Below are 243,793 nucleotides of genomic sequence, written 5' to 3' on the forward strand. Positions count from 1 at the left end.
CACATACACACATGTGCACTCGAGTAAAGCATATTGCTACGGTATGTACACGTATGATATAAATTCACCAACGGAACACATACACACATGTACACTCTAGTAAAACATATTGCGACGGAATGTACACAAATGATATAAATTCACCCACGAAACACATACACACATGTACACTCTAGTAAAACATATTGCTACGGTATGTACACATATGATATAAATTCACCAACAGAACACATACACATATGTACACTCTAGTAAAACATATTGCTACGGTATGTACACATATGATATAAATTCACCAACAGAACACATACACACATGTACACTCTAGTAAAACATATTGCTACGGAATGTACACATATGATATAAATTCACCAACGGAACACATACACACATGTACACACTAGTAAAACATATTGCTACTTTATGTACACGGATGATATAAATTCACCAACGGAACACATACACACATGTGCATTCCAGAAAAACATATTGCTACGGAATGTACACATATGATATAAATTCACCAACGGAACACATACACACATGTACACTCGAGTAAAACATTTTGCTACGGTATGTACACGTATGATATAAATTCACCAACGGAACACATACACACATGTACACTCTAGTAAAACATATTGCTACGGAATGTACGCATATGATATAAATTCACCAACGGAACACATACACACATGTACACACTGGTAAAACATATTGCTACTTTATGTACACGGATGATATAAATTCACCAACGGAACACATACACACATGTGCATTCCAGAAAAACATATTGCTACGGAATGTACACATATGATATAAATTCACCAACGGAACACATACACACATGTACACTCGAGTAAAACATATTGCTACGGTATGTACACGTATGATATAAATTCACCAACGGAACACATACACACATGTACACTCTAGTAAAACATATTGCTACGGAATGTACACATATGATATAAATACACCCACGGAACACATACACACATGTACACTCTAGTAAAACATATTGCTACGGAATGTACACATATGATATAAATTCACCCACGGAACACATACACACATGTACACTCTAGTAAAACATATTGCTATGGTATGTACACATATGATATAAATTCACCAACAGAACACATACACACATGTACACTCTAGTAAAACATATTGCTACGGAATGTACTCGTATGATGTAAATTCACCCACGTAACACATACACACATGTACACTCTAGTAAAATATATTGCTACGGTATGTACACATATGATATAAATTCACCAACAGAACACATACACACATGTACACTCTAGTAAAACATATTGCTACGGAATGTACACATATGATATAAATTCACCCACGGAACACATACACACATGTACACTCTAGTAAAACATATTGCTACGGTATGTACACATATTATATAACTTCACCAACAGAACACATACACACATGTACACTCTAGTAAAACATATTGCAACGGTATGTACACATATGATATAAATTCACCAACAGAACACATACACACATGTACACTCTAGTAAAACATATTGCTACGGAATGTACACATATGATATAAATTCACCCACAGAACACATACACACATGTACACTGTAGAAAACATATTGCTACGGAATGTACACGTATGTTATAAATTCACCCACAGAACACATACACACAGGTACACTCTAGTAAAACATATTGCTACGGTATGTTCACATATGATATAAATTCACCTACGGAACGCATACACACATATAAATTCACCCACGAAACACATGCACACATATGCACTCCAGAAAAACATATTGCAACGGAATGTACACATATGTTATAAATTCACCCAAGGAACACAAACGAAACATATACACACATGTACACTCTAGTAAAACATATTGCTACGGAATGTACACATATGTTATAAATTCACCCACAGAACACATACACACATGTACACTCTATAAAAACATATTGCTATGGAATGTACACCTACGATATAAATTCACCCACGGAACCCACACACATATAAATTCACCAACGGAACACATACACACATGTACATTCTAGAAAAAACATATTGCTACGGAATGTACCCATATGTTATAAATTCACCCACGGAACACATGCACGCATGTGCACTCTACTAAAACATATTGCTACGGAATGTACACATATGATATAAATTCACCCACGGAACACATACACACATGTGCATTCCAGAAAAATATATTGCAACGGAATGCACACATATGTTTTAAATTCACCCAAGGAACACATGCACACATGTGCACTCTAGTAAAATATATTGCTACGGGATGTATACATATGATATAAATTCACCCACGGAACACAAACACACATGTGCACCCCAGAAAAAACATATTGCTACGGAATGTACACAAATGATATAAATTCACCAACGGAACACATACACACATGTACACTCTAGTAAAACATATTGTTACGGAATGTACACATATGATATAAATTCACCAACAGAACACATACACACATGTACACTCTAGTAAAACATATTGCTACGTTATGTACTAATATGATATAAATTCACCAACAGAACACATACACACATGTACACTCGAGTAAAACATATTGCTACGCTATGTACACATATGATATAAATTCACCAACAGAACACATATACACATGTACACTCTAGTAAAACATATTGCTACGGAATATACACATATGATATAAATTCACCAACGGAACACATTCACACATGTACACTCTAGTAAATATATTGCTACGGTATGTACACATATGATATAAATTCACCCACGGAACACATACACACATGTGCACTCCAGAAATCATATTGTTACGGAATGTACACGTATGATGTAAAATAACCCACGGAACACATATACACACATACACTCTAGAAAAAAATTGCTACGGTATGTACATATATGATATAAATTCACCCACGGAACACATACACACGTATACACTAGAAAACATATTGCTACGAAATGTACACGTATGATATAAATTCACCCACAGAACACATACACTCAGGTACACTCTAGAAAACATATTGCTACAGTATGTACACATATGATATAAATTCACCCAAGGAACACATACACACAGGTACACTCTAGAAAACATATTGTTACGGAATGTACACGTATGGTATAAATTCACCCACGGAACGCATACACACATATAAATTCACCCACGGAACACATACACACATGTACACTCAAGAAAAATATTGCTACGGAATTTACACATATGATATAATTTCACCCACAGAACACACACACACACAGGTACACTCTAGTAAAACATATTGCTACGGAATGTACACATATGATATAAATTCACCAACGGAACACATACACACATGTACACTCTAGTAAAACATATTGCTACGGAATGTACACATATGATATAAATTCACCAACGGAACACATACACACATGTGCATTCCAGAAAAACATATTGCTACGGAATGTACACGTATGTTATAAATTCACCCACAGAACACATACACACAGGTACACTCTAGTAAAACATATTGCTACGGAATGTACACGTATGATATAAATTCACCAACGGAACCCACACACGTATAAATTCACCCACAGAACACATACACACATGTACATTCTAGAAAAACATATTGCTACGGAATGTACACGTATGATATAAATTCATCCACAGAATACATACACACAGGTACACTCTAGTAAAACATATTGCTACGGAATGTACACATATGATATAAATTCACCAACGGAACACATACACACATGTACACTCTAGTAAAACATATTGCTACGAAATGTACACATATGATATAAATTCACCCACGGAACACATACACACATGTACACTGTAGAAAACATATTGCTACGGAATGTACACATATGATATAAATTCACCCACAGAACACATACACACAGGTACACTCTAGTAAAACACATTGCTACGGAATGTACACATATGATATAAATTCACCAACGGAACACATACACACATGTACACTCTAGTAAAACATATTGCTACGGAATGTACACATATTATATAAATTCACCAACGGAACACATACACACATGTGCATTCCAGAAAAACATATTGCTACGGAATGTACACGTATGTTATAAATTCACCCACAGAACACATACACACAGGTACACTCTAATAAAACATATTGCTACGGAATGTACACATATGATATAAATTCACCAACGGAACACATACACACATGTACACTCTAGTAAAACATATTGCTACGGAATGTACACGTATGATATAAATTCACCAACGGAACCCACACACATATAAATTCACCAACGGAACACATACACACATGTACATTCTAGAAAAAACATATTGCTACGGAATGAACCCATATGTTATAAATTCACCCACGGAACACATGCACGCATGTGCACTCTACTAAAACCTATTGCTACGGAATGTACACATATGATATAAATTCACCCACGGAACACATACACACATGTGCATTCCAGAAAAAAATATTGCTACGGAATTTACACATATGATATAAATTCACCAACATAACACATACACACATGTACACTCTAGTAAAACATATTGCTACGGAATGTACACGTATGATATAAATTCACCAACGGAACCCACACACATATAAATTCACCCACAGAACACAGACACACATGTACATTCTAGGAAACATAGTGTTACGGAATGTACACGTATGGTATAAATTCACCCACGGAACGCATACACACATATAAATTCACCCACGGAACGCATGCACACATATGCACTCCAGAAAAACATATTGAAACGGAATGTACACATATGTTATAAATTCACCCAAGGAACACAAACGAAACACATACACACATGTACACTCTAGTAAAACATATTGCTACGGAATGTACACATATGATATAAATTCACCCACGGAACACATACACACATGTACACTCTAGTAAAACATATTGCTATGGTATGTACACATATGATATAAATTCACCAACAGAACACATACACACATGTACACTCTAGTAAAACATATTGCTACGGAATGTACACATATGATATAAATTCACCAACGGAACACATACACACATGTACACTCTAGTAAAACATATTGCTACGGAATGTACACGTATGATATAAATTCACCAACGTAACCCACACACATATAAATTCACCCACAGAACACATACACACATGTACATTCTAGGAAACATAGTGTTACGGAATGTACACGTATGGTATAAATTCACCCACGGAACGCATACACACATATAAATTCACCCACGGAACACATGCACACATATGCACTCCAGAAAAACATATTGAAACGGAATGTACACATATGTTATAAATTCACCCAAGGAACACAAACGAATCACATACACACATGTACACTCTAGTAAAACATATTGCTACGGAATGTACACATATGATATAAATTCACCCACGGAACACATACACACATGTACACTCTAGTAAAACATATTGCTATGGTATGTACACATATGATATAAATTCACCAACAGAACACATACACACATGTACACTCTAGTAAAACATATTGCTACGGAATGTACACATATGATATAAATTCACCAACAGAACACATACACACATGTACACTCTAATAAAACATATTGCTACGGAATGTACACATATGATATAAATTCACCAACGGAACACATACACACATGTACACTCTAGTAAAACATATTGCTATGGTATGTACACATATGATATAAATTCACCCACAGAACACATACACACATGTACACTCTAGTAAAACATATTGCTATGGTATGTACACTTATGATATAAATTCACCAACAGAACACATACACACATGTACACTCTAGTATAACATATTGCTACGGAATGTATACATATGATATAAATTTACCCACGGAACACATACACACATGTACACTCTAGTAAAACATATTGCTACGGTATGTACACATATTATATAAATTCACCTACGGAACACATACACACACTTACACTCTAGAAAACATATTGCTACGGTATGTACACATATGATATAATTTAACCCACGGAACACATACACACATGTACACTATAGTAAAACATATTGCTAAGGAATGCACACGTATGATATAAATTCACCCACAGAACATATACACACACATACACTCTAGAAAACATATTGCTACGGAATGTACACGTATGATATAAATTCACCCACAGAACACATACACACAGGTACACTCTAGAAAACATATTGCTACGGAATGTTTACGTATGATATAAATTCACCCACAGAACACAAACACACAGGTACACTCTAGAAAACATATTGCTACGGTATGTACGCATACGATATAAATTCACCCACGGAACCCACACACATATAAATTCACCCACAGAACACATACACACATGTACACTGTAGAAAACATATTGCTACGGAATGTACACGTATGATATAAATTCAGCCAAAGAACACATACACACAGGTACACTCTAGAAAACATATTGCTACGGAATGTACACGTATGATACAAATTCAGCAACAGAACAAATACACACAGGTACACTCTAGAAAACATATTGCTACGGAATGTACACATATGTTATAAATTCACCCACAGAACACATACACACATGTACACTCTACTAAAACATATTGCTACGGAGTGTACACATATGATATAAATTCACCCACGGAACACATACACACATGTGCATTCCAGAAAAACATATTGCAACGGAATGCACACATATGTTTTAAATTCACCCAAGGAACACACGCACACATGTGCACTCTAGTAAAACATATTGCTACGGGATGTATACATATGATATAAATTCACCCACGGAACACAAACACACATGTGCACCCCAGAAAAAACATATTGCTGCGGAATGTACACAAATGATATAAATTCACCAACGGAACACATACACACATGTACACTCTAGTAAAACATATTGTTACGGAATGTACACATATGATATAAATTCACCAACAGAACACATACACACATGTACACTCTAGTAAAACATATTGCTACGTTATGTACTAATATGATATAAATTCACCAACAGAACACATACACACATGTACACTCGAGTAAAACATATTGCTACGCTATGTACACATATGATATAAATTCACCAACAGAACACATATACACATGTACACTCTAGTAAAACATATTGCTACGGAATATACACATATGATATAAATTCACCAACGGATAACATACGCACATGTACACTCGAGTAAAGCATATTGCTACGGAATGTACACATATGATATAAATTCACCAACGGAACACATACACACATGTACACTCGAGTAAAACATATTGCTACGGTATGTACACGTATGATATAAATTCACCAACGGAACACATACACACATGTGCATTCCCGAAAAACATATTGCTACGGAATGTACGCATATGATATAAATTCACCAACGGAACACATACACACATGTACACTCGAGTAAAACATATTGCTACGGTATGTACACTTATGATATAAATTCACCAACAGAACACATACACACATGTACACTCTAGTATAACATATTGCTACGGAATGTATACATATGATATAAATTCACCCACGGAACACATACACACATGTACACTCTAGTAAAACATATTGCTACGGTATGTACACATATTATATAAATTCACCTACGGAACACATACACACACTTACACTCTAGAAAACATATTGCTACGGTATGTACACATATGATATAATTTAACCCACGGAACACATACACACATGTACACTCTAGTAAAACATATTGCTAAGGAATGCACACGTATGATATAAATTCACCCACAGAACATATACACACACACATACACTCTAGAAAACATATTGCTACGGAATGTACACGTATGATATAAATTCACCCACAGAACACATACACACAGGTACACTCTAGAAAACATATTGCTACGGAATGTTTACGTATGATATAAATTCACCCACAGAACACAAACACACAGGTACACTCTAGAAAACATATTGCTACGGTATGTACGCATACGATATAAATTCACCCACGGAACCCACACACATATAAATTCACCAACGGAACACATACACACATGTACACTGTAGAAAACATATTGCTACGGAATGTACACGTATGATATAAATTCACCTAAAGAACACATACACACAGGTACACTCTAGAAAACATATTGCTACGGAATGTACACGTATGATACAAATTCAGCAACAGAACAAATACACACAGGTACACTCTAGAAAACATATTGCTAGGGAATGTACACATATGTTATAAATTCACCCACAGAACACATACACACATGTACACTCTATAAAAACATATTGCTATGGAATGTACACATACGATATGAATTCACCCACGGAACCCACACACATATAAATTCACCAACGGAACACATGCACGCATGTGCACTCTACTAAAACATATTGCTACGGAATGTACACATATGATATAAATTCACCCACGGAACACATACACACATGTGCATTCCAGAAAAACATATTGCAACGGAATGTACACATATGTTTTAAATTCACCCAAGGAACACATGCACACACGTGCACTCTAGTAAAACATATTGCTACGGGATGTATACATATGATATAAATTCACCCACGGAACACAAACACACATGTGCATCCCAGAAAAAACATATTGCTACGGAATGTACACAAATGATATAAATTCACCAACGGAACACATACACACATGTACACTCTAGTAAAACATATTGTTACGGAATGTACACATATGATATAAATTCACCAACAGAACACATACACACATGTACACTCTAGTAAAACATATTGCTACGTTATGTACTAATATGATATTAATTCACCAACAGAACACATACACACATGTACACTCGAGTAAAACATATTGCTACGGTATGTACACATGTGATATAAATTCACCAACAGAACACATATACACATGTACACTCTAGTAAAACATATTGCTACGGAATATACACATATGATATAAATTCACCAACGAATAACATACGCACATGTACACTCGAGTAAAGCATATTGCTACGGAATGTACACATATGATATAAATTCGCCAACGGAACACATACACACATGTACACTCGAGTAAAACATGTTGCTACGGTATGTACACGTATGATATAAATTCACCAACGGAACACATACACACATGTGCATTCCCGAAAAACATATTGCTACGGAATGTACGCATATGATATAAATTCACCAACGGAACACATACACACATGTACACTCGAGTAAAACATATTGCTACGGTATGTACACGCATGATATAAATTCACCAACGGAACACATACACACATGTACACTCTAGTAAAACATATTGCTACGGAATGTACACGTATGATATAAATTCACCAACGGAACACATACACACATGTACACTCTATTAAAACATATTGCTACGGAATGTACACGTATGATATACATTCACCCACGGAACACATACACACATGTGCATTCCAGAAAAAAACATATTGCTGCGGTATGTACACATATGTTATAAATTCACCCACAGAACACATACACACAGGTACACTCTAGTAAAACATATTGCTACGGAATGTACACGTATGATATAAATTCACCAACGGAACCCACACACATATAAATTCACCCACAGAACACATACACACATGTACATTCTAGAAAAACATATTGCTACGGAATGTACACGTATGATATAAATTCATCCACAGAACACATACACACAGGTACACTCTAGTAAAACATATTGCTACGGAATGTACACATATGATATAAATTCACCAACGGAACACATACACACATGTACACTCTAGTAAAACATATTGCTACGAAATGTACACATATGTTATAAATTCACCCACGGAACACATACACACATGTACACTGTAGAAAACATATTGCTACGGAATGTACACATATGATATAAATTCACCCACAGAACACATACACACAGGTACACTCTAGTAAAACACATTGCTACGGAATGTACACATATGATATAAATTCACCAACGGAACACATACACACATGTACACTCTAGTAAAACATATTGCTACGGAATGTACACATATTATATAAATTCACCAACGGAACACATACACACATGTGCATTCCAGAAAAACATATTGCTACGGAATGTACACGTATGTTATAAATTCACCCACAGAACACATACACACAGGTACACTCTAATAAAACATATTGCTACGGAATGTACACATATGATATAAATTCACCAACGGAACACATACACACATGTACACTCTAGTAAAACATATTGCTACGGAATGTACACGTATGATATAAATTCACCAACGGAACCCACACACATATAAATTCACCAACGGAACACATACACACATGTACAATCTAGAAAAAACATATTGCTACGGAATGTACCCATATGTTATAAATTCACTCACGGAACACATGCACGCATGTGCACTCTACTAAAACCTATTGCTACGGAATGTACAAATGTGATATAAATTCACCCACGGAACACATACACACATGTGCATTCCAGAAAAAAATATTGCTACGGAATGTACACATATGATATAAATTCACCAACATAACACATACACACATGTACACTCTAGTAAAACATATTGCTACGGAATGTACACGTATGATATAAATTCACCAACGGAACCCACACATATAAATTCACCCACAAAACACAGACACACATGTACATTCTAGGAAACATAGTGTTACGGAATGTACACGTATGGTATAAATTCACCCACGGAACGCATACACACATAAAAATTCACCCACGGAACACATGCACACATATGCACTCCAGAAAAACATATTGAAACGGAATGTACACATATGTTATAAATTCACCCAAGGAACACAAACGAAACACATACACACATGTACACTCTAGTAAAACATATTGCTACGGAATGTACACATATGATATAAATTCACCCACGGAACACATACACACATGTACACTCTAGTAAAACATATTGCTATGGTATGTACACATATGATATAAATTCACCAACAGAACACATACACACATGTACACTCTAGTAAAACATATTGCTACGGAATGTACACATATGATATAAATTCACCAACAGAACACATACACACATGTACACTCTAATAAAACATATTGCTACGGAATGTACACATATGATATAAATTCACCAACGGAACACATACACACATGTACACTCAAATAAAACATATTGCTAAGGAATGTACACGTATGATATAAATTCACCAACGTAACCCACACACATATAAATTCACCCACAGAACACATACACACATGTACATTCTAGGAAACATAGTGTTACGGAATGTACACGTATGGTATAAATTCACCCACGGAACGCATACACACATATAAATTCACCCACGGAACACATGCACACATATGCACTCCAGAAAAACATATTGAAACGGAATGTACACATATGTTATAAATTCACCCAAGGAACACAAACGAATCACATACACACATGTACACTCTAGTAAAACATATTGCTACGGAATGTACACATATGATATAAATTCACCCACAGAACACATACACACATGTACACTCTAGTAAAACATATTGCTATGGTATGTACACATATGATATAAATTCACCAACAGAACACATACACACATGTACACTCTAGTAAAACATATTGCTACGGAATGTACACATATGATATAAATTCACCAACAGAACACATACACACATGTACACTCTAATAAAACATATTGCTACGGAATGTACACATATGATATAAATTCACCAACGGAACACATACACACATGTACACTCTAGTAAAACATATTGCTATGGTATGTACACTTATGATATAAATTCACCAACAGAACACATACACACATGTACACTCTAGTAAAACATATTGCTACGTTATGTACTAATATGATATTAATTCACCAACAGAACACATACACACATGTACACTCGAGTAAAACATATTGCTACGGTATGTACACATATGATATAAATTCACCAACAGAACACATATACACATGTACACTCTAGTAAAACATATTGCTACGGAATATACACATATGATATAAATTCACCAACGGATAACATACGCACATGTACACTCGAGTAAAGCATATTGCTACGGAATGTACACATATGATATAAATTCACCAACGGAACACATACACACATGTACACTCGAGTAAAACATATTGCTACGGTATGTACACGTATGATATAAATTCACCAACGGAACACATACACACATGTGCATTCCCGAAAAACATATTGCTACGGAATGTACGCATATGATATAAATTCACCAACGGAACACATACACACATGTACACTCGAGTAAAACATATTGCTACGGTATGTACACGCATGATATAAATTCACCAACGGAACACATACACACATGTACACTCTAGTAAAACATATTGCTACGGAATGTACACGTATGATATAAATTCACCAACGGAACACATACACACATTTACACTCTATTAAAACAAATTGCTACGGAATGTACACGTATGATATACATTCACCCACGGAACACATACACACATGTGCATTCCAGAAAAAAACATATTGCTGCGGTATGTACACATATGTTATAAATTCACCCACAGAACACATACACACAGGTACACTCTAGTAAAACATATTGCTACGGAATGTACACGTATGATATAAATTCACCAACGGAACCCACACACATATAAATTCACCCACAGAACACATACACACATGTACATTCTAGAAAAACATATTGCTACGGAATGTACACGTATGATATAAATCATCAACAGAACACATACACACAGGTACACTCTAGTAAAACATATTGCTACGGAATGTACACATATGATATAAATTCACCAACGGAACACATACACACATGTACACTCTAGTAAAACATATTGCTACGAAATGTACACATATGTTATAAATTCACCCACGGAACACATACACACATGTACACTGTAGAAAACATATTGCTACGGAATGTACACATATGATATAAATTCACCCACAGAACACATACACACAGGTACACTCTAGTAAAACACATTGCTACGGAATGTACACATATGATATAAATTCACCAACGGAACACATACACACATGTACACTCTAGTAAAACATATTGCTACGGAATGTACACATATTATATAAATTCACCAACGGAACACATACACACATGTGCATTCCAGAAAAACATATTGCTACGGAATGTACACGTATGTTATAAATTCACCCACAGAACACATACACACAGGTACACTCTAATAAAACATATTGCTACGGAATGTACACATATGATATGAATTCACCAACGGAACACATACACACATGTACACTCTAGTAAAACATATTGCTACGGAATGTACACGTATGATATAAATTCACCAACGGAACCCACACACATATAAATTCACCAACGGAACACATACACACATGTACATTCTAGAAAAAACATATTGCTACGGAATGTACCCATATGTTATAAATTCACCCACGGAACACATGCACGCATGTGCACTCTACTAAAACCTATTGCTACGGAATGTACACATATGATATAAATTCACCCACGGAACACATACACACATGTGCATTCCAGAAAAAAATATTGCTACGGAATGTACACATATGATATAAATTCACCAACATAACACATACACACATGTACACTCTAGTAAAACATATTGCTACGTTATGTACTAATATGATATAAATTCACCAACAGAACACATACACACATGTACACTCTAGTAAAACATATTGCTACGGTATGTACACTTATGATATAAATTCACCAACAGAACACATACACACATGTACACTCTAGTAAAACATATTGCTACGTTATGTACTAATATGATATAAATTCACCAACAGAACACATACACACATGTACACTCTAGTAAAACATATTGCTACGGTATGTACACGTATGATATAAATTCACCAACGGAACCCACACACATATGCACTCCAGAAAAACATATTGAAACGGAATGTACACATATGTTATAAATTCACCCAAGGAACACAAACGAAACACATACACACATGTACACTCTAGTAAAACATATTGCTACGGAATGTACACATATGATATAAATTCACCCACGGAACACATACACACATGTACACTCTAGTAAAACATATTGCTATGGTATGTACACATATGATATAAATTCACCAACAGAACACATACACACATGTACACTCTAGTAAAACATATTGCTACGGAATGTACACATATGATATAAATTCACCAACAGAACACATACACACATGTACACTCTAATAAAACATATTGCTACGGAATGTACACATATGATATAAATTCACCAACGGAACACATACACACATGTACACTCTAGTAAAACATATTGCTACGGAATGTACACGTATGATATAAATTCACCAACGTAACCCACACACATATAAATTCACCCACAGAACACATACACACATGTACATTCTAGGAAACATAGTGTTACGGAATGTACACGTATGGTATAAATTCACCCACGGAACGCATACACACATATAAATTCACCCACGGAACACATGCACACATATGCACTCCAGAAAAACATATTGAAACGGAATGTACACATATGTTATAAATTCACCCAAGGAACACAAACGAATCACATACACACATGTACACTCTAGTAAAACATATTGCTACGGAATGTACACATATGATATAAATTCACCCACGGAACACATACACACATGTACACTCTAGTAAAACATATTGCTATGGTATATACACATATGATATAAATTCACCAACAGAACACATACACACATGTACACTCTAGTAAAACATATTGCTACGGAATGTACACATATGATATAAATTCACCAACAGAACACATACACACATGTACACTCTAATAAAACATATTGCTACGGAATGTACACATATGATATAAATTCACCAACGGAACACATACACACATGTACACTCTAGTAAAACATATTGCTATGGTATGTACACATATGATATAAATTCACCCACAGAACACATACACACATGTACACTCTAGTAAAACATATTGCTATGGTATGTACACTTATGATATAAATTCACCAACAGACCACATACACACATGTACACTCTAGTATAACATATTGCTACGGAATGTATACATATGATACAAATTCACCCACGGAACACATACACACATGTACACTCTAGTAAAACATATTGCTACGGTATGTACACATATTATATGAATTCACCTACGGAACACATACACACACTTACACTCTAGAAAACATATTGCTACGGTATGTACACATATGATATAATTTAACCCACGGAACACATACACACATGTACACTCTAGTAAAACATATTGCTAAGGAATGTATACATATGATACAAATTCACCCACGGAACACATACACACATGTACACTCTAGTAAAACATATTGCTACGGTATGTACACATATTATATGAATTCACCTACGGAACACATACACACACTTACACTCTAGAAAACATATTGCTACGGTATGTACACATATGATATAATTTAACCCACGGAACACATACACACATGTACACTCTAGTAAAACATATTGCTAAGGAATGCACACGTATGATATAAATTCACCCACAGAACATATACACACACATACACTCTAGAAAACATATTGCTACGGAATGTACACGTATGATATAAATTCACCCACAGAACACATACACACAGGTACACTCTAGAAAACATATTGCTACGGAATGTACACGTATGATACAAATTCAGCAACAGAACAAATACACACAGGTACACTCTAGAAAACGTATTGCTACGGAATGTATACATATGTTATAAATTCACCCACAGAACACATACACACATGTACACTCTATAAAATCATATTGCTATGGAATGTACACATACGATATAAATTCACGCACGGAACCCACACACATATAAATTCACCAACGGAACACATACACACATGTAAATTCTAGAAAAAACATATTGCTACGGAATGTACCCATACGTTATAAATTCACCCACGGAACACATGCACGCATGTGCACTCTACTAAAACATATTGCTACGGAATGTACACATATGATATAAATTCACCCACGGAACACATACACACATGTGCATTCCAGAAAAACATATTGCAACGGAATGTACACATATGTTTTAAATTCACCCAAGGAACACATGCACACATGTGCACTCTAGTAAAACATATTGCTACGGGATGTATACATATGATATAAATTCACCCACGGAACACAAACACACATGTGCACCCCAGAAAAAAACATATTGCTACGGAATGTACACAAATGATATAAATTCACCAACGGAACACATACACACATGTACACTCTAGTAAAACATATTGTTACGGAATGTACACATATGATATAAATTCACCAACAGAACACATACACACATGTACACTCTAGTAAAACATATTGCTACGTTATGTACTAATATGATATAAATTCACCAACGGAACACATACACACATGTACACTCGAGTAAAACATATTGCTACGGTATGCACACATATGATATAATTTAACCCACGGAACACATACACACATGTACACTCTAGTAAAACATATTGCTAAGGAATGCACACGTATGATATAAATTCACCCACAGAACATATACACACACATACACTCTAGAAAACATATTGCTACCGAATGTACACGTATGATATAAATTCACCCACAGAACACATACACACAGGTACACTCTAGAAAACATATTGCTACGGAATGTTTACGTATGATATAAATTCACCCACAGAACACAAACACACAGGTACACTCTAGAAAACATATTGCTACGGTATGTACGCATACGATATAAATTCACCCACGGAACCCACACACATATAAATTCACCTACGGAACACATACACACACATACACTCTAGAAAACATATTGCTACGGTATGTACACATATGATATAAATTCACATACGCAACACATACACACAGGTACACTCTAGAAAACATATTGCTACGGAATGTACACGTATGATACAAATTCAGCAACAGAACAAATACACACAGGTACACTCTAGAAAACGTATTGCTACGGAATGTACACATATGTTATAAATTCACCCACAGAACACATACACACATGTACACTCTATAAAAACATATTGCTATGGAATGTACACATACGAAATAAATTCACCCACGGAACCCACACACATATAAATTCACCAACGGAACACATACACACATGTACATTCTAGAAAAAACATATTGCTACGGAATGTACCCATATGTTATAAATTCACCGACGGAACACATGCACGCATGTGCACTCTACTAAAACATATTGCTACGGAATGTACACATATGATCTAAATTCACCCACGGAACACATACACACATGTGCATTCCAGAAAAACATATTGCAACGGAATGTACACATATGTTTTAAATTCACCCAAGGAACACATGCACACATGTGCACTCTAGTAAAACATATTGCTACGGGATGTATACATATGATATAAATTCACCCACGGAACACAAACACACATGTGCACCCCAGAAAAAACATATTGCTACGGAATGTACACAAATGATATAAATTCACCAACGGAACACATACACACATGTACACTCTAGTAAAACATATTGTTACGGAATGTACACATATGATATAAATTCACCAACAGAACACATACACACATGTACACTCTAGTAAAACATATTGCTACGTTATGTACTAATATGATATAAATTCACCAACGGAACACATACACACATGTACACTCGAGTAAAACATATTGCTACGGTATGTACACATATGATATAAATTCACCAACAGAACACATATACACATGTACACTCTAGTAAAACATATTGCTACGGAATATACACATATGATATAAATTCACCAACGGATAACATACGCACATGTACACTCGAGTAAAGCATATTGCTACGGAATGTACACATATGATATAAATTCACCAACGGAACACATACACACATGTACACTCGAGTAAAACATATTGCTACGGTATGTACACGTATGATATAAATTCACCAACGGAACACATACACACATGTGCATTCCCGAAAAACATATTGCTACGGAATGTACGCATATGATATAAATTCACCAACGGAACACATACACACATGTACACTCGAGTAAAACATATTGCTACGGTATGTACACTTATGATATAAATTCACCAACAGAACACATACACACATGTACACTCTAGTATAACATATTGCTACGGAATGTATACATATGATATAAATTCACCCACGGAACACATACACACATGTACACTCTAGTAAAACATATTGCTACGGTATGTACACATATTATATAAATTCACCTACGGAACACATACACACACTTACACTCTAGAAAACATATTGCTACGGTATGTACACATATGATATAATTTAACCCACGGAACACATACACACATGTACACTCTAGTAAAACATATTGCTAAGGAATGCACACGTATGATATAAATTCACCCACAGAACATATACACACACATACACTCTAGAAAACATATTGCTACGGAATGTACACGTATGATATAAATTCACCCACAGAACACATACACACAGGTACACTCTAGAAAACATATTGCTACGGAATGTTTACGTATGATATAAATTCACCCACAGAACACAAACAAACAGGTACACTCTAGAAAACATATTGCTACGGTATGTACGCATACGATATAAATTCACCCACGGAACCCACACACATATAAATTCACCAACGGAACACATACACACATGTACACTGTAGAAAACATATTGCTATGGAATGTACACGTATGATATAAATTCACCTAAAGAACACATACACACAGGTACACTCTAGAAAACATATTGCTACGGAATGTACACGTATGATACAAATTCAGCAACAGAACAAATACACACAGGTACACTCTAGAAAACATATTGCTACGGAATGTACACATATGTTATAAATTCACCCACAGAACACATACACACATGTACACTCTATAAAAACATATTGCTATGGAATGTACACATACGATATAAATTCACCCACGGAACCCACACACATATAAATTCACCAACGGAACACATACACACATGTACATTCTAGAAAAAACATATTGCTACGGAATGTACCCATATGTTATAAATTCACCCACGGAACACATGCACGCATGTGCACTCTACTAAAACATATTGCTACGGAATGTACACATATGATATAAATTCACCCACGGAACACATACACACATGTGCATTCCAGAAAAACATATTGCTACGGAATGTACACATATGTTTTAAATTCACCCAAGGAACACATGCACACATGTGCACTCTAGTAAAACATATTGCTACGGGATGTATACATATGATATAAATTCACCCACGGAACACAAACACACATGTGCACCCCAGAAAAAACATATTGCTACGGAATGTACACAAATGATATAAATTCACCAACGGAACACATACACACATGTACACTCTAGTAAAACATATTGTTACGGAATGTACACATATGATATAAATTCACCAACAGAACACATACACACATGTACACTCTAGTAAAACATATTGCTACGTTATGTACTAATATGATATTAATTCACCAACAGAACACATACACACATGTACACTCGAGTAAAACATATTGCTACGGTATGTACACATATGATATAAATTCACCAACAGAACACATATACACATGTACACTCTAGTAAAACATATTGCTACGGAATATACACATATGATATAAATTCACCAACGGATAACATACGCACATGTACACTCGAGTAAAGCATATTGCTACGGAATGTACACATATGATATAAATTCACCAACGGAACTCATACACACATGTACACTCGAGTAAAACATATTGCTACGGTATGTACACGTATGATATAAATTCACCAACGGAACACATACACACATGTGCATTCCCGAAAAACATATTGCTACGGAATGTACGCATATGATATAAATTCACCAACGGAACACATACACACATGTACACTCGAGTAAAACATATTGCTACGGTATGTACACGCATGATATAAATTCACCAACGGAACACATACACACATGTAAACTCTAGTAAAACATATTGCTACGGAATGTACACGTATGATATAAATTCACCAACGGAACACATACACACATGTACACTCTATTAAAACATATTGCTACGGAATGTACACGTATGATATACATTCACCCACGGAACACATACACACATGTGCATTCCAGAAAAAAACATATTGCTGCGGTATGTACACATATGATAAAAATTCACCAAGGAACACATACACACATGTACACTCTAGTAAAACATATTGCTACGGAATGTACCCATATGTTATAAATTCACCCACGGAACACATGCACGCATGTGCACTCTACTAAAACATATTGCTACGGAATGTACACATATGATCTAAATTCACCCACGGAACACATACACACATGTGCATTCCAGAAAAACATATTGCAACGGAATGTACACATATGTTTTAAATTCACCCAAGGAACACATGCACACATGTGCACTCTAGTAAAACATATTGCTACGGGATGTATACATATGATATAAATTCACCCACGGAACACAAACACACATGTGCACCCCAGAAAAAACATATTGCTACGGAATGTACACAAATGATATAAATTCACCAACGGAACACATACACACATGTGCACTCCAGAAATCATATTGTTACGGAATGTACACGTATGATGTAAAATAACCCACGGAACACATATACACACATACACTCTAGAAAACATATTGCTACGGTATGTACACATATGATATAAATTCACCTACGAAACACATACACACGTACACTCTAGAAAACATATTGCTACGAAATGTACACGTATGATATAAATTCACGCACAGAACACATACTCAAGTTCACTCTAGAAAACATATTGCTACGGAATGTACACGTATGATATAAATTCACCCACGGAACGCATACACACATATAAATTCACCCACGGAACACATACACACATGTACACTCTAGTAAAACATATTGCTACGGTATGTACACATAGGATATAAATTCACCCACGGAACACATACACACAGGTACACTCTAGAAAACATATTGCTACGTAATGTACACGTATGATATAAATTCACCAACAGAACACAAACACACACATACACTCTAGAAAACATATTGCTACGGAATGTACACGGATGATATAAATTCACCCACAGAACACATACACACAGGTACACTCTAGAAAACATATTGCTACGGAATGTACACGTAGGATATAAATTCACCAACAGAACACAAACACACAGGTACACTCTAGAAAACATATTGCTACGGTATGTACACATACGATATAAATTCACCCACGGAACCCACACACATATAAATTCACCCACGGAACACATACACACATGTGCACTGTAGAAAACATATTGCTATGGAATGTACACGTATGATATAAATTCACCCACAGAACACATACACACAGGTACACTCTAGAAAACATATTCCTACGGTATGTACACATATGATATAAATTCACCCACGGAACACATACACACACATACACTCTAGAAAACATATTGCTACGGTATGTACACACATGATATAAATTCACCTACGGAACACATACACACACATACACTCTAGAAAACATATTGCTACGGTATGTACACATATGATATAAATTCACATACGCAACACATACACACACATACACTCTAGAAAACATATTGCTACGGTATGTACACATATGATATAAATTCACCAAGGAACACACACATGTACACTCTAGAAAACATATTGCTACGGAATGTACACGTATGATATAAATTCACCCACAGAACACATACACACACATACACTCTAGAAAACATATTGCTAAGGAATGTACACGTATGATATAAATTCACCCACAGAACACATACACACACATACACTCTACAAAACATATTGCTACGGAATATACCCATATGTTATAAATTCACCCACGGAACACATGCACGCATGTGCACTCTACTAAAACCTATTGCTACGGAATGTACACATATGATATAAATTCACCCACGGAACACATACACACATGTGCATTCCAGAAAAAAATATTGCTACGGAATGTACACATATGATATAAATTCACCAACATAACACATACACACATGTACACTCTAGTAAAACATATTGCTACGGAATGTACACGTATGATATAAATTCACCAACGGAACCCACACACATATAAATTCACCCACAGAACACATACACACATGTACATTCTAGGAAACATAGTGTTACGGAATGTACACGTATGGTATAAATTCACCCACGGAACGCATACACACATATAAATTCACCCACGGAACACATGCACACATATGCACTCCAGAAAAACATATTGAAACGGAATGTACACATATGTTATAAATTCACCCAAGGAACACAAACGAAACACGTACACACATGTACACTCTAGTAAAACATATTGCTACGGAATGTACACATATGATATAAATTCACCCACGGAACACATACACACATGTACACTCTAGTAAAACATATTGCTATGGTATGTACACATATGATATAAATTCACCAACAGAACACATACACACATGTACACTCTAGTAAAACATATTGCTACGGAATGTACACATATGATATAAATTCACCAACAGAACACATACACACATGTACACTCTAATAAAACATATTGCTACGGAATGCACACATATGATATAAATTCACCAACGGAACACATACACACATGTACACTCTAGTAAAACATATTGCTACGGAATGTACACGTATGATATAAATTCACCAACGGAACCCACACACATATAAATTCACCCACAGAACACATACACACATGTACATTCTAGGAAACATAGTGTTACGGAATGTACACGTATGGTATAAATTCACCCACGGAACGCATACACACATATAAATTCACCCACGGAACACATGCACACATATGCACTCCAGAAAAACATATTGAAACGGAATGTACACATATGTTATAAATTCACCCAAGGAACACAAACGAAACACATACACACATGTACACTCTAGTAAAACATATTGCTACGGAATGTACACATATGATATAAATTCACCCACGGAACACATACACACATGTACACTCTAGTAAAACATATTACTATGGTATGTACACATATGATATAAATTCACCAACAGAACACATACAAACATGTACACTCTAGTAAAACATATTGCTACGGAATGTACACATATGATATAAATTCACCAACAGAACACATACACACATGTACACTCTAATAAAACATATTGCTACGGAATGTACATATATGATATAAATTCACCAACGGAACACATACACACATGTACACTCTAGTAAAACATATTGCTATGGTATGTACACATATGATATAAATTCACCCACAGAACACATACACACATGTACACTCTAGTAAAACATATTGCTACGGTATGTACACTTATGATATAAATTCATCAACAGAACACATACACACATGTACACTCTAGTATAACATATTGCTACGGAATGTACACATATGATATAAATTCACCCACGGAACACATACACACATGTACACTCTAGTAAAACATATTGCTACGGTATGTACACATATTATATAAATTCACCTACGGAACACATACACACACATACACTCTAGAAAACATATTGCTACGGTATGTACACATATGATATAATTTAACCCACGGAACACATACACACATGTACACTCTAGTAAAACATATTGCTAAGGAATGCACACGTATGATATAAATTCACCCACAGAACATATACACACACATACACTCTAGAAAACATATTGCTACGGAATGTACACGTATGACATAAATTCACCCACAGAACACATACACACAGGTACACTCTAGAAAACATATTGCTACGGAATGTTTACGTATGATATAAATTCACCCACAGAACACAAACACACAGGTACACTCTAGAAAACATATTGCTACGGTATGTACGTATACGATATAAATTCATCCACGGAACCCACACACATATAAATTCACCCACGGAACACATACACACATGTACACTGTAGAAAACATATTGCTACGGAATGTACACGTATGATATAAATTCACCCAAAGAACACATACACACAGGTACACTCTAGAAAACATATTGCTACGGAATGTACACATATGTTATAAATTCACCCACGGAACACATGCACGCATGTGCACTCTACTAAAACATATTGCTACGGAATGTACACATATGATATAAATTCACCCACGGAACACATACACACATGTGCATTCCAGAAAAACATATTGCAACGGAATGTACACATATGTTTTAAATTCACCCAAGGAACACATGCACACATGTGCACTCTAGTAAAACATATTGCTACGGGATGTATACATATGATATAAATTCACCCACGGAACACAAACACACATGTGCACCCCAGAAAAAACATATTGCTACGGAATGTACACAAATGATATAAATTCACCAACGGAACACATACACACATGTACACTCTAGTAAAACATATTGTTACGGAATGTACACATATGATATAAATTCACCAACAGAACACATACACACATGTACACTCTAGTAAAACATATTGCTACGTTATGTACTAATATGATATAAATTCACCAACAGAACACATACACACATGTACACTCGAGTAAAACATATTGCTACGGTATGTACACATATGATATAAATTCACCAACAGAACACATATACACATGTACACTCTAGTAAAACATATTGCTACGGAATATACACATATGATATAAATTCACCAACGGATAACATACGCACATGTACACTCGAGTAAAGCATATTGCTACGGAATGTACACATATGATATAAATTCACCAACGGAACACATACACACATGTACACTCGAGTAAAACATATTGCTACGGTATGTACACGTATGATATAAATTCACCAACGGAACACATACACACATGTGCATTCCCGAAAAACATATTGCTACGGAATGTACGCATATGATATAAATTCACCAACGGAACACATACACACATGTACACTCGAGTAAAACATATTGCTACGGTATGTACACGCATGATATAAATTCACCAACGGAACACATACACACATGTACACTCTAGTAAAACATATTGCTACGGAATGTACACGTATGATATAAATTCACCAACGGAACACATACACACATGTACACTCTAGTAAAACATATTGCTACGGAATGTACACGTATGATATACATTCACCCACGGAACACATACACACATGAGCATTCCAGAAAAAAACATATTGCTGCGGTATGTACACATATGATAAAAATTCACCAAGGAACACATACACACATGTACACTCCAGTAAAACATATTGCTACGGTATGTACACATGATATAAATTCACCAACGGAACCCCGGCACACACATATAAATTCACCCACGGAACACTTACTCACATGTACACTGTAGAAAACATATTGCTACGGAATGTACACGGATGACATAAATTCTCCCACGGAACACATACACACAGGTACACTCTAGTAAAACATATTGCTACGGAATGTACACGTATGATATAAATTCACCCACGGAACACATACACACATGTACACTGTAGAAAACATATTGCTACGGAATGTACACGTATGATATGAATTCACCCACAGAACACATACACACATGTACACTGTAGAAAACATATTGCTACGGAATGTACACATATGATATAAATTCACCCACAGAACACATACACACAGGTACACTCTAGTAAAACATATTGCTACGGAATGTACCCGTATGTTATAAATTCACCAACAGAACACATACACACATGTACACTCTAGTAAAACGTATTGCTACGGAATGTACACATATGATATAAATTCACCAACGGAACACATACACACATGTGCATTCCAGAAAAACATATTGCTACGGAATGTGCACGTATGTTATAAATTCTCCCACAGAACACATACACACAGGTACACTCTAGTAAAACATATTGCTACGGAATGTACATATATGATATAAATTCACCAACGGAACACATACACACATGTGCACTCCAGAAATCATATTGTTACGGAATGTACACGTATGATGTAAAATAACCCACGGAACACATATACACACATACACTCTAGAAAACATATTGCTACGGTATGTACACATATGATATAAATTCACCTACGAAACACATACACACGTACACTCTAGAAAACATATTGCTACGAAATGTACACGTATGATATAAATTCACGCACAGAACACATACTCAAGTTCACTCTAGAAAACATATTGCTACGGTATGTACACATATGATATAAATTCACCCACAGAACACATACACACAGATACACTCTAGAAAACATATTGCTACGGTATGTACACATAGGATATAAATTCACCCACGGAACGCATACACACATATAAATTCACCCACGGAACACATACACACATGTACACTCTAGTAAAACATATTGCTACGGAATGTACACATATGATATAAATTCACCCACGGAACACATACACACACATACGCTCTAGAAAACATATTGCTACGGTATGTACACAAGGATATAAATTCACCCACGGAACACATACACACAGGTACACTCTAGAAAACATATTGCTACGGAATGTACACGTACGATATAAATTCACCAACAGAACACAAACACACACATACACTCTAGAAAACATATTGCTACAGAATGTACACGTATGATATAAATTCACCCACAGAACACATACACACAGGTACACTCTAGAAAACATATTGCTACGAAATGTACACGTATGATATAAATTCACCCACAGAACACAAACACACAGGTACACTCTAGAAAACATATTGCTACGGAATGTACACGTATGATATCAATTCACCCACAGAACACATACACACAGGTACACTCTAGAAAACATATTGCTACGGAATGTACACGTATGATATAAATTCACCAACAGAACACAAACACACAGGTATACTCTAGAAAACATATTGCTACGGTATGTACACATACGATATAAATTTACCCACGGAACCCACACACATATAAATTCACCCACGGAACACATACACACATGTGCACTGTAGAAAACATATTGCTAAGGAATGTACACGTATGATATAAATTCACCCACAGAACACATACACACAGGTACACTCTAGAAAACATATTCCTACGGTATGTACACACATGATATAAATTCACCTACGGAACACATACACACACATACACTCTAGAAAACATATTGCTACGGTATGTACACACATGATATAAATTCACCTACGGAACACATACACACACATACACTCTAGAAAACATATTGCTACGGTATGTACACATATGATATAAATTCACATACGCAACACATACACACACATACACTCTAGAAAACATATTGCTACGGTATGTACACACATGATATAAATTCACCTACGGAACACATACACACACATACACTCTAGAAAACATATTGCTACGGTATGTACACACATGATATAAATTCACCTACGGAACACATACACACACATACACTCTAGAAAACATATTGCTACGGAATGTACACATATGATATAAATTCACCCATAGAACACATACACACACATACACTCTAGAAAACATATTGCTACGGTATGTACACATATGATATAAATTCACCAAGGAACACACACATGTACACTCTAGAAAACATATTGCTACGGAATGTACACGTATGATATAAATTCACCCACAGAACACATACACACACATACACTCTAGAAAACATATTGCTAAGGAATGTACACGTATGATATAAATTCACCCACAGAACACATACACACACATACACTCTTCAAAACATATTGCTACGGAATGTACACGTATGATATAAATTCACCCACAGAACACATACACACAGGTACACTCTAGAAAACATATTGCTACGGAATGTACACGTGTGATATAAATTCACCCACAGAACACAAACACACAGGTACACTGTAGAAAATATATTGCTACGGTATGTACACATACGATATAAATTCACCCACGGAACACATACACACATGTACACTCAAGAAAACATATTGCTACGGTATGTACACATATGTTATAAATTCACCAACAGAACACATACACACAGGTACACTCTAGAAAACATATTGCTACGGTATGTACACATATGATATAAATTCACCAACGGAACACATACACACACGTACACTTTAGAAAACATATTGCTACGGAATGTAAACGTATGATATAAATTCTCCAACAGAACACATACACACAGGTACACTCTAGAAAACATATTGCTACGGTATGTACACATATGATATAAATTCACCCACGGAACACATACACACATGTACACTCTAGTAAAACATATTGCTACGGTATGTACACATATTATATAAATTTACCTACGGAACACACACACACACATACACTCTAGAACACATATTGCTACGGTATGTACACATATGATATAAATTCACCAAGGAACACACACATGTACACTCTAGAAAACATATTGCAACGGAATGTACACGTATGGTATAAATTCACCCACAGAACACATACACACACATACACTCTAGAAAACATACTGCTACGGAATGTACACGTATGATATAAATTCACCCACAGAACACATACACACAGGTACACTCTAGAAAACATATTGCTACGGAATGTACACGTATGATATAAATTCACCCACAGTACACAAACACACAGGTACACTCTAGAAAACATATTGCTACGGTATGTACACATATGATACAAATTCACCCACGGAACCCACACATATATAAATTCACCCACGGAACACATACACACATGTGCACTGTAGAAAACATATTGCTACGGAATGTACACGTATGATATAAATTCACCCACAGAACACAAACACACAGGTATACTCTAGAAAACATATTGCTACGGAATGTACACGTATGATATAAATTCACCCACAGAACACATACACACAGGTACACTCTAGAAAACATATTGCTGCGGAATGTACGCGTATGATATAAATTCACCCACAGAACACATACACACAGGTACACTCCAGAAAACATATTGCTACGGAATGTACACGTATGATATAAATTCACCAACAGAACACAAACACACAGGTACACTCTAGAAAACATATTGCTACGTTATGTACACATACGATATAAATTCACCCACGGAACCCACACACATATAAATTCACCCACGGAACACCTACACACATGTGCACTTTAGAAAACATATTGCAACGGAATGTACACGTATGATATAAATTCACCCACAGAACACATACACACAGGTACACTCTAGAAAACATATTCCTACGGAATGTACACATATGATATAAATTCACCCACGGAACACATACACACATATACACTCTAGAAAACATATTTCTACGGTATGTACACATATGATATAGATTCACCAACGGAACACATACACACACATACACTCAAGAAAACATATTGCTATGGTATGTACACATATGATATAAATTCACATACGCAACACATACACACACATTCACTCTAGAAAACATATTGCTACGGTATGTACACATATGATATAAATTCACCAAGAAACACACACATGTACACTCTAGAAAACATATTGCTAAGGAATGTACACGTATGATATAAATTCACCCACAGAACACATACACACACATACACTCTAGAAAACATATTGCTACGGAATGTACACGTATGATATAAATTCACCCACAGAACACATACACACACATACACTCTAGAAAACATATTGCTAAGGTATGTACACATATGATATAAATTCACCAAGGAACACACACATGTACACTCTAGAAAACATATTGCTAAGGAATGTACACATATGATATAAATTCACCTACGAAACACATACACACGTACACTCTAGAAAACATATTGCTACGAAATGTACACGTATGATATAAATTCACGCACAGAACACATACTCAAGTTCACTCTAGAAAACATATTGCTACGGTATGTACACATATGATATAAATTCACCCACAGAACACATACACACAGATACACTCTAGAAAACATATTGCTACGGTATGTACACATAGGATATAAATTCACCCACGGAACGCATACACACATATAAATTCACCCACGGAACACATACACACATGTACACTCTAGTAAAACATATTGCTACGGAATGTACACATATGATATAAATTCACCCACGGAACACATACACACACATACGCTCTAGAAAACATATTGCTACGGTATGTACACAAGGATATAAATTCACCCACGGAACACATACATACAGGTACACTCTAGAAAACATATTGCTACGGAATGTACACGTACGATATAAATTCACCAACAGAACACATACACACATGTGCACTCTAGAAAACATATTGCTACAGAATGTACACGTATGATATAAATTCACCCACAGAACACATACACACAGGTACACTCTAGAAAACATATTGCTACGAAATGTACACGTATGATATAAATTCACCCACAGAACACAAACACACAGGTACACTCTAGAAAACATATTGCTACGGAATGTACACGTATGATATAAATTCACCCACAGAACACATACACACAGGTACACTCTAGAAAACATATTGCTACGGAATGTACACGTATGATATAAATTCACCAACAGAACACAAACACACAGGTATACTCTAGAAAACATATTGCTACGGTATGTACACATACGATATAAATTTACCCACGGAACCCACACACATATAAATTCACCCACGGAACACATACACACATGTGCACTGTAGAAAACATATTGCTATGGAATGTACACGTATGATATAAATTCACCCACAGAACACATACACACAGGTACACTCTAGAAAACATATTCCTACGGTATGTACACACATGATATAAATTCACCTACGGAACACATACACACACATACACTCTAGAAAACATATTGCTACGGTATGTACACACATGATATAAATTCACCTACGGAACACATACACACACATACACTCTAGAAAACATATTGCTACGGTATGTACACATATGATATAAATTCACATACGCAACACATACACACACATACACTCTAGAAAACATATTGCTACGGTATGTACACACATGATATAAATTCACCTACGGAACACATACACACACATACACTCTAGAAAACATATTGCTACGGTATGTACACACATGATATAAATTCACCTACGGAACACATACACACACATACACTCTAGAAAACATATTGCTACGGAATGTACACATATGATATAAATTCACCCATAGAACACATACACACACATACACTCTAGAAAACATATTGCTACGGTATGTACACATATGATATAAATTCACCAAGGAACACACACATGTACACTCTAGAAAACATATTGCTACGGAATGTACACGTATGATATAAATTCACCCACAGAACACATACACACACATACACTCTAGAAAACATATTGCTAAGGAATGTACACGTATGATATAAATTCACCCACAGAACACATACACACACATACACTCTTCAAAACATATTGCTACGGAATGTACACGTATGATATAAATTCACCCACAGAACACATACACACAGGTACACTCTAGAAAACATATTGCTACGGAATGTACACGTGTGATATAAATTCACCCACAGAACACAAACACACAGGTACACTGTAGAAAATATATTGCTACGGTATGTACACATACGATATAAATTCACCCACGGAACACATACACACATGTACACTCAAGAAAACATATTGCTACGGTATGTACACATATGTTATAAATTCACCAACAGAACACATACACACAGGTACACTCTAGAAAACATATTGCTACGGTATGTACACATATGATATAAATTCACCAACGGAACACATACACACACGTACACTTTAGAAAACATATTGCTACGGAATGTAAACGTATGATATAAATTCTCCAACAGAACACATACACACAGGTACACTCTAGAAAACATATTGCTACGGTATGTACACATATGATATAAATTCACCCACGGAACACATACACACATGTACACTCTAGTAAAACATATTGCTACGGTATGTACACATATTATATAAATTTACCTACGGAACACACACACACACATACACTCTAGAACACATATTGCTACGGTATGTACACATATGATATAAATTCACCAAGGAACACACACATGTACACTCTAGAAAACATATTGCAACGGAATGTACACGTATGGTATAAATTCACCCACAGAACACATACACACACATACACTCTAGAAAACATACTGCTACGGAATGTACACGTATGATATAAATTCACCCACAGAACACATACACACAGGTACACTCTAGAAAACATATTGCTACGGAATGTACACGTATGATATAAATTCACCCACAGTACACAAACACACAGGTACACTCTAGAAAACATATTGCTACGGTATGTACACATATGATACAAATTCACCCACGGAACCCACACATATATAAATTCACCCACGGAACACATACACACATGTGCACTGTAGAAAACATATTGCTACGGAATGTACACGTATGATATAAATTCACCCACAGAACACAAACACACAGGTATACTCTAGAAAACATATTGCTACGGAATGTACACGTATGATATAAATTCACCCACAGAACACATACACACAGGTACACTCTAGAAAACATATTGCTGCGGAATGTACACGTATGATATAAATTCACCCACAGAACACATACACACAGGTACACTCTAGAAAACATATTGCTACGGAATGTACACGTATGATATAAATTCACCAACAGAACACAAACACACAGGTACACTCTAGAAAACATATTGCTACGATATGTACACATACGATATAAATTCACCCACGGAACCCACACACATATAAATTCACCCACGGAACACCTACACACATGTGCACTTTAGAAAACATATTGCAACGGAATGTACACGTATGATATAAATTCACCCACAGAACACATACACACAGGTACACTCTAGAAAACATATTCCTACGGAATGTACACATATGATATAAATTCACCCACGGAACACATACACACATATACACTCTAGAAAACATATTTCTACGGTATGTACACATATGATATAGATTCACCAACGGAACACATACACACACATACACTCAAGAATACATATTGCTATGGTATGTACACATATGATAGAAATTCACATACGCAACACATACACACACATTCACTCTAGAAAACATATTGCTACGGTATGTACACATATGATATAAATTCACCAAGAAACACACACATGTACACTCTAGAAAACATATTGCTAAGGAATGTACACGTATGATATAAATTCACCCACAGAACACATACACACACATACACTCTAGAAAACATATTGCTACGGAATGTACACGTATGATATAAATTCACCCACAGAACACATACACACACATACACTCTAGAAAACATATTGCTACGGTATGTACACATATGATATAAATTCACCAAGGAACACACACATGTACACTCTAGAAAACATATTGCTAAGGAATGTACACATATGATATAAATTCACCCACAGAACACATACACACACATGCACTCTAGAAAACATATTGCTGCGGAATGTACACGTATGATATAAATTCACCCACAGAACACATACACACAGGTACACTCTAGAAAACATATTGCTACAGAATGTACACGTGTGATATAAATTCACCCACAGAACACAAACACACAGGTCCACTCTAGAAAACATATTGCTACGGTATGTACACATACGATATAAATTCACCCACGGAACCCACACACATAAAAATTCACCCACGGAACACATACACATATAAATTCACCCACAGAACACAAACACACAGGTACACTCTAGAAAACATATTGCTACGGAATGTACACGTATGATATAAATTCACCCACAGAACACATACACACATGTACACTGTAGAAAACATATTGCTACGGAATGTACACATATGATATAAATTCACCCACGGAACACATACACACAGGTACACTCTAGAAAACATATTGCTACGGAATGTACACGTATGTTATAAATTCACCCACAGAACACATACACACAGGTACACTCTAGAAAACATATTGCTACGGAATGTACACGTGTGATATAAATTCACCCACAGAACACAAACACACAGGTACACTCTAGAAAACATATTGCTACGGTATGTACACATATGTTATAAATTCACCAACAGAACACATACACACAGGTACACTCTAGAAAACATATTGCTACGGTATGTACACATATGATATAAATTCACCAACGGAACACATACACACACGTACACTCTAGAAAACATATTGCTACGGAATGTACACGTATGATATAAATTCTCCAACAGAACACATACACACAGGTACACTCTAGAAAACATATTGCTACGGAATGTACACATATGATATAAATTCACCCACAGAACACATACACACATGTACACTCTAGAAAATCATATTGCTATGGAATGTACACATACGATATAAATTCACCCACGGAACCCACACACATATAAATTAACCCACAGAACACATACACACATGTACATTCTAGAAAAAACATATTGCTACGGAATCTACCCATATGTTATAAATTCACCCACGGAACACATGCACGCATGTGCACTCTTGTAAAACACATTGCTACGGAATGTACACATATGATATAAATTCACCAACAGGACACATACACACATGTACACTCTAGTAAAACATATTGCTACGGGATGTACACATATGATATAAATTCACCCACGGAACACATACACACTTGTGCACTCCAGAATAACATATTGCTACGGAATGTACACAAATGATATAAATTCACTAACGGAACACATACACAAATGTACACTCTAGTAAAACATATTGCTGCGGTATGTACACATATGTTATGAATTCACCAACAGAAAACATACACAAATGTACACTCTAGTAAAACATATTGCTGCGGTATGTACACATATGTTATAAATTCACCCACAGAACACATACACACAGGTACACTCGAGTAAAACATATTGCTACGGTATGTACACATATGATATAAATTCACCAACAGAACACATACACACATGTACACTCTAGTAAAACATATTGCTACGGAATGTACACATATGATATAAAGTCACCAACGGAACACATACACACGTGTACACTCGAGTAAAACATATTGCTACGGTATGTACACATATGATATAAATTCACCAACAGAACACATACACACATGTACACTCTAGTAAAACAAATTGCTACGGTATGTACACATATGATATAAATTCACCAACAGAACACATACACACATGTACACTCTAGTAAAACATATTGCTACGGAATGTACACATATGATATAAATTCACCAACGGAACACATACACACATGTACACTCGAGTAAAGCATATTGCTACGGTATGTACACGTATGATATAAATTCACTGTAAGTTGTGCAAACCTCCCCTCTGATTGGTTATTGATTACATAGATTCCTTTGTTTCACCTGTTTGACCTGTGGTGAACTCTGGGCTAGGCAGGCTATTGTCTTCAGTTCAGCATGTGCTTCTGAAGAGTGAAGACGTCTCTGTGTCTGCTCTGAATTGCCCTGCCGCATTGGGTTTTCTGAAACTTGCTAGGTTTGCTAACATTTGTACACCGGTCCGGGAAGGTGCCACTAAACGAGGTAAGGAAGGTTTTCTTTTCATTGTTGGCTTCATCAGCATGAAATTATTGGCAGTGATTTGTTACAAGTTTGAGTACTCGTATGAACTCGATCTTATCACTCTTACTTTGGGTTATTATTGCAAGTCTGTAAATGTTAGTATTCGTTAGTATTCGTTAAGACTTATTTCTTGAAAATTGTTTTGTTATTTATACTATTTGCCACCCATTTTTTGTGCCCAAACACATTGCGTACATTTGGTCAGCTGCACGTTTAATAGAGCACATGGTATGCAATGTGTGCTTTGGCTCGTCAAATTGGTTGACAAATATTTCAGTTAGCATTGTTATTTATTGTTACATATTTTATTTGCCGTATATTTATTGGTTGTATCGCTCGACTTTCTGCACATTTTAAGAGAAATGTATAGTAAATTAAACATGGATTTCCCTTGGAAAGGAAAGTCCACATGCCAACTCTAACCACAGAGCCAAATGCCTCGGTAGATTCTCACACTTCATCTTGGCCTCAACTCCCACAAAAAAACAAGACAAATCCATGGGATACTCTCAAGAAAGAATTCTTGGATGTGGATACTGAGGATGGTAGAATAGGTTCTAACTCCAATACAAAGACAAGTCGTGTGTCTAGGGAAGCAAGGAGGAAACTCGCTTTAGCCCGTTGTGAGTTGGACCAACTCAAAGTTGAAAAACAGATAAAGCAACGCATAACAGATTTGCAGCTTCGAGAAGAAACAGAAAAACGGTGGCTTCAGATGCGTCAAGAGAGGGAGCAGCAGGAAGCAGAAATGGAAATTATGCAAGCTCAAAATCGGGTAAGGTAAGCTAAGGTGGAAGTAGACTTTATAGATGAAGAAATTGAATCTGACCAGAAGTCTGATATACTCACTGGTTTGCAGAGGCAAACCCAACAAGAAATGATAAGCAATTATTTCCATTCGTATATACCGTCGTCTAGTCCAGCCAATAGTCAATTCAGGACTACAGGGGAGTCAAGTCCACAACATACAAACTTCGATGATAATGCACATGGTACCAACGAACAATATCGTGATGATAGAGGAGGGCCTAAAGGGAAGCAGATGACCACGAAAAAGCCAAGTGATGGTGCTGTTCTCTCTGAAACGTTCCAATTACAGAAACTGTTAGAAAGTCAACATAAGACAATGGAATGCATTGTGCAGAATCAGCTGGAGACTACCAAAGCATTAGCCATTAACTTGAGTCTACCAAAACACGAGTTTCATACCTTCGATGGTGACCCGGTCGCATATCCAACCTTTATCAAAAACTATGAGGTGAACATAGAACAATTAGTCAAGGATGATAATGTCAAACTATCATATCTTATCCAACACTGCACTGGTGCAGCTAAGGAAGCAATCAGAAGCTGTGTAATTCTCCCTCCAGAGCGAGGATATACAGAAGCCCGGAAGATCCTTTCTACAAGCTTTGGTCAGAAACACGTCATAGTGCATGCTACAATTGACAAAGTGGTGAAAGGACCTCAGATAAAGGCATATGAAATAGATAAGCTGCAGAAATTAGCTCGTGATATGAAGAATTGCCACCTCAGTTCTGAGCAAATGAATTTCCATGCTAACATCAATTCAATAGATACCCTGTAAAAGGTGGTTAGGCGGTTACCATCATACTTGCAATCAGATTGGGCCAAGCAAGCTGGCAAGTTGATCAGTGTGGGCACTGAACCTGTATTCCTGCACCTTACCCACTTTCTGGAGAACAGATCAGCAATTGCAAATACAAGATTTGGTAAATTGGTAGGATCTAAGCCTGATGGAGAAAAAGATTCAAATGCCAGATCAAGACAAAAGCGAAGTAAAGCTACTACATTGGCTACACATGTAGCTGACACGCCTCCCATAAATCTTCCTTCCAAGTTTGCCTCCAATAATGTTGGTGCTGATGATACTTCCATGATCGAAGCTAATGGCAGGAGAGGTTGTCTGTTTTGCAGTGGTAGCCATGCATTTGAACATTGTCGAAAATTTACGTTCAAACCGTTCCAAGAGAGAAAAGACTTCATCAGGGAACACAGGCTCTGTGACTGTTGCCTGGAAGCAAGACCTCCTCACTTGGCTAGGAATTGTAGAAGTGGCCGTATTTGCCCTATCGTAGGCTGTGGTAAAAGACATCATCCTTTGCTTCATCTTGCAACATCAAACTCAGCATATCAAACATCTGCAGCTCCCAAGACATTCAGCAATAGTAATCTGAAAACTCCCACCACAGCTCAAAATGAGAGACATAGTAATGTCATTGGAAGCAAGGCGCAATGTAGTGCTACACAAACCAATCAACCACGCGTGAGTTTGCAGGTGATTCCTGTTCGTGTCAGTGGGGTAGATGGAGGCCAAGAGATTGAAACCTATGCATTTCTCGACAGTGGTTCTGATTCGTCTATCTGCCTTTACAGCCTTGCTGATAAATTAGGCATTACAGGTAAACCTGTCAATTATACATTGTCCACACTGAATGCAGAGGCAGATTAATGGTCATGAATTACAGATGGATGTAAGAGGTCTAAATTTGGTCAATGGTGTGCGACTGGATAAAGTTTGGACAACGGATAGATTACCGATAGCAGCTGACAGTATTCCGACCAAGTTGGATATAAAAGGATGGTCTCACCTGAATGATATAGAATTGCCAGAGATAGAAGTTAAAGACGTTACTCTCCTCATTGGGAACGATGTCCCCGAGGCACATTGGGTTCTTGAGGAGCGTCGTGGTGAAAAGAAGCAACCATATGGTATTTGAACACTACTTGGTTGGACATTTATTGGACCAATGGGCAGAAAGAAGCGTGGAGGTAACAGCATCAATTTTATTAATGTTGACCAAGTCTTGGACTCTGATTCCCCAATTCAGTGTCTCGAACCTATAACTTCTCAGCTTCATCGCATGTACAATGCAGATTTCACAGAGTCCTTGTTTGATACCAAGGCATGTATGTCACTGGAAGATAGAAGAGCAAAGGCGATCATGGACAGTTCAGTTTGTCTGATTGAAGGTCACTACCAGCTGGCTCTTCCTTGGCGATATGATGATCCCTGCTTACCCAACAACAAATGGTCTGCTCTAAAGAGGTTGAAGCTACTGAAGAGGCGTCTATTGAAAGATCCTGCTCTTATGAAGAAATATAAAGACACATTGGATGGTTACATCTCCCAGGGTCATGCAAAAAGAATGCCCAATGTGGATTCATCAGCAAAGAAGTCTGGCTCTACTTGGTATTTACCTCATCATCCAGTAATCCACTCGAATAAACCAGAGAAGGTGAGAGTTGTTTTTGACTGTGCTGCCAAATACCAAGGCACATCTCTTAATGATCAGCTTCTGCAAGGTCCTGATCTAAATAATACCCTTGTGGGAGTACTTCTTCAATTTCGAAAAGAGCCAGTTGCCATTGTCGCTGACATCAAGCAAATGTTCCATCAAGTTAAGGTGAAGAAGGCGGACTGCGATGCACTAAGATTCTTATGGTGGCCGGAAGGAGATTTATCTAAAGATCCAGCCGATCATCAAATGTTGGTGCATCCATTTGGTGCCACATCTTCACCAAGCTGTGCAGCATATGCTCTGAAGAGAACTGCAGATGACAACAGAAGTAATTATGACACTCATATTGTGGATACTGTTTATAGAAACTTCTATGTCGATGATTGTTTGAAGTCTGTTGCTAGTGTTGAAGAAGCCAAGGAACTGGTGAAACTGTTGCCTGAAATGTTAGCTAAAGGAGGTTTTCATCTAACAAAATGGATATCCAACTGTCGGGAAATCCTAGCACTGATCCCAGAAGCTGAGCGTGCTTCCTCAGTGATGAATCTAGATATGGAGAACTTGCCGATTGACAGAGCTCTTGGCATTCAATGGGATGTTGAAAAGGATGCCTTTAACTTCAGAATTGGCGACAGACTGAAAGAAGAGACACGCAGGGAGATGTTATCATTCGTGGCTTCAGTCTACGACCCACTTGGATTCGCTGCCCCCTTTGTTTTACCGGCAAAACGAATCTTACAAGAATTATGTCGTGTTGGATATGGATGGGATGAAAAGGTACCAGAAGATCAACTGTCGAATTGGAGAGAATGGAGGAAAAAACTACCTACTTTGATGACACTAGCTATACCTAGATGCTACAAACCAACTGGTTTCAGTCAAATACAAACAGTGGAACTCCATAATTACTCTGATGCCTCCTTAGGAGGTTATGGGGTTGCATCTTACCGGCGGCTGATAGATACAAATGGTAGAATTCATTACAGTTTGCTGATGGTAAAGTCCAGGGTCGCTCCGCTCAAAGCCATGACAGTACCGAGGCTTGAACTAACAGCAGCTACAGTTGCAGTTAAGGTCAGCAGACAAATTCAAGATGAAATTCAACTCCCAATCCAGAGAACCCTATTTTGGACAGATTCAACAATAGTCATCCAATATATTCGCAACATGGGAACACGATTCCAAACCTTTGTCTCTAACCGCCTCCAGATTAATCACGATGCTTCATCTCCATCACAATGGTACCACGTCAGTTCAGAGTTCAATCCAGCAGACCATGCATCACGAGGAATAAAATTGGATGGTTCTAATGAGGCAGCAATAACCACATGGTTCCATGGTGCAGCATTTCTATGGCAACCTGAATCAGAATGGCCAGGCCAACCTACTGACCTACCAGAAATTGATCGTGACGACAAAGAGCTGAGAAGGAAGGTCCAAGCAACAACCATTACCCAGTGCAATACAAGGGGTACAGATGTTTGGAGTCGTTTGCTCCATCAATACTCCTCTTGGTATAAAATACAAGTGAGTGTTGCATGGCTCATCCGGTTTAAGATGTACTTGAGAAGATCTGCCTTATTGAAAATAGGCCCGTTAACAGTTCATGAACTTTCCATTGCTACCACTGACATTTGCAGAATTGTCCAACGAAGTTCATTTCCAAGAGAGTTTGCTTCACCGCAAAAGATTCTGAGTGAGAAACCCGATGCTGAAGGTTATGTCAGTCCACTGCGAAAGTTGAACCCTAAATTAGAAAATGGAGTCCTACACGTCGGAGGACGACTAGTGAACGCACCCATTAGTCAGCAAGCTAGACATCCAATTATATTACCTCGCAATCATCATGTGACTGAGTTGATCGTTCAACATTACCATGAACAACAAGGACATGTTGGCCCAAACCAAGTGTTGTCAGAGATACGACAGAAGTTCTGGATTGTTCATGGACTAGCTACTGTAAAGCGTGTAATTGGTAGGTGTATTAAGTGTCATCGATGGAATGCACAACCCGGGAATCAAAAAATGGCTCCACTTCCTGCAGCTAGAGTGACACCAGGTGGGCCACCATTCTCCCATGTCGGGATAGATTATTTTGGACCACTGTATGTTAAGTACAGAAGAGGTACCATTAAACGATATGGATGCGTGTTCACCTGCCTGGTCATTCGGGCTGTTCATATCGAAGTGGCCCATGATTTATCCACATATTCCTTTATACAATCTGTGTGGAGATTTATTAGTCGGCGTGAACCATTTACACATCTCTACAGTGATAATGGTACCAATTTCCGGGGAGCCGAGACTGAGCTGAAACAGATGCTTGCTAAATGGAACCAGAAGTGGAGAAGATTCTTAATAATCGACCACTAACACATTTATCTGATGATCCAGATGACCTTGAACCACTCACACCAAACCATTTACTTTTGCTACGTCCAAATCCTTGTACGTCGGTGAGTGAAATCATAGAAGAAAATGGTCATCACAGAAGAAGAACCGAAACTCAACATATTGCAACTGAGTTTTGGAAACGGTGGGTACGTGAGTACTTGCCAACTCTACAAGAAAGGCAGAAATGGTGCAGGCCGAAAAGGAACCTATCCATTGGTGATTTGGTACTTGTTGTCAATGAAAATATTTCTCGAGGTGAATGGCCTTTGGGGAAAGTCGAACAGACCTTTGCTGATCGATTTAGTACAACTCGTCACGTTCTTGTGAAGACTTCCACTGGATGTTTACGGAGAGATGTGCGCAAGCTCTGTTTATTGGAAGGCAACATGGATCACAAGACTGTGATGGAAAGACAAGATGGAGTAACTAGAGCAGCAGAGATCGGTGCAGAAGACACCAAGGAAATACATGAACAAGTAGATGGATGTGATCATTCGATGCCACGTCGTTGTAAAAGACTACATCACAAGAAGAAAATAGAACAATGAACCTTTGTTGAACAGAACAATGATTTTTTTTCCATATACATGATTCATTTAGTTGTCGGTTCTGCAACTTTAAATATAGAAAGGCTCCTCGTGACGTGCGCCTTTCGGGGGCGGTGTGTAAGTTGTGCAAACCTCCCCTCTGATTGGTTATTGATTACATAGATTCCTTTGTTTCACCTGTTTGACCTGTGGTGAACTCTGGGCGAGGCAGGCTATTGTCTTCAGTTCAGCATGTGCTTCTGAAGAGTGAAGACGTCTCTGTGTCTGCTCTGAATTGCCCTGTCGCATTGGGTTTTCTGAAACTTGCTAGGTTTGCTAACATTTGTACACCGGTCCGGGAAGGTGCCACTAAACGAGGTAAGGAAGGTTTTCTTTTCATTGTTGGCTTCATCAGCATGAAATTATTGGCAGTGATTTGTTACAAGTTTGAGTACTCGTATGAACTCGATCTTATCACTCTTACTTTGGGTTATTATTGCAAGTCTGTAAATGTTAGTATTCGTTAGTATTCGTTAAGACTTATTTCTTGAAAATTGTTTAGTTATTTATACTATTTGCCACCCATTTTTTGTGCCCAAACACATTGCGTACATGTGGTCAGCTGCACGTTTAATAGAGCACATGGTATGCAATGTGTGCTTTGGCTCGTCAAAATGGTTGACAAATATTTCAGTTAGCATTGTTATTTATTGTTACATATTTTATTTGCCGTATATTTATTGGTTGTATCGCTCGACTTTCTGCACATTTTAAGAGAAATGTATATTTAATTTACTGTACATTTTATGATAAGAATTGTTTGATTTACTTCGAATATTAGTTTCCCTATTTTGTTTTGTATATTTTAGAACCATATTCTGGAGATGTACTAACTTGTTTTGATTCCGTAACGATTGACCATATGGAATAAATATACGATATAACCAGAGTACGCGTTTCTAGTTGGTGGCGTAAGAGACTGTAATACCTGTGGGAGCTTGTGATGCCTACATTCACCAACGGAACACATACACACATGTACACTCTAGTAAATCATATTGCTACGGTATGAACACGTATGATATAAATTCACTAACGGAACACATACACACATGTACACTCTAGTAAAACATATTGCTACGGAATGTACACATATGATATAAATTCACCAACGGAACACATACACACATGTACACTCGAGTAAATCATATTGCTACGGTATGAACACGTATGATATAAATTCACTAACGGAACACATACACACATGTACACTCTAGTAAAACATATTGCTACGGTATGTACACATATGATATAAATTAGCCAACAGAACACATGCACACATGTACACTCTATTAAAACATATTGCTACGGAATGTACACATATGATATAAATTCACCCACGGAACACATACACACATGTACACTCTAGTAAAACATATTGCTACGGAATGTACACATATGATATAAATTCACCCACGGAACACATACACACATGTACACTCTAGTAAAACATATTGCTATGGTATGTACACATATGATATAAATTCACCAAGTAAAGACATATATACATGTACACTCTAGTAAAACATATTGCTACGGAATGTACACATATGATATAAATTCACCCACGGAACACATACATACATGTACACTCTAGTAAAACATATTGCTAAGGAATGTACACGTATGATGTAAATTCACCCACGGAAGACATACACACATGTACACTCTAGTAAAACATATTGCTACGGGATGTGCACATATGATATAAATTCACTAACAGAACACATACACACATGTACACTCTAGTAAAACATATTGCTACGGAATGTACACATATGATATAAATTCACCCACGGAACACATACACAAATGTACACTCTAGTAAAACATATTGCTACGGTATGTACATATATGATATAAATTCACCAACAGAACACATACACACATGTACACTCTAGTAAAACATATTGCTAAGGAATGTACACATATGATATAAATTCACCAATGGAACACATACACACATGTACACTCTAGTAAAACATATTGCTACGGAATATACACATATGATATACATTCACCCACGGAACACATACACACATGTACACTCTAGTAAAACATATTGCTACGGTATGTACACATATGATATAAATTCACCAACAGAACACATACACACATGTACACTCGAGTAAAACATATTGCTACGGCATGTACACGTATGATATAAATTCACCAATGGAACACATACACACATGTGCATTTCAGAAAAACATATTGCTACGGAATGTACACATATGATATAAGTTCACCAACGGAATACATACACACATGTACACTCGAGTAAAACATATTGCTACGGTATGAACACGTATGATATAAATTCACTAACGGAACACATACACACATGTACACCTTAGTAAAACATATTGCTACGGAATGTACACATATGATATAAATTCACCAACAGAACACATGCACACATGTACACTCTAGTAAAACATATTGCTACGGAATGTACACATATGATATAAATTCACCCACGGAACACATACACACATGTACACTCTAGTAAAACATATTGCTCCGGAATGTACATATATGATATAAATTCACCAAGAGAACACATACACACATGTACACTCTAGTAAAACATATTGCTACGGAATGTACACATATGATATAAATTCACCCACGGAACACATGCACACATGTACACTCTAGTAAAACATATTGCAACAGAATGTACACATATGATATAAATTCACCCACGGAACACATACACACATGTACACTCTAGTAAAAATATTGCTATGGTATGTACACATATGATATAAATTCACCAAGAGAAGACATACACACATGTACACTCTAGTAAAACATATTGCTACGGAATGTACACATATGATATAAATTCACCCACGGAACACATACACACATGTACACTCTAGTAAAACATATTGCTAAGGAATGTACACGTATGTTGTAAATTCACCCACGGAACACATACACACATGTACACTCTAGTAAATCATATTGCTACGGTATGTACACAAATGATATAAATTCACTAACAGAACACATACACACATGTACACTCTAGTAAAACATATTGCTACGGAATGTACACATATGATATAAATTCACCCACAGAACACATACACACATGTACACTCTAGTAAAACATATTGCTACGGTATGTACACATATGATATAAATTCACCAACAGAACACATACACACATGTACACTCTAGTAAAACATATTGCTACGGTATGTACACATATGATATAAATTCACTAACAGAACACATACACACATGTACACTCTAGTAAAACATATTGCTACGGAATGTACACATATGATATAAATTCACCCACAGAACACATACACACATGTACACTCTAGTAAAACATATTGCTACGGTATGTACACATATGATATAAATTCACCAACAGAACACATACACACATGTACACTCTAGTAAAACATATTGCTAAGGAATGTACACATATGATATAAATTCACCAACGGAACACATACACACATGTACACTCGAGTAAAACATATTGCTACGGTATGAACACGTATGATATAAATTCACCAACAGAACACATACACACATGTACACTCTAGTAAAACATATTGCTACGGAATGTACACATATGATATAAATTCACCAACGGAATACATACACACATGTACACTCGAGTAAAACATATTACTACGGTATGAACACGTATGATATAAATTCACTAACGGAACACATACACACATGTACACTCTAGTAAAACATATTGCTACGGTATGAACACGTATGATATAAATTCACCCACGGAACACATACACACATGTGTATTCCAGAAAAACATATTGCTAAGGAATGTACACATATGATATAAATTCACCAAGAGAACACATACACACATGCACACTCTAGTAAAACATATTGCTACGGAATGTACACATATGATATAAATTCACCCACGGAACACATACACACATGTACACTCTAGTAAAACATATTGCTACGGAATGTACACATATGATATAAATTCACCCACGGAACTCATACACACATGTACACTCTAGTAAAACATATTGCTATGGTATGTACACATATGATATAAATTCACCAAGAGAAGACATACACACATGTACACTCTAGTAAAACATATTGCTACGGAATGTACACATATGATATAAATTCACCCACGGAACACATACACACATGTACACTCTAGTAAAACATATTGCTACGGTATGTACACATATGATATAAATTCACTAACAGAACACATACACACATGTACACTCTAGTAAAACATATTGCTACGGAATGAACACATATGATATAAATTCACCCACGGAACACATACACACATGTACACTCTAGTAAAACATATTGCTACGGTATGTACACATATGATATAAATTCACTAACAGAACACATACACACATGTACACTCTAGTAAAACATATTGCTACGGAATGTACACATATGATATAAATTCACCCACAGAACACATACACACATGTACACTCTAGTAAAACATATTGCTACGGTATGTACACATATGATATAAATTCACCAACAGAACACATACACACATGTACACTCTAGTAAAACATATTGCTAAGGAATGTACACATATGATATAATTTCACCAATGGAACACATACACACATGTACACCCGAGTAAAACATATTGCTACGGTATGTACACGTATGATATAAATTCGCCAACGGAACACATACACACATGTGCATTCCAGAAAAACATATTGCTACGGAATGTACACATATGATATAAATTCACCAACGGAATACATACACACATGTACACTCGAGTAAAACATATTGCTACGGTATGAACACGTATGATATAAATTCACTAACGGAACACATACACACATGTACACTCTAGTAAATCATATTGCTACGGTATGAACACGTATGATATAAATTCACCCACGGAACACATACACACATGTGCATTCCAGAAAAACATATTGCTAAGGAATGTACACATATGATATAAATTCACCAAGAGAACACATACACACATGTGCATTCCAGAAAAACATATTGCTAAGGAATGTACACATATGATATAAATTCACCAAGAGAACACATACACACATGTACACTCTAGTAAAACATATTGCTACGGAATGTACACATATGATATGAATTCACCCACGGAACACATACACACATGTACACTCTAGTAAAACATATTGCTACGGAATGTACACATATGATCTAAATTCACCCACGGAACTCATACACACATGTACACTCTAGTAAAACATATTGCTATGGTATGTACACATATGATATAAATTCACCAAGAGAAGACATACACACATGTACACTCTAGTAAAACATATTGCTACGGAATGTACACATATGATATAAATTCACCCACGGAACACATACACACATGTACACTCTAGTAAAACATATTGCTACGGTATGTACACATATGATATAAATTCACTAACAGAACACATACACACATGTACATTCTAGTAAAACATATTGCTACGGAATGTACACATATGATATAAATTCACCCACGGAACACATACACACATGTACACTCTAGTAAAACATATTGCTACGGAATGTACACATATGATATAAATTCACCCACGGAACACATACACACATGTACACTCTAGTAAAACATACTGCTACGGTATGTACACATATGATATAAATTCACTAACAGAACACATACACACATGTACACTCTAGTAAAACATATTGCTACGGAATGTACACATATGATATAAATTCACCCACGGAACACATACACACATGTACACTCTAGTAAAACATATTGCTACGGTATGTACACATATGATATAAATTCACCAACAGAACATATACACACATGTACACTCTTGTAAAACATATTGCTAAGGAATGTACACATATGATATAAATTCACCAATGGAACACATACACACATGTACACTCGAGTAAAACATATTGCTACGGTATGTACACGTATGATATAAATTCGCCAACGGAACACATACACACATGTGCATTCCAGAAAAACATATTGCTACGGAATGTACACATATGTATAAATTCACCAACGGAATACATACACACATGTACACTCGAGTAAAACATATTGCTACGGTATGAACACGTATGATATAAATTCACTAGCGGAACACATACACACATGTACACTCTAGTAAAACATATTGCTACGGTATGTACACATATGATATAAATTCACCAACAGAACACATGCACACATGTACACTCTAGTAAAACATATTGCTACGGAATGTACACATATGACATAAATTCACCCACGGAACACATACACACATGTACACTCTAGTAAAACATATTGCTACGGAATGTACACATATGATATGAATTCACCAAGAGAACACATACACACATGTACACTCTAGTAAAACATATTGCTACGGAATGTACACATATGATATAATTTCACCCACGGAACACATACACACATGTACACTCTAGTAAAACATATTGCTACGGAATGTACACGTATGATGTAAATTTACCCACGGAACACATACACACATGTACACTCTAGTAAAACATATTGCTACGGTATGTACACATATGATATTAATTCACCAACAGAACACATACACACATGTACACTCTAGTGAAACATATTGCTATGGTATGTACACATATGATATAAATTCACCAACAGAACACATGCACACATGTACACTCTAGTAAAACATATTGCTACGGAATGTACACATAATGATATAAATTCACCCACGGAACACATACACACATGTACACTCTAGTAAAACTTATTGCTACGGAATGAACACATATGATATAAATTCACCCACGGAACACATACACACATGTGCATTCCAGAAAAACATATTGCTATGGAATGTACACATATGATATAAATTCACCAACGGAACACGTACACACATGTACACTCGAGTAAAACATATTGCTACGGTATGTACACGTATGATATAAATTCACCAACGGAACACATACACACATGTACACTCTAGTAAAACATATTGCTACGGTATGTACACATATGATATAAATTCACCAACAAAACACATACACACATGTACACTCTAGTAAAACATATTGCTACGGAATGTACACATATGATATAAATTCACCCACGGAACACATACACACATGTACACTTTAGAAAACATATTGCTACGGTATGTACACATATGATATAAATTCACCAACAGAACACATACACACATGTACACTCTAGTAAAACATATTGCTACGGAATGTACACATATGATATAAATTCACCCACGGAACACATACACACATGTACACTCGAGTAAAACATATTGCTACGGTATGTACACGTATGATATAAATTCACCAACGGAACACATACACACATGTACACTCGAGTAAAAATATTGCTACGGTATGTACACGTATGATATAAATTCACCAACGGAACACATACACACATGTGCACTCTAGAAAACATATTGCTACGGTATGTACACGTATGATATAAATTCACCCACGGAACACATACACACACATACACTCTAGAAATCATATTGTTACGGAATATACACATATGATATAAATTCACCAACGGAACACATACACACATGTACACTCTAGTAAAACATATTGCTACGGAATGTACACGTATGATATAAATTCACCAACGGAACACATACACACATGTACACTCTAGTAAAACATATTGCTACGGAATGTACACGTATGATATAAATTCTCCCACGGAACACATACACACATGTGCATTCCAGAAAAACATATTGCTGCGGTATGTACACATATGATATAAATTCACCAAGGAACACATACACCCATGTACACTCTAGTAAAACGTATTGCTACGGTATGTACACATGATATAAATTCACCAACGGAACCCACACACATATAAATTCACCCACGGAACACATACACACATGTACACTGTAGAAAACATATTGCTACGGAATGTACACATATGATATAAATTCACCAACAGAACACATACACACAGGTACACTCTAGTAAAACATATTGCCACGGAATGTACACGTATGTTATAAATTCACCCACAGAACACATACACACAGGTGCACTCTAGCAAAACATATTGCTGCGGTATGTACACATATGATATAAATTCACCCACGGAACACATACACACATGTACACTCTAGTAAAACATATTGCTACGGAATGTACACGTATGTTATGAATTCACCCACAGAACACATACACACAGGTACATTTTAGTAAAACATATTGCTACGGAATGTACACGTATGATATAAATTCACCCACAGAATACTTACACACATGTACACTGTAGAAAACATATTGCTACGGAATGTACACGTATGATATAAATTCACCAACGGAACGCATACACACATATAAATTCACCCACGGAACACATGTACACATATGCACTCCAGAAAAACATATTGCAACGGAATGTACACATATGTTATAAATTCACCCAAGGAACACAAACGAAACACATACACACATGTACACTCTAGTAAAACAAATTGCTACGGAATGTACATGTATGATATAAATTCACCACGGAACACATACACACATGTGCATACCAGAAAAACATATTGCTACGGAATGTACACATATGATATAAATTCACCAGCGGAACACATACACACATGTACACTCGAGTAAAACATATTGCTACGGTATGTACACGTATGATATAAATTCACCAACGGAACACATACACACATGTGCACTCTAGAAAACATATTGCTACGGTATGTACACGTATGATATAAATTCACCCACGGAACACATACACACACATACACTCTAGAAATCATATTGTTACGGAATATACACATATGATATAAATTCACGAACGGAACACATAAACACATGTACACTCTAGTAAAACATATTGCTACGGAATGTACACGTATGATATAAATTCACCAACGGAACACATACACACATGTGCACTCTAGTAAAACATATTGCTACGGAATGTACACATATGATATAAATTCACCCACGGAACACATACACACATGTGCACTCTAGTAAAACATATTGCTACGGTATGTACACGTATGATATAAATTCACCCACGGAACACATACACACACATACACTCTAGAAATCATATTGTTACGGAATATACACATATGATATAAATTCACCAACGGAACACATACACACATGTACACTCTAGTAAAACATATTGCTACGGAATGTACACGTATGATATAAATTCACCAACGGAACACATACACACATGTACACTCTAGTAAAACATATTGCTACGGAATGTACACGTACGATATAAATTCTCCCACGGAACACATACACACATGTGCATTCCAGAAAAACATATTGCTGCGGTATGTACACATATGATATAAATTCACCAAGGAACACATACACACATGTACACTCTAGTAAAACATATTGCTACGGTATGTACACATGATATAAATTCACGAGCGGAACCCACACACATATAAATTCACCCACGGAACACATACACACATGTACACTGTAGAAAACATATTGCTACGGAATGTACACGTATGATATAAATTCACCCACAGAACACATACACACAGGTACACTCTAGCAAAACATATTGCTGCGGCATGTACACATATGATATAAATTCACCCACGGAACACATACACACATGTGCACTCTAGAAAACATATTGCTACGGTATGTACACGTATGATATTAATTCACCCACGGAACACATACACACACATACACTCTAGAAATCATATTGTTACGGAATATACATATATGATATAAATTCACGAACGGAACACATAAACACATGTACACTCTAGTAAAACATATTGCTACGGAATGTACACGTATGATATAAATTCACCAACGGAACACATACACACATGTGCACTCTAGTAAAACATATTGCTACGGAATGTACACATATGATATAAATTCACCCACGGAACACATACACACATGTGCACTCTAGTAAAACATATTGCTACGGTATGTACACGTATGATATAAATTCACCCACGGAACACATACACACACATACACTCTAGAAATCATATTGTTACGGAATATACACATATGATATAAATTCACCAACGGAACACATACACACATGTACACTCTAGTAAAACATATTGCTACGGAATGTACACGTATGATATAAATTCACCAACGGAACACATACACACATGTACACTCTAGTAAAACATATTGCTACGGAATGTACACGTACGATATAAATTCTCCCACTGAACACATACACACATGTGCATTCCAGAAAAACATATTGCTGCGGTATGTACACATATGATATAAATTCACCAAGGAACACATACACACATGTACACTCTAGTAAAACATATTGCTACGGTATGTACACATGATATAAATTCACGAGCGGAACCCACACACATATAAATTCACCCACGGAACACATACACACATGTACACTGTAGAAAACATATTGCTACGGAATGTACACGTATGATATAAATTCACCCACAGAACACATACACACAGGTACACTCTAGCAAAACATATTGCTGCGGTATGTACACATATGATATAAATTCACCCACGGAACACATACACAAAGGTACACTCTAGTAAAACATATTGCTACGGAATGTACACGTATGATATAAATTCACCCACAGAACACATACACACATGTACACTGTAGAAAACATATTGCTACGGAATGTACACGTATGATATAAATTCACCAACGGAACCCACACACATATAAATTTACCCACAGAACACATACACACATGTAATTTCTAGGAAACATATTGTTACGGAATGTACACGTATGGTATAAATTCACCCACGGAACGCATACACACATATAAATTCACGCACGGAACACATGTACACATATGCACTCCAGAAAAACATATTGCAACGGAATGTACACATATGTTATAAATTCACCCAAGGAACACAAACGAAACACATACACACATGTACACTCTAGTAAAACATATTGCTACGGAATGTACACGTATGATATAAATTCACCACGGAACACATACACACATGTGCATACCAGAAAAACATATTGCTACGGAATGTACACGTATGATATAAATTCACCAACGGAACACATACACACATGTACACTCGAGTAAAACATATTGCTACGGTATGTACACGTATGATATCAATTCACCAACGGAACACATACACACATGTGCACTCTAGAAAACATATTGCTACGGTATGTACACGTATGATATAAATTCACCCACGGAACACATACACACACATACACTCTAGAAATCATATTGTTACGGAATATACACATATGATATGAATTCACGAACGGAACACATACACACATGTACACTCTAGTAAAACATATTGCTACGGAATGTACACGTATGATATAAATTCACCAACAGAACACATACACACATGTACACTCTAGTAAAACATATTGCTACGGAATGTACACATATGATATAAATTCACCCACGGAACACATACACACATGTACACTCTAGTAAAACATATTGCTACGGTATGTACACATATGATATAAATTCACCAACAGAACATATACACACATGTACACTCTTGTAAAACATATTGCTAAGGAATGTACACATATGATATAAATTCACCAATGGAACACATACACACACATACACTCTAGAAATCATATTGTTACGGAATATACACATATGATATACATTCACGAACGGAACACATACACACATGTACACTCTAGTATAACATACTGCTACGGTATGTACACATATGATATAAATTCACCAACAGAACACATACACACATGTACACTCTAGAAAAACATATTGCTACGGTATGTACACATATGATATAAATTCACCAACAGAACATATACACACATGTACACTCTTGTAAAACATATTGCTAAGGAATGTACACATATGATATAAATTCACCAATGGAACACATACACACATGTACACTCGAGTAAAACATATTGCTACGGTATGTACACGTATGATATAAATTCGCCAACGGAACACATACGCACATGTGCATTCCAGAAAAACATATTGCTACGGAATGTACACATATGTATAAATTCACCAACGGAATACATACACACATGTACACTCGAGTAAAACATATTGCTACGGTATGAACACGTATGATATAAATTCACTAGCGGAACACATACACACATGTACACTCTAGTAAATCATATTGCTACGGTATTTACACATATGATATAAATTCACCAACAGAACACATGCACACATGTACACTCTAGTAAAACATATTGCTACGGAATGTACACATATGACATAAATTCACCCACGGAACACATACACACATGTACACTCTAGTAAAACATATTGCTACGGAATGTACACATATGATATAAATTCACCAAGAGAACACATACACACATGTACACTCTAGTAAAACATATTGCTACGGAATGTATACATATGATATAATTTCACCCACGGAACACATACACACATGTACACTCTAGTAAAACATATTGCTACGGAATGTACACGTATGATGTAAATTTACCCACGGAACACATACACACATGTACACTCTAGTAAAACATATTGCTACGGTATGTACACATATGATATTAATTCACCAACAGAACACATACACACATGTACACTCTAGTGAAACATATTGCTATGGTATGTACACATATGATATAAATTCACCAACAGAACACATGCACACATGTACACTCTAGTAAAACATATTGCTACGGAATGTACACATATGATATAAATTCACCCACGGAACACATACACACATGTACACTCTAGTAAAACATATTGCTACGGAATGAACACATATGATATAAATTCACCCACGGAACACATACACACATGTGCATTCCAGAAAAACATATTGCTATGGAATGTACACATATGATATAAATTCACCAACGGAACACGTACACACATGTACACTCGAGTAAAACATATTGCTACGGTATGTACACGTATGATATAAATTCACCAACGGAACACATACACACATGTACACTCTAGTAAAACATATTGCTACGGTATGTACACGTATGATGTAAATTTACCCACGGAACACATACACACATGTACACTCTAGTAAAACATATTGCTATGGAATGTACACATATGATATAAATTCACCAACGGAACACGTACACACATGTACACTCGAGTAAAACATATTGCTACGGTATGTACACATATGATATAAATTCACCAACAGAACACATACACACATGTACACTCTAGTAAAACATATTGCTACGGAATGTACACATATGATATAAATTCACCCACGGAACACATACGCACATGTACACTCGAGTAAAACATATTGCTACGGTATGTACACGTATGATATAAATTCACCAACGGAACACATACACACATGTACACTCGAGTAAAAATATTACTACGGTATGTTCACGTATGATATAAATTCACCAACGGAACACATACACACATGTGCACTCTAGAAAACATATTGCTACGGTATGTACACGTATGATATAAATTCACCCACGGAACACATACACACACATACACTCTAGAAATCATATTGTTACGGAATATACACATATGATATAAATTCACCAACGGAACACATACACACATGTACACTCTAGTAAAACATATTGCTACGGAATGTACACGTATGATATAAATTCACCAACGGAACACATACACACATGTACACTCTAGTAAAACATATTGCTACGGAATGTACACGTATGATATAAATTATCCCACGGAACACATACACACATGTGCATTCCAGAAAAACATATTGCTGCGGTATGTACACATATGATATAAATTCACCAAGGAACACATACACCCATGTACACTCTAGTAAAACGTATTGCTACGGTATGTACACATGATATAAATTCACCAACGGAACCCACACACATATAAATTCACCCACGGAACACATACACACATGTACACTGTAGAAAACATATTGCTACGGAATGTACACATATGATATAAATTCACCAACAGAACACATACACACAGGTACACTCTAGTAAAACATATTGCCACGGAATGTACACGTATGTTATAAATTCACCCACAGAACACATACACACAGGTGCACTCTAGCAAAACATATTGCTGCGGTATGTACACATATGATATAAATTCACCCACGGAACACATACACACATGTACACTCTAGTAAAACATATTGCTACGGAATGTACACGTATGTTATAAATTCACCCACAGAACACATACACACAGGTACATTTTAGTAAAACATATTGCTACGGAATGTACACGTATGATATAAATTCACCCACAGAATACATACACACATGTACACTGTAGAAAACATATTGCTACGGAATGTACACATATGATATAAATTCACCCACAGAACACATACACACAGGTACACTCTAGTAAAACATATTGCTACGGAATGTACACGTATGATATAAATTCACCAACGGAACCCACACACATATAAATTTACCCACAGAACACATACAAACATGTAATTTCAAGGAAACATATTGTTACGGAATGTACACGTATGGTATAAATTCACCCACGGAACGCATACACACATATAAATTCACCCACGGAAAACATGTACACATATGCACTCCAGAAAAACATATTGCAACGGAATGTACACATATGTTATAAATTCACCCAAGGAACACAAACGAAACACATACACACATGTACACTCTAGTAAAACAAATTGCTACGGAATGTACATGTATGATATAAATTCACCACGGAACACATACACACATGTGCATACCAGAAAAACATATTGCTACGGAATGTACACATATGATATAAATTCACCAACGGAACACATACACACATGTACACTCGAGTAAAACATATTGCTACGGTATGTACACGTATGATATAAATTCACCAACGGAACACATACACACATGTGCACTCTAGAAAACATATTGCTACGGTATGTACACGTATGATATAAATTCACCCACGGAACACATACACACACATACACTCTAGAAATCATATTGTTACGGAATATACACATATGATATAAATTCACGAACGGAACACATAAACACATGTACACTCTAGTAAAACATATTGCTACGGAATGTACACGTATGATATAAATTCACCAACGGAACACATACACACACATACACTCTAGAAATCATATTGTTACGGAATATACACATATGATATAAATTCACCAACGGAACACATACACACATGTACACTCTAGTAAAACATATTGCTACGGAATGTACACGTATGATATAAATTCACCAACGGAACACATACACACATGTACACTCTAGTAAAACATATTGCTACGGAATGTACACGTACGATATAAATTCTCCCACGGAACACATACACACATGTGCATTTCAGAAAAACATATTGCTGCGGTATGTACACATATGATATAAATTCACCAAGGAACACATACACACATGTACACTCTAGTAAAACATATTGCTACGGTATGTACACATGATATAAATTCACGAGCGGAACCCACACACATATAAATTCACCCACGGAACACATACACACATGTACACTGTAGAAAACATATTGCTACGGAATGTACACGTATGATATAAATTCACCCACAGAACACATACACACAGGTACACTCTAGCAAAACATATTGCTGCGGTATGTACACATATGATATAAATTCACCCACGGAACACATACACAAAGGTACACTCTAGTAAAACATATTGCTACGGAATGTACACGTATGATATAAATTCACCCACAGAACACATACACACATGTACACTGTAGAAAACATATTGCTACGGAATGTACACGTATGATATAAATTCACCAACGGAACCCACACACATATAAATTTACCCACAGAACACATACACACATGTAGATTCTAGGAAACATATTGTTACGGAATGTACACGTATGGTATAAATTCACCCACGGAACGCATACACACATATAAATTCACCCACGGAACACATGTACACATATGCACTCCAGAAAAACATATTGCAACGGAATGTACACATATGTTATAAATTCACCCAAGGAACACAAACGAAACACATACACACATGTACACTCTAGTAAAACATATTGCTACGGAATGTACACGTATGATATAAATTCACCACGGAACACATACACACATGTGCATACCAGAAAAACATATTGCTACGGAATGTACACGTATGATATAAATTCACCAACGGAACACATACACACATGTGCACTCTAGAAAACATATTGCTACGGTATGTACACGTATGATATAAATTCACCCACGGAACACATACACACACATACACTCTAGAAATCATATTGTTACGGAATATACACATATGATATAAATTCACGAACGGAACACATACACACATGTACACTCTAGTAAAACATATTGCTACGGAATGTACACGTATGATATAAATTCACCAACGGAACACATACACACATGTGCACTCTAGTAAAACATATTGCTACGGAATGTACACGTATGATATAAATTCTCCCACGGAACACATACACACATGTGCATTCCAGAAAAACATATTGCTGCGGTATGTACACATATGATATAAATTCACCAAGGAACACATACACACATGTACACTCTAGTAAAACATATTGCTACGGTATGTACACATATGATATAAATTCACCAACAGAACCCACACACATATAAATTCACCCACGGAACACATACACACATGTACACTGTAGAAAAAATATTGCTACGGAATGTACACGGATGATATAAATTCACTCACAGACCACATACACACAGGTACACTCTAGTAAAACATATTGCTACGGAATGTACACGTATGATATAAATTCACCCACGGAACACATACACACATGTACACTGTAGAAAACATATTGCTACGGAATGTACACGGATGATATAAATTCACCCACAGAACACATACACACAGGTACACTCTAGTAAAACATATTGCTACGGAATGTACACGTATGATATAAATTCACCCACGGAACAAATACACACATGTACACTGTAGAAAACATATTGCTACGGTATGTACACATATGATATAAATTCACCCACGGAACACATACACACATGTACACTCTAGTAAAACATATTGCTACGGTATGTACACATATGATATAAATTCACCAACAGAACACATACACACATGTACACTCTAGTAAAACATATTGCTGCGGAATGTACACGTATGTTATAAATTCACCCACAGAACACATACACACAGGTACTCTCTAGTAAAACATATTGCTACGGAATGTACACGTATGATATAAATTCACCCACGGAACACATGTACACATATGCACTCCAGAAAAACATATTGCAACGGAATGTACACATATGTTATAAATTCACCCAAGGAACACAAACGAAACACATACACACATGTACACTCTAGTAAAACATATTGCTACGGAATGTACATGTATGATATAAATTCACCACGGAACACATACACACATGTGCATACCAGAAAAACATATTGCTACGGAATGTACACATATGATATAAATTCACCAACGGAACACATACACACATGTACACTCGAGTAAAACATATTGCTACGGTATGTACACGTATGATATAAATTCACCAACGGAACACATACACACATGTGCACTCTAGAAAACATATTGCTACGGTATGTACACGTATGATATAAATTCACCCACGGAACACATACACACACATACACTCTAGAAATCATATTGTTACGGAATATACACATATGATATAAATTCACGAACGGAACACATAAACACATGTACACTCTAGTAAAACATATTGCTACGGAATGTACACGTATGATATAAATTCACCAACGGAACACATACACACATGTGCACTCTAGTAAAACATATTGCTACGGAATGTAAACATATGATATAAATTCACCCACGGAACACATACACACATGTGCACTCTAGTAAAACATATTGCTACGGTATGTACACATATGATATAAATTCACCAACAGAACACATACACACATGTACACTCTAGTAAAACATATTGCTGCGGAATGTACACGTATGTTATAAATTCACCCACAGAACACATACACACAGGTACTCTCTAGTAAAACATATTGCTACGGAATGTACACGTATGATATAAATTCACCCACGGAACACATGTACACATATGCACTCCAGAAAAACATATTGCAACGGAATGTACACATATGTTATAAATTCACCCAAGGAACACAAACGAAACACATACACACATGTACACTCTAGTAAAACATATTGCTACGGAATGTACATGTATGATATAAATTCACCACGGAACACATACACACATGTGCATACCAGAAAAACATATTGCTACGGAATGTACACATATGATATAAATTCACCAACGGAACACATACACACATGTACACTCGAGTAAAACATATTGCTACGGTATGTACACATATGATATAAATTCACCAACAGAACACATACACACATGTACACTCTAGTAAAACATATTGCTGCGGAATGTACACGTATGTTATAAATTCACCCACAGAACACATACACACAGGTACTCTCTAGTAAAACATATTGCTACGGAATGTACACGTATGATATAAATTCACCCACGGAACACATGTACACATATGCACTCCAGAAAAACATATTGCAACGGAATGTACACATATGTTATAAATTCACCCAAGGAACACAAACGAAACACATACACACATGTACACTCTAGTAAAACATATTGCTACGGAATGTACATGTATGATATAAATTCACCACGGAACACATACACACATGTGCATACCAGAAAAACATATTGCTACGGAATGTACACATATGATATAAATTCACCAACGGAACACATACACACATGTACACTCGAGTAAAACATATTGCTACGGTATGTACACGTATGATATAAATTCACCAACGGAACACATACACACATGTGCACTCTAGAAAACATATTGCTACGGTATGTACACGTATGATATAAATTCACCCACGGAACACATACACACACATACACTCTAGAAATCATATTGTTACGGAATATACACATATGATATAAATTCACGAACGGAACACATAAACACATGTACACTCTAGTAAAACATATTGCTACGGAATGTACACGTATGATATAAATTCACCAACGGAACACATACACACATGTGCACTCTAGTAAAACATATTGCTACGGAATGTAAACATATGATATAAATTCACCCACGGAACACATACACACATGTGCACTCTAGTAAAACATATTGCTACGGTATGTACACGTATGATATAAATTCACCCACGGAACACATACACACACATACACTCTAGAAATCATATTGTTACGGAATATACACATATGATATAAATTCACCAACGGAACACATACACACATGTACACTCTAGTAAAACATATTGCTACGGAATGTACACGTATGATATAAATTCACCAACGGAACACATACACACATGTACACTCTAGTAAAACATATTGCTACGGAATGTACACGTACGATATAAATTCTCCCACGGAACACATACGCACATGTGCATTCCAGAAAGACATATTGCTGCGGTATGTACACATATGATATAAATTCACCAAGAAACACATACACACATGTACACTCTAGTAAAATATATTGCTACGGAATGTACACGTATGATATAAATTCACTACGGAACACATACACACATGTGCATACCAGAAAAACATATTGCTACGGAATGTACACGTATGATATAAATTCACCAACGGAACACATACACACATGTACACTCGAGTAAAACATATTGCTACAGTATGTACACGTATGATATAAATTCACCAACGGAACACATACACACATGTGCACTCTAGAAAACATATTGCTACGGTATGTACACGTATGATATAAATTCACCCACGGAACACATACACACACATACACTCTAGAAATCATATTGTTACGGAATATACACATATGATATAAATTCTCCCACGGAACACATACACACATGTGCATTCCAGAAAAACATATTGCTGCGGTATGTACACATATGATATAAATTCACCAAGGAACACATACACACATGTACACTCTAGTAAAACATATTGCTACGGTATGTACACATATGATATAAATTCACCAACAGAACCCACACACATATAAATTCACCCACGGAACACATACACACATGTACACTCTAGTAAAACATATTGCTACGGAATGTACACGTATGATATAAATTCACCAACGGAACACATACACACATGTGCACTCTAGTAAAACATATTGCTACGGAATGTACACGTATGATATAAATTCACCCACGGAACACATACACACATGTACACTGTAGAAAACATATTGCTACGGAATGTACACGGATGATATAAATTCACCCACAGAACACATACACACAGGTACACTCTAGTAAAACATATTGCTACGGAATGTACACGTATGATATAAATTCACCCACGGAACACATACACACATGTACACTGTAGAAAACATATTGCTACGGTATGTACACATATGATATAAATTCACCCACGGAACACATACACACATGTACACTCTAGTAAAACATATTGCTACGGTATGTACACATATGATATAAATTCACCAACAGAACACATACACACATGTACACTCTAGTAAAACATATTGCTGCGGAATGTACACGTATGTTATAAATTCACCCACAGAACACATACACACAGGTACTCTCTAGTAAAACATATTGCTACGGAATGTACACGTATGATATAAATTCACCCACAGAACACATACACACATGTACAATGTAGAAAACATATTGCTACGGAATGTACACATATGATATAAATTCACCCACAGAACACATACACACAGGTACACTCTAGTAAAACATATTGCTACGGAATGCACACGTATGATATAAATTCTCCCACGGAACACATACACACATGTACACTCTATTAAAACATATTGCTACGGTATGTACACGTATGATATAAATTCACCAACGGAACCCACACACATATAAATTTTCCCACAGAACACATACACACATGTACACTCTAGTAAAACATATTGCTACGGTATGTACACATGATATAAATTCACCAACGGAACCCACACACATATAAATTCACCCACGGAACACATACACACATGTACACTGTAGAAAACATATTGCTACGGAATGTACACGGATGATATAAATTCACCAACAGAACACATACACACAGGTACACTCTAGTAAAACATATTGCTACGGTATGTACACATATGATATAAATTCACCCACGGAACACATACACACATGTACACTCTAGTAAAACATATTGCTACGGAATGTACACGTATGTTATAAATTCACCCACAGCACACATACACACAGGTACACTCTAGTAAAACATATTGCTACGGAATGTACACGTATGATATAAATTCACTCACAGAACACATACACACATGTACACTGTAGAAAACATATTGCTACGGAATGTACACATATGATATAAATTCACCCACAGAACACATACACACAGGTACACTCTAGTAAAACATATTGCTACGGAATGTACACGTATGATATAAATTCACCAACGGAACACATACAAACATGTACAGTCTAGTAAAACATATTGCTACGGAATGTACACGTATGATATAAATTCTCCCACGGAACACATACACACATGTGCATTCCAGAAAAACATATTGCTGCGGTATGTACACATATGATATAAATTCTCCAAGGAACACATACACACATGTACACTCTAGTAAAACATATTGCTAAGGTAAGTACACGTATGATATAAATTCACCAACGGAACCCACACACATATAAATTTACCCACAGAACACATACACACAGGTACACTCTAGTAAAACATATTGCTACGGTATTTACACATATGATATAAATTCACCAAGGGAACACATACACACATGTACACTCTAGTAAAACATATTGCTACGGAATGTACACGTATGTTATAAATTCACCCACAGAACACATATACACATGTACACTCTAGTAAAACATATTGCTACGGAATGTACACGTATGATATAAATTCACCCACAGAACACATACACACATGTACACTGTAGAAAACATATTGCTACGGAATGTACACATATGATATAAATTCACCCCAGAACACATACACACAGGTACACTCTAGTAAAACATATTGCTACGGAATGTACACGTATGATATAAATTCACCAACGGAACCCACACACATATAAATTCACCCACAGAACACATACACACAGGTACACTCTAGTAAAACATATTGCTACGGAATGCACACGTATGATATAAATTCTCCCACGGAACACATACACACATGTACACTCTATTAAAACATATTGCTACGGTATGTACACGTATGATATAAATTCACCAACGGAACCCACACACATATAAATTTACCCACAGAACACATACACACATGTACACTCTAGTAAAACATATTGCTACGGTATGTACACATGATATAAATTCACCAACGGAACCCACACACATATAAATTCACCCACAGAACACATACACACATGTACACTGTAGAAAACATATTGCTACGGAATGTACACATATGATATAAATTCACCCCAGAACACATACACACAGGTACACTCTAGTAAAACATATTGCTACGGAATGTACACGTATGATATAAATTCACCAACGGAACCCACACACATATAAATTCACCCACAGAACACATACACACAGGTACACTCTAGTAAAACATATTGCTACGGAATGCACACGTATGATATAAATTCTCCCACGGAACACATACACACATGTACACTCTATTAAAACATATTGCTACGGTATGTACACGTATGATATAAATTCACCAACGGAACCCACACACATATAAATTTACCCACAGAACACATACACACATGTACACTCTAGTAAAACATATTGCTACGGTATGTACACATGATATAAATTCACCAACGGAACCCACACACATATAAATTCACCCACGGAACACATACACACATGTACACTGTAGAAAACATATTGCTACGGAATGTACACGGATGATATAAATTCACCAACAGAACACATACACACAGGTACACTCTAGTAAAACATATTGCTACGGTATGTACACATATGATATTAATTCACCCACGGAACACATACACACATGTACACTCTAGTAAAACATATTGCTACGGAATGTACACGTATGTTATAAATTCACCCACAGAACACATACACACAGGTACACTCTAGTAAAACATATTGCTACGGAATGTACACGTATGATATAAATTCACTCACAGAACACATACACACATGTACACTGTAGAAAACATATTGCTACGGAATGTACACATATGATATAAATTCACCCACAGAACACATACACACAGGTACACTCTAGTAAAACATATTGCTACGGAATGTACACGTATGATATAAATTCACCAACGGAATACATACACACATGTACAGTCTAGTAAAACATATTGCTACGGAATGTACACGTATGATATAAATTCTCCCACGGAACACATACACACATGTGCATTCCAGAAAAACATATTGCTGCGGTATGTACACATATGATATAAATTCTCCAAGGAACACATACACACATGTACACTCTAGTAAAACATATTGCTAAGGTAAGTACACGTATGATATAAATTCACCAACGGAACCCACACACATATAAATTTACCCACAGAACACATACACACAGGTACACTCTAGTAAAACATATTGCTACGGTATTTACACATATGATATAAATTCACCAAGGGAACACATACACACATGTACACTCTAGCAAAACATATTGCTGCGGAATGTACACGTATGTTATAAATTCACCCACAGAACACATACACACAGGTACACTCTAGTAAAACATATTGCTACGGTATTTACACATATGATATAAATTCACCCAGGGAACACATACACACATGTACACTCTAGTAAAACATATTGCTACGGAATGTACACGTATGTTATAAATTCACCCACAGAACACATACACACAGGTACACTCTAGTAAAACATATTGCTACGGAATGTACACGTATGATATAAATTCTCCCACGGAACACATACACACATGTGCATTCCAGAAAAACATATTGTTGCGGTATGTACACATATGATATAAATTCACCAAGGAACACATACACACATGTACACTCTAGTAAAACATATTGCTACGGAATGTACACGTATGTTATAAATTCACCCACAGAACACATACACACAGGTACACTCTAGTAAAACATATTGCTACGGTATTTACACATATGATATCAATTCACCCAGGGAACACATACACACATGTACACTCTAGTAAAACATATTGCTACGGAATGTACACGTATGATATAAATTCACCAACGGAACACATACACACATGTACAATGTAGAAAACATATTGCTACGGAACCCACACACATATAAATTCACCCACAGAACACATACACACAGGTACACTCTAGTAAAACATATTGCTACGGAATGCACACGTATGATATAAATTCTCCCACGGAACACATACACACATGTACACTCTATTAAAACATATTGCTACGGTATGTACACGTATGATATAAATTCACCAACGGAACCCACACACATATAAATTTACCCACAGAACACATACACACATGTACACTCTAGTAAAACATATTGCTACGGTATGTACACATGATATAAATTCACCAACGGAACCCACACACATATAAATTCACCCACGGAACACATACACACATGTACACTGTAGAAAACATATTGCTACGGAATGTACACGGATGATATAAATTCACCAACAGAACACATACACACAGGTACACTCTAGTAAAACATATTGCTACGGTATGTACACATATGATATTAATTCACCCACGGAACACATACACACATGTACACTCTAGTAAAACATATTGCTACGGAATGTACACGTATGTTATAAATTCACCCACAGAACACATACACACAGGTACACTCTAGTAAAACATATTGCTACGGAATGTACACGTATGATATAAATTCACTCACAGAACACATACACACATGTACACTGTAGAAAACATATTGCTACGGAATGTACACATATGATATAAATTCACCCACAGAACACATACACACAGGTACACTCTAGTAAAACATATTGCTACGGAATGTACACGTATGATATAAATTCACCAACGGAATACATACACACATGTACAGTCTAGTAAAACATATTGCTACGGAATGTACACGTATGATATAAATTCTCCCACGGAACACATACACACATGTGCATTCCAGAAAAACATATTGCTGCGGTATGTACACATATGATATAAATTCTCCAAGGAACACATACACACATGTACACTCTAGTAAAACATATTGCTAAGGTAAGTACACGTATGATATAAATTCACCAACGGAACCCACACACATATAAATTTACCCACAGAACACATACACACAGGTACACTCTAGTAAAACATATTGCTACGGTATTTACACATATGATATAAATTCACCAAGGGAACACATACACACATGTACACTCTAGCAAAACATATTGCTGCGGAATGTACACGTATGTTATAAATTCACCCACAGAACACATACACACAGGTACACTCTAGTAAAACATATTGCTACGGTATTTACACATATGATATAAATTCACCCAGGGAACACATACACACATGTACACTCTAGTAAAACATATTGCTACGGAATGTACACGTATGTTATAAATTCACCCACAGAACACATACACACAGGTACACTCTAGTAAAACATATTGCTACGGAATGTACACGTATGATATAAATTCTCCCACGGAACACATACACACATGTGCATTCCAGAAAAACATATTGTTGCGGTATGTACACATATGATATAAATTCACCAAGGAACACATACACACATGTACACTCTAGTAAAACATATTGCTACGGAATGTACACGTATGTTATAAATTCACCCACAGAACACATACACACAGGTACACTCTAGTAAAACATATTGCTACGGTATTTACACATATGATATCAATTCACCCAGGGAACACATACACACATGTACACTCTAGTAAAACATATTGCTACGGAATGTACACGTATGATATAAATTCACCAACGGAACACATACACACATGTACAGTCTAGTAAAACATATTGCTACGGAATGTACTCGTATGATATAAATTCTCCCACGGAACACATACACACATGTGCATTCCAGAAAAACATATTGCTGCGGTATGTACACATATGATATAAATTCACCAAGGAACACATACACACATGTACACTCTAGTAAAACATATTGCTAAGGTATGTACACGTATGATATAAATTCACCAACGGAACCCACACACATATAAATTTACCCACAGAACACATACACACAGGTACACTCTAGTAAAACATATTGCTACGGTATTTACACATATGATATAAATTCACCCAGGGAACACATACACACATGTACACTCTAGTAAAACATATTGCTACGGAATGTACACGTATGATATAAATTCTCCCACGGAACACATACACACATGTGCATTCCAGAAAAACATATTGATGCGGTATGTACACATATGATATAAATTCACCAAGGAACACATACACACATGTACACTCTAGTAAAACATATTGCTACGGAATGTACACGTATGATATAAATTCACCCACAGAATACATACACACAGGTACACTCTAGTAAAACATATTGCTACGGTATTTACACATATGATATCAATTCACCCAGGGAACACATACACACATGTACACTCTAGTAAAACATATTGCTACGGAATGTACACGTATGTTATAAATTCACCCACAGAACACATACACACAGGTACACTCTAGTAAAACATATTGCTACGGAATGTACACGTATGATATAAATTCTCCCACGGAACACATACACACATGTGCATTCCAGAAAAACATATTGTTGCGGTATGTACACATATGATATAAATTCACCAAGGAACACATACACACATGTACACTCTAGTAAAACATATTGCTACGGAATGTACACGTATGTTATAAATTCACCCACAGAACACATACACACAGGTACACTCTAGTAAAACATATTGCTACGGTATTTACACATATGATATCAATTCACCCAGGGAACACATACACACATGTACACTCTAGTAAAACATATTGCTACGGAATGTACACGTATGATATAAATTCACCAACGGAACACATACACACATGTACAATGTAGAAAACATATTGCTACGGAACCCACACACATATAAATTCACCCACAGAACACATACACACAGGTACACTCTAGTAAAACATATTGCTACGGAATGCACACGTATGATATAAATTCTCCCACGGAACACATACACACATGTACACTCTATTAAAACATATTGCTACGGTATGTACACGTATGATATAAATTCACCAACGGAACCCACACACATATAAATTTACCCACAGAACACATACACACATGTACACTCTAGTAAAACATATTGCTACGGTATGTACACATGATATAAATTCACCAACGGAACCCACACACATATAAATTCACCCACGGAACACATACACACATGTACACTGTAGAAAACATATTGCTACGGAATGTACACGGATGATATAAATTCACCAACAGAACACATACACACAGGTACACTCTAGTAAAACATATTGCTACGGTATGTACACATATGATATTAATTCACCCACGGAACACATACACACATGTACACTCTAGTAAAACATATTGCTACGGAATGTACACGTATGTTATAAATTCACCCACAGAACACATACACACAGGTACACTCTAGTAAAACATATTGCTACGGAATGTACACGTATGATATAAATTCACTCACAGAACACATACACACATGTACACTGTAGAAAACATATTGCTACGGAATGTACACATATGATATAAATTCACCCACAGAACACATACACACAGGTACACTCTAGTAAAACATATTGCTACGGAATGTACACGTATGATATAAATTCACCAACGGAATACATACACACATGTACAGTCTAGTAAAACATATTGCTACGGAATGTACACGTATGATATAAATTCTCCCACGGAACACATACACACATGTGCATTCCAGAAAAACATATTGCTGCGGTATGTACACATATGATATAAATTCTCCAAGGAACACATACACACATGTACACTCTAGTAAAACATATTGCTAAGGTAAGTACACGTATGATATAAATTCACCAACGGAACCCACACACATATAAATTTACCCACAGAACACATACACACAGGTACACTCTAGTAAAACATATTGCTACGGTATTTACACATATGATATAAATTCACCAAGGGAACACATACACACATGTACACTCTAGCAAAACATATTGCTGCGGAATGTACACGTATGTTATAAATTCACCCACAGAACACATACACACAGGTACACTCTAGTAAAACATATTGCTACGGTATTTACACATATGATATAAATTCACCCAGGGAACACATACACACATGTACACTCTAGTAAAACATATTGCTACGGAATGTACACGTATGTTATAAATTCACCCACAGAACACATACACACAGGTACACTCTAGTAAAACATATTGCTACGGAATGTACACGTATGATATAAATTCTCCCACGGAACACATACACACATGTGCATTCCAGAAAAACATATTGTTGCGGTATGTACACATATGATATAAATTCACCAAGGAACACATACACACATGTACACTCTAGTAAAACATATTGCTACGGAATGTACACGTATGTTATAAATTCACCCACAGAACACATACACACAGGTACACTCTAGTAAAACATATTGCTACGGTATTTACACATATGATATCAATTCACCCAGGGAACACATACACACATGTACACTCTAGTAAAACATATTGCTACGGAATGTACACGTATGATATAAATTCACCAACGGAACACATACACACATGTACAGTCTAGTAAAACATATTGCTACGGAATGTACTCGTATGATATAAATTCTCCCACGGAACACATACACACATGTGCATTCCAGAAAAACATATTGCTGCGGTATGTACACATATGATATAAATTCACCAAGGAACACATACACACATGTACACTCTAGTAAAACATATTGCTAAGGTATGTACACGTATGATATAAATTCACCAACGGAACCCACACACATATAAATTTACCCACAGAACACATACACACAGGTACACTCTAGTAAAACATATTGCTACGGTATTTACACATATGATATAAATTCACCCAGGGAACACATACACACATGTACACTCTAGTAAAACATATTGCTACGGAATGTACACGTATGATATAAATTCTCCCACGGAACACATACACACATGTGCATTCCAGAAAAACATATTGATGCGGTATGTACACATATGATATAAATTCACCAAGGAACACATACACACATGTACACTCTAGTAAAACATATTGCTACGGAATGTACACGTATGATATAAATTCACCCACAGAATACATACACACAGGTACACTCTAGTAAAACATATTGCTACGGTATTTACACATATGATATCAATTCACCCAGGGAACACATACACACATGTACACTCTAGTAAAACATATTGCTACGGAATGTACACGTATGATATAAATTCACCAACGGAACACATACACACATGTACAGTCTTGTAAAACATATTGCTACGGAATGTACACGTATGATATAAATTCTCCCACGGAACACATACACACATGTGCATTCCAGAAAAACATATTGCTGCGGTATGTACACATACGATATAAATTCACCAAGGAACACATACACACATGTACACTCTAGTAAAACATATTGCTAAGGTATGTACACGTATGATATAAATTCACCAACGGAACCCACACACATATAAATTTACCCACAGAACACATACACACAGGTACACTCTAGTAAAACATATTGCTACGGTATTTACACATATGATATAAATTCACCCAGGGAACACATACACACATGTACACTCTAGTAAAACATATTGCTGCGGAATGTACACGTATGTTATAAATTCACCCACAGAACACATACACACAGGTACACTCTAGTAAAACATATTGCTACGGTATTTACACATATGATATAAATTCACCCAGGGAACACATACACACATGTACACTCTAGTAAAACATATTGCTACGGAATGTACACGTATGTTATAAATTCACCCACAGAACACATACACAGGTACACTCTAGTAAAACATATTGCTACGGAATGTACACGTATGATATAAATTCTCCCACGGAACACATACACACATGTGCATTCCAGAAAAACATATTGATGCGGTATGTACACATATGATATAAATTCACCAAGGAACACATACACACATGTACACTCTAGTAAAACATATTGCTACGGAATGTACACGTATGTTATAAATTCATCCACAGAACACATACACACAGGTACACTCTAGTAAAACATATTGCTACGGTATTTACACATATGATATCAATTCACCCAGAGAACACATACACACATGTACACTCTAGTAAAACATATTGCTACGGAATGTACACGTATGTTATAAATTCGCCCACAGAACACATACACACAGGTACACTCTAGTAAAACATATTGCTACGGAATGTACACGTATGATAAAAATTCTCCCACGGAACACATACACACATGTGCATTCCAGAAAAACATATTGATGCGGTATGTACACATATGATATAAATTCACCAAGGAACACATACAGACATGTACACTCTAGTAAAACATATTGCTACGGAATGTACACGTATGTTATAAATTCACCCACAGAACACATACACACAGGTACACTCTAGTAAAACATATTGCTACGGTATTTACACATATGATATCAATTCACCCAGGGAACACATACACACATGTACACTCGAGTAAAACATATTGCTACGGTATGTACACGTATGATATAAATTCACCAACGGATCCCACACACATATAAATTAACCCACAGAACACATACACACATGTGCACTCTAGTAAAACATATTGCTAAGGAATGCACACGTATGATATAAATTCTCCCACGGAACACATACATACATGTGCATTCCAGAAAAACATATTGCTACGGAATGTACACATATGATATATATTCACCAACGGAACACATACACACATGTACACGTGAGTAAAACATATTGCTACGGTATGTACACGTATGATATAAATACACCAACGGAACACATACACACATGTGCACTCTAGAAAACATATTGCTACGGTATGTACACGTATGATATAAATTCACCCACGGAACACATACACACACATACACTCTAGAAATCATATTGTTACGGAATATACACATATGATATAAATTCACCAACGGAACACATATACACATGTACACTCTAGTAAAACATATTGCTACGGAATGTACACGTATGATATAAATTCACCCACAGAACACATACACACATGTACACTGTAGAAAACATATTGCTACGGAATGTACACGTATGATATAAATTCACCCACAGAACACATACACACATGTACACTGTAGAAAACATATTGCTACGGAATGTACACATATGATATAAATTCACCCACATAACACATACACACAGGTACACTCTAGTAAAACATATTGCTACGGAATGTACACGTATGATATAAATTCACCAACGGAACCCACACACATATAAATTTACCCACAGAACATATACACACATGTAATTTCTAGGAAACATATTGTTACGGAATGTACACGTATGGTATAAATTCACCCAAGGAACGCATACACACATATAAATTCACCCACGGAACACATGTACACATATGTACTCCAGAAAAACATATTGCAACGGAATGTACACATATGTTATAAATTCACCCAAGGAACACAAACGAAACACACACACACATGTACACTCTAGTAAAACATATTGCTACGGAATGTACACGTATGATATAAATTCACCAACGGAACACATACACACATGTGCATTCCAGAAAAACATATAGCTACGGAATGTACACATATGATATAAATTCACCAACGGAACACATACACACATGTACACTTGAGTAAAACATATTGCTACGGTATGTACACGTATGATATAAATACACCAACGGAACACATACACACACATACACTCTAGAAATCATATTGTTACGGAATATACACATATGATATAAATTCACGTACGGAACACATACACACATGTACACTCTAGTAAAACATATTGCTACGGAATGTACACGTATGATATAAATTCTCCCACGGAACACATACACACATGTGCATTCCAGAAAAACATATTGCTGCGGTATGTACACATATGATATAAATTCACCAAAGAACACATACACACATGTACACTGTAGAAAACATATTGCTACGGAATGTACACGGATGATATAAATTCACCCACAGAACACATAAACACATGTACACTCTAGTAAAACATATTGCTACGGAATGTACACGTATGATATAAATTCACCCACAGAACACATACACACATGTACACTGTAGTAAAACATATTGCTACGGAATGTACACGTATGATATAAATTCACCAACGGAACCCACACACATATAAATTTACCCACAGTACACATACACACAGGTACACTCTAGTAAAACATATTGCTACGGTATTTACACATATGATATAAATTCACCCACGGAACACATACACACATGTACACTCTAGTAAAACATATTGCTACGGAATGTACACGTATGTTATAAATTCACCCACAGAACACATATACACATGTACACTCTAGTAAAACATATTGCTACGGAATGTACACGTATGATATAAATTCACCCACAGAACACATACACACATGTACACTGTAGAAAACATATTGCTACGGAATGTACACATATGATATAAATTCACCCCAGAACACATACACACAGGTACACTCTAGTAAAACATATTGCTACGGAATGTACACGTATGATATAAATTCACCAACGGAACCCACACACATATAAATTCACCCACAGAACACATACACACAGGTACACTCTAGTAAAACATATTGCTACGGAATGTACACATATGATATAAATTCAGCCACTGAACACATACACAGGAACACTCTAGTAAAACATATTGCTACGGAATGTACACGTATGATATAAATTCACCAACGGAACCCACACACATATAAATTCACCCACAGAACACATACACACATGTAATTTCTAGGAAACATATTGTTACGGAATGTACACGTATGGTATAAATTCACCCACGGAACGCATACACACATATAAATTCACCCACGGAACACATGTACACATATGCACTCCAGAAAAACATATTGCAACGGAATGTACACATATGATATAAATTCACCAACAGAACACATACACACATGTACACTCGAGTAAAACATATTGCTACGGAATGTACACATATGATATAAATTCACCAACAGAACACATACACACATGTACACTCGAGTAAAACATATTGCTACGGTATTTACACATATGATATAAATTCACCCACGGAACACATACACACATGTACACTCTAGTAAAACATATTTCTACGGAATGTACACGTATGATATAAATTCACCCACAGAACACATACACACAGGTACACTCTAGTAAAACATATTGCTACGGAATGTACACGTATGATATAAATTCACCAACGGAACCCACACACATATAAATTCAACCACAGAACACATACACACAGGTACACTCTAGTAAAACATATTGCTACGGAATGTACACATATGATATAAATTCACCCACAGAACACATACACACATGTACACTGTAGAAAACATATTGCTACGGAATGTACACATATGATATGAATTCACCATCAGAACACATACGCACAGGTACACTCTAGTAAAACATATTGCTACGGAATGTACACGTATGATATAAATTCACCAACGGAACCCACACACATATAAATTCACCCACAGAACACATACACACATGTAATTTCTAGGAAACATATTGTTACGGAATGTACACGTATGGTATAAATTCACCCACGGAACGCATACACACATATAAATTCACCCACGGAACACATGTACACATATGCACTCCAGAAAAACATATTGCAACGGAATGTACACATATGTTATAAATTCACCCAAGGAACACAAACGAAACACACACACACATGTACACTCTAGTAAAACATATTGCTACGGAATGTACACGTATGATATAAATTCACCAACGGAACACATACACACATGTGCATTCCAGAAAAACATATTGCTACGGAATGTACACATATGATATAAATTCATCAACGGAACACATACACACATGTACACTCGAGTAAAACATATTGCTACGGTATGTACACGTATGATATAAATTCACCCACGGAACACATACACACACATACACTCTAGAAATCATATTGCTACGGTATGTACACGTATGATATAAATTCACCCACGGAACACATACACACACATACACTCTAGAAATCATATTGTTACGGAATATACACATATGATATAAATTCACCAACGGAACACATACACACATGTACACTCTAGTAAAACATATTGCTACGGAATGTACACATATGATATAAATTCTCCCACGGAACACATACACACATGTGCATTCCAGAAAAACATATTGCTGCGGTATGTACACATATGATATAAATTCACCAAGGAACACATACACACATGTACACTCTAGTAAATCATATTGCTACGGAATGTACACGTATGATATAAATTCACCAACGGAACACATACACACATGTACACTGTAGAAAACATATTGCTACGGAATGTACACGGATGATATAAATTCACCCACAGAACACATACACACAGGTACACTCTAGTAAAACATATTGCTACGGAATGTACACGTATGATATAAATTCACCCACGGAACACATACACACATGTACACTGTAGAAAACATATTGCTACGGAATGTACACATATGATATAAATTCACCCACAGAACACATACACACAGGTACACACTAGTAAAACATATTGCTACGGAATGTACACGTATGATATAAATTCACCCTCGGAACACATACACACATGTACACTGTAGAAAACATATTGCTACGGAATGTACACGTATGTTATAAATTCACCCACAGAACACATACACACAGGTACACTCTAGTAAAACATATTGCTACGGAATGTACACGTATGTTATAAATTCACCCACAGAACACATACACACAGGTACACTCTAGTAAAACATATTGCTACGGAATGTACACATATGATATAAATTCACCCACGGAACACATAAACACACATGTACACTCCAGTAAAACATATTGCTACGGAATGTACACGTATGTTATAAATTCACCCACAGAACACATACACACAGGTACACTCTAGTAAAACATATTGCTACGGAATGTACACATATGATATAAATTCACCCACGGAACACATACACACATGTACACTCCAGTAAAACATATTGCTACGGAATGTACACGTATGTTATAAATTCACCCACAGAACACATACACACAGGTACACTCTAGTAAAACATATTGCTACGGAATGTACACGTATGATATAAATTCACCAACGGAACCCACACACATATAAATTCAACCACAGAACACATACACACAGGTACACTCTAGTAAAACATATTGCTACGGAATGTACACATATGATATAAATTCACCCACAGAACACATACACACATGTACACTGTAGAAAACATATTGCTACGGAATGTACACATATGATATAAATTCACCCACAGAACACATACGCACAGGTACACTCTAGTAAAACATATTGCTACGGAATGTACACGTATGATATAAATTCACCAACGGAACCCACACACATATAAATTCACCCACAGAACACATACACACATGTAATTTCTAGGAAACATATTGTTACGGAATGTACACGTATGGTATAAATTCACCCACGGAACGCATACACACATATAAATTCACCCACGGAACACATGTACACATATGCACTCCAGAAAAACATATTGCAACGGAATGTACACATATGTTATAAATTCACCCAAGGAACACAAAGGAAACACACACACACATGTACACTCTAGTAAAACATATTGCTACGGAATGTACACGTATGATATAAATTCACCAACGGAACACATACACACATGTGCATTCCAGAAAAACATATTGCTACGGAATGTACACATATGATATAAATTCATCAACGGAACACATACACACATGTACACTCGAGTAAAACATATTGCTACAGTATGTACACGTATGATATAAATTCACCAACGGAACACGTACACACATGTGCACTTTAGAAAACATATTGCTACGGTATGTACACGTATGATATAAATTCACCCACGGAACACATACACACACATACACTCTAGAAATCATATTGCTACGGTATGTACACGTATGATATAAATTCACCCACGGAACATATACACACACATACACTCTAGAAATCATATTGTTACGGAATATACACATATGATATAAATTCACCAACGGAACACATACACACATGTACACTCTAGTAAAACATATTGCTACGGAATGTACACATATGATATAAATTCTCCCACGGAACACATACACACATGTGCATTCCAGAAAAACATATTGGTGCGGTATGTACACATATGATATAAATTCACCAAGGAACACATACACACATGTACACTCTAGTAAATCATATTGCTACGGAATGTACACGTATGATATAAATTCACCAACGGAACACATACACACATGTACACTGTAGAAAACATATTGCTACGGAATGTACACGGATGATATAAAGTCACCCACAGAACACATACACACAGGTACACTCTAGTAAAACATATTGCTACGGAATGTACACGTATGATATAAATTCACCCACGGAACACATACACACATGCACACTGTAGAAAACATATTGCTACGGAATGTACACGGATGATATAAATTCACCCACAGAACACATACACACAGGTACACTCTAGTAAAACATATTGCTACGGAATGTACACGTATGATATAAATTCACCCACGGAACACATACACACATGTACACTGTAGAAAACATATTGCTACGGAATGTACACGTATGTTATAAATTCACCCACAGAACACATACACACAGGTACACTCTAGTAAAACATATTGCTACGGAATGTACACGTATGTTATAAATTCACCCACAGAACACATACACACAGGTGCACTCTAGTAAAACATATTGCTACGGAATGTACACATATGATATAAATTCACCCACGGAACACATACACACATGTACACTCCAGTAAAACATATTGCTACGGAATGTACACGTATGTTATAAATTCACCCACAGAACACATACACACAGGTACACTCTAGTAAAACATATTGCTACGGAATGTACACATATGATATAAATTCACCCACGGAACACATACACACATGTACACTCCAGTAAAACATATTGCTACGGAATGTACACGTATGTTATAAATTCACCCACAGAACACATACACACAGGTACACTCTAGTAAAACATATTGCTACGGAATGTACACGTGTGATATAAATTCACCCACAGAACACATACACACAGGTACACTCTAGCAAAACATATTGCTGCGGTATGTACACATATGATATTAATTCACCCACGGAACACATACACACATGTACACTCTAGTAAAACATATTGCTACGGAATGTACACGTATGATACAAATTCACCCACAGAACACATACACACATGTACACTGTAGAAAACATATTGCTACGGAATGTACACATATGATATAAATTCACCCACAGAACACATACACATATGTACACTGTAGAAAACATATTGCTACGGAATGTACACATATGATATAAATTCGCCCACAGAACACATACGCACAGGTACACTCTAGTAAAACATATTGCTACAGAATGTACATGTATGATATAAATTCACCAACGGAATCCACACACATGTAAATTCAGCCACAGAACACATACACACAGGTACACTCTAGTAAAACATATTGCTACGGAATGTACACATATGATGTAAATTCACACACAGAACACATACACACATGTACACTGTAGAAAACATAATGTTACGGAATGTACACATATGATATAAATCCGCCCACAGAACACATACGCACAGGTACACTCTAGTAAAACATATTGCTACAGAATGTACATGTATGATATAAATTCACCAACGGAATCCACACACATATAAATTCAGCCACAGAACACATACACACAGGTACACTCTAGTAAAACATATTGCTACGGAATGTACACATATGATATGAATTCACCAACAGAACACATACACACATGTACACTCTAGTAAAACATATTGCTATGGTATGTACACATATGATGTAAATTCACCAACAGAACACATACACACATGTACACTCGAGTAAAACATATTGCTACGGAATGTACACATATGATATAAATTCATCCACGGAACACATACACACATGTGCACTCCAGAAAAACATATTACTACGGAATGTACACATATGATATAAATTCATCAACGGAACACATACACACATGTGCACTCTAGTAAAAATATTGCTACGGAATATACACATATGATATAAATTCAACAACGGAACACATACACACATGTGCACTCCAGAAATCATATTGTTACGGAATGTACACGTATGATGTAAAATGACCCACGGAACACATATACACACATACACTCTAGAAAACATATTGCTACGGTATGTACACATATGATATAAATTCACCCACGGAACACATACACTCAGGTACACTCTAGAAAACATATTGCTACAGTATGTACACATATGATATAAATTCACCCACGGAACACATACACACATGTACACTCTAGAAAACATATTGTTACGGAATGTACACGTATGATATAAATTCACCTACAGAACACATACACAAGTACACTCTAGAAAACATATTGCTACGGAATGTACACGTATGATATAAATTCACCCACAGAACACATACACTCAGGTACACTCTTGAAAACATATTGCTACAGTATGTACACATATGATATAAATTCACCCACGGAACACATACACACATGTACACTCTAGAAAACATATTGTTACGGAATGTACACGTTTGGTATAAATTCACCCACAGAACGCATACACACATATAAATTCACCCACGGAACACATACACACATGTACACTCTAGAAAAATATTGCTACGGAATGTACACGTATGATATAAATTCACCAACAGAACACATACACACATGTACATTCTAGTAAAACATATTGCTACGGAATGTACGCGTATGATATAAATTCACCCACAGAAAACATACACACATGTACCCTCTAGTAAAACATATTGCTGCGGTATGTACACATATGATATAAATTCACCTACAGAACACATACACACATGTACACTCGAGTAAAACATATTGCTACGGAATGTACACATATGATATAAATTCACCCACGGAACACATACACACATGTGCACTCCAGAAAGACATATTGCTACGGAATGTACACATATGATATACATTCATCAACGGAACACATTCACACATGTGCACTCTAGTAAAAATATTGCTACGGAAAATACACATATGATATAAATTCAACAACGGAACACATACACACATACACTCTAGAAAAGATATTGCTACGGAATATACACGTATGATATAAATTCACCAACGGAACACATACACACATGTGCACTCCAGAAATCATATTGTTACGGAATATACACGTATGATGTAAAATAACCCACGGAACACATATACACGCATACACTCTAGAAAACATGTTGCTACGGTATGTACACATATGATATAAATTCACCCACGGAACACATACACACGTACACTCTAGAAAACATATTGCTATGAAATGTACACGTATGATATAAATTCACCCACAGAACACATACACAAGTACACTCTAGAAAACATATTGCTACAGTATGTACACATATGATATAAATTCACCCACGGAACGCATACACACATATAAATTCACCCACGGAACACATACACACATGTACACTCTAGTAAAATATTGCTACGGAATGTACACGTATGATATAAATTCACCAACAGAACACATACACACATGTACATTCTAGTAAAACATATTGCTACGGAATGTACGCGTATGATATAAATTCACCCACAGAAAACATACACACAGGTACACTCTAGTAAAACATATTGCTACGGAATGTACACATATGATATAAATTCACCAACGGAACACATACACACATGTACACTGTAGAAAACATATTGCTACAGAATGTACACATATGATATAAATTCACCCACAGAACACATACACACCGGTACACTCTAGTAAAACATATTGCTACGGAATGTACACATATGATATAAATTCACCAACGGAACACATACACACATGTACACTCTAGTAAAACATATTGCTACGGAATGTACACACATGATATAAATTCATTAACGGAACACATACACACATGTACACTCAAGTAAAACATATTGCTACGGAATGTACACGTATGATATAAATTCACCAACGGAACCCACACACATATAATTCACCCACAGAACACATACACACATGTACATTCTAGGAAACATATTGTTACGGAATGTACACGTATGGTATAAATTCACCCACGGAACGCATACACACATATAAATTCACCCACGTAACACATGCACACATATGCACTCCAGAAAAACATATTGCAACGGAATGTACACATATGTTATAAATTCACCCAAGGAACACAAACGAAACACATACACACATGTACACTCTAGTAAAACATATTGCTACGGAATGTACACATATGATATAAATTCACCAACAGAACACATACACACATGTACCCTCTAGTAAAACATATTGCTGCGGTATGTACACATATGATATAAATTCACCAACAGAACACATACACACATGTACACTCGAGTAAAACATATTGCTACGGAATGTACACATATGATATAAATTCACCCACGGAACACATACACACATGTGCACTCCAGAAAGACATATTGCTACGGAATGTACACATATGATATACATTCATCAACGGAACACATACACACATGTGCACTCTAGTAAAAATATTGCTACGGAAAATACACATATGATATAAATTCAACAACGGAACACATACACACATACACTCTAGAAAAGATATTGCTACGGAATATACACGTATGATATAAATTCACCAACGGAACACATACACACATGTGCACTCCAGAAATCATATTGTTACGGAATGTACACGTATGATGTAAAATAACCCACGGAACACATATACACGCATACACTCTAGAAAACATGTTGCTACGGTATGTACACATATGATATAAATTCACCCACGGAACACATACACACGTAACCTCTAGAAAACATATTGCTATGAAATGTACACGTATGATATAAATTCACCCACAGAACACATACACAAGTACACTCTAGAAAACATATTGCTACAGTATGTACACATATGATATAAATTCACCCACGGAACGCATACACACATATAAATTCACCCACGGAACACATACACACATGTACACTCTAGTAAAATATTGCTACGGAATGTACACGTATGATATAAATTCACCAACAGAACACATACACACATGTACATTCTAGTAAAACATATTGCTACGGAATGTACGCGTATGATATAAATTCACCCACAGAAAACATACACACAGGTACACTCTAGTAAAACATATTGCTACGGAATGTACACATATGATATAAATTCACCAACGGAACACATACACACATGTACACTGTAGAAAACATATTGCTACAGAATGTACACATATGATATAAATTCACCCACAGAACACATACACACCGGTACACTCTAGTAAAACATATTGCTACGGAATGTACACATATGATATAAATTCACCAACGGAACACATACACACATGTACACTCTAGTAAAACATATTGCTACGGAATGTACACACATGATATAAATTCATTAACGGAACACATACACACATGTACACTCAAGTAAAACATATTGCTACGGAATGTACACGTATGATATAAATTCACCAACGGAACCCACACACATATAATTCACCCACAGAACACATACACACATGTACATTCTAGGAAACATATTGTTACGGAATGTACACGTATGGTATAAATTCACCCACGGAACGCATACACACATATAAATTCACCCACGTAACACATGCACACATATGCACTCCAGAAAAACATATTGCAACGGAATGTACACATATGTTATAAATTCACCCAAGGAACACAAACGAAACACATACACACATGTACACTCTAGTAAAACATATTGCTACGGAATGTACACATATGATATAAATTCACCAACAGAACACATACACACATGTACCCTCTAGTAAAACATATTGCTGCGGTATGTACACATATGATATAAATTCACCAACAGAACACATACACACATGTACACTCGAGTAAAACATATTGCTACGGAATGTACACATATGATATAAATTCACCCACGGAACACATACACACATGTGCACTCCAGAAAGACATATTGCTACGGAATGTACACATATGATATACATTCATCAACGGAACACATACACACATGTGCACTCTAGTAAAAATATTGCTACGGAAAATACACATATGATATAAATTCAACAACGGAACACATACACACATACACTCTAGAAAAGATATTGCTACGGAATATACACGTATGATATAAATTCACCAACGGAACACATACACACATGTGCACTCCAGAAATCATATTGTTACGGAATGTACACGTATGATGTAAAATAACCCACGGAACACATATACACGCATACACTCTAGAAAACATGTTGCTACGGTATGTACACATATGATATAAATTCACCCACGGAACACATACACACGTAACCTCTAGAAAACATATTGCTATGAAATGTACACGTATGATATAAATTCACCCACAGAACACATACACAAGTACACTCTAGAAAACATATTGCTACAGTATGTACACATATGATATAAATTCACCCACGGAACGCATACACACATATAAATTCACCCACGGAACACATACACACATGTACACTCTAGAAAAATATTGCTACGGAATGTACACGTATGATATACATTCATCCATGGAACACATACACACATGTACATTCTAGAAAAACATATTGCTACGGAATATTCACATATGATATAAATTCACCCACGCAACACATACACACATATAAATTCACCCAAGTTACACAATCAAAACATTCTGGAGCAAAAACTAATAAGGAATGAACACATAAAATTAAAATTACCGGCACATTTACGAACATATTAATATGAAAAACGAGATTGAAACTCTCAATTTGGCGAAAGTGTCAACTGTAAGCAGATGTTCTCTCTATTATGCCACATCGTACAAAATTACAACTTGAAATAGCGTCTATTGAGTGCGTTCTCACATTGACTAGATGAGCATGTGCAATTTGAATCTTCGACGTCACAAACATCACGCAGAATATAATTCTGTATACAAATGACGTCTCGTACAATCTAGGTCAGAACATGGAACTACAAACCATGGTAGTTATATGGTCAGAAGGACCTGTCCATCGTCCGAATCGCAAGGTTTCGCTAAAGCCGGACGGCCATTCATAACCGCCCACGAACCCATGCATGACCTTGTTAGAAAAAGCTGTATTTCACTGCAGTTAGATTGACTCATTTTTATTTCAACAAATTGTTTGAAATATTTGTACAAACAGTGTTTTAAAACTGGCAAAACTGTCGAAATATATCGACTTGCCCGATCCGGTCTTACTTGCAACACAGTCCCTAGAGGGAATGCGGTTGCAGCAAGCCCATCCTTTCCCTCAGATAAAGCACTAAGCACTTTCTTTTGGTGGTCAGTAAGCTCGTTTACATAAAAAAAGCAAGCAACACGTTCATTTTTATATTCCATTATTTTAATTTTATCAAGTAATGTATCGTGAGTTCTGATTGGGTGATGCAAATGAGCCGAAGTAAATCTTATTTCTCAGCTCCTGAGAGCGTGGTTATTTGTAGTTATGTTGGTGATCGCCGCTGTGTCTGCGGAAGTACTATGGGAGGTTGCATGCTGGGAGTGAAAGTCTTTTGATCAGTAACATAATTTTAGAAAAGTGAAAACTAGAGTGACTGTGAAATAAAGGTTGGTTTTAAATATTTAATATCATGGAATTTGGATGAAACAATGAAACGAAATTGAACTGGCGTGAAAGGGCAATAAATGTAGCCAGAGTGCAAGATGTTATATCCTGGCTTTATTATGTATACAGCTCCCTCAATAGGCTAGTCTACAAATATACCCATGATGCATTGTTCTTCTCATCATGGCTGCTTACATGAAATAAATACTGGTCAGGTTAGTTAATCACAATCCAGCCATATAAAATGGTGGCAGCGGTGAACTGATATGTTAAACCTCTAAACAATATATTATTAACAATTTTGAAGTCAAATAACTGTCAATTTGGAAGCATAAAGATGACGCTAGAAGCTCCATTGCCAGCACCTCAGATGGACTGGGAAGCACTTGATATAGTGATAGCCTTTGCTCGATTCTGACAAAAATGCGAATTAACATTCAAAAGTGCACTGCAGGATGCCACTGATGAAGAAAAGGCTAGCTATATATTGTTATGGGCAGAAGAGAAAGTATGTACAACAGCTAACATTTTGATGATGCAGACGACCAGAAGAAGCCTGACAACATTTTATGCAGCAGCTTGAACCCAAATCTAACCACCGCATACATATGTACCAGTTTCAGGACATGAGACAAGAACCAGAAAAAAAAGTGGACAACTTCATGTCAAAATTAAAGAATGTTGTAGCCAAATGCAAGTTCAGATCTGACAAAGGAATAGAATAAAGGTTAGTGGATCAACTAATATTGGATTCATGTCAAAAGATGTTCAAAAGAAATTGATTGGACGAGATGAGAAGCTTACACTCAAAGATGCGATAGATGTAGCCCGCAGTTTTGAAGCAACAAACAAACAAATGAGATCACTTGCAAGTAACCAGGACTTTTCCTCACCAAATAAATCTGTGAATACAATCAGAAAGTATAGCAAACCACGAAGACACAAGCCACAAAACAGACAAAAATATGTAAAAATTGTGGGGGAAATGCATGATATTTCTACATGGAAAAAAATGTCCTGCGTATGGATCTCAGTGTCGCAAGTGTGAGAAAATGAACCACTGGCAATCAGTATGTAAATCATCAAAGAAAATACAAACATAATGCCGTAATAGACAACAGATACATGATATGAGGTACAACACAGATGATATGACAGAAGAAGAACCCCTGACAATAGGAACTATCACTGCAGATGACAACCGAGAGGAAGTATACACTATGCTGCAAATCGAACGTGCTGAACTGACACAGAAAATAAACCTGAAATGCAAAGTTGACACAGGTGTCCAGAGCAATGTACTTCCATTGCGCCTATTTCGTATTATCTTTCCATATAAAATAGATAACAAAGGCAACCCCAAACCAAACGCATTACAGGAAACAAACATGATTCTATCAGCATATAGAGGATCGCAAATCAAGCAGTTGGGAACAATAACAATCCCTTGTCAATACAGAGGAAGAAAACTTAACTGTATCTTCTATGTAACAGATGTAACAGGTCCTGCCATCCTAGGCCTAAAAGCATGCAGAGCACTTAACATTATTTCATTACATTGTGCTATAGAAAGTAAACATACAACAAATGCAGCAAAACAAACTGCACATGAAACGGAACAGATGAGCCCCAACTACATTGATAGCGATATGCCTCTGAAAGATTGTCCACCAATACGAGACAAGGAACATCTACAAATGTATCCAGACTGCTTCGATGATGTAGTTGGATGTTTTGAAAACTATACCTACCACATCACTTTAGACCCAAAGGTATCACCTGTAGTACATGCAGCTCGCCGAATACCAATTCTCAGACTCAAAACAGAACTAACTGAGATAGAAAACAAAAATATAATTACCAAAGTTAACCAACCTACTGATTGGGTCAACTCGCTTGTCATTCGAGAAAAAGAAAATGGCAGATTACGACTGTGCTTGGATCCAAAAGACTTGAACACTGCAATCAAGCGGAAACACCACCCTACACCAACACAGATGTTCATTAAACTTGATGCCCAGAACGGATACTGGAACGTTAAACTAGATGTCATCAGTGCTAAAAACATTCAACACTCCATTAGGTTGGTACAGATTCTTACGAATACCATTTGGAGTCAAGACGTTTTCCAGTTCAAAGTAGACGAATATATCACAACTGCAAAGGAGCCATAGGCATAGCAGATGACATACAAGTACAGGGTTCAAATGCAACAGACCATGACTTACATCTACATGAAGAATGGAAGACACCAGACGGGCAGGCATAAAACTAAACAGAGATAAATGTCACATAAAAAACTAAGAAAGCAGCTTCTATGGTATGTTATACACCGCTGAAGGAGTGAAGCCAAGTCCAGACAAAGTTAGAGCCATAGAAATGATGCAGCCCCCAAATGACAAGAAAGAACTGCGAACATTTCTTGGTCTTGTAACATACATGGGTCCATTCATACCCAAGCTGTCAGACCCCACAGCATCACTGAGAGAACTCATCAAAGACAACTCAGAATTCATTTGGATGTTTCGGCAAAATAAAGAGCCTTATCAGCGCAGACACAACACTTGCCTACTCTAACCAAAAAAACAGTCATTCTTGAAGTTGACGCTTCATCCAAGGGCATAGAAGCAGTGCTACTTCACGACAACAGACCAATCACCTTCGCATCTAAAGCACTGACACCAGCCGAAACCCAATACGCAAATATCGAACGCGAACTACTTGCTGTAGTATATGGATGTGAAGAGTTTCACACCTATCTATACGGACGAACCTTTCGTGTCGATAGTGATCACCCTCCACTTGAGCAGATTCACAAGAAAAACTTAACTAAATCCCCACCACGACTACAGCGAATGTTACTACGCCTACAACCATATGATTTTGACATCAGATATAAACCCGGAAAGTAATAGACCAGTGGCCATTTCCAAAAAAGGGGCCTAAAATGGGCGCAAGCCCCACATGTGGTATAACAAGTTACCTACTGTGTTTTTTAGTTCAGACATATGTCTTCTGAAAGAAAAACATGGATGTGGTAAGAAATGTTGGCCTGGTATGCGTTTACATTGCCTGTTTCCATGGTTACTAGTATTAAATTAAAAAAAAACACAAGGAATTTTGATTTTGCCATAACTTCTTTAATTCTTACAATAGAAAATTCAAACTGGTATCAAATTGAAGCATTTTAATTTATGCTACAAATTTGCATAAAAGTATAACTATTTTAATGATTTTTACAAGTTGCGTATTGGTATTTTCAGTTCAAAAATACTAATTACAGAAATTGACCCAATATATTGTAAAACATATTTGTGCAGAATTTATTCTTTGAAATTATCAGTTTCAGTCATTTAAGATAGATAATGTAACACATTTGTTTATTTTTAAACATGCTCACAATGCATACGCAACAAACGTAATTAAATGTTGATTATTTTTCATCCATAAACATCATTTAGTGAAATAACGACTTACACAACATTGCATCAGAGCACATTATTTTAAGAAGCAAATACTCATGTTCATGTTCATGCTTGCTTCCAAATTCATGGTGCGTATACAGACCTAGACCCAAGTCATGGGAGTGCGCACATGTCTAGAATTGGCAATTATGAGAGATTGACAACACACCACTCTTGGGAATATCTGAAATCACTGAATCACTGAAATTAGAAACGTTTGTATACAACCTTTCATTTAAAAGCCACGAAATATAGTCATAGAGCATATCAGGAACAAATTCGGCACATGGGTTCATAGTAGTCGTTTGAATCTTTGATGGAAGACATAAGACATATAAGTATACCTGCTGCAGAGTGTAATGTTTGTCTTTCATCAGTGAGATACGGTTCCGAGTCATTATATTCAGCACATTCGATTTTATCAGCCAGCTGTAAATCCTGTAGTTTTGACGCTTTTCGAAGTGCATCACCAACAGTGACCGTGCTAGAACACACTAAAGTCTGTCAATAAAGTGTTTCTTTAACTTCTCTTTTAATCTCCAAGAATACACTTGCACTTCACATTCCATTGCTGTAATTGTATCTACTAAGTCTGATTTGATTTGGAACAGTGTTGTGACAGACTTTTTCTTTGATAATATGGTTGCTTGAATTTCATTTACTATCTCCGTGAAGGATTTATTATATGCAGAATAATTGCAGTCCCCAGCATTCTTTTTCAGTGCTGCAATGATGTTGCTACAAATGAAACAGTCACGCCTGGTGTTAAATTTGTCATCTCTGGGCATGCGTCCACCAATACCAGTATTTCCTGTAGACGTTGAAAGTTGAGGTGATTCTCAATAACATCTTTTTGAATATGTTTTGTTTTAAGTTGGTTTTACTGGTGTAAGATGACCGACATGACTTAAGATATGGAATGCTAATTTTACCACTTAAAATGTCATCTTTGTAAGGTTCTATCTTTTCATAAACATCATCTTTACGAATTTCGGAGGCAGTAAATAATACTTTAAGACCATCTATGGTAGGATTCTTGATGAAGTTCAGCAAATCTTTTGCTCTCCCAGAAAGACTTTTGTTGCACAGAATGCAATGATTTGCATAAAGTTTGTTGCAAATATCGCTAAACTCAGTGAAAAAACGAAGTAAAAATACATGTTGTTTTCACAGTATAAATTTACATTCCCCAAATAATGAATAGACAACGAATATATATGCTTTAACATGCACCCTGCAACGTATGAGAAAATATTATCTAAATATGACAATAATAAATATTATTATAAATATTATGCTTATTATGTTTTATAAGTTGATATGTACCAGCGTGCAACCTACCTGAGTCTAACGTTGCAGCTCATGTGACTTTAATGTAGGTTTTTCACATTATTAACTAGTTTAACTAGTGGGAATGTATTACTGTCCTATTTTACTGGCTAGTGGGAATTTATTACTGTAATATTCTACTGGCTAGTGGGAATGTATTACTGTCATATTCTACTGGCTAGGCGGAATGTGGGTCTGTCATAATTTACTGGCTAGTGCGAATGTATTGCTATCATATTCTACTGGCTAGTGGAAATGTATTACTGTCATATTCTACTTGCTAGTGGGAATGTATTACTATCATATTCTACTGGCTAGTGGGAATGTCTTACTGTCATATTCTACTGGCTAGTGGGAATGTATTACTGTCATATTCTATTGGCTAGGGGGAATGTGGGTCTGTCATAATTTACTGGCTAGTGGGAATGTATTACTATCATATTCTACTGGCTAGTGTGAATGTCTAACTGTCATATTCTACTGGCTAGTTCGAATGTCTTACTGTCATATTCTACTGGCTAGTGGGAATGTATCACTGTCATATTTTATTGGCTAGTGGGAATGTATTACTGTCATATTCTACTGGCTAGTGGGAATGTATTACTGTCATATTCTACTGGCTAGTGGAAATGTATTACTATCATGTTCTACTGACTAGTAGGAATGTATTACTGTCTTATTTTATTGGCTAGTGGGAATGTATTACTTTCATATTCTACTGGCTAGTGGGAATGCATTACTGTCATATTCTACTGGCTAGGGCGAATGTATTGCTATCATATTCTACTGGCTAGTGGGAATGTATTACTGCCATATTCTATTGGCTAGTGCGAATGTATGACTGTCATATTTTACTGGCTAGTGCACATGTATTACTGTCATATTTTGCTGGCCAGTGCGAATGTATTACTGTCATATTTTATTGGCTAGTGGAAATATATTACTGTCATATTCTACTGGCTAGTGGGAATGTATTTCTGCCATATTCTACTGGCTAGTGCGAATGTCTTACTGTCATATTCTACTGGCTAGTGGGAGTGTCTTACTGTCATATTCTACTGGCAAGTGGGAATGTCTTACTGTCATATTCTACTGGCTAGTGGGAATGTATTACTATCATGTTCTACTGGCTAGTAGGAATGTATTACTGTCTTATTTTATTGGCTAGTGGGAATGTATTATTGTCATATTCTACTGGCTAGTGGGAATGTATTACTGTCATATTCTACTGGCTAGAGCGAATGTATTGCTATCATATTCTACTGGCTAGTGGGAATGTATTACTGCCATATTCTATTGGCTAGTGCAAATGTATAACTGTCATATTTTACTGGCTAGTGCACATGTATTACTGTCATATTTTACTGGCTAGTGCGAACGTATTACTGTCATATTTCATTGGCTAGTGGAAATATATTACTGTCATATTCTACTGGCTAGTGGGAATGTATTTCTGCCATATTCTACTGGCTAGTGCGAATGTATTACTGTCATATTCTACTGGCTAGTGCACATGTATTACTGTCATATTTTACTGGCTAGTGCGAATGTATTACTGTCATATTTTACTGGCCAGTGGGAATATATTACTGTCTTATTCTACTGGCTAGTGGGAATGTATTACTGTCATATTCTACTGGCTAGTGGGAATGTGCTACTGTCATATTTTACTGGCTACTGGAAATATATTACTGTCATTTTCTACTGGCTAGTGGGAATGTATTACTGTCATGTTGTACTGGCTTGTGGGAATGTGCTACTGTCATATTTTACTGGCTAGTGGAAATATATTACTATCATTTTCTACTGGCTAGTGGGAATGTATTACTGTCATGTTCTACTGGCTTGTGGGAATGTGGTACAGTCATATTCTACTGGCTAGTGGGAATGTATTTCTGTCATATTTTCCTGGCTATTGAGAATGTATTACTGCCATATTCTACTGGATAGTGGGAATGTATTACTGTCATATTCTACTGGCTAGTGCGAATGTATTACTGTCATATTTTGCTGGCTAGTGGGAATGTATTACTGTCATATTCTACTGGCTAGTGGGAATGTATTTCTGTCATATTTTACTGGTTAGTGGAAATGTATTCCTGTCATATTCTACTGGCTATTGAGAATGTATTACTGCCTTATTCTACTAGCTAGTGGGAATGTATTACTGTCATATTCTACTGGCTAGTGCGAATGAATTACTGTCATATTCTACTGGCTAGTGGGAATGTATTACAGTCATATTTTACTGGTTAGTGGGAATGTATTCCTGTCATATTCTACTGGCTATTGAGAGTGTATTACTGCCATATTCTACTGGCTAGAGGGAATGTATTACTGTCATATTCTACTGGTTAGTGGGAATGTATTACTGTCATATTCTACTGGCTAGTGGGAATGTATTACAGTCATATTTTACTGGTTAGTGGGAATGTATTCCTGTCATATTCTACTGGCTATTGAGAATGTATTACTGCCATATTCTACTGGCTAGAGGGAATGCATTACTGTCATATTCTACTGGTTAGTGGGAATGTATTCCTGTCATATTCTACTGGCTATTGAGAATGTATTACTGTCATATTTTACTGGCTAGAGGGAATGTATTACTGTCATATTTTATTGGCTAGTGGGAATGTATTACTGTCATATTCTAATGACTAGTGGGAATGTATTACTGTCATATTTTACTGACTAGTGGGAATGTATTACTGTCATATTCTACTGGCTTGTGGGAATGTATTTCTCTCACATTTTACTGGCTATTGAGAATGTATTATTGCCATATTCTACTGTCTAGTGGGAATTTATTACTGTCATATTCTACTGGCTAGTGGGAATGTATTACTGTCATATTCTACTGGCTAGTGGGAATTTATTACAGTCATTCTACTGGCTAGTGGGAATATATTACTGTCATATTCTACTGTCTAGTGGGAATGTATTACTGTCATATTCTACTGGCTAGTGTGAATGTATTACTGTCATATTCTACTGGTTAGTGGGAATGTATTACTTTCATATTCTACTGGCTAGTGGGAATGTATTACTGTCATATTTTATTGGCTAGTGGAAATATATTACTCTCATATTCTACTGGTTAGTGGGAATGTATTACTGTCATATTCTACTGGCTAGTGGGAATGTATTACTGTCATATTTTATTGGCTAGTGAAAATATATTACTGTCATATTCTACTGGCTAGTGGGAATGTATTTCTGCCATATTCTACTGGCTAGTGCGAATGTATTACTGTCATGTTCTACTGGCTAGTGCGAATGTATTACTGTCATGTTCTACTGGCTAGTGGGAATGTATTACAGTCATGTTCTACTGGCTAGTGGGTATGTATTACTGTCATATTCTACTGGTTAGTGGGAATGTATTACTGTTATATTTTGCTGGCTAGTGGAAATGTAGTAGTGTCATGTTATACTGGCTAGTGGGTATGTATTACTGTCATGTTCTACTGTCTAGTGGGAATTTATTACTGTCATTCTACTGGCTAGTGGGAATGTATTACTGTCATATTCTACTGGCTAGTGAGAATGTATTACTGTTATATTCTACTGGCTAGTGTGAATGTATTACTGTCATATTCTACTGGTTAGTGGGAATGTATTACTTTCATATTCTACTGGCTCGTGGGAATGTATTACTGTCATATTTTATTGGCTAGTGGAAATATATTACTGTCATATTCTACTGGTTAGTGGGAATGTATTACTGTCATATTCTACTGGCTAGTGGGAATGTATTACTGTCATATTTTATTGGCTAGTGAAAATATATTACTGTCATGTTCCACTGGCTAGTGGGTATGTATTACTGTCATATTCTACTGGTTAGTGGGAATGTATTACTGTTATATTTTGCTGGCTAGTGGGAATGTAGTAGTGTCATATTATACTGGCTAGTGGGTATGTATTACTGTCATGTTCTACTGTCTAGTGGGAATGTATTACTGTCATATTCTACTGGCTAGTGTGAATTTATTACTGTCATTCTACTGGCTAGTGGGAATGTATTACTGTCATATTCTACTGGCTAGTGGGAATGTATTACTGTCATATTCTACTGGCTAGTGTGAATGTATTACTGTCATATTCTACTGGTTAGTGGGAATGTATTACTTTCATATTCTACTGGCTAGTGGGAATGTATTACTGTCATATTTTATTGGCTAGCGGAAATATATTACTGTCATATTCTACTGGTTAGTGGGAATGTATTACTGTCATATTCTACTGGCTAGTGGGAATGTATTACTGTCATATTTTATTGGCTAGTGGAAATATATTACTGTCATGTTCTACTGGCTAGTGGGTATGTATTACTGTCATATTCTACTGGTTAGTGGGAATGTATTACTGTTATATTTTGCTGGCTAGTGGGAATGTAGTAGTGTCATATTATACTGGCTAGTGGGTATGTATTACTGTCATGTTCTACTGTCTAGTGGGAATGTATTACTGTCATATTCTACTGGCTAGTGTGAATTTATTACTGTCATTCTACTGGCTAGTGGGAATGTATTACTGTCATATTCTACTGGCTAGTGGGAATGTATTACTGTCATATTCTACTGGCTAGTGTGAATGTATTACTGTCATGTTCTACTGTCTAGTGGGAATGTATTACTTTCATATTCTACTGGCTAGTGTGAATTTATTACTGTCATTCTACTGGCTAGTGGGAATGTATTACTGTCATATTCTACTGGCTAGTGGGAATGTATTACTGTCATATTCTACTGGCTAGTGTGAATGTATTACTGTCATATTCTACTGGTTAGTGGGAATGTATTACTTTCATATTCTACTGGCTAGTGGGAATGTATTACTGTCATATTTTATTGGCTAGTGGAAATATATTACTGTCATATTCTACTGGTTAGTGGGAATGTATTACTGTCATATTCTACTGCTAGTGGGAATGTATTACTGTCATATTTTATTGGCTAGTGGAAATATATTACTGTCATGTTCTACTGGCTAGTGGGTATGTATTACTGTCATATTCTACTGGTTAGTGGGAATGTATTACTGTTATATTTTGCTGGCTAGTGGGAATGTAGTAGTGTCATATTATACTGGCTTCTGGAAAAGTAATTTATTCAATATTACTGTAAGTGTTATTTTGAAGAGGCTACAGAGAAATAAAACATTGTTTTTAGCAAAAACATTAAGACAATTAATTAAAATGACTATGCAAATTATTATATTTGCATATACTTACACTTTTTTGACAATAAATTCAAAACACTTTCAAATGACACCAATCTGGGATATCTAGCCCTAAAGACAACGAAGATATTAGAACATCAATGGTGGTAACTATTATGCCTATCTACTTTTATGTTGCCATAGCAACACCCCATTTATCTTTAGTTAAATCATATTTTTTTGTCTATGAAGAAGATATATATCTGAACAAAAATAAGTTGGATGTGGTTTGTTATACCTCATGTATTTTTGTTCACCTCTGGATACCTGCCCAAACCGCTGGTCTAAAATGCTACTGGCCGATGCGCTATCGCGTTTGTCACCCCCAAAAACAATTGAAATCCCAGATATGGAAGTGAAGATTCACCACCTGGTAAGCATCACACCAGTAAAGCTACCAATGATTTGAGAAGAAACAAGCAAAGACCCAACCCTTCAGTTATTGGTACAACAAATCATACAAGGTTGGCCAGACAGCATCAAGAAAGTACAATCAGTTCTACGACCATACTGGTCAGTACGTAACGACATATCCATTGAGGATGGCACAGTTATGATAGGTAGCAGAATACTTATCCCCACAACATTGAGAGATGTCATCTTACAACAAATACACAAAGGTCATCTTGGAATGGAGAAATGCAAACTGAGAGCAAAATCCAGTGTCTACTGGCCAGGTATCTACAAGGACAATCTTGTCGCAAATTGTACCTCGTGCAAGAAATTTCACAACCCACAGCAGAAAGAGCCAATAATTCCTACAGAAGTCCCACCAAGGCCATGGCACACTGTTGGAGCTGATTTATTCTACACCAATAACACTTTGTATCTCATTATCGCAGACTATTACTCAAAATTCCAATTCATACAAAAACTATAAGACCTTCGAGCAAGTACAATAATCTGACTAACTAAGGTATTATTTGCAGAACAAGGCATACAAGAATCCTTTATCTGTGACAACGGTTCACAATTCACATCGAGAGACTTTAGAAATCTAGCTAATCAGTACGGATTTGAAGTTATAACCTATTAATCAAAGGGCCATGGATTTATTGAGTGCCACATCCAAAAAGTGGAAAAATACTCAACAGAACTAAAGAATCGGGAGATAATGCAAACTTAGCTTTATTATCACTACGCACTACACCACTGAAATCCAACGTACCCTCACCTGAAGAATTACTGAACGGCAGAGTGTACAAAATTACATTACCAAAAAAAATCCATCCACCACGAATTCAGGAAGATATATGCCACTATCTCACCTCACAACAAGAAATAAAAACCCACCACTTCAATCAGCATGCCAGACAACTGCCCGAGATGTTCGTCAGACAGAGTCCCATCAATAAAACATGGTCTCCAGCAAAGATAATAAACACGGCTAACACAGAGAGAGGAACGGGAAGCCAGTTTTGCAGAAACACATACGCCCGTAACAGTCAAATATTCACCTAATGCACTGATTGTAGATGAAACCACACAACAGTCAACGCCTAATAGTGAACCATCTAAATCAACAAGATCTAGGAGTAATATACAGATGCCATCATGATTCAAAGACTTTGTTTCTAAATAATGTTCGACCTGAACCTCGTTAACTTTTACAGTTTTTGTGAGTGTTAATATTAATTGGTTACTTATTCAAGTTCATTGAATTCATTGTTAAAATTGTGATATAACGTGATTACTAAGTCAAATTTAACCTTATTAAGGACATATATTACCATATTGTTGAACTTTTCATTATTTTCAAATACTATTGACATTAACATTCTTCAGAGATATCTTCGATACATTGTAAGAACTATTGTAAGTGATGTTATATTCTGGCTTTATTATGTATACAGCGCCCTCAATAGGATAGTCTACAAATAAACCCATGATGCACTGTTCTTCTCATCATAGCTGCCTACATGAAAAAAATACTGGTCAGGTTAGTTAATCACAATCCAGCAATCCTGTCTTATATATAATATTGGTGATCATATAACTCAAGGTCAGAATCTGGGGGTCAAAATACGTCGCAATACATCCATCATGGCGGTTGTGGTAAAAAACTTGATTTTCAGTTTGCGTGAATGGCCGGGGAAAACAAATTCATGCAACTTCAGAATTTGCTGCTTTTTTGTGCAATGGAAATTAATACAAGCTGCCAAAGAACATTTCCTTAAGTAAACAAAACAACATTGGGACAGAAATTGAAAAGACGAAACTCCCTTGGGACAGTCGTTGTGAAACAATGCACATACTTCTCCTGGGTATCAAGGGTATTTTAGATTATTTGAAGAGGGTAACTGCTGCTTTATGGAAGAGCAGAGTTCAATGTCATTTGCCACAGTGATTCTAAATCGTTGTTGGTTTTCAGGTGTTACCTGGTGTAGAAGTAATAACATTACGATGTTTTCGAGTTTCACGCTTTACGTCTTGGACTAGCCGAGCCACGCCTTGATAATTTATCAATATACATATGGCAGTGATGTATGGGGAGATGGAATTGCACTAAAATCACTAATTAAAATGTACATATAAATTATCTTCGTTTTCTCTTGGGGGACATCCAAAAACGCCACAAGTATGGGATTATATGGTGAACCTTGGACGTTACCCATTGGAGACTTTTATCGAAAAACAACTGAGTATTTTAATTGTGTACAAAACTCGTCAAATCCATTATTAAAACAATAAATGGTACACTAATACAGACCCCCTTTTGAATAACATCAATCAGTTTAATCTGGTCGACAACAATGACATTCTAACAGCAATGCAATTAGGACAAATTAATAAAAAATTACAAACATCATTTATATCAACTTAAAATTAAAAAAACAATTTGTCTTGTTACCCTGCAAAATATTGAGATGCGCGAAAATTTAACAAAATTCCGCCTTAGTGATCATATCTTGAAAATGGAGACTGGTAGACACAAAAGACCCTTTGTTGATAGATTATGCAACCTTTGTGATCAGAATCAAGTAGAAGATGAGTATCATCTAATGATGTCATGCAAAAGTCATACCCCGATAGAAATGTCTTATTTGAAATGGCAAAAAACAAAATTTTTAAAATTTTCCACCAAAGACACAATTCATAGCCTTGCTAAACAACAGTGGCCCAACACTCCCTTGTAGCAAGGTACCAAAAGAAGTGTTTTTAAATAAGACAGCAACCCAAGTGATTTTTTTCTTCACAGATAAGTTTTGCATTTTGTTTTCTATCTTTTTATAGTATAACTATAGCAGCTTTGCGATAGTTGGCTTTCGCGGTGAGTGGCAGAAACTTGTCTTTTCATCGGAGTTGAGAATCTAATGCTGTATGTGTCATTAACAACCGGCGTAATCTGGGAATACCATGTATAATTAAAATGATACAAAATATACAAGATATGCATAAATGACACACCGTAATGAGAATTAGTATTATTCATGAAAATATTTGTTCACAATTTTATAAACTAGCATGGAAATTCCCACCACCAATGCAAATTCACATAATTTTGTTTTCTTCGCATGTGTACTGTCATGATTTATATTTCTGCTTAATGGTGGTTGCCATGATATTTACTGATAAACGTTGAATGATGAGGCCAGATGGCAGGACTGGAGACGTTCTCATGAGCTTGTGATTCTCAAGCTTACGCGGCATATTGGCCTTAATCGAGAACTAATGATGTATATTGATGTCAACTGTGGAATGTTATTGCAAGACCATTAGCGCCCATAAATATAAACTGACGTTGACATTATGATAGTGATTTTCCTAATATAGTGACGATTAATCAATTGTGTTATGATGTGTAAAACTTTCGTGTGATTGTCTGTTTGTTTGGAGGCAACGCCTCGAAGTATCTTATATTCTATTGTAATTGGCTAATGATTGACAGGTTAATAAAGTGATTTGAAGCTGTCTCGAAGAGAGAGCAGGAGGCAGTCAGAGAATCGAAGGTCACACGAATTGAGCTTTTGTGTGTTTTTTGTGAGTCCAACGTGGAGAACATCTGAATCCCGGTTAAGGTTTCAAAACATCAAAACTACCTATCACACGTGAGTGGAGAACCCTGGGCACTGTGTTTAACACAAAAAAGACATCTTGTAAAAACTGTATGATAACAAGACTAAGAACACACATAATGGAAGGAATTCGTGAGGTTTTAACAAAACATCTTGGACAAATGACACGAGCTATTGCATGCGATCAGCGAATGACACAACAGGCGGTAGAAGAAATACAGGAAGTTGTCGAGGGTCTGAAAAATCGTCCAACACCCGTCAACATGGGGATCGTTCGAAGTCCGTTTAAAGGTAAACAATCAATAACAAATTGGTTACAAAAATTCAATGCATATGCAGACTTTAACCAAATATCAGATGATAGAAAGGCTGCAGGTTTTAGAATGCTGATGGCGGGTCTGGCCGAGATTTGGATAAACGAAGTGGCGGCACAATTGAGGGATGATTATGAAGCTTTGACTGCAGCCTCTATCGCGTATTTCGAGAACGCTGATTTAGACTGCCTGCTCGAACAAGAACTGTCTGAGCGAAAACAGGGAGTCAACGAATCTGTAGAAGATTACTCAGCAAATATCAAGTCGCGTTGTGCCAGACTTCATAAGACGCCCGAAGAACAATTGCGTTATTTTTGCGCCGAACTACGAAATGACATTAAGGGTCAAGTGATATCGCATCGGCCGCAAACCATCAACGAAGCACGGCAAAGGGCTCGACTGAGTGAAATAGTTTGTCACATGCAAGCAGAAGACAAGAAGAAGACCAGCGCCGAATTATCAGCGATCGAACCCAGCGTAGAGAGATTGGCACAGAAAACTGAACATTACAACAACAACATCAACCGCAATACGTATACAACCCACTGCAATTCGAGGGACCCAGGATGAATGAAGACCAGACCATTGGAGGAGCAAAGTTGGCATATCAGGGTAGGAAATTCAATTCAATCCTAATTCCACAGCCGGAGGTCATATTGCAAAAAATTGTTGAGGAAGGGTACAAAAAAGGGATTTGAAAGGCCATATTGCTAGAAATTGTAACAACCAAAAACAGGGTTACAATTTAAACCCAAAAAGTCTATTTTAGGAAGGGCGGAAAATAGACCAACTATCCATGGGGAAAAATGGTAGAAAGCCCTCTTTTGTGTTCAATATCAGCCGATATATATATATATATAGTAGTAGTTTGATTAAGGTAAAACTAGATGACAGATACGTTTGGGCATTGTGGTAGACACGATCGGAAGGTGGGTTGTAGCGTTACAACCTTATGATTTTGAAGTCGTACATAGGCCCGGTAAGATTCGCCAAAACGCTGATGCATTGTCTAGACGTACCTATGAAGGGGCCCCAAATGCCTACAGAATTAGAGGAGGATGATGATTTGATTGGAATAGTATCCTTAATAACTGATAGGGACCAACCAGAAATTAACGATGATGGACCGGTAGACATACATTGTGAGGGGAACGCAGTCGTGGAACGCCTGAAGACACGGGCTGGTGCAATGTTAGTGAAATGCAACAGGCCGACCAAGAATTAAGCCAAATAATAGATTATTTAACAAATGTGACCCTACCACCTGAACTGCGCGAAGCGCGAATATTGGCATATACTAGGGACGAATATTTTAAGGAAAATGGAAAATTGTATCACCTCAGATTCCCCAAGGGTAGATTTAGTAAAGAACAGGATTGTGTAAAACAGTTGGTCATTCCACATAAATTAAGAAATAGCGTTTTAGAACAATTCCACAATGAAGTGACAGGGGTCATTTTGGGTTTGCAAAAACCTATGCTTCAATCAGACAACGTTATTATTGGCCTAAAATGGCTTCTGAAATCCACAGTTGGGTATCTACGTGTGTGGCTTGTGCCACTAGGAAATCTCCTAAACTACGCTCCAAGGCCCCCCTAATACAATTAAAAAAAGAGGCCCTCTGGAATAGGGTCGGAGTTGATTTTATTGAACCCATACATAAAACCCATATAACCCACAATGCAACGCGAATACGGAACGTTTTAATCAAACATTAATTCCAATATTAAATATGTTTTGCAACTCTAGACAAGAAGATTGGGACGTATTGTTATCGGCTGCATTATTTGCGTATAGAGTAGCCAGACAGGAAACGATTTAGGAAACGCCGTTTTATTTGACGTACGGGAGATGGGCGACGTTGCCCATAGATACAGTATTATTAGAACCCGAACAAGGGAATATAATACCCCGAAATTATGCAGAACTACTAAAAGAGAAATTAAAAGTCGCCCATGAAACTGCTTTGAAATGCATTGAAGCTAATCAAAGAAGAATAAAATATTATTTTGACCGGCGGGCGAAAGAGAGTACTTTCCAAGTTGGGGACATTGTTTATTTGCATATGCCTAAAACAACTTCGGGGTTAAGTAAAAAATTGGAACATCAGTGGCACAGGCCATACTGCAAGTTTGAAAAAGTATCTCCCGTGAATTTCCGATTGCAACACGTATGTGATGGGAAAATATTCAAAAATATAGTGCATGTTAATAGATTAAAACACGGGGCCTTACGTAAAGGAAAAAAAATGACGATAGGTCGACTAAGGTGAATAAGAGAAAGCGAAGGAAATTGATTAATAATTTAGAAGTATATTAAAAAGAGATTAGGTGTGACAAGACGAAACGTTATTTAGACCGTGGGACGGACATCATTCATGACTAACAATAATGTTTAAAGAGTTCATTCATGGGGTATCGTTTCTCAATATGCGTGGAGTGAATCTATGATAAAACCCATGATTAAGTTACAGAAAAAGGTGGGCGGCGCTAAGTAATGATGTTGTTTCCGCATCTTAACTGCGTACGGGTTTCATTTCATTACGAATTTTATAGTGCGTCTCCCGAGAAATTGATGTCAAGATGAGAATAGCATTGATATTTATTAGTGTATTACTGGTTGTAATATGGAAACCATCTGTGCAAACGAGAGATTATGTTCTGCGCCCCAATTATGGAGTATTGTTTGAACGAGTAGCGAACATCGATAACAGTTTAAATTATTGGCACCAGTTTTATATGTCTCACATCTCGAGAGATGAGAGGGCGATTCGTGTGTGCAGAGATAGAGAGCCAAGATGTGAGCGATGAGCGACAGAAGAGGGGACTATTAGACTTTGTAAGAAAAGTGTCGAAATCTTTATTTGGAACAGCCATGTCCAATGTTGTAAATATTTTAAGACGACATGTAGCGGGACTGGAAAGTTCCACCGAAGTTATGACAAATCAAATTGTTGCATCTGAAGATGATTTAAATTCATATGTTTTCACAACGAATAAGAGAATAGGAAATGCTTTAAATGGGATTAAGGAAAATCATGAGGCCATTTATTCAATCATATCTAGTTTATCGCAATGGAGAGAACGCTTGATAACATGGAAGTCAATCAAGAGGCATTAGAAAAAAAGTTAAATTATGAACGGCGATCCACGCATTTAATGTTTCGATATGCTGTACAGCTGCTGCAAACGTTACAGTTACTTGAACGCGACACACAACGTAGGATGGGTTCGATTGACGTGTTATTACAAGAAAGGTTGCCTTTGCTGTTGGTCGAACCAAAGGTGTCAGGGAATGCTTTAATGGCGGTATGGAAGAAAGTACAAAGGAAATATCCTAATTTTGATATAGCATATACAAATTTGAATTATTATTACCATAATGCGAGAGTGACATTTCGGTATACAGACAATAATTACATATTCAAGGTGTATAAGGTGATAGTCATGCCTATGCCCCTCCCTTATGATTTAGGTGATAAGCCTCACCGTTTTGATAATAATACAGCAAAGAACGGGCGCACAAAGGTGACGTCAGTTTCGGAGTATTTCAGGGTTAATAAAGATGAAACTTCCTATATTGAAATGAGTACGGATCAATTTTCGAATTGTAGCGGTCTGTCAGTAAAAGATTGTCCCTCTGCAATTACTATGATAAATATGCGTAAGTCGTCGTGTACGAAGGCATTGTTATATGATAATAAAGAGGAAATTCATAATACATGTAAAATAAATTTAATAATTAATCCTGTATACAACCCGAAGGTTCTTGAGGTAGGAAAGAGAAATATCTTAGTAAATAGCAATGATACAAAATGGTTGATGGAATGCGGGGATAGAAGCCCAGAGCCTATTGAATGTTGTACAATGTGTATAATTAAATTGCCATGTGGATGGGCTATACAGTCAGATAATTTTTATATACCACCGTTTTTGACTAGTTGCACAGAAGACGAGGCCTCCACGTTTCTGCTTCCGGTAAATTTGCTATTTTTACTACCCTTTTATGACCCAGAAGACTTGATAGAAATTACAGGAGAATCAATGTACGAGAATTCGTGGCGAGTGCAGCTCTCTAATACAACCATTAATAGGGGAAATTTGAGATTGTACGTTCTGACGCACATTTGGTAGTGGATTTAAACAGGACGGCGGATTTATTGAAGAAAAACAAACGAATTTATTATTCTATCGCGGACAAAATATTTAGCGAGAAATGATGAAATTCCTGTCTTGCCATTTTTGGAGGTCAAATCTATTACTATAATTGAAACCATTCTGGCTATTATATGTACTGGATCGCTGATTCTCTCAGTATATACAATTTGTAAGGTGAGAACTTTGAGTATATTGATTGCAACCATTCCCAGGGCCCGGGCTAAAACGTTATATTTGCCAGTAGATGAGTTAATTACGGACCATCCCTTGTGAGATTTGAAGAGTTCCGTGATCCAACTTCTAAACGAAACCTTAATTCTAATTTTATTGTGTTCAGGATTCTTATTGACATTGGCGATTATTCGGTTGTATAATTGTTATCGTAACCACTCTATAGTGTATCGGGCGCCTAAGTTGCCCTGTACTGCTGTATGTCTTAATAAATGTCATGACCCTGTACGTGTCTCTGAGTCAATTGGCCTTTGAAAAACGACCCGTAAATGGAAATTTTACCATCGAGCGGGGCATATTCACGCCTGTGTTAAACATTGTATGGGGTGCTTTGAAATACAAACTACATAATGAGGAACGTGTGATTCTTTTGCCCAAGGCCGTTAAGGTACCAAAATAGAAAGATAGTTTATGCACAGCTGTAGAAGGTGTAGGGAATTATTACAGATTTCTAGTGGGATTGTCTGAGGTCTATACCAAAATTCAAAGAGATATTACTGATATGCATTAGGTAGGGAACCAAATGCTGAATATTTAGGTAACAAGTGAAGTGCTCTCCTTGGTAGAGTAGGACATTTGAAATTATAACCATTGTATTTAAAATTATATCCGTTGTGTTTGAATGTATAACCATTATATTTAGAATTATAACCATTGTATTTGGAATTATAACCATTGTATTAGACGTATAGTAATTGTATTTAATCATTGTTTTTACTCATTTGAAACTAAACATTTTGTTATAATTGTGTGTGTTTATTTGCATGATGAGTATTGATGTATTTGACGTGTGGAATATAAGTGTGACAACATCTTTGACATGGGAACATTATGCCCGGAGTGCATAAGCAGAATTTGATTTATATTTCTGCTTAATGGTGGTTGCCATGACATTTACTGATAAAGGTTGAATGATGAGGCCAGATGGCAGGACTGGCTGAGATCCGTCGACACGTTCTCATGAGCTTGTGACTCTCAAGCTTACACGGCATATTGGTCTTAGTCCAGAACTAATGATGTATATTGATGTCAACTGTGGAATGTGATTGCAAGACCATTAGCGCCCATAAATATAAACTGACGTTGACGATATGATAGTAGTTTTCCTAATATAGTGACGATTAATCAATTGTGTTATGATGTGTAAAACTTTCGTGTGATTGACTGTTTCGAGAGCGTGTTTTTACGTACGGCGACGTCAACATTATCGATTACATCGCAGTACCTCAACACTGATTTAACTTTAAAGACGTGTTCAAAAAGAAGTCCATTTTGGGCTAGTGCCATTGTCAACTTTCGGAGAGTAGAGGACTTTTTATAAGAACGATATCTCCCCAGAATTACTTCAAAAAATATTTGACACGAAAATTAAACCAATTTTAAACTATGGAGCGGCAGTTATAGTAAATCAGTATTGTAAATGTCATATAACCGACTCGTTTACAAAGCCTATAGAGAGTCTGAAAAATTGGCACTGATAGAAAAACCCTCTTTTGCTTTAGCTTTTAAGAAATTATTAATTAAACACAATGTGCATACTATTTGGGAGAATAGGTTTATCTCCCAAATTACTGATGAAACAACGTTGTTAATTGGAAAGAAAGAGAGAGATTGTTATTTCAAAAGTTGGAAAGTGCTTTATTTGACAATGTTCGTAGATCGCCAATTTAAAACAAATATTGTTTATGAGGATTATTTGGATATCGTTCGTGTTCCCCTGCACATACAAGCTTTAACTAAACTCCGGTGCTCTAGCCATAAGTTACACATTGAGACTGGTAGATATTATGAAACCTGCCAAATAGGTATGGATGCTGTTGAAGATGAGACTCATTTCTGGTAGTTTGTCCAGCATATAACCATGTTCGAAAACCACTTTTTGATCGAATTAACTACATTGAACCACAATTTGAGCTCCTTTCGCCTATCAGAAAACTTATATATATATTTTCCCAGGATAACCATGAAATCATCCAAATTCTTGCAAGATTTGTATACACAGCTTTTCAGATTAGATATAATTTGTTAGTGTGAGTTCTCCAATAGATGAATTATAATATTTCATTTTATTGAGGCGATCAAAGTCACGCCTGTAACTTTCTTTTTTATATGCATTGTAACCTATTTCCCCAGGTTAGTGAAGTATATTTCCTTAGAGAAATGGAAATAAAATAATAATAATAATAATATACTGGAGACGTTCCAGTACGGATTTGTTCCATTGGCATATCCAAATCCTTTATTTAAATAGGACATGTTCTATATATTCACTAAAATAACAACGTGGCCATGTTTCTAGACATACAACGAACTTGAAACAAGAGAAATCGTTCGATGGAGACGACCTGCGTCCTTGGAAATCAAGTTTTATGGCCCTTATGTTTCCGAGCGAAAATACCAGCGAAGATTCCCGGGGAACAAATCTTAATGCTGTAATTCACTTTGATGTGGAAATAGTTGACAAAGGTCAAAACAAATATGAGGGAATCCGAAAACGTATCTTACTGCACGTGAATTTCACGACTACGTTTTCAACGTTCTGGTTATCTCTGTGCGACTGCAGTCTTTGAAACAAAATTGAAGGACTCTAAAAACGCAATGTAATACAAGTAATGCAATATCGACGACGAATGTTTCGAATGTTCGCCCATTCTTCCATGTTTATTTGGCGATATGAATGATTCAGCCTAGCGCTTAGATAGGTTATTTATTAGTGGCGCCCAGTGAATCAAAATTTAGCGTGAATGGCTTTCTGAGCGAAAAATGTTGGGGTCAAAAAACAAAAACAAACGATTTCCGCCCAATCATCCATTTTGTTGGGTGATATATCATTGATTCAGCCCAGCGGTAATATAGCTTATTTATTAGAGGCGGCAGTGTACTACTGCGACCCAATCATACTTCAATTTTAGTAAACGTTATGCTATCATGATAAAGAACATATCTTCAACGTACTTTAGTGCAAATACATTTTTGATTGCCTAGCATGGTGAACGCAATTTAATGCGACACGGAAACTTCCGGTATGTTAGTTGAAAATTTGTTTTTTCGGTGATAGCTACGTAAATTTGAACCAAAATGTTATCGGCAAGATTCAAAATACGACAGTGACAGCCACTGAAACGTTATTGAAGGCAAATGAACACGTCAAGAAAAAAAGACTGTTTCGAGTCATGGCATAAAATGGAGGAATATACCATTGTTGATTGGGAATGGAATACGTCGATTTGATTTTACAGAGCACATACCTCAGCAAATAATGAAACCAAGGCATTGTCGATGTCGAAATCGCGAAACTCTCCCTTTTTACGCAAACTGGAAAGTTCGAATCACCAAACAAAGTACAGGACGAGACAGCTTAAATATCCAAGAACCAACAAATGCCAGAAATTATATCTCAAAAGTGAATACTCGTGGTGTATTTTAAGTCTAACCGGACCGGAAGTGGGAATTTGTTAGTACTCTAAATTTCCAAATATATTTTAGTATAAGGTAGTAATAAATTAGTCTTAATATTCTTCTTCTCTGTAATGTATTAGCTTAGTTTTTTGTATTTTTGTATTTTTTTTAACCTTATATTTTTTCTTAAACATTTGTAACCAATGCCAATCCCCCGGAGAATGTGTAATTGTGTATATAATATTGTTATTATTTAATTAATGACCCCGCACATTAGTATACAAAATTTGACCCATGTCACCAAACTGTACATGTTGAAGACTCGTATGCGAGTGTAAGATTATATTTCAGCACTGTGCTTTTTATAAATTTTATGGTTCAGTTTTTATCTTTTTGGAAACAGTACAGAAAATCATAGATTTTCATTATTTATTGTTCATAGTTTTTCTGAATTTCAGGTTTTATTGTTCATAAATATTTCCTGTAATAAAGAAACCCTTTGCTCTGCACACAACAATACAGAATGATATGTACGAATTTGTGCGAGTATGTTTTATGGGTTAATAGGCCACTCCTTTGCTTCAATTCTAACTATATCTCTGGAAATATCACTTGTTGTTTATCATCCATATTTCGATATCCCACAATGTGTGGTAATTCTAACTAACTACTATTATGCAAAATGTGCCCAGCCTTGCTTCTACTCCCATATTGTCCTTAATAGTGAATGTTAATGCAGATATATTTAAATTACACAGTGGTAACACTACAATACTTTTCCCTTTACATTCCCTTGTATCGCACAACAGTCTTTGTGCTGAGGCAGTTGTGGCTCACAATCGTTTGAGGACGTGTGAAATCTGCCAAGGATTAATGTTGAGGCTTCGGTCGAATAAATCGGGGACGCACGTAATGTTGGGTGGAGTCGTTTAAGGCTCATTTCTGATCATTTTAGGCTAACCACTTTGAATGATAATGAGCTCAGCAACTTCGCTTGAGTAATAAATATTATTTACGCCTGACACATTTGACAACCAAACTAGCATTGCTGCATAAGGTTCGAACCTTTATTTGAATTGACCTAATATACGTAATATAGTGTTAGATGTGCCTGCTTCTTAAATGGAGCAGGTAAATTCCGTAAATTAGCTTATGGATTATAAGAGAATATTCATATGATTCTTAGGTAACTTCGATTTAACACTAACTAATATGCCACTTATCAAACTAAACATCTCGTATGTGCCATATTGTGTCTAAAAAGAGTGGTTACCGTAGTTATTTCTCTTCTTTACAACTGTAAAAAAACACACATAATATTTTTTAAAGAACAAATGCATATTATTCGAACCATTACTTTTGTAGAACGTGTTCACTTCAACATTGATGACCATGTGATTGATTTATTTAATTTGCATGCTATATCGAGACATATGATTGTGATATCACCTTGCCGACACTATCCATTCATTAATAGTATTCTGTGGTAATTTCTCCACTTTGTCGGAAGTTTTTCCACTTCCATATGCCAACAATCCACACAAAGACAGCTTCTCATCTCCCACTGTGATAGTTGTTCTTTTATCATCGGACTCCCAGAGGACTCGTATGTCTACTTCAGTGAAAAGTAACATGACGTAAGGGCCATCACCAAAAATTTCTGCACCAGCATGATGGTTGTCATGGGCGATTGTCAGCGGTGCATCATTCAACTATAATTAAGTAAGACATCTTATCGGTCACTATAATGTATTGATTGTTGTCTTAACTACGCGCACATCTCAATACCGCGGGTCTACATTGATTAAATAGACGTGCGAAATTAACATCTCAATGGCCAGCAGTAATTAATCTTGCACATTTATTTTTAATATATACACATTTCTGGCTTAATATTATCAGCATGTTAAAAATGAAAAATGGTTACTTACCAATAGTGAAAATAAATTATATTCATTTTATGTGGCTACGTGGAAATTATGCAAAATGAACTATATTCGATTTATGTGGCTACTTGGAAATTATGCAAAATGAACTATATTCGATTTATGTGGCTACTTGGAAATTATGCAAAATGAACTATATTCGATTTATGTGGCTACTTGGAAATTATGCAAAATGAACTATATTCGATTTATGTGGCTACTTGGAAATTATGCAAAATAAATTATATTCATTTTATGTGGCTACTTGGAAATTATGCAAAATGAACTATATTCGATTTATGTGGCTACTTGGAAATTATGCAAAATGAACTATATTCGATTTATGTGGCTACTTGGAAATTATGCAAAATGAACTATATTCATTTTATGTGGCTACTTGGAAATTATGCAAAATGAACTATATTCGATTTATGTGGCTACTTGGAAATTATGCAAAATGAACAATATTCGATTTATGTGGCTACTTGGAAATTATGCAAAATAAATTATATTCATTTTATGTGGCTACTTGGAAATTATGCAAAATGAACTATATTCATTTTATGTGGCTACTTGGAAATTATGCAAAATAAATTATATTCATTTTATGTGGCTACTTGGAAATTATGCAAAATGAACTATATTCGATTTATGTGGCTACTTGGAAATTATGCAAAATAAATTATATTCATTTTATGTGGCTACTTGGAAATTATGCAAAATAAATTATATTCGATTTATGTGGCTACTTGGAAATTATGCAAAATGAACTATATTCGATTTATGTGGCTACTTGGAAATTATGCAAAATGAACTATATTCGATTTATGTGGCTACTTGGAAATTATGCAAAATAAATTATATTCATTTTATGTGGCTACTTGGAAATTATGCAAAATGAACTATATTCGATTTATGTGGCTACTTGGAAATTATGCAAAATGAACTATATTCGATTTATGTGGCTACTTGGAAATTATGCAAAATGAACTATATTCATTTTATGTGGCTACTTGGAAATTATGCAAAATGAACAATATTCGATTTATGTGGCTACTTGGAAATTATGCAAAATAAATTATATTCATTTTATGTGGCTACTTGGAAATTATGCAAAATGAACTATATTCATTTTATGTGGCTACTTGGAAATTATGCAAAATAAATTATATTCATTTTATGTGGCTACTTGGAAATTATGCAAAATGAACTATATTCGATTTATGTGGCTACTTGGAAATTATGCAAAATAAATTATATTCATTTTATGTGGCTACTTGGAAATTATGCAAAATAAATTATATTCGATTTATGTGGCTACTTGGAAATTATGCAAAATGAACTATATTCGATTTATGTGGCTACTTGGAAATTATGCAAAATGAACTATATTCGATTTATGTGGCTACTTGGAAATTATGCAATATAAATTATATTCATTTTATGTGGCTACTTGGAAATTATGCAAAATGAACTATATTCGATTTATGTGGCTACTTGGAAATTATGCAAAATGAACTATATTCGATTTATGTGGCTACTTGGAAATTATGCAAAATGAATTATATTCATTTTATGTGGCTACTTGGAAATTATGCAAAATGAACTATATTCGATTTGTGTGGCTACTTGGAAATTATGCAAAATAAATTATATTCGATTTATGTGGCTACTTGGAAATTATGCAAAATGAACTATATTCGATTTATGCGGCTACTTGGAAATTATGCAAAATGAACTATATTCGATTTATGTGGCTTCTTGGAAATTATGCAAAATGAACTATATTCGATTTATGTGGCTACTTGGAAATTATGCAAAATAAATTATATTCATTTTATGTGGCTACTTGGAAATTATGCAAAATGAACTATATTCGATTTATGTGGCTACTTGATTATATTCATTTTATGTGGCTACTTGGAAATTATGCAAAATGAACTATATTCGATTTATGTGGCTACTTGGAAATTATGCAAAATGAACTATATTCGATTTATGTGGCTACTTGGAAATTATGCAAAATGAACTATATTCGATTTATGTGGCTACTTGGAAATTATGCAAAATGAACTATATTCGATTTATGTGGCTACTTGGAAATTATGCAAAATGAACTATATTCGATTTATGTGGCTACTTGGAAATTATGCAAAATAAATTATATTCATTTTATGTGGCTACTTGGAAATTATGCAAAATAAATTATATTCATTTTATGTGGCTACTTGGCAATTATGCAAAATAAATTATATATTCAATTTATGTGGCTACTTGGAAATTATGCAAAATACATTATATTTTATAAAATATATTTTTTTTTGCTTGTTGCAAATATATATTATACCAATTTTAGCCGACTACATACCAATAATTCAATTATACATTGTATCTGACTACAAACGGAAATAGCCATATTCATTTTAGTTAGTTTATTCTTTTTATGGATATAATATATTGCATATTAGTTAGTGATAATAAATGTAACATGCACTCAATGGTAGGCAGCAGGTCAATGATAATGAATGAAAAACACACTCGCTGTAACTGTCTAGTCTGTGATGACGAATATAACATTTATACGCTTTAGTTGGAAGGTCAGTGATAATGAATAGATTTGTTGTACAGTTACAGTAAGTGTTTGTATATGATATGAATGTTACACCCACTCACTGTAAAATGTTTTTGAGTATGATATGAATATAACATATACTCATTGTAAAGTGTTGGTCAATACCAATGAATATAACATATACTCATTGTAAAGTGTTGGTCAATGCCAATGAATGTAACACATACTCATTGTAGAATGTTGGTCGATGAAAATGAATATAACATATACTCATTGTAGAGTGTTGGTCAATACCAATGAATATAACATATACTCATTGTAAGGTGTTGGTCAATACCAATGAATATAACATATACTCATTGTAGGGTGTTGGTCAATACCAATGAATATAACATATACTCATTGTAGAGTGTTCGTCAATGAAAATGAATATAACAAATACTCATTCTAGAGTTTTGGTCAATGCAAATGAACGTAAAACATACTCATTGTAGAATGTTGGTTGATATCAATGAATATAACATATACTCATTGTAGAATGTTGGTCAATGCAAATGAACGTAAAACATACTCATTGCAGAGTGTTGGTCGATGCCAATGAATATAACATATACTCATTGTAGAATTGTGGTCGATGCCAATGAATATAACATATACTCATTGTAGAGTCTTGGTAAATGCCAATTAATGTAACACATACTCATTGTAGCGTCTTGGTCAATGCCACTGAATGTAACACATACTCATTGTAGAATGCTGGTCGATGCCAATGAATATAACACATACTCATTGTAGAGTGTTCGTCAATGAAAATGAATATAAAAATACTCATTGTAGAATGTTGGTCAATGAAAATGAATATAACAAATACTCATTCTAGAGTGTTGGTCAATTCAAATGAACGTAAAACATACTCATTGTAGAATGTTGGTCGATGTCAATGAATATAACATATACTCATTGTAGAGTGTCGGTCAATGCCAATGAATGTAACATATACTCACTTTACAGTGTTGTTCAATGCCAATGAATGTAATACATACTCATTGTAGAGTATTCGTCAGTGTCAATGAATGTAACATATACTCATTGTTGAGTGTTGGTCAATTCCAATGAATATAACATATACTCACTTTACAGTGTTGGTCAATTCCAATGAATATAACATACTCATTGCAGGGTGTTGGTCAATTCCAATGAATATAACATATACTCATTGTAGAGAGTTCTTCAATGAAAATGAATATAAAAATACTCATTGTAGAATGTTGGCCAATGAAAATGAATATAACAAATACTCATTCTAGAGTGTTGTTCAATGCAAATGAACGTAAAACATACTCATTGTAGAATGTTGGTCGATGCCAATGAATATAACATATACTCATTGTAGATTCTTGGTCAATGCCAATTAATGTAACACATACTCATTGTAGCGGCTTGGTCAATGCCAATGAATGTAACACATACTCATTTTAGAATGTTACACGATGGCAATGAATATAATATATACTCATTGTAGAGAGTTCGTCAATGAAAATGAATAGGAAAATACTCATTGTAGAATGTTGGTCAATGAAAATGAATATAACAAATACTCATTCTAGAGTGTTGGTCGATATCAATGAATATAACAGATACTCATTTTAGAGTGTTGGAAATGCCAATGCATGTAACACATACTCATTGTAGAGTGTTGGTCAATGCCAATGAATGTAACACATCCTCATTGTAGAACGTTGGTCAATGCCGATGAATATAACATATACTTATATTAGAGTGTTGGTCAATGTCAATGAATGTAACATATTATCATTGTAGAATGTTGATCGATGCCAATGAATATAGCATATTCTCATTGACGAGCCTTGGTCAATGCCAATGAATGTAATACATACTCATTGTAGAGTCTTGATCAGTGCCAATGAATGTAACATATACTCATTGTTGAGTGTTGGTCAATTCCAATGAATATAACATATACTCATTGTAGAGTCTTGGTCAATGCCAATTAATGTAACACATACTCATTGTAGCGTCTTGGTCAATGCCAACTAATGTAACACATACTCGTTTTAGAATGTTGGTCGACGGCAATGAATATAACATATACTTATGTTAGAGTGTTGGTCAATGTCAATGAATGTAACATATACTTATTTTAGAGTGTTGGTCAATGCAAACGAATATAACATATACTTATTTCAGATTGTTTGTCAATGCAAATGAATGTAACACATACTCATTGTAGAATGAAGGTCGATGACAATTAATATAACATATACTCATTGCAGTGTCTTGGTCAATGCCAATTAACGTAACACATACTCATTGTAGCGACTTGGTCAATGCCAATGAATGTAACACATACTCATTGTAGAATGTTGGTCGATGCCAATGAATATAACATATACTCATTGTAGAGCGTTGGTCAATTCCAATGAATGTAACACATTCTCATTGTAGAATGTTGGTCGATCCCAATGAATATAACATATACTCATTGTCGAGTGTTGGACAGTGCCAATCAATATAACATATACTCACTTTACAGTGTTGGTCAATGCCAATGAATGTAACACATACTCATTGTAGAGTGTTGGTCGATGCCAATGAATATAACATATACTCATTGTAGAGCGTTGGTCAATTCCAATGAATGTAACACATTCTCATTGTAGAATGTTGGTCGATCCCAATGAATATAACATATACTCATTGTCGAGTGTTGGACAGTGCCAATGAATATAACATATACTCACTTTACAGTGTTGGTCAATGCCAATGAATGTAACACATACTCATTGTAGAGTGTTGGTAAATGCCAATGAATGTAACACATTCTCATTGTAGAATTGTGGTCAACGCCAATGAATGTAATACATACTCATAGTAGAGTCTTGGTCAGTGTCAATGAATGTAACATATACTCATTGTTGAGTGTTGGTCAATTCCAATGAATATAACATATACTCATTGTAGAGTCTTGGTCAATGCCAATTAATGTAACACATACTCGTTTTAGAATGTTGGTCGATGGCAATGAATATAACATATACTCATTGTAGAGTATTGGTCAATGGCGATAAATATAACATATACTTATTTTAGAGTGTTGGTCAATGTCAATGAATGTAACATATACTCATTGTAGAGTGTTTGTCAATGCAAATGAATGTAACACATACTCACTGTAGAGTGTTTGTCAATGCAAATGAATGTAACACATACTCATTGTAGAATGTTGGTCGATGCCAATGAATATAACATATACTCATTGTAGAGTGTTGGTCAATGCCAATGAATGTAACACGTTCTCATTGTAGAATGTTGGTCGATGCCAATGAATATAACATATACTCATTGTCGAGTGTTGGACAGTGCCAATGAATATAACATATACTCATTTTACAGTACTGGTCAATGCCAATGAATATAACATATACTTATTGCAGAGTGTTGTTGGTCAATGCAAATGAATGTAACATATACTCATTATAGAATGTTGGTCAATGCCAATGAATGTAAAACACTCTCATTGCAGAATGTTGATCGATGCCAATGAATATAGCATATACTCATTGACGAGTCTTGATCAATGCCAATGAATGTAATACATACTCATTGTAGAGTCTCGATCAGTGCCAATGAATATAGCATATACTCATTGACGAGTCTTGGTCAATGCCAATGAATGTAATACATACTCATTGTAGAGTCTTGATCAGTGCCAATGAATGTAACATATACTCATTGTTGAGTGTTGGTCAATTCCAATGAATATAGCATATACTCATTGTAGAGTCTTGGTCAATGCCAATTAATGTAACACATACTCATTGTAGCGTCTTGGTCAATGCCAATTAATGTAACACATACTCGTTTTAGAATGTTGGTCGATGGCAATGAATATAACATATATTCTCATTGTAGAGTGTTTGTCAATGCAAATGAATATAACATATACTTATTTTAGAGTGTTTGTTAATGCAAATGAATGTAACACATACTCATTGTAGAATGTTGGTCGATGACAATTAATATAACATATACTCATTGCAGAGTCTTGGTCAATGCCAATAACGTAACACATACTCATTGTAGCGTCTTGGTCAATGCCAATGAATGTAACACATACTCATTGTAGAATGTTGGTCGATGCCAATGAATATAACATATACTCATTGTAGAATTGTGGTCGATGCCAATGAATATAACATATACTCATTGTAGAGTCTTGGTAAATGCCAATTAATGTAACACATACTCATTGTAGCGTCTTGGTCAATGCCACTGAATGTAACACATACTCATTGTAGAATGCTGGTCGATGCCAATGAATATAACACATACTCATTGTAGAGTGTTCGTCAATGAAAATGAATATAAAAATACTCATTGTAGAATGTTGGTCAATGAAAATGAATATAACAAATACTCATTCTAGAGTGTTGGTCAATTCAAATGAACGTAAAACATACTCATTGTAGAATGTTGGTCGATGTCAATGAATATAACATATACTCATTGTAGAGTGTCGGTCAATGCCAATGAATGTAACATATACTCACTTTACAGTGTTGTTCAATGCCAATGAATGTAATACATACTCATTGTAGAGTATTCGTCAGTGTCAATGAATGTAACATATACTCATTGTTGAGTGTTGGTCAATTCCAATGAATATAACATATACTCACTTTACAGTGTTGGTCAATTCCAATGAATATAACATACTCATTGCAGGGTGTTGGTCAATTCCATTGAATATAACATATACTCATTGTAGAGAGTTCTTCAATGAAAATGAATATAAAAATACTCTTGTAGAATGTTGGCCAATGAAAATGAATATAACAAATACTCATTCTAGAGTGTTGTTCAATGCAAATGAACGTAAAACATACTCATTGTAGAATGTTGGTCGATGCCAATGAATATAACATATACTCATTGTAGATTCTTGGTCAATGCCAATTAATGTAACACATACTCATTGTAGCGGCTTGGTCAATGCCAATGAATGTAACACATACTCATTTTAGAATGTTACACGATGGCAATGAATATAATATATACTCATTGTAGAGAGTTCGTCAATGAAAATGAATAGGAAAATACTCATTGTAGAATGTTGGTCAATGAAAATGAATGTAACACATCCTCATTGTAGAACGTTGGTCAATGCCGATGAATATAACATATACTTATATTAGAGTGTTGGTCAATGTCAATGAATGTAACATATTCTCATTGTAGAATGTTGATCGATGCCAATGAATATAGCATATTCTCATTGACGAGCCTTGGTCAATGCCAATGAATGTAATACATACTCATTGTAGAGTCTTGATCAGTGCCAATGAATGTAACATATACTCATTGTTGAGTGTTGGTCAATTCCAATGAATATAACATATACTCATTGTAGAGTCTTGGTCAATGCCAATTAATGTAACACATACTCATTGTAGCGTCTTGGTCAATGCCAACTAATGTAACACATACTCGTTTTAGAATGTTGGTCGACGGCAATGAATATAACATATACTTATGTTAGAGTGTTGGTCAATGTCAATGAATGTAACATATACTTATTTTAGAGTGTTGGTCAATGCAAACGAATATAACATATACTTATTTCAGATTGTTTGTCAATGCAAATGAATGTAACACATACTCATTGTAGAATGAAGGTCGATGACAATTAATATAACATATACTCATTGCAGTGTCTTGGTCAATGCCAATTAACGTAACACATACTCATTGTAGCGACTTGGTCAATGCCAATGAATGTAACACATACTCATTGTAGAATGTTGGTCGATGCCAATGAATATAACATATACTCATTGTAGAGCGTTGGTCAATTCCAATGAATGTAACACATTCTCATTGTAGAATGTTGGTCGATCCCAATGAATATAACATATACTCATTGTCGAGTGTTGGACAGTGCCAATGAATATAACATATACTCACTTTACAGTGTTGGTCAATGCCAATGAATGTAACACATACTCATTGTAGAGTGTTGGTAAATGCCAATGAATGTAACACATTCTCATTGTAGAATTGTGGTCAATGCCAATGAATGTAATACATACTCATAGTAGAGTCTTGGTCAGTGTCAATGAATGTAACATATACTCATTGTTGAGTGTTGGTCAATTCCAATGAATATAACATATACTCATTGTAGAGTCTTGGTCAATGCCAATTAATGTAACACATACTCGTTTTAGAATGTTGGTCGATGGCAATGAATATAACATATACTCATTGTAGAGTATTGGTCAATGGCGATAAATATAACATATACTTATTTTAGAGTGTTGGTCAATGTCAATGAATGTAACATATACTCATTGTAGAGTGTTTGTCAATGCAAATGAATGTAACACATACTCACTGTAGAGTGTTTGTCAATGCAAATGAATGTAACACATACTCATTGTAGAATGTTGGTCGATGCCAATGAATATAACATATACTCATTGTAGAGTGTTGGTCAATGCCAATGAATGTAACACGTTCTCATTGTAGAATGTTGGTCGATGCCAATGAATATAACATATACTCATTGTCGAGTGTTGGACAGTGCCAATGAATATAACATATACTCATTTTACAGTACTGGTCAATGCCAATGAATATAACATATACTTATTGCAGAGTGTTGTTGGTCAATGCAAATGAATGTAACATATACTCATTATAGAATGTTGGTCAATGCCAATGAATGTAAAACACTCTCATTGCAGAATGTTGATCGATGCCAATGAATATAGCATATACTCATTGACGAGTCTTGATCAATGCCAATGAATGTAATACATACTCATTGTAGAGTCTCGATCAGTGCCAATGAATATAGCATATACTCATTGACGAGTCTTGGTCAATGCCAATGAATGTAATACATACTCATTGTAGAGTCTTGATCAGTGCCAATGAATGTAACATATACTCATTGTTGAGTGTTGGTCAATTCCAATGAATATAGCATATACTCATTGCAGAGTCTTGGTCAATGCCAATAACGTAACACATACTCATTGTAGCGTCTTGGTCAATGCCAATGAATGTAACACATACTCATTGTAGAATGTTGGTCGATGCCAATGAATATAACATATACTCATTGTAGAGTGTTGGTCAATTCCAATGAATGTAACACATTCTCATTGTAGAATGTTGGTCGATGCCAATGAGTATAACATATACTCATTGTCGAGTGTTGGACAGTGCCAATGAATATAACATATACTCATTTTACAGTGCTGGTCAATGCCAATGAATGTAACACATACTCATTGTAGAGTGTTGGTAAATGTCAATGAATGTAACACATTCTCATTGTAGAATTGTGGTCAATGCCAATGAATGTAATACATACTCATAGTAGAGTCTTGGTCAGTGTCAATGAATGTAACATATACTCATTGTTGTGTGTTGGTCAATTCCAATGAATATAACATATACTCATTGTAGAGTATTGGTCAATGCCGATAAATATAACATATTCTTATTTTAGAGTGTTGGTCAATGTCAATGAATGTAACATATACTCATTGTAGAGTGTTTGTCAATGCAAATGAATGTAACACATACTCATTGTAGAGTGTTTGTCAATGCAAATGAATGTAACACATACTCATTGTAGAATGTTGGTCGATGCCAATGAATATAACATATACTCATTGTTGAGTGTTGGTCAATTCCAATGAATATAACATATACTCATTGTAGAGTCTTGATCAATGCCAATTAATGTAACACATACTCGTTTTAGAATGTTGGTCGATGGCAATGAATATAACATATATTCTCATTGTAGAGTGTTTGTCAATGCAAATGAATATAACATATACTTATTTTAGAGTGTTTGTTAATGCAAATGAATGTAACACATACTCATTGTAGAATGTTGGTCGATGACAATTAATATAACATATACTCAATGCAGAGTCTTGGTCAATGCCAATAACGTAACACATACTCATTGTAGCGTCTTGGTCGATGCCAATGAATATAACATATACTCATTGTAGAGTGTTGGTCAATTCCAATGAATGTAACACATTCTCATTGTAGAATGTTGGTCGATGCCAATGAGTATAACATATACTCATTGTCGAGTGTTGGTCAATGCCAATGAATGTAACACGTTCTCATTGTAGAATGTTGGTCGATGCCAATGAATATAACATATACTCATTGTAGAGTGTTTGTCAATGCAAATGAATGTAACACATACTCATTGTAGAGTGTTTGGCAATGCAAATGAATGTAACACATACTCATTGTAGAATGTTGGTCGATGCCAATGAATATAACATATACTCATTGTAGAGTGTTGGTCAATGCCAATGAATGTAACACGTTCTCATTGTAGAATGTTGGTCGATGCCAATGAATATAACATATACTCATTGTCGAGTGTTGGACAGTGCCAATGAATATAACATATACTCAATTTACAGTATTGGTCAATGCCAATGAATATAATATATACTTATTGCAGAGTGTTGTTGGTCAATGCAAATGAATGTAACATATACTCATTATAGAATGTTGGTCAATGCCAATGAATGTAAAACACTCTCATTGTAGAATGTTGATCGATGCCAATGAATATAGCATATACTCATTGACGAGTCTTGATCAATGTCAATGAATGTAATACATACTCATTGTAGAGTCTTGATCAGTGCCAATGAATATAGCATATACTCATTGACGAGCATTGGTCAATGCCAATGAATGTAATACATACTCATTGTAGAGTCTTGATCAGTGCCAATGAATGTAACATATACTCATTGTTGAGTGTTGGTCAATTCCAATGAATATAACATATACTCATTGTAGAGTCTTGGTCAATGCCAATTAATGTAACACATACTCATTGTAGAATGTTGGTCGATGCCAATGAGTATAACATATACTCATTGTCGTGTGTTGGAAAGTGCCAATGAATATAACATATACTCATTTTACAGTGCTGGTCAATGCCAATGAATGTAACACATACTCATTGTAGAGTGTTGGTAAATGCCAATGAATGTAACACATTCTCATTGTAGAATTGTGGTCAATGCCAATGAATGTAACACATACTCATTGTAGCGTCTTGGTCAATGCCAATTAATGTAACACATACTCGTTTTAGAATGTTGGTCGATGGCAATGAATATAACATATACTCATTGTAGAGTATTGGTCAATGCCGATAAATATAACATATACTTATTTTAGAGTGTTGGTCAATGTCAATGAATGTAACATATACTCATTGTAGAGTGTTTGTCAATGCAAATGAATGTAACACATACTCATTGTAGAATGTTGGTCGATGCCAATGAATATAACATATACTCATTGTAGAATGTTGGTCGATGCCAATGAATATAACATATACTCATTGTAGAGTGTTGGTCAATGCAAATGAATGTAAACAATTCTCATTGTAGAATGTTGATCGATGCCAATGAATATAGCATATACTCATTGACGAGTCTTGGTCAATGCCAATGAATGTAATACATACTCATTGTAGAGTCTTGATCAGTGCCAATGAATATAGCATATACTCATTGACGAGTCTTGGTCAATGCCAATGAATGTAATACATACTCATTGTAGAGTCTTGATCAGTGCCAATGAATGTAACATATACTCATTGTATAATGTTGGTCGATGCCAATGAATATAACATATACTCATTGTAGAGTGTTGGTCAATGGCAATGAATGTAACACATTCTCATTGTAGAATGTTGGTCGATGCTAATGAATATAAAATATACTCATTGTCGAGTGTTGGACAGTGCCAATGAATATAACATATACTCACTTTACAGTGTTGGTCAATGCCAATGAATGTAACACATACTCATTGTAGAATTGTGGTCAATGCCAATGAATGTAATACATACTCATAGTAGAGTCTTGGTCAGTGTCAATGAATGTAACACATACTCATTGTTGAGTGTTGGTCAATTCCAATGAATATAACATATACTCATTGTAGAGTCTTGGTCAATGCCAATTAATGTAACATATACTCATTGTAGAGTGTTTGTCAATGCAAATGAATGTAACACATACTCATTGTAGAGTGTTTGTCAATGCAAATGAATGTAACACATACTCATTGTAGAATGTTTGTCAATGCAAATGAATGTAACACATACTCATTGTAGAATGTTGGTCGATGCCAATGAATATAACATATACTCATTGTCGAGTGTTGGACAGTGCCAATGAATGTAATACATACTCATTGTAGAGTCTTGATCGGTGCCAATGAATATAGCATATACTCATTGACGAGTCTTGGTCAATGCCAATGAATGTAATACATACTCATTGTAGAGTCTTGATCAGTGCCAATGAATGTAACATATACTCATTGTATAATGTTGGTCGATGCCAATGAATATAACATATACTCCTTGTAGAGTGTTGGTCAATGCCAATGAATGTAACACATTCTCATTGTAGAATGTTGGTCGATGCTAATGAATATAACATATACTCATTGTCGAGTGTTGGACAGTGCCAATGAATATACATATACTCACTTTACAGTGTTGGTCAATGTCAATGAATGTAACACATACTCATTGTAGAGTCTTGGTCAATGCCAATTAATGTAACACATACTCATTGTAGCGTCTTGGTCAATGCCAATTAATGTAACACATACTCGTTTTAGAATGTTGGTCGATGGCAATGAATATAACATATACTCATTGTAGAGTATTGGTCAATGCCGATAAATATAACATATACTTATTTTAGAGTGTTGGTCAATGTCAATGAATGTAACATATACTCATTGTAGAGTGTTTGTCAATGCAAATGAATGTAACACATACTCATTGTAGAGTGTTTGTCAATGCAAATGAATGTAACACATACTCATTGTAGAATGTTGGTCGATGCCAATGAATATAACATATACTCATTGTCGAGTGTTGGACAGTGCCAATGAATGTAATACATACTCATTGTAGAGTCTTGATCGGTGCCAATGAATATAGCATATACTCATTGACGAGTCTTGGTCAATGCCAATGAATGTAATACATACTCATTGTAGAGTCTTGATCAGTGCCAATGAATGTAACATATACTCATTGTATAATGTTGGTCGATGCCAATGAATATAACATATACTCATTGTAGAGTGTTGGTCAATGCCAATGAATGTAACACATTCTCATTGTAGAATGTTGGTCGATGCTAATGAATATAACATATACTCATTGTCGAGTGTTGGACAGTGCCAATGAATATACATATACTCACTTTACAGTGTTGGTCAATGCCAATGAATGTAACACATACTCATTGCAGAGTGTTGGTCAATTCCAATGAATATAACATATACTCATTGTATAGAGTCTTGGTCAATGCCAATTAATGTAACACATACTCATTGTAGCGTCTTGGTCAATGCCAATTAATGTAACACATACTCATTGTAGCGTCTTGGTCAATGCCAATTAATGTAACACATACTCGTTTTAGAATGTTGGTCGATGGCAATGAATATAACATATACTCATTGTAGAGTATTGGTCAATGCCGATAAATATAACATATACTTATTTTAGAGTGTTGGTCAATGTCAATGAATGTAACATATACTCATTGCCGATGCCAATAAATATAGCATATACTCATTGACGAGTCTTGGTCAATGTCAATGAATGTAATACATACTCATTGTAGAGTCTTGATCGGTGACAATGAATATAGCATATACTCATTGACGAGTCTTGGTCAATGCCAATGAATGTAATACATACTCATTGTAGAGTGTTGGTCAATTCCAATAAATATAACATATACTCATTGTATAGAGTCTTGGTCAATGCCAATTAATGTAACACATACTCATTGTAGCGTCTTGGTCAATGCCAATTAATGTAACACATACTCGTTTTAGAATGTTGGTCGATGGCAATGAATATAACATATACTCATTGTAGAGTATTGGTCAATGCCGATAAATATAACATATACTTATTTTAGAGTGTTGGTCAATGTCAATGAATGTAACATATACTCATTGTAGAGTGTTTGACAATGCAAATGAATGTAACACATACTCATTGTAGAATGTTGGTCGATGCCAATGAATATAACATATACTCATTGCAGAGTGTTGGTCAATGCCAATGAATGTAACACGTTCTCATTGTAGAATGTTGGTCGATGCCAATGAATATAACATATACTCATTGTAGCGTATTGGTCAATGCCAATTAATGTAACACATACTCGTTTTAGAATGTTGGTCGATGGCAATGAATATAACATATACTCATTGTAGAGTATTGGTAAATGCCGATAAATATAACATATACTTATTTTAGAGTGTTGATCAATGTCAATGAATGTAACATATACTAATTGTAGAGTGTTTGTCAATTCCAATGAATATAACATATACTCATTGTAGAGTCTTGGTCAATGCCAATTAATGTAACACATACTCATTGTAGCGTCTTGGTCAATGCCAATTAATGTAACACATACTCGTTTTAGAATGTTGGTCGATGGCAATGAATATAACACATACTCATTGTAGCGTCTTGGTCAATGCCAATTAATGTAACACATACTCGTTTTAGAATGTTGGTCGATGGCAATGAATATAACATATACTCATTGTAGAGTATTGGTCAATGCCGATAAATATAACATATACTTATTTTAGAGTGTTGGTCAATGTCAATGAATGTAACATATACTCATTGTAGAGTGTTTGACAATGCAAATGAATGTAACACATACTCATTGTAGAATGTTGGTCGATGCCAATGAATATAACATATACTCATTGCAGAGTGTTGGTCAATGCCAATGAATGTAACACGTTCTCATTGTAGAATGTTGGTCGATGCCAATGAATATAACATATACTCATTGTAGCGTCTTGGTCAATGCCAATTAATGTAACACATACTCGTTTTAGAATGTTGGTCGATGGCAATGAATATAACATATACTCATTGTAGAGTATTGGTAAATGCCGATAAATATAACATATACTTATTTTAGAGTGTTGATCAATGTCAATGAATGTAACATATACTAATTGTAGAGTGTTTGTCAATTCCAATGAATATAACATATACTCATTGTAGAGTCTTGGTCAATGCCAATTAATGTAACACATACTCATTGTAGCGTCTTGGTCAATGCCAATTAATGTAACACATACTCGTTTTAGAATGTTGGTCGATGGCAATGAATATAACATATACTCATTGTAGAGTATTGGTAAATGCCGATAAATATAACATATACTTATTTTAGAGTGTTGGTCAATGTCAATGAATGTAACATATACTAATTGTAGAGTGTTTGTCAATGCAAATGAATGTAACACATACTCGTTGTAGAATGTTGGTCAATGCAAATGAATGTAACATATACTCATTGTAGAATGTTGGTCAATGCCAATGAATGTAAAAAATTCTCATTGTAGAATGTTGATCGATGCCAATGAATATAGCATATACTCATTGTCGAGTGTTGGACAGTGCCAATGAATGTAATACATACTCATTGTAGAGTCTTGATCGGTGCCAATGAATATAGCATATACTCATTGACGAGTCTTGGTCAATGCCAATGAATGTAATACATACTCATTGTAGAGTCTTGATCAGTGCCAATGAATGTAACATATACTCATTGTATAATGTTGGTCGATGCCAATGAATATAACATATACTCATTGTAGAGTGTTGGTCAATGCCAATGAATGTAACACATTCTCATTGTAGAATGTTGGTCGATGCTAATGAATATAACATATACTCATTGTCGAGTGTTGGACAGTGCCAATGAATATACATATACTCACTTTACAGTGTTGGTCAATGCCAATGAATGTAACACATACTCATTGCAGAGTGTTGGTCAATTCCAATGAATATAACATATACTCATTGTATAGAGTCTTGGTCAATGCCAATTAATGTAACACATACTCATTGTAGCGTCTTGGTCAATGCCAATTAATGTAACACATACTCGTTTTAGAATGTTGGTCGATGGCAATGAATATAACATATACTCATTGTAGAGTATTGGTCAATGCCGATAAATATAACATATACTTATTTTAGAGTGTTGGTCAATGTCAATGAATGTAACACATTCTCATTGTAGAATGTTGGTCGATGCTAATGAATATAAAATATACTCATTGTCGAGTGTTGGACAGTGCCAATGAATATAACATATACTCACTTTACAGACTTGGTCAATGCCAATGAATGTAACACATACTCATTGTAGAATTGTGGTCAATGCCAATGCATGTAATACATACTCATAGTAGAGTCTTGGTCAGTGTCAATGAATGTAACATATACTCATTGTTGAGTGTTGGTCAATTCCAATGAATATAACATATACTCATTGTATAGAGTCTTGATCAATGACAATTAATGTAACACATGCTCATTGTAGCGTCTTGGTCAATGCCAATTAATGTAACACATACTCGTTTTAGAATGTTGGTCGATGGCAATGAATATAACATATACTCATTGTAGAGTATTGGTCAATGCCGATAAATATAACATATACTTATTTTAGAGTGTTGGTCAATGTCAATGAATGTAACATATACTCATTGTATAATGTTGGTCGATGCCAATGAATATAACATAAACTCATTGTAGAGTGTTGGTCAATGCCAATGAATGTAACACATTCTCATTGTAGAATGTTGGTCGATGCTAATGAATATAACATATACTCATTGTCGAGTGTTGGACAGTGCCAATGAATATACATATACTCACTTTACAGTGTTGGTCAATGCCAATGAATGTAACACATACTCATTGTAGAGTGTTGGTCAATTCCAATGAATATAACATATACTCATTGTATAGAGTCTTGGTCAATGCCAATTAATGTAACACATACTCATTGTAGCGTCTTGGTCAATGCCAATTAATGTAACACATACTCGTTTTAGAATGTTGGTCGATGGCAATGAATATAACATATACTCATTGTAGAGTATTGGTCAATGCCGATAAATATAACATATACTTATTTTAGAGTGTTGGTCAATGTCAATGAATGTAACATATACTCATTGTAGAGTGTTTGTCAATGCAAATGAATGTAACACATACTCATTGTAGAATGTTGGTCGATGCCAATGAATATAACATATACTCATTGTAGAATGTTGGTCGATGCCAATGAATATAACATATACTCATTGTAGAGTGTTGGCCAATGCCAATGAATGTAACACGTTCTCATTGTAGAATGTTGGTCGATGCCAATGAATATAACATATACTCATTGTCGAGTATTGGACAGTGCCAATGAATATAACATATACTCATTTTACAGTGTTGGTCAATGCCAATGAATATAACATATACTTATTGTAGAGTGTTGTTGGTCAATGCAAATGAATGTAACATATACTCATTATAGAGTGTTGGTCAATGCCAATGAATGTAACACGTTCTCGATGTAGAATGTTGGTCGATGCCAATGAATATAGCATATACTCATTGACGAGTCTTGGTCAATGTCAATGAATGTAATACATACTCATTGTAGAGTCTTGATCTGTGACAATGAATATAGCATATACTCATTGACGAGTCTTGGTCAATGCCAATGAATGTAATACATACTCATTGTAGAGTGTTGGTCAATTCCAATAAATATAACATATACTCATTGTATAGAGTCTTGGTCAATGCCAATTAATGTAACACATACTCATTGTAGCGTCTTGGTCAATGCCAATTAATGTAACACATACTCGTTTTAGAATGTTGGTCGATGGGAATGAATATAACATATACTCATTGTAGAGTATTGGTCAATGCCGATAAATATAACATATACTTATTTTAGAGTGTTGGTCAATGTCAATGAATGTAACATATACTCATTGTAGAGTGTTTGACAATGCAAATGAATGTAACACATACTCATTGTAGAATGTTGGTCGATGCCAATGAATATAACATATACTCATTGCAGAGTGTTGGTCAATGCCAATGAATGTAACACGTTCTCATTGTAGAATGTTGGTCGATGCCAATGAATATAACATATACTCATTGTAGCGTCTTGGTCAATGCCAATTAATGTAACACATACTCGTTTTAGAATGTTGGTCGATGGCAATGAATATAACATATACTCATTGTAGAGTATTGGTAAATGCCGATAAATATAACATATACTTATTTTAGAGTGTTGATCAATGTCAATGAATGTAACATATACTAATTGTAGAGTGTTTGTCAATTCCAATGAATATAACATATACTCATTGTAGAGTCTTGGTCAATGCCAATTAATGTAACACATACTCATTGTAGCGTCTTGGTCAATGCCAATTAATGTAACACATACTCGTTTTAGAATGTTGGTCGATGGGAATGAATATAACACATACTCATTGTAGCGTCTTGGTCAATGCCAATTAATGTAACACATACTCGTTTTAGAATGTTGGTCGTTGGCAATGAATATAACATATACTCATTGTAGAGTATTGGTCAATGCCGATAAATATAACATATACTTATTTTAGAGTGTTGGTCAATGTCAATGAATGTAACATATACTCATTGTAGAGTGTTTGACAATGCAAATGAATGTAACACATACTCATTGTAGAATGTTGCTCGATGCCAATGAATATAACATATACTCATTGCAGAGTGTTGGTCAATGCCAATGAATGTAACACGTTCTCATTGTAGAATGTTGGTCGATGCCAATGAATATAACATATACTCATTGTAGCGTCTTGGTCAATGCCAATTAATGTAACACATACTCGTTTTAGAATGTTGGTCGATGGCAATGAATATAACATATACTCATTGTAGAGTATTGGTAAATGCCGATAAATATAACATATACTTATTTTAGAGTGTTGGTCAAAGTCAATGAATGTAACATATACTAATTGTAGAGTGTTTGTCAATTCCAATGAATATAACATATACTCATTGTAGAGTCTTGGTCAATGCCAATTAATGTAACACATACTCATTGTAGCGTCTTGGTCAATGCCAATTAATGTAACACATACTCGTTTTAGAATGTTGGTCGATGGCAATGAATATAACATATACTCATTGTAGAGTATTGGTAAATGCCGATAAATATAACATATACTTATTTTAGAGTGTTGGTCAATGTCAATGAATGTAACATATTCTAATTGTAGAGTGTTTGTCAATGCAAATGAATGTAACACATACTCGTTGTAGAATGTTGGTCAATGCAAATGAATGTAACATATACTCATTGTAGAATGTTGGTCAATGCCAATGAATGTAAAAAATTCTCATTGTAGAATGTTGATCGATGCCAATGAATATAGCATATACTCATTGACGAGTCTTGGTCAATGTCAATGAATGTAATACATACTCATTGTAGAGTCTTGGTCGGTGCCAATGAATATAGCATATGCTCATTGACGAGTCTTGGTCAATGCCAATGAATGTAATACATACTCATTGTAGAGTGTTGGTCAATGCCAATGAATGTAACACATTCTCATTGTAGAATGTTGGTCGATGCTAATGAATATAAAATATACTCATTGTCGAGTGTTGGACAGTGCCAATGAATATAACATATACTCACTTTACAGAGTTGGTCAATGCCAATGAATGTAACACATACTCATTGTAGAATTGTGGTCAATGCCAATGCATGTAATACATACTCATAGTAGAGTCTTGGTCAGTGTCAATGAATGTAACATATACTCATTGTTGAGTGTTGGTCAATTCCAATGAATATAACATATACTCATTGTATAGAGTCTTGATCAATGCCAATTAATGTAACACATACTCATTGTAGAGTCTTGGTCAATGCCAATTAATGTAACACATACTCATTGTAGCGTCTTGGTCAATGCCAATTAATGTAACACATACTCGTTTTAGAATGTTGGTCGATGGGAATGAATATAACACATACTCATTGTAGCGTCTTGGTCAATGCCAAATAATGTAACACATACTCGTTTTAGAATGTTGGTCGATGGCAATGAATATAACATATACTCATTGTAGAGTATTGGTCAATGCCGATAAATATAACATATACTTATTTTAGAGTGATGGTCAATGTCAATGAATGTAACATATACTCATTGTAGAGTGTTTGACAATGCAAATGAATGTAACACATACTCATTGTAGAATGTTGCTCGATGCCAATGAATATAACATATACTCATTGCAGAGTGTTGGCCAATGCCAATGAATGTAACACGTTCTCATTGTAGAATGTTGGTCGATGCCAATGAATATAACATATACTCATTGTAGCGTCTTGGTCAATGCCAATTAATGTAACACATACTCGTTTTAGAATGTTGGTCGATGGCAATGAATATAACATATACTCATTGTAGAGTATTGGTAAATGCCGATAAATATAACATATACTTATTTTAGAGTGTTGGTCAATGTCAATGAATGTAACATATACTAATTGTAGAGTGTTTGTCAATTCCAATGAATATAACATATACTCATTGTAGAGTCTTGGTCAATGCCAATTAATGTAACACATACTCATTGTAGCGTCTTGGTCAATGCCAATTAATGAAACACATACTCGTTTTAGAATGTTGGTCGATGGCAATGAATATAACATATACTCATTGTAGAGTATTGGTAAATGCCGATAAATATAACATATACTTATTTTAGAGTGTTGGTCAATGTCAATGAATGTAACATATACTAATTGTAGAGTGTTTGTCAATGCAAATGAATGTAACACATACTCGTTGTAGAATGTTGGTCAATGCAAATGAATGTAACATATACTCATTGTAGAATGTTGGTCAATGCCAATGAATGTAAAAAATTCTCATTGTAGAATGTTGATCGATGCCAATGAATATAGCATATACTCATTGACGAGTCTTGGTCAATGTCAATGAATGTAATACATACTCATTGTAGAGTCTTGATCGGTGCCAATGAATATAGCATATGCTCATTGACGAGTCTTGGTCAATGCCAATGAATGTAATACATACTCATTGTAGAGTGTTGGTCAATGCCAATGAATGTAACACATTCTCATTGTAGAATGTTGGTCGATGCTAATGAATATAAAATATACTCATTGTCGAGTGTTGGACAGTGCCAATGAATATAACATATACTCACTTTACAGAGTTGGTCAATGCCAATGAATGTAACACATACTCATTGTAGAATTGTGGTCAATGCCAATGCATGTAATACATACTCATAGTAGAGTCTTGGTCAGTGTCAATGAATGTAACATATACTCATTGTTGAGTGTTGGTCAATTCCAATGAATATAACATATACTCATTGTATAGAGTCTTGACCAATGCCAATTAATGTAACACATACTCATTGTAGCGTCTTGGTCAATGCCAATTAATGTAACACATACTCGTTTTAGAATGTTGGTCGATGGCAATGAATATAACATATACTCATTGTAGAGTATTGGTCAATGCCGATAAATATAACATATACTTATTTTAGAGTGTTGGTCAATGTCAATGAATGTAACATATACTCATTGTAGAGTGTTTGTCAATGCAAATGAATGTAACACATACTCATTGTAGAGTGTTTGTCAATGCAAATGAATGTAACACATACTCATTGTAGAATGTTGGTCGATGCCAATGAATATAACATATACTCATTGTAGAATGTTGGCCAATGCCAATGAATGTAACACGTTCTCATTGTAGAATGTTGGTCGATGCCAATGAATATAACATATACTCATTGTCGAGTGATGGACAGTGCCAATGAATATAACATATACTCATTTTACAGTGTTGGTCAATGCCAATGAATATAACATATACTTATTGTAGAGTGTTGTTGGTCAATGCAAATGAATGTAACATATACTCATTATAGAGTGTTGGTCAATGCCAATGAATGTAACACGTTCTCATTGTAGAATGTTGGTCGATGCCAATGAATATAGCATATACTCATTGACGAGTCTTGGTCAATGTCAATGAATGTAATACATACTCATTGTAGAGTCTTGATCGGTGCCAATGAATATAGCATATACTCATTGACGAGTCTTGGTCAATGCCAATGAATGTAATACATACTCATTGTAGAGTCTTGATCAGTGCCAATGAATGTAACATATACTCATTGTATAATGTTGGTCGATGCCAATGAATATAACATATACTCATTGTAGAGTGTTGGTCAATGCCAATGAATGTAACACATTCTCATTGTAGAATGTTGGTCGATACTAATGAATATAACATATACTCATTGTCGAGTGTTGGACAGTGCCAATGAATATACATATACTCACTTTACAGTGTTGGTCAATGCCAATGAATGTAACACATACTCATTGTAGAGTGTTGGTCAATTCAAATGAATATAACATATATTCATTGTATAGAGTCTTGGTCAATGCCAATTAATGTAACACATACTCATTGTAGCGTCTTGGTCAATGCCAATTAATGTAACACATACTCATTGTAGCGTCTTGGTCAATGCCAATTAATGTAACACATACTCGTTTTAGAATGTTGGTCGATGGCAATGAATATAACATATACTCATTGTAGAGTATTGGTCAATGCCGATAAATATAACATATACTTATTTTAGAGTGTTGGTCAATGTCAATGAATGTAACATATACTCATTGTAGAGTGTTTGTCAATGCAAATGAATGTAACACATACTCATTGTAGAATGTTGGTCGATGCCAATGAATATAACATATACTCATTGCAGAGTGTTGGTCAATGCCAATGAATGTAACACGTTCTCATTGTAGAATGTTGGTCGATGCCAAGGAATATAACATATACTCATTGTAGCGTCTTGGTCAATGCCAATTAATGTAACACATACTCGTTTTAGAATGTTGGTCGATGGCAATGAATATAACATATACTCATTGTAGAGTATTGGTAAATGCCGATAAATATAACATATACTTATTTTAGAGTGTTGGTCAATGTCAATGAATGTAACATATACTAATTGTAGAGTGTTTGTCAATTCCAATGAATATAACATATACTCATTGTAGAGTCTTGGTCAATGCCAATTAATGTAACACATACTCATTGTAGCGTCTTGGTCAATGCCAATTAATGTAACACATACTCGTTTTAGAATGTTGGTCGATGGCAATGAATATAACATATACTCATTGTAGAGTATTGGTAAATGCCGATAAATATAACATATACTTATTTTAGAGTGTTGGTCAATGTCAATGAATGTAACATATACTAATTGTAGAGTGTTTGTCAATGCAAATGAATGTAACACATACTCGTTGTAGAATGTTGGTCAATGCAAATGAATGTAACATATACTCATTGTAGAATGTTGGTCAATGCCAATGAATGTAAACAATTCTCATTGTAGAATGTTGATCGATGCCAATGAATATAGCATATACTCATTGTCGAGTGTTGGACAGTGCCAATGAATGTAATACATACTCATTGTAGAGTCTTGATCGGTGCCAATGAATATAGCATATACTCATTGACGAGTCTTGGTCAATGCCAATGAATGTAATACATACTCATTGTAGAGTCTTGATCAGTGCCAATGAATGTAACATATACTCATTGTATAATGTTGGTCGATGCCAATGAATATAACATATACTCATTGTAGAGTGTTGGTCAATGCCAATGAATGTAACACATTCTCATTGTAGAATGTTGGTCGATGCTAATGAATATAACATATACTCATTGTCGAGTGTTGGACAGTGCCAATGAATATACATATACTCACTTTACAGTGTTGGTCAATGCCAATGAATGTAACACATACTCATTGCAGAGTGTTGGTCAATTCCAATGAATATAACATATACTCATTGTATAGAGTCTTGGTCAATGCCAATTAATGTAACACATACTCATTGTAGCGTCTTGGTCAATGCCAATTAATGTAACACATACTCGTTTTAGAATGTTGGTCGATGGCAATGAATATAACATATACTCATTGTAGAGTATTGGTCAATGCCGATAAATATAACATATACTTATTTTAGAGTGTTGGTCAATGTCAATGAATGTAACATATACTCATTGTAGAGTGTTTGTCAATGCAAATGAATGTAACACATACTCATTGTAGAGTGTTTGTCAATGCAAATGAATGTAACACATACTCATTGTAGAATGTTGGTCGATGCCAATGAATATAACATATACTCATTGTAGAGTGTTGGCCAATGCCAATGAATGTAACACGTTCTCATTGTAGAATGTTGGTCAATGCCAATGAATATAACATATACTCATTGTAGACTGTTGGTCAATTCCAATGAATATAACATATACTCATTTTACAGTGTTGGTCAATGCCAATGAATATAACATATACTTATTGTAGAGTGTTGTTGGTCAATGCAAATGAATGTAACATATACTCATTATAGAGTGTTGGTCAATGCCAATGAATGTAACACGTTCTCATTGTAGAATATTGGTCGACGCCAATGAATATAGCATATACTCATTGACGAGTCTGGGTCAATGTCAATGAATGTAATACATACTCATTGTAGAGTCTTGATCGGTGCCAATGAATATAGCATATACTCATTGACGAGTCTTGGTCAATGCCAATGAATGTAATACATACTCATTGTAGAGTCTTGATCAGTGCCAATGAATGTAACATATACTCATTGTATAATGTTGGTCGATGCCAATGAATATAACATATACTCATTGTAGAGTGTTGGTCAATGCCAATGAATGTAACACATTCTCATTGTAGAATGTTGGTCGATGCTAATGAATATAACATATACTCATTGTCGAGTGTTAGACAGTGCCAATGAATATACATATACTCACTTTACAGTGTTGGTCAATGCCAATGAATGTAACACATATTCATTGTAGAGTGTTGGTCAATTCCAATGAATATAACATATACTCATTGTATAGAGTCTTGGTCAATGCCAATGAATATAACATATACTCATTGCAGAGTGTTGGTCAATGCCAATGAATGTAACACGTTCTCATTGTAGAATGTTGGTCGATGCCAATGAATATAACATATACTCATTGTAGCGTCTTGGTCAATGCCAATTAATGTAACACATACTCGTTTTAGAATGTTGGTCGATGGCAATGAATATAACATATACTCATTGTAGAGTATTGGTAAATGCCGATAAATATAACATATACTTATTTTAGAGTGTTGTCAATGTCAATGAATGTAACATATACTAATTGTAGAGTGTTTGTCAATTCCAATGAATATAACATATACTCATTGTAGAGTCTTGGTCAATGCCAATTAATGTAACACATACTCATTGTAGAATGTTGGTCGATGCCAATGAGTATAACATATACTCATTGTCGAGTGTTGGACAGTGCCAATGAATATAACATATACTCATTTTACAGTGCTGGTCAATGCCAATGAATGTAACACATACTCATTGTAGAGTGTTGGTAAATGCCAATGAATGTAACACATTCTCATTGTAGAATTGTGGTCAATGCCAATGAATGTAATACATACTCATAGTAGAGTCTTGGTCAGTGTCAATGAATGTAACATATACTCATTGTTGTGTGTTGGTCAATTCCAATGAATATAACATATACTCATTGACGAGTCTTGGTCAATGCCAATGAATGTAATACATACTCATTGTAGAGTCTTGATCAGTGCCAATGAATGTAACATATACTCATTGTATAATGTTGGTCGATGCCAATGAATATAACATATACTCATTGTAGAGTGTTGGTCAATGCCAATGAATGTAACACGTTCTCATTGTAGAATGTTGGTCGATGCCAATGAATATAACATATACTCATTGTAGAGTGTTGGTCAATGCCAATGAATGTAACACGTTCTCATTGTAGAATGTTGGTCGATGCCAATGAATATAACATATACTCATTGTCGAGTGTTGGACAGTGCCAATGAATATAACATATACTCAATTTACAGTATTGGTCAATGCCAATGAATATAATATATACTTATTGCAGAGTGTTGTTGGTCAATGCAAATGAATGTAACATATACTCATTATAGAATGTTGGTCAATGCCAATGAATGTAAAACACTCTCATTGTAGAATGTTGATCGATGCCAATGAATATAGCATATACTCATTGACGAGTCTTGATCAATGTCAATGAATGTAATACATACTCATTGTAGAGTCTTGATCAGTGCCAATGAATATAGCATATACTCATTGACGAGTATTGGTCAATGCCAATGAATGTAATACATACTCATTGTAGAGTCTTGATCAGTGCCAATGAATGTAACATATACTCATTGTTGAGTGTTGGTCAATTCCAATGAATATAACATATACTCATTGTAGAGTCTTGGTCAATGCCAATTAATGTAACACATACTCATTGTAGAATGTTGGTCGATGCCAATGAGTATAACATATACTCATTGTCGAGTGTTGGACAGTGCCAATGAATATAACATATACTCATTTTACAGTGCTGGTCAATGCCAATGAATGTAACACATACTCATTGTAGAGTGTTGGTAAATGCCAATGAATGTAACACATTCTCATTGTAGAATTGTGGTCAATGCCAATGAATGTAATACATACTCATAGTAGAGTCTTGGTCAGTGTCAATGAATGTAACATATACTCATTGTTGTGTGTTGGTCAATTCCAATGAATATAACATATACTCATTGTAGAGTATTGGTCAATGCCGATAAATATAACATATTCTTATTTTAGAGTGTTGGTCAATGTCAATGAATGTAACATATACTCATTGTAGAGTGTTTGTCAATGCAAATGAATGTAACACATACTCATTGTAGAGTGTTTGTCAATGCAAATGAATGTAACACATACTCATTGTAGAATGTTGGTCGATGCCAATGAATATAACATATACTCATTGTTGAGTGTTGGTCAATTCCAATGAATATAACATATACTCATTGTAGAGTCTTGGTCAATGCCAATTAATGTAACACATACTCATTGTAGAATGTTGGTCGATGCTAATGAATATAACATATACTCATTGTCGAGTGTTGGACAGTGCCAATGAATATACATATACTCACTTTACAGTGTTGGTCAATGCCAATGAATGTAACACATACTCATTGTAGAGTGTTGGTAAATGCCAATGAATGTAACACATTCGCATAGTAGAGTCTTGGTCAGTGTCAATGAATGTAACATATACTCATTGTTGAGTGTTGGTCAATTCCAATGAATATAACATATACTCATTGTAGAGTCTTGGTCAATGCCAATTAATGTAACACATACTCATTGTAGCGTCTTGGTCAATGCCAATTAATGTAACACATACTCGTTTTAGAATGTTGGTCGATGGCAATGAATATAACATATACTCATTGTAGAGTGTTGGTCAATTCCAATGAATGTAACACATTCTCATTGTAGAATGTTGGTCGATGCCAATGAGTATAACATATACTCATTGTCGAGTGTTGGACAGTGCCAATGAATATAACATATACTCATTTTACAGTGCTGGTCAATGCCAATGAATGTAACACATACTCATTGTAGAGTGTTGGTAAATGCCAATGAATGTAACACATTCTCATTGTAGAATTGTGGTCAATGCCAATGAATGTAATACATACTCATAGTAGAGTCTTGGTCAGTGTCAATGAATGTAACATATACTCATTGTTGTGTGTTGGTCAATTTCAATGAATATAACATATACTCATTGTAAAGTCTTGGTCAATGCCAATTAATGTAACACATACTCATTGTAGCGTCTTGGTCAATGCCAATTAATGTAACACATACTCGTTTTAGAATGTTGGTCGATGGCAATGAATATAACATATACTCATTGTAGAGTATTGGTCAATGCCGATAAATATAACATATACTTATTTTAGAGTGTTGGTCAATGTCAATGAATGTAACATATACTAATTGTAGAGTGTTTGTCAATGCAAATGAATGTAACACACACTCGTTGTAGAATGTTGGTCGATGCCAATGAATATAACATATACTCATTTTAGAGTGTTGGTCAATGCCAATGAATGTAACACGTTCTGATTGTAGAATGTTGGTCGATGCCAATGAATATAACATATACTCATTGTCGAGTGTTGGACAGTGCCAATGAATGTAACATATACTCATTTTACAGTGTTGGCCAATGCCAATGAATGTAAACAATTCTCATTGTAGAATGTTGATCGATGCCAATGAATATAGCATATACTCATTGACGAGTCTTGGTCAATGCCAATGAATGTAATACATACTCATTGTAGAGTCTTGATCAGTGCCAATGAATATAGCATATACTCATTGACGAGTCTTGGTCAATGCCAATGAATGTAATACATACTCATTGTAGAGTCTTGATCAGTGCCAATGAATGTAACATATACTCATTGTATAATGTTGGTCGATGCCAATGAATATAACATATACTCATTGTAGAGTGTTGGTCAATGGCAATGAATGTAACACATTCTCATTGTAGAATGTTGGTCGATGCTAATGAATATAAAATATACTCATTGTCGAGTGTTGGACAGTGCCAATGAATATAACATATACTCACTTTACAGTGTTGGTCAATGCCAATGAATGTAACACATACTCATTGTAGAATTGTGGTCAATGCCAATGAATGTAATACATACTCATAGTAGCGTCTTGGTCAGTGTCAATGAATGTAACACATACTCATTGTTGAGTGTTGGTCAATTCCAATGAATATAACATATACTCATTGTAGAGTCTTGGTCAATGCCAATTAATGTAACACATACTCATTGTAGCGTCTTGGTCAATGCCAATTAATGTAACACGTACTCATTTAAGAATGTTGGTCGATGGCAATGAATATAACATATAGTCATTGTAGAGTATTGGTCAATGCCGATAAATATAACATATACTTATTTTAGAGTGTTGGTCAATGTCAATGAATGTAACATATACTCATTGTAGAGTGTTTGTCAATGCAAATGAATGTAACACATACTCATTGTAGAGTGTTTGTCAATGCAAATGAATGTAACACATACTCATTGTAGAATGTTGGTCGATGCCAATGAATATAACATATACTCATTGTCGAGTGTTGGACAGTGCCAATGAATGTAATACATACTCATTGTAGAGTCTTGATCGGTGCCAATGAATATAGCATATACTCATTGACGAGTCTTGGTCAATGCCAATGAATGTAATACATACTCATTGTAGAGTCTTGATCAGTGCCAATGAATGTAACATATACTCATTGTATAATGTTGGTCGATGCCAATGAATATAACATATAATCATTGTAGAGTGTTGGTCAATGCCAATGAATGTAACACATTCTCATTGTAGAATGTTGGTCGATGCTAATGAATATAACATATACTCATTGTCGAGTGTTGGACAGTGCCAATGAATATACATATACTCACTTTACAGTGTTGGTCAATGCCAATGAATGTAACACATACTCATTGTAGAGTGTTGGTCAATTCCAATGAATATAACATATACTCATTGTATAGAGTCTTGGTCAATGCCAATTAATGTAACACATACTCATTGTAGCGTCTTGGTCAATGCCAATTAATGTAACACATACTCGTTTTAGAATGTTGGTCGATGGCAATGAATATAAAATATACTCATTGTAGAGTATTGGTCAATGCCGATAAATATAACATATACTTATTTTAGAGTGTTGGTCAATGTCAATGAATGTAACATATACTCATTGTAGAGTGTTTGACAATGCAAATGAATGTAACACATACTCATTGTAGAATGTTGGTCGATGCCAATGAATATAACATATACTCATTGTAGAATGTTGGTCGATGCCAATGAATATAACATATACTCATTGTAGAGTGTTGGCCAATGCCAATGAATGTAACACGTTCTCATTGTAGAATGTTGGTCGATGCCAATGAATATAACATACACTCATTGTCGAGTATTGGACAGTGCCAATGAATATAACATATACTCATTTTACAGTGTTGGTCAATGCCAATGAATATAACATATACTTATTGTAGAGTGTTGTTGGTCAATGCAAATGAATGTAACATATACTCATTATAGAGTGTTGGTCAATGCCAATGAATGTAACACGTTCTCGATGTAGAATGTTGGTCGATGCCAATGAATATAGCATATACTCATTGACGAGTCTTGGTCAATGTCAATGAATGTAATACATACTCATTGTAGAGTCTTGATCGGTGACAATGAATATAGCATATACTCATTGACGAGTCTTGGTCAATGCCAATGAATGTAATACATACTCATTGTAGAGTGTTGGTCAATTCCAATAAATATAACATATACTCATTGTATAGAGTCTTGGTCAATGCCAATTAATGTAACACATACTCATTGTAGCGTCTTGGTCAATGCCAATTAATGTAACACATACTCGTTTTAGAATGTTGGTCGATGGCAATGAATATAACACATACTCATTGTAGCGTCTTGGTCAATGCCAATTAATGTAACACATACTCGTTTTAGAATGTTGGTCGATGGCAATGAATATAACATATACTCATTGTAGAGTATTGGTCAATGCCGATAAATATAACATATACTTATTGTAGAGTGTTGGTCAATGTCAATGAATGTAACATATACTCATTGTAGAGTGTTTGACAATGCAAATGAATGTAACACATACTCATTGTAGAATGTTGGTCGATGCCAATGAATATAACATATACTCATTGTCGAGTGTTGGACAGTGCCAATGAATATAACATATACTCATTTTACAGTACTGGTCAATGCCAATGAATGTAACACATACTCATTGTAGAGTGTTGGTAAATGCCAATGAATGTAACACATTCTCATTGTAGAATTGTGGTCAATGCCAATGAATGTAATACATACTCATAGTGGAGTCTTGGTCAGTGTCAATGAATGTAACATATACTCATTGTTGTGTGTTGGTCAATTCCAATGAATATAACATATACTCATTGTAGAGTATTGGTCAATGCCGATAAATATAACATATTCTTATTTTAGAGTGTTGGTCAATGTCAATGAATGTAACATATACTCATTGTAGAGTGTTTGTCAATGCAAATGAATGTAACACATACTCATTGTAGAGTGTTTGTCAATGCAAATGAATGTAACACATACTCATTGTAGAATGTTGGTCGATGCCAATGAATATAACATATACTCATTGTAGAGTGTTGGTCAATGCCAATGAATGTAACACGTTCTCATTGTAGAATGTTGGTCGATGCCAATGAATATAACATATACTCATTGTCGAGTGTTGGACAGTGCCAATGAATATAACATATACTCAATTTACAGTATTGGTCAATGCCAATGAATATAATATATACTTATTGCAGAGTGTTGTTGGTCAATGCAAATGAATGTAACATATACTCATTATACAATGTTGGTCAATGCCAATGAATGTAAAACACTCTCATTGTAGAATGTTGATCGATGCCAATGAATATAGCATATACTCATTGACGAGTCTTGATCAATGTCAATGAATGTAATACATACTCATTGTAGAGTCTTGATCAGTGCCAATGAATATAGCATATACTCATTGACGAGTATTGGTCAATGCCAATGAATGTAATACATACTCATTGTAGAGTCTTGATCAGTGCCAATGAATGTAACATATACTCATTGTTGAGTGTTGGTCAATTCCAATGAATATAACATATACTCATTGTAGAGTCTTGGTCAATGCCAATTAATGTAACACATACTCATTGTAGAATGTTGGTCGATGCCAATGAGTATAACATATACTCATTGTCGAGTGTTGGACAGTGCCAATGAATATAACATATACTCATTTTACAGTGCTGGTCAATGCCAATGAATGTAACACATACTCATTGTAGAGTGTTGGTAAATGCCAATGAATGTAACACATTCTCATTGTAGAATTGTGGTCAATGCCAATGAATGTAATACATACTCATAGTAGAGTCTTGGTCAGTGTCAATGAATGTAACATATACTCATTGTTGTGTGTTGGTCAATTCCAATGAATATAACATATACTCATTGTAGAGTATTGGTCAATGCCGATAAATATAACATATTCTTATTTTAGAGTGTTGGTCAATGTCAATGAATGTAACATATACTCATTGTAGAGTGTTTGTCAATGCAAATGAATGTAACACATACTCATTGTAGAGTGTTTGTCAATGCAAATGAATGTAACACATACTCATTGTAGAATGTTGGTCGATGCCAATGAATATAACATATACTCATTGTTGAGTGTTGGTCAATTCCAATGAATATAACATATACTCATTGTAGAGTCTTGGTCAATGCCAATTAATGTAACACATACTCATTGTAGAATGTTGGTCGATGCTAATGAATATAACATATACTCATTGTCGAGTGTTGGACAGTGCCAATGAATATACATATACTCACTTTACAGTGTTGGTCAATGCCAATGAATGTAACACATACTCATTGTAGAGTGTTGGTAAATGCCAATGAATGTAACACATTCGCATAGTAGAGTCTTGGTCAGTGTCAATGAATGTAACATATACTCATTGTTGAGTGTTGGTCAATTCCAATGAATATAACATATACTCATTGTAGAGTCTTGGTCAATGCCAATTAATGTAACACATACTCATTGTAGCGTCTTGGTCAATGCCAATTAATGTAACACATACTCGTTTTAGAATGTTGGTCGATGGCAATGAATATAACATATACTCATTGTAGAGTGTTGGTCAATTCCAATGAATGTAACACATTCTCATTGTAGAATGTTGGTCGATGCCAATGAGTATAACATATACTCATTGTCGAGTGTTGGACAGTGCCAATGAATATAACATATACTCATTTTACAGTGCTGGTCAATGCCAATGAATGTAACACATACTCATTGTAGAGTGTTGGTAAATGCCAATGAATGTAACACATTCTCATTGTAGAATTGTGGTCAATGCCAATGAATGTAATACATACTCATAGTAGAGTCTTGGTCAGTGTCAATGAATGTAACATATACTCATTGTTGTGTGTTGGTCAATTCAAATGAATATAACATATACTCATTGTAAAGTCTTGGTCAATGCCAATTAATGTAACACATACTCATTGTAGCGTCTTGGTCAATGCCAATTAATGTAACACATACTCGTTTTAGAATGTTGGTCGATGGCAATGAATATAACATATACTCATTGTAGAGTATTGGTCAATGCCGATAAATATAACATATACTTATTTTAGAGTGTTGGTCAATGTCAATGAATGTAACATATACTAATTGTAGAGTGTTTGTCAATGCAAATGAATGTAACACACACTCGTTGTAGAATGTTGGTCGATGCCAATGAATATAACATATACTCATTGTCGAGTGTTGGTCAATGGCAATGAATGTAACACATTCTCATTGTAGAATGTTGGTCGATGCTAATGAATATAAAATATACTCATTGTCGAGTGTTGGACAGTGCCAATGAATATAACATATACTCACTTTACAGTGTTGGTCAATGCCAATGAATGTAACACATACTCATTGTAGAATTGTGGTCAATGCCAATGAATGTAATACATACTCATAGTAGCGTCTTGGTCAATGCCAATGAATGTAACACATACTCATTGTAGAATTGTGGTCAATGCCAATGAATGTAATACATACTCATAGTAGCGTCTTGGTCAGTGTCAATGAATGTAACACATACTCATTGTTGAGTGTTGGTCAATTCCAATGAATATAACATATACTCATTGTAGAGTCTTGGTCAATGCCAATTAATGTAACACATACTCATTGTAGCGTCTTGGTCAATGCCAATTAATGTAACACGTACTCGTTTAAGAATGTTGGTCGATGGCAATGAATATAACATATAGTCATTGTAGAGTATTGGTCAATGCCGATAAATATAACATATACTTATTTTAGAGTGTTGGTCAATGTCAATGAATGTAACATATACTCATTGTAGAGTGTTTGTCAATGCAAATGAATGTAACACATACTCAGTGTAGAGTGTTTGTCAATGCAAATGAATGTAACACATACTCATTGTAGAATGTTGGTCGATGCCAATGAATATAACATATACTCATTGTCGAGTGTTGGACAGTGCCAATGAATGTAATACATACTCATTGTAGAGTCTTGATCGGTGCCAATGAATATAGCATATACTCATTGACGAGTCTTGGTCAATGCCAATGAATGTAATACATACTCATTGTAGAGTCTTGATCAGTGCCAATGAATGTAACATATACTCATTGTATAATGTTGGTCGATGCCAATGAATATAACATATAATCATTGTAGAGTGTTGGTCAATGCCAATGAATGTAACACATTCTCATTGTAGAATGTTGGTCGATGCTAATGAATATAACATATACTCATTGTCGAGTGTTGGACAGTGCCAATGAATATACATATACTCACTTTACAGTGTTGGTCAATGCCAATGAATGTAACACATACTCATTGTAGAGTGTTGGTCAATTCCAATGAATATAACATATACTCATTGTATAGAGTCTTGGTCAATGCCAATTAATGTAACACATACTCATTGTAGCGTCTTGGTCAATGCCAATTAATGTAACACATACTCGTTTTAGAATGTTGGTCGATGGCAATGAATATAAAATATACTCATTGTAGAGTATTGGTCAATGCCGATAAATATAACATATACTTATTTTAGAGTGTTGGTCAATGTCAATGAATGTAACATATACTCATTGTAGAGTGTTTGACAATGCAAATGAATGTAACACATACTCATTGTAGAATGTTGGTCGATGCCAATGAATATAACATATACTCATTGTAGAATGTTGGTCGATGCCAATGAATATAACATATACTCATTGTAGAGTGTTGGCCAATGCCAATGAATGTAACACGTTCTCATTGTAGAATGTTGGTCGATGCCAATGAATATAACATATACTCATTGTCGAGTATTGGACAGTGCCAATGAATATAACATATACTCATTTTACAGTGTTGGTCAATGCCAATGAATATAACATATACTTATTGTAGAGTGTTGTTGGTCAATGCAAATGAATGTAACATATACTCATTATAGAGTGTTGGTCAATGCCAATGAATGTAACACGTTCTCGATGTAGAATGTTGGTCGATGCCAATGAATATAGCATATACTCATTGACGAGTCTTGGTCAATGTCAATGAATGTAATACATACTCATTGTAGAGTCTTGATCGGTGACAATGAATATAGCATATACTCATTGACGAGTCTTGGTCAATGCCAATGAATGTAATACATACTCATTGTAGAGTGTTGGTCAATTCCAATAAATATAACATATACTCATTGTATAGAGTCTTGGTCAATGCCAATTAATGTAACACATACTCATTGTAGCGTCTTGGTCAATGCCAATTAATGTAACACATACTCGTTTTAGAATGTTGGTCGATGGCAATGAATATAACACATACTCATTGTAGCGTCTTGGTCAATGCCAATTAATGTAACACATACTCGTTTTAGAATGTTGGTCGATGGCAATGAATATAACATATACTCATTGTAGAGTATTGGTCAATGCCGATAAATATAACATATACTTATTGTAGAGTGTTGGTCAATGTCAATGAATGTAACATATACTCATTGTAGAGTGTTTGACAATGCAAATGAATGTAACACATACTCATTGTAGAATGTTGGTCGATGCCAATGAATATAACATATACTCATTGTCGAGTGTTGGACAGTGCCAATGAATATAACATATACTCATTTTACAGTGCTGGTCAATGCCAATGAATGTAACACATACTCATTGTAGAGTGTTGGTAAATGCCAATGAATGTAACACATTCTCATTGTAGAATTGTGGTCAATGCCAATGAATGTAATACATACTCATAGTGGAGTCTTGGTCAGTGTCAATGAATGTAACATATACTCATTCTTGTGTGTTGGTCAATTCCAATGAATATAACATATACTCATTGTAGAGTATTGGTCAATGCCGATAAATATAACATATTCTTATTTTAGAGTGTTGGTCAATGTCAATGAATGTAACATATACTCATTGTAGAGTGTTTGTCAATGCAAATGAATGTAACACATACTCATTGTAGAGTGTTTGTCAATGCAAATGAATGTAACACATACTCATTGTAGAATGTTGGTCGATGCCAATGAATATAACATATACTCATTGTAGAGTGTTGGTCAATGCCAATGAATGTAACACGTTCTCATTGTAGAATGTTGGTCGATGCCAATGAATATAACATATACTCATTGTCGAGTGTTGGACAGTGCCAATGAATATAACATATACTCAATTTACAGTATTGGTCAATGCCAATGAATATAATATATACTTATTGCAGAGTGTTGTTGGTCAATGCAAATGAATGTAACATATACTCATTATAGAATGTTGGTCAATGCCAATGAATGTAAAACACTCTCATTGTAGAATGTTGATCGATGCCAATGAATATAGCATATACTCATTGACGAGTCTTGATCAATGTCAATGAGTGTAATACATACTCATTGTAGAGTCTTGATCAGTGCCAATGAATATAGCATATACTCATTGACGAGTATTGGTCAATGCCAATGAATGTAATACATACTCATTGTAGAGTCTTGATCAGTGCCAATGAATGTAACATATACTCATTGTTGAGTGTTGGTCAATTCCAATGAATATAACATATACTCATTGTAGAGTCTTGGTCAATGCCAATTAATGTAACACATACTCATTGTAGAATGTTGGTCGATGCCAATGAGTATAACATATACTCATTGTCGAGTGTTGGACAGTGCCAATGAATATAACATATACTCATTTTACAGTGCTGGTCAATGCCAATGAATGTAACACATACTCATTGAAGAGTGTTGGTAAATGCCAATGAATGTAACACATTCTCATTGTAGAATTGTGGTCAATGCCAATGAATGTAATACATACTCATAGTAGAGTCTTGGTCAGTGTCAATGAATGTAACATATACTCATTGTTGTGTGTTGGTCAATTCCAATGAATATAACATATACTCATTGTAGAGTATTGGTCAATGCCGATAAATATAACATATTCTTATTTTAGAGTGTTGGTCAATGTCAATGAATGTAACATATACTCATTGTAGAGTGTTTGTCAATGCAAATGAATGTAACACATACTCATTGTAGAGTGTTTGTCAATGCAAATGAATGTAACACATACTCATTGTAGAATGTTGGTCGATGCCAATGAATATAACATATACTCATTGTTGAGTGTTGGTCAATTCCAATGAATATAACATATACTCATTGTAGAGTCTTGGTCAATGCCAATTAATGTAACACATACTCATTGTAGAATGTTGGTCGATGCTAATGAATATAACATATACTCATTGTCGAGTGTTGGACAGTGCCAATGAATATACATATACTCACTTTACAGTGTTGGTCAATGCCAATGAATGTAACACATACTCATTGTAGAGTGTTGGTAAATGCCAATGAATGTAACACATTCGCATAGTAGAGTCTTGGTCAGTGTCAATGAATGTAACATATACTCATTGTTGAGTGTTGGTCAATTCCAATGAATATAACATATACTCATTGTAGAGTCTTGGTCAATGCCAATTAATGTAACACATACTCATTGTAGCGTCTTGGTCAATGCCAATTAATGTAACACATACTCGTTTTAGAATGTTGGTCGATGGCAATGAATATAACATATACTCATTGTAGAGTGTTGGTCAATTCCAATGAATGTAACACATTCTCATTGTAGAATGTTGGTCGATGCCAATGAGTATAACATATACTCATTGTCGAGTGTTGGACAGTGCCAATGAATATAACATATACTCATTTTACAGTGCTGGTCAATGCCAATGAATGTAACACATACTCATTGTAGAGTGTTGGTAAATGCCAATGAATGTAACACATTCTCATTGTAGAATTGTGGTCAATGCCAATGAATGTAATACATACTCATAGTAGAGTCTTGGTCAGTGTCAATGAATGTAACATATACTCATTGTTGTGTGTTGGTCAATTCCAATGAATATAACATATACTCATTGTAGAGTATTGGTCAATGCCGATAAATATAACATATTCTTATTTTAGAGTGTTGGTCAATGTCAATGAATGTAACATATACTCATTGTAGAGTGTTTGTCAATGCAAATGAATGTAACACATACTCATTGTAGAGTGTTTGTCAATGCAAATGAATGTAACACATACTCATTGTAGAATGTTGGTCGATGCCAATGAATATAACATATACTCATTGTTGAGTGTTGGTCAATTCCAATGAATATAACATATACTCATTTTAGAGTCTTGGTCAATGCCAATTAATGTAACACATACTCATTGTAGCGTCTTGGTCAATGCCAATTAATGTAACACATACTCGTTTTAGAATGTTGGTCGATGGCAATGAATATAACATATACTCATTGTAGAGTGTTGGTCAATTCCAATGAATGTAACACATTCTCATTGTAGAATGTTGGTCGATGCCAATGAGTATAACATATACTCATTGTCGAGTGTTGGACAGTGCCAATGAATATAACATATACTCATTTTACAGTGCTGGTCAATGCCAATGAATGTAACACATACTCATTGTAGAGTGTTGGTAAATGCCAATGAATGTAACACATTCTCATTGTAGAATTGTGGTCAATGCCAATGAATGTAATACATACTCATAGTAGAGTCTTGGTCAGTGTCAATGAATGTAACATATACTCATTGTTGTGTGTTGGTCAATTCCAATGAATATAACATATACTCATTGTAGAGTATTGGTCAATGCCGATAAATATAACATATTCTTATTTTAGAGTGTTGGTCAATGTCAATGAATGTAACATATACTCATTGTAGAGTGTTTGTCAATGCAAATGAATGTAACACATACTCATTGTAGAGTGTTTGTCAATGCAAATGAATGTAACACATACTCATTGTAGAATGTTGGTCGATGCCAATGAATATAACATATACTCATTGTTGAGTGTTGGTCAATTCCAATGAATATAACATATACTCATTGTAGAGTCTTGGTCAATGCCAATTAATGTAACACATACTCATTGTAGAATGTTGGTCGATGCTAATGAATATAACATATACTCATTGTCGAGTGTTGGACAGTGCCAATGAATATACATATACTCACTTTACAGTGTTGGTCAATGCCAATGAATGTAACACATACTCATTGTAGAGTGTTGGTAAATGCCAATGAATGTAACACATTCGCATAGTAGAGTCTTGGTCAGTGTCAATGAATGTAACATATACTCATTGTTGAGTGTTGGTCAATTCCAATGAATATAACATATACTCATTGTAGAGTCTTGGTCAATGCCAATTAATGTAACACATACTCATTGTAGCGTCTTGGTCAATGCCAATTAATGTAACACATACTCGTTTTAGAATGTTGGTCGATGGCAATGAATATAACATATACTCATTGTAGAGTGTTGGTCAATTCCAATGAATGTAACACATTCTCATTGTAGAATGTTGGTCGATGCCAATGAGTATAACATATACTCATTGTCGAGTGTTGGACAGTGCCAATGAATATAACATATACTCATTTTACAGTGCTGGTCAATGCCAATGAATGTAACACATACTCATTGTAGAGTGTTGGTAAATGCCAATGAATGTAACACATTCTCATTGTAGAATTGTGGTCAATGCCAATGAATGTAATACATACTCATAGTAGAGTCTTGGTCAGTGTCAATGAATGTAACATATACTCATTGTTGTGTGTTGGTCAATTCAAATGAATATAACATATACTCATTGTAAAGTCTTGGTCAATGCCAATTAATGTAACACATACTCATTGTAGCGTCTTGGTCAATGCCAATTAATGTAACACATACTCGTTTTAGAATGTTGGTCGATGGCAATGAATATAACATATACTCATTGTAGAGTATTGGTCAATGCCGATAAATATAACATATACTTATTTTAGAGTGTTGGTCAATGTCAATGAATGTAACATATACTAATTGTAGAGTGTTTGTCAATGCAAATGAATGTAACACACACTCGTTGTAGAATGTTGGTCGATGCCAATGAATATAACATATACTCATTTTAGAGTGTTGGTCAATGCCAATGAATGTAACACGTTCTGATTGTAGAATGTTGGTCGATGCCAATGAATATAACATATACTCATTGTCGAGTGTTGGACAGTGCCAATGAATGTAACATATACTCATTTTACAGTGTTGGCCAATGCCAATGAATGTAAACAATTCTCATTGTAGAATGTTGATCGATGCCAATGAATATAGCATATACTCATTGACGAGTCTTGGTCAATGCCAATGAATGTAATGCATACTCATTGTAGAGTCTTGATCAGTGCCAATGAATATAGCATATACTCATTGACGAGTCTTGGTCAATGCCAATGAATGTAATACATACTCATTGTAGAGTCTTGATCAGTGCCAATGAATGTAACATATACTCATTGTATAATGTTGGTCGATGCCAATGAATATAACATATACTCATTGTAGAGTGTTGGTCAATGGCAATGAATGTAACACATTCTCATTGTAGAATGTTGGTCGATGCTAATGAATATAAAATATACTCATTGTCGAGTGTTGGACAGTGCCAATGAATATAACATATACTCACTTTACAGTGTTGGTCAATGCCAATGAATGTAACACATACTCATTGTAGAATTGTGGTCAATGCCAATGAATGTAATACATACTCATAGTAGCGTCTTGGTCAGTGTCAATTAATGTAACACGTACTCGTTTAAGAATGTTGGTCGATGGCAATGAATATAACATATAGTCATTGTAGAGTATTGGTCAATGCCGATAAATATAACATATACTTATTTTAGAGTGTTGGTCAATGTCAATGAATGTAACATATACTCATTGTAGAGTGTTTGTCAATGCAAATGAATGTAACACATACTCATTGTAGAGTGTTTGTCAATGCAAATGAATGTAACACATACTCATTGTAGAATGTTGGTCGATGCCAATGAATATAACATATACTCATTGTCGAGTGTTGGACAGTGCCAATGAATGTAATACATACTCATTGTAGAGTCTTGATCGGTGCCAATGAATATAGCATATACTCATTGACGAGTCTTGGTCAATGCCAATGAATGTAATACATACTCATTGTAGAGTCTTGATCAGTGCCAATGAATGTAACATATACTCATTGTATAATGTTGGTCGATGCCAATGAATATAACATATACTCATTGTAGAGTGTTGGTCAATGCCAATGAATGTAACACATTCTCATTGTAGAATGTTGGTCGATGCTAATGAATATAACATATACTCATTGTCGAGTGTTGGACAGTGCCAATGAATATACATATACTCACTTTACAGTGTTGGTCAATGCCAATGAATGTAACACATACTCATTGTAGAGTGTTGGTCAATTCCAATGAATATAACATATACTCAATGTATAGAGTCTTGGTCAATGCCAATTAATGTAACACATACTCATTGTAGCGTCTTGGTCAATGCCAATTAATGTAACACATACTCGTTTTAGAATGTTGGTCGATGGCAATGAATATAAAATATACTCATTGTAGAGTATTGGTCAATGCCGATAAATATAACATATACTTATTTTAGAGTGTTGGTCAATGTCAATGAATGTAACATATACTCATTGTAGAGTGTTTGACAATGCAAATGAATGTAACACATACTCATTGTAGAATGTTGGTCGATGCCAATGAATATAACATATACTCATTGTAGAATGTTGGTCGATGCCAATGAATATAACATATACTCATTGTAGAGTGTTGGCCAATGCCAATGAATGTAACACGTTCTCATTGTAGAATGTTGGTCGATGCCAATGAATATAACATATACTCATTGTCGAGTATTGGACAGTGCCAATGAATATAACATATACTCATTTTACAGTGTTGGTCAATGCCAATGAATATAACATATACTTATTGTAGAGTGTTGTTGGTCAATGCAAATGAATGTAACATATACTCATTATAGAGTGTTGGTCAATGCCAATGAATGTAACACGTTCTCGATGTAGAATGTTGGTCGATGCCAATGAATATAGCATATACTCATTGACGAGTCTTGGTCAATGTCAATGAATGTAATACATACTCATTGTAGAGTCTTGATCGGTGACAATGAATATAGCATATACTCATTGACGAGTCTTGGTCAATGCCAATGAATGTAATACATACTCATTGTAGAGTGTTGGTCAATTCCAATAAATATAACATATACTCATTGTATAGAGTCTTGGTCAATGCCAATTAATGTAACACATACTCATTGTAGCGTCTTGGTCAATGCCAATTAATGTAACACATACTCGTTTTAGAATGTTGGTCGATGGCAATGAATATAACACATACTCATTGTAGCGTCTTGGTCAATGCCAATTAATGTAACACATACTCGTTTTAGAATGTTGGTCGATGGCAATGAATATAACATATACTCATTGTAGAGTATTGGTCAATGCCGATAAATATAACATATACTTATTGTAGAGTGTTGGTCAATGTCAATGAATGTAACATATACTCATTGTAGAGTGTTTGACAATGCAAATTAATGTAACACATACTCATTGTAGAATGTTGGTCGATGCCAATGAATATAACATAAACTCATTGTCGAGTGTTGGACAGTGCCAATGAATATAACATATACTCATTTTACAGTGCTGGTCAATGCCAATGAATGTAACACATACTCATTGTAGAGTGTTGGTAAATGCCAATGAATGTAACACATTCTCATTGTAGAATTGTGGTCAATGCCAATGAATGTAATACATACTCATAGTGGAGTCTTGGTCAGTGTCAATGAATGTAACATATACTCATTGTTGTGTGTTGGTCAATTCCAATGAATATAACATATACTCATTGTAGAGTATTGGTCAATGCCGATAAATATAACATATTCTTATTTTAGAGTGTTGGTCAATGTCAATGAATGTAACATATACTCATTGTAGAGTGTTTGTCAATGCAAATGAATGTAACACATACTCATTGTAGAGTGTTTGTCAATGCAAATGAATGTAGCACATACTCATTGTAGAATGTTGGTCGATGCCAATGAATATAACATATACTCATTGTAGCGTCTTGGTCAATGCCAATTAATGTAACACATACTCGTTTTAGAATGTTGGTCGATGGCAATGAATATAACATATACTCATTGTAGAGTATTGGTAAATGCCGATAAATATAACATATACTTATTTTAGAGTGTTGGTCAATGTCAATGAATGTAACATATACTAATTGTAGAGTGTTTGTCAATTCCAATGAATATAACATATACTCATTGTAGAGTCTTGGTCAATGCCAATTAATGTAACACATACTCATTGTAGCGTCTTGGTCAATGCCAATTAATGTAACACATACTCGTTTTAGAATGTTGGTCGATGGCAATGAATATAACATATACTCATTGTAGAGTATTGGTAAATGCCGATAAATATAACATATACTTATTTTAGAGTGTTGGTCAATGTCAATGAATGTAACATATACTAATTGTAGAGTGTTTGTCAATGCAAATGAATGTAACACATACTCGTTGTAGAATGTTGGTCAATGCAAATGAATGTAACATATACTCATTGTAGAATGTTGGTCAATGCCAATGAATGTAAAAAATTCTCATTGTAGAATGTTGATCGATGCCAATGAATATAGCATATACTCATTGACGAGTCTTGGTCAATGTCAATGAATGTAATACATACTCATTGTAGAGTCTTGATCGGTGCCAATGAATATAGCATATGCTCATTGACGAGTCTTGGTCAATGCCAATGAATGTAATACATACTCATTGTAGAGTGTTTGTCAATGCCAATGAATGTAACACATTCTCATTGTAGAATGTTGGTCGATGCTAATGAATATAAAATATACTCATTGTCGAGTGTTGGACAGTGCCAATGAATATAACATATACTCACTTTACAGAGTTGGTCAATGCCAATGAATGTAACACATACTCATTGTAGAATTGTGGTCAATGCCAATGCATGTAATACATACTCATAGTAGAGTCTTGGTCAGTGTCAATGAATGTAACATATACTCATTGTTGAGTGTTGGTCAATTCCAATGAATATAACATATACTCATTGTATAGAGTCTTGATCAATGCCAATTAATGTAACACATACTCATTGTAGCGTCTTGGTCAATGCCAATTAATGTAACACATACTCGTTTTAGAATGTTGGTCGATGGCAATGAATATAACATATACTCATTGTAGAGTATTGGTCAATGCCGATAAATATAACATATACTTATTTTAGAGTGTTGGTCAATGTCAATGAATGTAACATATACTCATTGTATAATGTTGGTCGATGCCAATGAATATAACATATACTCATTGTAGAGTGTTGGTCAATGCCAATGAATGTAACACATTCTCATTGTAGAATGTTGGTCGATGCTAATGAATATAACATATACTCATTGTCGAGTGTTGGACAGTGCCAATGAATATACATATACTCACTTTACAGTGTTGGTCAATGCCAATGAATGTAACACATACTCATTGTAGAGTGTTGGTCAATTCCAATGAATATAACATATACTCATTGTATAGAGTCTTGGTCAATGCCAATTAATGTAACACATACTCATTGTAGCGTCTTGGTCAATGCCAATTAATGTAACACATACTCGTTTTAGAATGTTGGTCGATGGCAATGAATATCACATATACTCATTGTAGAGTATTGGTCAATGCCGATAAATATAACATATACTTATTTTAGAGTGTTGGTCAATGTCAATGAATGTAACATATACTCATTGTAGAGTGTTTGTCAATGCAAATGAATGTAACACATACTCATTGTAGAATGTTGGTCGATGCCAATGAATATAACATATACTCATTGTAGAATGTTGGTCGATGCCAATGAATATAACATATACTCATTGTAGAGTGTTGGCCAATGCCAATGAATGTAACACGTTCTCATTGTAGAATGTTGGTCGATGCCAATGAATATAACATATACTCATTGTCGAGTATTGGACAGTGCCAATGAATATAACATATACTCATTTTACAGTGTTGGTCAATGCCAATGAATATAACATATACTTATTGTAGAGTGTTGTTGGTCAATGCAAATGAATGTAACATATACTCATTATAGAGTGTTGGTCAATGCCAATGAATGTAACACGTTCTCGATGTAGAATGTTGGTCGATGCCAATGAATATAGCATATACTCATTGACGAGTCTTGGTCAATGTCAATGAATGTAATACATACTCATTGTAGAGTCTTGATCGGTGACAATGAATATAGCATATACTCATTGACGAGTCTTGGTCAATGCCAATGAATGTAATACATACTCATTGTAGAGTGTTGGTCAATTCCAATAAATATAACATATACTCATTGTATAGAGTCTTGGTCAATGCCAATTAATGTAACACATACTCATTGTAGCGTCTTGGTCAATGCCAATTAATGTAACACATACTCGTTTTAGAATGTTGGTCGATGGCAATGAATATAACATATACTCATTGTAGAGTATTGGTCAATGCCGATAAATATAACATATACTTATTTTAGAGTGTTGGTCAATGTCAATGAATGTAACATATACTCATTGTAGAGTGTTTGACAATGCAAATGAATGTAACACATACTCATTGTAGAATGTTGGTCGATGCCAATGAATATAACATATACTCATTGCAGAGTGTTGGTCAATGCCAATGAATGTAACACGTTCTCATTGTAGAATGTTGGTCGATGCCAATGAATATAACATATACTCATTGTAGCGTCTTGGTCAATGCCAATTAATGTAACACATACTCGTTTTAGAATGTTGGTCGATGGCAATGAATATAACATATACTCATTGTAGAGTATTGGTAAATGCCGATAAATATAACATATACTTATTTTAGAGTGTTGATCAATGTCAATGAATGTAACATATACTAATTGTAGAGTGTTTGTCAATTCCAATGAATATAACATATACTCATTGTAGAGTCTTGGTCAATGCCAATTAATGTAACACATACTCATTGTAGCGTCTTGGTCAATGCCAATTAATGTAACACATACTCGTTTTAGAATGTTGGTCGATGGCAATGAATATAACACATACTCATTGTAGCGTCTTGGTCAATGCCAATTAATGTAACACATACTCGTTTTAGAATGTTGGTCGATGGCAATGAATATAACATATACTCATTGTAGAGTATTGGTCAATGCCGATAAATATAACATATACTTATTTTAGAGTGTTGGTCAATGTCAATGAATGTAACATATACTCATTGTAGAGTGTTTGACAATGCAAATGAATGTAACACATACTCATTGTAGAATGTTGGTCGATGCCAATGAATATAACATATACTCATTGCAGAGTGTTGGTCAATGCCAATGAATGTAACACGTTCTCATTGTAGAATGTTGGTCGATGCCAATGAATATAACATATACTCATTGTAGCGTCTTGGTCAATGCCAATTAATGTAACACATACTCGTTTTAGAATGTTGGTCGATGGCAATGAATATAACATATACTCATTGTAGAGTATTGGTAAATGCCGATAAATATAACATATACTTATTTTAGAGTGTTGGTCAATGTCAATGAATGTAACATATACTAATTGTAGAGTGTTTGTCAATTCCAATGAATATAACATATACTCATTGTAGAGTCTTGGTCAATGCCAATTAATGTAACACATACTCATTGTAGCGTCTTGGTCAATGCCAATTAATGTAACACATACTCGTTTTAGAATGTTGGTCGATGGCAATGAATATAACATATACTCATTGTAGAGTATTGGTAAATGCCGATAAATATAACATATACTTATTTTAGAGTGTTGGTCAATGTCAATGAATGTAACATATACTAATTGTAGAGTGTTTGTCAATTCCAATGAATATAACATATACTCATTGTAGAGTCTTGGTCAATGCCAATTAATGTAACACATACTCATTGTAGCGTCTTGGTCAATGCCAATTAATGTAACACATACTCGTTTTAGAATGTTGGTCGATGGCAATGAATATAACATATACTCATTGTAGAGTATTGGTAAATGCCGATAAATATAACATATACTTATTTTAGAGTGTTGGTCAATGTCAATGAATGTAACATATACTAATTGTAGAGTGTTTGTCAATGCAAATGAATGTAACACATACTCGTTGTAGAATGTTGGTCAATGCAAATGAATGTAACATATACTCATTGTAGAATGTTGGTCAATGCCAATGAATGTAAAAAATTCTCATTGTAGAATGTTGATCGATGCCAATGAATATAGCATATACTCATTGACGAGTCTTGGTCAATGTCAATGAATGTAATACATACTCATTGTAGAGTCTTGATCGGTGCCAATGAATATAGCATATGCTCATTGACGAGTCTTGGTCAATGCCAATGAATGTAATACATACTCATTGTAGAGTGTTTGTCAATGCCAATGAATGTAACACATTCTCATTGTAGAATGTTGGTCGATGCTAATGAATATAAAATATACTCATTGTCGAGTGTTGGACAGTGCCAATGAATATAACATATACTCACTTTACAGAGTTGGTCAATGCCAATGAATGTAACACATACTCATTGTAGAATTGTGGTCAATGCCAATGCATGTAATACATACTCATAGTAGAGTCTTGGTCAGTGTCAATGAATGTAACATATACTCATTGTTGAGTGTTGGTCAATTCCAATGAATATAACATATACTCATTGTATAGAGTCTTGATCAATGCCAATTAATGTAACACATACTCATTGTAGCGTCTTGGTCAATGCCAATTAATGTAACACATACTCGTTTTAGAATGTTGGTCGATGGCAATGAATATAACATATACTCATTGTAGAGTATTGGTCAATGCCGATAAATATAACATATACTTATTTTAGAGTGTTGGTCAATGTCAATGAATGTAACATATACTCATTGTATAATGTTGGTCGATGCCAATGAATATAACATATACTCATTGTAGAGTGTTGGTCAATGCCAATGAATGTAACACATTCTCATTGTAGAATGTTGGTCGATGCTAATGAATATAACATATACTCATTGTCGAGTGTTGGACAGTGCCAATGAATATACATATACTCACTTTACAGTGTTGGTCAATGCCAATGAATGTAACACATACTCATTGTAGAGTGTTGGTCAATTCCAATGAATATAACATATACTCATTGTATAGAGTCTTGGTCAATGCCAATTAATGTAACACATACTCATTGTAGCGTCTTGGTCAATGCCAATTAATGTAACACATACTCGTTTTAGAATGTTGGTCGATGGCAATGAATATCACATATACTCATTGTAGAGTATTGGTCAATGCCGATAAATATAACATATACTTATTTTAGAGTGTTGGTCAATGTCAATGAATGTAACATATACTCATTGTAGAGTGTTTGTCAATGCAAATGAATGTAACACATACTCATTGTAGAATGTTGGTCGATGCCAATGAATATAACATATACTCATTGTAGAATGTTGGTCGATGCCAATGAATATAACATATACTCATTGTAGAGTGTTGGCCAATGCCAATGAATGTAACACGTTCTCATTGTAGAATGTTGGTCGATGCCAATGAATATAACATATACTCATTGTCGAGTATTGGACAGTGCCAATGAATATAACATATACTCATTTTACAGTGTTGGTCAATGCCAATGAATATAACATATACTTATTGTAGAGTGTTGTTGGTCAATGCAAATGAATGTAACATATACTCATTATAGAGTGTTGGTCAATGCCAATGAATGTAACACGTTCTCGATGTAGAATGTTGGTCGATGCCAATGAATATAGCATATACTCATTGACGAGTCTTGGTCAATGTCAATGAATGTAATACATACTCATTGTAGAGTCTTGATCGGTGACAATGAATATAGCATATACTCATTGACGAGTCTTGGTCAATGCCAATGAATGTAATACATACTCATTGTAGAGTGTTGGTCAATTCCAATAAATATAACATATACTCATTGTATAGAGTCTTGGTCAATGCCAATTAATGTAACACATACTCATTGTAGCGTCTTGGTCAATGCCAATTAATGTAACACATACTCGTTTTAGAATGTTGGTCGATGGCAATGAATATAACATATACTCATTGTAGAGTATTGGTCAATGCCGATAAATATAACATATACTTATTTTAGAGTGTTGGTCAATGTCAATGAATGTAACATATACTCATTGTAGAGTGTTTGACAATGCAAATGAATGTAACACATACTCATTGTAGAATGTTGGTCGATGCCAATGAATATAACATATACTCATTGCAGAGTGTTGGTCAATGCCAATGAATGTAACACGTTCTCATTGTAGAATGTTGGTCGATGCCAATGAATATAACATATACTCATTGTAGCGTCTTGGTCAATGCCAATTAATGTAACACATACTCGTTTTAGAATGTTGGTCGATGGCAATGAATATAACATATACTCATTGTAGAGTATTGGTAAATGCCGATAAATATAACATATACTTATTTTAGAGTGTTGATCAATGTCAATGAATGTAACATATACTAATTGTAGAGTGTTTGTCAATTCCAATGAATATAACATATACTCATTGTAGAGTCTTGGTCAATGCCAATTAATGTAACACATACTCATTGTAGCGTCTTGGTCAATGCCAATTAATGTAACACATACTCGTTTTAGAATGTTGGTCGATGGCAATGAATATAACACATACTCATTGTAGCGTCTTGGTCAATGCCAATTAATGTAACACATACTCGTTTTAGAATGTTGGTCGATGGCAATGAATATAACATATACTCATTGTAGAGTATTGGTCAATGCCGATAAATATAACATATACTTATTTTAGAGTGTTGGTCAATGTCAATGAATGTAACATATACTCATTGTAGAGTGTTTGACAATGCAAATGAATGTAACACATACTCATTGTAGAATGTTGGTCGATGCCAATGAATATAACATATACTCATTGCAGAGTGTTGGTCAATGCCAATGAATGTAACACGTTCTCATTGTAGAATGTTGGTCGATGCCAATGAATATAACATATACTCATTGTAGCGTCTTGGTCAATGCCAATTAATGTAACACATACTCGTTTTAGAATGTTGGTCGATGGCAATGAATATAACATATACTCATTGTAGAGTATTGGTAAATGCCGATAAATATAACATATACTTATTTTAGAGTGTTGGTCAATGTCAATGAATGTAACATATACTAATTGTAGAGTGTTTGTCAATTCCAATGAATATAACATATACTCATTGTAGAGTCTTGGTCAATGCCAATTAATGTAACACATACTCATTGTAGCGTCTTGGTCAATGCCAATTAATGTAACACATACTCGTTTTAGAATGTTGGTCGATGGCAATGAATATAACATATACTCATTGTAGAGTATTGGTAAATGCCGATAAATATAACATATACTTATTTTAGAGTGTTGGTCAATGTCAATGAATGTAACATATACTAATTGTAGAGTGTTTGTCAATTCCAATGAATATAACATATACTCATTGTAGAGTCTTGGTCAATGCCAATTAATGTAACACATACTCATTGTAGCGTCTTGGTCAATGCCAATTAATGTAACACATACTCGTTTTAGAATGTTGGTCGATGGCAATGAATATAACATATACTCATTGTAGAGTATTGGTAAATGCCGATAAATATAACATATACTTATTTTAGAGTGTTGGTCAATGTCAATGAATGTAACATATACTAATTGTAGAGTGTTTGTCAATGCAAATGAATGTAACACATACTCGTTGTAGAATGTTGGTCAATGCAAATGAATGTAACACATACTCATTGTAGCGTCTTGGTCAATGCCAATTAATGTAACACATACTCGTTTTAGAATGTTGGTCGATGGCAATGAATATAACACATACTCATTGTAGCGTCTTGGTCAATGCCAATTAATGTAACACATACTCGTTTTAGAATGTTGGTCGATGGCAATGAATATAACATATACTCATTGTAGAGTATTGGTCAATGCCGATAAATATAACATATACTTATTTTAGAGTGTTGGTCAATGTCAATGAATGTAACACATTCTCATTGTAGAATGTTGGTCGATGCTAATGAATATAAAATATACTCATTGTCGAGTGTTGGACAGTGCCAATGAATATAACATATACTCACTTTACAGAGTTGGTCAATGCCAATGAATGTAACACATACTCATTGTAGAATTGTGGTCAATGCCAATGCATGTAATACATACTCATAGTAGAGTCTTGGTCAGTGTCAATGAATGTAACATATACTCATTGTTGAGTGTTGGTCAATTCCAATGAATATAACATATACTCATTGTATAGAGTCTTGATCAATGCCAATTAATGTAACACATACTCATTGTAGCGTCTTGGTCAATGCCAATTAATGTAACACATACTCGTTTTAGAATGTTGGTCGATGGCAATGAATATAACATATACTCATTGTAGAGTATTGGTCAATGCCGATAAATATAACATATACTTGTTTTAGAGTGTTGGTCAATGTCAATGAATGTAACATATACTCATTGTAGAGTGTTTGTCAATGCAAATGAATGTAACACATACTCATAGTAGAGTGTTTGTCAATGCAAATGAATGTAACACATACTCATTGTAGAATGTTGGTCGATGCCAATGAATATAACATATACTCATTGTAGAATGTTGGCCAATGCCAATGAATGTAACACGTTCTCATTGTAGAATGTTGGTCGATGCCAATGAATATAACATATACTCATTGTCGAGTGATGGACAGTGCCAATGAATATAACATATACTCATTTTACAGTGTTGGTCAATGCCAATGAATATAACATATACTCATTGTAGAATGTTGGCCAATGCCAATGAATGTAACACGTTCTCATTGTAGAATGTTGGTCGATGCCAATGAATATAGCATATACTCATTGACGAGTCTTGGTCAATGTCAATGAATGTAATACATACTCATTGTAGAGTCTTGATCGGTGCCAATGAATATAGCATATACTCATTGACGAGTCTTGGTCAATGCCAATGAATGTAATACATACTCATTGTAGAGTCTTGATCAGTGCCAATGAATGTAACATATACTCATTGTATAATGTTGGTCGATGCCAATGAATATAACATATACTCATTGTAGAGTGTTGGTCAATGCCAATGAATGTAACACATTCTCATTGTAGAATGTTGGTCGATGCTAATGAATATAACATATACTCATTGTCGAGTGTTGGACAGTGCCAATGAATATACATATACTCACTTTACAGTGTTGGTCAATGCCAATGAATGTAACACATACTCATTGTAGAGTGTTGGTCAATTCAAATGAATATAACATATACTCATTGTATAGAGTCTTGGTCAATGCCAATTAATGTAACACATACTCATTGTAGCGTCTTGGTCAATGCCAATTAATGTAACACATACTCATTGTAGCGTCTTGGTCAATGCCAATTAATGTAACACATACTCGTTTTAGAATGTTGGTCGATGGCAATGAATATAACATATACTCATTGTAGAGTATTGGTCAATGCCGATAAATATAACATATACTTATTTTAGAGTGTTGGTCAATGTCAATGAATGTAACATATACTCATTGTAGAGTGTTTGTCAATGCAAATGAATGTAACACATACTCATTGTAGAATGTTGGTCGATGCCAATGAATATAACATATACTCATTGCAGAGTGTTGGTCAATGCCATTGAATGTAACACGTTCTCATTGTAGAATGTTGGTCGATGCCAAGGAATATAACATATACTCATTGTAGCGTCTTGGTCAATGCCAATTAATGTAACACATACTCGTTTTAGAATGTTGGTCGATGGCAATGAATATAACATATACTCATTGTAGAGTATTGGTAAATGCCGATAAATATAACCTATACTTATTTTAGAGTGTTGGTCAATGTCAATGAATGTAACATATACTAATTGTAGAGTGTTTGTCAATTCCAATGAATATAACATATACTCATTGTAGAGTCTTGGTCAATGCCAATTAATGTAACACATACTCATTGTAGCGTCTTGGTCAATGCCAATTAATGTAACACATACTCGTTTTAGAATGTTGGTCGATGGCAATGAATATAACATATACTCATTGTAGAGTATTGGTAAATGCCGATAAATATAACATATACTTATTTTAGAGTGTTGGTCAATGTCAATGAATGTAACATATACTAATTGTAGAGTGTTTGTCAATGCAAATGAATGTAACACATACTCGTTGTAGAATGTTGGTCAATGCAAATGAATGTAACATATACTCATTGTAGAATGTTGGTCAATGCCAATGAATGTAAACAATTCTCATTGTAGAATGTTGATCGATGCCAATGAATATAGCATATACTCATTGACGAGTCTTGGTCAATGTCAATGAATGTAATACATACTCATTGTAGAGTCTTGATCGGTGCCAATGAATATAGCATATACTCATTGACGAGTCTTGGTCAATGCCAATGAATGTAATACATACTCATTGTAGAGTCTTGATCAGTGCCAATGAATGTAACATATACTCATTGTATAATGTTGGTCGATGCCAATGAATATAACATATACTCATTGTAGAGTGTTGGTCAATGCCAATGAATGTAACACATTCTCATTGTAGAATGTTGGTCGATGCTAATGAATATAAAATATACTCATTGTCGAGTGTTGGACAGTGCCAATGAATATAACATATACTCACTTTACAGAGTTGGTCAATGCCAATGAATGTAACACATACTCATTGTAGAATTGTGGTCAATGCCAATGCATGTAATACATACTCATAGTAGAGTCTTGGTCAGTGTCAATGAATGTAACATATACTCATTGTTGAGTGTTGGTCAATTCCAATGAATATAACATATACTCATTGTATAGAGTCTTGATCAATGCCAATTAATGTAACACATACTCATTGTAGCGTCTTGGTCAATGCCAATTAATGTAACACATACTCGTTTTAGAATGTTGGTCGATGGCAATGAATATAACATATACTCATTGTAGAGTATTGGTCAATGCCGATAAATATAACATATACTTATTTTAGAGTGTTGGTCAATGTCAATGAATGTAACATATACTCATTGTAGAGTGTTTGTCAATGCAAATGAATGTAACACATACTCATTGTAGAGTGTTTGTCAATGCAAATGAATGTAACACATACTCATTGTAGAATGTTGGTCGATGCCAATGAATATAACATATACTCATTGTAGAATGTTGGCCAATGCCAATGAATGTAACACGTTCTCATTGTAGAATGTTGGTCGATGCCAATGAATATAACATATACTCATTGTCGAGTGATGGACAGTGCCAATGAAAATAACATATACTCATTTTACAGTGTTGGTCAATGCCAATGAATATAACATATACTTATTGTAGAGTGTTGTTGGTCAATGCAAATGAATGTAACATATACTCATTATAGAGTGTTGGTCAATGTCAATGAATGTAACACGTTCTCATTGTAGAATGTTGGTCGATGCCAATGAATATAGCATATACTCATTGACGAGTCTTGGTCAATGTCAATGAATGTAATACATACTCATTGTAGAGTCTTGATCGGTGCCAATGAATATAGCATATACTCATTGACGAGTCTTGGTCAATGCCAATGAATGTAATACATACTCATTGTAGAGTCTTGATCAGTGCCAATGAATGTAACATATACTCATTGTATAATGTTGGTCGATGCCAATGAATATAACATATACTCATTGTAGAGTGTTGGTCAATGCCAATGAATGTAACACATTCTCATTGTAGAATGTTGGTCGATGCTAATGAATATAACATATACTCATTGTCGAGTGTTGGACAGTGCCAATGAATATACATATACTCACTTTACAGTGTTGGTCAATGCCAATGAATGTAACACATACTCATTGTAGAGTGTTGGTCAATTCAAATGAATATAACATATACTCATTGTATAGAGTCTTGGTCAATGCCAATTAATGTAACACATACTCATTGTAGCGTCTTGGTCAATGCCATTTAATGTAACACATACTCATTGTAGCGTCTTGGTCAATGCCAATTAATGTAACACATACTCGTTTTAGAATGTTGGTCGATGGCAATGAATATAACATATACTCATTGTAGAGTATTGGTCAATGCCGATAAATATAACATATACTTATTTTAGAGTGTTGGTCAATGTCAATGAATGTAACATATACTCATTGTAGAGTGTTTGTCAATGCAAATGAATGTAACACATACTCATTGTAGAATGTTGGTCGATGCCAATGAATATAACATATACTCATTGCAGAGTGTTGGTCAATGCCAATGAATGTAACACGTTCTCATTGTAGAATGTTGGTCGATGCCAAGGAATATAACATATACTCATTGTAGCGTCTTGGTCAATGCCAATTAATGTAACACATACTCGTTTTAGAATGTTGGTCGATGGCAATGAATATAACATATACTCATTGTAGAGTATTGGTAAATGCCGATAAATATAACCTATACTTATTTTAGAGTGTTGGTCAATGTCAATGAATGTAACATATACTAATTGTAGAGTGTTTGTCAATTCCAATGAATATAACATATACTCATTGTAGAGTCTTGGTCAATGCCAATTAATGTAACACATACTCATTGTAGCGTCTTGGTCAATTCCAATTAATGTAACACATACTCGTTTTAGAATGTTGGTCGATGGCAATGAATATAACATATACTCATTGTAGAGTATTGGTAAATGCCGATAAATATAACATATACTTATTTTAGAGTGTTGGTCAATGTCAATGAATGTAACATATACTAATTGTAGAGTGTTTGTCAATGCAAATGAATGTAACACATACTCGTTGTAGAATGTTGGTCAATGCAAATGAATGTAACATATACTCATTGTAGAATGTTGGTCAATGCCAATGAATGTAAACAATTCTCATTGTAGAATGTTGATCGATGCCAATGAATATAGCATATACTCATTGACGAGTCTTGGTCAATGTCAATGAATGTAATACATACTCATTGTAGAGTCTTGATCGGTGCCAATGAATATAGCATATACTCATTGACGAGTCTTGGTCAATGCCAATGAATGTAATACATACTCATTGTAGAGTCTTGATCAGTGCCAATGAATGTAACATATACTCATTGTATAATGTTGGTCGATGCCAATGAATATAACATATACTCATTGTAGAGTGTTGGTCAATGCCAATGAATGTAACACATTCTCATTGTAGAATGTTGGTCGATGCTAATGAATATAAAATATACTCATTGTCGAGTGTTGGACAGTGCCAATGAATATAACATATACTCACTTTACAGAGTTGGTCAATGCCAATGAATGTAACACATACTCATTGTAGAATTGTGGTCAATGCCAATGCATGTAATACATACTCATAGTAGAGTCTTGGTCAGTGTCAATGAATGTAACATATACTCATTGTTGAGTGTTGGTCAATTCCAATGAATATAACATATACTCATTGTATAGAGTCTTGATCAATGCCAATTAATGTAACACATACTCATTGTAGCGTCTTGGTCAATGCCAATTAATGTAACACATACTCGTTTTAGAATGTTGGTCGATGGCAATGAATATAACATATACTCATTGTAGAGTATTGGTCAATGCCGATAAATATAACATATACTTATTTTAGAGTGTTGGTCAATGTCAATGAATGTAACATATACTCATTGTAGAGTGTTTGTCAATGCAAATGAATGTAACACATACTCATTGTAGAGTGTTTGTCAATGCAAATGAATGTAACACATACTCATTGTAGAATGTTGGTCGATGCCAATGAATATAACATATACTCATTGTAGAATGTTGGCCAATGCCAATGAATGTAACACGTTCTCATTGTAGAATGTTGGTCGATGCCAATGAATATAACATATACTCATTGTCGAGTGATGGACAGTGCCAATGAAAATAACATATACTCATTTTACAGTGTTGGTCAATGCCAATGAATATAACATATACTTATTGTAGAGTGTTGTTGGTCAATGCAAATGAATGTAACATATACTCATTATAGAGTGTTGGTCAATGTCAATGAATGTAACACGTTCTCATTGTAGAATGTTGGTCGATGCCAATGAATATAGCATATACTCATTGACGAGTCTTGGTCAATGTCAATGAATGTAATACATACTCATTGTAGAGTCTTGATCGGTGCCAATGAATATAGCATATACTCATTGACGAGTCTTGGTCAATGCCAATGAATGTAATACATACTCATTGTAGAGTCTTGATCAGTGCCAATGAATGTAACATATACTCATTGTATAATGTTGGTCGATGCCAATGAATATAACATATACTCATTGTAGAGTGTTGGTCAATGCCAATGAATGTAACACATTCTCATTGTAGAATGTTGGTCGATGCTAATGAATATAACATATACTCATTGTCGAGTGTTGGACAGTGCCAATGAATATACATATACTCACTTTACAGTGTTGGTCAATGCCAATGAATGTAACACATACTCATTGTAGAGTGTTGGTCAATTCAAATGAATATAACATATACTCATTGTATAGAGTCTTGGTCAATGCCAATTAATGTAACACATACTCATTGTAGCGTCTTGGTCAATGCCAATTAATGTAACACATACTCATTGTAGCGTCTTGGTCAATGCCAATTAATGTAACACATACTCGTTTTAGAATGTTGGTCGATGGCAATGAATATAACATATACTCATTGTAGAGTATTGGTCAATGCCGATAAATATAACATATACTTATTTTAGAGTGTTGGTCAATGTCAATGAATGTAACATATACTTATTGTAGAGTGTTTGTCAATGCAAATGAATGTAACACATACTCATTGTAGAATGTTGGTCGATGCCAATGAATATAACATATACTCATTGCAGAGTGTTGGTCAATGCCAATGAATGTAACACGTTCTCATTGTAGAATGTTGGTCGATGCCAAGGAATATAACATATACTCATTGTAGCGTCTTGGTCAATGCCAATTAATGTAACACATACTCGTTTTAGAATGTTGGTCGATGGCAATGAATATAACATATACTCATTGTAGAGTATTGGTAAATGCCGATAAATATAACCTATACTTATTTTAGAGTGTTGGTCAATGTCAATGAATGTAACATATACTAATTGTAGAGTGTTTGTCAATTCCAATGAATATAACATATACTCATTGTAGAGTCTTGGTCAATGCCAATTAATGTAACACATACTCATTGTAGCGTCTTGGTCAATGCCAATTAATGTAACACATACTCGTTTTAGAATGTTGGTCGATGGCAATGAATATAACATATACTCATTGTAGAGTATTGGTAAATGCCGATAAATATAACATATACTTATTTTAGAGTGTTGGTCAATGTCAATGAATGTAACATATACTAATTGTAGAGTGTTTGTCAATGCAAATGAATGTAACACATACTCGTTGTAGAATGTTGGTCAATGCAAATGAATGTAACATATACTCATTGTAGAATGTTGGTCAATGCCAATGAATGTAAACAATTCTCATTGTAGAATGTTGATCGATGCCAATGAATATAGCATATACTCATTGACGAGTCTTGGTCAATGTCAATGAATGTAATACATACTCATTGTAGAGTCTTGATCGGTGCCAATGAATATAGCATATACTCATTGACGAGTCTTGGTCAATGCCAATGAATGTAATACATACTCATTGTAGAGTCTTGATCAGTGCCAATGAATGTAACATATACTCATTGTATAATGTTGGTCGATGCCAATGAATATAACATATACTCATTGTAGAGTGTTGGTCAATGCCAATGAATGTAACACATTCTCATTGTAGAATGTTGGTCGATGCTAATGAATATAAAATATACTCATTGTCGAGTGTTGGACAGTGCCAATGAATATAACATATACTCACTTTACAGAGTTGGTCAATGCCAATGAATGTAACACATACTCATTGTAGAATTGTGGTCAATGCCAATGCATGTAATACATACTCATAGTAGAGTCTTGGTCAGTGTCAATGAATGTAACATATACTCATTGTTGAGTGTTAGTCAATTCCAATGAATATAACATATACTCATTGTATAGAGTCTTGATCAATGCCAATTAATGTAACACATACTCATTGTAGCGTCTTGGTCAATGCCAATTAATGTAACACATACTCGTTTTAGAATGTTGGTCGATGGCAATGAATATAACATATACTCATTGTAGAGTATTGGTCAATGCCGATAAATATAACATATACTTATTTTAGAGTGTTGGTCAATGTCAATGAATGTAACATATACTCATTGTAGAGTGTTTGTCAATGCAAATGAATGTAACACATACTCATTGTAGAGTGTTTGTCAATGCAAATGAATGTAACACATACTCATTGTAGAATGTTGGTCGATGCCAATGAATATAACATATACTCATTGTAGAATGTTGGCCAATGCCAATGAATGTAACACGTTCTCATTGTAGAATGTTGGTCGATGCCAATGAATATAACATATACTCATTGTCGAGTGATGGACAGTGCCAATGAATATAACATATACTCATTTTACAGTGTTGGTCAATGCCAATGAATATAACATATACTTATTGTAGAGTGTTGTTGGTCAATACAAATGAATGTAACATATACTCATTATAGAGTGTTGGTCAATGCCAATGAATGTAACACGTTCTCATTGTAGAATGTTGGTCGATGCCAATGAATATAGCATATACTCATTGACGAGTATTGGTCAATGTCAATGAATGTAATACATACTCATTGTAGAGTCTTGATCGGTGCCAATGAATATAGCATATACTCATTGACGAGTCTTGGTCAATGCCAATGAATGTAATACATACTCATTGTAGAGTCTTGATCAGTGCCAATGAATGTAACATATACTCATTGTATAATGTTGGTCGATGCCAATGAATATAACATATACTCATTGTAGAGTGTTGGTCAATGCCAATGAATGTAACACATTCTCATTGTAGAATGTTGGTCGATGCTAATGAATATAACATATACTCATTGTCGAGTGTTGGACAGTGCCAATGAATATACATATACTCACTTTACAGTGTTGGTCAATGCCAATGAATGTAACACATACTCATTGTAGAGTGTTGGTCAATTCAAATGAATATAACATATATTCATTGTATAGAGTCTTGGTCAATGCCAATTAATGTAACACATACTCATTGTAGCGTCTTGGTCAATGCCAATTAATGTAACACATACTCATTGTAGCGTCTTGGTCAATGCCAATTAATGTAACACATACTCGTTTTAGAATGTTGGTCAATGCCGATAAATATAACATATACTTATTTTAGAGTGTTGGTCAATGTCAATGAATGTAACATATACTCATTGTAGAGTGTTTGTCAATGCAAATGAATGTAACACATACTCATTGTAGAATGTTGGTCGATGCCAATGAATATAACATATACTCATTGCAGAGTGTTGGTCAATGCCAATGAATGTAACACGTTCTCATTGTAGAATGTTGGTCGATGCCAAGGAATATAACATATACTCATTGTAGCGTCTTGGTCAATGCCAATTAATGTAACACATACTCGTTTTAGAATGTTGGTCGATGGCAATGAATATAACATATACTCATTGTAGAGTATTGGTAAATGCCGATAAATATAACCTATACTTATTTTAGAGTGTTGGTCAATGTCAATGAATGTAACATATACTAATTGTAGAGTGTTTGTCAATTCCAATGAATATAACATATACTCATTGTAGAGTCTTGGTCAATGCCAATTAATGTAACACATACTCATTGTAGCGTCTTGGTCAATGCCAATTAATGTAACACATACTCGTTTTAGAATGTTGGTCGATGGCAATGAATATAACATATACTCATTGTAGAGTATTGGTAAATGCCGATAAATATAACATATACTTATTTTAGAGTGTTGGTCAATGTCAATGAATGTAACATATACTAATTGTAGAGTGTTTGTCAATGCAAATGAATGTAACACATACTCGTTGTAGAATGTTGGTCAATGCAAATGAATGTAACATATACTCATTGTAGAATGTTGGTCAATGCCAATGAATGTAAACAATTCTCATTGTAGAATGTTGATCGATGCCAATGAATATAGCATATACTCATTGACGAGTCTTGGTCAATGTCAATGAATGTAATACATACTCATTGTAGAGTCTTGATCGGTGCCAATGAATATAGCATATACTCATTGACGAGTCTTGGTCAATGCCAATGAATGTAAAACATACTCATTGTAGAGTCTTGATCAGTGCCAATGAATGTAACATATACTCATTGTATAATGTTGGTCGATGCCAATGAATATAACATATACTCATTGTAGAGTGTTGGTCAATGCCAATGAATGTAACACATTCTCATTGTAGAATGTTGGTCGATGCTAATGAATATAAAATATACTCATTGTCGAGTGTTGGACAGTGCCAATGAATATAACATATACTCACTTTACAGAGTTGGTCAATGCCAATGAATGTAACACATACTCATTGTAGAATTGTGGTCAATGCCAATGAATGTAATACATACTCATAGTAGAGTCTTGGTCAGTGTCAATGAATGTAACATATACTCATTGTTGAGTGTTGGTCAATTCCAATGAATATAACATATACTCATTGTAGAGTCTAGGTCAATGCCAATTAATGTAACACATACTCATTGTAGCGTCTTGGTCAATGCCAATTAATGTAACACGTACTCGTTTTAGAATGTTGGTCGATGGCAATGAATATAACATATACTCATTGTAGAGTATTGGTCAATGCCGATAAATATAACATATACTCATTGTTGAGTGTTGGTCAATGCAAATGAATGTAACACATACTCATTGTAGAGTGTTTGTCAATGCAAATGAATGTAACACATACTCATTGTAGAATGTTGGTCGATGCCAATGAATATAACATATACTCATTGTAGAGTGTTGGCCAATGCCAATGAATGTAACACGTTCTCATTGTAGAATGTTGGTCAATGCCAATGAATATAACATATACTCATTGTAGACTGTTGGTCAATTCCAATGAATATAACATATACTCATTTTACAGTGTTGGTCAATGCCATTGAATATAACATATACTTATTGTAGAGTGTTGTTGGTCAATGCAAATGAATGTAACATATACTAATTATAGAGTGTTGGTCAATGCCAATGAATGTAACACGTTCTCATTGTAGAATGTTGGTCGACGCCAATGAATATAGCATATACTCATTGACGAGTCTTGGTCAATGTCAATGAATGTAATACATACTCATTGTAGAGTCTTGATCGGTGCCAATGAATATAGCATATACTCATTGACGAGTCTTGGTCAATGCCAATGAATGTAATACATACTCATTGTAGAGTCTTGATCAGTGCCAATGAATGTAACATATACTCATTGTATAATGTTGGTCGATGCCAATGAATATAACATATACTCATTGTAGAGTGTTGGTCAATGCCAATGAATGTAACACATTCTCATTGTAGAATGTTGGTCGATGCTAATGAATATAACATATACTCATTGTCGAGTGTTGGACAGTGCCAATGAATATACATATACTCACTTTACAGTGTTGGTCAATGCCAATGAATGTAACACATATTCATTGTAGAGTGTTGGTCAATTACAATGAATATAACATATACTCATTGTGTAGAGTCTTGGTCAATGCCAATGAATATAACATATACTCATTGCAGAGTGTTGGTCAATGCCAATGAATGTAACACGTTCTCATTGTAGAATGTTGGTCGATGCCAATGAATATAACATATACTCATTGTAGCGTCTTGGTCAATGCCAATTAATGTAACACATACTCGTTTTAGAATGTTGGTCGATGGCAATGAATATAACATATACTCATTGTAGAGTATTGGTAAATGCCGATAAATATAACATATACTTATTTTAGAGTGTTGTCAATGTCAATGAATGTAACATATACTAATTGTAGAGTGTTTGTCAATTCCAATGAATATAACATATACTCATTGTAGAGTCTTGGTCAATGCCAATTAATGTAACGCATACTCATTGTAGCGTCTTGGTCAATGCCAATTAATGTAACACATACTCGTTTTAGAATGTTGGTCGATGGCAATGAATATAACATATACTCATTGTAGAGTATTGGTAAATGCCGATAAATATAACATATACTTATTTTAGAGTGTTGGTCAGTGTCAATGAATGTAACATATACTAATTGTAGAGTGTTTGTCAATGCAAATGAATGTAACACATACTCGTTGTAGAATGTTGGTCAATGCAAATGAATGTATCATATACTCATTGTAGAATGTTGGTCAATGCCAATGAATGTAAAAAATTCTCATTGTAGAATGTTGATCGATGCCAATGAATATAGCATATACTCATTGACGAGTCTTGGTCAATGTCAATGAATGTAATACATACTCATTGTAGAGTCTTGATCGGTGCCAATGAATATAGCATATACTCATTGACGAGTCTTGGTCAATGCCAAAGAATGTAATACATACTCATTGTAGAGTCTTGATCAGTGCCAATGAATGTAACATATACTCATTGTATAATGTTGGTCGATGCCAATGAATATAACATATACTCATTGTAGAGTGTTGGTCAATGCCAATGAATGTAACACATTCTCATTGTAGAATGTTGGTCGATGCTAATGAATATAACATATACTCATTGTCGAGTGTTGGACAGTGCCAATGAATATACATATACTCACTTTTCAGTGTTGGTCAATGCCAATGAATGTAACACATACTCATTGTAGACTGTTGGTCAATTCCAATGAATATAACATATACTCATTGTATAGAGTCTTGGTCAATGCCAATTAATGTAACACATACTCATTGTAGCGTCTTGGTCAATGCCAATGAATGTAACACATACTCATTGTAGAATGTTGGTCGATGCCAATGAATATAACATATACTAAATGTGGAGTTTTGGTCAATGCCAATGAACAAAACACATACTCATTATAGAATGTTGGTCGATTCCAATGAATATAACATGTACTAAATGTGGAGTTTTTAGTCAATGCCAATGAACATAACACATACTCATTGTAGAATGTTGGTCGATGCCTATGCATCTAACATATACTCATTGTAGAGACTTGACCAATGCCAATGAATGTAACACATACTTATTGTAGAATGTTGGTCGATGCTAATGAATATAAAATATACTCATTGTCGAGTGTTGGACAGTGCCAATGAATATAACATATACTCACTTTACAGTGTTGGTCAATGCCAATGAATGTAACACATACTCATTGTAGAATTGTGGTCAATGCCAATGAATGTAATACATACTCATAGTAGAGTCTTGGTCAGTGTCAATGAATGTAACATATACTCATTGTTGAGTGTTGGTCAATGCCAATGAATATAACATATACTCATTGTAGAGTCTTGGTCAATGCCAATTAATGTAACACATACTCATTGTAGCGTCTTGGTCAATGCCAATTAATGTAACACATGCTCGTTTTAGAATGTTGGTCGATGGCAATGAATATAACATATACTCATTGTAGCGTCTTGGTCAACGCCAATTAATGTAACACATGCTCGTTTTAGAATGTTGGTCGATGGCAATGAATATAACATATACTCATTGTAGAGTATTGGTCAATGCCGATAAATATAACATATACTTATTTTAGAGTGTTGGTCAATGTCAATGAATGTAACATATACTCATTGAAAGAGTGTTTGTCAATGCAAATGAATGTAACACATACTCATTGTAGAATGTTGGTCGATGCTAATGAATATAACATATACTCATTGTCGAGTGTTGGACAGTGCCAATGAATATACATATACTCACTTTACAGTGTTGGTCAATGCCAATGAATGTAACACATACTCATTGTAGAGTGTTGGTAAATGCCAATGAATGTAACACATTCTCATTGTAGAATAGTGGACAGTGCCAATGAATATAACATATACTCATTTTACAGTGTTGGTTAATGCCAATGAATATAACATATACTTATTGTAGAGTGTTGTTAGTCAATGCAAATGAATGTAACATATACTCATTATAGAGTGTTGGTCAATGCCAATGAATGTAACACGTTCTCATTGTAGAATGTTGGTCGATGCCAATGAATATAACATATACTCATTGTCGAGTGTTGGTCAATTCCAATGAATATAACATATACTCATTGTAGAGTCTTGGTCAATGCCAATTAATGTAACACATACTCATTGTAGCGTCTTGGTCAATGCCAATTAATGTAACACATACTCGTTTTAGAATGTTGGTCGATGGCAATGAATATAACATATACTCATTGTAGAGTATTGGTAAATGCCGATAAATATAACATATACTTATTTTAGAGTGTTGGTCAATGTCAATGAATGTAACATATACTAATTGTAGAGTGTTTGTCAATTCCAATGAATATAACATATACTCATTGTAGAGTCTTGGTCAATGCCAATTAATGTAACACATACTCATTGTAGCGTCTTGGTCAATGCCAATTAATGTAACACATACTCGTTTTAGAATGTTGGTCGATGGCAATGAATATAACATATACTCATTGTAGAGTATTGGTAAATGCCGATAAATATAACATATACTTATTTTAGAGTGTTGGTCAATGTCAATGAATGTAACACATACTCGTTGTAGAATGTTGGTCAATGCAAATGAATGTAACATATACTCATTGTAGAATGTTGGTCAATGCCAATGAATGTAATAAATTCTCATTGTAGAATGTTGATCGATGCCAATGAATATAGCATATACTCATTGATGAGTCTTGGTCAATGTCAATGAATGTAATACATACTCATTGTAGAGTCTTGATCGGTGCCAATGAATATAGCATATATTCATTGACGAGTCTTGGTCAATGCCAATGAATGTAATACATACTCATTGTAGAGTCTTGATCAGTGCCAATGAATGTAACATATACTCATTGTATAATGTTGGTCGATGCCAATGAATATAACATATATTCATTGTAGAGTGTTGGTCAATGCCAATGAATGTAACACATTCTCATTGTAGAATGTTGGTCGATGCTAATGAATATAACATATACTCATTGTCGAGTGTTGGACAGTGCCAATGAATATACATATACTCACTTTACAGTGTTGGTCAATGCCAATGAATATAACACATACTCATTGTAGAGTGTTGGTAAATGCCAATGAATGTAACACATTCTCATTGTAGAATAGTGGTCAGTGTCAATGAATGTAACATATACTCATTGTTGAGTGTTGGTCAATTCCAATAATATAACATATACTCATTGTATAGAGTCTTGATCAATGCCAATTAATGTAACACATACTCATTGTAGCGTCTTGGTCAATGCCAATTAATGTAACACATACTCGTTTTAGAATGTTGGTCGATGGCAATGAATATAACATATACTCATTGTAGAGTATTGGTCAATGCCAATGAATGTAACACGTTCTCATTGTAGAATGTTGGTCTATGCCAATGAATATAACATATACTCGTTGTCGTGTGTTGGACAGTACCAATGAATATAACATATACTCATTTTACAGTGTTGGCCAATGCCATTGAATATAACATATACTTATTGTAGAGTGTTGTTGGTCAATGCAAATGAATGTAACATATACTCATTGTAGAATGTTGGTCAATGCCAATGAATGTAAAAAATTCTCATTGTAGAATGTTGATCGATGCCAATGGATATAGCATATACTCATTGAGGAGTCTTGGTCAATGCCAATGAATGTAATACATACTCATTGTAGAGTCTTGATCAGTGCCAATGAATATAGCATATGCTCATTGACGAGTCTTTGTCAATGCCAATGAATGTAATACATACTCATTGTAGAGTCTTGATCAGTGCCAATGAATGTAACATATACTCATTGTTGAGTGTTGGTCAATTCCAATGAATATAACATATACTCATTTTAGACTATTGGTCAATGCCAATGAATGTAACACATACTCATTGTAGAATGTTGGTCGATGCCAATGAATATAACATATACTAAATGTGGAGTTTTGGTCAATGCCAATGAACAAAACACATACTCATTATAGAATGTTGGTCGATGCCAATGAATGTAACACATACTCATTGTAGAGACTTGACCAATGCCAATGAATGTAACACATACTCATTTTAGAATGTTGGTCGATGGCAATGAATATAACATATACTCATTGTAGAGTGTTGGTCGATGCCAATGAATGTAACACATACTCATTGTATAATGTTGGTCTATGCCAATGAATGTAATACATGCTCATTGTAGAATGTTGGTCGATGCCAATGAATATAACATATACTCATTTTAGAGTCTTGATCAGTGCTAATGAATGTAACATATACTCATTGTTGAGTGTTGGTCAATTCCAATGAATATAACATATACTCATTTTAGATTATTGGTCAATGCCAATGAATGTAACACATACTCATTGTAGCGTCTTGGTCAATGCCAATGAATGTAATACATACTCATTGAAGAATGTTGGTCGATGCCAATGAATATAACGTATACTAAATGTAGAGTGTTGGTCAATGCCAATGAACGTAACACATACTCATTGTAGAATGTTGGTCGATGCCAATGAATATAACACATACTCATTGTAGAATGTTGGTCGATGGCAATGAATATAACATATACTTATTGTAGAGTGCTGGTCAATGCCGATGAATATAACATATCCTCTTTGTAGAGTGTTGGTCAATGCAAATGAATGTAATACATACTCATTGTAGAGTCTTGGTCAATGCCAATTAATGTAACACATTCTCATTGTAGAATGTTGGTCGATGCCAATGAATATAACATATACTCACTTTACAGTGTTGGTCAATGCCAATGAATGTAACACATACTCATTGTAGAGTGTTGGTCAATGCCAATGAATGTAACACATTCTCATTGTAGCGTCTTGGTCAATGCAATGAATGTAACACATACTCATTGTAGAATGTTGGTCGATGCCAATGAATATAACATATACTCATTGTAGAGTGTTGGTCAATGCCAATGAATGTAACACATTCTCATTGTAGAATGGTGGTCGATGCCAATGAATACAACATATACTCATTGTCGAGTCTTGGTCAATGCCAATGAATGTAATACATACTCATTGTAGCGTCTTGATCAGTGCCAATGAATGTAACATATACTCATTGTTGAGTGTTGGTCAATTCCAATGAATATAACATATACTTATTTTAGAGTATTGGTCAATGCCAATGAATGTAACATATACTCATTGTAGAATGTTGGTCAATGTCAATGAATGTAACACATACTCATTGTAGAATGTTGGTCGATGGCAATGAATATAACATATACTCATTGTAGAGTCTTGGTCAATGCCATTTAATGTAACACAGACTCATTTCAGAATGTTGGTCGATGCCAATGAATATTTCTATTATACCAATATTGAAACTTCATTCACTGCATGAGACTATTAAACCAAAAATGGAACTTCATTCACTACATGGGACTATTATACCAATAATGAAACTCTATTCACTACATGGACTATTATACCAATTATGAAACTTTATTCACTGCATGGACTATTATACCAATAATGGAACTCCATAAATTTCACTAACTGTATGTCGGTGACCAGTGATTATGAATATAACATATACTCAATGTCGGTGATAATATTGTAACATACTTGTGTTATTGAAATTATAGTTGAACGTGTGGTGTACTCACTTTAGCTGGTTCTGTAGGTGATAATATAACTTCGTGAGCAAACGGTTTTGGAAAACACAATACCATAGAAATTAAACCAGAACCATTTTGATTAGAGATTATGCTTGCATTTATGTGAATCTGTGTGTCGGGTCGACAAGAACGTAGCAACGTGTACATGCATGGACCATTCTTCTGTACTGGATATGTGTATTTACCGCCATTAAAAGTTTGAAGTTGGAAGTTTTTCATGTGTATAACAGACTGTTTGCATTTGCACGCTGAAATAAAATAAAAATAAAACACGTTTTATTAACTATTGGCAATGTGAATACGTGTTTTTTCAATTGCTTCAATTTGAAACATGGGTGTATGATACCAATAATGAAATTTCATTCATTGCATGAGACTATTTTACCAATAATGAAACTCTATTCACTACATGGGACTATTATACTAATAATGAAACTCTTTTCACTACATGGACTATTATACCAATAATAGTACTCCATTCACTACATGGGACCATTATGCCAATAATGGAACTTCATTCACCACATGGGACTATTATACCAATAATGAAACTATATTCACTGCATGGGACTATTATACCAATAATAGTACTCCATTCACTACATGGGACTATTATTCCAATAATGGAACTTCATTCACCACATGGGACTATTATACCAATAATGAAACTCTATTCACTGCATGGGACTATCATACCAATAATGAAACTCTATTCACTACATGGGACTATTATACCAATAATGAAACTCTATTCACTGCATGGGACTATTATACCAATAATAGTACTCCATTCACTACATGGGACTATTATACCAATAATGGAACTTCATTCACCACATGGGACTATTATACCAATAATGAAACTATATTCACTGCATGGGACTATTATACCAATAATAGTACTCCATTCACTACATGGGACTATTATACCAATAATGGAACTTCATTCACCACATGGGACTATTATACCAATAATGAAACTCTATTCACTGCATGGGACTATCATACCAATAATGAAACTCTATTCACTACATGGGACTATTATACCAATAATGAAACTCTATTCACTGCATGGGACTATTATACCAATAATAGTACTCCATTCACTACATGGGACTATTATACCAATAATGGAACTTCATTCACCACATGGGACTATTATACCAATAATGAAACTATATTCACTGCATGGGACTATTATACCAATAATAGTACTCCATTCACTACATGGGACTATTATACCAATAATAGAACTTGATTCACTACATGGGACAATTATACGAATAATTGAACCCTATTCACTGCATGGGACTATTATACCAATAATGAAACTTGATTCACTACAAGGGACTGATATTCCAGTAGTGAAACTCTATTCAATACATGGGACTATTATACCAATAATGGAACTTGATTCACTACATTGGACTCGTATAGAAATAGTGAAACTCTATTCACTACATGGGACTATTATACCAATAATGAAACTTCATTCACTGCATGGGACTATTATTCCAATAGTGAAACTTCATTCACTGCATGGGACTATTATACCAATAATGGAACTCTATTCGCTACATGGGACTATTATACCAATAATGGAACTCTATTCGCTACATGGGACTATTATACCAATAATGGAACTTGATTCACTGCATGAGACTATTATACAAATAATTGAACTCTATTTACCACATGGGACTATTATACCAATAATGGAACTTCATTCACTGCATGGAACTATTATACCAATAATGAAACTCTATTCACTACATGGGACTATTATACCAATAATGAAACTCTATTCACTGCATGGGACTATTATACCAATAATAGTACTCCATTCACTACATGGGACTATTATACCAATAATGGAACTTCATTCACCACATGGGACTATTATACCAATAATGAAACTATATTCACTGCATGGGACTATTATACCAATAATAGTACTCCATTCACTACATGGGACTATTATACCAATAATAGAACTTGATTCACTACATGGGACTATTATACCAATAATGAAACTATATTCACTGCATGGGACTATTATACCAATAATAGTACTCCATTCACTACATGGGACTATTATACCAATAATAGTACTCCATTCACTACATGGGACTATTATACCAATAATGGAACTTCATTCACCACATGGGACTATTATACCAATAATGAAACTATATTCACTGCATGGGACTATTATACCAATAATAGTACTCCATTCACTACATGGGACTATTATACCAATTATGAACTTCATTCACCACATGGGACTATTATACGAATAATTGAACCCTATTCACTGCATGGGACTATTATACCAATAATGAAACTTGATTCACTACAAGGGACTGATATTCCAATAGTGAAACTCTATTCAATACATGGGACTATTATACCAATAATGGAACTTGATTCACTACATTGGACTCGTATAGAAATAGTGAAACTCTATTCACTACATGGGACTATTATACCAATAATGAAACTTCATTCACTGCATGGGACTATTATTCCAATAGTGAAACTTCATTCACTGCATGGGACTATTATACCAATAATGGAACTCTATTCGCTACATGGGACTATTATACCAATAATGGAACTCTATTCGCTACATGGGACTATTATACCAATAATGGAACTTGATTCACTGCATGAGACTATTATACAAATAATTGAACTCTATTTACCACATGGGACTATTATACCAATAATGGAACTTCATTCACTGCATGGAACTATTATACCAATAATAGAACTTCATTCACTGCATGAGACTATTATACAAATAATTGAACTCTATTTACCACATGGGACTATTATACCAATAATGGAACTTTATTCCCTACATGGGACTATCATACCAATAATGAAACTCTATTCACTACATGGGACTATTATACCAATAATGAACTTCATTCACTACATGGCACTATTATACCAATAGTGAAACTTCATTCACTGCATGGGACTATCATACCAATAATGAACTTCATTCACTACATGGGACTATTATACCAATTATGAACTTCATTCACTACATGGGACTATTATACCAATAATGAAACTTCATTCACTGCATGGGACTAATATACCAATAATGAAAGAAGAAATTATGGCTAGGATAGCAGCAGCAATGGCAGCGATGAAAGAAGTAGTGACTTTGAATAATCAGTCACAACAGAAACTAGAATCCAGCGAGACAATAAAGGATTCAAACCATTTGAGTGTAATAATTGTTGAGAAGGTGGGAAAAAGAACTTTAACCACTGCTTTAGGTCTGGCAGCAGTGAACATTTTAAAGCTGGATGCAAGTCACCTAGGAAACTCGCGGGAAACGGAGATCGGTTTTGCAGACGGGACATGGAGTAACCAAGTCACAAGACTAGTCCTACACTTGAAATGATTGCCGGAAACCAGACCAAGAAATAAGTCAATAATGCTCTGCTTGTAATAATGGTGTAGGCCAACGACTGTCAAAAAACACTGGAAAGAAAACACAGTGTACTGTAAAATGATACAGCAACTTGATGATCTAACGGCCAAGAACAACATTCAACAGTGTAGTCAGAAAATGAACTATCAATATTACTTAACTCAATTATGTGTCATCTCCAATGCATGAACAATGCATAACCTTCCAGATAATCCACTAAACCAAATTGAAGAACTTCTTGAGATCGGCACAACCCTGAATGTGGAAGCAATGAATGGTACAGATATACCCTATTCAGGTTAGACAGAGTTCGATTTTCATCTGACTTCCAGGGATCCAAGTACCAAAGAATTAAAAGTACTGATGTTAGTCACTGCATTGGGTATAATGTTATAGAAGGGCTATTTCATCACACCTTGGGGACAGTATGAATGAACCCGAATCCCATTTGACTTACGTAATGCACCAAATGAATATGAACGCTATATGGAGGAATGCTTGACAGGTTGAGTCATGAAATATGTGAGCCATACTTAGATGACGTTTTAGTTCACGCTAAAACATGTGAAGATCATGTAGAAGACATCAGAAAACTTCTACTCCACAAGCAAACTGAAGCCGAAAATATGTACCATGTTTAAACGCAAAGTATGATATTTTGGTAGGATAATCTCAGATAAAGTATATGAACCGGACTCACAAGATACAATAGCTGTTGGAGTTTTGAAAGATAAAAAACAGCTACAGTAGGGGAACTTAGAAAATTATTAGGACTAATGAGTTTTCAATTAACAATACATGAATAGGAAACAGAACTAACAAGTACAACACAATCACAAATACAACAAATTATCAGAGTAAAGTGAAGAACATAAAATTTGACATATTCGACTGGAAAATTACCCCATTTATTAACATGATGCTCCATAATATTTTTACGAGTTGCAATATATTTTTCATTTTTTTTTAAATATTGAACACTAAATGTTTTAATACTATGAAACTGGGTAAGGTATCTTGACACCTAGCAGTGTATATAGCCCGTTTCGCAAGTAATATAACCTGATTTGTAATAGTACTAAAATGTCCATCCTCAAGTAGTAGTTTATCTGGAAGACTGTCTAGATTTAAAAATTTGCCCCAGTTATGAAATACTTTACACCAAAGCTCCTTTGAATATTGGCAGTCTACAAATAAATGTAGTAAAGTTTCATCTGTTTTTTTACAAAAAGTACACAGGGGAGATGATGCATTAAGCTGGGGGCATTTTAAATAAAATAAAATTAATATATAGTATATTTCTCAAAATTTAAAAATAAACGCACGTGACTTGGATTCTATTGTAATCTTTTACGGAAGTGCATACAATTTTTTCCAGTCTAAAGTTATAGTAGGAAACACATTTTGGTAGTATATTTCGCTTTTCGGGGGTGAAAATTTCCTTTTAACTAGTATTTGGGTAAAGATTCTCGTAGACATTTTGCTAATAAATATAATTTTACCATCACTTTACTGGGAGAGTGGGTCTAACAACATAAGAACATTTAATATGTCAAGTTTTCGGAATTGCATCCACAAGACCAAACCTTTTTTACGATTAACCAATAGATCCCAAGACAGAATTTTACCATTCTTGTCATATAAATCTGTAATATAAACTATACCTATGATATATAATTCTCTATAAAAGATAGATTTTCCTTGAATAATAATATTTTGATTGTTCCAAATACTCTCACTTGCGATATCTTGAAGATTTCCCGGGGTTTATGTAAATTTACTGACGACCATGCATGAAGAACAGACTCGTAAAAGGGTGGTAAGTTTATCGATAACATTCCCCTATTAAAATTACACTAGGACAACAAATTTGCTCCACCTACCGAATTAAGATACCAATCAAAAACTTGTTTCCATGGATGGTAATTGTTAATAAAGTACTTTTTAACCCAATTTTCTTTTGCTCCAACATACATGCTCAATAAATCCGGCATAGCCAAACCCCCCCTTTAACATATTATCAATCACAGTGTTTCTGGCGATCTTATCAGGACCGTTCCAGAGGGAATTATAAAACATCGAGTTGAGTTTAACTAATTCCGATTTAGGAACGGAAATAAGGTTAGAAGTATACAGTAGTTTTGAAATAGCTAAAGATCTAATACCGAGTAAAGATGAATTACGACAAATCCAAAAATTTAAAAGCTTTCCAACTGACACAAGATATTTTTCACAATTCATTGAAGTCGCAAAATCGTCGTTATATGAAAAATATATACCGACAATTTGAACACAATCTGAACACCATTTTAATTTTAAAGGTTCGTCATTTTGGTGCCTCCAGCTACCTATCCACATTGCTTCCGTTTTATCCGCATTTACCTTCAGCCCAGATACAGCACTAAAACAGTCCAATTTGCTAAATAGTTCCGTAGCAGAAGCCAAGTCTCTAACAAAAGTGGTGAGATCATCTGCATAAGCAGTGTATTTCACTTGATTTGGACCAATCTGAATACCATTTATTTTATTATTTTCAGATACAGCATTTAGTAAAGGTTCCAAACTTAAAATAAACAAAGCCGGAGATAAAGGGTCACCTTGTCTTACACCTCGATTCATGTTAAAATACCCAGTTGAAAAACCTTTGTTCATTACACAACACAAATATCAGAGTAGAAACAATGAATCCAATTAATAAATGGCTCCCCAAAATTATATTTCTTTAGAACAGCAAAAATATATTGACATTCCAAAGAGTCAAATGCCTTTTCAAAATCAATGCAAAATAAAATTCCAGGTATATTCCTGTCTTTTGTGTAGTTCATAAGGTCATCTATCAGACGTTAACAAAAGCAGACTGGAGCTCAGAAATAAGGGAGGGTAATACGTTCTCCACTCTCAAGGCAACACATTTAGCCGCAATCTTATAATCCAAATTTAACAGCGATATGGGGCGCCAATTTTTAATAAATCTGAGGTCCTTTCCTTGTTTAGGGAGTAATGATGTCTTTGTGTAATTGATAATTTACCCATATCATACCCATATTTCAACGCTTTCACCACACAGGGTTCCACCAAAGCCCAAAATGTTTTATAAAATTCGGCACTAAGACCATAATTCCCCGGTGTTTTATTATTTTGAATTTTTTGCAAAGCATCGTAAGCTTCCTTCAATGTAATTGGACCCTCACAAAGATTGTTGTCAGATTCTTTTAAATGGGGAAGTCTCAATGGGTTCACAAATGTCTCAATGTTTGTATTATCAGTCACAACTTTTGATCGGAACAATTCTGAATAAAGTTTCCCGATTTCTGATAAAATATTCTCTTCCCCATGTATTATATTTCCTGTTTTATCAATTAAATTATTTATCTGAATTTTAGGCTGGCTAGCCTTTTCTAGGCCAAGAAAATATTTTGAATTTTTCCCCCCAAATTCGTAGCAATCTGCTCTCGACCTAATTATACACCCTTCCGTTATATAGTCATATTCTTCTTCTAGTGATTTTCTTTCGCCTTCAAGCCTATCCAACAGCTGTTCCGATGGATCCGAATTATATTCCAATTCCAAGGCTAGTATTTCAACATTTAGTTTCTGAATCTTCTTTCGTTTTTTCTGCAGCTCTTTTCTTTGAATAGGTAATTGTAAGACCCCTTATACAAAATTTCATTAAATCCCAAATTAGAAGGGAATTTCTCAGATTGTTTTATTTTTGTAACCATAATGAGAAATTGTATGTGATGTGTTTGATATACTCGCTATCATTCATTAAACTAGAGTTAAATTTCCAATATGAGGGCCCTCGTTTTGATGTTTTTATTGAAATGGAGAGAGTTATTGCCAAATGATCTGACTCCAATCCTGGTTTCATTGATGAGGATAACACAGAAGATTGCAATGATTCACTAATCAAAAAATAATCAATTCTACTCTGTATGAATTCAGGTCTGTAACGACTCCATGTAAACCAACGAGAGTTTTGGTTTTGTATACGTCAGATATCAATGAGGCTAAGTTTCTCCATTAGTTTCTGATACCAATCTAATGATCGCCGCCATACTCTTGGATTCCCCCCTTTACGATCCATAACAATGTCCAATGCATAATTATGGTAACCTCCCCAAATTATTTGAGTATCAGGGGTAATATTCATTTTGTGTAGATTTTCGTTAACGATGTTTAAAAAATTACAATGATCAAGTTCGTAATTCGGACCATATGTATTTATAATAAGAAAATTATTATCTTCAATGGTTATGTGAATAATTAGTAAACGACCCTCAGAACCCCTAATAACACTATTCACCTCGCATTCTATATTTCTAATAATTATTATGATACCCCTTGACCCCCCCCCCCCGTCCCGTGAGAAAATACCACATTACCTTTAATCTGTGAACACCACAAATGACATTTTTTTCTAGACTATGCGTTTCTTGAAGCAGAATAATATTAGCTTTCGAGTTTCGACATTTTCATTCGTTTTTTATATCCCTGTAATCCCCGTACATTGAATGAAATAAAATTCAATTCTGGCATAAGTCTCACAATGATTACATATTTCATAAAAAGATACTCTGATAATAATACACAGACTCCCACGAAACAAAAACAAAATAAAACAAAAAGTGAAAAACCCAAAACACTAAAGAATAGAATGGGTTTAACTATCCATCCGCTAGGCAAAATTTAAACATAATACTGTAAAACAAACCAGCTGTGATAATAATTACCCCCGTCCGGTAATTAATATAATAAACTCCATACAAAGCGAGGACTGTATTTTTGTTGTCCCAAAATCAAATCAGCAGTGGTAACAATGCACAAATAATGATTCTTAATTTAATTATTTGTCACATACAGCTTACCGTTAATATATAATCGACCATTACTGAAGTATGTTTTTTTTGTCCCGTTGTATACGCATTTTCCATTACTGATCTCAACCCACGCTTTAATTTATAATCGGCTTGGCAGTAATCATCCGTCACGAATATGTTACCACGGAGACACGTTTTCGCCTTTTTGAACACTTCCAAACGCTGAGGCCTACGCAACAACTTGACAATAATATGACGAGCAGGTCTATTCGGATCCGCATTGGTAGTTAGTTGCCTGTTTAACTGTGGGGACTCTGTGAGCGTTTTCCAGCATATCTTTAGCAATTTCAAAACCACACTGATCACATAATATGTTGAAAATAGTTTGTAAACAGTTTTCTTTTCCAGCTACTGAGTTACTTCTGTTAATTTATCAATGACTATTCTAGAGTAGCTAAGCAGGAAGGCGGAAGAACAGGCATCATCACATCATCCAATACAGTGGGGCAAATATCATCAACAGATATTGAACACACACTTGGATCAAATTATAAACCCACCAATATTAGGATACTCTGACTTCAATCTGACACTTTAGTTACCTCAGTTACTAATTATCACATGCATTCTGGACAACCAGAATTTCTTGTACTGAAATGGGCTGTCATAAAGAAATTCAGAAATTAGTTGTACTATGGCCCATAATTTATTGTTTATACAGACAACAATCCTTTAACATACGTCTTAACGACAGCCAAGTTGAATGCAACAAGACACAGGTGGCTAGCAGAGTTGGCAGACTTTAATTTAATCACTATAAAATATAAACCAGGCTGATGCAACATCGATGCTTATGTACTGTCAAGAATGCCAATAGAAGTTGAGAAATAGGCTGAAATAGGTCTCCCAAGATGTAATTAGTGCTACATTACAATTAGCCAACGCTATCCGGGATGGAACAGCTGACTGAGCACTGCAATTGCTTTGCCTCACAATGTTCAAGAATACCAATGGCGATACCTCAAATAATGATGGCTCAACAAGAAGATGGGGCAGATAACAAAATAAATCAATACGAACAAAAGATTTGTTACCCAATACAGGAAGAGCGCAGAGGGGAGTCACACGAGTGTGAAGCTCTTATGCATGAGTGGAACACATTTTGATTGATGAAAACGGTATCCTACGTCGGTGTACGTCATCAGATGTTCAACTTATTCTTATTCAACTTATTAGGTACAAGGAACTAATATATAAAGAACTCCATGAAGAAATGGGACATTTGGGAGCGTGTTATAAATTCGGCCAGATAGTGATTCTATTGGCCACACATGTAGAGAGACATTGAGAAATACATAATCAAGCAATGTAAATGCATCAAACAGAAACCACCATTGTCCACGTAAAAGTACCATAGTAAACATCACCACAACGACATCCTTTGAAATGGTATTTAATGATTTCCTTCACTTATGAATATATTCTGCTACTTGTACAAGCCTACTCAACAACAAACAAGGCTGTGAAAACAGTAGCAGATAATGATTTCATTCCACGCTTTGGGTACCCTGCAACAAATCATCATGATCAGAGAGTTGAATTCGAAAATAAATTGTTCAGAAGATTAAAGCAGGTGGCTGGAGTGAAAGCTTCAAGGACTACACCATATAACCCTATGGGGAACGGACAGGTAGAAAGGATGAAAAGAACAGAAATCTAGATGGGAAAATCAATAAACATGCCTATAATTGCACTAGAATTGACGAAACTGGATTTTCACTACACTATCTGTTGTTATTGGACGATCTCCAAGATTACCTGTGGATGTACTGTTTCAACTTGGGGAAAAAGAACAGTCTGGTAGTCACCAAGATTTCCAGATGGCAGATTAGTATAAACGAGACATATAAGCTGGCAGGTGAAAGTGAAAACAAACATGCAGAGAGAGGGAAGAGGTTTTCTGACAGTAAAATACATAGTACTATTCTTCAACCGGGTTGATACGAAATCTTAGCAAAAAACAAGATTCATATTGTAATGGAGAGTAAGGGGAGAGACAGCCCAGTCTACAAACTGAAACCTGAAAATGGTGATGAATGACCCAGAGTTATACATCTTAACCTTCTGTTACCTTGTAATGGGATACCATTAGAAATTCCTCCAATACCACCAGTCGAAACTTCACATCATGTGGGCACCAGGGGAAGATGAGTAACACGACAAAATAATAATTTCAAGCATTTCACTGATACATCAAGTGTTTAAGAGGATAAATATTATTTAGTTCCTCAATCGAGTAGAAAATCAGAAGCCAGGAGATCACCAAGAAATTTAGAAAATACTGAAACATCACACCCATGGAATATATCAGCTGAATATATCAACAGCTGGTGTTTGTGTACTTCAACAACCAAACTTTTCTGAAGTTGAACCAGACTCTGCATTGGGTACCACTGAATATACTGTATCTCTACCTGTACCCATGTCTAAACCTCAAACTCAGAGACTTAATTCAGGTATTCCAGCTAACTCCGATCTCGAACCAAAGCATCCAGAAGTAGGCTATGAGAGGGATGAACCAACAATAAGATGTTCAACAAGAGAGAGAAGACCATCATCTACGTTGACCTATACATCACTTGGTCAACCAACCAACATTCAAGCATATAAATCTAGTAGTCAGCAGTGCAATGGTGAACAATATATCCACCCTAGTGCACCCAACAGCAGTATGTAAAACACATTTCACTCCATTTTAACTGGATCATACACCAATGGTGCCATGGGTATGGCACAAAACACATATACATCACCACCGATATGTATTCCTCAACAAAATAAGAGACACTATCATGGGATTAATTTATTTACTGGATGTAATGAAAATCTGTCAGCAGAGTTGAAGAACAATATGAATTTAACTGATGACAATTAACTCTGGAAAGCGAGATTGGGAATTTAACCACAGTTGGTGTCAATATCGCTGGAAACAATACAATCAGGAATTATTCACTGTGATAAGGCCATTGGATTAACTTCAGGAGTACAAAAAATGGATATGAGTGTTACTGCTAAGAATACTAGTAGTCAGACTGAATTGTGGACATTATAACTGCTTCAAGTAGTTGAACTGTTACTTTACAATGTGACTTTTAAGCACCGAAAACAGCCACTATTTGTTTCAAAAAGATGATTTTTGTAATCTTTTGACTATGTGTTTCTGATGGCCACAGCATTCATTGTTATATACAATACATGTACAGGGAAACTGTGTAGTAACGATAAGATTACCTTAGAAATAGACTGCTAAACTATTCCAGCAATGAAACGCACTAACATGTACAATGTGCACAATGGAACTTGCGTGATAAAAGATACTAAACGAGAATCATTTTCATTCTTCAAGATACTAGTGTTAATGTTGCCATAGGTTTATCAAATGTCATTATCAAATGTCATTTATCATTGTTTTAGAGAGGGTAGAATGTGGAGCCACAATTGTAAAAGTCAGTTAGTATAGAGACCCGATGTAAACCTAATGTAATTGATCAACTAGATATCTAAGTAGGGGGCGCTGGTAGAATTAAGTTGACTATCAAGTTAACATTATATTGTAGTCTTGTGTTATAGGCATAACTACAACTTATATAACTATAACTTATATTCTATGAAGCTAGAAATTCAAAACTAAAGGCACATGCACACTAGTACTTGATGTAAACAGAAGCACATGTTCAAGTCTTCAGGGTCATTGCCATGTATGGAGTTAAGTGTATTATCAGTAACAAGATGTGAAGGTAATTAGTAGAAAGGAGGCAGTCAAGTCAGGCGCACCGTGGACAGACCAGCAATGAGGGATTAACAACAGCTCTCTCAAACCCCACTGTGTGATCTATATGTACCTCATTGAATACACCCAATTATTATAATTTGAGACATAGTTAACTGTGTAATGTATCCACCAAGGTTATGCACTTATTATTTAACCTAATCTAACATTGCCCACAAATACTACAATCTGTTGTATTGAGGTTCGGATGTAAAAACACAAGTTAATGTTTTATTCAAAATTGTCAGTGAAAATTGGATAAAAATCAGTTTTTCACTGAAATACTGCTAATCTTATTTAAACGACTGCCATTGAAATCAAGAATAAATTATTTTTAATCTTTCATAACAAATGACATGGCATTGATCGGTTAATTTCCATGTGTTTTACTTTATGCAATTCAGGATTAAGTTATGCGTATGAGGTTTGTGTTATGTAGATTTAAACTGAACGAATTCCTACACACTTAACCCCTTTTTGTGTATTTTTCACATTTGAATACCAGGTTCAGGTTAGTGAACATAAATGACATAAATAGGTGGTTCCCCCCATCAACATTGCATCTAAGTTACTCTTTGGGTAACCTGCAAAGGAAATACTTGCTCATTATGGAAAACTTCATTTTATTTGATTAGGAACTTGAGTATGGGCGATGGTCAATTAGAAAACAGTAAGAAACTCTTATATGAGTGGAAGGGTCAAAATATTATCTGTGCTTAACACATGGGAATACATAAAAACGTACACCTTCCAATTCCAAGCTTTTTTCCCGAAGACCTCATGACTTCATAAATAACACCTTGCCATGGTTTCCACAACACACCATAACCAGAAACACTTTCAAGCGAATTCATGCTCGTTTTTACACAGGTCGTTCTGACCTAGTGCAATCCTGCACGATTGAAAACTCATACGACAAAAAGACTCATTTGTTTAAGCGAGCTGACGATGTCATCATAGTAAGTCCTAATTGGATTGTTATGATGTGTGTTCTGACAGTTAGCGTCCGTGAAGTTCAGCACATTCACTTGAAGATTAATTCGATGAGGATAAGATTCTGTATATAGCGAAAATCGATTGATTTGATCACGAGTTTAGGCCAACAAATACGAGAGAAGTACAATCTGAAGAATTTAAACTATATTAGCGTGTTACAATCCTGTGGTGTATTGGTTTTATTGGGGTATTTCCCACTCTTGTAGTTCACGCATGCGCTTTGTTGGTTGGTAAAGCCATGTTTGTGAATAAAGTAAAGTCTATTGTTTGTTCTTGCCAACTTTGGTTCGTTTCATGTCTCTGCTTTGCCACAGGCCACGACATATCCTTATCCCAAGAACTGGTAATTGATATTGGCATGTGATCGGAAGTTACATAGTTATATATAATATTAATAGAAGATAAAACGTTGCGCACTGACAGATGAAATGCAGTGGTCTAGCCAACACGTAGTATTATGTGCATCGCTACTGTATTGTTATGGCCAAATAACGTTATACAAATTTGCTATTGTACAGTGTATCGCCCTCTGTAGTTGAGATTTGGTAAAGTGGCCATTTATAGCAGAGAGAAATGACGGATCACAGCATGTCTTGCTGGTGTTTTGACGCATTTGCATGAATTACAGCAGTCGAGCAAACTACACTAAGCGAAGTTTAGGTAGTTGGTTGTTGGAGCCTAATATTACGGTGAGCATACATATGATTTCTTTGTTACGAACTGCTGACTTTTGTTTGTTTGAGGTCATTGCTTCGTATACATGTGACTCGTCATTACCGATAACGCTAGTCTTTACGCTTTACGATCTACTGCGTATAATTCCATGTATTTCTAAGATGTGTTGTGATATCTTTACCCTTTGGTACTTATACACAAAATAGATTGGGAAGATATCAAAGTAGTGTAGCCTTTTCTCGATCCAGTTCACTATCTGCTGCTGGATTGAAGGAAAAACAGCGTAAAGCAGAATTGTTGGCTAGGGTTGCTGCATTAGACCAGCGCAAGAAACTGGAGATTGAAAGAATTCAACAAGAAGAAGCAAAAATAGCATTAAAGTTGCGAGAGGAAAAATTAGCCTTGGAAACAGAGATGGCCATCGCAGAGCAAAGTTCTTGATAAATTTGAATTAAATGGATATGATCAGCTGAGTAGAGACTATATACTATACAGATATCAAGTGATAAAATGAGAACAATATGATTCAAGGTATCAAGATAATGTTTTGCATTGATGAACAGCCTGTCAAAGATTTGAAACATGATGAGTTAAGATCAGTTGCGAAGGCACCAGCACTGGATAGAGGTGAGTTCATTTTATGTGACTAGCATGTTGATGAGCGCAGCGCGAATTCTATGCATTATGCGCGGGGTGATAGTGTGCATAATAATTGCGGCCCTAGCTTTGCGGGCAGTGTGCATGACATGCGCCGCGTGGGTAGTCTTCGGAGTGATTCTGATTCCGGTTCTCTTGTCTCTGATCACAAATCATCCGGTGAAGTCATTTTGGCAGTTGTGCGGGAATTAAAAAAAAAACAATCCGACATCAACAAATTTAGTGGTAACTCTATGGAATATAGAATGTTCATGCGTCAGTTCACTTCCAGAGTTGTAGCTAACACAAGTAACGCAGAGGAGCTGATGAATTATTTAGAATTATACACATTGGGAGAAGCAAATAAGATTGTAACTGGGTATGGTAATCTGAGTCCAGAACAGGAATACCCCGCTGCCCACAGGGAACTGGAAGAAAGGAATGGTGATAATGAGGTGATTGCCAACTCATTTGTGGAAGAAGCTTTACGCTGGCCAAGCATAAAAGCTCATGATGTGAAGGCATTGGATGCGTTTTCCAGTTTTCTACAAAAATGCGACTACGGTGTTCAAAGTATTGATGCAATGAGAATAATACAATTTTCTCCAAAACATGGCAAGTCTAGTTAAGAAGTTACCATTCAGTCTACAGGATAAGTGGAGAAGTGTTGTGCAGGGCATTAAAGAAAGGGATGATATTGTTGAGCTTGGAGTCCTTGTAAAGTTCATTAAGAAAGAAGCCAAAAAGGTCAAAGACCCTATATATGACCATGAAGAGGGCAAACACAAGAACGGCAACCAAAGACGACAACAAACTAGAGCATCTAAGGCAAGTTTTGCTACGGTTACAGATGCAAAACAAAATACTCAGAAACAAGACCCAAAGGAAACCTCTTGTTATAAAGAGAATGAGAAGCGTGCTACTGATGTTCAGCAAGCAAGGAAGCCTCAAGACATGCCATGTATATTGTGTGAAGATACAAGTCATGCTATGGAAGCCTGTCGCCTGTTGACAGCACAATCACACGATGACAGAATCAGTTACTTGAAGTCCAAGGGACTCTGCTTTGGATTTCTCAAAATAGGTCACCAGAAGAAGTACTGTCGGTTTAAAGAGTGTGTACATTGCAAAGGACTGCATCCCACACTTTTACATATTAAAGAAAAGGATAAATCTCAGAATGGTGATATACGAAATGGTGGTAACTCAAAGGTTGAGCCTGGACCTGTGAGTGCCTGGGCAAGTATGGCTTCAAAGGAACAGTGTTATATGGGGGCCATAGATGGTGAATGTACCATGACAATTGTTCCTGTGAAAATACGAGTTAAGCATAGTAGCCAGGCAATTAAAACTTACACATTTCTCGACCCTGGGAGCAGCATCAATTTCTGTACTGAGAGTTTAGTAAGGAAACTTGGTTTGAACGAAAGAAAAGTGAAGATTACATTTGACACTATGGGAGTACCACATGTCATGAACACCTATATTGTTCATGGTCTTGAAATGTGTGATCTCCAATGTAAAAATGCTATTGATTTTCCAAAGGTTTACACAAAGGATACGAAGCCAGTGTCTCGACATTACATTCCAACCCAGGATAATATTTCTCATTGGTCCCATCTTCAGGGAGTTCATGTCCCCCAGATTAACGCTGATGTGGGTTTGTTGACTGGGAATGCGATACCAGATGCATACACGCCTCTGGAAATAGTCACCGGCCCACAAGGTAGTCCACATGCCTCCAGAACTCGTCTTGGGTGACTTTGTGAAATGTAGTTCGCGGTGAAGATAACAGAGAGCAAGGTAGCTACACAGTTAACAGAGTTGATATCATTGCTGTACAGGAATCAGAAGAGCTGAAGCAGTTGGACCTTATGGTAAGAAGCTCTATAAATTTTGATTTTCCTGAGCGTGCAGTTGACGACAAGAGGGAGCCCTCTGAGGAAGACAAGATGTTCACAATGAAAGTTAATGAATCCATCAGTCATGTTAATGGACATTATCAGATAAGTTTACCGTTTCGAGATGATGATGTGAAGCTGCCGAACAACAAAGAATATGCTACCAAACGACTTAAAGGTATTGAGAGGAAGTTGAGAAAGTATCCTGAATTCTACATGGATTACACAGCCTTCATGGAAAGCATTATAAGTAAAGGATATGCAGTGAAAGTTCATGAAGATAAACTTAAGTAACGTTAGGTATGTTCTTCATCACGGTGTTTACCACCCACGAAAACCAGGGAAGATACGTGTTGTTTTTTACTGTGCAGCCAGGTTCCAGGGGACAGCATTGAATGACCATCTGTTACAAGGGCCAGATTTAACAAACAACTTACTTGGTGTGTTGCTACGCTTCAGACAAGAGCCCGTCGCTTTGATGGCTGACATTGAAGCAATGTTTCATCAGGTATGGATCTCAAAAGATGACTGTGACTATCTGTGGTTTTTGTGGTGGCCTAATGGTGACTTAGACAGACAATCGGAAGTATATGCCATGACAGTTTATTTGTTTGGGGCGGTATCTTCCCCAAGCTGTGCCAATACTGCACTTCAAAGAACTGCTGAAGACAACAAAAACTACTTTGGTCCAGATGTTGTGAATACAGTCCTCAGAAACTTCTCTGTTGATGACTGTTTAAAGTCTGTAGAATCTGAAACTAAGGCTATAAGTTTGGTACACGACCTGAGAGATCTGTGTCAACGAGGTGGGTTTAACCTTGAGTCGATTCAGACTGAAGAGCGTTCTAAGGAAGTTAAGCAACTTAACCTCGACTATGACGATCTTCCTGTTGAGCGTGCTTTAGGGGCGTTTTGGTTGGTTGAACCAGACATGCTTGGCTTCAAGATTATTGTGCAAGACCAACCAACCACTAGGAGGGAAATATTGTCCATTGTCAGTTCCATCTACGATGCTCTCGGCCTTGAGACACCATTTATACTCCCAGAATACTTTTACAAAGCTTGTGGCAGTAAGGCAGTGGATGGGATAAGCCTATTGAAGGGGCTGGTCTTCAGGTGTGGCATAAATGGCTGTCTGGCTTGCCAAAATTGGAGTCATTCTCAGTTGAGAGGTGTTATAAACCTAAACATTTTGGTGAAGTACTTTCATGCCAAGTACATAATTTCAGTGATGCCAGTGAACAAGGATATGGGATGGTATCGTATCTGCATCTGGTCAATAAGAGAGGAGAAATTCATTGCCCTATACTTCTGGGGAAATCTAGGGTTGCACTCCTTAAAAAAGTGACGATACCCTGCATGGAACTGACTGCAGCAACGCTTTCGGTACGAATGAATGAGAAACTGAAGAGAGAGTTAGATTACAACATTGACAAGTCCTATTTTGAGACAGATAGCATGTCAGTGCTGAGATACATCACTAATGAGACTACACGCTTCCATAACTGTGTGTCTACAATTTGTGAGGGATCAGAGATGTCTCAGTGGGAGGTACATAAATACGAAATTAAACCCAGCAGATGATGCTTCAAGGGGTTTGATAATAACTGACTTCATAAAATGCAAGCGATGGGGTACTGGTCCTGATTTTCTGTGGTTTCCAGAATCGGAATGGCCAGAGAATCAAGTAGTTTTAGAGAGGATTCATGATGAGGATCCTGAAGTGAAAAAGCTCTCAAATGTTGTTCTGATAGATGAGCAATCTAGCTTCAAGAGTAGTCTCATTTCTCGTTTTTCAAGCTGGATGTCACTGAAGTGGACAGTTGGATGGATCTTAACTGGTAAGAGAAATGTACAACGTTGAGCCAATCTGCAAAAACAAGTGCGTGAAAATATGTCTGCAAATGTAGATCCTAAAAAACGAGAGCAGCTTGTTGATGACAAGATAAGAACAATGAGGTCCAGAGTAAACCTCAAGTCTGCATCTCTTGATATTGACATACTACAAGAGGCAGAAAGATGCATTGTGACGTATGTACAAATAATTCACTTCCAAGATGAGTTGGATATACTTCTCAAAGGTCTTCATAGTAAGACGAGAATGACTGTTAAGAAGACAAGCCGTGTCTATAAACTTGATCCAATTCTGGATGACGGTCTTATCAGATTTGGTGGACGCCTGCATCGTGCAGCACTGTCAGATGATGAGAAGCATCCAATTATTATACCTAAGGATTCTCCTGTAGAAAATCTAATTTTGCAAGACATACACAAAACTGTTGGGCACCTAGGAAGGAATTCGATGTTAGCTAAGCTAAGGCAACACTTTTGGATCCTTTGTGCAAATACAATCATTCAGAGAATTATCTCAAAATGTGTTGTATGCCACAGATATTGAGCCAAAGTTGGTGAGCAAAAGATGGCAAGTTTGCCTGTGGACCGTTTAACACCAGATGAACCCCCTTTCACATGTAGTGGTGTGGATTATTTTGGACCTATATTAGTTAAACATGCTCGGAGTGTTATCAAGAGATATGGTGATGTATTCACGTGCTTGGCAACCAGAGCTATACATTTAGAAGTGGCTCATTCACTTACTACTGACTTGTGCATTAATGCATTGCGCAGATTCATGCCGCGAAGAGGTCAGGTCAAGATTGTGCGGATAATGAAACAAATTTGGTTGGAGCCAATCATGAGTTATGTGATGAAATAAATAGGTGGAACCATTGTAGAATCTCTGGAGCATTACAACAAAGAAATATTAGATGGGAGTTTAACCCTCCAGCTGGGTCCCATTTCGGTGGAGTGTAGGAGCGACAAGTCAGAACGATACGAAATGTTCTCTTTGGATTGTTGAAATAACAAGTCATTCACTAGGATGATGAGGGTCTTGCGACATTGTTCTGTGAAGTGGAAAATATTATAAATCTTCGGCCAATTACACAGCTTTCAGATGATCTGAATGACTTACAACCACTTACGCCCAATCATTTGCTACTTCTTCAGTCCAATCAGAGTTTACCACCAGGAGTGTTCCAAAGTCATGATAATTATGTACGCCGTAAGTGGCGCAAGATCCAATATCTCGCAGACATGTTTTGGAAACGGTGGTTAAGAGAGTATCTACCAATGCGTCAAGAGCGCCAGAAGTGGTTGAAACCTCGGAGAAACCTGGCAGTAGATGATATAGTTCTGGTGGTAGACAACTCATCACCAAGGAACTCATGGCCGATGGGAAGAGTTATTGAAGTTATGAGGGACCGCAATGACTTGGTAAGAGTAGCCAAAGTGAAAACAAGCTCAAATGTCCTATTGACAAGTTGTGCATAATTTTGGAAGCTGATGTTGTCTGTGGTGGTACTTGACTTTCTGACTTTCCTGGATGACTGTTTCAGGATATCCGGTTTGGAGATCTGGGAGCATGTGGGTCGGGTTGTTGCTGTGTTGTTTGCATGCGATAACAAGTCATGTACTGTCACAGAGCTGACGAAGTTATAACCCCGACTTTGGAGTAAATCCAGTCTCAAATAGAAGCGGTACTTCTGTGAACAATTGCGTTGATTTTAGTGATTGAACGTATTATCGGGTCCAGGGAGTCTCAGGTCATCAAAGTATTTAACTTTAAAGTTGCCTCCAAGAGATTTCCACCAAAGCATAGCAGTACCACCATTAGAGCGACCAGAAAGAATACCAGCGTGAGAATCGGTGGCGGAAACACCGAACGCTCAATAATCATTACAAATTTCGGAGAGATAAGTGAGCTCGTTATCGGTTAATTAGTGTGCTTTTAGCATGATTGCGACACAGCTTATTGACAATGTGACTGCTTGACTTAACAGACCGGCGGTTGTATGAGATAGTGTTAAGCTCTGACGTAATGAGTTATTAATTAACTATAGAAGTGGTGATACAGAATGATGTGTCAAACTTAGTTTCCAGTCACTCACAGTCCATGCATTAAACCTTCAATTAGTCAGAAATATGGTTCTTAATCATCGTAGTATCTGGGTCTAGTCTTGCAAATGCAAATTCGCTTCCCAACTAGGATGCTTTTAACAGACTTGCCTGTTCCTATGTTACGTTCACTGCGACAATTATGAACGACTTTAAATTAAATTCACCAGCATAGGGGATAGGTCTTTAGCTTACCTATGCATTCTATGATGAGAGGTGACTGATGTATCTAAACACCATTGTTCACCACATTAGCATAGCTACATTTCTTGTGGCATTGGCGACGTTTATGGTTTGTTTTAAAGCCTTCTGCATCAGTACATTGTGCATAACATATTATAACATGTCTGTCTTGTAGTTATTATTGTTACGTTTATCCATGTGACGCAATACATCATCATTAACTCAAGAATGTAATGGCGACCGTGAAGGAATGAATTTAATTCACATTGAGAAGGAACTTGTGTATTCGAGTAATTAGCGACTGCAAGGCAGACCTTGCTTTCGATGGCACGAATGTTACAACTTTTTATCTACTGTTAAAATAGCACTAACTGCGTTTTAAGCTCTATAACGTTACGTTTTGATTGGCTGATTTCAACAACAAAGTAAGATCAATATGATCAACATTTATGGGCGGCAGCTTAGACAAGTCTTTTGCTACAAAGTATGGTATATTATGAGGATCTGTTTCCTTGAGAAAACATAGAACATATTAATACATTTTTAAACCTTTGTCTTTTAATCATGCGCCGGGTACTAAAACGACCACACAAATCAAATACGCGACATTTTGTTTCATTAATATTGGAATAGGTATCCACACATAGCATCTGGTGTTTTCCCTATTCATGTTTGGCTATCTATATGGTTTTCAGTAAGTGATGGATTAGATGTTTGTAACTACATCCATTTCAATGGCCAGGGTTCCTAGATGATCCAAGGTTCCCAATCAATGCTGACCGTGTCATATATATCGGACATGATAATATGCTCCTACTGTTACCAAGTGATCAAAGGCTACCTTCTGTAATACCCGTTTTTACCATAAAATACAATATTAATCTGTCCGGGACATGTCAATACGTTAAGATAAGGGAAGATATTCACCAGCTACCTACCATCACACCATCAATAAAACCATCATAGTCACATAATCATTTTGGCTATTCATATCTTAAAATGTGCCACTGATTGTCATTAAACTTTATTTTGTTCCACTTTTGATTTTTCAACAAATGGTCACATTATACCACAGATGGTGATATTGTTCATTCAAATTTTATCACAATATCATATCAGATATTCAAGTTATTGTCCCGTTATCGAAGCAGGTTGTATCTTTTGTAATTTTTATTGCATTAATCTGGTTGTCCAAGACTACAATTTCCGGATCTTACACTCAAACGAACAGACATGGGCAGCCATAGTTGTCATCAAAATATCAGATAGTATTGGGAATATCCTGTAGAATCATTCCTTATACACTTGCAGCATTGTTCGCATTGTGATTATCGTCCAGTGTGTCCAATATATTGTAAAATCTGTCGTGAAGCAAATTAGAAGATCTTTGCAATGACTAGTTGGAAATATGTTCATCAGAGAATGAAGAAATGTTGAGTAACCCAGAATATATCAGTGAAAACAAAAATATGTAAGGTTTATTTCCATCGATGGGGACTGGCCATATCTTTAGCACTATGGTCTTTCTGTTATGAGAAATGTTGTACGTTTAAACTTTAAATCTGCTTTAACGTCACTAAATGGTCAATAGATATTTCAAGAAAATGATAATATTAATCAAATAATTTTCATGTTCAGATCGCCCGAAAACTAACATAAAACAAGTAACTTGTAGAATGATGTGTGGGTAATATTTTTATATTGATTTGTGTTGCATTTGCAGCAAATAGTTACCAAACAATTAGAAATCTATAAGACTTGATATCTCTCTCAGCTGGCTTCACATGCATAGTTCAAGACTGCCTAACCGGTGCTTACACCAGGTTTTACCTAGACGGTTTGTGGTTACAGCTTCATGTTCCGAGTAATCGCAAGAAATTGACATTACAATAGAAAATAAAAGACTGGCACTCCCATGCAGTTAATAGCAAGTGAAATTCCTGGGATTGAAACATAGATTTTGAAATCACTGATGTAGGCATTGAATAACTTCTGAGTTGGCATAAAGACGAGAGAGTTTATTTAATCAGTGCTGAAATTATAATTAAGTTCGTTGTCAAATAATTTGTTTATTCCAATTTTTCCTGAAGTCAAATAGAATACACTGGTGAAAGGATGTTTTGGGGTGTAGTTTACATTGTGTATGGAGTGGTAGGGTTGGATTTCATATAATTTGTTCATTTCCAACTCTCGTGAAGTCGCATAGAATTTCACTTAAATTATTTTCGATGAAAGGTTTTCAAACATTACCTGTGAATTCAATTCTCACTGTGCTGTGACAAGTCTCAATATTATGAGGGAAATTTTCACTGGAATTTATTTTAGCGAAAAAATGTTTACATTGAAAATGTATTCCACATTATTACATATGTACTGTAGTATATTTTGATTTGTCTCTGAAATCAAAATCGGTAATACCACATCCCATATGTAAATGAGGTCTATGGCAACTGCCAAAAACAGATTTTTTTAATACCTTCATGCCAAATGTATCACACCCTACATTTCTATGATTAAAAAGCACGGACGTAGCTCATTCTCCTCGGCTTGGGTGTGGGCAACAATTTACTGTTTTTTATGTCTATTTTCATTACCGAGAAATTTGACCCCAACGTTGGTGTAACTTTTCACCAGCAACGGCTTTTAACTCTTCTGAGTTGTTTTTTGGCTTGGCTAATTTTGTTCATACCTGACAGGCAGCCGTACCGTCACTAATTGGAACAAAATCTTGGCCCACAGCTACCCTGGCAACAGCCAAAAATACTTTCGCCCTAAATTTATTACCTCCTACCAGTCTTGTACTGTTCAAATAATCATGCCTTTTACTTTGGCTACGCTGCACACCGGTAGGAGATCACCGGCGCCGACATCGTTACACTGTATCAAAGTAATCTCAACGCAACTTTGAATAAAATGTAAATGCTGTCTCCAATCTAGAAAATACTATCGCAAAACGGTTGGTGGAAATAATAAATTTAATGGCAGAATACGTCCTACTCCTAGCAATAAAATAAAAGTGACTTCTAAAGACTGAATGTTTTTTGCAAACTTCGTATACGGTGCCCGGTTTTAGTTATAAACCAACGCTAGCTTCACGTTCAAGTCCTACATTGGCAACAGCCGATAACATATTGCTTGTTTTTTTTAGCGGAGCGGATCGACAACCAGCCTACAGGCTTGTTTTCATTGGCAACTGAACTATTTTTATTTTGTAACAAAATTTTCATCTGCTAATTTTATCCAGTTCAAATCGTTCAGCAACATTTTTGGCATATTAGGTGTACATCACATGAAATACTACGATTGAGAGAACTTGATATATGTTGACTGAGTTTTATAAACCCTGAAGGGCTCTTGGAAGATCCACCCGCAGTAAAATTAGCGATTACCATTGAGGCACGACCATCAACAAGTACCAAGAGGTTTCTGCTGGCGACGTTGCGGCGTTACCCAGCTCCAAATAAAGATTACCAACGCCAAATGAGCAACATTTTAACCGGTAATCAAGATTCATTCAATCCACGGCTAGCAAGCAACATCACAAGCGAAGTTGTAGCGTGCAGTACTAGTACGTCATCCCGTCAGTGGAGTACCGTAGTAGCCTTCTCCATTGTATTCAAACGAATAACGTGGTGTGCCATTCTCCTTCAAACCCGGGATTCGATCAGTAGTGGAGTTTCAGTAAAAAAAACATCGCAAATCATGCATGTTCAACATTTTCAAACCAGTATACTAAAACAGAAATGTTCAGCGATGCGAAAGGAGGATAGATAAATGGACTAGTCTCTTTTCATGTTGACATTCATAGTAAAGTCACGTGACTGGCTGGAAAATGTGTTTAATAAGCTCTCATTCAAGCAACAATGCAGATTTCCCAGTGGGAGTGAAACTAGTTCGACTCTGCCATTACAAAATAGGGGTGTTTTCAGCAAAAAACGAATAACCCTGGACTGCACACAACACACTGAATTTCGGAACAAATCTTGCATTATTTACAGCAGCAGAATACCTCAAAAATATCAGAAGAAACATGAAAACACTATTGTATTTCGGCCTGAACCTTCTCTATTGAAATTCCAGAAATTACCCCCATATGTGCATTCATTCTCTACCTTGGTATCATCCAACCCTGAAAACAAACTCTTAATACCACGCTGAAGCATTTGGTAATGACTTCGTCACGTTTTGACCAACCTGTTACATGGCAGCCAGCAGAGAATTCACAATCAATAACCACATTGTGAAATACAGTATGTGTCAGCGCAACTATTTGTATCAGAATAGAAATAGTCTGTTCCAGTTTGTCTGCGGGTATATTTTCCACCAATATTTCTTTCATCAATAATGATCTTTTTATGATATATCCACTTGAACTTGAAATCAAAGAAACTACAAAATCAAGTTCTTCTGCCTCATATTTTGATGTTCTCAATGAATTTGTCTCTAAGTGTAACTATGTGACAAAAAATATGATTTTAGCATCATCAATTTTCGCCATCTTTGTCACTCTTTCTCCTGCATATTGTGTGTATACATTTTCTAACTTGTTCGATATACTAGAACTTCACTGAAGGTTTTAGAAACATCATCATCGATTTGTGTCTTCCAATCTGCAACCAAGGTTTTTTTGAGTCAACGTCCCAACATTCAAGCATTTCTATGACATATAACTGGGGATAAAACACGACACATCAATTAGGCAGATGATCTCTGAACATCATGCTTCGAGACTGGTCATTTCCTTGAATATTGTTAAATGTTCCTTTCTGTGGTTTATAATTACTCAACTGGTCATCAAAATGTTGCCTTTCAACCAATATACTGAAATCAATCATTTAGTGATTACACGATTCACTCAGTTGGCATACTGTGTCGCTCATCTGCATTGTAGGGGACTTCGGGTAGTCGGCCACGTGACGCACAACAGTACATTTAACTATTTCAATGTTTTTTGTTTTTTCGTCATTCATTTCAATAATATCTATTTTCATTTATTATATAAATAAAAGTTGACAAATTGAAGTACAACTTACGCATTTTAACAGTCTGTTCTCCTTTGTCAACATAGTCGGATATAGGTTTTCCATTCCGTATTCTAGCGTTCTTAGAAGTGATGGCTTCTTTTGAGATCCATTTTACTTTGTATGTATTACATGTCTCAAATCCTTTGTCGTAAATATGTATTGATTTTACCGCGCCCATGTTCAAGATATAGTTGTCAGTAACATAGACACTTTTATCGTTCTCAATTATAATGGTGATATTCAGGTCTCTATTGGAACTTGGAATGAAAAAGAACATTCTTGGGCTTTGTGTATATACAGCTATACGTTTACAATCGATCCAGCCAACAGCAACCTTTAGTGCACGTTTTTCTGAAATAAAACAAATAACTTAATTTTAAAGTTGGCTGTGTGTTTAGATTGTGTGTACCCGATTCACCACTGCCACATCTGAGGTCATTAGTCATAACCAAATTTATACTTATATATTGAACATGTAATACAATATACATGCACTCAAAATTACAATGCAGCTAATCTATAAAAGCAGAATACGTATTACATCTCATAAGGCTGTGCACAACACAATAAAATTACAACAATGTATTATGATAACAAATAGTCGTGTGATCGAACGTGTCCAGATACAATTATCGATGCTGCAGTTCAAAATATTTTATTGTGGACGAACTTCACACAGCAAAATACGTCATGAAACCCATCCATCTATCAATATTATTTATTTATTTATTTAATTATTTATTTACGAACATTTAGACAGTTTTGGTAAAGCTCGGTATTCGAAGATTTGCCGATTGGCTTTACTATGAATATAATTGTGTTTTTCCCGATGAGCCTAATTAAATTTGCATTTAATATGTAGAGAATGTTTATACATTACCCTTTTCTGTGCTCTCAGCAGTTAATGGTTTAAGCTGCAAACGAACAGAAGATACGTTATAGTATAATTGCAGTTTATAACATTATAATTTGATCGAATCCCATACTCAGAGGTAAGATTTATATCCGTTATATAACATTTACATATGCCCGATAGTCGATAGTTTCTAGGGGTTGCGGCTAAAGAGATTTTGACTGATTAATGAGCCGATTAATGCATTACCATAGCCGAAACCTGATGGCACAGTTGCGATGCTCCAATTTGTGAACTCATGTCGCCGGTTATCATGCCGGGTGACAAAGACCGCTGCTTGCTGTATTGTTCTATCGTTCGCCACGACTTAACACAATATGCAGGTACCGTACATTCACACACTCGTACTATTTAGTTTTTGGTTTTCAGTTATTTTACTGTGCTTATCATTCCTGACCAGTTTAACAAATATATATATATGAGGTGTAATCAACTCTTATAATTACTAACCATGTATTTGTGTGTGCTGAAGGCCGCGTTTATCACTTAACTATTGCAGGGACAGACAATAATTCCGGAAACAAGTAACCATACCTAGAGGCGACAGCACAACATTTTGCATGGGGAGGGGGATCTGCTCACCAACCCTCGCGCCAAAGGCGCGACCTTACTAGAGGGTCCTGTGGCACGATCCCCCGGAAAAGTTTTGAAATCTGCACCGTCTGAAACGCATTTTGAGTGGCAAGACAGACATATCTCTTAAAATGTGTCATATTCACACAAAACACAAATGGTTTCAGCTTGATTTGGGGGGGGGCAACATTTTTCAGAGGGCGAGGCCCTTTGCCCCCGGTTCTGCCGCCACTGATACCAAGCATAGTTGTTGTTCTACCAAATAATATGAATGAACTCTTTCAAACTGATGGAGTACTGGAGTACTTTAAAACCAGAATCAGGCAAAGGTTGAGAAATGAGTGCAACTACCACATGGTCATTCGTTCTCTGAATAACTTTATATCGCTTTGCTGCATCAACGATGCCATATCCACTACTGTTGGACAACACATGAATGATGTTGATGAATAAGCTGACATTGAAATATATCGATACTGCGGTTAATTATAATGACTCTTACAGCTTAAATTTATATAGTAATTACGTACTGTAGTTGAGCAAAACAGTTTTTTCTCGTAATTGAAATGTATACAATGTGAATCGTTACAAATAATCGCAATTTTAGTTTTTCGCTTCTTAAAAGAAGTGTTTTTAATTATTAAAGCTATTGTTTATTTTTCACCCCAGTATTCTAGCAGTTATTCTAATGAAATAAATTTTCAAATTTTGGAAGATGAATTGGCAAATAATATATCTACATATCCGGATTATAATTTTTTTGTCGTGGCGACTTTAACGCCAGAACGGCAACGGAACCGGACTTTACTGAACATGATAACAGGGATTTTTTCGCAGATCAAGTAAATATACAAGAACCCACGTTACCAAAAAGTCTTCCCACGGTTCGTGCAATTATTGCATTTGGCCATTTATTATTAGATTTATGTAAAACTCTGATTTAAAAATTCTTAATGGCCGATTATTTGAAGATAAAGGACTAGGCTATTTTACATGTATTAAATCTACAGGTGCCAGTGTAATTGATTACGTCCTTAACATATTTTGACAATTTTGAACTGTGTAGTGAATTTTCCATAGTTAATAGACCCGATTCTGACCACTTGCCAATCACATTTAGACTGAAAACTCTAACCCAAAATGAGAACGAATCCTCAATTGAGGCAGTATTTTTACTAGATATAATTGGAATGTATCAAAACAGGATCAATTCCATACATTTTGGGAAGGAGAAACTGCAAAGCTCTTGGTAGAAAGATTTCACACTTTAGCAAATATGGGCGATACTATTGAAGCTGCTAATATTTTATCTGATTTGTTATTTAACGCAAATATATGAAGCAACAGACCAGGAAAACCCTAAATCAGTTTCGAAATTGTAGATCTGTTGTTAATCTTGAAAACTAAATTACTCACAGAAATAATTATCGTATATTGCTAAGGGACAAAAAGAAATTATTTAACAATCTCAAAAAACGTGAACTTTACATCTCTGCAAACAATCCGAATACAAAAGAATTTTGGAATTTATTAAATAGTAAGAAAAGTGGCTCATCTACAAAAATCCAACCAATTATGGGAATGAAAGTAACATGTTTTTAGAAGAAGTTCAAGACTATCTTGATAATTTATTAATTTTGCCAGAGTCAAATGCAGTTATTGACTATCAGATTTTAGATCAAGCCATTACAATTGTGGTATTGGAACAAGTCCTTAGTCGGTTAAATGCAAATAGGACAGCTGGTATTGATGGTTTATCGCCGGAAATATTTAAGCATATTTAAACAATTACTTGTTAAACTTTTCAATACAATACTTAATACTGGTATATTCCCTCCACAATGGGTGCATGGTTTAATTATTCCTGTCTATAAGAAGGGTGAAAGAGATTTAGTTCATAACTATAGAGGTATTACATTATTGCTATCGATGATAAGAGTTTTCAGTGATATTATATATCACCGTCTGCTTAAATGGGTCAACTTGCACTATCCTATTGTGGAAGAACAGGCTGGTTTCCGTAAAAATTATTCATCAGTTGACAATCTATTCGTTTTATCAACCATTATTGATCGTTATTTGTAATTAGGAAGTAAATTATACTGCGCATTTATATATTTTGAAAAGGCATTTGATAGGATTAACCACACCTTACTCTTTTATAAACTAACAAAATCTGGAATGGGTGGCAAACTATTTAAAGTATTGAAGTCAATGTACCAAGATATCAGGGCATGTGTTCGCTCCCCAGTAGGTATTTTTGAGTTGTTCAAATGTGAAGTAGGAGTCCAACAAGGCAGTGTTTTATCGCCACTCCTTTTCTCACTCTTTGTAAATGATCTTGGCGAATCAATACAACACAGCCACACCGGAGTTTTTATAACGCCTATAAAATTATGTTATTTGTTATTTGCAGTTTTTATCTCTTCCATGGGTTTACAACGTTTTCTGAATAATTTGGATCTCTATGCAAATAAATGGAGACTAAAAGTTAATATTGATAAATATAAAGTAATGGTATTTAGGCGTGGGGGCAGATTGAAATCAACTGAGCAATGGTGGCTTGCAGGACATAAACTAGAAGTTGTTTCTTATTATAATTATTTGGGTATAGTATTGTCGAGTTCTGGGCTTTGGAATTATGCCCAGTCTAGTTTGGCCAAAAAAGCGTCAGGATCGTTGTTTGCAATTAAGAAAAGTATTTCGCAATTCGAAGGTATTGATGTAAATATTGCGTTTGAAATTTTTGATGGTAAAATCCTACCAATTTTAATGTACGCTAGCGAAGTCTGGGGCTTTCACAATGGCAATCAAGTTGAAATTATACAAAACAAATTCTGTCTGTTTATATTTAAAGTCTATCATAACGCACCAAATGTGGCTATAAGGGGGGAGGGTAGGTAGGTTTACTATTAAAACGTTTTGACTTATTAGGATTATTAAAGTACTAGCTTCGCATTTTATCATTACCCCGACACAGACTGGTCTATTTATGTTACATGTTTCAGTACCATGAAACAGAAAGGGGTAAAAAGTGTTGGGCCTTGAATTTTAAAATGTTACTTCTTTCTTATGGTATGGGCGTGGCATGGTACAACCAAGAAGTGGGGAACTCTGAATACCTTGTTAAGCTTTTCAAACAGCGATGTTTGGACATTGATATTCAAAAGTGGACTCAAGTTATTTCCGAAGCTGTATTTTTATAGAAAATTTAAATATATATTTGGTCAAGAGAATTATCTTAAAACAGTCCAAAACGACTGTTACAGGGAAGCTTTGTGTCGCTTACGAATGTTTTGCCCATTGTCTGCGTATTGAAACTGATATAAAATTCCATAATACACGCACAGAAAGAGTTTGTATTTTATGTAATACCAATTGCGGACGAATACCATTTTTTCATAATCTGTCCGTTTTACCAAGAGTTGAGATCTAAATACATCCCAAGTTATTTCCCAAGTTATTATACATTTCTCTCACCCGAAAAAATTATATCGCTACTACAATTATAAAATGCAGTAATCTTGCATAATATTTCTAAATTTATTTTTCTCGCCACAAAAAAACGTATTTTGGTCTGACAGTTCACGTTCTTTTCTGTAAAATGTTATGTAAATACAATGCGTATACCTTGAGGTCGGAGGCCTACAGTATGAATAAATTTATATTTATTAATGCAATGTTAATTGCCTTTTAAAATTGCGAATAAAAATCTCCTAATGATAAAAACCAAATAAACGATTGTTCATGTGTGTGGCGTCTTTAGTGTATTAATCCATCAATGTCTTCACAATAGTTCATTAACATCAATTAAGCTTACACGACCTTATTATATAATAACCAGGAAGTAATGTTGCCATAATGACATAACGTACTGACGTTTGGTTCACACAAGTTTGCAGTTTTATTTAGAATCTTGCTTGCATGTTTAAAGTAGACATATATTATAGAAAGTTTGTAAATACATTGTGAAACACGTGAAACCAGAAAACCACGAAAAGATAAATATCGAAAAGAATCGAAAGACCAAAGTAAAAGCATCAGCGTCAGAAACAACACGACGAAGGAAAGTAAATCAAGTATATCCACGAGAAGCACAAGAAACTAACGGAGATAAAGCTACGCAAAATTATCTAATGGAGACATGCAATTGATATGAGTTATGTTTTTCAAGATTGTAAGTATAAATATTGATCTTTATGCAAGACTTAAATTCACGCCCGAACTCCGTTTAAGGTAGAGATGCAGTTTACCTGACAGGTATTTTAATTAGTTAATTAGGAAACCAAGATGACCTCCCTTGTCCACAAAACTATATATTTTCGGAAAGCTTATTGTACGAATTTTAAAATGTTAGTATTTTTTGGTTACAGGTGATTTAAAAAAAAATAGCATCTAAACTATGCTTCTGTTTTCTGTCAAAATTGGTTTATGGGTACATCTGTTTACTATGAAGAAAGTGCCGTCTTGAAATCTATCTACCAGTTGTCAATATTTCAGGGCGGCAGCTCAAATTTCACTACTTCAAGTTTATGTATAAATTTACACCCAGGCTAGTTGTCTGTACGATTGTTGTAACACTGTTCAACAAAAAACAATGCCCTGACGGCGTTTTGAAGATAAATATATTGCCAATCATTTGTGTAAATTTCAAAACAAAAGGTCAAAGCGTCTAGGAGCTATTTTCTTTAAAGTTCTGGGATGTGCACTAAAAAGAAGCTGAAGTAATTGCTAATTTGCATAACAATTCACTCAGTAAGAAGTTTGCTAATGCACATAATTAAAATGGCTGTAACAGTTCCAAATTTGAATGTATTATCGTTTTGTTAAAAGTTAAATACAGTGCATAATATGGAGATCCCGTCATTTCTTTTTTTCACCATATTTGTTTTTTATTATTTATGTACAGCCTTGCTAAATCTTGCTAAGCATTCAAAAAAGAGAATGCTTGCACCGTTTTTTGAGTATGTTCCACTTTTCACAATCATACAACATTTTAACAGTCTATGACCAAGACTGTTTGGATAATAAAAAGCGAAAAAATATGTCACTCCCAAGAGCCTACGAGCCTGCATCTCTACCTTAAATATCGATTTTAATGTAGCCCATGGTACTGAGTTGAAAAAAAACAATGGCCGCTGTTGGTATAAACATGAGTTTAACAAATTTGTACTTGTTGCTTCACAGAGAAACTCTCTCAATATGAAAAACACATGCAGAAATCTATGACGATGAACAGTTTCAAAATCATAAACAGTACTTTCTAGCAACAGAGAATTATTATGACCATGAATAATTCACTTCACCAGGAATATTGTTTAGTTTATGTAACTTTATGCATGCTTTCTATTGTCGAGTTTATAAAAGACTTTTGTATGTCGAATTGTATTTTGTGCGAATGCTTGTATTTTAAGATTTTGAAAGGATATTTAACAATTTTTTATAATAAGAATTTTTTATGATTGTGAAAGTATTAGCTACACAAATGTGAAGTTTCGTAAGGTTTTATTAAGTTTGTAAGAAGTTTATAAGTACAGAACTTGATGAGAAGGCCTTTGTCCCACATCTTTCTAAAATATTTTCAGTTGTCCATTAATACATTTGTGAAGAAATTTTGTAACGTGTTAAAATATGAAATAAAAGTGGCGCACTTACTTACGTATCACTCTAAATTGATCATTTTCGACAGCATTACATGTATCCCAGTGATATTTTGCAATTGTAGACCTCTCCATCTGAGCTAGGAAACAGCTCAAAATAGTTAAGGGAGGCGCATGTTACCACAATTTCACACTGTACGAACATTTGGTATTACAGGAATACATTGTTTACTAATTTTATTCAATAGTGACAATGTCGCAATGTTTTCACTGTGAGACACATTCCGGGTAATCATGTGAAAGTCCAACGGCTGCAGAGATTGGCTGATCACCTTAGAGTAGTATTGGGGAGTTTGTAAGAGAAGGGCACAGTGGAGTGTTATCTTAGCTAAACGTTTCGGAAGAATAAAAATGGACTGTCATTCTTTCAATATCACAGCCCAGACTGAACTCAATCTGTTAAGTCCGTGTATTTAATTGAATAAAATGACTGTTCAAATGGTGATGAGGATGAAGTTTAATTGACTAAATTTTGATCAACTAGTAATTATGGCAGTGAATATAGAACTGAGCGGAATTTCTGCATTTGAAAATAAGACTGAGCCAGCCACACTTTCTACGAGATGGAGGAGGGGCTAAAGTCATGAGTTTTATGCAGTTGGAAAAGGTGTGACAAACGATGGCCAGAAGAATGCTCTTCTGCTCTAATGTGCAGGAGGGGTTAATTGTTTAAGGTGTTTTCGAAGACAAATGTACCATATGAAAAACGTATATGTCAGTTAAAAGAAGAGAAGAAAAAAAACTATCAATCAAGGTGTTGCTCGTTTGGGACACCAGGCCAGTGTTGAGCTTCAGGGCTACACCATAAGTAATTTATGAAACGAACTGGAATTAGTTTGACAAATGCTCAATGAATTGCTAGGACAATGGAAGCGATTGATTTTCAATTAAAACAGATGGAGGGGCTTACCAGTGGTACACCAATTCTGAATGAAGTGAAGGTTAGAAAACCAGAGTTAAGACAGAAAAGAGGTGCATGTTATCGATGTAACAAAGTAGGATACCATGTCAAGCAAGCAACGCGACGTGTAATAAATGTCACAAGAAAGAACAATGTGTGATTGTGTGTAGAGCAAAATATAAAGGCGATAGAAGTAGGGTAAAATCAGATAAAGTTTGTGCAAAACAAGCTCAATCCATATATAGTGATAAGTAAGCCATATTGACAGCGACATTAAACATGACTATGATTTTACTGTTGACCCTAGTAATTAACACGGATGTTAAAGTTGATGGCGTAATAATACATGATATGTTTGTAGATTCAGATGCCGCAATGTAATGTTATGTATGTAACCAGTATGTTTAGTACTGAAAGCACAATGTATTAAGTGTTAAACTTGACTGACATCAAAGAAGCTGTACTTATACGTATACGAGAGAGTATTAAATAGTTCAGGAAAATGTTATGCCACAGCTGAAATAAGAGATTGTAAAACTGAAGTTGAATTCTATTAGATTTTTATTGGGCAGTTTAGCAGCTAAGAAGCTAGGATATTTGAAAGTAGAGTGCTTATACAGGTAACACTAGGTATATTTTGGATATATGACCGTGTTTTGATGGTATAGTTAAGGTAGCGGGACTATTATTTGCATACTTGTTTTCATCTTCTAATTGTGACTAATGACTACAAATAGACCCAGGAAAGTATATATTTTTAGAATCGCCAGACTTCAAGCTTTTCACAAGTGTATTTTGCATGCCCGTATCTGCATTTTACGACGCGTTACTCAATCAAAGGTGAAAAATGACTTTTTCTGTAAAAAAAATAATTACGCATTTATGCTGGCGATAAGAAGTATTTTTTTCACTTTTCCTAGTTGTTCAATAGTCTGGTAAATTGAATGTGTCTGGTCAGTTTTATTCAAGCAACGCGTTTTAAAAAATAGTGTGCTGAATTTCAATTACTGTTTTAGTCGCATTGCCCCCAACTCAAACCACAACTCGTTGGTAAAAATCGATGAAATAGTTTGTCTGGACACATTCAAGTTCCGCTCACTGTCACCTTAAAGCTGTGAAAATTTGGTGTTAATCCGATGACAATAAGTATACGTTATTTTTTGTTAAAGACCTTGTATTTTGAAAAACATAAACTCCTAGAAAACGTCCATGAAGTAACAGCAAAGATTGTCAAGCTTGTTTATCGTCATGATCAATTTGTTTTCCCATCAAGGTCTGTTTTAACATGTGTAGAGACACCCAAATGTGTAAGGCTATTGGAAACCAAAAAATAAAGGAATGGGATAGTTATAATTGGATAAATTCGGCATATGAAAACACCAAAATAAATGATTTTTTTAGTGGCTGTGTGACCTTGTGTCTGACACATTCATATGCAAATGACTAATCGGTGAAACAAACAGGGGCGGAGACAAACCACTCAAATGTTTGGAAACACTAATTGTGTGTCAGATAGCTACTGATAACAAATCTTAACATTGCTTTGTCTTGAGTTTATCTTTGAAACTTATAGGCACACAGATTAAACCTTTGTTGTTGATTCTGGAAAACACTACTGAGGCTGCCTTGCTTCCCTTCAGAAAATCTACATTTTAACCAACTTACATGACATTGTATGTTATGTTGACTTTATCACGTGAAAGTTTATAGTGCATTTCATCAATTAATAATTAAATGTGAAAATCGTAATTTTTAACACAAATAATAGTCTCGCTACCTTAAACTGAAAAGGTATCAGGTTAAAATACATATTGATAAGTCAATAATTCCAGTGGCTCGTACCATTTAGTTAGGTCAAAGCCAACAAAGCAATAATCCAGGAACGCCATCTTATACCAATGCAGAAGCGGCGGCACGAAATTTTGCATGGGCGGGGGGGGGTCTGATCGCCATGATCCCTCGCCGCCACTGCATTGGTGGACAAATAGAGGTATCAGAGATTTTATGAAACACAAGGGGTTAGAGTTTGGTATTAGGCGTGCTACTGCATGTTACTATTACATTAAACAGCACATTACATAGAAGATGTTATGATAGTACATAGCCGTGACAAGAAAGAGCATGACCTAACACTAAACAAAGATAAGTGTGTACACGGAATGCACCAACTCACATTCATATACATACTATACATACTTTATTGACATCATTCTGTTTGAAGAGAACATACAGTCAAGTGCTAAACTAAAAATTAAAATTAAAAAAAAGGAGGAAATTAATATGTAGTTTAAATAAATACATATTTAAAATTATGAAATATTGATATATATATTTAAAATGCACCACATTCTCTAATATAGTTCGCAAGTTCCTTATCTACATTGCTCATAATGTATATGAACTTGTCATCTGGTTTCATCAAATTAAAATATGGATGTATATGAGCAATTTTTCCAAACAGCTGACATCTTGCATTTTTATGACTTGGACAATCAATCAGGAAATGGAATCATCCTCCACTGCATCCGTATCACTCTTTTTGCATACCCTTTCTTCAAACTTTATTTTTGGTCTAACATGCCTACCCTTCTCTATCATTAGACCATGGTCACTTATCCTGAATTTACAGATACTTTTTCTATAGTGGGGGTCTTTAATTTGTGTTAAATACTGTTCCATTTTGAATTCATTTTTGAATTTACAATAAGTTCTTAATTTATTATTTTCACCTGACGATGATTTTTTTGAGGTTATTTGTTTTTTCCATAATTCAATATAATTCTTTTCTATTTGGCTACTTATTTGTTGTATATTTTTGTTACCTCTACTCCAAAATCCATTTATTTCACTTATTTCACTATTATTTCCTGTACTGATTTTGCCCATTTTAGCTGATTATTAATATTGCATGTAATTGCATCATTTATTAGGATGTGTGTTTTGGTATTGAAAATATTATGCCAATATCTAATCATCATTTTATTTATAAAGACTGATATTGGTTGTCTGCCCAGTTCACCACGCACCGCTAAGTTTGTTGACGCCTGATTAACTTGTAGTAACATTTTAGAAATTTTAAGGTTGAGCATTTCTGGGTAACTTCTATCTGTGTATTTTTCTGAACCCCAAATCTCACATCCATAAGTCAGAATGGGTCGAATTACATGGTCAAACATGTTTATCCAAGTTGGTATACTTATATTAGTTGATGTAGTAATTAATTTCTTAATATAGAAACAAGTTTTCAATGCCTTTTTATATAATTTTTCTTTTGCTAAATCAAAATTTCCACTAGGTTTAAATTCTATGCCTAAATATTTATAATTTCTAACTATATCTATTTCTTCATTTTTATAATGAAAGATAAACTTATGGTTCAATAATTTTCCACTTTTATTGAATACCATTATTTTTGTTTTTGTAGTGTTTACCTCAAGGTTCCACTTACTGCAGTATTGAGATAATTTATTGAAACAGTTTTGTAAACCTGAATCTGTTTCAGATATGAACACAAGGTCATCTGCATATAATAAACTACCAATTGATATATCATTTAGCTTAACAGGTTTACATGACTCATCTAACTCACTTAGCAAATCATTTAAGAATAAGTTAAAAAGCATTGGGCTGATGTTACATCCCTGTCTCACCCCTCTGAGTGATTTGAAATCATTTGTTAATCCATTGTTTAATTTTATGCTAAACTTAACATCATTATACTTGTTTTTAATTACATTATATATTTTTCCATTAATTTTATTTTTTAATAATTTGTAATAGAGCCCTTTACGCCATATGCTATCGAAAGCCTTTCTAAAATCCACAAATCCAACAAATACTTTGTTTAATTTACCATTTGTTTGGTTTATTTGATTGGTATTGCTCTTATTATTTATATATTTATCAATTATTGTTTTAAGAATGAACATGTTATCTGTTTTTCTATAACCTGGCCTGAAACCAGTCTGACATGGATTTAAAATGTTATTTTGCTCAACATGTATATGAAGTCTACTATTTATCACAGATGTAAATAGTTTTGACAAACAACTTGACAGTGCTATTCCTCTACAATTACTTGGATTATTCTTATCACCTGACTTGTAGATTGGCTTGATTATGCTACTTCGCCAACTATCTTGTAATTTACCTGTATTTAAAATGATATTGAATAGTTTCTTGATAGGTGTATTCAATACTGTTTGTCCATAGATAATCATTTCATTTAATATTTTATCTTTGCCTGATGATTTTTTCTTTTTCAGCTATCTAATTGCCTTTATAATTTCACCTGATGTAATTTCTTTATTTAACTCTACATTAATGTCTATATTTTCTAGATTCCTTATATCTGCATCCAATGATGAGTCATTTTCACACTCCTTATTCAGATTTGAGAAATGTTTGATCCATGCATCTACACTAATACTATTACTAATACCATTGTTAGTTTGTAATGAACTACAGGTCTTGAATTCTGTTATTGTTTTCCAAAATTTTGCAGGATCTTTCTTTTCACTCTGGTTCAACTCATTTAGAAGTGCTTCTTTATATGATCTTCTTTTAAATTTAATTAATTTTGTATACTCCTTTTTTAGCTGAAAATACCTAACTCAAACATATGGGTCCCTTGGGTGTCCCTTGGGTGTTTAACTAACAACTTACTCATTCCCTGAAATTCTCTTATTATATATAATATCATTCAACCCTTTCACAGCGTCATCTGTATCATAACTCATATGCAAATACTGTGTTATTTTGGATCTCATTGCTGCACTCTGTATGGCTTCCTGATACTTTTCAGTTGAGGATGACTCCCACAAATATTTCATATGGAATTGATTCAAATCTTTATGCTATCATTTTCAATTTTGTTTTGTAAACTAATTGAAAATGTTAGCGGACAATGATCTGATAAGTAGGATATTGAATGCACTTTTAAAAATTGGATTTTTACAAAGAGTCTTGTTTGTACCAATATGTAGTCAACAAGACTAGAACCATTATAAGAATGGCAGGTGAAATTTCCATACAAGTCACCAATTTTTCTTCCATTGACTATTTTCAAGTCAGTTGATAAACAAAGGTCAATCAATTTCTTACCATATGAATTGATATTGTCATATCTATTTAGTCTTTTCCTGAAATGATCAACCTCATAGTAATCAGGATGAGGTATATGATCTACAGAATCATCTGAAATATAGTCATCTAGTCTCCCTGTTCGTGCATTCAAATCTCCCATTACAATCACATCTCCATTTAGTGAATGATAAATTATTTCTTTCTCCAATTCTTCAAAAGTATTATTTGTTTTTTCTCTGAATATAGACGAGTTTTCTGGTGGTAAATACGCAACACAAATAAAAATATCCCTTTCAAATTGGAAATAATTTTTGTCTAACCTAACCCATATCACATCATTCATTGTTGTTTTTAACTTATTTATACCTTGTTTATATTTATGTTTGAAAAACAGTGCTTCACCACCTGAATTTCGTCTCGCTAATTTACTTCTATTTCTATCACTACGAATATAACTAAACTCTGCTAAAGAAAAATCGTCTACTGAATCTAACCATGTTTCTTCTAATGCTACAAAATCATAGGGATTAATAGCGTTCTGAAAATCACTATGATGGAATTTTTGTTTAATACTTTGAATGTTCCATGTCATAAATGACAATGCATTCTCTGTAGTTTTAGCAATATTGCTTGTTATGCACATTATGTGTTTAGATTTGGCTTAGCTCTACTTGTAATTGGCATTTTTTTAGCTCATTCTACACAATTATATAAAACTCTTTAAAAAGTCAATTAATTTATGCGCTAACTGTCCATCATTGCTCCATCTAGGGTCATTGAGTATACTGTTATACACTGGCGGCTGCTGGGTCCTCTCTTGCTGTTTGTTTGCAGGTTGATATTTTCTTGTGGTATTTTTGTTTCTTACATAATGGTGTCTGTTGTTACCTCTGTAGATTAGCTGACTGACTGGCTGACTGGCTGGATGTCTGTCTCTGTGTTGATAGTGTGATCTGTTTTTGGTATCCTTTCCCCTCATCGACCTTTTCATATCTGCTACTAATAGTTTGACACCATCAGTATTGATATGAATCCCATCATCAGCAAATAAATGTTTGCTGAGTGATAGTTTATGATGGACTATGAATACACAGTCTTCTTTGTGACAGTAATCTTTCACTTCATCATTTATGTGCTTTATATCATTATTGATACCATCATTTTCTCTTCTTGGTAGAATTGCTGATATTCCTATTCTTGCTTTGGGAAATCTTCTTTTTCAGCGCTGACTATTTTCTTGGTTTGTGAAATGATGTATTCACAATTATGATTGCCTAAATCATTGGTGCCCACATGACACACCACAGATATCACCTGTGTATCATCAGCTGACACTTCCTCCAACTTATCCAATGCTTCATCTACTGTATAAGTGATATACTTATTTGATGTATTTGGACCATACATCCTATCAATGTTTACACCTTTTATGATTGAGTCTCTAATCAAAATATGTTTTGCAGCTATCTTTGGCGTAACTGACGCATTATAATTAACTTCCTGGAGACCTTGATCTTGAATTGGTGTCTGCTTCTCTATATTTGGTTCTTGCTGAATCTTATCAGCCATTTCCTCAGTATCATCTTGATCATTGAGTGATGTTAGTACCTCATACCCATTCCTCAACTCCATTTCTTTGTACATGTCCAGTTGATTTGTTTCATTTGAATGATGTTGTTTGTTGATTTCACACTCCAATGTCTTGTTAAATTTAATGATAATTGATCATATTGAGTGCTTAGAGCACCACATTTCACTGTTAGACTTTCCACTAGATTTTTCAGACTTGTATTTTCTTCTCTCATTTTATCAAACAGACTAGCATTGTACTTGATTTCTTTATCTAATCTTTTCTCCCAAGCCTGTCTCTCTGTAATTAATGCCTTCTCTTTATTTTCCAATGCTGCCATTTTTTCTTTCATTTCCCTCTTCAATTTTCCATTATTTTCAACAAGTGCATTTACGGTTGATTTTAAAGCACTGTTTTCTTGCTTGCAATCACATTTGTGTTTTATGCTGGTAATGTTATTTTCTATCTCCTTCAACTGATCCGTCATGACATTCTTTCCTTTTATAATTTCCGTAAACTGCTCTTGAATGACCTCAATGCATGTTTCAGTATCATGTAGTCTTTTCTCTAAGTTATTATAAAGTTTTTCTGTAATGGCTTGTCCTATTTTGTTGGTGGTCTTATCTTGCTTTTCTGTAGTTTGTTGTATATTCTCTCCTTCTCCATCCATCATGATCACATCACTTACTTGATTCACACTGCTGGTGATGGTTTGTTGTGTGACCTTGTCCCCTTCACAAGTACATTCCATTGCCTGTGTAACACTATCAGTAACACTATCAGTTTGTTCACCATCTTGACCTTGGTTGTTGTTTACACTGATTTTGATTTCATTACTATCCACCCTTAATTTCAGTTCATTGTAGTCTTTCTTCACCCAGTCCTCAAAGTTTTCTCCTTGTATCATCACTCCCCCTTTAGTAAAAAAGGTTAATACAACATACTTATGTTCCTTACTGCTTTGTTTATCCTTCCACAGAATGAGTATAGCCTTCTTGCCTGTTGAGTTGACTTCCTTCCATTCTGATTTCAACCCCATCTTTACACAGTACTCATCTGTATATCTTTCCTTTGCTGCCCCAATCCACTTGGGTAGTCTGGCTGCTGTAGTTTTGAACTTCATATTTGTTGGTACCACTTCATTAGTCTTGATATCTTGCATGAAGTCAATGTGTACATTTTCATCAGCCTGTATTTCTGCCATTGATGCGTTATTCACTGTATTTGATGGAATGTTGTACACAAAATCAACGTTTACAGTTGATTTTGAACTTCTTTTGCTGTCTGTCATGATTCACTGCTTTCTCGGTATACAACTTGATAAATCCGTATAAATTGACAGTTGAATATAAGTCTCGAACTGCCAAAAATGCCTGTTACTTGTAGAGCTATGTCACCCACACTGCATACATAATGGCGGCCATATTATATATATAGGATATATATATTATATATATATTATATATATATATTATATATATATATATTATATATATATATTATTATATATATAGAATATATTATATTCATAGGACTTATTCTGTCTAAGAGGGATATTGGTCGTACACAGAGTAATGTGAAAGGAGAATTGATGCTAGAACCAGATGATGCAAGCAGGCAAAGTTTGTCTGAGGAAGATACATACAAATCATTAAAACACAAACTTGCTAGAGCCGAATTGTTGACATAATTTGACAAAGATGCTGAAACACAATAGATCGCGGACGCCGACCCAGTTGGTATGGGTGCTGTATTGGTCTAAACACAAACACGTGAAATCTGTGTAGTCAGCTATGCAACTAGAAGTTTGACAGAAAAGGAATCAAGAAGTGGCATGTGAGCAGTTCCATGTAAACCTGTATGGAATAAGTTTGAATTAGTCTACTCTCTGTTTGGTCCTCTCTCCTGAGGCGAATATCTTGTAGTTATAGTAGATTATTATAACCGATACTTTGAAGTTAAAATACTTAAAACTGTGACAAGTGACAAGTGACAAACAAATATAAGCAATGGAAAGGTGTTTTTAAACTCATAGTTATCCTGTATCATTGAAAGGCGTTCTAATTGAGACTGATATATGTCAGGGAAACCCGTGTCCATACATTCACAGTGTGTTAAGATGTAAATGCCGCCCTCTGTAGTTCATTACTGTAATTCGGTTCATTACCATGTCACATGATCTGACGGGACGGCTATGCACAACAAAATCTTTGTCATGTATAGAACACATAACATCCTGTCAGAATTGGTTACTTATTGTTCTTAATTTTGTGGTGTTTCTGCAGCCACTGTTAATTAGTTGAACTGGAGTTTGTTGTTGTGAAACCCAGATGTAGTCTGGTGTTAGGATAATATATTCATGCGATGTTTAGAATTCCTGACCTTAGTTTGTAACGAATTGAATACGACGAGAATGCCGGTGATATTATGCATGTTGTATTTGACCAATATGGAAATTATAGTACAAAATATAGTATACAAGCAATACATATTTTATAATGCTGAACATCAATCAAATGAAAATGTTAATCAATGTTTGTTAAGGCTTCGTCAGCTAGCAGAGCTATGTAAAGTAGGCATTTTTGAAGATGGAATAGTTGGGGACATATTGGTTCTTGGTTGAGTCTCTGAAAATAAGTGAAGTATCACAACAGCAGTTGAGAAAAATAGGTCAAGAAAGTGATGCCAACTCGGTCAACTATGTGAAACATGGCAGCAGAATACAACACGAAACAAGATCAAATGATAAGCAGAAATCAAAGCTCAATGCATGACAAATAAATGCAAGTATTGTGGGGTGAACATGTATTTGACAGTGCCCTGTTCTTGTAAAACTTGCAGAAACTGTGGTAAAGTATGCAAGCAAGGTCGGCAATCACAACGAAATGAATATTAAGTACACCAAATAAAGTGTCTTCACAATAGCGAATATTGCCACTGTTCATACTAATACAAGGTGGTTCTATATATCTATCCCTTTCAGTTAATCCTGGTGACGTTAAAGTTGTTAAGTGTCAGTTAGACACTGGTGCTACATGCAATTCGATTTCATTTAATGGTACGTGCAACATTAAACAAAATGGTAACACTGCATTATAGAAGGCGAAAGCTAAGCTGAAATTATTTGATAATAGCCTGGTTATCCCAGTAGGTGAATGTGATCATACATGTCAATTCAAAGATGAGCTGTATACACTGTATATAAAGTGGTGCCTGGTGATCAGAAACCATTACTATCTGATGAAACCTGTACCACCATCAGATTAATCAGAGATGCTGTAAACGACATATCAGAAGAATATACAACTGAACGTATATATACAAAATATACTTATATGCTGAATATCATGATGCATTTGTCTACCTGGCGAGAACCATATAGATACAGATCCATCAGTTGGGCCAGCACAACATAAACCGTATACATAAACATAAAACGTATTCCTATTGGTCTAAAGGCCAGGCTGAAAGCCAAGATAGTTGACATGACAATGCAAGGTGTCATTTTCATAGTAACTGAGCTAACTGATTGGATAAACAGTATAGTAGCTGTGTTAATACCTGATAAACTCAGAGTGTGCTTGAATGCCAGCAATAAAGCATCCCAAACACCAAATGCCTACATTTGATTAGCTACTGTCTAACTTAGCTAATGTCAATTCGCAATTCTTCTTATTTTTGTTAAAGATGCTTTTATTTATCAACTTTCTGGACTCTTTTAGGCAGATAAAATATTGATATCTGAGTGGGTTAAATTACATTAAACGACATTTATTTTTACTAGTTTGGTTATTTTTAATTTCACGCAATATGGCTGTTACGACCCATGCGAACGAACGGTAAAATAGTCAATTATTATCCATGTTTCACTACTGCTTAAAATAGGAGTTCTCGATGCTAGAAATGACACTATTGTAGAGAAACATGTTTTATAGAACAGTTATGTTAGCCATTTATAAATAAAATGGCTACTAAATATAAACATAATTTCTGCTTACAATTGCTTTAAATACAGTTCAGGCATTGTTGTTGTTTCAATATGAAACTTTGAAAGATTATATTAAATTAATAAAGAACACAAATTTATAAATATGTCTATGATGTATGTTTTTCAGCACTGGAAATTCTACATGATTGTTGTTATTTATGTGAACAGTATTCTTAGCCATGATTAGAAAATTTACATCAGCACTATATACTTACCCCGCCTCTTAACTCTGAGCAGTTGACACTCACGATGATGAACAGAATTGAGAGTAAAACACACTTAGACATGTTGTTTTTGGGAGAGATAGTCAGCCACCTTCAAACGTGTAATACTGTGTTCCCTTACAAAATGTGCTAACAACTGTTACATATCAACCACAGCTGTTGTTAATCACATCACACAGTGTGGCAATAATACTATATATATATATATATATATATATATATATATATATATATATATATATATATATATATATATATATATATATATATATATATATATATATATATATAATTCTGTCAATTCTTTTAAAAGATCCACGTCATTAGTAAATGGCGCCCTCACTCAACAATAATTGGGATGGGTGGTTGGACAAATGTTTGATTATTCGCGTGCATTTATTGCCTAAGCTTGTTGTACATACATTCAAATATATTTGAGGGGTGGAGGATTTCATGTTTGCAACGACTGGTTGTAATATTCTATCTCGTTGTTTTCAGGATGCAGCCTGATGTTTGTTGCTTTCTTGGTTGTTAAATTATGGATACAATTTTTGTGGTCGGTGGAAGATATGTTGATTGGTTGTTGAATCAATAATTTAGACACCCTATAGCTTGAAATGGTATGGTTCCAATCACTGTTGTAGATTCTGGGAACTAGCCATTGAATATGATATCGGAGAATAAAAGGTATGGTGAACAAGATTTATTAATTATTGCTTGCAATATCTGAATTTGAATTTGAAGCAAACTGTGACACCAAATCTAGTCGTTGTATTGTTATGCTTAAAATCTCTTGAAACAGATTTAAATATAAGGATATGGATTGCAAAATATGAAGATAAAATAGTGTCCAACAATGTTATTGGAATATGGTAACAGTCAAGTATTATTTACACTGACGAGTTTGAGTGGACTTTTTAATGTAATAGCAAGGGCTTTTGAGATGGTTTATTTTAATGTATTTCGTGGTCATTTGTTCATTTTCAATCTTTAAAAGCAGAATTTATTCATGTGTATTTTAACAACGGCTCAAGTGACTGTTAAATATGTCATGTCTTCCCTTCCTTCATTCTCCCTATTTCTCTACTATTGTTACTGGTCTGCCCCTTACTTGGTATATGTGGGAATGATAGCTGGACCAAACTCTCGATCTATAGAGTAGCATACTCAGTTATAAAGCTTACTTTGAACAGTCTAATTGTATTCCGAAGAATACAACATATAGTGTAAATGTATGAATGATAGTCAATAAAAATGTGAAATGCTCGGTGATGCAGTTAAACTTTCTCAAAAACATAATATGAAGATGTCAGTTGTTGTTTTCACTGAATTCTTTGTGACATTTGGGGTCAGGTGGAAGTCTGCTCTACTATGGGTTAAGTCATAACGATATATATAGTGCATTTTTCCCACAGAAACCGTACTCCTGGTTACCATGACAAGACTGTATGAACACATTCCAACTCTCACAACACGTTTCGTCAAAGTCGCATCTGCTAGTTAATAAATCGATGCATCCCTATTGAATCTGTTGAAAACTTGCCTAGGTTACTGGTCCACTACATATTGGAAATCATCATCCAGCGAAACAGCCTTTGCGTGCTACTGGTGACATAACGACGCTCCAAGGTGCTGAAAAGTCAACTATCTTGTGAATCAATTTAATAACGCACAGTGAAATGTTTCCATTATTTGTAATTCGTGTAAGTATTCGAAACACCTGAACAGCGTTAATTATTGACATCATTTTTTGGAATTGTTCGACGCCAAACAGATGTGGGAAGTTTTTCGAGAAATTTGTTCGCAAAAGGTAAAACTAACTCCAGATATGTAGAGAGCAATTTATATTGATTTCGTTCTTCTACTACATCTCTTGACCACGTAGACTCTGCAACGCCGAGAAAATACTTTCCCCCTGCAATTAAGAAACAAACATGCATGATAGATACTGTGTTAACAGGCTTGAATTGGCAATTACATTTGCGACTAAATTCATTTCTTCTAAAGCAACGTTTTAATTCAAATACAAAATTTAAAAAGTGCTTCCAATCATTTTAGTAAAGACAGTGGTGAATATCAACGGATAATTTATAGTTACAATACAGTATAATTTGCATAAGTAACTTGGTGCATTAGAAATAATAAACAATATATTGTTTTTTCAAGATTCAGCACGTTATAGCAGTGGCCAATCTTACTATAACTGTCCTATAGGGTGATGATTAATCATGTGATACAGCATGAATCGAAATACGAGATCTTATAATACAATGATTTGCTGCGTTTGAACTAACAGTTCAAGGGCGGTAGTCGTCGAGCCACGCATGCGCGAGATATATGGCTCTCATATAAACAACGATGGTGACTTTGATTGTTAATTCATTAATGACGTTAGGCCATGAACATGAACTGTTGATAGTTAAAAATATATGTAGTGTTATGAAATAAACTAGTTAGCACAATAACCCAATGTGAAAATATAGTTCTGAATCAAGTAACATTATAGATCACACCTACTAGAAGACACATAGTCGTCCAAGAATAATTTTCTAGAACTTACTTGCGCATATTTCCTTTTCTAGTAGCGATATTTTGTAAAAATCTGTCACGATTTCTTCCTTTTCTACAAAGTCAGTTGCAGTAATATTAGCAAAGGAGAATATTTGTTTCCTAGGAATCCTCAGTGAAAGATAATTTACGATTTCCTGGAAAAAAAACAGATAAATTGTAATGGACATCGATATGATTATTTGATTGCAAAATACAGACAAGTGTAAACAGTATATAAATGGTTTATAGTTGAACAATAGTTTAATTGAACTCACCTTCGACCAGGATGGATGTGCCACATATATACAAGTCAAATTATGTTTATCCATTAATTCGCCGACAACTGTACCAATTCTTTGGCCAAATTTTAGAACAGAAAAACTTTCACTGAAATCTTCGGGACATTCTTCATCGCCAAAGAAACATCTATAGAAACAATTCAATTGAAAAATCTCTGCCGTCAAATTTAACAACTAGGTGCAAATACCGAGGATGTGGGTAGATCAACTCGTTTGGCAGCAGACTGGCTCACACTTACGATTTACAGATACAGGGTGAATCCACCCACAGAACGGTGGATCACAACAAACGCACTTGCAAAACATTGTGGAAACCCCAAATTACTTCAGCTTCAAAGTCACCTAACCGAATCAAACTACTATTTTCAAGAGACGCGTCTGTAAGAGTCCTGAACAATTGCTGGTGAAAAGGTTATACCAAGCAGAAAAAGTGAGGACTAGAAAATATGATATTCAGAACGTTAGACGTACTCCATCCTACGCGAGTGCAGTCGCAGGCAAAATATCGATATCGACACTACCTTCGACTCAAAAAAATCTAAGGATCCCGAAGATGTAAAAAAAAATACGTGAACACATGACACTGATCGCGATGTCACACACAGGCATCGTGAGTGTCGCCTGAAGGAAACTGTTAAAAACATGGGAATTGGATAGGTCTAGCTAAATAAAACTTCCTTCCCAAATGCAGAATAATCCTTCCGCCCACAAACCTATAGAATATTTCGCCGTCCACTCGTAAAACCTCACTCGAACAGCTTTTTACACAGCTCGGAGGGGACAAACGATAAGATCACCCACTAACAGGAAAGATACTTCATTGGAACAACAATCGATAAAGATCTCTACAACCGGGTGTACCACGACAATGTAAATGCACACACTGTTTCGCCCTATTGCTGTCAGTGGCAGACTCATTTACACAAACACAAAAGACTGTAAACAGTGCATTGCGATGACGGCCGAAACGTTCACATCTGTATAGCCAGCCTAACCTGTAACCGAATACCGTAGTCGAGCCAATAATGACTACATCATGTAAAGTAGGTCGAAGCCGTTGAATTAATTAGTAATACGATTTAACATCCCACATCGTCTACCACGAGATTCAAAGCAAATTGTGATTAATTATGACGATGACGTCATGATGATTGATAGTAAAAATCACTGTATTCAATGAAGACGCTGATTGTTGACGATTTTTCTGCGGAGGTACTATTTATTGTGGAAAACTAACTAATTTACAGTTCACAAATTGGGTGTAACCTCATGATTAAACAATAACGACCGATGAGTTAATATACTGACCAATACTGACAATCACCATTTTACATTGAGACAAGAACAACTGAGATTAATCTAGATAGATGAAAACTTGCGTTAGATTGAGTACGCATGTTAGAAATAAATTTCTTTGTGCTAAGCTAACTGCCTCGTTACTGCTAAATAATTGTATTTTCGACCAAAAATTTTGGGATATGGAGATTGAACCCCGACCGAGAACGGATACTTGGTTATATGAGTTGATAGCCCATTATTTTAGGACCGGCTGGTAATAAAGCTGAACTATCTGTGGGAACATTCTGTTGTGCGTTTTTTGGGGGTCGATTCACCCTCTACCTTCAAATAGTAAGCTATCCACACTCCATGACATCGGCACGTAACCGCAACCCAAATATAGAAAATGAAAGTAAACTTAGTTAGCAAACGTTTATTGAAAATATGCATAATTTAAGTAATATATTGTTAATTACCTCTCTCCTGTCTTATTTCGCCAATGAAATGCAAAATATGAGTTTCCAGAACAAATTGTATCTTGTAACTGGTTTGCTGCGTTCATAATATATGGCGCTTTCACCAAATATGAATTGAGCTCTTTGTTAAACGAAACACGATTGAAGCGTCGGCTCATATCCCTGACATTAAAAGAGCGCAGCTGAAGTATTCCAACACACATCACATCAGATTGCAAAATGTCTTCGGAAAAATTCACGAACTTGTTATTAAATATGGGAAGACTAATGTTCATGACATTTCGGTAGAATATCCGTGTCTCGTTATAAATAGCAATGTCTCTTTGAAGTTTGTTGAAAGCTATTGCTGCGGTTATAACTGTTATATTTTGATTGCAGCTTGCTTTAAATGTTTCCATTGACGCTACACTTAATTTTTGAGCCAGTTTAGCGACGTCAAAAGTTTCATGAAACTGTCTCACGTTGTCCTTGGAGAATGTTCTAACCATACCACCGTGATCTAGAAAAGGAGTGAGAACAAGTGTGCGCCCAAAATAATCGGCAATTTTCATGGTGGTTTTGAATCCTTCATACTGTACACTGTTGCCTGCACCCTTTCGTGATGGTATTATGTACAAGAGAAATCGCTGCTTTTCATTCACAGGCGACTTGATGGAAGGGTTGTCATCACCAAATGTTGATTTCTTAAAATAGTGAAATATGATAATAAATGATTATATACTATATTATTACAACTAAACCGACTTATGCGTAAAATATCAAAATACAAACAAAAAGGAAAGTCGCATTAACAAGGAAAACAATATGTATAACTACATACCTTATACATTGCCGAATTGTTATTCATGTATTCGTCGAAGGACAACGAAGCTGTGGGATTATATTATATTATATTATATTATATTATATTATATTATATTATATTATATTATATTATATTATATTATATTATATTATATTATATTATATTATATTATATTATATTATATTATATTATATTATATTATATTATATTATATTATATTATATTATATTATATTATATTATGACAATATCGGTAGTAGATATGATTTGAATATTCACTTAACATAAAAAAATAACCGCTTGAAATTAGTTAAATGGAACTGACATGCTCAAACGTAGATCATTAATCAAAAGTCGCATTTTACCCACCATGTACCACTAGACAATGTACATGTGATATACGTAGTAGCAATACTTGGGCATTGTTATCACATTGGCCGTGGATGACTTTATTTTAACAGTCATGTATACTAATTAAAAACAGAGATTAATTTTCTTTTATCTTGCATACCAATACGTTGGTGGTTGAATCACTCGGCCATGTCAACGAGTGAATGGTGAGACAACGTGTGACAGCTTGTATTCTATTTATTAATTTGAATACCAGCTTTATTTTTAAAATGGGCACCGATTTGCATGTTATATTATTGGGATAACAAATGTGTGATGGCTGAGTATTATTTTATCACAATAACCGGACCGAACACGCCTACTTACAGTGTACCTTTTCTGATTCTGAATTATTGTACACTTTTATGAAGGAATTGTCCTCATTTATGTCAGATATTTCATCTTCTAACAACAATCTATGAGAAAAAACGTATAGGTTAGTGCTTTTGCATCAGATGTCAACACAGTGCGGATGGATGAGGTTACCATGGATGTCGTTGAAATACGCCACATTACAGATAAGGTGAGTAATGTTTAGGTTTAGCTTACCTCACTTTTAGCTGCATCCTCCTCAAGTAGCCTTCTTCGTGTACAATAACCACAACCATTATGACCAGACAAAGTATTAAACTTCTAACAATAGTTGTCGGTACGCTGTACGGTATGGACATGATTCAGATGTTGAACCTTGCATCACGGAAGATAGTTTTATTATTAAGCCACTTCGGTTAGTGAATATGACACCATCTGTTACATGGCCAGTAAAGGTCGCTGTATCAATTTGCATCAAATACGTGTCATAGAATAAGTTGCATAGAGATGGCGCTGTAGGAGTTTTAGACGACTAAAAACATAATGTGAAGTACTGTATCTGATTTAGTAGTCACTATGATAGCAATACAATATTGGTGCATCGATGTTAAAGCAGTATAGAGAGATCTCAGTGGTGGAGTTATAGTTATATTATCCCATACCATAGCTCGGAAAAATTCATGAATGTCCCTTTATTTACGTTAATGAGCAAGCAATAACCAGCATGCAAAACACATTTTCGAAAATAAAAAATTCCAAATATTACTGTTATCTCATTCTCAATTTGTGAAGTTGACCTAATGATGAACAGTGTAGACATCTTTAATGATGTCTTACCATTCGCTTTGTATTCGAACCAACAGTTCACCAACATGTGCGCCTGTATGTTTAAAATGTAACTGGCGCCATATATTTTTGCTACCACCTTTGCGATTTTTCAGAAAATATTGTATGGAAATGATCAAGGTAGGCGGCCACATATTTATAAAAATGCCATATTAGTGCATCCGCCTCCATCTGGTGACAGATATCCACTTTCATTTGGTGACACACATCCATCATCATCTGGCGACAGGGGCATCCTCTTCTATTGATAAACAATCCCTTACATCTGGTGACAGACATCCACCTTCATTTGGTGACACACATCCGCCTTCATCTGGTGACAAACATCCACCTTCATCTGGTGACAGATATCCACTTTCATTTGGTGACACACATCCATCATCATCTGGCGACAGGGGCATCCTCTTCTATTGATAAGCAACCCCTTACATCTGGTGACAGACATCCACCTTCATTTGTTGACACACATTCATCATCATCTGGTGACAGGGGCATCCTCTTCTATTGATAATCAACCCCTACATCTGGTGACAGACATCCACCTTCATCTGGTGACAGACATCCACCTTCATCTGGTGACAAACATCCACCTTCATCTGGTGACAGACATCTACCTTCATTTGGTGACACACATCCATCATCATCTGGTGATAGGGGCATCCTCTTCTATTGATAATCAACCCCTACATCTGGTGACAGACATCCACCTTCATCTGGTGACAGACATCCACCTTCATCTGGTGATAGGGGCATCCTCTTCTATTGATAAGCAACCCCCTACATCTGGTGACAAACATCCACCTTCATCTGGTGACAGACATCCACCTTCATCTGGTGATAGGGGCATCCTCTTCTATTGATAAGCAACCCCCTACATCTGGTGACAGACATCCACCTTCATCTGGTGACAGGGGCATCCTCTTCTATTGATAATCAACCCCTACATCTGGTGACAGACATCCACCTTCATTTGGTGACACACATTCATCATCATCTGGTGATAGGGGCATCCTCTTCTATTGATAATCAACCCCTACATCTGGTGACAGACATCCGCCTTCATTTGTTGACACACATTCATCATCATCTGGTGACAGGGGCATCCTCTTCTATTGATAATCAACCCCTACATCTGGTGACAGACATCCACCTTCATCTGGTGACAGACATCCACCTTCATCTGGTGACAAACATCCACCTTCATCTGGTGACAAACATCTACCTTCATCTGGTGATAGGGGCATCCTCTTCTATTGATAAGCAACCCCTACATCTGGTGACAGACATCCACCTTCATCTGGTGACAGACATCCACCTTCATCTGGTGATAGGGGCATCCTCTTCTATTGATAAGCAACCCCTACATCTGGTGACAGACATCCACCTTCATCTGGTGACAGACATCCACCTTCATCTGGTGACAGACATCCACCTTCATCTGGTGATAGGGGCATCCTCTTCTATTGATAAGCAACACCCTACATCTGGTGACAGACATCCACCTTCATCTGGTGACAGACATCCACCTTCATCTGGTGATAGAGGCGTCCTCTTCTATTGATAAGCAACCCCCTACATCTGGTGACAGACATCCACCTTCATTTGTTGACACACATTCATCATCATCTGGTGATAGGGGCATCCTCTTCTATTGATAAGCAACCCCCTACATCTGGTGACAGACATCCGCCTTCATCTGGTGACAGACATCCACCTTCATCTGGTGATAGGGGCATCCTCTTCTATTGATAAGCAACCCCCTACATCTGGTGACAGACATCCACCTTCATTTCTTGACACACATTCATCATCATCTGGTGACAGGGGCATCCTATTCTATTGATAATCAACCCCGTACATCTGGTGACAGACATCCACCTTCATCTGGTGATAGGGGCATCCTCTTCTATTGATAAGCAACCCCCTACATCTGGTGACAGACATCCACCTTCATCTGGTGACAGACATCCACCTTCATCTGGTGACAGACATCCTCCTTCATCTGGAGATAGGGGCATCCGCTTCTATTGGTAAGCAACCCCCTACATCTGGTGACAGACATCCATCTTCATCTGGTGACAGACATCCACCTTCATCTGGTGACAAACATCCACCTTCATCTGGTGACAGACATCCACCTTAATTTGTTGACACACATTCATCATCATCTGGTGACAGGGGCATCCTCTTCTATTGATAAGCAACCCCTTACATCTGGTGACAGACATCCACCTTCATCTGGTGACAGACATCCACCTTCATCTGGTGACAAACAATTGTCACTCTCTTGACTTTTATGACATATTTTTGATCAGTTTTAAGTATTCTTATATACATTACCTTTGAATATTTGTAAGAATATTTCTGATAATTTGACTAGTTTATAATTAGGGTAGGAACATGATGTTCATTAGCTTTTTGTGAGCTATTTATCTTGTTCCACACCATAATGACAAAGCATTATGTATTTAGCAAGTACCCAATTGTATTTACTTTATGGTGAAATAAAATATACAATACAATACAATACAATACAATACATATAATATAAGTTATTCATTGTTTGTTAAAATCTAATAGATTCATACCGACTATTCACCGACGTATCTTTCATGATCTTTTGATAATCTCTAAGTTTTACATATACGTGTAAAAGTGTTCATAGCAGTGTTATATTCATCTTTCCTCCCTATTTGAGCGTCGAAAACTGCGTAAAGAGTCGAGTCGAGTCTTTCTCTTAATTCCTCGCATTCTAAGTCCCACCTAGGGTTTATCTTGCGCCCTCTATTGTCTTTATTCTTTGTATGAGACTGCATGTTACGCGCCACAGCAGACAAAATAGTGTCAAACATATTTAGTTCCCCGTTAATGTTTAAATAAAATAACATCACTTCAAATTCTCTCCACAAAATCTGAGCATTATTACTTTGGAAATTTAAAATAAAATCACCCGAAAATTTTCGCGTTCACCCGTGCAAGTTGTAGCAGTTGTTATAATTTAATAACAAATTCAAATTGCGATTTTGAATATCTACTATCTACTTTTTGAGACCATTGATATTCCAAGAAATATAAACAAGTCATTGTCATTGTCATAGTCCCCGTCATGTCTTAGTGACTTTGTCAAACAATGGAAAGCATGGTCAGATTATGTTTGAATATTGGGATAGTATATTTAACATATTAACTATTCTCATGAAACAGGTATAAAGACTAGGATTGAATGAAATTGGTCAAGGCATGACTTAGAAACATGCCCAAATGTTGATTTTTGGGACATTAATGACTGTCAGTTGAAGATCAACAAAATAAAACTAAGCGATATCTTGCCTTTATACCAAATAAAAGCAAAATCTGTACAATCATCTCTGTAAAATAGACAGAACAAAATGGCCACCAGTCCATCATTTTGAATCGAAACACGAAAAAAAACGACGTGCATTAGTAACCCGCCATGAATGATGCCAATGCCAAGTTTGAATCAAATCGGTCAAGGCATGTCCAAGAAACGGTAGATGACATGTTTGAATTTTGTGATTTTATTCGTTTTTGACGAAAATGGCCGCTATTCAGCTAAATATTGATGAATGCAAAAAGTAACTGAAAACAGGATTTAACCCATTATATCTTGCCTTTATACAAAATTTAAACCAAATTTGTACAATCATTACTGTAAAATGAGCAGAAAAAGTCAAAGCATACCCGAGAAACGGTTGATGACATGTCCAATGTTAATTTTTGGTGTGTTTTTTTTTTGAGACACAAATGGCCACCAGTCGATCAAAGCTCAACCAAATAAAAAATAAATCGATGTGCACATATTTTCCATTATGAGTTGTCTTTGTACTAGCTTTGAAGAAAATCGGCCCATGGGTCTCTGAGCAATGACGACGAGCGCACGGACGCACGAACAGACGCACGGACGGACGCACGAACGGAACCCAAAACATAAGTTCCCGTTTCGGAATACGGCCGACGGTACTAAAAAAAAGATTTGTTCACATGAACAGACTCTATCCGACCAGTTTTCGGGGCCTGGCCTCCTCCCTACAATTTCACAATAATATCTTGCTTGACATCATCATACTTGTACCGATTTTCATCAATAACTAATACATCGTGTCGTAAGGATGCACGCTCACGAGCTTCCCTTGCTTCAATCATGAATGGTATCACGGACCATGCGAGGAAAATCTTCCTTCACGGCGAAGTTTGAATCTTTGAAAATCGTTCTTGGTGCTGTTAGTATTCGGCTGCGTACTTTATATGGCGGGAACTTTCTTATAACTCTACGTGGTCTACCTAACGATGTGTGGTTTGTACGGAAACGGTGTGCTCTCTCTATCCCAATTATATTGTCGTCATCAGCGTTTTTAGTGCTTAATTTTCTCTGCCAGAAACTGCCTTACCGAATTTTCATAATCTTATAAAATATTAGATTATTTCAGCCACCATGCCCTCTAAGATTATCACAAGTGCATTCAAGATGCATTTAAATCACAGCTAGAGTCTGACTTGATTTCCCTCTTGCGGGTTAACCTTTCATGTCTAATTACTGTACAGCTCTGTCAATTATGTATCTCAGATGTATACATTAGGTATGTCTAATTAAAGTAACTGGTATAAATTAAAGGGCGGCAGTCGTCGTGCCGCGTCCTGTTCGATATGGGACTCATAGCGACGTATTCAACGCGTGTAAAATACATTGTTTGTTTACATGGAATTAGAACACGCGCTGCGCGACGACCACCGCGTTTTAACATCAAATGGCTGAAAGGAAAGCATATATGCATACTGAGTCAAAAAATATTTGTTGTGAAATTTGTTGAACTGAAGAGCGGGGGTGGGTGTTTAGTGTGTCGCGCGTAATGAGCTAATATCAAAACAAATTAAATATATTCAAATGCGACTCGGTTGAGGTGAATTGGTGATTCGTATAGCATTTACTTCCCGTTGTTCACAGTATCGGCAACATCGACAGAGATTTATTGTTCTCATAGAAACATGGTTAATCTTTAAACAATGTGATTTGCTGTACCATTGCATTTATTATCCAACAGATGCAGCTGTCCTCATTGGTTGTCGTCCGAGTGTCAGCTTTAAAAAAATCACTTGATGCAATATTTCTGTACAATGCACTGCGTAATATTGATGAATACCATAATAGTAATGTGATGTATCCGGGTTATTGTCACTGTTACTATCAATGCAACTGTGAGACATTCAGTCTGTTAAAATGCCCCTAAACATCAAGCCATCCTCACTATCCCTACCATGTGGTGTGAACGTCGGACATGCACACAGAGGTGAGTATTTGGTCATGTATTATGTTGTGTTAACGATATCAGCAGCCTCTGTGCGGTAGTTAAAGTTATTCAAATAACGACTAAAATGATACTGGATACTTACAATTATGTACAAATAATGATTATGCGATTGTAGTATTACTTGTCCAATTAACCAGTATTTTGCTGTATTAACTGTCATGCACGGCACTGTAAGCACACCGGTAGCCAGTAATGGCACTGTCAACACCCCGGGAGCGATTAATGGCACTACCAGCACTCCGGTAGCCAGTAATGGCACTGTCAACACCCCGGTAGCCAGTAATGGCACTGTCAGCATCTCGGTAGCCAGTAATGGCACTGTCAACACCCCGGGAGCCATTAATAGCACTACCAGCACTCCGGTAGCCAGTAATGGTACTGTCAACACCCCGGTAGCCAGTAATGGCACTGTCAGCATCTCGGTAGCCAGTAATGGCACTGTCAACACCCCGGGAGCCATTAATAGCACTACCAGCACTCCGGTAGCCAGTAATGGTACTGTCAACACTCCGGTAGCCAGTAATGGCACTGTCAACTCCCCGGTAGCAATTAATGACTCTGTCAGAACCCCGGTAGTGATTACAATATAAACACTGCTAATTGAGAGAGTCAAACTCGAATGCCATATATGCCTAGTCGGTTATTAAATAAAACTGTTAGTTTGTAATAACTAGGCCTAAAAACCAATGACCATACACCAAAAAATTACTAGAAAAATTAAATTTATTAAAAAATATGTGGCAAAATTTAAAAAAATATTTTGTTATTGTTAAAATGTATTAATGTATATTCGTAATCACCATATGGTACACACTCCTTATTTACCCGCGGATTAACTTAACATGTGACATATATCTATTTCATTTAGAAATATTGGAAACCATAGACAGTCGGACGTTATCACCAAGGAAACCACGAGGGACGTTTTCTAGCTTCTATACATCACTTCTATCTATCACATTAATAATATCTTTATTTGGTATTTATTCGTCGTTCATGCGTATCTCACAACAACCAAATCATCCATTTGATCGCGATGTATCAGAAACAGCAACGTCACAGGGGCAGATACATCTTTCACAAAACGAATGGATTAACCCAAAGGAAGAACTCAGGGTCGTTGTAGATGGCGAAATGTTTTCGTCCAAAGAAAAAAAAAAGGCCATAGAGGATGTTAAAATGATACATCCGAACGAAGGACAGAGGGCCGCGGCGGATGACAAAATAACCCCTGCAACTGGAATGCCTTTAGACCTCAAAGCCCTGAGAACCGTATCTCGACTGATTTATAATAGAGTTGGCAAATGTGGCAGTAGAACACTTATGGCAGTAACGGAAAGAGCTGCAGAATGGAACAATTTCAAGCACGTTAAAAGCCAAGAATATCATGGCATGACACTTACAAACCAGGAAGAAATGGAATTTATTTCAGAAGTGATGTCACTAAATCCGCCTTTTATTTACAATAGACACGTGAGATATGTTAATTTTTCCAGTCATGGCATCGATATTTCATCATCACCGAAGTACATTAACCTAATTAGGGACCCAGTAGACAGAAAAATATCTACATTTTACTACACTAGATTTGGTGATGTTAAACACGAACGCGAAGACACCAAACGTAATGCCAATCTAACATTCGAGGAATGCGTTCTTGACAATCATCCAGAATGTGCAGCCGGAAAAATTGGTATAATTCCGTATTTTTGCGGCCAAGTTGACGCGTGTCATGAAGATCACGAATGGGCACTGGAAACGGCGAAGAGAAACGTGGTAGAGAACTTTGTTTTTGTCGGAATTTTAGAACAATTTGAAATATCATTGAAAATATGGCAGTATCTATTACCGCAATTTTTTCGCTCTGCGCCTGTTGCCTACCAAAAAATCGTCCGTAGAGAAGCACTGACAAAGTTCAAGTCAAAATCGAGAGTGGAGCCATCGGAAAAAGTTAAAGCCATTATGAGGGAACGGATGGAGTTAGACTACGAGTTTTATAATTTCATAACAGAAAGAATGAGACTGATTGAAAAACAAATACTTTCTGTAGCACAGAAATTAAAAGACGAAACTTAGGGTGGAATTTCAACTTAGATATAGATTGTGTTCTTCATGTTACCTTAACTTATGTGGGATCTATCGTCTATAGTTCATTTACCCTTAATTATGTGCGATCTAATGCCTATAATTCATGTTACCCATATTTATATATAATCTAACGTCTATAGTACATGTTACCCATAATTATGTGCGATCTAACGTCTATAGTTCACGTTACCCATAATTATGTGCGATTTAACGTCTATAGTTCATGTTACCCATAATTATGTACAATCTAACGACTATAGTTCATGTTACCCATATGTATGTACAATCTAACGTTTATAGTTCATGTTACCCATAATTATGTGCGATCTGACGTCTATAGTTCATGTTACCCATAATTATGTCCAATCTAACGTATATAGTTCATGTTACCCACATTTATGTTCAATCTAACGTCTATAGTTCATGTTACCCATAATTATGTGCGATATAATGCCTATAGTTCATGTTACCCATAATTATGTACAATCTAACGTCTATAGTTCATGTTACCCATATTTATATATAATCTAACGTCTATAGTACATGTTACCCATAATTATGTGCGATCTAACGTCTATAGTTCACGTTACCCATAATTATGTGCGATTTAACGTCTATAGTTCATGTTACCCATAATTATGTACAATCTAACGACTATAGTTCATGTTACCCATATGTATGTACAATCTAACGTCTATAGTTCATGTTACCCATAATTATGTGCGATCTGACGTCTATAGTTCATGTTACCCATAATTATGTCCAATCTAACGTCTGTAGTTCGTGTTACCCATATTTATGTACAATCTAACGTCTATAGTTCATGTTACCCATAATTATGTGTGATATAATGCCTATAGTTCATGTTACCCATATGTATGTACAATCTAACGTCTATAGTTCATGTTACCCATATGTATGTACAATCTAACGTCTATAGTTCATGTTACCCATATTTATGTACAATCTAACGTCTATAGTTCATGTTACCCATAATTATGTGCGATCTAATGCCTATAGTTCATGTTACCCATATGTATGTACAATCTAACGTCTATAGTTCATGTTACCCATATTTATGTACAATCTAACGTCTATAGTTCATGTTACCCATAATTATGTGCGATCTAATGCCTATAGTTCATATTACCCATAATGATGTACAATCTAACGTCCATAGTTCATGTTACCCATATTTATGTTCAATCTAACGTCTATAGTTCATGTTACCCATAATTATGTACAATCTAACGTCTATAGTTCATGTTACCCATATGTATGTAGAATCTAACGTCTGTAGTTCATGTTACCCATAATTATGTGCGATCTAACGTCTATAGTTCATGTTACCCATAATTATGTGCGATCTAACGTCTGTAGTTCATGTTACCCATAATTATGTACAATCTACCGTCTATAGTTCATGTTACCCATATTTATGTATAATCTAACGTCTATAGTTCATGTTACCCATAATTATGTGCGATATAATGCCTATAGTTCATGTTACCCATAATTATGTACAATCTAACGTTTATAGTTCATGTTACCCATATTTATATATAATCTAACGTCTATAGTACATGTTACCCATAATTATGTGCGATCTAACGTCTATAGTTCACGTTACCCATAATTATGTGCGATTTAACGTCTATAGTTCATGTTACCCATAATTATGTACAATCTAACGACTATAGTTCATGTTACCCATAATTATGTACAATCTACCGTCTATAGTTCATGTTACCCATATTTATGTATAATCTAACGTCTATAGTTTATGTTACCCATATTTATGTATAATCTAACGTCTATAGTTTATGTTACCCATAATTATGTGCGAGCTACTGCCTATAGTTCATGTTACCCATAATTATGTACAATCTAACGTCTATAGTTCATGTTACCCATATGTATGTACAATCTAACGTCTGTAGTTCATGTTACCCATAATTATGTGCGATCTAACGTCTATAGTTCATGTTACCCACAATTATGTGCGAGCTAACGTCTGTAGTTCATGTTACCCATAATTATGTACAATCTACCGTCTATAGTTCATGTTACCCATATTTATGTATAATCTAACGTCTATAGTTTATGTTACCCATATTTATGTATAATCTAACGTCTATAGTTTATGTTACCCATAATTATGTGCGAGCTACTGCCTATAGTTCATGTTACCCATATGTATGTACAATCTAATGTCTATAGTTCATGTTACCAATATTTATGTACAATCGAACGTTTATAGTTCATGTTACCCATAATTATGTACAATCTAACGTTTATAGTTCATGTTACCCATAATTATGTACAATCTAACGTCTGTAGTTCATGTTACCCATAATTATGTACAATCTAACGTTTATAGTTCATGTTACCCATAATTATGTACAATCTAACGTTTATAGTTCATGTTACCCATAATTATGTACAATCTAACGTCTATAGTTCCTGTTACCCATAATTATGTACAATCTAACGTCTGTAGTTCATGTTACCCATAATTGTGTACAATCTAACGTTTATAGTTCATGTTACCCATAATTATGTGCGATCTAATGTCCATAGTTCATGTTACCCATAATTATGTTCGATCTAACGTCTATAGTTCATGTTAACCATAATTATGTGTGATTTAACGTCTAGAGTTTTTGTTGCGAAGTATTCTCCTTTATATTTTTTTCAATTTCTGTCGTAGTTAAAATATAAATTTAACAACAGTTTTGTCGTGTAACGTATATCAACACGAAATATTTCGAATTCCTTTATTGAAAACAGTTTAAGCGTTACTATATTTATGTCAAGTGGTGTTAATTTTATCGTATCAATCTCAAACACGGCCACATTAACAGTGCATTGAATATACACGTCGTTAGTTTATATTATTTATATCTCATTCCCTATACGATGCCATCATTATTTTTTTTAAGTGGAATCACAGGGAGCCCAGGAACTATAATCAACTGTAATACGCAGTCTCTATGAGCGGGGGGGGGGGGTATCGGCTGGTATCTAGTGTAAGAAATAGACAAGGGATGAAGGCTCCAGCCAGCTCACATTTTTTAAACTCGAAAAAACAGACGAAAAGAATGAAAAATAAAATATAAAAAAAATACCAGGTTGAAGAATATTAGTTGCTTCTTCAAATTTCGCCAAAGCCCTACCTATATTTTACCGATATCTGCAGATTAAATCAAGAAAACTACACAAATTTACTCCATTTAGGAATTCCTAACGGTTTGCCCGAACGCACGGCACAGTTGGAGGCGTGGCCTGTTCAGCATTTGTCAACAACCCATCACAAGACTGGTTACGAACCACATCGAGGTCACGACTGGGTTAGCCTTGCTCAACTGGTTCGGACTAACCGTTAGGAGTCAATTTGTGTAGTTTTCTTGATTTATTCTGCAGATATCGGTAAAATGTAGGTAAGGCTTTGGCGAAATTCGAAGGAGCAACTAATATTCTTCAACCTGGTATTTTTTTTAGATTTTATTTTTTATTTTTTTCGTCTGTTTTTTCGAGTTTAAAAAATGTGAGCTGGCTGGAGCCTTCATCCCTTGTCTATTTCTTACACTAGATACCAGCCGATACCCCCCCCCCCTCCCCCGCTCATAGAGACTGCGTATTACAGTTGATTATAGTTCCTGGGCTCCCTGTGGTGGAATTAAAAATTCTGAAAGTGCTCTCCATGCAGCTGTTTTTATTCCCCATATGTCCCAAAGCCCTAGAATGCGCAATTGGCGGGCTTGTATACACTTGACATTTACACTAATGTCATATCATTTCATGTCAGTACTAATAACAATACTTCATATTTCTGAGACAATTAACTAGTTCATTCACCGGAAACACGAAAACAGGTGGTGCTTAGTCATGTTTCCAAATTTATTGAAGGCTTTCAACATAGACCAGGGCACGTGGTAACAGGCAGCCTAAGACAGAGGAGCATCGCAAGGGTACCAAAGCATGCCGAGGACCGCAGGCAAGCCAGAAAGAACAGAGCCATCAATCCTGCAACAGCTGCCATCATTCCTTGTCCGTACTGCCAGAGACTCTTCCGGGTGTAGATTGGTTTCACCGGTTATTTGCGGACCCACAAAGCATGACTTCCCCAACGCCATGATGACAAGATGGTTCTAGTCGCATCGACAGACGAACAACAATATCTAAAATTACACTATATTATCATTTCATGCCAAGATCCGATCATGTATATAGTTTTATTGTCATGTCAGAAGTATAAAGGGTGTTGTGTATCTATGCAAGTCTTTTTGTAAAGGAACTCACGTGGCCCGATAAATCGAATAAAAACATCATAGTAAGTATCACCTTCACCCGTCATGAATGACCATGCCACATGTGACGAGTTGACAAGGGCGAAATCTGTGTACGTGTCTGTGGGGGGGGGGGCGACGGTCGATTCGTCCCAAATCACATTCGTCCCAAGTCGTTTCGACCCACAAGTCGATTCGTCCCAAGTCGATTCGTCCCACAAGTTAATTCGTCCCAAAGTCGATTCATCCCACAAGTTGATTCGTCCCAAAGTCGATTCGTCCCACGCACTGTTTTTGCCGACGTTATATACAAATACACCTTATATGCAACGTAGAGTTATTAGTTAATAAAAACAAATACACCTTACACGCAACGTACAAGTTATTAGTTAATAAATACAAATACACCGTACAAGTTATTAGTTAAGAAATACAAATACACCGTACAAGTTATTAGTTAATAA

General features: G+C 35.3%; 4 protein-coding genes across 6 annotated transcripts; 2 read left to right on the plus strand and 2 right to left on the minus strand.

Annotated features, from left to right (window-relative positions):
• The first annotated feature begins 38,633 nt into the window (after positions 1-38,633).
• LOC146750934 (uncharacterized) lies at positions 38,634-41,439 on the plus strand. Its single transcript, XM_085498179.1, has 2 exons — positions 38,634-41,250; positions 41,399-41,439. Exons 1-2 carry the CDS (start codon positions 38,634-38,636, stop codon positions 41,437-41,439), a joined length of 2,658 nt encoding a protein of 885 aa, XP_085354305.1.
• A 68,086-nt stretch (positions 41,440-109,525) lies between these two features.
• On the minus strand, positions 109,526-224,808 carry LOC102805556 (uncharacterized). The gene is made up of 6 exons (XM_085496453.1): positions 224,662-224,808; positions 206,637-206,670; positions 205,766-206,107; positions 180,273-180,532; positions 109,930-110,192; positions 109,526-109,777 (listed from the first exon to the last, which is right to left on the minus strand). The coding sequence occupies exons 1-6, from the start codon at positions 224,731-224,733 to the stop codon at positions 109,759-109,761; spliced, it is 990 nt and encodes a 329-aa protein (XP_085352579.1). The 5' UTR covers positions 224,734-224,808; the 3' UTR covers positions 109,526-109,758.
• A 550-nt stretch (positions 224,809-225,358) lies between these two features.
• LOC144360346 (uncharacterized) lies at positions 225,359-231,199 on the minus strand. Of its 2 annotated transcripts, none has more exons than XM_085502724.1 (7): positions 231,017-231,199; positions 230,802-230,883; positions 230,094-230,143; positions 229,274-229,956; positions 227,496-227,646; positions 227,231-227,375; positions 225,359-226,585 (listed from the first exon to the last, which is right to left on the minus strand). In XM_085502724.1, exons 3-7 carry the CDS (start codon positions 230,118-230,120, stop codon positions 226,401-226,403), a joined length of 1,191 nt encoding a protein of 396 aa, XP_085358850.1. In that variant the 5' UTR covers positions 230,121-230,143; positions 230,802-230,883; positions 231,017-231,199; the 3' UTR covers positions 225,359-226,400. The 2 variants fall into 2 exon arrangements, with proteins under 2 accessions (XP_085358850.1, XP_085358844.1); XM_085502718.1 differs by having other exon boundaries at positions 230,795-230,883.
• A 5,519-nt stretch (positions 231,200-236,718) lies between these two features.
• Positions 236,719-243,383, plus strand: LOC100373487 (uronyl 2-sulfotransferase-like). Of its 2 annotated transcripts, none has more exons than XM_085502730.1 (3): positions 236,719-236,931; positions 237,821-242,480; positions 242,950-243,383. In XM_085502730.1, exons 1-2 carry the CDS (start codon positions 236,862-236,864, stop codon positions 239,026-239,028), a joined length of 1,278 nt encoding a protein of 425 aa, XP_085358856.1. In that variant the 5' UTR covers positions 236,719-236,861; the 3' UTR covers positions 239,029-242,480; positions 242,950-243,383. The 2 variants fall into 2 exon arrangements, with proteins under 2 accessions (XP_085358856.1, XP_077869270.1); XM_078013144.2 differs by having other exon boundaries at positions 237,821-238,728.
• The last annotated feature ends 410 nt before the right edge of the window (positions 243,384-243,793 follow it).

Source organism: Saccoglossus kowalevskii, chromosome 1, assembly GCF_978046115.1.
Source record: "Saccoglossus kowalevskii chromosome 1, keSacKowa6.1, whole genome shotgun sequence".
Lineage (NCBI taxonomy): Eukaryota > Metazoa > Hemichordata > Enteropneusta > Harrimaniidae > Saccoglossus > Saccoglossus kowalevskii.

Excerpts from the sequence above, each read along its gene's own strand:
- LOC146750934 (XM_085498179.1), top strand. The coding sequence starts at position 38,634 with ATGGGCAGAAAGAAGCGTGGAGGTAACAGCATCAATTTTATTAATGTT. Across the intron at positions 41,251-41,398 it reads GTATGTTAAGTACAGAAGAG|TGATAATGGTACCAATTTCC; the intron begins GTACCATTAAAC and ends ACATCTCTACAG.
- LOC144360346 (XM_085502718.1), bottom strand. The coding sequence starts at position 231,138 with ATGTCCATACCGTACAGCGTACCGACAACTATTGTTAGAAGTTTAATA. Across the intron at positions 230,144-230,794 it reads AGAATCAGAAAAGGTACACT|CTTCGTTGTCCTTCGACGAA; the intron begins GTAAGTAGGCGT and ends ATAATCCCACAG. Across the intron at positions 226,586-227,230 it reads AGAAAAGGAAATATGCGCAA|GGGGAAAGTATTTTCTCGGC; the intron begins GTAAGTTCTAGA and ends TCTTAATTGCAG.
- LOC102805556 (XM_085496453.1), bottom strand. The coding sequence starts at position 224,733 with ATGTCTAAGTGTGTTTTACTCTCAATTCTGTTCATCATCGTGAGTGTC. Across the intron at positions 206,671-224,661 it reads GCTCAGAGTTAAGAGGCGGG|CTTAAACCATTAACTGCTGA; the intron begins GTAAGTATATAG and ends GTTCGTTTGCAG. Across the intron at positions 110,193-180,272 it reads CACCTACAGAACCAGCTAAA|TTGAATGATGCACCGCTGAC; the intron begins GTGAGTACACCA and ends ACTTAATTATAG.
- LOC100373487 (XM_085502730.1), top strand. The coding sequence starts at position 236,862 with ATGCCCCTAAACATCAAGCCATCCTCACTATCCCTACCATGTGGTGTG. Across the intron at positions 236,932-237,820 it reads CGTCGGACATGCACACAGAG|AAATATTGGAAACCATAGAC; the intron begins GTGAGTATTTGG and ends TATTTCATTTAG.